Here is a 283,755-nt window from a genome sequence, read left to right as displayed (position 1 = left end):
CATCTTCTTTATCCATTAATCTGTCCATGGACATTTAGGTTGCTTCCAGGTCTTGGCTGTGAAATCTTGATTACTATTAAGAAGGCAGTTCAACGGGCACCATATTTTTGGCAGCTACATCGTACTAGCGACTCATTTAAGCTCCAGTCAACCCAGATCCCCGTTCTCATTTGCACATTCTGCTAGTTTAAACCAGAGCCCCCAGCACAGTTTCTGCTAAAAGACCTCTTGACAGGGGCAGAGCCTCTGCTTACCAGCACCTGGACACTTCTTGTGCCCTTGTTTCTGACTGGGAAAGCAATCAGTTCGTTAGCAGTGGGAGTTTCTGAGAGGTGCCTGGTTGTGTCCTGTCTGAGACCAATGAGGCACCCCCTGGACCTTACCTTCAGGCCGCCTGAGGGTGCTGATGCAGCCCCGCGTCTGTCCTGCCATGCTCCACAGAGGTCTTTCCAAAGCAGGGCTCTTGGCCACATCCCTTCACAAGCCAGGACGGTGGCCACGCTCTTCAGCTGATGGACCTGCTCAAGGTTGCAGGTAGTTGCTGCTCAGAGAACATGCGGCTTCACGAGGCCACTGATCACTTGGCTCCCACAGGGCAGCCAGCCCCCTATGGCCCCTCAGGGGTACTCTGCCCGACAGGACTCCCCATTCTCACCCCAGCTCAGGGCTCTTGATGGCCCCAATATGAAAACAACAGATTTGTTCTGGATTTATCAAACATTTTGTTTTGCTTTTTGGTCTACTTAATTCTAGTCTGTTTTTCTGTTCCTATCCTTACCTCCCTCAGTATTTTACAGATTTGAGATTGTATGGTTTATAGCAGGGGTCCCCAACCCCTGGGCCAGAGATTGGTACTGGTCTGTGGCCTGTTAGGAAGTGGGCCGCACAGCAGGAGGTGAGTGGCGGGCGAGGCAGCAGAGCTTTGTCTGTATTTACAGCCGCTCCCCATCGCTCGCATTACCGCGTGAGCTCTACCTCCTGTCAGCATTATGGTGAGTTGTATAATGAGTTCATTACATATTACAATGTAATAATAGAATTAAAGAGCACAATAAATGAAATGCACCTGAATCATCCCAACCGCCCACCCCCCAGCCCTGCCCCGGTCCATGGGAAAATTGTCTTTCATGAAATCGGCCCCTGGAGCCAAAAAGATTGGGGAATGCTGCTTTATAGTTTTGACCCTGCAATTTTTACTTGATACCTTTTGTCAGCATTTGTTGTAGGCTCTGTCAGAGTGTTTCTGCTTGATCCCCCTCTTTTGGGCATAGTTATTTTTTCACTATCATAAGTAACTCTTCTAAAAACACCTTTGTATATAAATGCTCTAAGTTTCTTAGTCTACTTCACTTTCCTTTTAAAAAAACAACAAAAATAGATCATTTGTAAACTAATTGTGAAGAAAGATTTAAAAAGAAGGAAGTTGAAGCCACCATGACCTTGGGTTTCTGCTCCCCACATTTTCTGTGGGGACCCCCAGCACCTTGGTGGATGTTTTTCAAGACTTTTCTACTTATGTTCACTAATATTTTCTACACTCAGGGAATCACATCACAATGTTGTTTTATTGTGTTTTTTTTAAAAATTATTTTATTTTTGGCTGCATTGGGTTTTTGTTGCTGCACGCGGGCTTTCTCTAGTTGCGGCGAGCGGGGGCTACTCTTCGTTGCGGTGCGCAGGCTTCTCGTTGTGGTGGCTTCTCTTGTTGTGGAGCACGGGCTCTAGGCATGTGGGCTTCAGTAAGTGTGGCACGCAGGCTCAGTAGTTGTGGCTTGTGGACTCTAGAGCACAGGCTCAGTAGTTGTGGCACACGGGCTTAGTTGCTCCGCGGCATGTGGGATCTTCCCGGACCAGGGCTCGAACCCGTGTCCCCTGCATTGGCAGGTGGACTCTTAACCACTGTGCCACCAGGGAAGCCCCACACATGTTGTTGTATAATCTAGTTTTTCACTCACCACCACATTTGTGTGTATGTTTTCCTGAAGATGTAAATCTTTGACTGTATCTGATGGCAGTCTTTGGATAAATTTCTAGAGGTAGAATTCCAGATCAGAGGTGAGGTCATATTTAAACTCTTTTCTCCTGTTTTTAGGTAGGTGGTTAAAAAATGTAACTGCCCAGAGGTGGGTTCTTTTTTTTTTTTCTTTTCTGATACTAATGAAAGTAATATATATATATTTGTTATTCCGATTCAAACCTATACCAGTAAGAAAAATATCAGTTTTTTCTGATACAAACGTAATACAAATAAAAAAGCTTAAACATTCAGAAACGTATAATGTGGAGAGAGGAGGTACCCCCAAATCCTATTCCCTAGAGATAACCACCAATTATGGGTATACGTGAGTGTCCAGTGTTTTTCAACTGACATAGACCAATATTTTATTGTCATTATCATTTATTTTTACACAAGTGGGAACATACTACTAGTAGTGTCCAACCACTTGCTTTCTTTGTACTCACTTAACAATACTCCTTGGTGTTCTTTCTACAGCTGTCCGTGATACAATAACCTTACTCATTTTATTTTTTACTAATCATTATTTACACCTATCCATTCATTGAATAGTCGCGTATTCACATGGTTAATAATCTCAAAAGGCATAAAGGGTTATCTATACACATATATAAAGTCTTTCTAGCTCTGCCGTAGCCCCGCCGCCCACATAGGTTTCCCACGGCCAGTCGGTGATCCTGGGTTTTGTGTGTATCCTTCCAGAAATAAGTTTTCTGCAAGTTGCATGCAAATGACTAGATAATCTTTTTCCCCCTTTTTATACCTAAATGGAAGCATAGGATGTGACCTGTACTGTAACCTGCCTTTTCACTCACCACCCAATGTGAGCACGTAAAGAGCTTCCCATTCCTTAGGTTAAGGAGGTATACCTTTTTTTTTTTTTTTTTTTAAATCTAGTTCCTGTTGATGGACACTTGCCACTGTGAACAGTGTTATTTTAATTTTATTTTTTAAAAATTTTAATTTATTTTTGCGTTGGGTCTTTGTTGCTGCACGTGGGCTTTCTCTAGTTGCAGTGAGCAGGGGCTACTCTTCGTTGAGGCGTGTGGGCTTCTCATTGCGGTGGCTCCTCTTGTTGCGGAGCACGGGCTCTAGGCTCACAGGCTTCAGTAGCTGTGGCACACAGGCTTCAGTAGTTGTGGCACACAGGCTCAGTAGTTGTGGCGCACGGGCTTAGTTGCTCCGCGGCATGTGGGATCTTCCCAGACCAGGGCTTGAACCCGTGTCCCCTGCATTGGCAGGCGGATTCTTAATCACTGCGCCACCAGGGAAGCCCAACAGTGTTATTAATACATTGAATAACCTTATAATAACGTCATTTCACACACATGAGTATGTCTTTGGAGATGACTTCCTAGAAATGAAAGTTCTGGGCATAGAGGTGAGAGTATTTGTAACTCAGGTAGATATTACCAACTCACTTTCCATAGAAGTTTACATTTCCACCAGCAACCAATGAGTGCATATTTCCCCATATCCACCCCAGTAGAATGTTAGAATCAGACGTTTTGATCTTTGCCAATCTGATAGTTGGAAGGAAAGCTACATCTCAGTGGAGTTTTTTTAAAATATAAAATTTGATAAGTTTTGACTTATGTCTGCAAACCACAATCACAATCACAATAGCGGCCATATCCATCATCCCCATAAGTTTCTTCCTGCCCCTTTGTAATCTGTCCCTCCCACCTGCTCTCCTTCCTCGGGCAACCGCTGACCTGTGTTTGGTCACTATAGACCTGTTTGCCTTTTCTAGAGTTAAATGGAACTGTACAGGTTGTGTGCTTTTTTTTTTTTTTTTTTTTTTTTGCTCTGTCTCTTTCACTCAGTGCAGTTGCTTTGGGATTCATCCATGTTGCACAGCGCAATGGTCCATCCTTTTTATTGCTGAGTAGTATTCCATCATATGGATGTACCCTAATTTGTTTATCCAGATGCCTGTTGATGGACATTTGGGTTGTTTCCAGTTTTGGGCTATCACACATAAGGCTGCTACGAACATTTTGCACAAGTCATTGTGTGGCCATGTGCATTCTTTTCTCTTGGGTAAATCCTGAGGGGTGGGACTTCTGGCTCAGAGAGTAGGTGTGTCTAGGTCATGAGGTAGGTATGACTGACTTTTCAAGAAACAGTAAGACTGTTTAACAGAAAGAATCGTACAATTTTATATTCCCACCAGCAGCATATGAGAATCCCAGTTTTACCACATCCTTGCCAACTCTTGGAATGGTCAATCTTTTGAATTTTAGCTATTAAAAAAAAAAACAACCAAATTGTTTATTTTCACTCACATATAGATAGGCCTCTTTTTTTTAACCATACTATTCAACCATTTAAAGTGTACAATTCGATGGTTTTTTGTATGTTACATTATTTTGTAATTGTAGTAAAATATATGTAATATAAAATTTGCTATTTTAACCATTTTAAGGGTACAACCCAGTGGCATTATTACATTCACAATGTTGTGCGATCATCACCACTATCTATTTCCAAAACTCTTTCATCACCCCCAAGCAGAAACTCTGTACCCATCAGGCAGTAACTGTCCATTCTGCACCCCCATCCCTGTCACTTCTACTTTTTTTTTAAAAATTGAAGTATAGTTGATGTACAATATTACCCAAGTTACAGGGGTACAATATGGTGACTCACAATTTTTTAAGGTTATACTCCAGTTATAGTTATTATAAAATATTGGCTATATTCCCCTTGTTGTACAATATATCCTTGAAGCTTATTTTATACCTAAGAATTTGTACCTTTTAATCCCCTACCCCTATTCTACTTTCTATCTCTATGAATTGCCTATTCTAGATATCTTATGTAAGCAGAATCATATAATATTTGTCCTTTTGTGTCTGGCTTCTTACACTTAGCATAATGTTTTTTTTTAAATGTTTTTTTTTTTTTTTAGAAGATGTTGGGATATGAGTTTTATTAATTTATTTATGCTGTGTTGGGTCTTCGTTTCTGTGCGAGGGCTTTCTCTAGCTGTGCCAAGCGGGGGCCACTCTTCATCGCGGTGTGCGGGCCTCTCACTATCGTGGCCTCTCTTGTGGAGCACAGGCTCCAGACGCGCAGAGCATAATGTTTTAAAGGTTCATCCTCATTGTAGCATGTGTCAGAACTTCATTCCTTTTTGAGGCTGAAGAGTATTCTATTGGATTGGATGTATAGACCACATTTCGTTTATCCATTCATCTGTTAATGGACACTTGGGCTGTTTCCGACTTTTGGCTAGTCTGAATACACTGCTGTGAATATTGGGGTACAAGTGAATTTTAGCTATTTTAATGGGTGTGTGGTAGTACCTCATTGTAGTTTTAATTTACATTTTCCTAATGAATAGTGTGCTTTTTAAAAAAAAATTATTTAAAAATAAATTTATTTAAATTTTAAATAAATTTATTTAAAAAAAAATTATTTATTTAAAAAAATTTATATTTTTTTCGTTGCTGCGCGCGGGCTTTCTTTAGTTGCGGCGAGCGGGGGCTACTCTTCGTTGCGGTGCATGGGCTTCTCATTGTGGTGGCTTCTCTTGTTGCAGAGCATGGGCTCTAGGCGTGCGGGCTCCAGTAGTTGTGGCACGAGGGCGCAGTAGCTGTGGCTCACGGGCTTTAGAGTGCAGGCTCAGTAGTTGTGGCACATGGGCTTAGGTGCTCTGCGGCGCCTGGGATCTTCCTGGATCAGGGCTCAGAACCCATGTTCCCTGCATTGGCAAGCGGATTCTTAACCACTGTGCCACCAGGGAAGTCCTGGTGTTGTGCTTTGATGTGCTGTATTGCCATCTGCGTTTCTTCTTGGTATAGTATCTGATTTACCCTGGCAACTCCCTTTTTTTTAAACCTTGGTTTGTTTTTTAATTATTCAGTTTTGAGAGTTCCTTATATATTCTGGCTACCAACTTTCTTATCAGTTTATATGCTTTGCAAATATATTCTCCAAGTCTGTGGCTTATCTTTTCATTCTCTTAACAATATCTTCTGTAGAGTTAAATATTTTAATTTTGATGAACTCCACTTTATATACAGATCATGCTTTTGGTGTCGTATCCAAAGAATCTTTGCCTAGACCGAAGCCACAAAGATTTTCTCCTGTGTTTTCTTTTCAGAAGTATTAAAGTTTTAGGTCTGTGATCCATATTGAGTTCATATGTATACAGTACAAAGTATGGGCCACAGTTACTGGTTTATTTACAGACATATCTCGTTTTACTGTGCTTTGCTTTATTGCACTTCACAAATATTGTGGTTTTTACAAATTGAAGGTTTGTGGTGACCCTGCATCAAGCAAGTCTATTGGTGTCCTTTTTCCGACAGCATTTGCTCACTTTGTGTGTCTGTCACATTTTGGTAATTCTTGCAATATTTCAAACTTTTCCATTATTATTATATTCGTTTGATGATCTACGATCAGTGATCTGTGATGGTACTATTGCAAAAAGAATATGATTTGCTCAAGGTTCAGATGATGGTTACACTTTTTAGCAATAAAGCATTATTATTATTTTTTTTTGCCGTACGCGGGCCTCTCACTGTTGTGGCCTCTCCCGTTGTGGAGCACAGGCTCCGGACGCGCAGGCTCAGCGGCCATGGCTCATGGGCCCAGCCGCTCTGCGGCATGTGGGTTCTTCCCGGACCGGGGCACGAACCCGCGTCCCCTGCATCGGCAGGCGGACTCTCAACCACTGCGCCACCAGGGAAGCCCCAGCAATAAAGTATTTTTTAATTAAGGTATGTATGTTGTTTTTTTAGACAATGCAATTGAACACTTAATAGACTACAGGATAGTGTAGGTATAGCTTTCATATGCACTGGGAAACCGAAAATTTGTGTTGACTTGCTTTATTGCGATATTTGCTTTATTGTGGTGATCTGGAACCAAACCCGCAAGAGCTCCAAGGTCGGCCTATATTTATTTATTTGCAGATGGCTATCTAATTGCTCCAGTACCATTTGTTCAAAAGATTATTCTTTCTGCACGAAGTTGCCTTTGCACCATTATAAAAAAAAAAATGTTTCCCGTATATGTGTGGGCCTATTTCTGGACTTTCTGTTTTGTTACTTTGATCTGTTTGTCTGTATTGGCTCCGACACCATACTTTCTTGGTTACTGAGCTTTATAATAAGTCTTGAAATCAGGCAGTTTAGCCCTGCACATTTGTTCTTCTTTTTTTTAATGTTGTTTTGACTCTTTTAGACCCTTTGCATTTTCATGTGAGTTTCTCCAAAAACCCTGCCTTTCAGATTTTGACTGAGAGTATGATGAATATAGATAAATTTGGAGAAAATAACAATACTGAGTAATCTGATCCATGAACAAGGCGTGTCCCTCCATTTGTTTAGGTCTTTTTTAAATTCAGCAATGTTTTATAACCTTCAGTGTACAGGCATTGTATGTCTTTTTCAGATTTATCCTGAGATATTTTATGCAATTTGAAGCTGTTACAGTGATATTTTAAAATTTCAATTGGCTAGTATTTAGAGATATAAATGACTTGTGTGTATTGTTCTTTTATCCTCTTTTGTAGATGTTATCAGATTTTGTACATAAATGATCACATCATCTGCAAATAACCACGGTTTTATTTCTTTCTTTACGATCTGGATGCCTTTTATTTAGTTATTTTGCCCTCTTTTACTGGCTGTAGACCCTCTAGTACAGTGTTGACTAGTGGTGGTAACAGCAGACATCCTTGTCTTTTTTTTTTTTTTTTTTTGCGGTACGCGGGCCTCTCACTGTCGTGGCCTCTCCCGTTGTGGAGCGCAGGCTCAGCAGCCATGGCTCATGGGCCCAGCCACTCCACGGCATGTGGGATCTTCCCGGACCGGGGCATGAACCCATGTCCCCTGCATCGGCAGGCGGACTCTCAACCACTGCGCCACCAGGGAAGCCCCTTGTCTTGTTTTTGATCTCGGACGGGATAATATGGTGAATCACATTGATTGGCTTTCAAACCGATTCTTTCAGTTTTTACTTCCTGTATTTTGAAGCTCTGTTGTTAGGTGCATACATGTTTAGGATTGTTATTTCCTCTTGATGAGCTCACTCCTTTGTTATTATGAGTGACTTTTTTTTTTTTTTTAATTTTGTTTTTGGCTGCGTTGGGTCTTTGTTGCTGTGTGTGGGCCTTCTCCAGTTGCAGCAAGCAGGAACCACTCTTTGCTGCGATGCACAGCCTTCTCATTGTGGTGGATTTTTTTGTTGTGGAGCACAGGATCTAGGGATGCGGGCTTCAGTTATTGCGGCACGTGGGCTTCAGTAGTTGCGGCGCACAGGCTCTAGAGCGCAGGCTCAGTAGTTGTGGCACACCGGCTTAGTTGCTCTGCAGCATGTGGGATCTTCCTGGACCAGGGACCGAACTCATGTCCCCTGTATGGGCAGGCGGATTCTTAACCCTGTGCCACCAGCAAAGTCCTGAGTGGCTTTCTTGATCTCAGGTAATAATCTTCACTCTGGCTGTTTCTGTTTTTTCTTTTCTTTTTTTTTCAGTTTTTCTTTGCATTTGTAGTTTTCATCAAATTTGGTACATTCTTAGCCATTATTTCTTCAAATATTTCTTCTTTCCACTCTCTCTTCTCCATTTCTTCTTTGGGGACTCAAATTACGCATATATTAGGCAGCTTGAAGTTGTCCCATAGACCACATGCTCTTTTCTTTTCTTTTGTAATTCTCTGCTTTTCATATTGGTTAGTTTCTATTGCTGGTTCTTCAAGTTCATGAACCTTTTTTGTGCAGTGTCTAATCTGCCACTAATTGCTTCCAGTGTATTTTACATCTCTAGAAGTTGGATTGGGTCTTTTTATATCTTTAGTATCTCTGGTTAACTTTTAGAACATTTGAAATCCAGTTATAATAACTCTTTGAAGGCTCTTGTCTGCAAGTTCTAATGTCTGTGTCTGCTCTGGTTCAGTTTTGATTAATTATTTTCCTCATTATGGGTTGTATTTTCCTGGGTTTCTTTTCATGCCGGGTTATTTTTTTTTTAATTTTTATTAATTTTTTTAAAAGCATTAAAAAATTATTTATTTTTGGCTGCTTTGGGTCTTCATTGCTGCGCACAGGCTTCCTCTAGTTGCGGCGAGCTGGGGCTACTCTTCGTTGTGATGCGGGGGCTTCTCATTGCGGTGGCTTCTTGCAGAGCACGGGCTCTAGGCATGAGGGCTTCAGTAGTTGTGGTGCACGGGTTTAGTTGCTCCGCGACCTGTGTTATCTTCCCGGACCAGGGCACAAACCAGTGTCCCCTGCATTGGCAGGCGGGTTCTTAACCACTGCGCAACCAGGGAAGTCCCCATGCCTGGTTATTTTTGATGGATGCTAGATATCGTAAATTTTTTCTTGTTCAGTATTCAATATTTTTGTTGTTCTATAAATATTTTTGAGCTTTCTCTGAGACATGGTTGATTTACTTGGAAGATTTAACCTTGCTTTTAAGATTAGTTAGATGGGACCAGAGCCCAGGGCTAATTATTCCTCGCTCTTGAGGCAAAATCCCTCTGAATTCTCCACCCAATACCCTGTGACTTTTGAGGTTCTCCAGTCTGGCTGGTGGGAACAGGCAGTGGCCCTCTGTGTGCTGGGCACTGTCCCTCTCATCCTTTCCTCTGTGTCCCTGGCCCTGGGACAGAACTGCATGTGCTGGTTGTATTCTGCAGTGATCCCAGGGGGACCCCTGCCGATCTCTGGGGTTGTCTCTCGGCATCCTGTCGTTCAGTCTCTTGCTGCCTTGGTCTCCCTGCACTTCAGCTCTGTCTCCTCAGGTCAGGGGACCCACCAGGTCCGCTTGGGTTCCCTTCCCTGCCCTGCACCCTGGGGCATTCTAGTTAGCGCTCCCCGCCTTGTGTATTTATGGCTCTCAGGACGACTTTCCCTCTGTTGCCTGCTGTTCAGTGTCTTGAAAACCATGATCTCAAATGTTTTGTCTGGCTATTTGGTGGTTTCGGGTAGGACCCTAAATCTAGTTCCTGTTATTCCATCTTGGCTGGAAGCAGAAGGGTTGATTTGTGTTTTTCTCCCTCGGAGGACCTTTCCCATTTTAAATGGCATAGAGAATTCCACGGCACGGATAAACCTTCCCCTGAATATGCTCATGGCCTGACTTGAGAGTCTGGCTTGACCAGAGGGTGGCTGGCGAAGGGCCTGGTGCCGGGAGGGGCAGGGGCACCTCCCTTCTCATCCTGGCCGGTCCCGCCTGGGGGCAGCGAGGCCTCCGAGAACATTTGTGTGGGCCGGAGGCTTGTGTTTCACTGCTAGCACCACACACAATCTCGGCAGCCTGTCCAAGGGCTGTGTGCACAGTTGAGCGTGGGAGCTGCGTTGGGGCAGAAAAACCCCAGAGCGCTCCGGCTAGCCAACAGAGGCTCTCGTTCATGATGTTGTCATGGGGAGAAAGTGGGGAACGGAAGTGGGGAGGGCCTGGTGTGGACCACGCAGGCTGGGAGGCCTGGCCCTCCCCCGCCCGGGCCTCTTGGGCCTGGCCGCGGCACCTGGGCTGGGCTTCCTCCTCTCCTGTGATGGAGTGCTGATTCCTAGGCACAGAGTTTCGGCCTGGGCCCCTGGCCTGACCGCGCACTCAGGAGATGGGACACTGGGGCCAGGCCCAGGGCGCAGGCCCAGGGCGCAGTCCCAGGGCCCCCTTGAACATCGGAACTCGGCCGCGGCGGTGATAGAAAATGTCTGCTGGGCCTCAGCCTCGGGCAGGGCGGCCGGAGGAGGCTGTAAATCAGGCAGCCGGCCGTCAGCTGCCTCCGCCTTCCTTGGCCTGTGGAGAGGGCCGCGGGCAGGCCCTGGGGAGCCCATCGTCTGAAGGCTGGGCTAGGCCGGCTGTGGCCACGCTGCGGGGCCGGAAGCCCAGAGGGAGGGGTAGAGTGAGGCTGCGGGCCCTGGTCCTGCCACTCTGGTCCTCTCATTGTGCAGAAGGGAAAGCCGAGGCCGGCCATTGGCAGTGGCCTGTCCAGAGACAGCCTGACCCAGGGCTGGGTACCGCTGGCCTTCCCCCTCCTGTGGAGCAAAGGGAAAGAAAGGGACACAGTGACTGGGGGCTGGGCTCTTTCAGGGCCTGATCTCGCATGAATCGCCCCATCCCCCACCCCGTGGCAGGTTTCCTTCTTTGCTCATCAACGTGCCATCGCTATGTGCAGCCACGCGGCCAGAGGGTGCGGGCGGAACTGGGCATTCCCGCATCTGCACCTTCGGGTGAGTGGCCCACCGGATGGCACCTTGCGCGAGTGAGGGGCCTCAGTCCTGGGGGCTGCCTCTGGTGATCGCAGAGGCCCTCCGGCGGCCTTCCTTCCTGGGCCCTGTCGGTTCAGCCCCTGAAGGGCAGGGTGATTCATGCTTGCTGTGTGCTTTTGGGCAAGGCCCTTGCCTCTCTGGTCCTCAGTTGTGCATCTGTCAAGCGAAGGGGATATGACCATCTCAGGGCCTACACCAGCTCTCAAACTCTTGGAAGCTCCCTTTGCCCTGGCGTGTGAGCTGTCCTTGGGATGTCCGGCTGGGGAGTAGCCCTGGAGTGGGCTCGGAGGAGGGCCTGAGGCCTCCCAGAGGACATCATTGTGCCTTTGAGGCAGTGCCTGAAAGTCTGGACCTCCAGGGATCAGAAGGGCCGAGGCTTCCCCAGGGTGACCTCTGGAGGCTGTGTTGGGAGATTTGGGGGAATTTTTCCCCTTTGGCACTTGTGTGTGTGTCAGAGGGCTGTCTTCAGGTTATTCTGTGCAGGTGACCGCACTTGAATTGTCACCTGTGGTCCTTGGTGACTTGTCCCCGTGAGCCCCTAACAGCCCCCGCTGCCTCCCCGCTAGCTGGGCCAGCCCCCCACCCCGCAATGCCTCAGTCAGCTCTTAGACCACTGCGGAGTCAATCTTTCCTTCTCGGCGCTTTCTCAGACCTCACCTCCGTCTCTTTCTGCTCTGTTCTCATGCCCTGAAGTTGTGTGTTTGCCTCTTTGCAAAAGCCAACCAAAACAAACTGCCACAATGTTTCCAGGTCCTTCTGGAAACCTGCCAACTCGTTCCTCTTCATTAGACACACTTTCCTCCTCTAAACCCTGTCCTGGGAAGTTCTGACCCCGAATGCCCTGTTGTGCAATCCTGAGGGGCTGGTCCAGCGCAGGGAGAGTGGGGCCGGAGGGGGCGGGGCTGTCTAGACTGGGCCGCACCTTGGCTTTGCTGCAGCCAGTACTGTTGCCAGACATTTCTTCCCATCGATTGCTGGTCTGGATCTTGGTACAGTTTCACAGCTGTTCAAAATAAAGGAGTTGGGTGACAGGAGAAAGGCAGATCCCCAAGGAGGAAGCAGTACTCATGTAGCCATCTTCGGGCTGGAGTCTGCATGAGGTGGGAGAGTCTGGGCACTGATCGGGAGGGAGGATGTCCAGGCTGGGGCTGTAGCGTTGGGCTTGTGGGGCTCTGGAGCCAGGGAGTGGGCATCGGGACCAGCATGTCCTCATCACGAAGCCCTTGTCCCTGGCCACGGTGCCCCATGTGGCCCCAGCTTGGGATGGCTGCCCCCTCCCTACCGGCTCTAGCCAGGGCCAGTCTGAAACCCAACGGTGAGGGCTGCAGCGGGGTAGAGAGGCTGGAGGGTACGGACGCCCCCTCCCCTTCCCCTCAGCCCCCTCCCTTTTTCTTCTCCTTCTCCACCCATCTGTCTGTCCGTCCATCCATCCGGTGAACACTATTGAGCGCCACTGGGAGCCAGCATTGTGCCCAGCTTTGGGGACGTTGACTTAGACCTGGTTCTTTCCCCCCGGTGGTGAGGCTGGGGTTGGGGAGGACCCTCAGGATGTCAGGGGGCAGAGGCTGTGCTGGAGGGGGCTTCCCATGAGATGAGCTGTCAAGGGCCTGTGGCTGGTCCAGACTCAGCACCGAGCCCAGGCCTCCCGGCTCCATCATTGCCCTGTCCCTCCCTCAGGGGAGCAGAGCCCAGACCCTCTTGGGCCGTGGGTTCCCCATCTGGAGAGTGAAGGTGGGGGTCAGAGGCACTGAGGGCCCTGGCTCTGACGTGAGGTCCTAAGCTGATGCCGCGGGGCCGGAGGGATCTGAGGAGGAAAGGCTTCCTGAGCTGGGGGCTGGGAAGGGCTTGGGGGCCACGGTTGGAGTTTGGATGGAGAGAAGGGCAGGGCGTTCCAGATCGCAGAGTGCTGGGACAGAGCCCTGGAAGGTTCTGGAGCTTGGCATGGGAGGTCCGGGGTCTGGCCCTGACGCCTTCTCTGGTCTCATGACTCACTGCACCCAGATGCTAACCTATTGCTCCAACTGGACCGGCCTTGGGATCTGTGGATATACCCGCACCGCTGGCCCAGCTGGCCATGCCCTCCCTGGCGCCTCACCCGCCCGCCCCCGCCAGGACAGACTCCTATCTGACTGTCACACTTTTGGTTGACTAACTGGGTCTCAGATCTCTGTGTCCCCTTCACCTGGCCAGAGCATTGGCTGTCATCAACCTCGGCTGAGGGAAGGAAGGAAGGAGTCGGGGGAGGGGAGAGGAGGTGATCACTTTGTAACATATAGAAACATTGAATCACTGTGTTGTACACCTGAAACTCACATAGTGCTGTAGGTCAATTATACTTAAATAAATTAACTTTTAAGTAATAAATAAATAAAGTAGACATTACATCCTGGGGACTACTGCTTACCATGACAGGCTGTAGTTAACTACAGTGTATTCTACATCTGAAAGATGCTGAGAGAGTATATCTCAAAAAGAAAAAAAATATGTAACTATGTGATGTTTGCTACCTAGACTTCTCGTGGTGATCATTTCACAGTACATACACATATCAAAATCAAATCATTATGTTGTATACCTTAAGCTAACACAGTGTTATATGTCAGTTATAATATGTCTCCATGAAATGAGAGTGGGGAGGGAGGGAGGGAAGGAAGGAGACATTTGTTGGGTTGAGAGGGTTTGAAGGCCTGGGACCCACTGGGCCGGGGCTGCTGTTAGAAAAAGGCTGAGGGGAAGAAAAGGAACCTTCTCGTTGAGGATCCAGGTTACGAAGGTCGAGTATGGCTTGTCCTGAGCCGGAGTGAGGAGGGGTGCTCAGGGGCGCAAGGCTGGGCATCCAGGGGGCACTCGGGGGTCCCGCTGCTGTCTGGCCCCTGGGGGGGGATGGGGGTGGGGGAGAGAGCCCTCCAGGGAAGAGCCAGGAGGGGCCGGCTCAGAGCGAGGGGACCGCCTTCTGATTACAGCCTCTGGACAGAATGACGAGGGGCCACGCTGTGTCACCGGCATGTGCCATCTTGTCCCTGGAGGAGACTCTGCGGACTTTGGGGCCTGCCTTTGCTCAAGGATCGGAGGCTGGATTTGGCGTGTCAGTCACGTGTCTGTGGGGTATGGCTGCGAGTGGCAAGTTGGGGCCAAACCCCAGAATCATTTTAAAAGGTTTGGGGGCAGGTTCTCTTCTCAGAGGGTTTTGTCAGCAAGGGGGCCTTTTATGTTTTCCCCAGCCAGCCAGGGCTTTGCAAAGCCCGTCTCCTCTGTCCGTGGAGATAATCACAGAGACCTGGGAGGGCATCTTATTCTGAAAACTTTCCTGTCAGGTCCCAAGAAAAGCCACACTGGTGATACAGACCCTGAGTGTCCCCCAGACCTTTCCTGCTGGGTGGAAGTCTCCTGGGGCCTCTTGTGTTGTCACCTGATGTGTCCACCATCCTCAGAGCTTCAAGGAGGACAGCCTCTGTGTTCTGATGGCACCTGGCACAGAAAGACGTGCAGATGAGGTGCCAGAGCCGGTGTGTGGCTTGCGGTGCCCGGACTTTGGTGTCAGTCAGGTAGGACAGAGCCTCGGGCCGAGGTATGCGGTGGCCGCCCTCCACCATGGCCACCTTCCACGGAGCCACCTAAGGACATGCTAGGAAGGGCTGTCACAGGCTCGGGAGATGCCTGGAGGAGACCCAGGCTGCTCCTCCCAAGTTGTCAAAAGCAGGTTTCTTACCTCCAGAACCCAAGACTGTTAGGTGTGCCCCAGGAATTGGCTGATAACCCAGACATATTACATGTGTTAATGAGAATGTTTAATTTTTTTTTTTTTTTTTTAAGAACTGACGCTTTTAGGTTAGCTTTTTCATGACGTCACCCTCATTTACTTGTACCTCCACCCAGATTGGGAGTGAGGGGTGGGTCCCAGCCGGGTATCAGGTGGGCACGAAGCTTCAGGCCTTCCTGGGGAGAGCCCGGCCAGTCTGTTGTGCCCTGGGAGGGGGCAGGGAGAGGCCAGGACAGCTCCCTGGAGTTTGCTTTCTGCGGCTCCCCTTGTGCACAGACTCTGCAGACAGAAAGGGCCATGGCCCTTTTGGAGAAAGTCTGGGAGAAGCCACTTAGTCTGGGGCTTTCCGGGATCTTAAAAGCACGAGGTGCTATTTTGAAAGCTCTATGAAGTCCTCCGCTAAAGAAACTTGTTTTATGCTGACCCAGCATTTCGAAAACTCACCGCATGTGGAGCTGTTGTTCCCCTGAAAGTTCTTAGGTGTGTCTCCGATCAGAGGCTTCTGAGTTAGCCCTGGTCTGTCTGCCTTTGTGTCTCTTGAGGCAATGACGCGCTGTCACGTTGATTCATTGCTTCTTGCTGCAGACGCCCAGCGGAAGAGCTGACGGTCCTCCATCTAGTGTGTGGTGAGCGCTGCCTTGCTTCCAGCACTGAGGCCCCTGCCATCCACAAGGCCTGGGCTAGTGTCCACCCTGCCAGGGGTCTTTCCTTGAACCTTCTTCTGCCCTTGGGACAGAGGGTTCATCTCTGCCAGTCCCACCCTTTTCCCAGACATCCCAGCCTGGGACCACCGGGCCTTTCCCAGGTGCCCTTGGGGTCCAAGGCCCCATTCACACCCTGAACCCAGTCCTGGATGCTATGGAGTAGGTGACCTTTTGCCTATACCCCTGGGGACAGAGTCCCCTTCACTGCACGGCCCACTGCTGGCTTTTAGCCTTTGAGTGAGGCCTGTCCCAATGGCCGGGTTGAGGTTTTGGGAGTATTTTTATGGTACTTTAGAAAGCTTCAGAATTTGCAGGTTTCGAATCTTGTGGTAGGGCTTGGGGTCCTCTTGGAGATAAAAGTGGAGTTTCCTTCAGTGTGACAAGAACGCTGTGACTACCCTATGCTTACAACACCCCTGGTTCCTACCTGTCAAGACTCCTTGTGCTTGGAGACCCAGTGTCAATGCTGCCTCTCCCAGGAAGCCTTCCCTGACAGCCCAGGCTGCTGGCTCCTGCAGTGCCCACTCACTTCTGTGTCTTCCTTTTGCAGGGAATCTGTGAGGCCAGAACATTGAGGACCCCGGGGGGTGGGGGGTGGGGAACCGGCCTGAGTAGCCGCCCGCCCATCGGGGCGGGGAGGGGGTGTGCCTGACCCTTCCCCTCACCTGTGCTGTCAGTGAGCACTCGAGCCGTCCTGCCTCTGTCAGGGCCATCAGGGCTTGTCTGGGGGACACACAGGGGGTTCTGCATGATGAGATGGGTCCGGCTGGCCCAGCGAAGCTCCGGCTGCCTGAGGGGCAGCGTGGAGGTGAGTCGGAGTTCACGACGTGTGTCGGATACCACGGTCTCCTTTGTTTTTGAAATTCGCTGCTTGATTTCCTTCTGGCGTGTTCCAGTGCAGGGCATGAGATAGGAGATGTCGGTGCAGAGGGAGAATTGGGAGTTGAAAAAGCAGCAGGAAAAAGCTTCCTGGAATCCAGACAGCATTTCTGTCACAGTGATAACTAACGCCTGTTTTCCAAACAAGAGTCCCTCTGTGGACGAGGCCTCCGGCGTGTCTGGGTCCCCCGCTGAGCGCCTCGCGAGTGGCCGGTGGGGGTTTCCTTACATCCCATGTGGAGGGTTCAGAGGTTCACGCTGGCGAGGCCGGGCTGGGGTGAGTTATTCCTTCTGCTCCTCGGCACGTCTGCAGCCTGCCGACCCTTCCTGACCCCGTAGCCTTCAGTCCCGCTGTGGCGCCTCAGTCTGGACCTATCAGCCTCGCCGGGAAACGCAGCGGGAGGCACGGCCCTTCCCACCCCCTGGCAGTGTGCGGGCGGCCAGCAGGCCCCGCCAAGCACGTGCCCACCTGACGGGGACCCCCGGGACCTCCTCACTTGTGGAGGAATGTCCCCCAGCCCGTCGAGAGAGGATTCAGGGAGAAGCCCTGGGGTAGGTAGGAGGGCACGGAGGCTGCCCTCAGCGGAGAAGACAAGACGGTGGTCAGGAGGGACCCCGTCTCAGAAATGGGAGTGAGGGTCCCTTCCCCTGTAGCACACTGTGCTGTGTTCACTGTAAGTCTGAGAAAGCCAGGGAGGTGGCGAGGGCCGTGGAGGAGCGTCTCTGTGCTCAGGCTGGTCTGGTGGGATCCTGGCTCTGCTCTTCAAGACTTCGTGCCTCAGTTTCTGCATCTGTAAAGTGGGGATGTTATAGTGCTTCCCCCACTATAGCACCCGGGCAGGGTGATTTTCACGAGTCACTTAGCGTGACACGACAGAGTCGGTGTCTGGAAAATAAACAACCAATGGCCATCATCATCGTATTATTATCGGGAAAGATTCCAGCGATATTCCTGGGGCTGATTCTAGGGGCTCCAATGACGGGAACTCGCTGTGGGAGGCCTGTTCCCAGGTCTGCGGTGTCCCTGGGTGGGAGCTGTGACCGAGAGGCAGGTGCACCCTCCCACGAGAAGGTGGTGGGGGCCGGAGGGAGGCCGGGGCCTTCGGAGGCACACCAAGGTCTCACCCACAGGAACTCGGGCACCTGTCTCCTCACCTGTGTGCAGTGGGGGTACTCATGGGCTTCGGCAAGAGTGAGATGCGGAAATGGCCGCAAGGCCTGATGAACATACAGCTGGCTCTAAGTAAGGGCAGCGCATCTTTCCCTCTGTCCGCAGTGGGCCTGGGGCTCTGTGGGAGCTGACTTGCTTGGAGGGGTGCAGACCAGGGCCCCTGAGCACGTGGCTGTGGCCCGGTGGGCTCAGAGCTTTCCCACGTCAGAGCGGAGTCTGAGGCCAGGACCTTGGGTGCACTGAGCAGGGCGCGGGGCACAGAGGGGCGACAGCCTGCACCCCAGCCCCGTCCGGCACCGGGGGCCGGGCACGTTCGGTGGGATGTTCTTATTCCCGATCGGCCTCCGAGGAGACAGCCCCCCTCTCCCTGTCTGCTGCTGCAGAGAGGGTCACACAATTATGGGTCTCCTCATTTCCAAACCAACTGGGAAATTAAGTCACATCTTCGTCAGAGCGCTGTTAGTAATTTCCAAGGAAGGAGTAATTGAAAAGAAACGTTTTAATACCCTCAGCAAACTGGCATGGGGACACGGGAGCCAGGGGGCTTCTCCCCATCTCCCCACGGTCCCCCACCCCCCGCTGGCCTGTTCTCCAGCAGCCCCAACCTCAGCCCTGGCTCCGTCCAGCAACCTGCCCGACCTTCAAGTTCTTGTCTGTTCCCTGCTTCTTGTTCTCCATCTGGAAAAGGAGGTTGTGCGGGACCGCTCCCCGTGGGCGCCGGGAGGTGACGTCGCTGGAAGCCGGGGCTCCGTCAGGCACGTCCAGAGCCTCCGTGCTCGGTGGGGTGGCTGCGATTCTCCTGTCGACCCCGGCACCCTGGCTGCCTCCGCGCCTCCAGGCTCAGCCCGTGCCCATCGCCTCCCGACCCTCTTGGAACCCAGACCCACCCAGGCTGTTCTCCACTAAAGTCTTTTTACTTTGGTCTGCACCGCGTACTGGCGTGTTGTTTTATTAGAAGTGCGGCACCTCTGGTGATAGAGTAGCAGTAGTGTTCCTAACTCACGCCTTTCTTGGGCATCCGCTGGGGACCAGGCTCTGGGCTTGGTGCTCCTGGGCAGTGGGTGCATTTATCCCCATTTTACAGAGGGAGGCACTGAGGTTCAGAGGAGTGAAGTGGCTGGTGGAGCTGGGCTTCCTGGCGAGGCCCACCGAGCTTGGCCTGTGGAGCCTTCTCCCCACGGGAGGGCAGGGAGCTCTCTCTGGTCCTCTTTGCGCGTGAGAAGATGCACACGTTCAGACTGCCAGAGGGCAGAGGCCACGAAACCCGCTTCTCTGCTGCTGCTCTGTGCAGATCGTGACTTGAGCTGACTTTGGTGTCAGGCTGACCTGGTCACTTAGTGTGGCCTGAGCATCCTGTGTCCCTCTGTGCTTTCCTGTCCTTGCCTGTGGGATGGAGGTCCTTGTTCTTGCCTCATAGGCTCGTCATGAAGATGAAACAACAGTCGGCACTTGGATTGAAGGGTTGGGTGGATGGATCTGTTGATGGAGGAATGAAGGGAAGTCAGGAGAAGCTCCTGGGCCTTTAGACTTGCACTCAGCACTGCAGCTTCCTTGGTAAAGTGGGCGAAAGCCACCGCGCCCCCTACTCATCAGCAAGCATGCAGCCAATGCTGGGCAGTCGGCACTGCCCGAGTCCAGGGGGCTCTTTCTTCTGCAGAGTGGAAGTTTCCAGGGCTCCCTGGGACTGTCCCTGGGGACACCCGCAGAACCTCAGGGCCCTGTGCATTTAGGCCCTTGACTGGGAATTCATCTCTGCAGGAAGCCCCCTCCGGGTCCTAGAGAGCCTCTCAGCTAGGCTGGGGGGCCATCTGCACCTGTCCCCCTGCTGCCGAGGCACGTGCACCCGTGGGGCTGGAACTCCAGAGCTTGCCTTCTAGCAGCGATTTCCCCGAGTTACAGAAGGCAAGCTCAGAGGCTTGCCCCTTGGGGTGCTCCCGTGTGTGTGCACCAAGCGTGTGCCCCGTGTGCTTCTGTGTGAGGGCATGTCCGTTTCATCTGCATGTTGTGTGTGGCCGTGGGTATTTATAAATGTGCGAGTGTGTCTGTTATCATGTGTTTTTGTAAGTGCATCCATTGTGGGTGAGTGCGTTTCTGATCGTGCGTGGATTTGGAGTTTGTAGAAGTTTGAGTGCCCACAGCTGTGTGTGTGTGTGCGTGTGTGTGCGTGTGTGCGCGCACGCGCAGACATAAATGCACAGACGTTAGACGTCATCCCACGCAGAGGGAGGGAGTGGCCCGGAGCAGTCTGAATTGAAGCCAGCTTGGCCAGGGTGCTGGGTGGTGGTGGGTCTTGGAGAGCTGGCAGGATGGGGCGCGCAGGACTTGGCCTCTGACATCGGATCCGAGGCCTGAGGTGGGGTGGGGTTGACTGAGCCGAGTACTGTGGGGTCTGTGAGTCGCTGGGGCCGGTAAGCCTTGCCTGCGCAGGAGCCCTCCTACCCTGGGCCGAGAGGCTCTACCGCCCACTCCCAGCCCCGAGTCGTCTGCAGGCCTTTCCAACTCAAGCAGGCTCGGCTCCCAGGCCGAGGCCCCTGGTGGACCCCAGCAGCGCTCGTTCTGTTTCCCAGTCGGGGCCAAGTTCACACGGACTGCGATGGGTGGTGCTCCCAGGAACTGTGCGACTTTGCAGCCCCACGCGAAGCTTGCCGACCCTCAGCTTCCTTCTCCCAGCCCCGCTCCCCTCTGTAGACACTCACACCCTCTGTGCTGCTGGTCACTGGCTTCCCCGGCCTCCTCCCCTCCTGGCCTTGGCCTGGTCAGCTCCTCCTGCTGGCACGCCTCCCCGCCCCGTCGGCTCCCATCCTGGACATCGCTCTGTCGGGTACTGCTGCTGGGCCGCCGGTCCGTCTCCCCAGCTGGATGAGGGGTGTGCTGAGGGTGGGAGCAGCCCTGTCTTGGTCCTGCCTTGGGTGCCTGGTGCAGATGTAAAGGCACTCGGGGGCGTTGGTGAGTGACCAGGCGACCCGGGACAGTGCCCTGCATTTGGGATGTTAGTGCTGGGGGGCGGCTAGGTGCTGCCTGACGGGCAGGTGGTTTGAGGCAGGGACGATGCAGGGCGGGACCTGGGTGCAAAGTCCTGTGGTCTTGGGACCCTCAGTTTCCTCATCTTGCAAGTGGGCCTGGGAGCCCTCCGAGTGTCGTGTGGATCTGGAAAGGTTGCCAGTGGGAAACGCCCAGCCGTGTGCTGGGTGCCTGTGTGTGGCTCTGATTATAGTAGTATAATTGGGGCGCGGCCATCAGCGCTGGCCCCATCTGCCTGACAGATGGAAAGAGACCTCCTCTGTAGGCCCACCACACCCATCCACCTCCCACCTGCTGAGTCTGAGTTAATGTTTGGAGCCCAGGCATTGGTGCTGACATGTATCTCGGCCCTGCTCGCCCAGGCCCAGAGCCTACCAGGAGCCCTCGTCTGGCCCGGCCACCTGGGTTCCCTGGCGGCGAATCAGAGCGTGTCTGTGGAGAGCACAGCCCGAGCGAGCCCAAGGGCAGCCGTGCAATCCCAGCGCGGGTGCTGCTTTTGGGTGCTGCCTGAGGCCCGGCTCCCCCACCGGGACTCAGCCTCTCCACGTGTGCTCTGCACGAAGGGTGGGCTGGTGCACAGGGTGGCAGCCAGCGGCCCCGGGGCCAGTGCTCAGGCAGGGGGACCGATCCTGCACTGCCCTTCCCCCTATCCGTCTGCCGGTCAGGGAATGTTTGGGTGCTTCCTGGGTTCGGCACCCTGCTGGACTCAGGAGAGAGGCCATGCAGCGGGACACACGAGAGTCGGGGCCCTCTCTGGCTTTGCCCCTCGCCTGCTCCGACCTCGGGCAAGTGGCTCCATGTATCTGAGCCTGGCCCTCCACATTTGTAAGATGACCAGGTGAAGCTGGCTGGTTTCCGACTCAGAGTGCTTGGGTAAATCAAGGGCCATGCCCTTTCTTGAAGACATTTGCAGCCTCCTAAGGAGACAGGACATGTGCCACTGGGGGCCGCACGCTCTGAAAGCTGTTTCAGCGAGTGGCTCAGACACTGCGCCGGCTGGGGGGCCGTGAGTCTTTTTTTGGTTTTGTTTTGTTTTTGTTTTTGTTTCTTGCGGTACGCGGGCCTCTCACTGTTGTGGCCTCTCCCGTCGCGGAGCACAGGCTCCGGACGCGCAGGCTCAGCGGCCACGGCTCACGGGCCCAGCCGCTCCGCGGCATGTGGGATCCTCCCGGACCGGGGCACGAACCCGCGTCCCCTGCATCGGCAGGCGGACTCTCAACCACTGCGCCGCCAGGGAAGCCCGGCCGTGAGTCTTTAGGCAGGTGCCCGGGGCTGCCTTGGGGGTCCTTCTGCCCGTCCCAGCGGTGAGCGGCCCGGTGCAGCCTTTCTGTGCTTTCAGCTGCTTGGCCAAGCACGGAGTCTCTTTCGTTCCAGAGGGCTGAGCTTGCCAGGCCTCCCCAAAGTTAGGAGGAGAGAGGAAGCTGGGCTCAGAGCGGGCGGTGTGGCCCCGTCCCCTACCTCCTCGTCCCCTCTGCATCACTCGTGGACTGTACACTCCGGGGCTTGCACTCTTACACAGCTGTCTCTGGCTGGGTCTCTCTGCTGCCGGCCCCCCTTGCTTCCTGAGTGACCCGCGTCACTCCCTTCCTTAGAAGCCGCGTTGCCCACTTGCACAGATGAGGGTTTGTTGCCTGTGCCAGGGCAGTTTGACTGGGGGGCTGTTGGACGCCCTGCAGGAGAAGGACCCCCACCAAGGACTGCTGGGAAAAGTGCTGTGATTGATTAGCAATGTCTGCCTTGGGCCAGGAGCGGGGTTGGCGCTGCCGGTCTCGTTCACACCTTAGTCCGGGATAATGTTCAAACTCTTGGTAACACCCAAGGCTTCCCTCCTCCACTCCTTTCCCAGCTCCCAGAGACTGAGGTTCTTTTCTGCAGTTAATTACTGGTTTCCTTGTTTTTTGCTTCCACTAAGCAAAGCCTTTGGAGGGTACAGACCACATTCATTTGGTATCCACGGGGGCTGGTGTGACACCCAGCAGCCAGGGGGCACTCAGTAAATGGCACGGGCATGTTTTAGTAGAAACGACTCATTCTCAGTCCCCAGGAACACCCGCAGTGGCCAGTTCCAGGCTGAGTGGCTGGAAGGGGCTGCACTGATGCCCCGAGGCCTGGCCGTGGGCTCAGAGGCTCCCAGCTCCGGGGCACCTGTCACCTGGCTCGTGGTGGGGAGAGGAGAGTAATGTCTCTGCTGTGGATAAATGGTCTGGAATATATTTTTAATAATTATAAACGAACAACCCAGGCTCAAAGTGGAAAGTTGTTTAGGAAAGTATACATGAAGAAGAAAAAAAGCCCCAACAGTGCCTTTATTCAGCAGTGACGCGTGGTGACAGATCTGTTTCCTTCCAGAACCTGCCCCCCAACCCCCTGCAGTAGGTGACATCAGTGAAAGCATCCTGCTTCGTGTGCAACTTTGCAGCCCAGGTTTTTTCACTCAGTATTTTAACATAAGCCCTTCTCACGGCATTAGATAAGCCTGTAAATATGATTTTCAGTGACTAATATTCCATAGTTTGGACGTGCTGGGATTACTTAACCAGCCCCTTATTTGGGGCCATTTGGAATTGTCTTCACTGTTTTGGCCTTCTGCATTTTCCTGTGGCAAGCAACTTTGTAGGAATAGCTGTTGAGGTCTCTCTGTGGGGAGATTAACTCGAAGGGGAACAGGTGGGTCAGAGTGCAGATGCTATGAAGGCCTGAGTGAGATTTTTAGGGTACTTTGGAGGAAAGGGCGAGCGAGAGAAGGTCCTAGAGTGTATTCCTATAGAGTTGGTTCCAGGATTAGTGTAGCGGGGTGCCCCAAGGCGGGGCACTGTTCTGAGACTCTGCTTTTCTGGAAAGGGAAGGGAAGGCCTGTAGCTCGAGTGGGGAAGAGTCCCGGTGACCCTGGCGTTGTGTGGCATCCTGTTGCCTGGGATCATGGCTCGGGCAGGGTGCCGCCTGTCGGGTGAGAAAGTAGGTGTGTCTCATCCGGGCTGCTAAGCTCCATGTGCTGCCTGATGCCCCGCTGGCCCCCCTGCTTCTCCACCTCCCTCTGCACTCACCCGGGGGGTGCGCTCCGGGCCAGGCACTGGAGAGAGATGTTGATCACCATTCATCCCTTGTGCATACCCTCTGGGAGCCTCTCCTGTCCAGGGCCTGCTCCCCGTCGGCAGGGGGTGGGATGAGTGGCCGCGTCCGCAGAACTGCAGGTGCCATGAACACTGGGATGCTGGTGGCGCAACCTAGGGGCTCAGAGCTGCGCATCCACCTTTGTGGTGGAGAAGCTGAGTTTGGACTGGCTGTGGGAGGCTGGGCTCCTGACCAGAGGGGCCTCACCCTGCTCCCTGGTCCCCAGCAGCCACCACCCTTCCCTGAGGAGCATCCGGATTCCGAGTTGAGGAGGGAGCTCCCTAACACAAGCTGACGACTTAGCAAAGCGCCCCAGCCTCCACTGAAGCTGGGGGTGGGGCTGAGGGCGCCGCTGCTGTCTGCCCAGCTCCTGGCCCGGAGACGCCCTGTACCAGCAGCCCCTCAAGACATGTCTGAAAGATGAGTGACAGATGCATTGGTGAAAAATCGGGCAGCTGTTGGGTGCATTTGAGGTAAAAACCATACGTCTTTTTTTTGGTAACTGCCTTGTTGAGATATACTTCATCTACCATTCACCCTTTCAAAGCACATAATTCCATAGTTTTTAGCTGTGCACCTGAAACTAACACAACACTGTAAATCAACTATACTTCAATAAAAAAAATTTAAAAGAAAAAATAAAAATGAATAAAAAATTAAAAAAATAGTTCTTAGGTTATTCATAGAGTGGTACAACCATCACCACTATTTATCTTTATGACATTTTCCTCACCCCAAAAAGAAACCCCACACCCAGTGAGTAGTCAGCCCCCCATCCCCTGGCAACCATTAATCTACTTTCGATGATGACACCCTTTGGTGTGTATCTAGGTGCAGGAATTCCTAGATAAGAGGTCAAATACTGATAACCCTTAGGTTAGGCCTTTACTGTGTTTTAAAACTCGGGAAACCTGAACTAAAAATCCTATCCCTCACTCTGTTGAGAGTCTGGTACCCTGGGCCCTCACCCTCCCATGGGAAGAGTCAGCCAGAGGGGAGCAACGGCGGTCTGCCCTCCACAGTGGGCCTCCTTTTAGCCACAAGCCTCACCACTCTCTGTTGCTTCTTATTTGCCTCTCTGCATGACCCGGTAGGCATGGCAAGCGGGGGATCCTTGCTCTAGGCCCAGGTCCTTGCCAGGCTTAAAATCTCTTTTCCCAAGGGTGGGTCTGTGCAGAAGTTGAAGGAACCACCCTCCATTGCCGTCTCTATGCCTGGGCACGCAGCCCCTCGCCGGGACCGGCGGGCACGGGCGCGGGGCTCTGAGGAGGGACCTTGCTGTCCAGCCCACCTCCCCTTCCATGACGGGCATTCCACGCACTGAAGCAAGCCGCATGTAGACAGGCGCCTACTCAGCATCTCAGCTGTTTAACCTGCTGTGATGGAAGCTGCGGCAATTACGTTTTGAGATGCACGCTGCTTCAGCAGACTCGAGACAGCTACAGCTATTGCTAATTAATTTTCTTCCGAAATGACAGCATTTAATAATTTTGCTCCATGACGCTCACGTTATGGGTACAGTTTACCTCTCTGGGTGCCGTCCGGTGGTTTCTACCCAGAGGTGGCTGGGGGCGTTCTCATGTGCCCGCACGGTGGCTCCAGACGTGAGCAGCCGGTCGTGCCCCACAGGTGGGCAGTTCCTGGTCCTCGGGGCATGGGGGCACCTTGCTCCCCTCACCCCTCAGCACAGAGACCAGGGCCTCTGCCGGCCCCTGATCCTCTGAGGCAGGAGGGCAAAGTGACGGAGTGCCTGGGATCTGGAACGTCCCGTACGTAGACTTGGGTTTTAACTGTGGACTTGGGCAAGTGGCCCTCAGCTGCTTCACCTGTAAACGGGAATAATGGTGCTTCTCCTCGAGGTGACCAGGAGGCTGCACAGACCCCGTGTGAGCCACTGGCCCAGAGCGTGGGCCTTGTGGGCATGGGCTCTGGCTCTGGCTGAGACAGGGACACTGCCGACTGTGGAACAGCCGCCTGGAGCTCTTCCCATGGGCGCCTGACACTCCTTTTCCCCTGGGAGGGACCGGCTGAGGTCAGGTGGGACAGGTGTTGAGAAGGTAGGACAGGTGTGTGCATGTGAAGGAGGTAGTCAGTGTTTGTGGAACCCAGGGCTCTGGTCTGGGACCATCTCTGGCAGTGGGTCATGGAGACGCTGGTGAAAGCTGGGGTCCGCCTCCCAGCAAACACTCCGGGGCCATCTGCACACCTTGTATTCTAGTTGTGGGGCTCCCCCATCTGCCTCACCAGGCACCCGCTGTGCTGCTGTGTTGCCTGTGCTCTGTGACTCGTCCTGGAGGGCCTGGGGCTGTGTCCTGGGGGCCCCGCTGACAGAGGCTGGGTGGTGGGAGGGCTGGGGGATGTGGGAATGGACACCCAGGCACCCCCAGGGCAGGTCAGAGTGGGTGTAGGCCTCCTGACTCTTGCATTTCCTTGACCCCCACCCCCATCCCAGTCCTGAGCCCTGGATGTGCTGTGAGGGAGGCGCCCCTGCTGGGAGGGGGAGGGGAGTTCTGGGCCGACCCTGCTGTGCAGCACCAGGGAAGTGTCTTCCCCTCTCTGGGCTTGAGATCCCCACCTGGAAGATGAGGGTTTGGTGAGAGGCTCCCCTTCAGCTGGAAAGTACTAGGTGGAGGGCTGGGAGTGTGGTATCGAAGATAGCGGAGTCATGGCGGGGGGTGGGGGAGAGGGAGGGGGGCAGAGGCAGATGAAGGAGCTGTAAGCGGAAGTACGTTCTAGAATGGAGAGACCCGGGTGTTCCCTCCTTCAGAAAACTCGAAGGAGGCCTCTTCGTGTAATACGTTCTAGAATGGAGAGACCCGGGCATTCCCTCCTTCAGAAAAGGCCTTTTCCGTGAGCCCACCCAGCCGAGGGGTCGTGCAAGGGTTCAGAAAGGACCGAGATGCAGTCCTGGCCCCTGGGGGCTGCTCTGGGAAGGTTGGTCCCAGGTGGGTCCTGGAGGCCTGGCCGCTGCCCGCCGGCTGCCCCCGGGAAGGCTGCTCACTCGCCCCAGCGTGCGGGTGGCTGGAGTGGGTGGGTCTTTTTTTCCCTGTGCTCCCAGCAGACCCCTGGGCCTGCCCCCTGCCCTAGACCTGTGTGCATGGGGTGGGGGTGGGGTCAGATTGGGATGGGGAGCTGCAGCCCAGTGAGTCTTGGGTGGCAGCTGGGTCCTGTGGACGGAGAGTGAGACGCAGGGGGCCTGGCCAAGACCCCAGACTCACCGCTGGGCTCTGATCCCCCGATCCAGCCACCTGCGCGTCAGCAGGAAATGGCCGGCTTGGGGTCGTGGAGGCTGGGGTGGGCGCGTGGTGGGCAGTCATCTTGGTAGCCCTTCTCCCAGAAGGGGCAGAAGGGTTACTGGGGGCGGGAGGTAAGGGTGCTCTGGGGCAGCCCTTGTGCGGCGAGCAGGGGGCCTCGGAGGCCTCACCGGGAGCCCTGAGCAAGGAGCGTCCCTTCTGCCCCAGAACCTGGGGCCTCTCCCACCCGGAAACCCCCTCCTGTCTCAGCTGTGAAGCTTCTTTCTTTAGAGGGACCGCACCCGGCCCCCTCCCCAGCAGTTGCAGAAGCAGTGCTGGCTGGGAGGGCCCGGGCGTCCCACGCTGGGGGCGGCTCTGTTGGGTGTGTCTGTGTGTGAATGTGAATGAGTGTGTGACTGCAGGTCCACGTGCAGGTGTGTATAAGTGTGCCAGCATGAACCAGTGTGTAAGTGTGAAAGTGTGTGACTTTGTGAGTGTGTGCTTAAGGATCGTGTGAGTGTATGTGTGTAAGCGTGTGTGAGAGTTGCTGGGGGAGTTTATGAGTCTGTGTGCATGCGTGTGAGTGTGTGCTGGTGGGGCTGGGGGCAGGGGTCCCGTGCCCCCCGCTCTCTTCCCGGGTCCTGGCCCCATCGCGGCTGTGGGGCTGCTGCATCTCCCGGAGTGTGGGTTGGAGATGGGGGCAGGGCCTGCAGGCACCCTGAGCCCCGTGGATCTGCAGGCCCGTGCCCTGCACGGCCTGGTGAGGGGCAGGGCAGGGGAGCACAGTGGTGGCTGGAGATAAAATGCAGGGTCTCAAGCAGACATTTCCTCCAAGTGGACCCGCTGTTTGGGGGACAGGGGTGAGTGCATCTGGGCTTTAGCTTAGGGCACCTGAGCCCAGGGTGGGCGGGGCATAGAGCACAGAGACTCTCGGAGCGGGCAGGCAGGCCCACCTGGATGACTGATGGGTCCCCTCCTGCAGCCTCGCGGCCTCCTGAGCCAGCTGGTCCCCGTCCTCAGAGACGGGGGCTGGCGTGGGCTGTCCTGGCCTCCTCCCTGTCCTGGCCTCCTCTCCATCCTGGCCTCCCCGTCCTGGCCTCCACCCTGTCCTGGCCTCCTCCCCTCCTGGCCTCCCCTCCTGGCCTCCTCCCTGTCCTGGCCTCCCCTCCGTCCCGGCCTCCCTTCTGGCCTCCTCCCCATCCTGGCCTCCCCTTCTGGCCTCCTCCCCCCTCGTGGGGCACTGGTTTCAGCCTCCCAGCTTCCTGGCTGTCGTCTTCTGGCCACGTCCTACCCCTCCTGTGACTCAAACTGCTCCCCTGTTTGTCCTGACTCAGTCCCAGAAGCTCATGCTGCCGCCCACACAGCCAGAGAAAATAATTAAGGGAGCGAAGTGGGTTATCTGCCAGGTTCCCAGGGCAGGTGACGGAGGTGGGGGCTGCGCGGAGCCCTGGTCTCCGTGGCCTGTTTCAGGAGAGTGGAGGCAGGGCAGCAACAATAATAGTCATGGTTGGCGTCTGGCATCTACTGAGGGCTTTCTCTGAGCCAGGGGTACCATGTTATCTAGCTCACTGTATACAGAGACGTTAGCCAGCTCACCAAGGACACACAGCGAACTAGGGGCAGGGCTGGGGTATGACCCTAACCGCTGGGCTGCATCTCCAGACCTGGAACCACCGCCTCTGTTCTCCTGCCCACACCTGGCGGAGCGCAGGTTGGTGCTGTCTGGGGTCAGCGTGTGTTTGTGTGTGTATGTTGTGTCACGGGTGTGTTTGTGTTTAGGCAAGTGGGGAAAGAAAACAACACCCGCATCCTTTCTCAGACCCGTAGACATCACCACATGGGGAAGGAATGTGGATTCGGCAAAACATTTATTTCTCCGTAGTACGTAAATATCTTGGGGTTTCTCAGTTCTCAGAAAGGCATCTATTACTCAGGTCTTACTTAGCATCATGAAAAGGGAAGCCTGGTGTGGACACACACACACGCACACATGCACACACGCACACACCCTTTAGCAGCTGGAAAGCAGACGCTCCTTGGATTTGGATGAGGCAGGCGTGTTGAGACCAAGGTCTAATTGCTGGGCTCCGGCTGGGAGGTTGGCAGCCACCAGCCTTGTGTCGTCTTCCGTTCCTTCTTTCCGTTAAGCAGACGGCCGTCTCTACGGACACGCAGGGCCTGGTGGGCTCTCCCATTGCTGGATGGGAAAGAAGGAAGGTTGGGAGAAGAAGGGAGAAAACAAAGAGAAAAAAAAGAATGAAAGAGAGTAAGGAAGATAAGGGAGAGGGATAAAGAGAGAGACAGGTTGACTGCTCAAAGCAGACGCTGCAGGTCTTTCCAGCGGCGTGGGGGTGGCTGTCACTCACTCCACCTCTCCAGCAGGAAGATGGATTTCCCCGCAGGCGTGTGTCCCGGGATCCAAGGGGGATGACGAACGCGGAGGCCCTGGTGCCCTAGGAATAGATGGAGTTACTGATGGATACAGATAGGAAACCTCAGCTCGGAGAGTGAAGCCTCCTGCCGGGGTCCCCCAGCTGGTAGGTGGCAATGCTGGGCCTGGGAGCCTCATCTGCCTGGCCCTGGCCAAGCTGTCCCCTCCCACTAGGAGGACACTGTTCCCCTGATTCAGATCCCCGTAACCCTCTCCGATGGTCCCTCTCCGGTGAGCCTTCCCCATGCTCTGGGCGGGATGGCCCTGCCCGTCCTTCACCAGGAGTTACCATGACAGTGACACTCGCTGGTGGACCTGCCCTTCAATCCACCCTCACAACTGGATACCTCCTGAAGGGCTCAGAAACTGCAAGGTCAGGGGCTTGGCCCAGTAGAGGTAAAGTGAAGGGGCTTGTGGGGGACCCAAAGGCCATCTAGAATATGCCATTGGTTGCCAAGTGTCAAGGAGCATTGGTATCAGGATGCAAAGCTTCACCGTATAAACGCATGTTAATCCTGTCTCCCCTTTGCTCAAAGCCTTCAGTGGCTCCCAGTTCCTTCCGTGTCAAATCCAGACTCTGGCCCCTGTTCTCCTTCTGTGCAGCCTGGTCCCTGGCTGTCTCCTGCCACCCGCACTTCTCAGCACCTGTCTTACCTTTCCTACCTGTTGTGGGTGTTGCCTTGCCCTGAGTGCTCCGAGGGTAGGCTTCAGGGCTGGCAGGCTCCAGGGACCCTTTTTCTGTCCCCAGGGCCTGGCCCACAGACCCCAAATATGCCGGGAACAGAGCCAGCAGCCAGACCTTGGCTCTCTCTTAGCTCTTCCCCAGGCCCTGGGAGCTGAGCCCAAGGGGCCGGGGGTTGGGCTCCCCTGCAGGCTTGTCTCTGAGCGCCCCTGATGTCTCCCCATGCCCGCCCTGCTCAGACGCTCCTTCCCTTCCCTCGGTTCCAGCAAGTAAACCCGAGCCCGAGGGGGCTTGGAGGGTGCACGGAAGTACTGGAGATGTGGAAACAGAGGCCCGGAGCGGAATGTGAGTTCTCCAGGCGGTCGTGGCAGAGAGGTTCCCAGGGCCCGGTTCCTCTCTCCCAGTGAAGCACGGTATCAGGCTCTGGAGGCTTTTCTGACGTGTTTCTGAGCAATGTTACGTCTCAGGAAGCTGGCGAGGTGACCCCCGCACCCCGCACCCCCCCCACCCCCACCCCCCCCCCCCCCCCCCCCCCCCCGCCCACAGCTGTCAGGCTGTCTGCTGACCGCAGCGAGGCATCCTTGCTGTCCGGGCCTGGACCTGGCTCTGCGCCCTCCTGATGCACCCGAGTCCTGAGTGGCTGCAACGTGTCCCCCACACGTCTCTTTACTCCCCGTTGGCTCTCGGCAGAAGCCTCTTTCTGCCACGTTTCCTCCTCTGGGAAAGGAGCCACTAGCTGTGCCCACACCTGGGGCTGTTGGGAGGATGGGGTGGGAGATTAAAAGTCGAGCACCCAGCAGGAGCCAGGCCCTCCCGGCTTCCAGGGCCTGTGTGGAGGGGCCAGGCGTGCGGGACACCACCTGTGGGCGGTGGGTGTGATGAGTTCCCAGGGAAACAGGGCTGGGACTTTGGAGCCAAACCTGACCACACTGGCACTGGCTCTGCAGCTCTGGGCAGTTTACTGTTGACCTCTCTGAACCTCAGTTTACTCATCTCTAAAATGGGGATCAGAACAGTACCTCCGTCGTGGGCGTCAAGATGCAAACCAGTGACGTGGAAGGGGCTCTTATACGGGAAGGAGCTCAGTAGCTATGAATCCCCCAACTCAGTTTTCCTCTGGATCTCTTAAAGGTGTGGCCATTTTAGCCAAGCCTCTTGGAACCGAAAAACAGGACCCAGATCGGTAGCCTCTTGGCCGTGGGATTTCAGACCCTGGGCGTGGGGTAGATCCTGGGGAATTCAGGAAAGGCGGTACCTGTCAGAAGCAGCAGTCATGCCTGAACCTGGAGGCCTGGGCCGGAGGCATGATGTCACCCGGGCATGGTGCTGGGTCTTTCTGGCAGGTTCTTACCTGTGAAGGAGGCTGACGGCCTCTGCCTTGCTGGTGCCTGGTCGCTATGGATGGGTGGGCGCTTGGCTGCTGGTGGCAAGAAAACAGTTGCATTGTTGGCGGTTCCTCTTTTACCCTTAATGATTCTCTTGTTCTACGAGGAGTGGGCATGCGGCCCCCAAGTCATTATCCCCCTTGGGGTCCCCTCGTCAGGTTTGGGAGATAAGGCATGTCCGGTCCCCTTTGAGGAAGGAAGCTGGGGGTTTTCTATAATATCAGCTCCCGCCGGCTCTTCCCCAAATCTTCTCCACTTGGCTTTTTCTGGATCTCCTGCTCGGTTTCTGGCCCCTTCCACGCCCAGCACTCTGTGGCCATTGTCTCTCCTGGTGGGAAGGTAGGCAGGGGTCCAGAGGGTCCACCTCCACCTCCGAGGGTCTCAGCAACAGGCTCCCCCGACCTGGCCGCACTCCAGCCCTCGTGGGGCCTTGGTCACGGGCAGGGATGGTTCAGTGGCTCTGGCTTGGGTGCTCTGGGCCACAGGAGAAGCAAAGCAGTTGGCACAATTCTGGGCTTTTAAACATTTCCTTTGGGGATGATTGGAGTGGGTCCTTGGCGGGAGGGGAGATGCAGGGGAAGACTGAGGTTTTGAAGACCGTTTTCACAGTATTTCTGATAAATTCATCTTGGGGTTGCCCAAGATTTGGGGCCCGCCTGGAGGTTTCCAGCCCAGTTTCCTGGCCTCTGAAGGAGAGGGGCCTCATTTAGGATGGGAAGCCAGACACCCTGGTGGATGCTGGACCCCGTGGGGGCTGTGAATGGAAAGTGCCGAGACCCCCAGGCTGCGTCTCCTGCCTGGCTTCTCTCTGTCCTAGTGTCTCCTCTGTAAGAGGAAGGTGGTGATGATTCAGAGTGAAGTTGTGGGAAGGGAAGCTTGCTCTGGTGGCCCTTGAAGGGACCTCCTCTCTGCCGGCAGAGGAGCTGGGTGGGCAGACCGTCCTCCTTTGCCCTGCTGCCGTTGGGGCACTGGGAGCAGTAGCCCCCTTTCTGAGGCCTGGGAGGCCACGCCCCCTCAAAACTGGTCACTTTCCGAGATTACTCCTACACCCCTGTCCTTCGTGTTAGAAGCAAGGCTAGATTTGTAACGTCTCCTGGCATTTCCTCTATTTTCATTACTAAATAGCATTTTAACGGAAAAAGCAGTATGACTTTACATTAAGGAACATTGCCAGAACCCAGCATGACCCCAAGTCCCATCATCCTAACACAAGAGATTTTTTCCTGTATATTGTCTCCAGTTTATTCTCCAGTTGGAGTTATGGGATGCATTCAAGTTTGCTGTATTTTCACCTCCCGCACGATCTCAAACATTTCTGTCTTTGTAACAGTGACCTAAAATAGCTGCAATACTCTTCCACTGTGTTGCTAAAGTATAATGTATTAGAAACGATCTCCCTCCTGTTAACACGGAGGTGGCTGCCAGGGCTTTGCAAGTGTGGATGGGGGGACATGTTGCATGTGGTCTGGTCCACGGCAGGCCAGGGGCTTAGCAGATGCTTTCCTGCAGGTGGTGGGCTTTTAGTAGTCAGGCTGGCTGCAGTTCTGCTCCCTGGTACACCCTAAAGCCACACGCCACCCAGCAGGTCTCCTTTGCTTTAAGTGCCTTCTGCTCGTGAGGCGCTGTCTAGATTTTTCGTGGTCATGAAATCACAATCATTTGTAACAGCCCTGGAACATCAGATCCTTGGCTCCGTTTTCCATCAAGAGATTCTAAAGTAAGGAGGAGCTGGGTCACGTGCCCACAGTTTCCGGCAAGAGGCCGACCCGGGCTTTGGATCCGGTGCTTCACAGCACTGCCTGTCCTTTGGTGAGCTTCCCATCCCCGGGGGGTGATCATGCAGAGGCTGGATCATGAAGTGTCTAGAGTACTTCAGATCAGGGTTTCTCTACCTTGGCTGGGTAATTCTCTGTTGTAGGCGGCTGTCCTGATCATTGCAGGATGTTTAGCAGCACCCCTGGCCTCTACCCACTAGCAGCTAGTCACGGTATTGGAAACGATAAAAAATGTCTCTGGTATTGCCAGACCCTGGGGGTCAGATTCACCCCCAGTTTCTCACCTGCTGGAGAGGATTCCTGAGTCGGATGGGAGGTTGGTGACTGGATCTCTGAGGACCTCTGGGACCTTGTGGGGCTCCCCACATGGTGGGATCCCTTGGTGGACTCTGTCCGCATCTGTAGTGGTTGATTGGAGAGACTGGGTATGGTGACATTGTGGAAGGAGTGGTGGGACCCAGGTTCAGAAGTGCCTCTTCTACGTGTGGACCCAAAGTCCAGACGCAAAGCCTCCCAATCATGGGATGTGCCCTGGGGCGGGTACCCTGCTCCCAGTAACGAAGGTGGGTGACAGTCCTGTGACTGGGGGCCCCTAACCCTTTACCTTCTCTGTGGCTTCTGGCCATTTTGGAGGACTCGCCTCATTTGAGGAAACCTTGCGTGTCACCCTGGTCTCTGACAATGGGCTGGGACGTCCTGGAGCATCTTCCCGGGGGCGGTGCTGTCAGGAGTCCAGAGCCGAGCCTACCCGTGGCACCTCGACTCACACATCAGGCCGGGGTGGGGGGCGGCACTGGCAGAGAGACTGTGATTTGCGGGGCTGCGAGTAGACTTGGGCTTTAAAGAGTCCTCTCATTTCCTCTCCGGAAGCCTTCAAAAGGCCCTGGGAACAAAAGGAGCTTGATTGAGTGTCCCTTGGAGAGCTTCATCGAGAGGGGGGGAAGAACAAGCAGCACACACTACAAAGCCACTTCATTCTGCGTATGGTGTCATGCCAAGAAGCACTGAAGTGCGGGGACAAGCAGAGAGGCGTGCTCTTTTTATCAAGAGAGTGTGGATTGGCGGTTGGAGCCGAGGACAGCCATCAGCAAACTGTGCAGGGATTTTGGCACCCCTCACTCCTCTCCAGCCTCCTCCCTCCAGCCTGCTCCATTCCTGTTCCCTTCTACTTAGAGACATTAACTTTTTATATGACAGCCACTTAAGGCCTGACCTTATCCCAGGGCACTTTGCATTTCAATAGGCTGTTCTTGAAAAATGAAAAAGCTTCAAATAAGTGAGTCTCTAATGGTAGAATTTCAGGTAGTGAGTAGGAGGTGACTTTTTTTTTTAGCCAGAGAAGTGACTCTCTAATGGTAGAATTTCAGGTAGTGAGTAGGAGGTGACTTTTTTTTTTTAGCCAGAGAAGTGACTCTCTAATGGTAGAATTTCAGGTAGTGAGTTCTGTCAGGCACCTTCTAGGCTGCATCTTTCTGTCAGACTCTCAGGGACAGTTAAATAACTTTAACAGCCATCGACTGTGTGGCAGGCAGTAGTAGGGGACGGTTTAGAAGACGGCTGACTTCAGAACGCTGGGTTTATTACTCTGATGGCTCCCACTCATTGCATATTTGTAGGACACTGACCATGTGTTGGGCAGTGTGTCAGGGGCTGGGAGCAAACGTCAAAGAGCCAGACCACCCGGAGAGATGGTTAAGCAGACTGGAAGTGTCTCCCGAGCACTGTGTGATGTGGGAACCCTGGAGGCCCTCCTGGGGGAGGTGGTGCTGGCCTTAGGCTTCAAGGTGTAAATAGGAGTTCATTGGGCAGGGGTGGGGAGAGCATGATCGCAGAGGCTGACAGGCAGTGTCTGGGGGTTGCAGACTTCTGGAAACACCACAGTGTGAAGGACGAGGTCTGAGTTGGTGGGAACAAGGCTGAAGAGGTAGGGAGGGCGTGGGCCTTGGGGGTTCCCTGTGCCCAGATGTGCAGTTTTCCACAGGCTCTGAGGGTCAGTACTCACCCTCTGCTGGACACTGGCCTCAGGCTTCCCTCTCGCTGCCCAGACACTGCCCTCCATCTGCTTTAGCAGACCTTTCTGGACCTCGCCTGTCCTCCCTTTAAAGATGCTTATACACCTGTTCCTCCAGCAAGCCCTCCCTGACCTCCCTCAGGTTAGCCCAGACCCCCTGTGGCCTCCTGAGCTAGTCTATCAGGAAGCGTATTCTCATTGTCACTGTCTGTTTCGTTTCAGGACTGTCCCCCCTTGGCTGGGCGCTCTGGGAGAGCAGTGCTGTGTTTAGTTCACCTTTGCGATCAAGGTCACAGCCCAGGCTTGCCACACAGTGGGCCCTTGGGAAATGGTGATCTCACTCTTGTCCTGAGTCGTGGAGCCCTGGGACTTCCCTGGCCTCCCTGAGTGGGCATGTCCTCAGGCTGCAGCCCACCTACCTAGGGCTGGGTGGGTGTCAGGTTCCAGGCCTGAGGGCCCAGACAACCGGTTAGGGCTGTGATGTGTGACGGCCAGGGGACGGGAAGGGAGTGTGCAGGCATGTGGTCTCCCAGGCGTGCAGGAAGCCCAGGAGAGGTGGGGACTGCCCGGGCAGGGTCCCGGCCCCACCTGGGACAGCTTAGCAGGTGTGCAAAGCTGCCAGCCAAAGGCGGGACACTCCTGTTGGCTTCAGTGGCCAGGGTGGTGCTGGCACAGCCTGGGGAAAACCCGTGGCTTAGTCTGGCAGAGACACCGATGGAAGAGCTGGGTGCGGGCATCGCCTGGGCCATGTGGGGAAGGCCGTGGCCGGGCAAGTCAGAGCAGGGTGCTGCGCAGGCCGAAGCAGGAGATGCCGGCCCACCCACTGGCCTGTTTTCCCCCAGAGCCTTGAGGGCAGAGCAGCGGCCCTAGATCTGCAGCCAGCCCTTCCCAACCTGCTCTGCTCCCTACCCCAGGCCCAGCACCACCTGCGGAGGGGGAGACCTCAGGCCTAGGAGATTGTTGGTGCTCAGTATACAATTGCTGGTCCATGGATGCAGGTGGCTGCGGTCTGTTTACTTGTGTCCTGTCTGTGCTCCCCACGTGCCCCAATTCCTGTTTCTACCCAATTGTGGCATGACGTGACACCCCCCGGGGGGTCCTGCCTGCCCATCTCGCTGGTGGGGCGCTGAGCCCAGAGATGGGGCGCTTACCCAGAGTTGCACAGCGAGCGAGTCACGGTACTCAGGGGAGGGATGTGGCCAGCTGAGGCCAGCCAGCTGAGGCATGAACTGGTAAGGAGCCTCGTGGTAGCTCCTTTGCATCGTTGGCAAGGAAGGGGCTGCTCTGTATATGAGCTGCCTGGGCAGGGGACGTTACCAGGTGACCTCTGGAGGCTTTTCTTGGTGCTGGACTTTGGGATCAGAGGAAGATGTGTTTGGGGCCCTAGAGGGGCTCCTTGCCTGGCAGCCTCGTGATTCCAAGGGTCCTCAGCAGGCCTAAAGCGGGGAAATCAGACCAAGGTCCTCTCCACCTCTGGACAAGTTTAGCCTCTTCCTGCAGCCAGCCCAGAGCTGCCCCTGCCACCCAGCTGGGGGCCAGCGCTGCTCAGGAGAGCCTCTGTGACTTTGGTCGCTTGCGTCGAGATGTTTGGACAGATTTGTCCAGGGTCTGCAACAGCCCCACCCCCACCATCCCAGACCTGGGCCGAGGCCGGGGTCCCCCTGCACCTAGGGGCCGTGGTTTGGGTTATGATTAGAAGGACATGGAAAGCCACCTGTACCGTGCCTCTGACTCCAAAATGCCATTCCCCAGCCTACAGTTCCGCTAGGAGCAAAGAGCTCCTTGGGATGCGTAATGGCTCAGAAAGCAACCTTTAACCAACAAACACTCAATTTTTTATTTGTCTTGAAAATGGTGTGCGCTTACAGCACAGGAGGTAAGTTTCCATACACTTGGGTCCTCAGCACTGTCCGTGGCAAAGCCTTCCCTCCCAAGGGTTGACGCGTTACGGGAAGGGGTGCAGTTCATATGCCAGTAGCGGTTTTGCCCTCGAGCTTTTCCATCACTGAGCTGGCAAACACTGCCTGTGACAGGCATTAGGGGTTGCTGACAGCCCCGCCTCCTGGCCTCACAGCCAGCCTGTGCTGTCGTCCACCTCCCCTGTGCTGCTGGGTCCCAAGAGCCCCCCCAGAGCCTTGTGGGCAACGGGGCTTGAGGTGAGGCTAGAAGAAGAGGAAGGTTCTCTCAGTTTGTGTGTTGAGTCGTCATCAAACGTGGAGTAAGCCTTTGTCCGGGGCCGGCATAACGGGCGTGGGCACGGCAGTGGTACTCAGAGTACAGCCACGTTGGGACTTCCCTGGCCGTCCAGTGGTTTAAACTCCACGCTTCCAATGCAGGGGTGCAGGTTTGATCCCTGGTCGGGGAGCTGAGATCCCACAGGCTGCGTGACCAAAAGAAAAAAAATAAAAGAATACAGTGACGTGGGAGTTTGCCCTCGGGGGGGCACAAGGCAGAACTGGCCTGGTCGGGGGCTGGCAGGGCAGGCTCTGGGGAAGTAGCATTGCAGGCAGAGCTGGAAGTGTGTTAAACTGGGCGATTTCGGGGTGGACCTGGGGGGCGGTGAGCCTGGAGGGGTGGATGGGGGCAGATCCCGGAGTGGGGCCTTGGTGCCATGGAGAGTATTTGGACCTTGTTATGCAGCCACTTCCCCGCCTTTCTGGTCCTTTTCCCGCCTCAGAGCCTCCTTTGGGGGGTTTCTCCACTCACTGGGTCTCTTTCCTTGACTCCCGCCCGTCCCCAGGCTCGGATGAAGGGGCCTTGGTGCCGGTGATGCCCGTACGCCAGGCCTGTTCCTGCCATGCCCTCCACCACCGGGCCCCTGCGGGTGGGTACCTCCCCGGCCTGCAGCCTGCCCAGGGCCGTCTGTTTTTCCTCCTTGGGGCAGAGGCAGAGCTTGTTTCTCCCCCGCGCCGCTCAGGAATCGCGCCTCAGAAGCACACAATGCAGCTGTTAAAATATCTGGGTCTGGCCTGGCGGCTGCACAGCAGACCCCTTGTTCACCTCGCAGACGGCGCGCCCAGGGGCCGAGCTGGGCCTGCCTCTGCTGGCCGCCTGCTGGGGGCGGGGCGGGGAGAGACCCCGGGCCTTGCTCGGGACTTCTGCTGCTTTGGGCCTGTCCATGGAGGAAGGGGACAGACAGCAGCATTTGGAATCGGCAGGACAGCACGTTCCAGAGAGATGCCAGCCTGAGCGTTTGCACGTTAGAGCCCAGAGGCCCAGACACCTGTGGTGGGGCGTCAGAATGGAGAGGAAGGGGGGCCACGGGCTGCCTTGTCCAGTCTCGGACAGGCCTGCTGCCGGTGCCGGGGCTCCTGGGTCAGGTCTTCCTGCCCCAGTTGGCAGACAGGTGGGTGGTCTCGCTGGGGCTGCAGTTAGGATAACGTGTTGGGCATTTGAGTCGGGACCCCTGTATATGCCAGGCCCTGTGTTCTTAATCCTCTCCATGAGGGACACGCCGTTGTCATCCCCATTTTACAGATGAGGAAACTGAGGCTTGGGGGGACTCAGTTCTTATTCATCGCTCTAGGTAGCCCTGGGATGCAAACGTGGACCTCCTTTCTCCAGAGTCTGCCCTTCCCGTGTGCCCTCCCCCCCCCCCCCCCCCCCCCCCGCAAGGTGCCGGCTGCTGCTGACATGTGCAGGGGGTGTTGTCAAAGTCTCAGAAGCAGCACCAGGAGGTGGGTTGGCTCTGACTAGGGTTCAGGTGGGAGGGCGTTAGGGCAGGCTTCCCAAGGTTTAAAGCGTGGCTTCCTTGCATAGAGCAGGGAGGAGAGAATGTTCTGGGCAGGAAAGCAATGGGACAGAGGCAGGGGGATGGAGACGACCTGGTATTTTCAGGGAGTGAAACCACGTGCAAGGGAGTGGAAGCTGCAATGCCATCTGAAGGGGGAGCTCTTACCCACACCCTTCTGGAAAGAAAAAGCCTCTTGCCCAGCTCCGGGCCCCCTGACGCCCATCTCCCCTTATCTGAGCCTGGCTGCTGCATTTCCCATCGTTGGGGCCTCCCTGGCTGCTGTTCTGGCCCAGCAAGTCAGTGCATTGGGGTCATGATCTGTTTTCCGGCGCACCAGCAAGCCCAGGGGCTGGGCACATGAGGGAGCTTTCCTACTTGGAAAAATACATTCAAGGAACGATAAAGAAGCAGGTGCCCCGCTAGGAGAGTGGTTTCTGCATGGTGCCTGCCTCTGGCCACAGCGGGTAGAGGGGAGGCCTTTGACCTGAAGCTCCTGGGAGCAGCTGGGGTTGTGGCAGCCAGGGTGGCTGGCTGGCGCTGCAGAGGTGTGTCCGAGACTCCAGAGGCACAACTCCTCGCTAAACCTCGGTCTCCCCCAATCCTGTCTTCCTTGGAAAAGGGTGCCCGCTTGTAGGGGTTCGCCTGCCTGGCCAGCCTTGGGCCAAGCCCCATTGGGGACCCTATGTTTGCAGAGCCACTGCTGCAGGGTGTTCACGGCCCTGCGGGGAAGCTTGACCGCCTTCTTAACCATGCTGGGAGTAGGGAGGATGCTCTGTGTTACAGGGGAGGGGACGGAGGCTCAGAGAGGGAAAGCCGCGTGGCTGGACACACCACTGATGTGGACCGCGCTACCCCAAGCATCAGCGTCTCTCACTCTGGAGAGGAAAATACACACATTTTAAAAGAAGATTATTTTGTCCCTGGCCGTGAAGGGCAAGCAGAGCGTCCCCAGCTTGGCGCCGTCCTGGGGAACCCTCCACTCACCCCCGTCCCGGTCCCTTCAGGATGGGAAAGCGAGTGTCAGTTTGATCCAGGGGGTCTGAGCCGAAGCCCATGTCTGGCTCCCTCATGCCTTCAGCATGACGGGCTAGGACACCCTTTGCTTTCCCGTGGCTGCCCTGGCACTGTGGTGCTGGACGGCTGTCCCTAGGGTCTGGAGCGCCCTTTAGAATGTCCATTTTCTAGGTGGCAACACTGAGGTGACGGGAGATGGAAAGACTCAGTCATCCACTCAGGGAGGATGTTGACGAGTCCTCGGGACCTTGGGGCCATGAGAGAGAGAGTCTGCTGCCATCTTTTTAGTTACAGTGTCGTTAAAATTATCATTACCAGAACTTCCCTGGTGGTGCAGTGATTAAGAATCCGCCTGCCAATGCAGGGAATACGGGTTCAAGCCCTGGTCCGGGGAGATCCCACATGCCGTGGAGTAACTAAGCCCATGTGCCAAAACTACTGAGCCTGCGCTCTAGAGCCCGCAAGCCACAACTACTGAGCCTGCGTGCCACAACTACTAAAGCCCGTGCACCTAGAGCCTGTGCTCCGCAACAAGAGAAGCCCCCGCTCGCCGCAACTAGAGAAAGCCCGCGTGCAGCAACGAAGACCCAACGCAGCGCCCCCCCCAAAATTAATTAATTAAAAAAACCCCAATTTTTAATTATTATTACCTTTCATCAGTGTTGCATTGGCGACGCATTTTTCACTCCAGGAACTTTCACGTGTTTTATCTCATTTGATCACAAAAATAAGTCTATGATCAAGGCTGGCCGGGTGTTTATTATGTGCATGTGTATCCAGGGTATGTGTGTGTGTGTCTCTGTATCTCTCTACACATACGTGTATGTGTGTGTGCGTGCATGTGGTGTGCATCTGTATGTAACTTTGTGTGCACTTGTGGGTGGCCCTGTATGAACGTGTGACTGTGTATATGTGTGCCCACGCTCACACAGGTGACTGTGTACATGGTCATGGTTGTTGCTGTAGGTTGTGTGTGCTCTCAGTGTGTGCCCACGCGTGTGGGGCCCAGGCAATGTGCCGCACGGGTGAGATCAGACAGGAGGTGAGAACACCAGGGCCCCGAGGTGGCCAGGATCGCTGGGAAGCGAGGTTTCACCTCTCTCCCTGAGGTTGATTTCGCCTGGGGAAGCTGCTCTCATTCCTGTGACTCACTCATCAGGAGAGCTCAAAGCAGCCAGGTGGTGGGATTGCAGGGTTCAGAGCGATTTGGTCATTCTCCTCTGATTATTTTTTTTTAACTAATTAATTAATTAATTTATTTTTGGCTGCTTTGGGTCTTTGTTGCCGCGCGTGGACTTTCTATAGTTGTGGCGAGTGGGGGCTACTCTTTGTTGCGGAGCACGGGCTCTAGGCGCGCAGGCTTCATTAGTTGTGGTGTGTGGGTCAGTAGTTGTGGCTTGCAGGCTCTAGAGCGCAGGCTCAGTAGTTGTGGCGCACAGGCTTAGCTGCTCCGCGGCATATGGGATCTTCCCAGACCAGGGTTCGAACCCGTGTCCCCTGCATTGGCAGGTGGACTCTTAACCACTGAGCCAGCAGGGAAGACCTCTGATTATTAATTTATTCTTCAAGCCCGTCCTTTCACTCCAAGTTCTTCATCTTTGCTGTGCTGTGGCCCCCTCCTCAGAATAATGCTGTAAATGCATAGGATAAAATGCATAGGATTGGGGTGGATAAATTAGGAGTTGGGGATTAACATATACACACTACTATATTTAAAATAACCAACAAGGACCTACTGTATAACACAGGGAACTCTACTCAATATCTTGTAATAACCTATAAGGGAAAAGAATCTCTGTGCTAAAAACCTGAAACCAGCACAACACTGTAAATCAACTATACTTCAGTAAAAAAAAAAAATGCATAGGATTACGAAGGAGGCCAATTGTACTGACTGCAGCGATCATAGGTTAATAGACGTGCTTTGCTGGCACAACTGGCAAGGTCGGGGGTGGTGTCTAATGCCGACCTTGACCTTGAGCGCAGCGCCATGGTGAGCACAGGCGAGGCCCCATGACGGGATGTGAGCACCCCCGTGGCTTGTGCTGGCGGCAGGCTCACAGGCACTATGCCTTTTACCCACCTTCATGTCGGAGGGAAATACCAACTTCCGGTTCCAAGTTAACAGAGATAAAAATACATTTATTTCCATTCATTTGCTTTAATTGGAACTTACCGATTATTGGGAAGCTGGAAGCAATCTTAGAAACACCCCATGTAGTTTCTGCTGAACCTGCCTGTGCATCAGAAACAGCCGTGGAGCTTTTTTTAAATTTAAAGTGTGGATATTTTGCCCCCCGCCCTGTGCCTGAACCTGTGGTGTCAGAATTGGCAGGGGAAGGACCAGGAGTGTCTCCAGAGGCTCGGGGTGCTGCCAGCACCCCCAGGGGTACTGAGACCCTGGGGGGCAGGGGTGCTGTGTGCACCTCCAAATGGAAGGGAGCTTCTCCTGGCTGCAGGTCCGGTGTCTCCCCTTTCCCGGGCAGAAGCCCAGGAGCGTGGCCTCCCAGGTAACGTGGAGGTGTTGACTCTCTCCTTGCCCTGTGGGCGCTGTGCTCTCAGCCCCTCTTGTTCTGGAACCTTTTGTGGAGCCCATGGGCCGTTCCCCAGCATATCCCACAGGCCGCCAGCTGAGGTCTGGGGACCCGAGGCCCCGCTCTGCTGTCCCCAGCTGGGCTTCCTGGGACCCTGGGTGCCTGGTGTTTACCCAGAAATTGTGCTAATTCCGGTAATTCCTGTGACTTACGCAGCCTCTCGGCTCTGTCTGCTGCTTTCCTCTCCTGGAAGGGAGGGGGAGGGGGAGGGCCGTGGCTGATCTGTGGAAAATGAGGCCTGTGACGCAGTGGTCCCTGCAGGGGACACCCCGCACCCCGACTGGGTCAGCTCCCCATGGGCGCTCGTGGAAGCCCAGGCACTCCCGGGCCCACTGCTGTCTGAATACATCCCCTCCCTGCTGCTCTGTCCACCTGGTCCTGGGGTGGCCTCGCTCTGAGGCTTCGGGCAGCATTCCAGCCAGAGGACCTGGCTCTAGACCTGGACCCTCTCCCTCCATGGAGAGTGGCTTTGGGCAGCTCACCTCTTCCTCTGTAAGAATCGGGAGGATGCCGTTCCCTCTGACAACGTGGCCGGGGTGGGGGGGATGCTGGCGTGAGGCAGCTGAACCTCTTTTTGGCCCTGGCATCCCCGATGCTAAAGTTCAAGGATTCTGAGTTGCTGGCCTCAATTTCCCATCTGCCTTCGGGGATGCTTCCCAGCAGCCTGGGTTTGGTCACTTGGGCCGACCCTGTGGGTGCCTTGAGTCCTGTCCTGGTTTCTGGTTCTTCAAGCCTGCTGCCCTCCAGATGCTGGCCTGGTTCCCTGGACCCATCCTGTCCCATCAGCAAGGGGTCTGAGCACGTGCTCAGCTGGACTTGGGGACCCAGGGGCGCGAGGCCTGGCCCTGGCCTGGAGGAGGTCATGGTTGAGCGGGGAGCCAGGTGGGTACATAGCAGGTTTTGGCCAGGCTATGTGAGAGGTGCCAGACCCGGGGGAAGGGCACCCAGTTCGTTTGGGGTGGAAGCCAGCTCCCAGCCTTCTGCAGTGTGAGGCACAAAGCTGATTGTTCGTAAAGAATTCTCCAATGAGGAGTTAGGGGAAGAATGTACAATTGCCAACTCCTCCCCCCGCATCCTGGTCAGCCTCAGTGGACAGTGCCACCCGCAGGGGCATGGTGTTGGCAGGCGGTCCTGGACAGAGCCTCAGCTTTTGCCTATCCATCGGCTGGTGGTCCCCGTCCACAAGTCTTGCTTCCTTGGGTGCAGCACTAGGACAGGGCCTGTGTCGAATCCTCCTGGGCTTCTGGCATAGGGTTCCTCACACTCAACAGGCACCTTAACGATGCCAGGGAATTCTGGGGCAAATCCCTTTGCACTGCAGGGTCCCCACTCGAAGGACAGCTCTCTGTGATGCTCCAGTGTACAGCTTTGGGGCCAGACAGCCAGGGTTCAAGGTCTGGCACCGCCACTTTTAAGCTGTGTGTCTTTGCACGAGTTATCAACCTCTCTGAGCATTGGTTTCTTCCTATGTAAAGTGTCGTGAGGATTAAATGAACTCACTCTTGCGAAGAGCTTGGCCCCTGGTAAATGCTTGTTCAAGGTTTGTCGTTCCAGCTATCATTTTGATTTTTGTCCTTACTTCCAAATTCAAGGTGTGTTTCGAAGTTGAGCCTAAATTCCTTCACCTGAGCTTCTTGGGAAGAAAACCCAGATTGTTCACAAAATCACTCGTAGATTTCCTGCCTCAGAGGTGCACAGTCCTTGCCCCGGCATTCCTGAGCTGTTGCTCCGTGCCAGCCTGAATGGGGAGCAGCTCCGGACCTGGTGGTGATGATGAGTACAGATGGGGGTGATGGGATGCTGTAGGGATCTGGAAGCAGAAGTTACCTTGATTGGGGAGGAGCTGGGGGGCTTCCCAGAGGAGGTGACATCTGAGTGGCATCTTGAAGGAAGAGTAGGAGTCCATCACACAGAAAAGGGTGAAGGGTTTCTGGTGGGTGTTCCAGGGTCAGGGCTGGCTGCTTGTGAAGGGTGCGGGGGGGTGGGGGGAGATGAGGCTGCAGGTAGACCCAGGAAGGCTTTGCCCGAAGGCCCCAGGGGCTCAGCGAGGCCTTGGCCAGATTTGGTTCGGGGAAGGTGCCTGGCTGTAGGGTAGAGGGGGACCTGGAGGGGGACCAGAGGAGGCGTGAAGGTGCCCAGGACCCAGAAGGGAAGGATGCCTGGCAGAGCAGCCAGCTGGGAGAGGCCCCGCAGGCCAGGTGCTTTGCGGGTGAAATGATGGAAATCGCAGCTGATCAGATGGGGGGGTGAGGATGGGGTGGGACGGTGGCCCAAAGTGCCGGCCAGGTGGATGGGAGGGTGGCCCCTGCGGCCAGGCTAAGGGGGCAAAGAAGGTGGAGCAGGCGTGGCCCAGGGGCTGTTGCTGGTGGCTGCTCAGCCAGCCAGCTTCTTACAGCGCAGATTATACAAATAGGCTTAAAGGATCAGCTGGCGATCCCGAAATCTTCAAGCCAGAGGAAACCTTATAACTCACCAGAATCCTCAGGGAGATTTCCCTGTCCCTTATCTATCTTGGGTTTTCTGGACAGGGGTTTTGAAAGACTGGAAACCATACAGTCTGGTGGGTGAGGTAAATCTGGGAGGTCCAGAGCTTGGGCTGTTCGCTTAGCAGGCTGGCCCCGCTGCAGCCACCTCTAGCTTCACACCCATCACTCTTGTATACTCCCGCTTTTTGCTTAGAAAACCATGAGAGTATCGTGCAGACTTTTAAAAGGTGAGGTTCTGGGGCCTGCGGATGTAAGATTTGCAGCCGCCGGGGATGGAGCTGACCATCGCCTTTGGTTTCTGCCACCCGCGATCCACGGGCTCTGCCCAGAACCCTCTCCTCCCACCAGCGTGCAGACCCACCTGCCTTCCTTCTGAAACAGCAGCTGATCTTCTTTTCATGGCAAAGATTCCTGACTAAATGTCTGTGCCTCTGTCTCTCCCTGAGCCCACCTGGGCCCTGGTCACCACCGTGCAGCGCCGGGGCCTCTTAGAGCCTGTGATGGAGATAATCCTTCTTGGCATTTCTTGCTTGGGTTGGACTCCTGGCCCTCACACTCTCCTGGTGATTTTACTTTCTCTTCCTTCCTGCTCCTTCATCCCTGCTCACTTCCTTGGCTGGTTTCTCTTCTCCCTCCTGGAAATGTTGGAACGCCCCGTGTCTCGTTCTGGAACTTTCTCTACTTCTTCCCTCCGCCCTCTCCCTTGGAGATCTTGCCCTGTGGCTGCCATATTCCCATCTCTAGCCTCTGCCTCTCCCCAAGCTCTGCCTTGCATTTCCAACAGTCTTGCTTATCTTAAAAAAAAATTTTTTTTTAACCTTTTTATTTTCTGTTGGAGGAGAGTTGATTAACAATGTTGTGATAGTTTCAGGTGTACACTAAAGTGATTCAGTTATACATAATACATGTATCTATTCTTTTTCAAATTCTTTTCCTATTTGGGTGGTTATATAGTATTGAACAGAGTTCCCTGTGCTACACAGTAGGCCTTTGTTGGTGATCCATTTTAAATATAGCCGTGTGTACATGTCAATCCCAAACTCCCTAAGTACCCCTTCCCCCCACCATTCCTCCCTGGTAACCATAGGTTCGTTCTCTAAGTCTGTGAGTCTGTTTCTGTTTTGTAAATAAGTTCATTTGTATCATTTTATAGATTCCACATATAAGCTATACCTTTCTCTTTACATGATATTTCTCTTTCTCTGTCTGACTTACTTCACTCACTATGACATTCTCCAGGAATATTACTCAGCCATTAAAAAGAACGAAATAATGCCATTTGCAAAAAAGTTTTATTGAAGTATAGTTGATGTACAACATTGTGGTAATTTCTGCTGTACAGCAGAGTTATTCAGTTTTACACATATATTCTTTTTCACATTCTTTTCCATTATGGTTTATCACAGGTTATTGAATAGAGTTCCCTGTGCTCTACAGTAGGTCTTCCTGTTTCAGTCTCTGCATGTCTTAATAGGCGTCTCAGACTTAACACGGCCCAGACCCAGCTCCTGGTTTTTGCCCCCGAACCTGCTTCCCACCCACTGTGCTCCATGCCAGCAGACAGCCCCACCGTGCAGCCGTCCAAGTGCTCAGTCGAAAATCGGAGCCATCTTTGACACTACCCCCATTCTTTTAAGAAAATTGGCTTTCAGATGTCTATTCCGTAATATTTGATACAAATGCTGAATTAGCAGCATCTGTACGTGATGAAGCATCAGTTAGTAAAACGCTTGCTTGTGGCCCACCAGCCAGCTGGAGATGGAGCGTTACCTGGGCCCTGCATCCCCCGGGTTCCTCTCTCGTAACCCACGACGACTCCGCTTTCTAGCACACCCCACATCCAGGCCCGAGCAAGGCCTGTGGGCTCTGCCTTCAGAGCCACTGTCCTTTTAACTCAGACAACCAGTATCTCCCCAGGTCACTGCAGTCGTGCGCCATCCCCCAAATCTGCCCTCCGTACACTGGCAGAGGGACCCCTTTGTACTGTGAGTCCTGTCGCACCCCCCTTCTGCTCAAAACCCCTCAGGGCTGGCACTCACCTTCCTGCTGCTCCTTCAACAAGCCAGCCTCCTCCCTGCCAGGCCCGCGGCTCCCGCCCCTGCCCTCTGGCTGCCGTGGGCTCCCTCAGACCCTCATGTGGCATCCCATCCCTTCCTCAGAGAAGCAGGCCAGCAGCCCCCCTGCCCTTCCCACCCCGTTCTATCCTGCCCCTCTGCTTTCTTTCCTTCTCTCTCACTAATGAGAGACAAAATATACATTTATCTTCCCCCTTTACTTATTATGCCTCCCAAGTAGGATGTAAGCTCTGTGGGTTGTATCTTCGGCACCAGGCACAATGCTTGATGCATAACAGGGGCTTGAAGAGCTATTGACTGAATGTGTGCGAGTGCGTAAATGGTGAAAACTCTGTGGAATGCAGGAATGAACGAATGAATGAAAGAATGAACGAACATACACGTGAGTAAGTGAAAGGTGGAGCCGGTGAGCTGCAAAGAAACGGGAGAATGGGGGCTTTCCTCTGAGGGCCGCCAAGTCGTGGTTTCTGTATTGATTTTTCTCGTCCTGTGAGGCCGAGATGAGGGGCATTACTTTCTGACCTCATTTCTCAAGGTGGTTCTTGCTAGTTGCCACGCACAGTACTAGGAACTTGTTGTTTAGATTTGAAAAATCGGGGGTAACAGGCAGTGAAAAACTCTCGGCTGTGGTCCGTGAGGTCGTTCAGAAGACCAGATGAATCTCAGAACGAAGAATTCTCAAAATTAATGAAACACTCCTTCGCAATGATCAGAGAAGGCGCGCGTGGCGGCGGCGGGTGGGAATCTGCGTCGGCGCGTCCCGGCTGGGTCTGGGGGCCGCGTTGGTGAGTGTCTTTGTCTCCTCCTCCAGGGCTGCCACCCGGGACTATGCGTGGCTAGGATGGAGACGTCCGCCTCAGCCACGGCCACGGACAAGAAAGAAGCCAAAAGTGGGATCCTGGAGGGCGTCGCTTTCCCCGACCCCGGCAGGAAGGCCTCGGCCCTCGCGGTGGCCACTGCGACGGCCGCGGTAGCCACCCAAGGAGGTACTTTCTGTTCTGCATGGTTGGCGGGGGGTGTTTTTCATGAGCCCGTTCGGACTGAATGAGACGGGAGGCTGATGTCATCGGGCAGCCATGCGGGGTTTATGGGGGAGCAAGAGGGCGCCCCAGCTTTGGGGACCCCAGGCACCGGGATGGATGCCTGTGGGTGGATCTCGAAGGTCCAGCCACTCCCAGTCGGGGGGTTTGGGCATCTCAGGCTCCAGCAGGAGAAGGGGAGGGGAGGCAAGGGAGGCTCGGGGCTGTGGGGCAGCCCTGGGGTGCGTTCTGTCGGCACAGATGTGCCAGAGAGGCTGCTGGTTGCCTCCGGCCTGCCAAGGGCTATTTTGGAAAGTAATTGTCTCCTGATCCCTTCTGGCTGTAATTAGAGGGTCAGGTACAGAATTTAGCATCCTTAGGTGAATTTCTGGCCAACTTAATTATAACAGAAGGGGACCCCCCGAGCCACAGCCTCTCATTTTACTGCCCCGAAGAGAAATAGTCTCTGGTTTCCACTGGTCCGTGCCAGCATCCCGTTGGGAAAGCTTGGCGGGAAGACGAGACCTCCCCTTGTGTCTGCGCGGTCCATCTGGAGGCCACAAAACTATTTCTGTCTCCGAGGAATGGAGAGACTTAGATTTCTTTTCTTCCCCTTTTTATTCAAGTGCATTTAGTCATGCCCTGTTGCTCTCGCCGCTGAGGCACAGCTCCCAGAGCAGCGGGGGAAATGCGCCTTCGCCGGGGTGGGGTGTGAGTGCCGGCTGCGCCACTCACATGTTGATGTCTGCAGGTCGCGGGGGGCTTTGTTCAAGTGCAGACCCCCAGTCGGTGAGTCGGGGCGAGGCTGAGTTTCTGAAATTCTAACCAGCGCTCGGATGATGCTGGGACAGCCGGTCCACAGGCCGTGCTGGGTGCAACTTAGGGCCAGAGTGCAGGGATTCGGAAAGACACTCAGAGCGGGAGGAGTCATTGTTTCCAAGAGCGAACTGGAGGCCCTCTAGTTCATTGTTACTACACTGTTTCTATTCCCCCACCACCACCCGTGATTCTCAGTTGGAGGTCATTATCAGGATGTGCGGCCCAAGCCGGGACGGGGCGAGCCCAGGCCAACCTTCGGGTATTAGGACTCCTGCTCTGCGTGACACCCCTTGACCCCTGTCCCTGCTAGGAGCCGGGCTCTCTAGGCCCTCCCTCTGTGAGGGTGGAGGAAGGAGCCAAAGCCCAGGGTGGACCACATGCAGGTGGTGTCGGGAGCCAGGGGATGGAGGGCCCAGGGTGGGGGTCTGGCAGTGGTCCCAGGGCTGGCTTGTCCCGGGCCTGGCTGGGTCTGCACGTGGTCTGTTCCTTCTCCTGGGTCAGGGCCCACCCTGGCCTGTGGCGACACCTCAAGCTGTCCCTCTGCCTGATGCAGAGGCGCCTGGGCCTCTGAGGCCTGAGTGGCCTCGGTGCATCTCTGACCCGCCCCCTGGGCCCTCAGCTGTCCCCGCCTCGGCCTCTCCCTAGCCCGGACCCTAACCCTCTCTGGAGCCATCAGTGCATCGTGAGCTGCCACGCAGCCCAATTCACTGCCACGTCCCGTAGCCGAGAGCAGACTCGTGGTCATTAGAGAGAAATGAGGGCATGATTGGGAAGGAAGTCCTCTAGCATCAGACCTGGCTGTCAGCAATGGGGCAGTAATCTCAGATGCTTGAGGGGGTCTTGGTCTGGGGGGGGCAGGCCACGAGCCTACAGCTTGGGGTGCAGCCGCTCTCTGGAGGTACCCGACCTCGCTCTACTCGCCCCCCAAGGATGCGGTCCTGCCCACCCCGCAGGCCCCGTCCCCTCCTTGCCCGACCCCGGGGGAGCGCTTGACTGGTGAGGTTCCTACACTGGGTGGACGTGGCCCTCAGCCCAGTCGCCCAGGACAGGTGGCACGTTGTCATCAGAGCGAGTTAGGTACGTCCCTTGCTCCCTGTAGCACTCTCTGGACGGCTCATTTGGGAAGGGCCGTCCTGCAGTCAGGGCAGAGCAGGTGGCATCTGGAGCGGGTCCCCTGGGGCTGGGGGACCGTGACGTCTGCGTTCTGCGGGTGGGGCAAGGTAGGCCGGTGGTGCAGCCCCGAGTCACTGGCCTGGGTCCCCGTTCCAGCCCAGGCCCGGTCCCGGTGTGGCAGGCCGTTCCCTCCTCTGGGCCTCGTGTTCCTAATCTGTGTTGTGGGGACGTTTGGCAGATGTGATTCCAAGTCTGTGTGATGTCGTGACGTCGGATCTTACCCCTGGGGGCAGAGGTGCTGTGAGCTAGCCTCCTCTTTTACGCAGCAAACCGGAGTCCCAGACAGCCCCAAGGAGCCTCTGCCGTGGGCCCCTCTGCCCTCAGGGGCGTAGGCTTGTGGACAGGTGCGAGGTGGTGCCCGGCAGCACAAGGGGGTTCGTGCGTGTCCCCCACACGGAGGTCCTCTCAGGGCCAGGATGTTTGCGCTCTGCTCTGGAGCTCAGCACTCGGCACCAGGCCTGGCAGGAGGCAGTGCTGAGGGCCCCCTGTGGCCCTGAGTGATGTCAGGGGAAGGTGGCCTTGGTGAGGCGCTGGCCGGAGGTCGGGGGGAGCTCAGCCCGCCGGCGTGGGGCTGCTGGGAAGGGCAGGGAGGCTGCACAGAGGCCTGGGAGAGGGGCGGTGCTGCCCGGTGCATGCTGGGCTGGGGCAGGGGTGCAGGGAGCTGAGAGCTACCTGTCCAGGGCCCTGTCCCTGAGTTGTTTCTGGAAAAGATGGGGTAACCGTCCTGGTCTGCGAGGCCTGTTTGCTGAGGCAGGGACAGGACTGAGCTCATTCCCTGCGGCTGAGCCGGTGACCGCTCACTCGGACACCTGGCCCTCCTGACACCGTTTATCCCTTCCGAGTCCACAAGATCGTCCCCATGATTCCGCACCGTGGTTTGCAGCTTTCCCGGAAGGAAAGGATGGCTCACGCAAGCTCAGTGTTCCAGGGCCTGTTACACATCTGTCCAGAGTAGGGGGCGTCCTGTCTGAGGATGTCGGGGGCATGTGGTAAGGAATGCAAAAGGGCCAGACCCTGTGAACTGGTGACGCAGTGATCACCCACCTCTGCAAGGTGCCCAGAGGTGGGAGGTACCCTGTCTTGCAGGCCAGCTTCTGACCCCTCATCTGCCCCCTGCCAAGTGCCACTGGTTCCGGGAGCTTCAATCCCATCCCTGGAATTGTAGGACTTTGGTTCTAAGACTGAGCATACCTTTAGGCAGAAAGATTTCATTTCTACATTATTTGTAACTGTGAACATTTGGAAACAACCGAAGTGTTCAGTGATAGGGGATTGATTAATCAAACTGTGGGATGGCTGTTGAATGGAACATTATGTAGACCCTGAAAATGTTCATCAAGACTTTATCATAAGGGGGGGATGTGTCTGTATTCTAATATTAAAGTGTAAAAAAGCAGGATGCAAATTATATCTCACCTCTGTTGTTACCAACCAGGGTTCTTGGCCTTCCCCAATCAACTGAAATTGACTAGAGGCCAGACAGGAAATTCAGGCAAGGCTTTATCGGGGCCCTGCTGTATGTAGCAGGGAGGGGGGAGCGAGAAAATGCAACAGGTTCCCTTGCTTGCTGTGGGGGCGAGCTTGTTCCTTATATGGAGTGAGGGTAGGGGTCTTCCAGGGGTCCGGCTGGAGGGGTGGCTTAGGTGCTCTGCCCACCCCCTTGGTGGTGCTGCGTGCAGGGGGGCATGCGCAGGACCCGCCTGTTGCTCCCGGCTCTTCAGAAGGGGCGGTTGGGTTTCTTTGGTCTTTTTGTATCTTGTTGTCCATAATTTGCCCCAGCTGGGCATGCACGCAGTTATTTTTAGTCCCTTACAGTTTCTTTGTGTTTTGTTGCTCCAGGAGACGTCTGTCCAGGTGCAGGCACCGCAGCAAAGGGTCCCAGGTCCCAGCCTGTCCATCACAACTTTATAGTTCATAGAGGTACCCTTACCAGTGGTTGTCCAGATGCTGGGACTCGGGGTGATGTACATTGCACATAGGAAACTCATCCCTTTGGTTCCTAAGGACCTTCAGCCTTCTAGAACCCACTATTAGAATGTCAGTAAAGGGAACTGCCTGGCGGTCCGGTGATGAGGGCTCAGCGCTTTCACTGCTGGGGCCCCGGCTTCGATCCCTGGCCAGGGAACTAAGATCCCCCAAGCCGCGTGGCGTGGCCAAAAAAAAAAAAAAAAAGTAAGTCTGAGAGGCAGAGGTGCGCCGGACCCAGACTGTGCGGACTTGGGAGAGCCAAGTGTACACTCTCTCCTTCTGTCTCTGCCATCTGTGACCTTAGGTAGGTCACTTGACCTTGCCGTGGTCGGAGTATTTGCACCATGAAAATTGGCAAACCCATGGACATATATACACTACCAAGCATAAAGTGGATAGCTAGTGGGAAGCAGCCGCGTAGCACGGGGAGATCAGCTTGGTGCTTTGTGACCACCTGGAGGGGGGATAGGGAGGGTGGGAGGGAGGGATACGCAGGAGGGAAGAGATATGAGAACATGTGTATATGTATAACTGATTCACTTTGTTATAAAGCAGAAACTAACACACAATTGTAAAGCAATTATACTCCAATAAAGATGTTAAAAAAGAAATTGGCAAACCCTACGCATCAGGGCTGCCTCAGCCCCCTCTCCTCTCCCAGAGCCTGTTGTTAAATTCCCCCCAGCACATGACCGATCATATCTGGAGACTCACTCAGCTTCCTTGACTCTGTTTGGAATGAGAAAGGGAGTAAGGGTCCGGAGCGAGGAGGTGGGCGATGAAGGAGGTGGGCGTCCCTGGTGGCAAAGCTTGGAAAGGACACGCAGGGGGTCCTGGGTGTCGGGCTGGGGTGGGGGGGGTGGCCGGCACGTCTAATTCATGGGCGGTCAGAGCCTCTCCGTGTGTAGGTGGGACCGAGATGAGGTGGGGCAGGGACTTGCCCAAGGCCACCTGCTGCTTCCACGGAGAGCGGGGTCTGGGGCTCAGGGCTCCTGCCTCTCCCACGCTGAGCATCTCCTTCCTGAATCTGCTTTGAGATCGTGATTTTAGATTGTTCGTGGGTGATTTGGGTCTTAAAGCCCAGCCTGCCGGTACTGTGTGTGGGCGTCCAGCCTCTGCACCAGCCCTGGACAGGTCTCATCTGTCACCATCCTTGTCATTCCAACAGGCTAAGAGCGCCTGCTCCCCTCCAGCTCTTAGGAGGTCTGGGGCTGTGACTTCTTTGCAGGAGGACCTTTTTAAAAGTCTCCTGGCTCACCCGGCCTCATGAGGCTAGACGTGGTCGGGGCTGGGTGTTTCCACCGAGAGTCCCTACCTACCTGGCCATGATGTGCGTCAGAAACACCTTTGCATTGCAGGGCTGTACCCAAGGGACAAACGGTCCTGTGGCCAGACCAGATGGCAGAAGCCTTGGCCGGTGGGGGCTTTCCCAGCCTCTTGAGCTGTTGTGCTAACACTTGGGAGGCCATCAAGCAAACTTTAAAAACACATTTTGACCCAGAGCTATTTTTCCCTTTAATTTTTCACATGGCGTTATTTAAAAGGTAATTTGATTCAGATGTTTCTCATTTTTTTTACACTGAAACTTCCCTAATGCTGTTGTATTTCCCTCCTCAACAGTGGATTTTCTTTCCAAAAATATTTCCGAACCTCTCTGTGTGCTTCAACTGAGTACAGAGACCAGCCACCCCATGCGTCCAGGGTGGGACCATCAGAGGGGCTGGAGCCATAAAGCTCAGAGCTGTGTCTCGCCCCAGTGAGCTTTCCTTGTCCCCGAAGTCAAGACAGGCTTTAGCAGTCCTATGACGCGTCTGTGGTGAGTGCCCACCACGTCCTGGCCAGGGTGCTCCCAGGGTGGCCCCTCCATCAGCACCATCAGCATCCTCGGGACTTGGGCCCCACCCCAGACCTCCTGAAGCAGAGCCTGGGAGTGGGGCCTGGTGAGCCTGGGTGATTCTGATCACTCTTAAATGTTGGGCCCTCTGTGCCCTAGCAGTGGGAGGCACGGCAAGTCTTTCTACATGAAAAGTGGGACTTACACGCAGAGCGGCTGTGCAGAAATTACAGGCGATGTACGGCGTGCTCACACCTGCTTGGCATGGGCCTCTGGGGGGTAGAAGCTGCCTCTCTCCTGGTAGACAGTGTGGAGTCGTCGTCAGAAGCAGCCCAGCCTCTGGATCCAGACCACCTGCTTAAGGCCCAGCTCTGCTGACCTCAGGCAGGTCTGTGCCTCAGTTTCCACATCTGTAAAATGGGCACAATAGGGCTACCTGCTTCATAGCATTGTGGGAATTACCTGAGTTATCACATGTAAGGTGCGGGGTACAAAGTGAGCTCCAAGTTAAGTGTTTGCTTTATTAACTATCACCAGTTTTCCTTTCCTAGGTCTGCAGGCTCTGCCTGACTTAGAAAGCCTCTCCTTCTCTGGTAACCCTCAGTAGTGGACCTCCTGAGGCCGGGCGGGTGGCGGGAAGCCTAGATTTCTGGTGTCTTCCTACTCAAGAAGGCGGAGGGAGTGCTGGGCTGGAAATCAGATGTGGGTGGTTCCTGTCCTGCTTGGCTCCCGTGGGGGATCCTGGATCGGTGACCTTAGTGCGTCCCCGGCCTCATTAACTCAGCCTTGTGCACTGGAGGGTAGGGCCAGATCAGAGGATGCTGAAGCTTGGCCTCACCTTAGAATCTTGTGAGGAGACTATAATAAATGCAGACTCCCAGGCTGCCCAGACCTGCTGAAACAGAATCTCCCGTGCCGGGGCCTGGGCATGTGTATGTTTAACAGGCTTCCCAGGTCATTGGCCATGGCATGGACAAGACCCCTGGAGGTGGTGAACTGGTGGGAGTTGCAGCTGGTAGTCCTGGGAGGGTGGAGCCCTGCATGGCTGTCAGCACGGCACTCCCTTGCTACCTAAGGCCTCCGTATCACTAAGCTCCCCCTGGCCACCCCTTCATCTTGTTCCCTGGCTGTTGGCTTCTTGGAAAGTTTCTTCAAAGTACATTTTTGCTCAGAGGGGAGGCATCACCTCTGTCTCAGAATGCTGTGCAAATGCCAGAATATGGAAATAAGGTGGTGGGAGTTCTCGCTTTGATGCTCAGGCCAGGAAATCCCAAGTCACAAAGACCCCACCCTGCCCTGTCCTCCTTAAGTATCTCAGTCCCTGGTGTGTCTGTTTCTGAGCCTCCCCCAGTCCCCCACCCCGCCCTGATGCCACTGTGACAGGGTGCTGTTTGTTCACCACTGCATCCCCAGCAAGGCAGACACACAGTAAGTGATTGCTGAGTGAGGGGAGTGAGGCTGGTGCTGTCACGCCAGCTGTGTGCCCAGTGGGCTGGGGTGGCCGGCTGCCTCTGCTGCCCCTGAGGTCCCTAGGGACGAGGGTCCTTCGGGCCTGGCCTGCTCCTGGGCCCTGGCTCCCATCCCGAGGCTCCCTGGACGGCAGGGAACTTGCTGTGTGGGCCAAGCCTCCTTGGCCACCTGCGCTGCCCAGCTGGGCCACACACTTGCTTTGGACCCGAGGATGCACTCACGTGTGACTAAGTGGACAATTACTCTTATTTAAGTGATTTTCAGGATGGCTGTCGGTGCCGCTTCTGAGCTTGTTTTAAAGGCCCAGCCACACGGAACAGCCGGTTCCCATAAGGCTTTTCCAGAAAGCAGAGCTCAGTTATCTGTGACAGCTCTGCATAGCCAGGAAGCAGGGTACAGCACAGTCGCCTGGGCATTTTCAGGGTGGGTTCTGAATGACTCTTTTTTTTAAATTGAAGTATAGTTGACTTACAATACTGTGTTAGTTTCAGCTGTACAGCAAAGTGATTCAGTTATACACATACATATATATAACTCTTCTCAGATTTTTTTCCACTATAGATTATTACAAGATACTGAATATAGTTCCCTGTGCTACACAGTAGGGCTTTGTTGTTTATCTATTTTGTATACAGTAGTGTGTATCTGTTAATCTCCAATTTCAAATTTATTCCCCCTCCCTCGAAATGACTCTTGATGACGATCTGGACGGTCTCTGGTGCCAGGGGCGTCCTGGAGGGTCAGGGTACCTGGGTAGAGGGTGAGGGCTGGAGCTTCCTTCTGGCCACGATGGGGTGAAATGGGACAGCCTTTGAGAGTGGCTGGCAGAGCGCCCGCGTGGAGACCAAGTAAACGTTGGGGACGTGGATCTGAACCGGCTTTCCTCTTGCGCACGGTGGCCTCATGCTCGGCGCTGAGACCTCGTGCTCTAGAAGCCACTCAGAGCGGCTGCCACCCTGTGTCAGACGGGACGCCCGCTTGCCCCGGTACAGCAGGCTTCTCCACTGCCCCCCCACCCCTGCTTCTTGCCCTCAGCGTTCGAGGCCAGCCCCGGGTCTGCGCTCTGGCCGCTGCTCCTTGGCTTATGTTTGCACTTCGGACCCGCATCGCTGTGCCGTCTGCTGGCATGTGAGCTGCCCTGGCAGCATGAAGTCGTCCCAGGCACTGCTGTGGCTTCTGGTCTTGTTTGTCCCCGGGACAGGGGCCCCGCCTCGAAGACGCAGCTTCATTTCTCCTGGCTCATTTGCATGTTAAACTGTTGCGGGGTTTGGGGAAAGCTTCAGAGTCGTTTCCAGCGATGGAACTGGAAGAAGCTTTAGCGATCATCTGGTTCGAATCCGTTCATTTTACAGATGTGGAGACTGAGGTCCAGACACTTGAAGCACAAAGGGTCACCAAGGGACACCATTGGGACTGGAAACCGATTTCCCAGGTGCTGCCTATGGGTTGCGGGGGGAACCCAGCTGCCCCCCAGCCCTGCCCTCCTTCTGGCCGCAACCCCAGCTTCCCAAAAGGACGGTATTTATGTTAGAAACATTTTTCTGATGTTTGGTTCTGTCAAAACTAATTTTAGCATTTCTAAAGCTTGGGGAAAATACAGCCTCATCACTTTGATGTCAGCGCCTAGTTTACTATTAGTATATTCTGGGGTTTATCATTTTAGGCATGTTTAACATGGCTGCACCAGGCACGCACTATTAAATCTGGCTTATTTTACATTCCTGTCCGGAATTATTTATTTGTAACAATTTCCTCTCTATCAGAAGACACAGCTAATGCTGCGTTTTAATGTGTTATTTACACACAAAATAACCTATTTGCAACTCAGTATGTGCTGGAGGGAGGATGGATGGGTCCCGGTTTCCTGCGTTCTGTTATATCGGAGTTTAACAATCTGGTTTGCTAATAGAACCATTTATCACTGGTGTGGGGAGGATAATTTATTTTATGTTTGTGGCCAGGTCTCACGGCATCTGATCTCGGGAACATTTGGAAGAAATGAGGGCAGGCCTGGTGTTCGGGGTGCCTGTGGGACCCCTGGCCTTCCTGAGGTGGCCTGGGGGCCTCGGGGTTCCCTCAGCTCACGTGTACCTCCCACGGATGGTTCTGGAACTCCGATCAGAAATGTGATGGCGGAGACACTGCCTCTGCCCTCTAGGGGCCCCGGGGTGAATCCTGCCCAGGGAGGCTCCTGGGGATGCGGCGTGAGAGCCGGGCCCATAGGGATGCTCGGGGTTTCTCCAGGTGGTAAGAGGAAAGCGGGGTGGTCGTTGGTGGGGGAGCAGCATCAGAGCGGCTCCTCAGGGGTGCAAGGGCTTGCGAGTCAGTGAGCTGGCCCACTTGCCTCTACTTTGGGGTGGGTGGCCTGAGCGGGGCTGCAGCCTCGGTGGCAGGTGGAGTGCTTAGACCTCCTCTGCTCCCCAGGGCATCAGGGAGCCAGCCACAGACGCTGAAGGCAGGTCCCCGCTGTGTCAGATTGGCAGAGCTGGCTCGGAAGCTCAGCCTGCAGTGGGAAGGAGTCTTAGGCAGAGCGGCTGGTGGCAAGGGGTCCAGCAGCCAGGCGTGGTGGGATGGGCAGTGGCATCTGGGGACCAGGCAAGGAGGAGGCCTTCTGGCTACCCTGGCGTTAGACCCAGGGCTGGCGGGGGCGCCCAGGTAGGTGTGTGGCCACTGGACCATGCGGGCTGAGGTCCTGTGGCTCCATCAGGGGTGCCCCCCTTTCGGCACACTGATGGGTAAGGGTGGGGGGGAAAGCAGTGCATCTGAATGCGGACACCAGAAGGGGCAGGTGGGGATGGGGTGAGAAGAGTCATCAAGAAGCAGGAGCTGTAGCGCTTTTCACTAAGAGCTTGGCCCATGGAGAAGCCAGACGCCTCGACTCTCGACGCTGATGCGGCACTTGCCTGATGCCTGGGTGATCAGGAAAACTGCAGGGAAGGGGAGGCCCTGAAAGGGCCCTGCAGGCTGAGTCGGCCCTGGTAAGGCCACGGCCTGAAGCTGTGTGCCCTGTCTCAGCTGGGGTCCTGCTGGGAGCAGCTGCGCACTCAGATCAGATGGCTGGGGAGAGGTTACCAGAGGGGTGTTTGCAAAGTGTGGCGGGGCTTAGAGCCAGCCACGGGGCTGGTGCACGGAGCACATAGCTCTGGGGCGGCCGGCGTGGTTGGGGGCCGAAGCTCAGGCTCGGACAGATGAGGTCTGAATCTCATCTGCTCTGCTGCTTTCCGGTTGGGTATCCTCTGTTGACCTGAACCCTGGTCTCCTCATCTTAAAAACAGACAAAGTACTTATCTTTTGAGGGCTGCAGTACAGATAACCAGTGTAAAGTGCTTAGATAGTACTTGGCATATGGTAGACATTCTGTAGGTAGTAGTTGCTATTAGTGTTTTTATTGCTATTATTAGGATTATTCTAGAACTATTTCCCAGAGTAGCACGAACGCTTCCAGTAGGTATCTGAGAGTGAAGGGATGAAGGAATGAATGCACAGGTATCTGAGCAGAGTCTTCACAGGAGGGGCAGTTTGCCCGTGATGTGCAAAGGGGGATGGCATTCTAGCTGGAGGAATAGCATGTGCAAAGGTCCTGGGGTCTGAGATGGGCTCGGGGTGGCTGGGCCCGGCAGCCCCTTGGGGGAGGGGCTCCCTTCACTCCCCAGCAAAAGTCTCTGCATTGGGGCAGGGAAGCTCTGTGATGCTGTGGCCAGAGGCCCCGGCTCCATCTGTGTCCTCCAGCTGCTGCATAGCTGTGCGTGGACGCTGGAGATCCAGCCTGGCCTGACCCTGGACCCCCCTCCGGGTTCAGCCAGCCTCTCCTCCAGGGCAGGCAGGGAGGGAGGGGGCCGGAGGGGCTCCATCTTGAGAAACTGCCCTTGGCTCTTTCCCTGTGCCTGTGTGCTGGCTGGCACTGCTCCCAGCAGGCGTGGACCAACGGCTTGCGTTTGTGGGGAATGGGGCGTCTGAAGCCCTGACACCAGACAGAGCAAGGCTCGTTTCCACATCTGACTTTGCATCCCATTTGAGCAGCCACATTTGAGAGGAGGGTTTGGGTCTGGTGTGGTGCTGGTGGTGGACAGCAGGCTTGAGCTTTGCAATCCTGGCTGTCCTGGAAATGAAGTCTCGTGCCTGCAGAGCAGGTGTGATGGCGGGCAGGGCAGGGTAGAGCCCCCTACTCCCCACCCTTAGTGTCACCTTGCCCCTGGGTTCGTGCAGAGGCCCACGTGGTCATTCATCCTTCTTTGTGACCTAGGTTCCCTGGTGCCAGTATCCTCCCCGGGGACAGCCTGTGGGCACCGGAGTACCAGGGCTGGGGCAGCTGAGTAGGGGTAGAAGAGGGTCATAAAGGGAAGCACAAATTAGCAAAGATACACTTTGCTGCCTCTGTGAGTTCTGAGGCTGGGCACAGGTGGGACCTTTGTCCCGTTTCTGGTCCTGAGTCTGCCCATCCGTCACATTTCTCCAGACTGTGTTGGTGCCAAGGAAAACAACAGGTGCCTTCAGTCAGGTATGAGCGTGGGCTACCCTTGCCTGATGTGTGAAGTGGGGGTGACAGGGCTCACCTGGGTCTGCATGTGGGCGACAGGGGGCTGCTGTCATTATTCTCACGGGATGGTGACCTCACCTGCAGAAACTCCTGGCTGTGCCATTAGCGGCCAGAGCGGTGTGGTGCTTTCCAGCTGACCTCTGCCCACAGCGGTGCCCTTATGCCAGGCCCCCAGCTCTGCCAGCTCTGGGCTAACTATGGGATGGAAAACAGGGAGAGAGGCCCTAGCAGTTCTGCTCCTAGGTATCTACCTAAGAGAATTGTTTTTGTTTTTGCTTTTTTGGCGGTACGTGGGCCTCTCACTGTTGTGGCCTCTCCCGTTGCGGAGCACAGGCTCCAGACGCGCAGGCTCAGCGGCCATGGCTCACAGGCCCAGCCGCTCCACGGCATGTGGGATCTTCCCGGACCGGGGCACGAACCCGTGTCCCCTGCATCGGCAGGCGGACTCTCAACCACTGCACCACCAGGGAAGCCCTACCCAAGAGAATTGAAAGCATGTGTTCGTACAAACCCTGAGAAAACCATAATGCAAAAGGACACATGTTCCCCAATGTTCATTGCAGCACTATTTACAGTAGCCAGGACAGGGAAACAACCTAAACGTTCAACGAGAGATGAATGGATAAAAAAGATGTGGTACATACATACAATGGAATGTTACTTGACCATAAAAAGGAACGATATTGTGTCATTTGTAGAGATGTGGATGGACCTAGAGTCTGTCATATAGAGTGAAGTAAGCCAGAAGGAGAAAACCAAACATTGTGTATTAATGAATATATGTGGAATCTAGAAAAATGGTACAGATGAACCTATTTGCAGGGCAGGAATAGAAATGCAGCCATAGAGAACAGACGTGTGGACACTGCGGGAAGGGGAGGGTGGAACGAATTGAGAGATTAAATTTGACATAAATACACTACCACGTGTAAAATAGATAGCTAGTGGGAACCTGCTGTATAGCACAGGGCGCTTAGCTCAGTGCTCTGTGACGACCTAGATGGGCGGGATGGGGGCGGGGGATGGGAGGGAGGCCCAAGACGGAGGGGATATGTGTATACACATAGCGGATTCACCTCACTGTACAGCAGAAACTAACACAACATTGTAAAGCAATTATACTCCAATAAAAAAAAACCTTGCATATAAATGCTTATGGCAACATTATTCGTAACAGCCCAAAATGGAAATAAATGTCCATTAGCTAATGAATGGATAAAATGTTGTCTATCCACACAATGGAATATTATTTGGCCATGAAAAGGAATGAAATACTGATACATGCTTCAACACGGACGAACCTTGCTAATATTATGCTCAGTGAAAGAAGCCAGATGCAGAAGGCTGGGTATCGTAAGGTTTCCTTTGCATTAAGTGTTCCGAATGAGCAAATCCGTAGAGACGGAAGAGAGATGAGTGGTCACCAAGGGCGGAGGGGAGGAGGGAACGGGAGTGGCTGCTGATGGGTGCGGAGCTCCTTCTGGGGCGACGAGATGCTCCGGAATTAGATAGAGGTGAGGGTTGCACAGCACGGTGATTATACTAAAAACCACTGAGCTGTATGCTTTAAAAGGGTGAATTTTATGGTATGTGAATTACATCTCGGTTTTAAAAGAGAAGGAAGGAAGGAAGGGAGGGAGGAGGTGAGGAAGGAGGTAAAAGGGGGCGAGGGGGGCCTGGGGCACCTGGGACCGACCTTGTTGTGGCCCTGAAACCCCGGCGTGAGTCCCTGGGCTGCGTGAGCACCGCTGCCCCTCAGGCAGGACCCCGCTTTCCCTGGCCGATGAGCAGCCTCCCCAGCCAATTCTGTAGGCTCCAGAAGCTCTAAAGTCACTGGAGTGGAAGGACGGTGTTTAATGACAAAGTAAATAATTACATTAAGGGTGTGAGTACGGAAGGGAGCTGAGTAAATCACTTTAGAAGGGGTACCAGCCTCCAGCTCACTTCTGGTCCTTTATCACCGCATGACGGCCTCCCTCGGACTCGGGATAATTGACCGTGGCCAGGCTGCGGGCTCTGCAGCAGTGCGGGCCGGGGGCCTGGCGCGGCTGGGAGAGGTGGCTTACCAGCATGCCAGGGTGACCCGGCAGCCCTCCTCCTGCTTTGGGTGGAGGAGCCCCGGGGTCCGTGTCCTGCTGGAGATAAGACTCTTGGCTGGGAAGAGCCAGCTTCTTCTGAGCTTCCGAGTGGGAGGGGCTCAGGGCCACCTGGTCCACTGAGGCCCAGAGTCGGGGAGCGGTCTGGCTGAGGCCACACAGCGAGCACAGGGTGGACCACGGTAAGGTGCCGACCTGGGACCCCCCAGGCCAGGATGCTGTCCCTGCCCCAGGGTGGGGCTCCCGGGAGGGGTGGGTGCTCAGTGTGTGGGGTCCCACACCCTCTTCAGGGAAGCACCACAGAGGGCAAGTGCCAGATGTATTGCAGTTGCTGGGAAGCGGGAGATGTGGCCGGGGTCGGCATGATGAAGGTTCTGGGGTCCAGCACACCCTGCAGCCTCCCCTGGCCTGGCACCCCAGTTTGACCCCTCCCTTCACTGTTTTCCCTCTACCCCGTGGCCTCAGTCTGTCCTCAGTGAGTCCCTCCTTCCACTCCCCAGCCCCCTGCCCGCCCCTCAGGCCGGCTCTCAGCCTGGGGCCATGGAAGATGGACAGGAGGCCGGCCTTAATGCTGAGCCCCAAGGGGGCCATGTGTGATGTCTGAAGATCCAGGAGATGGATCCTGGCCTGGAAGGATGCCTCTTCTCGGGTGGGGACTGCGTCAGGATGCTTGGTGGCAAGTGACAGAAACCCACTCAGACCCTCCAGAACTAGCTGCGCCTGAGGCCCCAGTGATGTCACTGGGACACTGGCCCTTTCTCCCCCGGCTCTTGGTGGGATGGATGGACTGGTGTGTAATGGGGTCAGAGCTGTGGCTCTTCAGGCAGCAAGTTTCCTGGTCATTCTGTCCGGGACCTCCTCCTGGGGCTGCCCCTGGAGTGACCAGGCCTGTCCCCAGCCCCTCATTGCCCTTTTGAGCCCCCCATGGGGGAATGCAGAGTACCCCTGAGAGTTGCCAGGTGAGAGCCTTAGAGAGGAAAAGCCAGAAGTTTCCGGGGGCGGCATCACTAAGGAGAGGTCCTCCAGGAAGGAGGGGCCTGTGGGGGAGGGCTCCGAGAAGGGGACAAGAGCGGAGGCCTGGGCTGGGGATGAGAGCGCACATGGAGGACGGGGACCAGGGTGCCTGCTTGCCAGGGGCTTTCAGGCGAAGGGGTGGAAGGAGAGATGCAGTTGGCAAGGGAGGTTTGTAAGCTGTGGGGAGCCTTGGAGGTGCCTCAGAGGAATCTGGACTCTGGATAGCAGGGAGCCATTGAAGGCCCTTGAGCAGGGGAGCATGGTTTCGAATAAACTTGCTTTTTTGGCGGGTTAACTTACGTCCTGTGGCTTGAAGCCGGCGCAAGAGAAATGCAGGCGATTGGGCTGGATGTCTCTGCTCTGCAGATCACGCTTCTTCCTTCCTTCTTTCCTCTCTCCCTCCCTGCCTTACTCCTGTCTTCCCGCATGCGTTCAGTGAGGGCCTAGTGTGTCCCAGACGATGTTATGGTCACCATGTCTCAGCAGGGAACACTCAGGCAAGGTCCACTTTTCCTGGGGGGAGACAGTCTAGTTGGGCAAGACAGGCAGGTCCTCCCATGAAAGGCCACGCCGCCGAGAACCGGAAACGGGGACCCTGGCTTTGGGGAGGCGGGGGTGGGGGAGGTGGTGTTTCCCAGGAGGGTTAAGGCCGCCGCCTCTTGCAGGTGCGCTGCTGAGACAGCATGGAGACGGCTTCCTCTGCCGGGGGAGGCCGGGGTGAGAAGAGACTGGGGGGCCGGCTCAGGCTGTCCCCGTGCCGAGGGACAGTGTCTGTCACAGCCGGTCCAGCCATCCCTGCGTTGGGAGCAGGGCTGGAGTGGAGCCCGGGGATCCAGACGCCCTGGGTCCAAGCCGCTGTGGCGTCCCAGTCTTTCACCCGGGAGTGGGCTCGCCCTGCCTGGTGGGGCCGTGGTCAGGACGGGACCCCTCCTCCGGGGGCTCTGGAGAGGCTGGCCGCAGTGCCAGCGCAGGGGACCACAGGCCCATCTCTCTGTTTCTGCGATCACCGTGCCCACAGTGGGTCCTCTGTTCCTTGGCTGTGATGATGCCTCTGGGTGACATCCGTGAGGGGGTTCTGAAGAATTCTTAGGGTGCCAGGAATGGAAGGCGTTAGAACTCTCCCATCAGTGCTTGGAGCAGCCCTGACCAAGTGTCCCGGCAGGGCTGTAGGTGATCAGAGATGGTTTTTGTGCCCGTATCCCCAAGGAAGAGTCAGAAGCTCCTGGGATCTTAAATAATAATAATAATAATAATAAAACAGAAAACAGAGTTGGTGTTTCCCTGTGCTGTGTTCTGGGCGCTCCATTGCTTTGGGGCTGGAGTGGCCTTTGCAAGTTCTTCCCAGAGGAGGTGTGGGCGGGGTGGGCACCACCTGTGGATGTGGCCACATGTCCTTGAGCTCCGCCGTCCGGGAAACATCCCAGCTGCACCACAGGGAACAGCCTGAGCCCCTCAGCTGGCTGTGTCTTGAGAGGAGAGAACCAAGCCCAGGGGCAGACTGAGACTCTGGGCCCTGCTTGTTGCAAGAACTTAATGGCTGGGTGGTTGCCTGGGGCAGATGGACGCCACCTCGCACGTCTGCTGGACCAGCCTCTTGCCAGTGGCCTTACACGTACAGCTGCTTAGGCCCTTTATCCTCAGGTGCCTCGGGCCCTCCATCCTCAGCTGCATCAGGCTCTCCTTCCTCCGATGCCCCCTCCCCACCCCGGCCCCCACTGCCAGTCTCTTGAGTTCAGGCTTATCCCCACCAGATCGCCAGGCTGTGCCAGCCCCGTAGGCTGCCTCACCCTGAGGAGAAGGCCACCCCGGCCTCCCAAGCCCATCCAGGGAACGTCTCGGGTTGTGCCCCAGGTGTGAGGTCACTTGCACGCGTAGCTCTCATCCTCGGAAGCTCTGAGACGGGGTTCCAGTGCACGTGGTTTACTGAGAAGTTAAGGAGGGGCTGGGACGTGAGACAGGACGGGTATGGGGTACCTTAGCCAGCCACTACCACTAGGAACTACTGGGGTTTCATCCCTCAGGGAAACCCCGGGGCCCCTCGTGACCTATCCCACCCAAGGGGAAGGGAGCTGAGGTCTGTTTAAACACCAGCTCCTGTCACTTCCGGCCTCGCGTGCGGTGGAGCAAAACGGGCTTTGGAGGTAGAGAAAACCCTCAGACGGTTAACCCCAGGGGCTAGTGATGGGAAGCTGGGTGTGTGCGTGCATCACAGTGGTAGGAGCGTGGGGACGTGAACGGGCATCACAAAGCATCGGCCACACGGAGACAGAAGTGGTGGGTACTCGCAGGTCGTGACTTTTGTGGGGTCAGGAATCCTCTTCCGTGTCCCTCTCTGTGATTTCACAGAGATGAATTCGGATGGCTTAGGGATGGATAAGTGTGGAGCTACAGACTCCCCAGGGAGAGGCAGCAACTGGGCTGTTATCAGACGTCAGTGCCTCAGTGGGAATGAGTTTATCAGATTCTGTGTTGAGAGAACAGGGTTTGATGGGGATGAGCCCAGGAGGACAGGAAAGAGGCTGCGAGTCGGAGAAGGGGCCGGAAACGGGCCTGAGGGACCTGAAGGTCCCCCTCGGTGCATCTTTGAGACAAGGCCCTGGGGACCGTCAATGCCAGAAGACCAGAGCGCCAGCCTGGCCTGGAATGGAGGGGACCCCAGACCCCAAGCCCCAGGGATGAACCTGATTTATAACCAGTCACTGAAAATATACACAGTGAAATGAAAACTGCCGCCACTGAGCAGGCTCATGCTGGCCGTTGTAAAGATAAGTAACGGCAGTTATAAGGCCACTTAAACCCTTGCCTTTGGGGTGTGAAGGGGTCTCTGCAGACAGTACATCTTTATCAAGAAACGTTTACTCATAAAAAACCACCAGGAAGCGGGAGAGAAGGTGGCTCAGCCACAGGGCTTTTCTGCCTTTATGGAGCCGCAGCCCATCGGGAACCAGAGCCACAAATCACCGTGTCCAGAGGTGGGGGTGGGAGTGAGTTAACCCTGACCTCAGCCTTCCAGACAGTGACCCAGCCCCCACCTGCATCGGTGCAGGGGGACCGCAGTCGTCCGCATTGGCTCCCTGGCACCACGGGCCAAGCGCAAGCTCTGTGGGCACGCATGGCCCCTGCCCGCCTCTCCAGCCTTGTAATGTCCTTCCCACGTGCCGGCCTCTGTACCTTTGCGTGGCTCTCCCTCTTCCCGGATGCCTTCCTCTGCTCATCTACCAGGGCCTCCTGCTGTCCTTTGCACATGCCTCGTGGTCCCCTAGACACCCACTCCTGTACCAGACGCAGGTGGATCGGGGAGCAGAGCCACTGTGAGTGACACAGGACCAGGGCTGTGATGGGACCAGCCCCCACCGAGCTGCAGGAGCCATGGAGTTTCTGGACGGCTGTGGCCTCTGTATCTGGTGCCCGGCCCAAGTTGCCGTAGGTCAGTGGGGTCTGCAGTGCGGAGAACGTGGCTGTGGGGACAGAGCTCATGTCACCTTTTACGAGCTCCCAGACTCGGGCTGGACGGATGCAGGGGAGCTGCAGAGGCAGCCCGCCCCTTGCAGCTGTTTCCACATCGGGCCTGGGAGCTGGACCAGCCGTCTCTGCCCACGTCGCCAGGGCAAGCCAAGGATCAGGGTGCCTGCTGCCCTTTATCATGGGTCCCCAAACTTTTTGATCCCTTAAATATGACTGAGGACCCCAAAGAACTTCTGTGGATGTGGTTTATATCTCTTGATATCTACCTTGCTAGAAATGTCACATGAGAAAAAATGTATATTTTAATTTTTAATTCATTTGAAAATAACAATGGTAAATCCATTATTTTTATGAAAAATAACTATTTTCTAAAATTTAAAAAAATTGGTGAGATGAATGGGATGATTCTTTTGTAAATTTCTTTAATGTCGGGCTTAGTGGAAGACAGCTGGACTCTCACACCTGCTCCTGCGTTTTGTCTGTTGCGACATGTTGTTTTGGTTGAAATGTGGGAGGACATCTGGCCCCACATAAGGCATAGAGTTAGAAAGAGGAGGGATATTTTTAAAGCCTTTTCAGCTAATTGTAGATATTCTTCTCTGATATTACACCAAAACTTGACACGTGGGTGTTTCTGAAGTGTTACTTGCGATGTGGCATCTGAAACCATCTCGAAGCCCTTTCCGTACTCTGTTTGTTAAAATCCACTGGTCTATCTTGCACTTGGAAGGGATATTTTTTACCCAGGCATCATTTTGTATCACCACGCTTTCGTCCTTTGGAAATATTGGCTCACGGAGTCGTGAGGCTATCCAAACGTACAGACAGAGACGAGAGAGAAAGACACATCACTTCTTGGTATTATTATAAAATGCCATGACTTTGCCCCTGCCCTGAAAGAGGACCACTGCTTTACAGCATCCTTCCTACTAATCTCACGCACGTTTTGCTGTGGCCAGCCCTGAGATGGAGTCATGCTGAGAAGGGAATTCTCGGAAATGAAGTGTCAGCTTAGCGATGCTGCCACGGGGGTCTCTCCCTGAAGCTCCCCCATGCCCCTCGGTGCCACCCGCCCTCTGGCTGCACCTTCTCTCTTCCCCTTCATTCCTGACTGTCTGTGCTCCCTGGCTAAGCGCATGTCCATCAGGACCTTGCCCCATCTCTCCACCCAGATGGTGCCCAATCCAGTGGGGGATCTTCATCCCTCCTCTTCTGCTTTCACAGTCTCACCAGCTCCCTCCCCTTGACCCTGGCCCTGGACACCCCTGCCGGTTTTCCTGCCCCCCCCCCCACCTTGACCCAAGGTCCCAGGGGTGTGTCCTCAGCCTCTCCTCTTCTCATGGCAGGGGTGGGGGGTCCCGCCTTCTCAGTCATCTCTGCTCCATGACACCTGCACTCACTCCACTGGCTCCAGACCTGCTTACCAGTGGCCCACCCGACATCTCGCCTGTCCTTAGGCCCTGTGTATCCTGGGCTGAATGCGTAATGCTCCCTCTCCACCCACACCTGGACCCCCGCTCCCCCCACTGGGGGAGGCCCCTGCCTGCCCTCCTCTGAGGGTCCAGCATCATTTACCTCTCACTTGTACATGATGGAAACTTAAGGGACCTGTGCCCCGGATGGCACAAGATGCAGCGTGCCGCGGGCCCTACTGCGGATGGACTTTCCTTAAAGCCTCTGTGTCCACTGGGACACAGGAGGCCCAGAGGGGTCCCCAGACTCGCCCACCAGGTCACCACGAGCAAGGGGAAGACTGGAATTTGATGGGGTCCTGAGCCCAGACCCGTGCTCCTCCCCTGCTTCATGCCCTCCCAGGCTTCATATCCTTGGTTCAAGGGACCGCTTGGCTCCATGCCTGCGCCTGGCAGAGGCCAGAGCTGCCTGAGCCTTAGGGCCCAGCGCCTGGCAGCAAGGAGGCAGCAAGAGCCAGAGAACTCCAGGGAGTGCCAGCATCCCCCCGGGAGCAGCAGTACCTCCTGTGAGGCTGGCAGCGGGTGGTGGAGGTGACAGCACCTGTCCCGAATCTGGTAACATGACTGCCACCTGCAGTCAGGATTGTTTTTCTCCATCCGAGAAGACATCTCTAAGAAGAAAAGAGCCCTGCAGTCCCTGAGCAGCCTCCGGGCAGGCGTGTGTAGGTGCTAGGGGCCCAAAGCAGAGACGAGAGTGTGTGCTGACCTTTTCAGCTGGCCGGGTTCTCAGCTGGCGCTCAATGGGCCCTGACATCAGGTAGGTCCTTACAGGGGCGGGGGTCTCGGCACGTCGGGAGCCAGGGTGTTGCTCTATTGCAAGACCAGCAGGGTCCACTAAGATGCTGTGCCCACCTCTCCCTGCCCCCCTTACTCCCCCCTGCACCCCAGCCCAAACACAAAGGCCTTCTGAGCCTCCTGACTTTGGGCTCCCAGGCAAGTCTCTGCAGGGGACCCCTCCCACCTCCCACCCACCCCCAGTGTCTTCCTCTGGGCCACCTGCCTCTCCAAATCTCAAGGCTCTTTCAAGGCCAAGTTCAGTTAGTCAATTCTGTTTAATTCAAAAAGCATTTGGATGTTTACGGAAGGCCTACTGGTTAGCCTGTTGCCAAGGCCACCCGGCTATTAAGTGGTACAGCCAGGACTTGAACTTGAGTCTGTCTGAGCCCTAAGGGCAGGACTGTCTTCCTTCCCACTGCTGCTTCCCTACTCCTGTCTTCTGCTGATATCCTGCTTATCTGGAGCAGCCACAACCCCCTGCCCTATTTAACTTATACACACTTACGTCTAATGGATATAAACCTGTTAAATTGTTTCAAGACCAAGAGTCCAGGGGCACCGAGGAAGGAAGGGCCTCTTCTGTGGATGAATTATACACTACTTAGCGCAGGGCCTCTGAGGCTTAGGTCTGGGGGCTCAGGGGCTTCTTGTCTCTTTCTGGATTCCTGGCTGCAGTTGATAGACAGTTGCCCTGAGAGGTGAGTGACCTCCTGATGGGTGCAGTTTGTTCCACACTTAAAAAGTACTGACAGATAATTCAGTGTGATAGAACGCTAGTAATTGGGTCTAGCGTTTGTGTCTTCTCTCCACCCCCTCTATTTTTCCCCCTTTGCCAGTCCTCTGCCAGTGGCTGAACCCCGACGGCAGGCACAGAGAATTCTCCGTGAGCCTCGGCCTCAAGAACAGCAAATCTGAGGGGCTCTGTGACAGGCAGTTTCTTCATCTGGTTGCAGTTATTCATCAGTGTGCAAACACCCCACCATCCAAACCTCAGGGAGCTCACCAGCCAGGAGGAGGGTCTCGCAAGCACAGGGCTGGCATCTCAGGATGGTAAGGGATTCAAGAGAGGTCAGCTCTAGATGCTTCTTCCCGCCTCTGGGGGAAGAGAGGCCGGGAAGGCTTCCTGGAGGTAGGCATGCCTGCGCTGGGTGTTGAGGGATGAATAAGAGTTCACTAGGCAGAAAAGCAGGACGTAGAAAAAGAAAAAGAACATGAGCACAGTCAGAGGTTAGGGTGTGAATCCGGGAACCGTTGATGGTTTTGCTGAGGGGACCTTCTTCAGCAGCTTCTCCTGAAGCATCGTACCCTAGAAAGACCAGGGTGACCAAGGCAGGCGAAGGAAAGATTCCAGGAGGTCCCTTTTGCCTTCTGTCTGGTTTTCTCAGCTGTGTCTGTGTTCCCTCTGGCTCCCTGAGAATCAGGGCAATGGAATGAGGGTGGGTTTTTGGACCAGTTTCCCTTCCAGACCCTGCTTTCTCATCTAATGTGAACCCTCAGCTGTTGCCCTCATATTTGCTGAATTCACAGCGCCTGGGCTCTGGGGCCCTGTTAGGGGAACTGTGAGCTTTCATCCTGGTTGGATACCCTGGAAGCCTGAGAGGGTTAAACCGCCGAGCCAGCTGGGGAGCATCAGTCCCCTCTCCTGGCGATAACGTCAGAGGCTGACGCTGGGGACGACAGAGCTGCCTAGAGGCTCTCTCTGGGGTGGACTCCGGCCGGGACCCCGTAGGTAGGCTGGCTGCGGATGTACGGGCCCCTGGACGCCCACGGGGACGGCCAGCATATGGATCCTGGTGGCCTGTGTGTCTGGTTTCTTCTCTGGGAATTCCTTCCGCGGTGGCCAAAACTTCAGTGGGGAAGGAGAGGGTGTGGGTGCTGGAGGAGGGGGCTCCTCCTTCTGGCGGGGAGGGACTGGCTTTTCCTTAAACAGACACTCAGCATCCCCTCGGCGAGGGGCCCATGTCTCTTAAGCAGCAGAGAGAAGCAGGGAGGATGGGCTGCCCTGTGGCTCTGGGGACCTGGAGGAGGCGGTGCTCCGTCCGACCCGGCCTGCAGGGGCAGCAGTCCTTCAGTTGGCTGAAGTGCCTGTTTTCTCAATCTGTCTGTGATCGGGAGGCCTTTCGACGGGGCTGCCGGGTACCGACTCAGGGACTAGTGCGTGGCCTCCCCGTGGTTTCATATGCCTCGCCGAGACCCGGGAGCCCCCCTCTCCCGGGGAAATGGGAAAAGTGTGTGCGGGGCCCAGAGCACCAGGCCCGGCCATGCCGCCACCAGGACGTGACGGGGACAGCGTTTCCTGGGGGCGCTTGTGCCGGGCAGGCTCCCGCGGATGCAAAGGGGTGGACGCGCCCGGTGGTTCAGTGGCTCCTGGGCTTTGTGGATTGAGTTTCTTCCACCTGGTACGTGATGTGTTTTTCTGTGTTGACTGGAGGTTGGGAAGAAATGTCCAAATTAGGGATGGGCCCGTGGCTTAGCCGAGCAGCAAAATGAGTGAACTTCCACCGTGGAAGAGACGTCAGATCCCAAGAAGGAAACCCCAGCTTTGGGAGGGTGTTTGGTCTGGCCTAGGCTGTCAGACCCACAGAGGGGCTGGTAAACTAGTGTCCGGTGGGGCACCCGACCCCAGACCCAGCCTTGCAGGTGTGTGGTGGGGCCCACCTGGACACCTGGCTGAGAGCCGGGCAGGAGGATGAGCGGGGAAGCTTTGGGGGGCCAGGGAGGGCAGGCACACTCTGGAGGGGATGCCTGGCCCCCTCCGCCTTCCTTCATTCTTCCTTCTTCATTAAGTGCATGGTAGGCTGGCTTGCGTCCCTTTTGTCCGCTCTGTCCCAACCAGCCCTGTACGAGGTTGCCCGAGTCCGTGCAGTGACCCCCAGAGGCAGGTGCAATCCCATTTTACAGACGGGGCAGCCGAGATTCTTCAGTGTCAGGTGACCTGCCCCGCCGGACAATGCTGGGACGCGGTCAAGCCGAGCCTCGCCTGCGCTGGGCCACCATCCGCGCGGTACCCAGTGGGGTTTTCGGGCTCTGACTCCACGGTTCAGAGGGGAGAGTTGCCTCAGGGAAGTGGGCTGCTGGTCCATCGGTGTTCGCTGTGTCCCATGCCTCCGACTTGGAGAGAAGGCTGCTGTGGCTCAGACCGGGCCTCGTCCAAGTTCTTTTTTATTTTTTAAAATTCTTTGGCCGTGCCTCGTGGCATGTGGGATCTTAATTGCCTGACCAGGGGTCGAACGTGCGCCCCCTGCAAAGGAAGCGCGGAGTGTTAGCTACCGGACCGCCAGGGAAATCCCTAGTTCAAGTCCTTGCTCTGCTGCTGGCCAGCTGGATGGGACTTGGAGCGCGTAGCTTCGCCTCTCTGGGCCTCAGGGCCCCACCTGCAAAGCCCCCACCTGTTGGGGGCCCGGATTATCGTAGGCTGTTATCAGCGAAGCAGTTGGAACAGTGCCTGGCAGGCGACACGCTCACAGAAGTGTGTGGGTGAGAACAGCCTTCCAGAGGGAGCACCCTGGTCTCTCATAGATCAGGTCGTGGGCGCAGTGCTAACCCTGCACACAGTAGGTGCTCCGGGCAGCGCCGGGAACAGGCGTGGACTGTGGCTCAGGGCACATGGACAGAATGGATTTGGAAGCACGTTAGCAAGCAGCCTGGTGGGCCGAGGGCTCCAGAACCTCTGTGTCCCCGCCAGCTTCGGAGCCTTGCCCCCATCATGGGAACTCTTTGCACCCACTTGCCACAATTAATCTGAGAGACATGGCGACCCCCCCCCCCCCCCCCGCCCCCCGCCGCCTTCCCTTAGTGCATGGCTGAAGGTCATACGGGCAGCACACAGGGCTGCTTCTGCAAATTACATGTTTGCCTTTTTTTTTTTTTTGGCTGTGCCTCGCGTCTTGAGGGATCTCAGTTCCCTGATCAGGGATTGAACCTGGGCCCCGGCAGTGGAAGTGCCGTGTCCTAACCACGGGACCGCCAGGGAATTCCCATACATGTTTACCATTTTTCTGATTATTAAAGCAGTCTGAAAATTTGATTAATGCAGAAAAGCACAATGAACGTGATCACACTCTTCCTTGATTCTCCCTCCCTTCATTCAAGTGTTAGCATATTTTTTTCCCAGTTCTTCTCATTTCTTTTTTCAGTGTTAGGTTCAATGAAGGAAATTTTAAAAACAAGTCCTTGGGCTTTTGGGACTCAAAGCTTCAGAGGAAATGTAGAATGCAACCCAAAGGACAAATTTCCCGTCTGATTTTATTTTCAACAGATGCCAAATCCATCTGCCGCCCCTTCTTTTACCCTGGCTCTTCTGCAGGCCCCCCGACTTACCCCCTTGCCCAGTGGGCCTGTCCGCAGAGTGGTCCCCAAGAGACAGCCCAAAAGGGTGTTGGGGGAGACACCTGGCAGGTGTGCCGAGCGTTTGCCGTGAGCGGCAGGTGAAGGATGGGCAGGCATCCCTCCTGGGACGCCCGCTTCCGCCCCTGCTGGTGGCCCATGTTTCCAGGATGAGGCAGCGTTTGACATGCAGCGGGCCGCACCCGGTCTTTGGTATGCCGTTTTGTCCCTGGACTTAATGAGTTCTGCAGGGACGCGCCACTGTAGCTAAAGATCATTTACCTGAATTGCTTTTTAATTTCTGCCATGCTTTTAACATTCTGCCATGGGGAGCAGCCCCTGGCGCAGTATAATTACACGATAATTTACAGCAATCCCAAATCTATAAATTTGGCCATGCCGGGTTGGGGGAAGGGACCAGAGCTATGTGAGGGCTGGGGGCAGAGGACCGCCCTCCCCCCACCTCCGTTTCTGGGTGCAAGTTCCAGGTGCTGGGTGAGCATGGAAGAAGCAGAGAGGGATGCTTCTTGCCCAGTAGATGCTGAAGTTTCCTTTAACACCAAGGACGAGTTCGTCGTGCGCTGGCCTGTGGGAGAGGACATGTGTGTGATTTCACCTCTCTTCTGATCTGCCCGCGTGGAGCAGTTTTGCTGCGGGGCCTGGGGAGGTGGGTGGCCAGGGGCCGTCTGTGAAACACATGGCATTAGAAGGCAGGGTTCAGAAGGCTCCCCTGATGCTTTTAGCACAAACCCTCCCCCCATCCCACCACCGCAGGCTCAGGAGAGGAGAGATGGTGCTCGGGGCGGGGCGCAGGGGATTCTGGGGGGTCACCCGGACACTCCTCCTGGCTGGGGGCTGATGGAGTTGGTGGCGGCCCTACGAGGGTGGAGGGGACAGTGCCGAGGCCGCAGGAGAAGTGAGGGGCTTTCCTCTCTGCGCCCACCTTGTGAGACCCACCTTCTGTGCCCACGGAAGGATGTACACGTGTGGTGGCCCTTAGTTTTCCGTGTCATCGGGTAATTTGCTCCTTTCCGCTGAAACCACCCACAGCACAAAATATCCATATTTTCTTTGCACAAAGGCAGTTTGTTAATTAACAGAATCCCGTGGTGAATTAACTTTATATAATAAGGAAAAACTAGGCTTTTCTGATTTATTGGTTATAGAAGTCTAAATGTTCGTATCTTGGGTGTTTTATACTGGGATAACGGTTTTTTTTAATAGCAGTGGGAGGCCATAGCCGTAGCCAAAAAGCCGTGGAGCTTAGGTTCAGAGAGGTTAAGTCACCTACCCCACATCACACAGCTGGTGGGAGGAGATAAGGCATCTGAATAACTCACCTACCCCCAGTTCACTGCCGGGCTGTCCAGTTGGAGCGATGGGAGGAGCAAGGAGCAAACAAGAATTCATCTTTTCCTGGAACCGGAGGCAGGCAGTGGGGGCAGCGGGTAAGTGTCTGTCTTGATGGTTCTCAGCAGAGCTGGTTGTATGGTGGTGCCCCCGGGGTGCCCTCCCCGCAAGGATGTGCAGCCCCTGTCTCATACCAGGCGTTGCCTCTCTCCCCCAGGAGGCTGGTGGTCCTCAGGCTTGGCTCTTCTGCCCATGAGTGCTGGGCCTCAGAGGTGGCAGAACCGTGGCTGCGGAGGGACCCTCCAAGTACTCCAGCCTGTGCCCCTCACTCTCTCTGGCTGGAAACCCTTTCCTGCCCCCTCGGTCTACACCATCGCCTCTGCAGCTAGCCCTGAGGGGGTGTTCTAGTTGCTCTTTGAGGGTCTGAGCCCACCTGGGGGGCTTGGCTGTGAGCTAAGACGTCCCCACGGCATGATGTCCAAACCACAGGGAGTCGTCAGGACTCGAATCCCCCTTGTCAGCGACACCACTGAGAGGGACGCCCCCACGGCATTTCTCACGGTGGAGCCCACAGGCCTTTGGCCCCATAGTGTGACGCGAGGGTTGGGGGAGAATTAAAGACCCCGCTTAGAGTCGGAGAGAATTTACTGCTTTTGAAGGAGGCTGCTTATGCCTCAGGTTAGAAGCGTAAGCCCACGGGATAGAGCCCCTGACCTGGCCCTGTCCGCCTCTGCAGCCACTCACCTGCAGTAGCGCCCTAAGGCACCCATCCCATCTTTTGCCTGCCGCCTCCTGGAAGCCCTCCCTCATTACAGCCCTCCCCCACTTGCCCCCTTCCCGGTGCGTCCCTTTGCCCTCAGAGCCCTGTGGTGTCCCCTCCTGCAGGGGTGTGTTCTGGCTGGGAGATGTCTGGATAACTGGGCGGAGGACTACAGGGATGCCCCCTTCCCTTGTCTGCTCTGGTTCACAGCTGTCCCCCGCACGAGCCTGGGCAGCTCAGAGCTTTGCACTCTGGCTGTGGCCCAGCAGTGTCCTGGCGACAGCAGGATGAGGGAGCTGAGAAGCCCACGGGCTCTTGTGGCTGGACACTACAAGAGGTGGCTGCCTTTGTTATGACAGAGCAGGGCCTTGGGCCGCGGCCAGCCTCTGTCCAGAGACGGCTGTGATGCTTATGGCCAGCCCAGCGGGCGGGTTGGGGGGGAGCCCGTGGCCAAGCTGGCTGGGGATGCAGAGACACCGCTGGGGATGCAGGGGGCGTGGTCTCCATCAGGTCACGTCCACTCCCGCCTCCCGATTCAGGAGCTTCTGGGCCACCTCCTACCTCTGTTGTCTGCACGTGGAGTTTTCTTGCGCGGGGGCCTCTGAACTCTGTCAGCTCCCTTGGGGGCTGCTTGCCTGGGGGCAGCGTGTCTCCATACCGAGGAGCCCCCCGAACTGGACTGGTGAGGGGACAGGTCCACCCGCGTGGGGTCATCTTGAGGGTGATTTGGGCTGGTGGAGATTTTTGTCCTGTGTCCAGTCTCTAGCCTCGAGTCCCTGCAAAAGATGGGAATCCCCTGTATTCCTGTTTATACATTACACACCCGAGACCCAGAGAGGGCAGGTGCTCCGGGTCACGCGGGTGGGAGAGGCGGATTTGGACCCAAGCCTGTAGGATTTCAGAGCCCATGGCCCCTCCAGGTCACCCCAGGGAACGATTTGAGAATCGGGCAGTTAATTCTCTCTGTGGTTATGTAATGCCCCAGTGATAACCTTTTGAGCCCATTTCAGATCAGCACCACGCCCCCTCCCCATTCCCCTCCCTCCCTCAGACACTGGCACGTCCTTCCCCGTGACCTCCTTGGAGCTGTGTCTGCCCACACCTCAGCTTCCAGGACCAGTGGGGTCTCACCATCTCGCTTTCTCATCCTGAGTCCGTGAGGGACCACTGTGTCCCCGGTCTCCAGAACAGTGCCTAGCACTGTGCATGTCCATAAATGTTTGTCAGGTTAATCAGTGATCAGATGAGTGCTTCAGGGACTCGTCCAGAGCCAGCCCAGAAATGCGAACCTCTGGCCCTGTTGTCCTGCCCCATCGCCACCCTCTTTCAGGCTGGTGGGATGGCCCACATGCAAGTTTCTGCTGATCCTTCTTCCTCAGTGGTGAACCCGGCCTGCCTGAGCCAAGGCTTCTGCTTGGAGAGGGTGATGGAATCGGGGGGGTCACACTCTCTGGGATGGCCACTCTCAAAACCCAGAAAATATTACAAGTGTTGGCAAGGACATGGAGAAAGAAATTGGAACCTTAGTGCATTGCTGGTGGGAATGTAAAACGGTGCAGACACTGTGGAAAACAGTCTGACAGTTCCTCAAAAGATTAAACCTAGGGCTTCCCTGGTGGCACAGTGGTTGAGAGTCTGCCTGCCGATGCAGGGGACACAGGTTCGTGCCCCGGTCCGGGAAGATCCCACGTGCCGCAGAGCGGCTGGGCCCGTGAGCCATGGCCGCTGAGCCTGCACGTCCGGAGCCTGTGCTCCGCAACGGGAGAGGCCACAACAGTGAGAGGCCCACGTACCACAAAAAAAAAAAAAAAAAAAAGATTAAACCTAGAATTATATGATCTGGCACTGCCACTCCTGGGTATATACCCAAAAGAAATGTAAGCTCTGTATACCCATGTCCATAGCGACATTAACCACAGTAGCCAAAAGGTGGAAGCAATCCAGGTGTCCGTAGACAGATGAATAGATCACAGAGTGTGGTCTGTAACATACAATAGAGTATTACTCAGTCTCGAAAAGGGAGGAAATCCTGACACAGTCTACTCTCTGGATGAGCCTTGAGGACATGATGGTGAATGAAATCACGCAGTCACAAGAGGACAAATACTTCATGATTCCACTTATACGAGGTCCCCAGAGGAGTCACATTCACAGAGGCAGAAAGTAAAAGGGTGGGTGCCAGGGGCTGGGGGAGGGGGCACCGATGAGTTATTGTTTCATGGGGATAGAGTTGCAGCTTGGGGCTCTGAAAAGAGTTCTAGAGATGGATGGTGGTGATGGTGGCACAAAGTCAAGGTACTTAACGCCACTGAACTGTATACCCTTAAAAACAGTTAAAAGGAGACATTTTGTGCTATGTGTATTTTAGCACAATTTTCAAAATTAAATAATAATCAAGAGAAACAATGAGTGGGGAGCCAGGTCCAAAGACCCATGGACTTAAAAAGAATTTATTTTACTGAAGTCTAGTTAATTTACAATGTTGTGTTAATTTCTGCTATACAGAAAAGTGACTCGTTTATACCTATATGTACATTCTTTTTCATGTTCTTTTCCATTATGGTTTATCATAGGATGTTGAATATAGTTCCCTGTGCTCTAGAGTAGGACCTTGTTGTGTATCTATTCTCTATACAATAGTTTGCATCTGCTCATCCTAAACTCCCACTCCATCCCTCCCTCCCCCACACCCCCCCTTGGCAACCACAAGTCTATTCCCTACGCAATTCTCAGGGACTTTTAAAGCTGGGGCAAACATGGGGCCCCGATCCACCTACCAATCTTGTTTTACAGACAAGGACAGCCGGCTGGGACCCTGCCCCGGCTTTCCCGAGGAAGTGTTCTTTGGGACTCGAGGCCACTGTTCCAGGAGAGCAGCCCCTGTCTGACACCCCTTGCCTTGAGACTTCCATGACATTGGAGCTCTCAACCCCAGACAGACGACGCTAAGGGCGGGGCCGGTGGAAAATATGTTGGTTTGAGAAATTTAAATCTGATTTTTCTTTTTTTCTTCTCTGTGAAAAGAATTAAAATCCAGAAGAAGCTTATTACAGGCGGGCTGAGGTTATTTTGGGAAGCAGCAATTAACGGTTTTATACTTTTCCTCTCCTTTTTGCCCTTGCTGCCCGCACAGGTCTGGGAAGCTATTAAACCTTCACCCAGCCTGCAGCCCAGAGGAGTCTGTCCTGCCCTGTTTCTCCTCCACTTGCACGCCTTGGGAAAGAAAAGAAAGTTCCATTCCTATTAATTACAGCCTAATCCTCTCAGTAAGCACTTGGTGAATATGTTCGGAGCTGAGGTTTAAAGGCCTCTTCTGAACAGAAGAGTAAAATGAAAGGAAGCATGTATTTGGTCAGACGCTGTAATTTGCCACGTCATCCGCTTCTCTTGTTGCTAAAATGGATGCTCTGCTGAGGCCGCGACTTCCAGCTGCCCCAGGTCACTGTCCACGGTCACACCCTCTCCGGGAGGTCACCTCACCCCTCCAGGCTGAGGCTGGCTGGGCTTGGGAGAGGCAGGCAGCATACACACACACACACACACGCACTCACACGGTGTCACATGCGTGTGGATGAGGACAGCAGGGTGGTAGTTCAGTAAACTAGCTCTTTCTATGTGGGCACGTTGTGGGAGTCTCTGAGTGTATTTCTGACCGCGGTTTGTGTCTCTTTTTTTTTGGCCGCGAGGCATGTGGGATCTTAGTTCCCTGACCAGGGGTCGAACTTGCGCCCCCTGTTTTGGAAGCGCGGAGTCGTAACCACTGGACCACCAGGGAAGTCCCGTGGTCTGTGTTTTTATGAGGCCAATTGACTCAATGATGCTTCAGTGATTAAGCCCTCAGGCCCGGGAGTTGGACAGACTTGGGTTGAGCCTCAGCCCATTCGTTTCCTGGCTTTGTTCCGCAAGCAGAACGAGCCCCCAGCCTCAGCTTCCCTTCTGTAAACGGGGATCACAAAGTGTTGACCTCATAGGATGCTTGGTAACTGTCTTCCACGAGGTCTGATCTGTGTCGGTCAATATCATCCTCATTCTCTACACTTGCGTGATGCCCGGGGTCCCATCGCTTCCCTGGGTGCCTCGTGGCTGGGGACGGGGACGAGGGCCTGGGGTGGAGGACGGCGGCCTCCACCAGGCTGGCTTCAGGAGGGGGGGGCCGTGTGGGCTGGAGAGCCTGCATTCTGGCCAGGACCCTTTCCTGGGGGGCCTCCTTCCCGGGGGCTTTTGGGTGCCCAGAGGCAAGCGCGGGGCCCTTTGAGCCAGCCCTGTGCTGGGCACTTGGAAGGAAGGGCTGTGGCGGGCGGTAGGCACGTGTGTCGGGGAAGGGCGAGGCGTGCCTGTGTGTGTGCCCTTGTGCGCACTTGCTTACAAGAGGTAGCTTTCGAGCGGAAGTGCTTTGGGTGAAAATTGTGGCAGGTTTGGAGGTCAGCGTTTGCTGTCGCCTGGGGGGAGTCCGGTTGTGGCGGTGGCCTTTCCGATCAGCCACCGGACCCTGGGCAGGTCACAAGCCATCTCCATTCTCAGTCTGAGTACCTACCTGCCATCCAGGAGGACAAGTGTCGGGCTGGCTTCTAGGTGCAGCCACGTGGGCCGTGCAGTGCCACCCTCAGGGACCTGGTGTCCCTCCTGTGTCGCCTGTCTGACTTAATGGCTTAGCTCCCTCTGCCCTTGGAGGGTCCCACCCTGGCCTCTGCCCCGCGCCATGCCCGAGGCCCTGGAAGGTCCCCAGCCCTGGGGTGTTGGATGCGCAGAGCGGTGGCTGGGCTCCCCCAGGTGGCAGGCCGCTCAGCCTGTGTGTGTGTGTGTGTGTGTGTGTACGCGCTCATGCGAGTTTGGACTGCAAAGACATATGCAGACTACAGGCACCTGCCAGGCTGCACCCCACCCATGGGGGAGGGCCGCATGGTGCTGGCGACACGTGTACAGTCCAGCGTGGACCTGGGGGCCCATTTCAACCCAGCAAGGCTGGCCATGCTCAGGGCAGCCGGGGTACAGAGGGCTTGTCTCCTGGGGCTCTTGTGGGCCAGGCCAGGGCCGTGTACTGCAGAGGGAACACGAAGGTTGGGGGCGAGTTCTCTCTCCAGGACCCTCCTGGCCAGGCCAGCCTGTGGGGCTGTGTCCTCCTGCCTGTGGGTCCCCATCACACTCTCTGCGTCTCAGGTAGCTGTCCCCACTGTCCTTCTCTGCATGCGTTGCAGTGCCTGCCGCTAGGTGTGCTTGTTTATCTGTGCCTGTCCTGCTGTCATTCTGTTTCTCTCATTCACTTCCTGTCCCTGTATCCCTCTCCATCCCCCAGTTTCACTGCCTCGCTCTCTGCCTGTCTTTTCTCCTAGGCAGTCTCTTTGTTTCTCTGTTATTCCTTTTCTTTCTACCAGTCTCACTTCCTCTCTCACTCTGTTTGTCTCTGGCCCATTAAAAAAAAATTATTTATTTACTTATTTATTTGGCTGTTCTGGATCTTAGCTGCCGCACGCATATGGGATCTAGTTCCCTGACCAGGGATGGAACCCGGGCTCCACTCGACTGCCAGGGAAGTCCCTGTCTGTGACCCTTCTCTCCCCACATCTGCCTCTCTCTGCGCGCGGAGGTCCGTCCTGAGTGGCGGTGGGCCCCATCGCGATGCCTGGCCTTCCCTCTGCTGGGCCTCTCGAGCACACTTGAAGTTCCTTGAGGGCATTCAGTCCAGGCCCCTGGTAACTGTCCTGCTTGGGCAGTCGGCTGGCGCTCCTCCAAGGAAGACCACGGTGCAGTGACCTCACTGTGTTGGGGACGGGTGCCTGCCAGGATGCCAGCCTCGGCCAGGGCAGCCCCTGGATTTTCCTGAGACACAGGCTGCATGCATCACCGCCCGGCAGGCTCACACTCAGGATGGAAAGGCTTGGCTCAGAGTATTTTTAGTCTGTGCTTTTATTTTGGTCGGGGGTGGTATTGAGCAAAACAATAGTTTCCATTCGGAGAGCGTCTTCAGTGTTCCTGAACCCATGGAAAGAGCTTTGTGTATATTGTCTCTGATTGTCACAGTCCCTGAGGATCCGTGTCACTGTCCCATGTCATGGTGGCAGAGAGAGGGATGGAAAGGGAGGTGGTACACGCGCTGGTGGCTGGGAGCTCAGATTTGAATCCCACTTGGACACTTACGAAGTCCTGAGTCTCCCCAGGCCTCAGTGTCTTCATCTGTAAATGGGGTGAGTTGTGATTCTTGCCTCCCAGGGCTGATGTTGGAGGTCCCTGAGGCCATGCTTATAAAGTGCCAGCCTGTAGTAAGGATCCTCTAAATGCTGCCAGCGTCGGGGAGATCAGAACGTTGTTGCCCGAAGTGTAAGCCAGTGAAGGGACTGGTGGGATGGGCCCCTGCTGGGCCGAGTCCACCGCGGTACCTGGGGTTGGATCACAGCCCGTATAGGCACCGCAGTGACTTCTTGTTGACTGGTTCTCCCAACCGACAGTGAAAAACCAGGCCATCCTGTGGCGTTTGCCTGGTGATGAGGGAATCACCGTGGATGGGGCCCCCGTTCGTGTCTGCCCCGTCCAGGGGCTCCGGGCCTCTCCTCCTCCACGGGGCTGATCCAGCCTGCGTGCTAAGGGAGCCAGCTCCAGGTAGCTGGGAGCGCAGACCTCCCTCGCCTTCTCCTCCAGGGCACTCGAGGTTGGACAGCGGCCGTCCCCCGGAATCGTGGCTGTTTGGGGATGGCCTTTGTGTCTGCACCGTGCGTCCACCTCTCAGGCCCCTCGGGCACCGCCCCTGCCTCCGGGGTGCGCCTGGCTGTGACTCTGTGCGGTGTGTTTGGGCAGCTGGAAAGTAAACGACTTGCCACTCTGAAGGGCAGCTCTGCCCCCACCCGCCCCCAGCTGTGTGACCTGGACAGGTCACTTCACCGTCTAAGCCCTTGGGAGGGGGGACACCTGGGCTGAGTCAGGTGGCGGCTGGCCTGGGGAGAGGGGCCCTCCCTGGGACAGCAGCCGGTTAGAGACTCCTGAAGCTCTGTGTCCTAACGTCTGGAAAGACGGGGACAGCTGGAAGAGATACCCTCTCCCTGAAGGCATGGTGACAGGACACTGTGTTCAGGTGGCAGGTCACAGAGAGGCTTGGGACCGGGAACCTGGGTTTGCAGCCCTGTCTGCTGTTCCATGTTTCTCACTCTGCAGGACCCAGAAGGTCAGGGCTGTCATGAGATTGGCTGGATGTGCAGGTCCCCTCCTGTGTGCTGCTCCCCTCGGAGCCCTTTGCTCCCTGTGGACAGGGGTGTGCAGGCATCTGGCAGCCACTTTGTGCCGTGGAGGTCACCTCCCTCCAGGCTGCTGGTTGCCAGTGGGGAGCTGAGGACTGCCAAGGCCCCTGGGCTAGCAGAATCTTTTGGCTCTCGCTTCCTTCTCACTGGCGGGTAGGGAATATGCAGGCCATTTAGGGACACTCAGCATTTGAATTTCAGATGCTCTTTCAATAGAATCCACAAACCAAGATTTAGAATTCAGTTGGAAACCAATTCTCAGGCCTTCCAAAGCCGCCTTAGTCCTTAAAACTAGCAAGTAGCACGTGAGGGGTCTGTCTCTGGCCTGGCTGAGGTCAGCAGTGTGTTGGCCTCCTTCTCGGTCGGATTCAACGTGACTGAATGCCAGTGCACGGCTCTGGGGGTGCGCCCCCCCTCAGACCATCACACTCCGGGGTCCCCTGCAGAATGTACAATCATGTTCTAAAATGTAGATTTTAGTAAATATTATTCAGGTATGGTGAGGCCACCAGATAGGTAACAATTGTCACTAAAAGACAGTGTTATTCACAAACCAGAAGAGGAGGGGGCCCACCACACCCCACAGGGCCGTGTGGGGGAGCACCGAGGCCCAGGGTCAGTCAGGAGGCAGAGGGGGTGGGGAGCTTGGGCAGGAGCCTCTATGGTGGTGTTCGCGGGAAGGAGTTGGGTGAGGCAGGGTCAGTGGGCTTAGGATGGGCTAGTTTGAATCTTTCCAGTGGGTTCTGGTGTGTAGGGCTATCTCAGCCGTCCGGTACTTGGCTCTGGGGTGATTAGGGCAGAGAATTATTGCCTCCTGGGATATAAGAGCCAGATCCAAGAGGTGGTCTGGAGTATGGCCTCTGGACTGGCTGGCTTGCATATGAAAGGCACACTCCCCTGCCACATTTGCAGTCTTTAGGAATTGACCAGCCCTGGAAGGGGCAATCAGTGAGGCCCCAGATGGCAGAGCATCCGGAACACAGAAAATAAGAAAATATAGTTAACAGAAATAATCAGGAGCCATGAGATGGGATCCGGGTCACTACAGACCCCTCTGCTCACAGACCATTTTCTGGCCTCCGTGGCATGTGGTTTCTGGCGGCTCTGTCCCTTGCCATGTGGTCATTGCTACAGGTATACGAGTCACCAGTTTCCTGTGGGGGATCTTTTGCATTGTCCTGGTTTCCTGGACTGGCAGATCGCGTGTAAGGAAGGACCTTGCCTTGCAGCCCTCACGTGGGCATTTCAGTGACCCTGTGTGACAGGTTTTCAATTTAATACGTGTGACTGATCTCATTTTAATTTGCACCCCCTCATTCACATACTGGACATTGTGTTTTCTTCTCCCCAGGTTGGCCCATTCATCCGTCTCCTTTGCTTAGCTTTCTATTGGATGTCTGCTTTCTTCTTCTTTTTTTTTAAGAGATACTAATCTTAATCTTGTTGTTTAGATGTGTTATAAATAAGTTCTTCCAGTCTTTGATTGGCCATTATGTTTGTTTATGGTATGGTTTATCGGGACAAAGTTGTACGTTTTAGCATAGTTGACTGTATCATTCTTTTCCTGTGGCATGCGTTCCTATCTTAAGAGGTCTTTCCCTACCTTGAGGTCATAAAGATGTTCTCTATTATTTTTTCTAAAAATTATGAAATTGTACATTTACATGTAGTTCTAAAAAACTAGCTGGAATAGTTTTGTCTTTGACGTGACATGAAGTATCAAATTTTGTTTTCTTTGTCTATGTGGATGGATAAGCAACGGTTGCAGTAGCAGTTACTGCATTTCCTAATTTGTAAATGCAAAAGCTATACTGTGTGTTGCCCTTGTATACACGTGTGTCTGTTTCTGGCCTATCCTGTTGCGTTGGCCCGTTCACTTCTCCATTTGCCATCCTCTACTGTCTTAGTTACTGTAGCTTTATGTTAAGTGTAACATCTCATGGGATGAATCCCCTCATTTGTTCCTCTTTCAAATTGCCTTGGCTCTTCCTTGGCCTTTGTTCTACCATGAGAATTTTAGGATAAACATTTTTTTAGATTTCCTGAAAAATCCCCATTGGGATTTTGATTGGGGTTGAAATGTTTTGATTGGTATTGAATTGAACTGATTTGATTAATTTGGGGAAGACGGCCATCTTTGGCATATTGAATTTTCCCCACCTAGGATCATAATCTTTACTGTTTCTTATATAAGAAGGTCTTTTAATTGAGTTTTAGTTGTGTCATAAAGCTCTTACATATTTTTTTGTTAAGTTTTTTTTCCCGAGTACCCTACAGTATCGTTGCTTTTGTAAGTGGTAAACGTATACTTGAAAATGACAGTTTCTAATTGTTTATTGCTGGCGTCTAGGAATGTAGTTGCACTTTGTATATTAATCCTGTTTCCAGCAGTCCTGCTGACATCTTATTAAAGGCGTCCGTATAGATTTTATAGGTATTTTATAGGTATTTTATTCACAAATTATGGAAGTCTTTTCCTTCCTTTCCAAGTTTTACATCTTTTATTTCTTTTTTACACCTCACTGTGCTGTCTAGAATATCACTGTCCAATAGAAATACGATGTGAGCCATTTGTTTGATATAAAAGTTTCTGGTGTCCACATTTTAAAAAGTAAAAAGAAATAGGTGGAATTAATTTTGATAATATATTTTATTTAACCCAATATACCTAAATATTAGCATGTTGACATGCAATCAATATAAAAAATGATTGAGATAGTTTATATTCTTTTTTATCCAAGTCTTCAAAATCCAGTGTGTGCTTTATACTCAGAGGACATCTTAGCTTGGACGAACCGCATTTCAAGTGGTCAGTGGTTATTGTCTTGGACCCCAAGGTCTAGAATCTTCACTGTTGAACAGAAATTTGGTGAGTGGGCATTTTTATCTTTTTTCCGACTTGAAAGAGAATGATTCTGAAGTAGTACCATAAGAATAATATTTAATGGTTTTTGGTAGATTTCCTATATTAGGTTTAAAATTTCCTATTTTGTTAAGGCTCCATAATTGTGAAGGGAGGTTGAATTTTATCAATGCTTTTCTACAAATAATGAGACAGTGATAAAATGTCTTCTTTATTCTCTTATTGGATTGACCTTTATATTGACACATTTCTATGATTGTAATAGCATTAATTCTAGGGATGAACCCCCACTTGAGTTTACTTTGTTGGATTTAACTGGTAATATTTTCATTAAGATGTTTGAATCCATGTTCATCAGTGAGATCAGCCTATGAATTTACTTTTTTTCTGTTCTTATTTAGTTGAAGTATTCACCAGATTAGCCTTATAACATGCTAAGGACTATTATTCTCTCAAATATTTGTATATGTTAAGGATTTTCTGAATTATTTGTATATGTTAAAGTATTTGTATATATTTGCATATATTCACATTTGTGTATGTCAAATATCGGCTAAGGATTGTCCTCAAATATTTGCATTATGTTAAGGATTGTTCATTCCTGTGAGGTTTGGAAAAAGCCAAACTGCAAAACTGCCTGGTTTTGTTGGTCTGTTAAGAGTTGTTTTTTTTTTTAAACTGCTGATTCAGTTTGTTTAATGGTTAGAGGTAATTCCCATTTTTAATTTCTTTTTGTTTGTTTTCCGTAAAATCAATCAATCCCTCTCTCTTTAGGAATGTGTCAGTTTCTCCTGTTACCAAATTCATTGACAGTGTCTCTAGTTATGTCCCTCCTTTTATTCCTAACGATGTTGATTGCTGCTTCTCTGTGTTTCGATGAACAGAGGTGTGTTGGCTTTATTAATCTTTTCCAGTTGCTCGATTCCCTCTTGTTTGTTTTCTGTTTCATTGATTTCTTCTCCTGTCCTGTATCCTGTTCCTTCTTTAGCTTTGCATCAGTGTTATTTTCCTAATTCCTGGAGTTGGGCCCCTAGATGACTGACTTTCATTCTTCCTATTTTTCTGCTCTCCCTGACATCAGCATGTATCTAAGTGCTGCTTCAACTCCATCGCAAGAGTTCTGATATGTTGCAATTTTGTTCTTTTCAAATACTTAATTTTTCTTCAGTTTTGGAAACTGTTTCATCCATCATCTCTTCACATTATGCCTTTCCCACTGTTCTCTCTATTCTTTCCTTCTTGGTATGTTCCATGTGGTATCTGTTGACTCCTGCTTGTGGGTGTGTAGATGTGGTTTGTAATTTTGCATTGTACTCCAAGCCAAAGGAATGAATCTCTAATGGTGGGATTCCAGGCTTGGTAGATTGTGAATAGAGATTTATCTGTCGGAAACCTCTGTGGCCTGAGTGAGGCGTTCTCCCTCCAGAGTGGTTTTCTGTCTAACTCTTCCACGTTCCTTAGGGGTGACACAGGAGTGGGATCAACTTTGTATTCTTTTCAGGGCTTGGGGGTTCCTGGAGCATGGGGACTTCAGTTGGAGCTATCGCTCAGTAAGAAGGGAGGCAGGTTGTTACTGACACTCAGAGGAGACTTTTAAAATCTGCTGCCCATTTCCCAGGCAGAAGTGCAGGCACCCAGGCAGTCTTGAGGTGTCCCTGTGCTGGTGGGCGTTGAAGGGTGTCCATCCCCCCCAAAGCTGTAGCCCTGCCAGTGACTTGACTGCACAGGGGTCTCCCATCCTCTCCCTGTGAGGGTTGCTAAAACAGGACCAGTGGGTTGCAGAGATGCCCTGGGAACCCCCAGCACCAGCTCACCTGTTCCCGCTTCGGTCTCCAGATTCCCTCTTGGTTTTCTGCCCACCCCGTCCTTGTCCTCCAGCTCAGATGTGCATCTAAATAGATATTCATTATATTTGTTGAGTCGGAGAGCTTACCTTGTCAAGTCTCTATGCTGTTTTTTTTTTCATATGCAAAATGAAATGTAGGGAATGAAGTTGATGGGTAAAGAAACCCATGTTTGGGGAAAGAGCTGTAAATATTCTCCACTCCAGGCAAAAGACCACTGGAAGTGGTCGGTTTTCAGGAGAGGAAATCCTTGGCGTCCGCCTTATTCCCAAATCCACTGGCTAAGTCCAGGACTGACTAAGCCTTCTTGGACAGGGACCAAGGCTCCGACATGCCACACCAGGGCCCAGTGTTCGGGGTTTGGACGGCGGGGGTGGGGAACCCATTTCGCCTCCTTGCAACCTCGGGCTGGGTCCTCCTTGCCGCTGCCCTGCTGAGTCATCTTTGCAGGTCACCTGACCGTTCTGTGAGCTTGTCCTTATCTAGAAAAAAATATTTTGGTGACCGTGATTCCCCTGACACTGAATTCACGGGCTTAAGGTGACCTTCAGTGGGATTCGGGGGGATTATTACTGATTATGACTTCCTGAATTTCTTCCTTGTCTTTATTCATTCATAGAATATTTACTGAGCCCCCGTGTGTTAGGTGCCGTTCTCGGCATGGCACTCTTGAAAACTGCATTACTTTCGGCATGCCAGTGTCTGGAAAGTCAGAGGAGAGCTGGACTTGCCTTCCAAGCTAACCAGAATGTGGTGGGGACAGGGCTGTCCCCAGAGTCCCCGTGCAGAATAGCAAGAGTGCAGACACAGGCCAGCTGGCGTCTCCAGGTACTCAGCGGGGATGGCGTCCGTGATGAAGCCAGTTGGGAGGGAGTGTGAGTGTGTGTGTGTTGGAGTGTGAATGCGTGTGTGTTTGTGTTATTGCTGGGGTCTGGGAAAGGTGAATGCAGCCCCTTCCCCTCGCTCCAGTTCACCTTTTATTGGGGACAGATGGAGGTCTTTGGCTTTTTGTTAAGTTTTTAATTATCTCATTATCAGAAGTAGTGTATCTTTCACGATTCCAAATTCACTTGTTAAAGAAGGGTTTATGGTTAAAAAAAAAAATGTTCCTCTCCACCCTGTCTCCCCACCAGCCAACTGCTTCTGCTCCCTGGAGGCCACCGATGCCACCAGTTTCCCACGTGTCCTTTGCGAGATATTCTCGATGTACACATGTACATAATACATATATTTGGGGATATTTATATACATGTGCCGATCTATAAATTTACACACAGACATACATACATGTTTTTTAATGCACTTGTTGGCATCTAGCTATTTTGGCTTGACAATGTATCTTGGAAATTGGTCCATATCAGGCCTGAAGTGCTTCTTCATTTGTTTTTATGGCTGCTTGGTATTCCATTATATGGACAGACTATAATTTACTTAACAGGTCCCACTCTGATGGATATTTAGATTTCCAATCTTCTGCTCTTTTCGAACAATACTGCGAGAAATGGTCTTGTGCTTCACACATTTGAGAGTATGTGTAGGGTAGAATGCAGCATCACTGACTTGCTGTAATAACCAGAGCTCCAAGTCAAGGCCCCCGGCATGGGGGTGGACTGGCCTTGGCCTCCTGAGCTTCCTATGGGCCGAGCCTGCAGTTACAGGACTTTTCCTAAGACCTTCATTCACAGACGTGCCAGGTATAGTTTTTGAAGGCGTGAATGACAATACTTACGCCTCAAAGAAATTACAGCTAGTAGCAGTCACAGGAAATAGTTTTGTCACTTTTACAGATTATCCGCGAATGAATTCCAAGAAGGCTATTCTAATTGTATTTCAAAGGAAAGCATCGCAGGAGAGCTGCCTAATTAGACATTCCGTGGTCTGGGTAGAAATCTGGCCGAGGAGTCGTTCACTGTTGTAAAAGTCGGCTCGCTAAATTAAAGATGATATAGCCGATGGCATGAGAATAATGCGAGCATCAGATTTGGTGGAAACTTCATTTTTGACCTAACGTAAGACGTTTTTCAATAAGCGACTGTGTGCACCGGGGCAGACCTATAAATAAAGGCCTGGCTTCTGTTCTTCTGGCCCAGGATGTGGTGACCGTGAGTGATACCACTTCAGAAGCTTGTGTTAGGGACCGGCCTCTTTGCCGGGATGCTCTCGTCCCATCCTTCCGACAACCCTGTCGTCGTCCCCACTTTACAGACAGACGGCTGTGGCTCAGGGGGTGTTATGACTTTCCTGAGGTCCCACGGCCGGGATTCATGGCCAGGACCCTGGCGGGGCTGTTGAGAGCTGAACCGTTCCCCTTGACTCCCCGGGACCCACCTGAGCTGCGAGGTGGCAGGTTTTGACCAGGATCTGTCTATACTTAGAACTGTGCTGTCAATCAAAATAATTAAACAGGGCATCGGAGGTGCTGTCGAAGGCCATTAAGTCCCCTGTGTCGTCCAGAGAAACATTTCAAGAAGGAAAACAAGCACCCTCCCTGCATTTGGGGTCCCCGCAGTGAAGTCGCAGGAGAGCTGTGATGCTGCGGGTGCCTTGTCGCCGGCCGAGGGCGTCAGAGGGGCTTCGGTGGCGGGGAGGCCGGGCAGCCTGGCCCTGCCGCAGCCTGCAGCGTGGTCCCGGGCTGGGCCTGTGTCGCTGTCTGTTACCGGGGGGCTGGGGTCCACTCTGATGTCACAGCAGAGCCCCAAGTAACTCCTGGCAGGCTGTGCTTGCGATTCCCCCAGCTCTAGATCCGCAGTCAGTACACTTGGACTGTCGAGGGCCAGAGAGTAAATACCTCAGTGTTTGCAGGCCATACCCACGGTCTCTCTCACAACTCCTCACCCCTGCTGTTGATGGAAGAGCGGCCTGGACAGTCTGTAGCTGATGGAGCAGGACTGGGGTCCAGTCAGACAAGGGCGGGGGTTGATTTGTCCCTCAGGCTGGACTTTGCTAACCCCGCTCCAGTTGACGCATGACATTAGGCTGAATCTGCGTCAAACGAGAGAATCCAGCCCCACTTGGGTACAAACCCCACTTTCTATGTCTTTGAGGGTGCAGAACAATTTGGAGGGCCTCCACCCTCTGTCCAGACACCTCACGACCAAGTGCAGCGGGAGAGCACTCGCTGGGGAGCCAGAAGACCCATCTCGAATCGGTCGTGCAGCCTGGAGCAGCCTCTGCTACTCTGAGCCTCACTTTCCCCACCTGCCAAGTGGGGAGGTTGTCTGTGATTTCTCAAAGATGCCTGCCAGCTCCAAAATTAATATTCTCTTCCCTGGAAGTTGTAGTTTTAGTTCGTGTCTTTGGTCACCATGAGAAATAGGATAAGGTAATTTTGTGTTGTAACCTGTCCCCTGAAAGGCCCTTAACCTCTGGGGTACCCCATCTTTGCAGACCCTAAACCTCTAGTTGCCAATTGGGAGGGGCCATCCTTGGTGCTTCCTTGGCCCACGTCGTGTCGTGAAAGGAGGCACCTGTAACTTTCTGGTGAGGCATGTGTTAACCCCTCCTCTTCTGTCTACCTGGAATTGCCCCCTGTATAGCCAGGAGGGATGAGCGAGTGAGACAAACAGGGGAAAAAGATACTTTGGAAGAGCAAACAGTGCCAAACTTTATCCTCGCTACTGCTTGTATTTTGGTTGTTCCGAGGGAAGATGTGCTGTACTAGGAGGGAACCTGCTCGCTTTCGCCCAAGGAGCTGCATCGGTCAGGCCCCATCCTGCGGCCACCGCTCAGCCAGGCCCGGGGACACCCAAGCTGGCCCCGACCTCAGCTGACGCCCACGCACGAGCACACGGCAGTTGCCAGCTCGGCTGGGTTGGTGCCTCCGGTCTTGTCCTCGGACACCTCCCCCAGCCTTGGTGGCCTGGGGGCTGGAGGAGCGCTCCCTGGGAGAGCTGGAAAGGGAGCCCACAGGCGTTGGGAGCTGCATTCACTTCTGGGGCTGACATCTCTCGTTACACCGCTAACGAACTCGGGCCTTCACTGGGAGCTTCAGTTTCCTGATTCAAATCATGGGATGGGGGGCACCTGCCTGGAGACCTGTTTCCTTGGTAAATATTCATTATTTACTAGGCTCCACGCACTGTGCCTGAATGTATGTGTAATACGATAGATATTATTAGGAGGTTTTCCTAATTGCCGGGCACCAGGCTGAGTGTTACCCAGATCAGCTCGTTTGGTCCTTACAACCACCTTCTCCATTTCATAGACTGGAAAACTGAGGCTTAGTGGTCTCTAAGGACACAGCCGGATCTGGGCCGGGCTGATTCCACAGTGAGTGTCATTGGGTGACTCTGCCTTTCCCCGCTGGTCAGCAGCCGGCATCACAGGGCCCCAAGCATAGACTAGACCTGGCCGTGTGCTGTCATTCGAGGGGCGTGTACTGCTTAGGTTCTCCCCAGTCAGCGGGTCATTTCTAGCTATGAGCTGTCTGCCTTCCACCTTCCTGAAAGCCCCTCGCCTGGGGGTCATTCTCTGGAGCTCTGGAAGAGCCACACTGTGGCCCTGGGCTCTGGACCCTCCATGCTGTGGCCACTGGAGGAGAAAGATTGGGTTCTGGTGCACAAAGGCTCTCAGAAGGGGTTTCATAAAACCCTCCACAGGCTTCAGCCCTGCCTGGCTGGGTCTGGAGGAGCCCTGGCATCTGCACTGTTAGGGAGGCTGCTCTCCATTGGCTCCTGCCCTTCTGGGCCCCTGGCCTCTGGGTGGCTTGGTGAGGCCAAGTACATTCTGGGTGGTGGCACCACCCTTGTTCTGCGGGGGCCCTGAGGGGCCAGCACCTCTACCAGGCCTTTCCAGCCCCTGTCACCCCAAGGCACCTGTGCTGCCCACTCGTCCCAGGCCCCTTGACCGTGCAAGGTCAGGAGGTGGGAACGGCAGCACCGTCGGACCCCCCCAAAGGGTCTGGCCCTAGCAGAGCCGAGGCCCAGGCTTGGATCCAGGCAGACGCCAGCTTGGACCTCAGCACCCCTTTCAAAATAACTCCCTTGGGTGAGTTACCGCCTCTCTCTGAGACACGCTTTCCTCACCTAGAAATCAGTGTTGGTAACTCCTTCCCAGAGTTGCTGTGAAGATGGAGGGGTCTGTGTCCTCAGAGGGTGACAGTGGACCACGTGTCCAGCCCAGGCCTTGCATGGAGCCCAGCCTCCGGAAGAAGTGTTTGTTCCCAGCTCTGATGCATGGGCCTTGTTCCTTGGAACAGACCCAGGTTTCAGCTGTGTCTATCCAGCTCCCAGTAGGGTCCTGACCCATGACAGAGCCCAGCCTGGTTTGGTTTAGTCTCCAGGTTTGGGGTGTGTGATGGTTAGACTGCCTTGTCTTTCTGTGTTTCTGGGGGACTCTGGGCCTGAAACAGAAGGGGCAAGTGGGCCACCCTAGGGCAGGCTGGCCCTGGAGTCAGGCAGGGTCAAGGTTAGCTCCTCTTAGGCCCTGTGGATATGATGCTGAGGGCCCACGATGCTGTTAGGGGCCCTTAAAAAATGTTTCAATTGTTTTTTAAATGAGAAGAGAGTAAATGACTAGAAACGAGTACGGAAGCCTGTGTTATATTCATCTTTAAACTGTACATGTGTAAAATAGAATTTTACAAATGAAGGGGCCCCCAAAGGCAATAGTGCTCAGGGCCACGAGGGTAACCCCCTTCCCCGGATCCCTGCACGGGGCTCTGAGGGTCAGGAGGAAGGGGAGCTGGTCAGAGGGAGGAGGGGGCGCACAGCCACGGGGTCCCGGCCGCGCAGAGGCAGCAACGGCTGCGAGTCTGGGCCTGCCGAGCCCCGGAACTCTGACTGGGAGGCAGCACGTGAGCGGTGAAATCGCACCCACCCTCCCGCAGCGAGCGGGAGATTCTGGTCCTTGGACGCGCCTGCTGCCTGGGAGGCCGGGGCGAGGGTTCCTGTTTGGAGCCAGGGAGTTGATTTAATCCAGCCGAGGCCGGGGCCCAGTGCGGAGGCTCAGAATGCGGCTGGGTCCCTGCCAGCGCCCCTCCCCTCAGCGCATGTGGTTCCAAAGCCCAGAAAGGGGGAAGACCCACAGGGGCCGCAGCAGATGTCACAGTCCCCCGCAACGCGCTTCTCGTTTATCTTTTATTAATGGCAGGCGCTTAGGCAGGGGAAGAGGGAGAAGGCATGAACCATACAGGCTGCGTCTCGATGGAGCTTGTCGGCCGGTGCTGCAGCCGGCCCCGTGCACACCTGAGCCCGTCTTTGACGCTCCTGGCCTCTGAACTTGTGAGGAAAGCTTTTCTCCGCCCTGGATGGCACTTATGGAGCTGCCCCTGGGACAGTCCTGGGAAGGGGAGGCCCTGGCCCTGGCCTGTGGTTTGCACCAGCGAGGCCTGGGCCTCCTCCGTGAACAATCCTGTGATGTCTGGGGCTATGCCACCCTACCCCTCATCTCGTCACCCGGGAAACTGGCGTCCGGAGCAGTGATGCTCACATAGTGTGTTCACAGCGGTGTGGTACCCGACCCCCTGACACTGGTCTGGGCTTGTCTCCAGCCTTTCATTTTATTTTTGGGTTGAGACAGGGTATTTGGGACAGAGACGAGAACTTAGGTCTGTTTTTCATTGTTCACTCTATTCTTGGCAACTTTTGCCGAGGGACCTGGCAGAAAAGGGACGTTGGGGAGGGAAGAGTTGAAAGAAAAAGAAGTCTCCTTGGCTCCTTTGCCTTTTCTGCTAAAAATGGTGGCAGTTCTGTGTTTCCACTAAAAATAGCTAGTCCTCTGTCCAGGCCACCCACGCAGAGGATCTGGGGACTAGGGGAAATGAGACACAGGTCCTGGACATCGCCTACCTGTGTGGCGAGGTCTGGAAGCTCACAGATAGACACGTTCGTGGGAGACAGGGCAGGATCTGGGAGTGGGCCAGGGTGCTGGCTCTGAAGACCTGAGCTGCATACCTGCCTGTGTGTGACAAGGACAGTACTGTACTGTCGCCAGCTATTCCTCGAAGTTCCTTTAAGAGTAAATGGGTGGCAGATGAACAGATAAACAAACTAGGTACAGACCTACAGCAGAATATTATTCAGCCTTAAAAAGGAAGGAAATTCTGACACATGCTACCTCATGGACGAGCCTTGAAGACATTATACTAAGCAAAAGAAGCCAGTCATAAAAAGACAGATGTTGTATGAGTCCACTTATATGAGTTACCCTAAATAGTCATTCACAGAGACAGAGAGCAGAGTGATGGTTGCCAAGGACCGGGAGGATGGGGGATGGGCAGTTAGTGTGTGATGGGGATGGAGTTTCAGTTCAGGAAGATGGTGGTGATGGTTGCACAAGAATGTGAATGTACTTAACCTCACCAATTGTGCACTTAAAAGTTCCTGAAGTGGCAAATTCTATATTATGATGATTTTACAAGATTTTTAAAGAAGATTCAATGGGAGGTGACACCTCTCTTCCTCGTGACCGCCCGCCCCCCCCCCCCCCCCGATGGAGAATGACTGAGATCGGGTTTTTATCTTTTATGCCAATTATGACTTGATAATTGGCTTCTTCTGCAGAGAAACTAAACTGACTCTCTTGGGTCACCAGGGCAGACGATGTGGGTGGCGAGCCCCAGAGCCAAGCCTCATGCACCCTGGCATTTAGGGATCCCCCAGTGGAATAGTGAAAGCTTCCACTGGTCAAGCCCCACTCAGCATTGTGGAAGTCTCTCATCTTTAAGAATGAATAGACGTCCAAGGTTTAACCAATATCTGGAGAAAGCCTGCTCCATGAAAGAGCAAAGTCAACATAAACCATGGGCAGAGTGTTGTTCCAGGAGAAACAGAATCAAGAAGAAATGAAAATGTAAGTGACAAATAGAGCCTTCTCATTGGTGTTCTCAGAAAAACTGAGAAAGCATTGCATCCATAAAACAAGAACAGGATGCTATGAAATAAGAATTTTTAGAGAGCAGGAAAACAGCTTATTAAAAATTGAAGTATAGTTGATTTCCAATGTTGTGATAGTTTCTGTCGTACAGCACAGTGATTTCAGTTATACATATACATATATATACATATTTTATATTCTCTTCCATTATGGTCTATCACAGGATATTGAATATAGTTCCCTGTGCTATACAGTAGGACTTTGTTGTTTATCCAGTCTATATATACTAGTTTGCATCTACTAACCGCAAACTCCCACTCCATCCCTCCCCCAGAAAAAACAGCTTTAGATGAACAATATGATGGTGGAAATAAAAAGTTCATTAAAGGAATGGACAGTGACTCATGGAAATATCATGGAAAGGAGAATAAACAGGCAAAGGCAAAGAGAAATAAGAGGGGAGTTGGGAAAGCTAGACTATTAAGGCAGGTGATGGAGCATATAACAAATGGAAGTTCCAGAAAGTGGAACAGAAAATGGATGAGAGAAAATTATAAAACAATTAATAGAAGAAAATTCCCCATATCAGAAGGGCAGAAATCCTTACATTAAAATATTCTTCTGTGTGCCTAGCACTTAAAAGAAAAAAAAATCCCATTTCGACATGTCTTTGTGAAATTTCAGATAAGCAAGAATAAAGAGACTTTCTAAAAATTTCTAGAGAATGGGAAAACAAAAGAACAGAAAGCCCAGGTGATCTACTCAGTTAGGAGGATGGTACCACCCTCTGGACCAGCAGCCTGTGTGGAAAGACCGTGCCTTTGTCCTGGCAGATAGGAGGAACGTTATCAATCAGACTCTCAGCCTAACGGTCACTCGGGGATGAGGGATGTTTTCAGTCATGCAGGAAGGACTCAGAGCTTTTCCCTTCCACACCTCTTTCTTAGACCGTTCCTTAAAGATCCTCTGATAAGGGAGTAGGTGAAGGACGGGAAGGGCTAGGACGCCAGCAGGGAGCCCCCCAGAGGGAGTGATGCAAGGTCCACGCTGTGGCCACCTCCTGCATCATTGCAGAAGGGACCGGGGATGGAGGGTCCTGGGGAGCTGGGGAAAGGCATCGGTGGAGTCTACACACTGGAGGGACTGCAGGTCGAGTCATCACTCCACCGGGAGGAAAGGGTGGCCTCATCCAGAACTCTGTGCCTGGTGGGGGTCGGGTTTCCCACGACTCAAGTTGTCCTCCATAGAGATAACTGATCGGTCAGAAACACTGAGCTCGTGGGATAAAGAATCAAGACATGGTGTTTTAATATATTCCTTATAAGGGTCAGGTAACTGTCAGAAGAGGTAAAAGTAGAAAACATTTTAAAAGTTCAAAGTATAATAAATAGACGCCTCCAGACCACGGCGGGTGGAAGGGGGGGGGAATGTCGCTGTTCATTATAAACCTTTCTGTGCTATTTGATTTGTTTTTTCATTGTATGCAGAATTGCTTAGATTTTTTTTAAGTTTAAAAAAGAATCGTGAAAATTAAAATGAAGCAATGTCAATGAGCCATGGTTTGCAGCAGGAACTTTCTGGGGTCAACTCGGGGAAGTCCGGACTGGGCTGTGGACCCACCGGCTTGAGCCCGTTGATGAAAGCCCGGCTGCGCTTGGATTGAAGTGATCTCTCAAGCGGGGACTTTTCATTTCTGGTATTTTGCCCTGTTTGGGTTACTCTTTGAGGAAACAAATATGCAGACATACAGCCAGTAGGCCTGGGCAAGTTCAGAGGCGGTGGAATGGTAGTGGCCTTGCACTTGGGGAGGCCTAGCAGACACTGTCAGCTGTGGCTTGGGCACCCAGCTCCTCTGGAATGCAGGCCTGCCCAGGAAGCCTTTGTCGGGGGCTCTTTAGGTCCTGAGAGGACCCACAGGTGAGGCAGGCCCAGTCCCCACCCTTGGGTGTGAGTCAAGGTGGAGTGGGAGGCCCCACCATGGAGGGCTTCCTGGAGGAGGGTGGCAAGTGCCCACCAGGCAGTGGGCAGTGGGCAAAACCATTGTGGTCCCTGCTTCCACAGAGTTCCTGTGCCCTTGGAGGGTGGGGAGGGTAGACAATACACAGGTAAAACACACATGAGACCATTTCAGCGAGAGCTGCTGGGAAGGAGATACAGAGAGCAGGGCAGGAGAGAGTAATCAGGGAAGGCCTCTCAGAGGAAGTGACATTTGAGAGCAGAGAGCCGTGGTGGAGCCTTAGGAAGACGGTTCGCAGAGAATCCAACTGCGGATGGGCCAGGAGGAACAGAGGCCCATGGGGAGGGAAGTGGGGGTGTCCAGTTGGGGGGAGGGAAGTGGGGGTATCCGGTTCGGGGGAGGCTGGTCAGGTGGGAGAATATCATCACATCGTGCAGAAATACACGTTCCCGCAGGGAATCCCGACGGAGAAGGACAGATGGAGTCTGCTGTCCGTATTCTACCCAGGCTGATGTCAGGCAGGGACAGACATGTGAGAGCCATTTCCTGTGCAGGGAGCATCCTCCTGGGCCCATTCGTGGGGCCAGCTCCGCACTGGGCCTGGCTGGGGCCACTTCAGGCCAGAGGAGGTGCTGAAATCCTACCCTGCCCCCTCCAGGCTGGGGTGCGCTGCCCTACTCCAGCCTTGGATGGCATGCCGTGTGGGCACCAATAAAGTCAACACAGGACGGAGGAATGCCACTGGGAGCCAGGGCCGGCGTTCCAGAGGCAGGGCCGCCCGTAAACAGACGAGGCAGCTTTTCCGTGGTTGGCTTGAGGAAGGCCTCTCTGCCCACAGACATCTTTCCTGCCCGCCCCTCCCCAGCCCACTTGGGACTGAAGCCTGGAATTCCGCCATTAGAGGTTCATTCCTTTGGCTTGGATACAAACATCCCAGTGAGGAGGTGATCCTTGAGCCATCACTGGTACTGAGCACCTTGTATGCCTCAGCGGGGCATCAGGGTCTTTGCCATTCCACGGAACAGCTAGCCTGCACCCCCTGTGCCCCGGGGAGCTGTGCACTGTGCTTGTTCTGGGTGTGCAGAAATGCGTCAGTGTCTTGTGAGGGTATCATGGGTGCTGAGAGAGAGGAGCAGCCAGGAGCAGGGGCAGCAGCCCTCCACCCGTCATGGCGTGTGTGTGCGCCGTTCAGCTCTTTAGGGAAAGTCAGTTACGTCGCTGTGCTTGTCTGCATTTTACAAAAGGGGGAAATGAGGCTCGGGGAGGTTGTTACTTAAGCACGGCTGCACAACTTGAGCTCAGCCTGGGCTGCTGACTCCAGTGCTGAGCTCTCCCTACCATCCATCCTCACTTCTTTTCTGCCACTTCAGGCCAAGAAGCTTGATGAACGTCCTCCTCCCCCTTTCTGCTCCCTTTGCTTCCTTGGAGCTCCCTTTGTGACACAGCCCATGAGCGTTTGAGGGTGCAGGGATGCCTGCCTCAAGCATCTCAAGTAGATGCCGATGTGGGCTCTGGCGGCTGTGCCTGGAGTCTGAGCCGTGGTTGTTGCCCAGCTCATCACCCACGGCCGTGCTTTTCCAGCTCCTTCATGCTGGGCCCCAGGTCAGGATTTGGGACACCCATATATGGCGGGTTTGGGGAGGCTGTTCCTGAGCCATGAGGCAGGACGGTCCACAGAAAGTAAGCTGGGCTGGGGAGAGATTTGAACAGTTGGGGCTTTGCTCTAAAATGGACCTGCACCCTCCCTTGGGTCTCTACTGCCTGTAGGCTGTGCAGCGCCTGGCTGTCTTTGGCCTGGGACCAGCTACCGTGAGGGAACTGGCCTGATGGCCCACCAGCCAACCCCCACTGCGCCAAGAATCCCCAGGCCTTCTGAGCTCCGGGGTACCGAGTCCCAAGCTCCGCCTGCCCCCCACTCTCCCAGTATTCTGCGGACCAGTGTTTCCTGGCTGCTTCTGTTGGCTTTCTAGTGTATTCCTCATTCTCGGGGGCATCGCAAGAAGCCTTGTGTGGCTAGAATGGGTTACAAATCCAGATAGGTAGGCCCCTGATGGGTGACTGGGACCTTGCAGACCTGGCTTCTTCTCAGGCCCAGAGGGAATGGCTCTCTTTGGGTTGAAATGGACGCAGGGGCCCTTTGATTTATGTCAAGGGGGGAGCTGCCTGGGCAGGCAGAGGTGTGGGCTGGGAGCTTGCGGGAGATGGGGTGGGTGGGGATGCTGAGAGGAAGAGCTTATTCCTCCATGCTTTTTGGCAGTGCTAGTCTGAAGACCAGGGGAATGTCTCATGATGTGTGTGCTCCAATCTGGGTGGGGCTGTGAATCTTGGTCTTTGAAGCCACTGTCCTTCCTCTGTGGGCACCTGCAAAAGATCAGGATCTAAGCTGAGTGGCTATGGAGGAGAGAAAAAAGGAGAGGTGAGGTGGGGTTAAGAGTCAAAGACAGAAAGGAGGAAATGCTCTGATTAGAGAGCTTCCATCCATCCACGTCCCTGTCTGCCCACCCACCCATCCATCCATCCACTCATCCACTCATCCATTCCTCCATCCATCCACTCATCCCTCCATCCATCCATCCATCTATCCATTCATCCAGCCAGCCAGCCAGCCATCTACCTACCCCCATCCACCCACCCATCCATCCATCCATCTGCCCATCCCTCCATCCATCCACCCATCCCTCCATCCCTCCATCCATCCACCCATCCATCCATCCACTCATCCATCCCTCCATCCACCCATCCCTCCATCCATCTACTCATCCATCCGTCCATCCATCCATCCATCCATCCACCCATCCATCCACCCATCTTCCCATCCATCCATCCCTCCATCCACCCACCCATCCATCCATCCCTCCATCCATCCACCCATCCACTCATCCATCCATCCACCCATCCATCCATCCATCCACCCATCCATCCATCCATCCATCCACCCACCCATCCATCCGTCCACCCATCCACTCATCCATCCGTCCACCCATCCCTCCATCCATCCACCCATCCATCCATCCATCTATCCACCCATCCATCCATCCATCCACTCATCCTCTCATCCATCCATCCACCCATCCATCCATCCATCCATCCACCCATCCACTCATCCATCCATCCACCCATCCCTCCATCCATCCATCCATCCATCCACCCATCCCTCCATCCATCCACCCATCCCTCCATCTATCCACCCATCCATCCATCCATCCACCCACCCATCCACACATCCCTCCCTCCATCCATCCATCCATCCCTCCATCCCTCCATCCATCCACCCACCCACCCACCCACCTATCCAGCTCATTTTTATTGATCACCTGGTCTGTTCTGCTCATTTCCATCCAGGTCCCACCTCTCAGTGTAGCCTCCAGTGGACAGCCACCACCTCCGTGGCTTTTTTCAATCTCTTTTTGCACTTACAACCTGACCATGACCCTTGGCCCTTGCAAGCCCTCCTTACTATTTTCTTATGATTCTCCTTGTTTCTCTGTGTGACCCCCTCAGAGACTGTAAGCCCCTTCACTCAGAGGCACGGTTGCTTCTAATTCTCTTGGCGCTCTCCCTGGAGCAGTCACTCAAAGCATCTTTCGTGGGTTGATGGAAGGATTACTGCAGACACTTAAATTCCTTGAGATTGGGGTTGCCTGGCATTGGTGTAGAGTGGTTAAGGTGGGAAAGGAGTTCACACTTGCTGGTGCTCAGGGCAGGGGGTGGTACATACGGAGCACAGCATACTTTGGAGCCAGGGGAGAGTGGGATTGATTCCTGGGGCTGATGACCTCAGGTAAGTCACTTAACGTCCCTGAGGTTCATTGTCTTTATGGTCGAGAAACAAGATGTAAACAATCTGTGCAATGAAATGGATGTACTCCACGTGGTACCTGCACGTGGCTGGTGGGTGATGCCTCCCCTTCCCCATGTCCATAGAGCCGAAGACTGATCAAGGCCTCCTTTGACAGCCCCACTCCACCTCGTCGAGTCGGGATGGGCAGAGCCAGACGAAGCTTTCTGAGGGCGCAGGACTCCTGGGCCGGGGCCAAGCTCCGGAGCGGAGGTGGGCGGCTTCCCTCTCCCGGCTCCGCCCTCAACTCCTCCCCGGAGTCCCCCAGGCGGGATGGTGAAAGGGACACGCTGTTGAGTGACAGGACGGCTTGGGTTCCGCCTGGCGCCTTGTGTGGGCCCTCCAGCTGGGGCCTCCTGTGCAGCCCGGTGGCCAGCAGGCTGGCTCTCGGTACCTGGGAAGCGGTGGAGGTGAGCTCCGGCTCAGAAGACGTCAAGAAGGGGGGAGGGGGCCTCAGCCTTGGGGAAGGCACGCATTGCTGGGGCCCACAGGTGTTTTACAAACCGAATTCCCTCCGCCTCCTCCCGATTCCACTTATTACCCATTAAATAAGTATCTCATTTAGAAAGCATTTCTTAATGTAGGGCAGACTCCACCCCAAGGTACGGGTTTTGCAGTGGATTGTCGCCAGTGTGTTCCAGGCCCCGGCAGTGCCTCTGCACCAGGCGCAGTCCCGGCTGGGCTTTGCCAAGGCACAGCAGGGTGGGGCGTCGCCTGCCCGCGCCCCAAGATGACCTGGCTAATAGCCTCGTCACAAACCTGCTCTTCATCCAACTCATAAACGAGGTCGCCTGGCGCTGGGCAGCCTCCAGTTACTTGCTGTTTTCTGGGACCCTGCCCCTGGGTCCCTCAAACATCTGGCAACATCAGAGATGGGAGGGACCTTTTTCCTTTTTTACAAGTGAGGCCATTCAGGTCCTGGGGGTGCTACCCTGAGGTCATAATTGAGTTGGTTGCAAAAGCAGAAGCCAGGGCCTCCTGCCTGAGAGTCCAGAGTTTTCCCCACTTCATCCTTCCTTGGTCTTGGAATGTCACGGGCACCTAAATGTGGCCCCTTCCCCCTCCTGCAGGAAGAAACTGTTTCCTGAAACATGAGCTGGGCGGCTGCGTGGGATGAGTGAGTGAGTGACGAGTGAAGACAGCTAAGCCTCAGAGCAAACAACCCTATGGATGAGCCTCCCTTTTTGTTATTAAAAAGTTATGCCTACTTTCTAGAACATGTGTAAACACTACCGAAGCCCATACAGAAATGCATGCCTCGCCGGCTCCCAGAAGTCACTGCAGTGGCCGGCAGGCACGCGCCCTCCCCTGGCTGCAGGGTGGAGAATGGACGGGCTTGGCGGTGGGGACCCAAGAGGTCTGGGGAGTTTATTGAGGTCCCCCAGGTGGATTGGTGGTAATGGACCAGGGCGGCGTCCACTCTCCTTTCCTGACCTACAGTCCACACACGGCCAGGGATTTCTGGCTCCTTCATACCACAAAATGCCTCAAGGCACAGCTTGGGTCCCAGTGTTGCCGAGGAGCCGTGTGGCTCTCCTCGTCCCACCTTGCCTCACCTGGGCCCCTTCATCTGCACGGTGGGGTCCCTCACCCTTTCCCTGCTTTCATCCTGGCCCTCAGATTCACTCAAGCCTCTGGCCCAGGCCCCGGAGCTCCCTGTGCTGGGCCAGCTGTCAGTGTCACTTATAAAAGCTCTAAAGGTTCCCCTCGGACTTGGCCCAAAGTCAGGATTCTGGGAGTGGGACTCGGCAGTGGTCCCCATGACCTGGAGTGGTGAGGGGCCCTTTGGAGGGGTGGCCGATTTGAAGGATGAAGGGTGGAGCTTGCAGAGGGACCTGGGGCAGGCATTTCCGACAGCCGTCCTGGTGGGTCACAGATGCCGTGGCGGGAGGCCTGGAGGTAACCCGCTGGCCTTGGGAGAAGGTCCTGTGGAAGAGTCCCTTGTGTGCAGGCCGGGGCTCATCGCAGAGCCTGGGCCCAGCCGCACTGTTGACAGGGAGTCGTGGAGGGTCTAGAGCAGTGGAGATGCCAGGCACCTGAGGAGAAGGAGTCGGGCTCCATAACTCGGTTTCCTGAGAGCTCGGATGAATTACCCCACCTCTAATACTGTGGGGGCTGATATCCCTACCTCACAGGATTGTTGTCAGAATTGGAGCTGATTTAATTTCGGCCCCCGATGCGGTGCCCAGAGGCGGGAAGTGTGTAGTGCTGGTGGTGGTGATGTAATCCATGTGAGTGATTATCAAGGCTGGGGGCTGGACCACCAGGCCCTTAAAATCTTGGAGCCCCAAGACCCATGCCCCCAGGAGTAAAACTGTCATTTATTGTTCGGTGGCGGGTGATGGATGCTGGATTAAGGCTCTAAATCCCTCTGCTCTGCGTGCCATCCCAGGGTTGTCCGTGTTCAAGGCGCCGCTATCCTCAGGCTCCAAGGCTGCCTGTAAAACACTGCAGTGGGCATAGGCTGCCGTATGTAGTGGGTGCTAAAGTGAGTATAAAACACAAAAAGTACTGGCAGGCCGGCGGGAGAAGCTGGGGGTGCCCTCTGCCGTGTTTCCTTTGCCCGGGGCCTGGCTTCTCTGGGATTCAGCTCAAGGTGAAAAGAGCTGGGAGGTGGTCCTGGTGCCAGGCCGACGGCTGAGGCCAGCCACCCTGTTGCCATCTGGGCTCCTGTCAAGTCCTTTTGTTCACTTCCTTGCTTTTTAAGACCAAAAGGCAGTCTCATGTTTTCGTCTCTAAGCCCGTCCGGGTCTTGGGCCCCTTGGGGGACGTGGATGCAGTGGACTGCTGATGCCACGGCGGGACTGACTGACTCTCCACGGCCCCTGTGCTACTCTCCTGCCTGCCTGACCTTGGGGCACGGGGGCCTGCTAAGCTGAGCCCCTTTGTTAATACAGATTAAAAAAGGCCTTAACCTGCGGGTCCCGCACAGCCCACCCTGGAAAGGTCCTTGGTTGCCCGCACGGTAAGCGCTAAGAGCCTCCCGAGCCGGCCTGTCCACCCTACAGACTCATTAGGGCTGGACCACAGAGGAATCGCAGAGCTAGGCAGGGATTGTGTCTGCAGGCTCCACAGCTCGGCAGATGTCAGTGAGCTGATCGTTTGTCATTTTTTATTAATGAGTGAATGCCTGATTCATTATACATCTGAGGGGTGAGCCAACCCAGATGGGGGGAGGAACGTGGAGACGCACAGCCACCACGGAAGGGGTGACGTGGCCCCGTGTGTGAGTCTCTTCTTCCTCTTTCTCCCCAAAGGAAACAAGTAAGAAAAGGCGCCTGTCTTGGGCAGGCCAGGTGCGTGATGGCAAAGGGGAGGTGGCCAGATGGGATGGTCCCTTAGCCCAGGGGCTGCGGCTCTTGGGGAGCTCTCTGTGGCCACTTTCCCCTTCTCTCCCATTCAAAGTCCCCCGCTTTCCTGTGCCTTGGGTGTCAAGCAGGGGGAAGCCAGGCCCCCCAGGCCCGGGGCTCTAGATGGAGGAAAGGCTTAGGGAGCCCAGATGTCTGTGCGGGAGCCCTGCGAGGAGACCTGGAATGCACTTCGGGTGAGCTCTGGCCCCAAAGGCATTTACTAAATGTTTGTGGGGTGAACACATGCCTGCGTGGAGATGCCTCCTAACAGAAGGCTGCAGCTCTCCCGACGCCCTGCCAGCCCTCACTCTGCGCCAGGTTTCCTGCTGGGTGCTGGGGACACAGCAGTCCTCGCTCTCCGGGAGCTCCTGGGAGTCTTGGGTTCTGTCTGTCCTGCCACCATGCCGGCTGTGGGATCTCAGGCACTCTGGTCTCCTTATCTGTAAGATACGCTGAGCAGTGTCTGCCCGGCTGCCTCTCCCGTGGGGTGGATCGGCCAGAGCTGCGAGAGCTAGAAGCCCTGGGCAGTGGCCCTGGGTCCGCCAGGAGCACCTGGCGTCCAGGTGAGCTAGCCAAGCGCGCCTGGCCCGGCAGGCGCGGACTGAGCTTTTGCGTTCTCGGATCTGTGAGGAGATGCGTAGCATCTTACTCATCGCTGCTTCACTGGTGCGCGTGCTGAGCGGGCACTCCGTGATTCTGGGCGAACGAGGAGGTCTCCAACAACCCCGGGGAAGTGGGAGGTGGGCCCTGCCCCCATCGGTTGCCCGTGGGTCTGAAGCGTGAGTGCTTCACAGGAGTGGCCACTTTCTAGCTGTTTTCACTGGTGTTTACAGTAGCTGATTCCTCGGTTGCAAGATGATCAGAGCCCTGGAAACAGCCCTTGCTGTGGCTGGACCACCAGAGGACCTGGCATAGACTACTCACAACTTGACCTCGTTAAATTTGAGGAAGACGTCTTGCCCCAGGTCGGCAGGACAGTGAGAAGATGATGTGCCCATCGTGGGATTGGGAGGGGCCTTGGGAGCCCCCGGGAGCACGAGGGCTGCTTTGAGGTCCCCCGAGAAGGGCTGTCACAAACACTTCTGCTGCCCGCTCCACCCCCAGCCCCCAGCTGAGGACTGCCCGCCCCTGCTGCAGCACCCCGAGAGGACAAGCCCCGGCTGTGGAATCTCCCCCCGACCATTTCTTCTTTGATGATGTGCCGTCTGCTTTGCTTCAAGCCCTAGGACGCAATAGACATAACAGACAGATCTTTATTCTGTTGTAATCAAATGCTTAATGGCTTTCAGTCGGCTTCATTATGGGGATTGTACTTTCTATTTTTAATTTTTTTAAATTAATTTTTATTGGAGTATAGTTGATTTACAACGTTGTGTTAGTTTCAGGTGTACAGCAAAGTGAGTCAGTTATACATATACATACATCCACTCTTTATTTAGATTCTTTTCCCATATAGGTCATTACAGAGTATTGAGTAGAGCTCCCTGTGCTATACAGTAGGTCCTTCTTAGTTATCTATTTTATATATAGTAGCGTGTGTATGTCAATCCCAGTCTCCCAATTTATCCCTCCCCTCTCTTTGCCCTTCGGTAACCGTAAGTCTTTTCTACATCTGTGACTCTATTTCTGTTTTGTAAATAGGTCCATTTGTACCGTTTCTTTAGATTCCACATGTAGGTGATATCATGTGACATTTGTCTTGCTCTGGGGATTGTACTTTTTATTTAATTAATTAATTAATTAATTTTTTGCGGTACGCGGACCTCTCACTGTTGTGGCCTCTCCCGCTGCGGAGCGCAGGCTCAGCGGCCACGGCTCACGGGCCCAGCCGATCCATGGCATGTGGGACCTTCCCGGACCGGGGCACGAACCCACGTCCCCTGCATCTGCAGGCGGACTCCCAACCACTGCGCCACCAGAGAAGCCCTGTACTTTTAAAATAGAGGTTTCAGCTGCAGATATGCAGTATCCCAGCGCATTGTGGGTTACCTGGAAAACTACTCACATGACATTATTCAGCATGGGAAAAATGCATCTGGGGTCCAAATCATTGATTTGCAAAATGCTGAACTTCAGGAACACAGCTCATTTGTAAGTGGGAACAGCCTGGATTCAGAATAAAAGCAAGGGTCTGAGGTATCCTGTCCCACGCAGGCACAGACAAGCCACGAGAGGGCGAGGCCGGGGGAGCCCTGCCAGGAAGGCTCGTGCTCTGAGGAGGTGGGGTTGCGAGGGCCGAGGGCAGGAGGGAGGGTGTTGTGCTGGGACTGCAGGCACATTAGGTCAGCGGAAAGGCCCATTCAGCAGCCAAATGGCCGGTTTGTGGGGAGAGCAGAGAAGTAGGCGCTTTCCCAGTGTGGTGACTAGATTTGGCCGTCATCTACTGGGCTTTAGTGGAGCCAGGGTCCAGGGTGAGGGGAACCCATTTCTGAGGCAGAGGCTCCGTGAGGGTGGAGTGGGGACAGGAGGCCAGCTGGGGGCCTGGGGGCTGCAGCAGTCCTCCCGCGGGGCCTGTACAGGCCACACGCCTGGGCAGGGCAGCTGCTTCCAGGGAATGTGGCCCCTGTAGGCGAGGGAGCACAGTGGCCACGGCTGTGGCTTTGTAGCCAGGCTGTTTTCCTCTTGCACTCTCTGGTATGGCTTCCTCGGGGCCAAGACAGCTCAAAATGATCCTCCGGGTCTGTGAGTCCTGTTCTGTGCTGACCTGGCTGTGTCTGTTTGTCTGGGAAAGAGAGGGAGGGGAGTGGTGGGCTTCCTGGAGGAGGGTCCCCTCTCTTACCCCTGAGCCGGGCATTAGACACAGCATGGCGTTCGGCCTCTCTGGGGCTCTTTTCAGTCACAGAAGGACATTTCTTTAAAGCCCTGTTAAGCTTGGTGGGAGAGGACCAGCTCAGAGTCATTGCTGCGTGTGGAAGGTCTGAATAAAGGGTAAGCAAACACCTCGGGAAGGGGTATCTGGGGATGGTTGGGGGCGCGGAGAGCCAGCCCCCTTTGTGGGGTGTTATTCATGGTTGGGGCAGGAGCCGTCTCATTCTGGCCCCAGGGGGAAGAGAGGACAGTGACGTCCTGTGGTCCTGCCCGCTCAGGCCACCTTGTGTCCGTCTGTGAGTAGCCTTTGAGGTGGGGGTGGGGAGGTGGGGCAGGCTGGGTAAATCCAGCTTGAGCTTCTAGAATGTTCAGAGGCGGGACTGTAGGGCTTTGGGAGGCTCCAGAATGGCCACGTGCCCTAAGTCAGGAAGCATCTCGCTGGATGAGCTCAGAGCACATAGCTTCTAGGCCAGTTCTCAGCTGTCTGGGGAGGACTGCCTGCCGACCCTCACCACTGCTGCCGGATGCCGCGTGGTGTTCTCACCACCGGCAGGGAAGTGGCCGCTCTGGGCGAGGGCTCCGTCAGGACAAGGTCCGAGGCTCTGTTCCTTCAGCCTCCCTCCCGCCCCCCACTCCCGGACCTTGTGCTCCCTCGAGGCTGAGGCAACGTTTGGGTCGCTTCCCTTGTTTTCTTTTTGTGGGGTTTGTGGTGCCATCTGAGTCCGTACCACCCAAGAAGGGGTCTGCTTTTTCGTTTTGCTGACCCAGGAGGTTTGGGGATGAGCTTTCTGTGTAATCGACCGAGACAAACCTCTGACCCTTTGCATCTCCACCAGTCTCATCTGGTTTGGCCGTCTCCCGCACACCCTCCTGTCCCAGGAAGCAGCCTTGACTCAGCACAAGCCCTGCTCCTCAGAGGGTGGAAGAAGCGTGCAGGCCTGGGATCCGGAGGCCCTGGTGATGCCCAGCCTGCGAGGGGAGACCCGTCTGGGTGTGGGGCCTCGCTGGGGCCTCTGTTCCTGGGGCCAGTGGATGGTCGGAAGCGGGGCGGGGGTTATGGGCACGTGCGCCGCCTCCAGCCTGATGCCGTCTTCCCACGGGCAGCGCTGTCTGGACCTTGCGTGAGGGGTGCACTGGGTGTTTATGGTACGGGACTGACCTCTTCCTCCTTCGACTGAGGGCGATGCACACAGTTCCTTCCTGATACCAGGGAGGACCGTACAGGCCTGGGCTGTCTTCCTACCTTAGGCGTGGGTCCCACAGCCTCCGCCTTCTGTGTAGGAATGTGTCTTGCTTTCAGGGCTCACGTATGCTCCTGAAGGCATATGGGGGAGGGCCCGGAGGGCTGGGGCAGGGCTGTAATTTGGTTACACTCAGCGGGGGTCTCGCGTGGCGGCGTGGAGTTGGGGACCTTCTAAAGAGGAGCGGGACCCAAGAGGTTAGGGCGTGGGGAGGGGGTGGTTGGTTCCGGAGCCTCCCTCCTCCAGGTCAGTTCCTTCCCCCACTCCTTTCCAGTCCTGGGGTAAATCTCTAGCCTCTTGTACTTCTGTTAATCCCTTTACTTAAGGCAGGATCTCCCTTTGGGGGACAGAATGGCCGCTTTTCATGATGCCTTGAGATCAAATGGGGGAAAGGGTACAGCATGGCATTGGGGGTGGAAAGAGCTGAAAAGGACAATGATATTGACACCTCCCCCCCAGGCGGCCCCCCCCCCCCCCACCACCGCGTTAACAGAAAATACAGAATCCTTCCACCGGCTCAGCACCTGGCAAGAGTGGGCAGGGTAGAGGCTTAGCAGGATCAGTGATGCTGGCAGACCTCCCCTGGCAGGTCCACAAGCTGTGTGTGATGGGCACTGCTTGTCCCAAGGTAACTGCCACGTCCCCCCTCCCTGTGGAAGGGAAACGAGGTGGGAGGAGTGAATTTCTGCAGCCTGGAAAGGACTCCACACTCAAAAGACAAACTCCCTTAGTGACATTTTAGCTGGTTGGGGTTGGTGTCATCCTCCCGTGACCTCTGTGTATGAAGGGCCACCCTGCCTGGGGTGGGGTCTCTGTTCCCTGGCTCTGTGGCTCCCAGTGCCCACAGGAAGCCAGGGAACCTTCCAGAGATGGAAGGGGGACAGTGGCCTGCGGTCCAGTCTTTCACCACCTCGCTGGGCACCTTGGGCAAGTCACCTTCTCTTCCCAGGCCTCCATTTCCCTTCTTACCATCATGCCCTCTGGTCCACATGGACCCCTTAGGTCCCAGCCAGCTCCCTCTCCCTCTCTGGGGGTGGCAGAGTAGGAAGCCTGAGGCATCACAGCCCCCCAGCTCCGGACCCTTGCCCCGGGACAGCCCAGCCCTTGGAGGACCAGCAGGCAGGCAGCTTCTCCCAGCAGGAAGGTGCCTGCAGCTCCCAGGCTGGGAAGGGTCCCTGCTGGGAGGAGTACACGCTGCCCACAGCGGCAGCTGGATCCCCGCGGGCCAGGCAGCCTTTACATTAGCTGCTTTCCTGAACGCTCCCGAGCGCGCCAGCCGCTCGGGTAATCAATGATTCACGCGCCCCGCCTCACTCCCAGCGGCCGCCTGATGTCCCCTCCCGCGGCTCCGTCCCGGGGCTCCGTCCCCCCTCCCTCCCGGCCGCGTAAGTTGAAGGAGAAAGGCAGCTCTCCGGCGTCGCTTCAAGTGGAAATGAGGAGACGGCCGCTCTTGTTTGCACAGGCTTGGCCTGCAGCTTTCCCCGGCCCCGCCCTCCCTGGGTCGCCGCCCTCCAAGTTTGAAGCTAGGATATTGAGCTGAGACAAGGCCAGGCGAGCTGGCTGGGGGCGGGGAGGGGGGGAGGGGGAGGGAATGAAAAGAGCTGGGAGGAGTGGGGGGACGGCCCCCCCGCCCCGAGAAAGCAACACGAAAGTGAAGTGACTCCTGCTTGGGGATGGGGAAGGGCTAGGTTGTCAGGGAGCCGGTGGAAGGGAAATTGACACCGTCAGTTGCCGGATTTCTTCCAGCCGCCCCACCCCCCCCACCCCCTGACAGCCAGCCGCTCAGACTCTCCCGGTGCCGGCGACAACACTGAACCCGGAGTTTCTTCTGAGACCTGGCAAAGCTGAGCGTCTGGGAGCTCAGACTCCGCCCCTGCAGTTCCCCGGTGGTCTTAGCAGCAAGGAGGACTCGCAGAGAAGCATCTTTATTGTCTGCGGAGCAGCTCCGAGTTACTTGGAAAAACATGTGGGTGTTAAAGCTGAGCTTTCCTGGGAAGATGCTGTGTTCGCATGAGGAATGAATTTGGGAAAAGTTGAGCTGAGGAGAGGAGGAAACAAAATTGCATTCAAAGAGAATGTTCTCGAGGCTTGGCAAAATCTGCAAGAGACTTTCTTTCATGGTCCTTTTTTAGCATCCTTTTGATTCTTCCTTCTTTTGGCTTCCTAAGAGTCCATACTTGGCGTGGCCTTCAGGGCCCCAGGAAAGAGGCCCTAAGGCGTCCTGAAACTGGGGAACTTGTTCCAGTCGGGGTGACGGTGCCCCTGAGGCCTTGTGAACTGCTCCCTGGTGTAGAGGAACTCAGGGGAGGGACAAGCAGGGACAGAGGCCCCCTCAGCCCCTGTTGTTGTGTGGGCTGGTCCCTGGGACATTTGTGTTTTCCCCTTTGCCAGGTGGAAACAAAGTTAGGTAGGGAGGTGAAGCCTTCCTGGTGGCTGCCTTTGGGGGAAATGGTGATGCGACCCCATATCAAATCAGAGTGTGATTGTGCTAAAGGAGAAGTGTCTGGAAACCCACAGGTAGTGGATAGTAGGGAAACAACCGCTGTCAGCTCGAAAGGTGCTTCTCAGTAGGGGTCCCCAACCCCTGGGCCATGGACCAGTACCGGTCTGTGGCCTGTTAGGAAGCAGGCCGCACAGCAGGAGGTGAGCGGCGGGCAAGCCAGCAAAGCTTCGTCTGTATTTACAGCCGCTCCCCATTACGGCCAGAGCTCCACCTCCTGTCAGCATTGTGGTGAGTTGTATAATGATTTCATTATATGTTAAAATGTAATAATAATAGAAATAAGGTTCAGGGTAACTGTAATGAGTTTGAATCATCTTGACACCATCCCCCTCCACCCTGGTCCGGAAAAATTGTCTCCCACGAAACCCGTCCCTGGTGCCTGAAAGATTGGGGACCGTTGTTGCAGAGGGAGACCCTTCCCGGCAGAGGGAGACCCTTCCCGGCAGAGGGAGCAGCATATGGTCACCCTACGAGGGGGCAGGAGGAGAGAGGAAAAGTCATCGTCCCTGGAAGGTGGTTGAGGGGCCAGGGGAGGATGGAGATGAGGTGGGAGAGGAGATGGGCCCCCTGATGTCACAGCCCATGAGGGTTGGGACCCCGATCCTCAGGGCAGCGGAAGGACGTGCCCGGGTGTAGTGTGGGAACATCCCCCAGACTGCCACGGTGAGGCAGGGCTGGAGGGCCAGCAGCAGAAGGCCTCGGAGGGGACCGAGACAGGGCCTGGGAGAGATGAGGGTGGCCTGGCCTGGAGTCGGGTGGGGAGGGGTGCTTCTTCCTGCCTGCTGTTGGTGAGTTGGGGCAGCCTGCAGTCAGGGGGCCGGGCCCTGTGCATTTGAGTACAAAGTGCCATTCGGTAAAATGGACACAGCTCAGTCTTGCCCGTTTGTGGTTTTTAAACAAATTGTGATCCCTACTTTCCAAACAATTTAGGGTTTTTTTCCTAACCAGCCCCATCGCAAACTTTTGAAGCATGAAATGAATTTTGCTGGACCCCGCCAATAGGGCCTTTCCCTAGATAATGGGTTTTATGAAATGGCTGTAATCCTCCCAGGTAATGAGCAAAAGCTACACTCTCCAGTTGGAGCCAGCATTCCTCTTCCTGATTTATGATATATTGGTAAAAATAGTAAACTGATGGCAGTCGCAAAATAGTCATCCATCACCAAGCAGTGTTGCTTCAAGTATAGGAAGGTTCCAGAAGGGGGATGCCAGTGAAGGAACAGTTTGGCAATCCCAAAGGCATAAAGCACCGGTGAAATCAAATCTAGGCATTTGTACTTTGAAGTCGGAGGAATGGAGTGAAGAAGGAAGGGAATGCAAGCAAGGCTGTTCTCAAAGATCAAGGGGCGTCCCCTCCTGGGCTCCAGACTGCAGGGCGTAAACGGCTCTCTCTGCTTGGTTTCCCAATTTCTAGTATGTTTAAGTATGTTGGGCTAATGTGTAGTGTTGTGTTTTAAAGCCAAGTCTATCAAAGGTCTAAGTGGCATCTGTGTATTTTAACTAGGGTTGGGGTACAGAGCCTCCAAGTGTTGGTTGGTGAGAGACTAATGTTCTTAGGGGAAAAGCTAGGTTTGGTTTGCAACATTGTTTTCATGAAATTGCCTCTGTCTCAGTGAGTTATTTCATAGCTGTGGATTACTTGTGTCAGTGCAAGAGGAAAACGTGTCCTTCATTGGCTGAGTGAATGAATGGGGGAAATTGTGGGGATCCGTCTAGTGTCTAGGCAACACCCATCCCCCACCCCGCCGCCCCGCCATTTTATAGCTGAGGAAACTGAGCCCTGGGAGAAGGGAGCAGCTTGGTTTGGGTCTTTTGCTTGAACTGGCGAAAGCGATTGGAGTGGGATGGACCCCGGCCAGGGTGCGATTCTCAGTGACATTGACCTGAACTGGAACTTCATGGGTGACACTGACCCACAGCTGTGTCAGCCTAGTCCCAGCCCCTCACTGGGACTACAGTGTGTACAGTTGGCAGACTGTACAGGGTGTACAGTACAGACTGTACAGGGTGTACAGTCGGCAGTACGGGCCCCTGTGCTGAGGCTGCGTGGGTGTCTCTGCCCCTCCCAGCCCCACGTGCCGGCTCCAGACCCTGCATCTGCCGGAGGGCCACCAGCTCCCAGTCGGAGCCCAGTGCCTGATTTCCCAGAGCCTCGCTCCAGAGGGCTATCGTCCTCTCACCTTGAGCCTCCCCTTCCTACCGAGCTGGCAGCCAGCAGGCATGCAGTAAATGCCACCCGTGGGCACCTTTCAGTTCAGTGAGCAGCTGTCGGGCGCCAACACTGAAACGCAAGGTTCAGTAAGAGATGGTTGGAAAGGCAGAGGCCACTCGGGTTTTGGGACAAGGCTGTCAACCCCTGTCCTTGAGGCCAGGACTCCGGAACTGAAGAAGGCAAATCCCAGGACCGGGGGAACTAGGAGAACGAGGCAGACCTACCCTCGGGCCTGTCCTCCAGGCCACGGCCCCTGGGCTGCCGCAGGGGCCCTGACACTGACACCCCTGGGAGCCTTCCTTATCCCAAGGTTATGGCTCTCTCCTCAAAGAGAGAACTGCGCCCCCTGCATCCCCGGTGCCTGCGCTGAGCTGGGCTGAGCTGGGCGTGCCCCGTGAGCATTTGCATTGCGGGTGCACGGGAGGGGCTGGTTCCTTGAAGACGGAGGTGAGACCTTCTCTCCGGGGGTCCTTGCAGGGCTGGAGACCCTGGCCCAGGCCTCCCCCGCGCCCCCTCCTGCCATCGCCGCTGTGTCCTGACAGCCGGCCAGCCACACCTGCCCGGGACAGAAACTTTTCTCTCCCTCTGTGCACCTGGGCTGTCCAAAGGTGAGGACTAATCACGGCCGATCTGTGCTCTTACAGGTGTGGGTTTGTGAAGGACGGCTTTTGTTCTACTAACCTTTAAATCTATTTAATACCTCTTCCTTGGTTGTCCATCATTATGACACATGATTTTCCAAAGGATTTACTATTAGTTAGCAGCACAGGGCTTTCTCCCTGGGGTCGCAGCTACTTGCAGTGAGAAAATGCGTGTTCAACGTAGCAATTTGTCTTTATATATATATATATATATATATATATATATATATATTTATTTATTATAAGAGTAAATGAGTTATTGTTGGAGACTTCAATATTATTGCAAATTAGGTGCTTCACATGGTGCCGGGCCCATTTATTATGTTTTTCAACGAATCCCACGGCAAGCACACCCGTTCAGAAATGAGTGGAGAGTTCGGGCCCTTTCGGGGGGGAGCCCAGGGGGACCAGCAGGGTCTGGGCATGACATGGCACTGTGCCAGGGGTGAAAGAGATGGGGAGCCGCCTGCGGGGGCAGGGAGGGAGCATGGAGGTCATCCTCATGCCAGGCGGTCAGCAGTGGGTAGCTGATGACCCGGGTCAGCAGACTGGAGCTTCCATGTTGGCGGCAACGTGACCCCAGGCTTGGCGACAACATGACCCCAGGCTGTGACATCTGCCCTGTGACCTGCTCCAGGTCCACGTGGGGCGGTGGTCAAGGAGCTGAGGTGGAAGGTCTGGGCCCAGGGGGGACCCCTCAGCCGTGACCTCACTTCCGGGCTGGTGGTCCCCGCCGCGGAGGCTGCATGTGGGTTCTGACTTGGGATGAGCTTCTCACGGATGGGGTGGTGGCTTGACCCCTGCTGAGGTGCTGCTGGTGACCCTGTCCAATAGCTACCTGCCCGGTCTAGGGGTGGACACGGGGCCTTCAGGATGCTTAGAAGAGAGCTGGGCCCTTGTCCACCAGAGTTAAGTCCACAGGGCAGCGTGAGAGGGCCACGTGCCGTCACAGCCAAGAAGGGGTGGGCAGAGGCCCTGGTACGCAGCCGCTCCTCGAGGCTGGAGGCCCGGGGGAAGGCCGCCAAGCCAGTGGTCAGGGACACAGCCTTCTGGAGACTGACCAGCCCAGATCGGAGTCCTGGCTGTGCGTCACCTCGTGTTTGCGTGACCACGGATGAGATGCTCAATTTTGCTCCAACCTGCAGTTTCTCTGCTGGAAAACGAGGCTGATGACCCATAGGTATCATTGGGATTCGCGTCCCTGGACCCTTCAGCGTGGTACCAGCCCAGAGGAAGGCTCAAGATGTACTTGTTCAATTTACTCTTCCCTGGGCTTTTTTGTAAACGGGACGCTAAACCTTAAACATTAATTATTCACCTGATCTGGTTACAGTAGTAACATGTGAACGGCAGACCAGAGGGATCTATCCACACTGCCACCCAGACAGAGCCCGTGGTGAAATCTCGGACCACGCGCTTGCCATCTACTTCTGCGTCCACGTATTATACACACACATCTGTCTTCTTTTTTACAAAATGGGATCATGTCGTATTGGCTGCTTTGGAACCTGGAACCTTTTCATGGGCCAGGGCATCCTGCACACTTCATGACCCCTTGTCATTAAAATTCTGCAGCTGCTGTCCTCAAACTTTTTGGTCTCCGGACTCCTTTACACTCTTAAAAATTGTTGAGAATTCCAAAGAGGTTTTTTGGAGGGGGTTGTATCTATTGATATTTACCATTTTCGAAATTCCAACTGAGAAATTTGAAAGATATTTTCAACTCATCTTAAAATAATAGTCACGGGCTTCCCTGGTGGCGCAGTGGTTGAGAGTCCACCTGCCGATGCAGGGGACACGGGATCGTGCCCCGGTCCGGGAAGATCCCACATGCCGCGGAGCGGCTGGGCCCGTGGGCCATGGCCGCTGAGCCTGCGCGTCTGGAGCCTGTGCTCCGCAACGGGAGAGGCCACAACAGTGAGAGGCCCACGTACCGCAAAAAAAAAAAAAAAAAAAAAAAAAAAAAAAAAAAATAATAGTCACAAAGCCATTCCATGTTAATGAAAACAAGCCATTTTCGTGAAAATATTTTCCAAAGCAACAAAAAAATTAGAAGAATGGCATTCTTTCTAATTTATCATACCTCTTAACTGTCTGGCTTAATAGAAGGTAGCTTTCTCTTAGGTTTTCTGCTTTTGATCTGTTCCATGATAGCCTCTGGAAGCCGCCACTGTCCACTTGTGAGAGAGCAAAAGAGTGAAAAAGATAACATCTTAGTCAAATATAAAAATAGTTTGACTTTGTGGAACCACTGAGAGAGCCTTGGGGTCCTCAGGGATCTTTAGACTGTGCTTTTTAATGCTTACAGAGTGTTTCGACCTTCACGCTTGCGGCTGGGCCGTGAGCATCCCGAGAGCGGTCAAAGGCTCCCTGGACCCCTCCTCTGAGTATTTGGCTGCATCCTTCTCCCCATTGCCTTAAAATGGGACTGACGTAAAACCTTTCTTGTTTGCAGAGTGTGTAACCGCTGAGAGCATTTCACGCCTCCTCGGTCACCTTTGGTATAGTTGCCCGGGGTTCTCAGCCGGCCCAGAACCTCGCCCGGGTCGACTGCTATGTCCAGAGGCTGATCCAGGAAGGAGCTGCTGTCCCCAACATCTGGCCACAGGGGAAGGCCCTCAGCTCCTGCCCGTCCTCACCCCAGAGGGCTCCCAGCCTCAGGCTGCCGTCCCAGCTGGCACCCTGAGGGCCAGAGTGACGGCATTGAACCGCACAGGGCCTCTTTTCCAGAACCGCCCCTCAGGCCAACAGAGCCTAGTCTGTGAGGGCTCAGTGGGTCTGTGCGAGGGCCCCTGTTTGCCTTGGCATTTGTCTGATTTCTCGACCGGCTGGCCAGCCCTTTTCAGAAATTGGCTGGCGTGTTCTGAAACTTAATTTTTCGAAGAGAAAAATTCCTGGACCTGGAGCAGGGGGAAAAGAAAAAAAAAAGTTAGGATAATAATCAAAATAACCAGTAGCCAAAGTAGAATAGTGAGGGTTTGGAAATACTGAAAGTCATCAGAGAACAGTGTAGCTCACCCATCAGGAGAGAGGCTCGTGGTGGGTGGGTGGGAGACGTGGCCCTCCACTTATGTGGAGCAAGGCTATGCTGACATCTCCCTGCGTCAGCGTTTGGGAAAAGACGGATGTGCCTGGAGGTGGCCGCACTCCTGTCTGTAAGCAGGGTCCACGTCGAACATCTGCAGGTGGCATCCATCATCCGTGACCTGTAGCGTTTGTACTGGTTGTTTATGGTCTCTTGGCATGCGTTGTTTTCTCGGGGCTGAAATGTAGCACGCTAATGAGGTATCTCTCTGCTCAGGAGGACGCGGGTGGCTCGAAAGACGCCTAGGCAGCCTGCCGCCGAGTTTGTCAACAGCTGCACACCATGGCAGCTGCTGTACCCACAAAGAAGAAAAGGGAGGGGCGGGGGCAGGGGAAACTGGGAGGAGCTGCAGCGGGGCACAGTGGGGGCTGGATGCCCGGGAACCTCAGCTCAGCCAAGGGTCTGCCTGGAGGTGACTTTCATTTGGGATGTTTGGGTCTGGGACTGTCGGCCCTGGGACCAGCGATCACTCGGAGGAATGTGGCTCGGGGGTGCCAGGACAACCTGGGTTTGGGTCCCAGCTTTCTGCCCTTTCAGCCTGAAACAGGCCCATTTCTTCATCCGTCAGGTGGGGAGAGGACACTCCCGTTTCGGGAGTTGGGAGACTTAGCCGTGGCCTGGGGCTGTGCTGGGCCCGTGGAGGCGGGGCCGCTGACTTTGTACTCGCAGGGCCTCCTGATCAGGGACCTGGGCGTGGGCAAGTGCCACCACCGTCAGCACCCAGTGTCTGAGCAGAGTGGAGGCTGCGGTGTCTCCAGCTGGCTACAGGCCCAACGGGCACAGGGTGGGCTCAGGGGCCCGGAGAGGTGGACCAAACCTGGGGGAAGCCCGAGGAAGGACCTCAGGCTGGGTGTCTTAGCCAGGGGACTGGTGCCCTGGGTGCCAGAGTGGCCGAGATGCTTCTCACTTGGAGGGAGGGCACACAGAAGGAAAGTGGCCCAGGCGGGGAAGGGGAGGGGCTTGGGAAGAATTCGAAAACAATTTGCAAGCCAGACAGAGAAAGACAAATATCATATGATATCGCTTTTATGTGAAATCTAAAAGAAAAAAAGAAAAGAAAAAGACCCACAAGTGAACTATTTCCAAAACAGAAACAGACTCACAGACACAGAAAACAAACTCATGGTTACCAAAGGGGAAGGGGGTGGGGGGATAAATTAGGAGGCTGGGATTGACATATGCACACCACTGTGCATACTGTAGAGAGCCAACAAGGACCTACTGTATGGCACAGGGAACTGTACTCAATGTTATGTAAAAACCTGTAAGAGAAGAGAATCTGAAAAAGAATATATATATTATATATAAGATATATATAAACTGAATCGCTGTGCTGTGTACCTGAAACTTACACAGTGTTGTAAATCAACTATACTTCAATAAAAAGATTATTTTAAAAGAGAGACACTGTATCCTTGGACTAGAAGAGCCTTGATAGACGCACCATGTCCTGGGTGAACCCCTCCCTGCTTGTAGCAACAACAGCAATAATAATAATAGCCGCTCCTGTTTATGCACGCCTAGCCATGGCCCGAGCCCTCTGCAGACACCGTCGTTTTTCTTGTCCTCACACCCAACCTGTGTTATTACCTATAAATTCTGTGCAGTCACAGTCCACATCCCATGAGGATTCTAATGGACTTCTGCAAGCTGATTGTAAAATTCACATGGCAGAGGAAATCACCCCAGAGAACCAGGACTGTTCTGTCCAGAAAGACAAAAAAGTAGAATTGGGAGTTTAGGCTGTTTTTAACAAGGATGGCTGTTCAAATCAGCAGAGAAGAATGGATTGTTCTGTTGGTAGAATTAAGACAATGGGTTAGAGAGAGAAAAGAATTAAATCCGTACCCCCTACTCTTTACAAAAATACATTAAAATGGATTCAAGATACGAATTTGTTTTTAAAAATCCAACTTACGTAAGTGAACGTCTCCATTCACCCCAGCACTTTGGCTGCCATGGGAAGCCTTACACAAGACACAGATGTGAAAGCCGTAAAGGAAAAGATGGATACATCTGACTATATCAAAAATGCATACCTTTTCCCTGACCTTTTTATTATGAGAATTTTCAAACATTCAACAGTGCTGAAAGAACTTTACATGAAAATCCCAGCCCCAGTTCTGCTGTGAACGTGTTCCTCTCCTGGACCATGTATCTGTCTGTCCATCTGTGCCCCTTTCCTACCTCTGTTCCATCTGATGTTTGAGGCATCTCAAAGTAGATTTCCGCCATCAGTGAAATTGTAAACTTTTGTATGAAAAAGATGCCATAAACGAAGTTAAGAGACGTGGCAGCCTGGGAGAAAACATGCCACACACAATTGAAGGGCAGGAACGTTCCCTTCATGAAACAGAGAAAAAGATGGTCCCACTTTTCTAAAACTTGGATAAAACATAGGAATAGTTAATTACTAGAAGAGGAAATGTCAATGTAATTCGAATAAGAGGAAAACCCCTGAACCTTCTTAGCATTTAGGGAATAGATCTCAAATTGGCAAAGACTTAGAAGTCGGCCAATTTTGAAGGAAGGGCAGGATGCGTGGAAACAGCACTTTCTCCGTTGCTGGTACAGTGTCAGCTGGATGTGGGGCTGGCGGTGTGTGGCAGTGGCTAATGACAGTTTCCCTTCTCAGGGTCTACCCTGGAGGAACAGCTGCCCATGGACCCCATGAGTCCTGCACAGAAAGGTCCCTTGTAGCATTGTTTATAGTAACCAAAGATTGCAAACCACCTAAGCAATACCGAAATGGTTAAACAAACGACGGCGTTTCCATTTTGAGGACTCATACACAGCAGTTAAAAGTGAATGGGACCTCTTCCTTCCGACATGGGCTGATCTCTAAGAAGCATTGCTAATTGAACCATAAACAGAATACATCTCTTGTTCAGTGAAAAGGAGAGAAACTTGGAAAGATAACAGCCAACCTTTACTGGGTCCTTGCGGTTTCAGGCTTTCTGTCATCTCTGTTCCTCAATATGTCTATGTAGTACTATTCTTCCCATTTTACAGATGAAGACAGTGAGGTGAGGCTTGCCAGGATCACATCTGAACTTGCCTGCCTTCAAAGCTGTTGCTCTTTCTACAGCGCCTTTGCTTTGTCCAGACCTGAAAATACGGTACCTGCACAGAGCAATGGCTCAGGAAATTGAATTCCCTCCCCACCCCCAGTTTTCAGACCTTGCTATTCATTCAAATACTGCAATATCTAAAAACATATACAGCTGCAGATCAGACACAGCATTTAGGTGCCAGCTGGAAAAGGCAGGGGGCACGTCATGGGCAGTACACTTTGCAGAGGGACTAGTGTCTGGGGGCAGTTCCTCCTCCTTCAGGGCTGGCCGGAACTTACCTAGGATGCCTTACCGGCTGAGCAAGCATCTCTGCTGGAGAAAACAAACTCCTCAGGGTGGTGTCATGGAAGGCCACTCCCCCTAGTGTCCCGCAGGGCATGCCCTGACCCGAGGGGCTCACAGAACACCAAGCTGGGTTCAAAGCCTTGATCCAACAGCCAGCCTCTCCCTAAAGCTCATCAGAACACTCTCGCTGCAAAGATGCATGAGATCGAATGTCGTCAGAGGAACATGTTAAAGTCCCTTCACTGGGTTTCAAACATTCACCAGAGAAAGAAGTGAGGGATGACAGATGGGAGGGGGCTTGTCTCCCGAGGGTTTGTAGCAGAGGGATGGCGTGATGGAGGGATGCAGGGGCAGCCCAGCTGGCAGAGGTGGTGCCTTCTCAGGAGTGGCCTTGCCCCGCTCTGTAGGATGGGTCTGGCCAGCTCTGCTGGCCCCAGCTGAGGCAGGCTCTGGACGGTACCCGGGGGCAGTCGGGGGCAGGCCAGCGTCAGGGCAAGCAGCCAGGTTCCAGCAGAGCGGTGACTCGCTCAGCAGAGGCTGATGCTTCAGGGCCCCGTTCGCACGGCCCCCTCCATGGCCTTATGATGAAGCATAGACTCATTATTTGGTCTCTTTCTTAAAGAGCCCCCTCCACCTCAGCTATATAAGCTTCAGACCCCCTGGAGCCTGGACCTGTCACTCACACAGCAGGCAGCAGTGGGTTGAAGGGCAGGAGGTCTGAGAAGCCTCGCAGGAGTGGGCCTGGGGCCTGGGAGGGGCTTGGCCTTGGCCCTGGGTCCGCAGGTGATGCATCTGCCCCAGGCTTGATCCAAGCCCCCCCCCGGGGTGACCATGGGGGCCGCTTCCCCCGCAGACCCAGAATGGGAGGCCCTTGCTGCCCACTTGTCCATCATACCGTGTTAGTCTGAGCTTCCTGAGACTGGCCTCCAGACCTGGGGGATGTCCGTGTCCTTTATTGGTTTCTCCGGGGCTTGAACGTAGACACCTGAGAAAGCCTTTGAGTAAAACTCCTTTGATGAAGTTTAAAAATGGCCACACATCCTTCAAAAGAGTTATGAGGATATAACATACATACAGCAAACAGCACACATCTCTTATTTTCTTTTTTTTAAATTGAAGTATAGTTGATTTACAATATCATGTTAGCTTCAGATGTACAGCGGAGTGATTTCGTTATACATACATATATATCTATTTTTTTCAGATTCTTTTCCCTTATAGGTTATTATAAAATATCGAGTGTTGTTTCCTGTGCTATACAGTAGGTCCTTGTTGTTTATCTATTTTATATAGTGTGTAGATGTTAATCCCAACCTCCTAATTTATCCCTCCCCCTGCCCCCCTTTCCCCTCAGGTAACCATAAGTTTGTTTTCTGTGTCTGTGAGTCTGTTTCTGTGCTGTAAATAAATTCATTTGCATCATTTTTTTTTTTTTTAGATTCCACATATAAGCGATATCATATGATATTTATCTTTCTCTGTTGGGCTTACTTCACTTCATATGATCCCTTCTATGTCCATTCATGTTGCTGCAAGTGACATTATTTCATTCTTTTTTTAGGGCAAAGAGCACACATTTTAAGTGTGCAGTGTGGTGAAATTTTGTCATTTGAACACATCTGTGTAACCAGCATCCAGGAGCCCCTGCACCACTCCTAGTCTCTACCCACCGGGGCGACCCTGCTCTTCTCTGCTAGCATCTCTTGGCTCTGCTGGCTTTCGTTCTTTATGTAAATGGAATTATGCACTGTGTGCACTTTTGTGTCTGGCGTCTTCTTTACGTTTGGGGGATTTGTTCACGTTGTTACCTGTCGTCGTGGTTTGTTCATTCTCATTGGCGAATAGTATTGGTTCCTTTTTGGTGAATACGGTTGACATACAGTGATCTGTTCCAGTCTTGATGGACATTGGGGTTGTTTCCAATTGGGGGCTGTTCTGTGCTGTGTGTGAACACCCTTGTATGGTCTCGGTGGGCATACGTGTGCATTTCTGCTGGGAACCTACCTAGGAGTAAAACTGGGATCTTAGGTATGTGTGTGGTCAGCTTTAATAATTACTGCTGATCTTCCGAAATCGTTGTACCAGCTGCCTCCGTTTTGATACTGGGATTTGCTATGAAAAGGTTGTTTTTTTTTTTTAAATTATCTGAATTAACATCTAGGAAAAACCATTCGGATAGAGATGGATCCATTACAGTGTTGGCTGTGCCTGTGAGTCCCTGATGGGAAATTAAAGAATTGTGAACTTCAGAAAATAGACCTGGATGAATATTCACTTACACACTGACCCAACCACTCACATATTTGTTCTTCCCCCAGCCACAAATATTCACTGTGGCCTCCTCCCTCCTAAGAAAGAAAAAAGGAAAGACAGAATCCTTTGTACAGTCAAATGTGTTCATTATTTCTTGTGGCCAATAAAGGCTCTGACCAAGTAAGCCCATCTCTTTATACAGAGGTCCATGCCGAGCTGCCTAAGTAGAATCATGGTTGCAGTAAAGTCACTTGTAAAGTGTTGAAAGACTTGGCTGAATAAAGGGGAAGGTTTGAATAAATTGATGCCCGTCTATGGAACGAGATGGCATGAATCCGCTAAAATGATATTTATGCAGAATCTTAATGATAATATAAAAAGCCAGAAGTAGAATATAGCATTATGTACACTGTATGAAACATATTTTTAAAACTCATATTCTGTAGCAGAAAGAAAAAAAGCAAACTTGGTTTAATTTTTTTTAGTTTAAAAAAAAACTTTCTTCCACTTGACACCCTCTGAGCTCCCGGATTCTGTATCCTTTCTGCCCTGTCGGCACTGCCGCCGTGTCCGGGTGCGTCCACGGAGGGGCTGTGTGCGTGTGTGTGCGTGCGTGCGTGCGTGCACAGCGGGCACTGCACCGGGTCGCCTCCCGGATCTCAGTGGTGCATGTGGTTCGTCACCCAACCAGGGCAGGAGCTTCACTTTCTGTGGCTTCTGTGTGCACCCCGTGCCCGGACCTGTGCCTTTCCACGGCCAGCTTTGGCTTAGGCGAGGGGCCTTTGGCCAGGCATTGCAGAACAATGGGGGTTTGCAGAACAATGGGGGAAACGGATATGGTATTAGGGAATCTCTTAGTGGAAAAGACCAGGTGTCAGGAAGGCCTGGAGGGTCAGTGCAGCCGTGTCTGGAGCGGGGGTGTGCCTGACTCTGGCCGGTGAATGGCAGGAGGTGGTCAGGTGTGCCAGGTGGAGGTGGAGAGAGAGGCCTGTCCGGAGGCTGCCACAGGGTCTCTCCAGGTGGGGTCGATCCAGGGTGAGCCTGGATCCCAGTGTTGTGTGGGGAGAGCTGGCCTAGGAAGGCTGTGTAGACGATGGACAGCACCCCACGTTCACCAGTCTGCCCCAGCTGCAGCCCTGCCACAATCTGGGCTCCTGGGCAGTTCTCAGGCTGGACTCACTTAATGGCCAGGCTGTAACCCTGCAGTAACTGTTACTACTTAGCAACCGCTTAGGAATTACTTGGTTACTCATAATTACTACTTTGGAGTTTGTGGACCAAAACCCGTCTGTCGATTGCAATGCAGTGTGTTAAACCCTGTTTGCAGGTTCCCGCTCTAATGAGGAGCTTTGAACCCACCAGAGCCACCCTGCCACGTGACGGGAACCCTTCAGCCAGCAGAGCAAACCAGTAATTTTCTTCAGCATTTAGCTGAACTTCCACAGTTGGCTGTATTTCAGCAGTGAGGATTTTAAATGCCGGTTAAAATGCCCATATGGAGAAATGTGTGTGCATTTCAAATGTGTCAATTTCGTATGCGGATTGTGCAGGAGTCCAAGGCTGGGAGTAAATTGGAGTGTGCAGGGGTGCCGTCCAGCACCCCGTGACCTGCCTGCACGCACAGTCTTCATCAGGCAGGATGTGCCTGACTTTCTAACCTTCATCCCATTGGGGGCTCTTACGGGGAAGGAAAGGGTTTCTTTAAGGACCCTGAGCATGAGGGATGGGAAAGCAGAGGGTGTTTTTCTCTGCAGACAGGCAGCACCGAGGGGCTGCCAGCTTAGGTAGGGTCCACTGTCCACACGCTTGGTTTCCTCCCAGTGTTTTACATGAATGTCTAGCACCTGGCCATGGCGGTTCTACTTGTTGGGAATTTTAATTAGAGAATTGGACAGACTTTAATTACCTTCCATTCAGATTTAAAGCAAGGGGACGGATTCATTTTTCCTCATCTTTCCCAGCCTGGGCAGGGCCACCTTATCCAGGACCGGTCTCTGCGGTTTTACCCTGTCGTCGTCTCAAATCTCCCCTTCCTGCCCTGGGCCCCCAGCTCCGCCCTCAGGAGGGGAAACCAGGTCACTCTGTGGTTATTAACAAACAAACACAAGCCTTGTTTGGCCCCACTAAAAGGCAGAGCTTGTGGGTTTGTGTCCATGCCCTGGGATACCCCAGACAGCAGGGATCCTCCAGAAAAAGCAGGCGGGCATTGCGTTAGGACAATTGAGGCGTCTGCATACGAGAGAGATTATCAATGGCTTGATTATGTCTTTCTCGCGCGGAATTTGATTTGTACAGGTTTTGAAAAAAAAAAATTGTTTTTTATTTTTTTAAAATCTAGGGTGCTGAATCATTGTTTTTCGACATCATTGTTGTATGCAAGACCCAGCTCGGCTACCACCTAGGTAGAAATATAGATGTTTCTACCCCAAGGAGAAAATTTTGAAATGAGTCATTCTGTTTAGCCATCCTTAAAGGGCAGCATCTCTTGGTGGAAAAAGCTACTCGTGTTAACATAGTAACACGGCCTCTCAGAGCCTCAGTTTCTGCATCTGTAAAATGGGGGGTGAGGCACTAACGATATAGGATGTTTAATCCAGTTATCTGCGCGAGTCTCTCTGTGCACAGAGGTCCCATTAATGTTGTTACTTTTTCACTGGAGACCTTGCATGTGATGCTTTCAGGAAAAACAGCTCAATTCGGAGCTTCTGGGCCCTACTTCCCAATGCCCGGTCATTTACCCATGCCACACCCAGAAGTGCCGAGGCTGGTACAGTGTCCAGCAAGAGGAAGGCTCATCCCTCCTCCCACCCCCAGGGCACCCCTAGACATGGGAGGGCAGGTAGGAGGAGAAAGGGAGGACGGAAGGAACTGGCCGCACAACCGTGCTGAGTGCTGAGGGAGAGCAGGGCCCCTGACGACCCAGCATCTAAAGAGAGCTCGCAACGGGCCAGGTCCGTGGAGATGGGTGGTAACGATGGACTGGTAAGTCCCGACATTGTTGGTCGATTCCAGAAGACACTGCTGTTCAAGTACAGGGTGCGGGAGATACTTCCCTGTTGCTTGGAAATCAAACAGCTCAACTGACTTCAGGGGTCTTACTTGACTGTGAGTCTACGGCGGTCTCTGGATGGACAGTTTGGCCTGGGGCGGGGGGGGGGGGGTCACTCACTTCTGGAGGAAGGGGTGTGTGATGGCCCCGGAGCCCGTTGCAGGAGTTTCACCTTCAGAAGAAGCCCAGGGCACGGCGAAGGGTGGGTGAGATCAGGCGTCACAGGGCAGGAGCTCTCCGTGGGTCACCAGGATGCCTCACCCACCAGGAAGGGGCAAGGGTGGCAAAAGCGGAAGCAGGAGAGTGGTGTTCAGGGCGGGGCCACCCAGCTAGCAGGCAAGGTGGGGCCTAGGCTCTGCTCTGGTCTCCTGGTGAAATGCAGGCGGTCCCTGAAGTTCCCTTGAAGCTCCGCGAACATGTTAAACACAGTTGGAGGGCTGGAGACAGAGCTGGGCAGAGGGCAGGGGCTGCAGTCCTAGGGCAGAGCTGTCAGGCCCCTGAGGCAAGGCCCGGCCCAGCCGTCCTTGTGGGTGAAGGGTCCGCATACCCCCCGCCTTGTCTGTCATCTCCCTTGGCTGTCTGTCCCTAGTCAGACGGTGGGACATCACCGCCTTCCGAGATGTTCCCTCGTGGGTCCCACAGACGTTCTGGGCGTTACTCTCCACCCTCCAGGACTGACACATCTGGTCTGGCCTCACGCCTGGGCTCACATTTGCTCTTATCTGGGTGTTTATTTTTTCTTTTTCTAAGTCAGGTTTATTAAGGTATGATTTACATACAGTAGCATTCACCCTTGAGGTGTACGGTTCCATAAATCTTAACAAAGGCATATAGTCGTGTAATCCCCAGCACAATCAAGATATACAACAGTTCTCTCCCCCCAAAATGTTTCATCCTGTCCCTTTGCAGTCTCTCCCCTGCCTCACCCACAGCCCCTGGCAACCTCTGTTATGTTTTCTGTCCCAGTAATTTTGCTTTTCCCAGAACATCATGTAAATGGCATCATGTAAAGTATGTTTAGCTGGGATTTTGGAGAGAGAATGAACAGGGTCCCTTCAGTCCCTGGAAGGGGGTCAGCCTTCTATCTGCACCTGCTCTAACGAGAACGTGCAGACTCTAGTCAGGGCTACGAGGAGATCACCTGGAAGACCGGCCTCGCTGCAGAGGGAGTTGTGACGTTGGCAGAGATTTGTTGAGCATTGGCTACGTTCCCTCCTTAAATCCCCGCAAGAGTCATAGGAGGATCGATATCGTTATGATTTGGTATCTAGGAGACAGAGGCTCAGAGAGGTTCAGTAATTCACTAAAGTTGCACAGCTGAGATGTGAGCCCAATTCTGTCATCTTCACTATTTTGTGTGGTCCTTGAGCCAAGCCTTGGACAGATGTTACTTACTAGTGACAGGTAAGGCTCTGACACCTGATGGGTGGTGGTGGGTAGCGAGGCGCCTGGACCCACGTCTCTAGTCCCTGTCTAGGGCCGGGGGGCTTCCTTCCAGGTGAAATAATTTGTACCTCGGACCCTCCCTAGGAGACGCGTGTGTTGAGGCATGACTTGGGCAGGGGAATTTGCACCCTGCTGCAAGCCCCTCTGTGTTCTGTGTTGTACATTTGCAAGGCTGTCACCTGAGGTTCTGCAGGGGGGAGGGGGTGCCCCAGGGACCATGGGCAGCTCCAAGCAGGCAGCCCCTCGCCGGGCTCGTAGCCACACAACGCAGGTGGGGTCACATTCACCCCCCTGCCCGGGCCCGGCCAGGCCAGGCCGCACCAGACAGGGGAGAGGGTGCCCACCTTGGAGAAGGCAGGGGCCAGGGCTGTGGGAGAGCGAGGTCTCCCGCGCAGATGGCAGCGTGGACGCATACGGTACCAGAGGCTGCCCCGCTGCACATGCTGGCCAAGGGGAGGGCTCAGGGAAAGGACGATATCGCCGTCCGGGGACCAAGTGCCACTAAACCTTATGGGTAATGGGCTTTCCATCCCCTGGGTAATAGGAGATACCCATTACTTAGTGAGTCCCTCACCTCCGTGGCCCCATTCAGCAGACTCGGAGGAAGGACATTGCCCAGCATTGAGCCGTGTGTGGATTTAATGGGGTTTCCAGCTAAACCTTTCATCAAATTTACGGCTGTGCCTGTCTCCTGACCTTCCCGCTCTCCCACATTCTTTTCGGAAATGAAGCTGTGTGCAGGCTGGGTGGTGTCACTTCCCCGGCGTCGGAGATATACAGCTGTGGACCTGGGTTGAGATGGTGGATTTAATCAGGTTGGGTCCCACAGTGCACCTGCCCCTAAGCCAGGTGACATTAGAAGAGCCGCCGGGGTCCAGCGGACCTGCACAGAGCCAGCGAGTTCTTATCCTGCCAGCCACACACCCAGGCCCAAACCTGGCCCACCTCCTTGCTGGAGCGAGGCCTGACATCTGCTCACCCCGCTGGCCTGGAGGAGGGGTCACTGCACCGGATTCTCCCAAGAACCCCCAGCCTCCAAGTTGCTGCCATTGGCATGGGGCTCCCGGACTCACTTCTCCTTCTTCAGCGCCCCCCCGTGCTGCTCCTCAGCGCCCTCTCTGCCCATTTCTTCCCCTAAATGCTCCTCCTACATTTCTGCCCATCCAAATCCGACTGCCCTTCAACTGCCTGCTCAAACATCACCACCTCCAGGAAGCCTTCCCTGATTGCCCTTTCCCCAGCAGGAAAGTTCTCCTTTCTGGGAACTGCGGGGGCACCATAGGCACTGGCTCTGTGGGGCACGCTGCCTGTCAGAATCTGCAGCCCCGAGTGGACTCTGGGCCTTGAGGGCAGGCCTGTCTCTCTCTATCCACTTGCCGCTGTGCCTGGTCCACAGAAGACACCCATTATTGTGGACACCGTCCCTGTCATTGCCATAAGGCCTTATGATCAGACCCCTGCCCCAGAGAGTGGGGATGAGGATGTGGTCGGGCTTTGTGAATGCCCCACCGCGAACGGGGCAGGCGTCAGGCCCGCAGACGGCCCCTCCTCACTGCCAGGGCACCAGCCTCTGTGTGTCTAGACTCTGAAATAACTGACCCCGCGGGAGGTACCCCTGCACCTGTCTGCTCCAGCCTGGAAACAGCAACCAGGCCTCTGACTGGCCTGGCCACCCTCCCTCCCGTCCCTGGACGGGGCAGGCAGCTTTTCCTGCTCCTCTCTGCTCTCTTCGGGGGCAGCGTGTGTTTTCCCGGCTGACCCCATGTGTTTCCCTTTCTGACCCCATGTTTGTCTGACTGGCTGCCTAAGAGGCCTGTGGCGGAGGCCATAGCAACAGGCAGCGTCCAGCGCCCACTTGGACAAACACAGCACGCGAGGCGGCTGCTGGCACAGGGTGGTGTCTAGCAGGTGGGCAGAGTGACTCAGGCTTGAGGCCTCGGCGGGGGATTCAAAATCAGATTGTCTCCACTCCCTGGAAGCCGAGGGAGCTTTGAGTTGGAAGCACCAAACTCTCCTTGGACATGTGAGGGACGTGCATGCAGACGTGGGCCGTGGTCGTTACAGTCAAGTAACCTCTGTTAGTACAAAGGACCACGGGTTAAAACTGGACTTTTCTCCCTCCGTAGCTCTAAGAGAAGGGAAAAGGGAAAGCACACCTGTTTACTGAGCACCTATTATATGCCAGATCTTTCTGCGCCCATCAGCCTGTGCTCCTCAGGCCAACCTCACGGAGGGGGAATTCCTGGTCCCATTTTACCGAAGAGTTTAGGAAGGGGAGGGCCACGGTCTGACCTGTACCGGGGAAAGGTCACACTGGCCTTCCTAATGGGCACAAAACGGCAGGGGCAGAGTGCTGAGGCCAGGAGACTGCTTAGGGGAGCTACGACTTAGACAAGCAATAACGAGGACTGGGGCAGGGCTGGGGTAGGTGACAGATGTGCTGGCCCCGAGCCACGTCCAGTGTGTGGACTCGGGCAGGGAGGAATCCAGGACACCAGCTGAACGGATGGCGGTGCCTTCACCAAGATGGGGGGCCCTGTGAGAGAGGGTGCATGGGGAGGAGTTGCCGAGCTCTTTCTTTGTTGGACGTGTCACCTCCACGATGCCCAGGGCTCGTGCGAGGGATGGACAGAGTGATCCCATACTCAGAAGAGAGGTGTGGGCCCAAGATGCAGCTCCAGAAACACATGGTGAGAGACAGGCACCCAGCACACCAATGTGTTTTCTCTATAGGTGCCAGGGACCCTCCAGGACAAGGTCCGGCTTCTCAAACGAACCTTGAAGCTGGTCCCAAAGGATCCCTGTGGTCATTGAAATCAGGTGCCTAGAAGCCCTGTGAGAACACTCCTCCATCGCAAGTGGTGGGCAGTGCCGGCCACAGGGACCCCAGTGCGAGGGAGCATCTGTGAATGCAGCCCATGGGCAACCTGGGAATATCCCCGCATAGTGAATCCGGATTGATGCTCGGCAAGTTAGATCAGTTCCAGCCAGAACACCAAGCCTGTGGTTGTAACCCTCTTCACAGCATCCTTTTCCTTGCTGCACTGGGTGTTGGCATTCCCAGCGGCTCGTGTGATCAACGGTGGGGAGAGCTGTGCGTGGCCGCTCGCTGGTGCTGGCAAAGCCCGGGTCGGCCCCGTTTGAGGTTAGCCTTGAGTCAACTTGAGCCATGTACTTGGGAGCCTCTCAAAGGACACGGGTACACACAGATCATTATGAGGCTAATCAGAAGTTTGGGTCTTTAGTGGGCTGTGTACACAGCAAACATTGTTGGCAAGGGCCCTTCTCCCACGGAGGCCATTATTCCGGAGCGGGGTGCTGTTTGCCTGGTTTTGTCTGGACCACGATTTGCATCCACTTGATGGATTGTCAGGGTCGGGGGGTCTCTTCCTGGGGAAACAGTGGAGTGGCTGCTGAGTAAACCCTTGAGCGGAAGGGGAGCGTTAATACCAGCGTTTGCCCAGGTCCTCCAGAGGGCTGGGCTCCTGGCGCGGTGCTCCATCAATATGACAGGCGGCTCCAAAGCTTTGGACGTGCGTTCACAAGCCCCTTTTATTGCTCGCTCAGACAGGGACCCGGGAAGTCCACTCCCGGGCAGGGAGAGGCCGGACAGCAGCGGCTCAGACGCAGCGAACAGGACCTGGCCTGCGGGCTCTTGGTGTGTGGACAGCTCTGGGGGCTGCAGCTCAGTTCAAGTTTGCAGAGTGGTCTGGAGTGGCCTTCCTCCAGTCCAGCCCTGTAGGCCCCCCTAAGCCCCTGCCCTGTCACCTGCCTTCGTCCTTCTGGCGGGCTGCTGTCAAGAGCCTCCGGGGGAGGGGCAGGGGTGGGAGCTGGGGGCTTTGCTCACTGTGGGGAAGCCCCCCCCCGACCCCCCTCTGCCGGGATAAACACTTTCAGTTCCAAAATGCCCTGCCATCCAGCGCTGTGCTGTCTTTTTTGGCGAGGCAAGAGGTGTTAGGGGTTTCATTTTGGGTGTTTTTCTGGGACATCTGTGACGCCCGGTGGTGATCTGTTTTCCTCTTAATGGGACATCGTGGCCGAGCATTAGGAGTGAGACCCAAAGTTTTATCACTTATTTTTCATTGCCTTTTCTCCTCTTCAGACACGAAAGACTTCGACCCTAAGGTTCAGGGCAGGGCGGGCAGCAGACACAGACCACGAGGCCACGCTCCCCTAGGCAGCCTGCTGTTCAATATAGATGCGCCTGCATTTGGGTTTGGTTTGGGTATGGAGGGTGGTAAGATTTTTTAAATGACAATTTACATTCAGAACCATCAGGGATTTTCTTTCATCACAGTCAGAACTGTGTGATACAAGTTGTTTATCATCAGTGATGCCCGTTTTCCTGGAACGGGCTTCTATTCAGAGTTGCCACTTGTTAGGGGTCCAGCTCAGGGCTACAAGTCACCGCTGGAATCTGGGCTCCACTGCGGGGCTCAAGGTGACCCAGACGAGCCAGTAGTAGAGAGCGACCTCAGTAGTGGATCCTTCTTTCCAGAGACCCCAACCGTTCCTGGGCCTGTCAGTTAGCAGACTTCATGGTCCTCGTTCTCTCCATTTACTGGTAAATGGACGCAGTTGAGCTGCCAGCCCAGCACCAGGTGGGGACCAAGTCTCCTTGTCGCTGTGGTGGGGAGGGTCCAGTGAAGAGGGGCCAGGCTAGGTGGCTGTGAGGTCATTAGGTCGGGTTCCCCAGGGGAACAGAAGAGCGCATCTTATACCTGTCCTCAGGGGGCCACAGAGAAAATGTCTCTTCTCATTCAGCCCTTTTCTGGTCCTGCCTATCACAAAAGGCTGCTGAGTAAAGATCAAGGTATGTGGGGGCTAGTTTAGCCTGTTACGATGTCCCAAGGGAGTTTAAATGGCTTTTTCTTTGCATCTCATCTGTCCTACCACCTTGTCGGCCACCTGAACCAGTCCTTAGAAGGTGGTCGGCAGGTAAAGGTGGAGAAAGAATACTGCCCACCTCACAGGGTGCAGGTTTCCTCACCCGAGGAGGGAATGAGAAATCAAAACACCACGTGAATGTAAAATCTAAAACGACAAGACTTTTTGAGAAAAACGGTCTTCAGGATCCAGGGCCAGGCACAAGATTTGGACACCAAAGGCATGACTTGCAAAAGGACAAAAAACAAACAATAAATTGGACCTCACCAAAAATTTTGAAGTTTGCTCTTCAAAAGACCCCATGAAGAGGATGAAAGCTATGGACGGGGAGAAAATATTTGCAAACCACGTCTCTGACAAAGGACTATTACCTAGAACATATAAAGTACTCTCAAAACTCGACAGTAACAAAAGAAACAATCCAATTAGAAACTGGGCAAAAGGCATTTCACCAAAGTGAATGTATATAGATGGCAAATAAGTACGAGGTACGCTAGCTAAGAGCGCAGTGAGATTTCACTGCCCATCTATCAGAACAGTTAAGATAAAAAGTTAGTGACAACCCCAAATGCTGGTGAGGTTTTAGAGCAACTGGATCCATTGCTTGTTGAAGGGAAGGTAAAGTGGTGCAGCCACTCGAGAGGAGGGTCTGGCCGTTTCCTACCAGATTAACCATGTGCATACCATATGATCCAGCCATTGCACGCTTGGGCATTTATCCCAGAGAAGTGAAATTTTAGGTTCATGCAAACACCTGTGTCAGAATGTTTTTAGCAGCTTTATTTGTAATAACGCCAACAAACCAGGTGCCCTTCAGTGGGTGAACCAAGCGTGGTCCATCGTACCATGGAATACTACTCAGCAATCCAAAGGACCACTCTCTTGATATTCACACTAACTTTGATGAATCTCTGGGAAAGGATGCTGAGTGAAAGAGCCCATCCTCAAAGGTTACAAACTGTACCATCCCATTTAGGCAACATTTTTGAAATGACAAACTGTTAGTGATGGAGAACAGCTGAGTGGTTGTCAGGGTGAAGGACAGATGTGAGGGTGGGAGGGAGGTGGGCGTGGTTGTAAAAGGGCACGTGAAGGATCCTTGTGGTATTGGGGCCGTTCACCGAGGTGGTGGATACACACACGCAGGAGTACCAGTAAAACTGGGAGAATCAGAAGATGGAGGGATGGTATCATTTTCAACATCAGACTCCTGGAATGGGGCCCCCTCTTTCCCCCGCACCCCCATGGATGACCAGCACCAGACCCCACTGAGGCCCCGTCCCCTCCCGACCCTGCAGGACTGTCTTCCTCCTGGCCTCTTGCTTGACTCTGCAAATTGTAGTTACCTCCTTGGACTACTTAACCCAACACTCCACGTGGGCGTTTATTAAAGTGTTGTCCTGTTGTGTGTGTCTTCCCCAGCCCACCCCACTGAGGGTTGAGGGGAGGGAAGGGAAGATTTGACCTCTTGACTCTAGTCCCAGTGACCTCAACTTGGCTTTGACCTCTTGAACGTTCTCCTGGCTCACAAGGGGGAAGTTTGTTTCAGGAGAGGTTTCAGCAGGTGGAGGGTGGGCTGGAGCCCCGCCCCCCACCCAGGTCTGGGAGGGCTGAGGTCTGGGTCGTGGACCCACGTGGTCCATTCAGTGTTGGTTTTGTGACACAGGGAGCCAGGAAGGCCTTGTGGGGTGTTGGGCAGTGCACGGGCCTCTATTTGCACGTTGGGGAAGTGGGTGCGTGAAGCCAGCAAGGGGGTGGCAGGGGGAGGGTTCTAGTGCTGATCTAGAACTAGACCACTAGTGCTAGCGGCAGCTTCCTGCCGCCTCCTGACCCGGGTCCTGGCACCTGCGAGCTTTCTCTTGCCGCTTGCCCGGTGGCAGGCCAGGGCTCCAGGAAGTAGCCCCTGAAACCCACAGCTGTGCCTCACGAGTGGCTGTGGCAGAACGGGTGTATCAGTGCCCAGCTCCCTCACCCTCGGTACCGTCTACACTGCTCCCGGAGCGTCCCTGCCGTGTTAAGCCTGGCTTCCTGGGGGGTAGGGAGTGTGCTGATGCCCTGGTTAACCTCCTTCCCTTGCTTGTCCCTGGCGTCGTACAGGTGGCCTGTCACCTCCAAAATAAACCCCGTGGACTCACGTCCTTGTCTCTGGGTCGACTTCTGGGGTACCCAGACCAGATGGGGTTGGTGCTGCTTCTCCAGCAGGCACTGTGGACTTGAAGCCAGGTGGGGTAGCCCACCACTAACAGTGGGACGGGCCTATCCGCCATGCCTCGGTCTCTCCTCCTCGTGTGCAGAATGGGGACCGTGACCCCTGCCTAGCCCAGCTCCTGCCACCCGCTCACACAGTTGATTTTATTATTATTATTATTATTCTTTTGGCTGCGTAGCATGTGGGATCTTAGTTCCTGACCAGGGATTGAACCTGCGCCCCTGAAGTGGCAGCGTGGAGTCTTAACCACTGGACCACCAGGGAAGTCCAGTGACTAGTTTTTTAACTAAGGTGTCTTAGAGGGACCGGCTCAGATATCTCAGTAGCCCAGCCTGTCCCCAAGTAGTTTGGGAGGAAGGCTGAGTTGCCACAGCTTCTAGAAGCTTCTTTTTCATGTTTCTATTTTAATTTTTGCTGGTGGACGGAAGTAGGGGGAAAGGCGGGCTCAAGGCAAATTCAGCCCCCCAAGAAAGGGAGAGTAGTTTTCAAAACGAGGTGGGCCTGCCCCTCGGCTTCCTTGGCCCGCCCGGGGTATGTGTGTGGCTCGGGACAATTAGGGTTCTTGCTGGGTGCCCATAGCCCCCCGCCGCCGCTGCAGCCGCCGGCCGCCGAGCCTGTCTTGAAGGATATTCTGAGAACCGGCTCCTTTCTGGGAGCGTTTATAAGAGATTTCTCATGGCTCAGTTCCCCTATAGAAAAGTGGGGATTGTAAGTCTTGCATAGCTCAAGAAAGAAAGTGAACGGAGTGAGTCAGGGCCAGGCAAGAATAAGTTAACAGTATTCATGGCAGCGTCTTGGGAGGAATTACCCAAAAAAGAAAGAAGAAAAGCTGAACACAAAACCAACCGAAAAGCAAAAAAAAGAAAACTTGCAGCAGACTAAGAAAAGATGGACAGGACACATCCAAACCCCCGGACCCAAGCCGTGGAACAAGGGGGCAGACATTTTTGTGGGTCTCTGGATGCCTTCGGCCTCCTTAGCCCAGGCCTTTGTGGGCCCCGTCTGGGGGAATATTCAGCAAAGCTGTTTCTTTTGCATAAACCCAAGTAATGACTGAGCCTAAGGGGAGAGGAATTGTGTGGGGCTGACAGCAGAGTGATTTAACGAGGGGCCACCTGACCCCCTGCACCTCCCGGCGTCCCCTGCAGAATAAATTCCCGTCCTTGCTCCGCCGCTGCACTGCATGTTAATCACCGCAGAAGGCTGAGGCCCAAGGGAGGCCCATTGTGGGGACAGAAGTCTTGAAAGGGGTGGCCTGGGTCCTCCTGGGGCTATGCAACAGCTCGAGCTGAGTTGGGGGCATCACTCAAGTTTCCTTTCTCTTGACCGCTGGAAACCCGACTTGCCGGCAAGGGTGTGGGTCTTACTTTTGAGCTTCATTTGCCCTCTTGGTTCTTCCCAAGCATTTGCTTGCTTCCCACATCTGTGTGCTTTCTTTTTTTATTTATTAAAAAAAATTTTTTTTAATTGAAGTATAGCTGATTTACAATGTGTTAATTTCTGTTGTACAGCAAAGTGACTCAGTTATACACATTCTGTGTATACACAGTTATATACATTCTTTTTTTATATTATTTGCCATGATGGTTTATCCCAGGAGATTGGATATAGTTCCCTGTGGTCTACAGTAGGACCTTTTTGTTTATCCGTTCTAAATGCTTTCTTTTCTTTTCTTTTAATTTATTTTTTAAATATATTGATTTTTGGCTGTGTTGGGTCTATGATGCTGCGTGCAGGCTTTCTCTAGTTGCAGACAGCGGGGGCTACTCTTTGTTGTGGAGCACGGGCTCTATGAGCGCAGGCTTCAGTAGTTGTGGCACGCTGGCTCAGCAGTTGTGGCTCGGGGGCTCTAGAGCGCAGGCTCAGTAGTTGTGGTGCATGGGCTTAGTTGCTCCGTGGCATGTGGGATCTTCCCAGACCAGGGCTCGAACCTGTGTCCCCTGCATTAGCAGGCAGATTCTTAACCACTGCCCACCAGGGGAGTCCCTCTAAACGCTTTCTGATTGCAACTCATTTTCCTTATTTTTTAAATGCAATCTTGGTGGCAGATATCCAGCCTTTTAGGAAGGAAAGCTTCTTGGTGTCCACATGATGGCTGGGTTGGCCAGGGCTAGGTTTTAACTGTGCCCTGGAGGCCTTTACTAGCTCTTAGAAGTGCCTGCTCTGTTCCCTCTCCTGCATTCTGTTCCCTTCCCTCTCTTTCTAGAGCACCAGTGCTGCTGGGTCAACCGTTACTGCTAGGGGGTAGGGGCTAGGAGCCTATCTCCATGGTGCTAACCTATGGATCGGGTAGGGATTGGCGGGGGAGGAATTTCAGCATCATCAAGAGACCGAAAATGAGAGAAGATGGCTAGGGGGCATCAGCTGGTTTCAAGCCCACACAGAGAAATCCACACTCCCTCATTTTGCCTCTTTCCTCCAGAATAAGCCCAGTCCTGCTTTCTCAGCCTCGGTGGGCCCCTCCCTAAGGGTGCGGCTGACAGTGAGGGAGGGACTTCCCGGCAGGGGCTCCGGCCCCCGAGTCTGTGGACCTCTCACAACCCCCACCCCAGGCTGCCCTGGGTCTCTGTCTGCTGCAATGCCCACGGTTCTCTCCTCTTGGGAAACTGGGAGGAAAAGGACAACAGTAACGGTGAAAAAAACCCTGAAAACGCAAACTTGGCTATAAATATGGAGCAGAAAAGTTTTGCTTGGACTCGGCACTGAATGGTCCAGTGTTGGGAGGGGGAGAGGTGAAGTTAAGCATTTTCTTTTCAGACCCGGGATGAAAATCTAATCAGGAAGAAATATGCGTTTCTGACTAAGTGTCCACGAGACAGGATGGGCCTCAAGGAAGTGGAGGTCTGGGAGGCCAGACACACACCCCTTGCTTTCGTCTTTGTAAAATAAAGGATTGGATCCCTCTGTGACTGCTGAGGTTTTCCAACAGTGACTTGTCGATATATGCAAAAGGCTCTGAGGTCAGTACTCCTTGTCTCTCTCCTGGTGGGACAGGTGGGGCTCTGCCCTCCCGTGATCCGGATGAGGAAACCGAGGCCAGGAGAGAGCACACGAGCGATGGCAGGAGGCTGAACCGTGGGCAGGTTCTAGGGATGTGGTTCAACCTAAGAACCTAGCTAAGAGTTACAATGTCTGCTTTTTCCCCCCGTCTCCACCTCTCCCTCCCTGTGAGAGTCTGGACAGGTGGGTTCCCAGATATACCTGGTCCTGTACCTCTCAGCATCAGCTGTGGCTCAGATTTCTCCCTCCCTTCCTCCCATACCCCTCCCAGCCCTCCCTCTCTGTCCCCCACTGAGGACCCCCCGAAGGCAACCGCCACTCCACCACAGACCTAGTCCCAGACCTCATGGAGCTGAGGCTCAGTGGGAGAGTCTCTGGGGAGTCACGGGGCTGTTTGGGGTCCAGAGGGGCCCTGTCTTCCCCACCCGAGCTGGTGTGGGGCGGGCAGGGGAGTCCTGAGAGCGGAGTGTCAGCCAGGCTGACCAAGTTGGGGCAGGGCGCGTATTTACAGAGGCAAGGGAGGTGGCCTTCCTTTTTGAAGGATGAGACTTTCAAGGCGGGCTTTAAGGTGCCGTGGTTACAGCGTCAGTTTCCAGGGCAAAATTGCACTCCAAACCGATGGCATTTTGTCCCCTTCCATCCTCGGTGGCCTGTGATCAGGAGGGAGGCAGCCTGCACCTGGGGGCTGTCCTGTGAGCAGAGGCCCCAGAAACAGGAGACCAGGACTCTCCTCTGTTACGATACCCCAAACACCGCAAACAAGGGTGCTTCCCCCACAAGCACGTCTCCCACTGGTGCATCCAGAGTTGCTGATCTCGTCAGCCTCAGCCTCAGGGGAGGAAGCTCCCTGAGTTTATTTCCTGGGAGCGGAAATAGGGCTCCATCCTTTCGCTCCTCAACCTTTCTCCCCGCCCGGAATATTTTGGAAAAAACAAACAAACAACAACAACAAAGGAAATGGGCTGTCAGGCTTTGCCATTAACATCTGTGATCTCTGGAAGGCAGGTGACGGCTGGAAACTTTAGTTTCCCTGTCAATACAGTGAGTGGGTTTGACTGATAATCTCTTAGGTTGAACTGATATCTTTGATCCTATACATGTATACTTTGATTTTGTCTTTAGGGTCCTCAAATTTTACGAGGCTTTTCTCACTCAGTTTCATGAAGTCGTCTGGTAATTCCACCCAGTGGAGTGGCATTTGCCTTCAACGGCAACGTCATATCCAATTAGACTGGTCCTTGTGCTGAGCCTTGGGATTTCTACCTTTCCAGCCTCCGCTGTTCAGAAAAGTAAATGCAGTATTATTTTCCCAATGAGGATCCCTTTACCTGTCGCGTTTTCTTACTGTTAACGCACGATGCACTTCCCGTACACACCCCCTGCTTCCAAATTAGAGTAAAATGGAACGGCATGACGCACTGCTAGAGTAGATTTAAAAAAAAAAAAAAAAAAAAGATTATGATAAAGAAAATCATTCCATTCCTGTGAGTTTGGGATTATATTTTCCCTAGACATTTGCCGTGTTTACAGAGGAAAAGAAATGTCTCTGTAAACATAGACTGTATTTACAGTGAAAAATAAATATCGAAATAAATGTCAAGCTTTTAAAACTGGAGCACTGGCGGAAGTCCATGCAAGTGGATGGGCCCAAGGGCGTCCCTGACTCGGGCTATGCGTTCTCAGATTTGCTCTTAACTCTGGGGGGTTTGTCTTTCTCTCCCCAGCGCCAAGCCTGGCTTTAGGGAGGGGAAAATGAACAGTGATGGAGCTTGATAATTTACACAGAGAGCCTCATTTCCTCACCACCCTGGTACTACTACTAGTCTTTAGATGAGGCAGCTGAGGCTCAGAGAGGGAAAGCAACTTGCCCCGAATCACACAGCCAGCAGTCGGTGTAGCCGGCTGTCTCCCCAGCCCAGACGGAAGGGCGAGCGGCCGGACCAGGGCGTGCTCATGTCCTTCTCACCCAGATCCAGGGCAACAGCCAGCTTGGGGCACCTCCAGAGGTGGGGCCGAATGCAAGGGTGTGTCTGGCGAGCAGGGCCTCTCTCCGCTCCCTCGGCCTGGGATACCCAGCTGTGTACACGTTTGTATCTTTTCACTGAACTCCGGGGCCTTAACTGGAACCTCTTCCAGCCGGCAGGCCACCTACACACCCCCTGCGACAGCTCTTGCCTGTGGCTCACTGTGAGTGAAACTGCAGCTGGGCCTCATTTGTGCCTTTGAGTTTTACAAGCGGGCATCTTGGTGGGAGATGGGTTTTGCAGATCCCTGCAATACAGAAGCAAACACCCTGGAACAGGAGGGAAAACACATTTCTCACTTCAGGGGTTTGCTTCTGAGGGCTTCTGTTTTTGGAAATGTGTCCTCTCTCTTTCTGACAGACAGACAGACACACACACACGCACATGCACACGCGCACATACGCACACGCACACACACTATTCCTCAGGCTGCAGCTGTGGAAGGCAGGCACCGGAGGATGGATTGGTTCCGCCCCCCCCCCCCCCCCCCCGCCTTCCCCACCCTGAGCATGTTCCTGGCTGGACCAGCGTGGGACCATCACCCCTCCTGGGTCCTGGAAGGCCTCTTTGGCTGTGTGACTGCAGCTGGCAGTAAACTGAGAGCGATTGTGTGGCCATAGCAGACACAGGGGAGGCTGGGCACTTGCAGCCTGGGGACCCGCTTTCCGCCCAGGCCCGGCTTGGACCTGGACATAACGGGGCCTCGGTTTCCCATGTGCTCGACAGGAATGCCAGGGCCCACGTTGCCTCTCTCTTGTGGCGGCTGTGAGGGTTAAGTGAGGTCCTGGATGAAAATATGCCTTAGAAATGAGTCTGCCCGGGGAGCATAAACGCAGGCTGTTTTCCTTACTGGTGTCCAGCCCAGGTGTGGGCCCGCAGTGAAAAGTCAGCGCTTCTGGGAGGGCCAGGGACCCTTTGTGGGGTTGGTGCCCCGACTCTGTGTCTGCCTTGTTGAACGCCAGCTGCTGAGCTGCAGCTCCTGATTTCCTGCATCTGGGCTGATGCCCGAGCGTGTGGGGCCACCCTGAGAACTGTGGGCCGAGCTTCGCTTTGGGTTCCAAGTAGGGCCGGGCAGAAGCTTCTGGGGAGCTGGATGAAGGCGGCCTCTTTGCTGCCTCTGCTGCCACTCGAATCCCTTCCCCGTGTCCTGCTGCTGCTGCTGCTGCTTTTTCCTTTCCTGTCTTTTCTCGTTCCTTCTTTAACTGACTATAACCCTTCACCGGTGCTCTCAGACTTCAGTGTGCAGACAGATCACCCCCAGGATCTTGCTGAATTTAGCTTCTGAATCCGTAGGTCAGCATGGAGCCCAGGAGGCTTCATTGTCCACACACACCAGCTGACACCAAGGCTGCCAGTGCAGTGCGTTGGACCACACCTTGAGTGGCAGGGCCCAAGACAGGCGATTTCCAAGTATTAACGTCACTTCTAATTGGGAAACCCAATTGTCATGGTCTCCGTGAACTCAAAGCAACTCACGCACTAGCTTGGTGACCCTGCGCACGGGATCTGAGCGAGCGCAGCCTTGGTCTCCTCTCTGTGCAGTCGGGAGGATAAACCCAGTCCCAGGAGGGCTGTGCGGATGAAACAAGATGAGGAGACATTGCCTACGGCCTTGGAGGCTTTGGATGAAAATTAGTTGCTCTCCGTCTTTTGACTCAGCCCCAGGTAGAATAGCCAAGAGATATGGGTGGCTATAGTTGCATCAAAAAAGTGGAAGGTGTGTTGGCTGGTTTGCCCAGGATGGTGGAGGAGGCCCCGGGGGAGGTCCCCGCACCTGCTGACCCCCAAGTTCAAGTTCAGCATTGTGCCTTGAGAGTGATGAGTAAAGACCCCTCGTAGCATCTGTCTGATCACTCAAATCCCTTTGGACTTTTCTAGAATTTGAAATCACTTTTACTTTTCTTTTTTAGGTCAAAAAAACCCCAGAGGCTTTTTGCCTGACAAATATCCATCTTAGCTTTGGGGGTTTGCACCAATGAGTTCCTCTTCACACATCCACACACTTACCCTCACCCTCACTCAAATCTGTAAACAGTTTTTAAATGTGTATTTTCTTTCAAAATAAAGCCACTAAAGCTTTACCAAGATGAGCCGCTGACATGAAGTCCACATTTGGCAAACCTCTGTCATCTCTGTTTTACTGAGTGTAGACTATTATAAATTAAGTGAAGTCACTATGGGTTCCCCCCCCCCCCAAAATGGTTATGGAAGTTGAGCTGCTCCCAAGTAAAAGATGAATTATGGCTGGATGTAAAGAGGCATCATTTAAAAGTGTCAGGATACAATTGGGTTCTTAAAAACCACGCAGAGCTGCTAAATTCACATGAAAATTGAGTGGTGAGGGATTGCCCGGGGTGACAGCATCCTTGGCATTGATTTATCCCATCTGTTTGACCAGCCCATTACTTCAGGGCTTGGGTGGAGACGCAGCATCCTCCAGGAGGGTCTTCACGGCCCCAGCCCCCAGCTAGGGCGTCTGCTAAGCACCGGAGAGCAAGGGTCTTCCCAGACCCCCGGGAGGAGGGTAATGTGTGCGGAACCTTACTTCACCGATATTTTGTATCGGAGTCTAGTTGACTGACAAGGTTGTGTTAGTTTCTGCTGTACAACAGAGTGACTCAGTTACACATATATGTACATTCTTTTTCATATCCTTTTCCATTATAGCTTATCACAGGATATTGACTATAGTTCCTTGCGCTCTATAGTAGGACCTTTTCGTTTAGCCATCCTATATATAATAGTTTGCCTCTGCTCATCCCAAACCCCCAATCCTTCCCTCCCCCACCCCCTCCCCCTTGGCAACCAAGTCTGTTCTCTGTGTCTGTGAATCTGTTTCTGTTTTATAGATTCATTTGTGTCATATTGTAGATTCCACATATAAGTGATACCATGTGGTATTCATCTTTCTTTTTCTGACTTACTTCACTCTGCAGAATGATCTCTAGGGCCATTAATGTTGCTGCAAATGGCGTTATTTCATTCTTTTTTATGGCTGAGTAATATTCCATTGTATATATGCACCACATCTTCTTTAGCCGTTCATCTGTTGGTGGACATTTAGGTTGTGTCCATGTCTTGGCTACTGTGAATAGTGCTGCTATGAACATGGGGGTGGTGTGTGCACTTATCTTTCTGAATTATACTTTTGTCTGGGTTTATGCCTAGGAGTGGGATTGCTGGATCATGTGGTAACTCTATTTTTAGTTTTTTGAGGAACCTCCATACTGTTCTCCACAGTTGGCTGCACCAGTTTACATTCCCACCAACAGCGAAGGAGGGGAACCCCACTTCAGAAAGGGGGCGTCAACCACGAGCATGCCGCTTATTATTTATGATCGAATCCTTGTGGTATCATCTTCAAGGTTGATTTGAGGCTGAACTGAACCACTTCTGCCTCAGTAAACTTTTAGGCTGCCCACAATCATTTGGTATTGTAAGTTCTACCGTGATCAAAATCTCTGTGCCCACACTTTTCACCACTTAGGTTTTTACCCTGGAGTAGAGGAAAGAGGTGGGGTTGCCTAGTCGAAGGGTATGATTCTTGAGATGTATTTCCAAATTATTTCCAGCAGTCATTTCCAACGTAGTGCCTCGAAATGCCCTCTCTAGCATTGTGTATTCTCATTAAGAAAAAAATCTTGCTAATTATTTTAGGTCGGAAATAGTATTATTTAATTTTCAGGACACCAAGACGTTTTCGTCTTTATTTTTCAAAAACAAAAGAAGAAAGTCCTTGCTTAAGAAAGCTTTGAAGGTTTTAGAGACCCAGCTTGGTGGAGTCTTGCTGGAGCCCGCTCACGCCAGCTCGAGGGAGCCAGTTCTGTACGTTTCTCAACTCCCGGTTCTGTGATCACTCCTTGGTAGCTTGAATTCAGCCACGGTGAGAGCCTTTACACTGCAGAAATTGGCAAATGTTGCAAACCAGGCCTCCCCTCACTCCAAGAACTGGTTGCTAACATTCTCAGCACTGCAGCCATTTAACATGTGGTTAGAGAGGGCTTGCTGAGAAAACACACAATAGCAAGAAAAGCCTGCTGTCTAGTTAGAGAAGGAGGAGTCTGGTTAATAGCAGTGGACACTCTGCAATCAAGGCTGGATCTTTGCAGCCCACCTAGTCCCCACGTGGGAGAGAACGCGTCTCCTTCAGGCTTGAGTATTCAAGGAAGGAAGATTTAGAGCTTAAGCCAGATCTCCGAGAGCCCGCAAAACACGGACGAAGGAGGAGTGACGAGTGAGCGGTGCGGCCTGTTTGAGGGGCTGTCAGGAGGCCCTCATTTCTTGTCACGGGTGAAGGCTCACGTTAAAATCCTAGCTGGTGCCGTGAACCTGGGCTATGACATCAGCCAGGGCCCCTCGAGGGTCCGTGCTGCCCACCGCCCGACGTCCCTCTCGGGGCTGGACCTTGGTGACGGGATGCTGTGTGTTTCTCGGTCGTGGCATCTGGTTCCTATTGCGTCAGAGGTTGGGGTTCACCGTCTGTAGTCTGCAGCCCTCATGATTTCAAAGGCAAGGCTTAATTGGTCCCCAGTGCTGGGCTTTTTTCTGTCTCCCAAGGAGAAATGAGTTCTGTTGTCATGATGGATGGAAGAGGACAGGTGCAGCTTGCGAGTATATTTGGAAGTTGCAGAAGGGGTTCATTTTGAGACTCTGTGTGTAAGACACGGTTCAAGCTGGGGCCCGGGGAAGGAAGTGAGACCCAAGAAATGGACGGCAAAGGAGGGATTTCTTGAGGCCAGCTGTCTGTGGCAGAACTGGGGCCAGACAGCCAGGGGGAAGTATTCAGGTTTGGGCTTGGTTTGGTTTAAACAGGCAATTCGGGGTCACTTTAAGATGGCCCCTGGCCTCTTGGTGCTGGGTGCTGTGTGCTGGCAGCTCTCCCCGTCAGAGGCCTCAGTGATGGAGCTGGGATCCAGCTCTTGGGTCTGGCCATTCCCAGAATCCTCTGCCCTCGAACTGTTGACTTTGGCCCGGGAAGACAGGTTGGCTGAGGATGAGTCCCCCAGCCCCGGCTGGTCTTTAGGTTCCTTTCCTTTCTTCCTGTCTGCACGTTGTCTTCACGGGCAGGGGACGCAGAGTCTGTCCACCCATGAGAAACCCAGAAGCCTGCTCCGTAGGGGCCCCAGAGCTGGCAGTAATGCAGGGGGAGGGGAGACATCCACAGCCCCGTGATGCTCCTGCTTTCTGCCCCAAATTTGCTCTTCCCAAAGGGTCCAGAGGGGTTATGACAGAAGAACCCACGGGAGAGGGCAGGAAGGAGACGGGTGTGACCGAGAGGGTGTTGGTGGGCCAGGGAAGCGGGGGCTCGCTGAGCGGGGGCGTCTGTAGGGGTGGTGGGAAGGGAGGGTGGGGAGCATTGGAGGGCAAGGGGCACGGCAGCCTTGGCTGTGACACAGGGGCGGGAGGGGGCCGTCCTCCGCCCACCTCAGTGTCGGGGGTGCGTTCACCCGTGAGGAGAGCCGTGGGCAACGGGCACAGCTCTGTGAGTGGTGCCAGGAGTGACCATGAGGATGGATGGCGGCCCTGCCTGCCTTGAGATTCAATGCTTCTGGAAAGTGAGCCTTTCAGGAACACCAAGCTCCGTCCCTACCCGGAGGACATCAAGACGGTTGAACGCGCTTCCTGTAGGTGGAAGCCATTCGTCCGTTCGTTCCTCCTCACCCCCTGAACACTGACCTTGCCTTCCACCCAGATGCTTATTTCAAACGCGACCCCTTCAGACGGGAAGGGCAAGGGGCCTGGGCTCTGAGGGCAGGTCCCTTCCTGGCTCTGCTTGTGACCTCATGACCTCTGGGTTTTGGTTCTCGAACCATCCAGTGCAGAATCACACGCCCTCCCAGCACCTCCTGGGTGCAGGACGGGGTGTCATGTGAAGGTGCACAGCTGTTCTCAAGGCCCACGGCCCCTTGGAATCCCCCGGGAAGCTTTCAAAAATGCCGATGTCTGGGAGCCCACCCCAGAGGCTCTGTTGGCCAGAGCTGGGCTGGGTATTGGCATTTATAATTCCCTGGTGTTTCGAATATGCTTGTAGACCCTGCGATCCCCTGAGGCTGAGGAACAGGGGGCAGAGGGGTGATGGCCTCCCTGCTGTCTGCCCCTGTGTCTGGGCCCTGGCCCCGCGGGGAGGGTGGGGTCTGCGGCCGGCCAGGAGGGGGCCCGGGAAGGATGGAAAGTGCCCTCACTGCAGGCTCTCCCTCAGCCATTAAAGTTTATTGTCGTCGCAGACAGTGATTGAAAAAGGCTTTTTGCAGGACTGCAATGTGAACAATGAAACTTGCCAGCTGATACAGACACAGGGCACTTATCTCATAAAAATATCCTCCGTGTCAAAAGGTTTCAGTAAATGTGGCTGGAAGTATTAGCTGTTGTTTCTGCCAGCCTCAGGCTCCCCCAGGGCCCCCACGAGGGGCTATAAAAGGGGGCTCAGTTCCTGCAAAGGAGGAGGGAGGGAAAGAAGGAGAAGTGGAGGGGAAGCTCAGCCCTGCCTGCTGCTGGCAGGGAAAGCGCCGGCTCCTCGGTAGCCCTGCGGTTTAATCGGGTAGGTGCTCTCTGCTCTCCCTTGTGTATCCTCCAGTTGCCAACTTCGAGGGTGACAGGGCCGCTCCCCCAGGGGCAAGTGTGCCGACAGCCAGCTAGGCCGTGAAGTTCCATTTGTGTGAGCTCACTGACCTCCCCCAGTGACCCTACAACAGAAGGAAGTTACATAGGCTGAGCCTCCGAGAGGTTAAGCCCAAAGTCACACAGCTAGAAAGTGGCAGAGCTGGGATTAGGAAACAAAAACCCTCCTCTTTTCTGGACACCTAGAGCCAAGGATGAGTTCTCACTCTGTTTGGAAGCTGGGTCACTGCCAGAGGCCCAGGCTGATCTGGCCAGGCCTCTGCCCACCGCCCCGGAGCTGCTCCAGGGCCTGGGCTTGTGGTGCAAATCAGGCTGAGGAAAGATTGCCTGTCTGCCTCTGGGGGGCTCTTCGGTGGGAGCACAGGTTTTCAGGGTGGGCTCAGGAGAGACCCATCATGATGCAGAACACACTCTGTGGTGTAGGGGCTTGACTCAGGTGTGGCTGTCTCCTGGGGTCTCCAGGGACTGCTGAGGAGTGGGCTGCATCCACCCCCATCCCAATCCGAGTTTCTATCCAGGTGTCAGTGCACCAGCACATTCTGCCCCCCGTCCGCCCCTCGCTGGGCTCCAGTTACCTCCTGAGCCCACTGCTGGCTTGGACGGAGGTGTGCGGTCCAGAGAAGGGCCGGGACTTCTCTCGGAGAAGGCAGCTGCGCTAACCGTGGGCAGGGCCCCTCACCGCCCAGCCTCCCAAATCGGCATCCACTGGGAGCCAGGTCAGGCCCTGGGCTCGGGCAGCACAGAGGCAGCGGGAGAGCCTGGGCGCATGGGTCCAGTAGGAGGTCAGGGGCTTGGGCATGACGGGGGCTCCTGAGCCCTGACCCAGGGGAGGCGAGGGTCCTGTCTGCATATGGGTTTCCCTTCTCCTGGCCCGCACCCACGCATGGGTGATGAGGCCCGCTGGACCCTGGGGTCAGCCCTGCTCCCGGACGGGATGCCACGCAGGCTGGGTCCAGAGCAGAGCACCCAGGACCCAGGCCAGCAGCTCACAGGCTCGGCTTCAGCGTCAGAAAGCCCGAGGGGCCAGGTGAGCAAGAGACAGCTCAGACAGCCTAGCTTCCTGGCTCCGGCTCTGTGCCCCCCGACCCCCCCACCCCCGCCGCCTGTCTTTACACACTTGCCTTGTACGGCTTTCTCACTGAGGATTCCAGCCACCACCCAGATCACAGCCTCTTCCAAGAGCTGTCCCCCAGCTCAGGCCTCATTTCTACAACTAGTCCCTGGTTGTGCTGTCCCCATGGTCCATGGGCATCTCAAACTCAGCTGGTCGGAAACCACCCATTTTCTGGCTCTCAAAGCAGCCTTTCTCTCCCGTCTCCTCGCATAGCTGGGGACACCACCACCCACCTCAGCCCCAGGATGCTCGACTGGACCTGTCTCACTCTTCACTCACCCCCGCACCCTGCAGCCTGCACTGGCCGTGACCTGCCCCCTCTCTGCCCCCCGCTGCCATCCCTCCAAGGTTAGGTCTGCTGCTCAGTCCGTCTCCTGGCCTCCGGCATCATCCTGTACACAGCCCACCCTCCGCACCCTTGGATGTCAGATGCAGATCTGACCCCGTGGCTCCCATGCAGAAAACCTCCTGCTGTCTCGCCATCACCAGCAGGCTAATGTCAGTGTCCTTTTTAAAAAAATTTATTTTATTGGAGTATAGTTGATTTACAATGTTGTCTTCGTTTCAAGCGTACAGCACAGTGAATCACATATATATATATATATATATATATATTCTTTATTAAAAATTCTTTTCCATTATGGTTTATCACAGGATATTGAATATAGTTCCCTGTGCTCTACAGTAGGACCTTGTTGTTTATCCATCCTCTGTATAAGAGTTTGCATCTGCTCACCCCAAACTCTCAGTCCATTCTCCCCACCCCCTCTCCCCCTTGGCAACCACAAGTCTGTTCTTCTATGTCTGTGAGTCAGTTTCCGTTTTGTAGGTAAGTGTCAGAGTTTAGATTCCACATATGTGATATCATATGGCATTTCTCTCTCTCTTTCTGACTTACTTCACTTGCTGTGATAATTTCTAGGTCCATCCATGTTGCTACAAATGGCCAAATTTCTTTTTTTTATGGCTGAGTAGTATTGCATTGTATATATGTGCCACATCTTCTTTATCCATTCATCTGTCGATGGACATTCAGGTTGTTTCCATGTCTTGGCTGTTGTGAATAGTGCTGCTGTGAACATAGGGGTGCATGTATCTTTTTGAATTACAGTTTTCTCCGGATATATCCCAGGAGTGGGATTGCAGGATCATACGGCAGCTCTATTTTGAGTTTTTTGAGGAGCCTCCATACTGTTCTCCATAGTGACCGCACCAATTTATCATGCCCAGTGTCCTTAACGTCCTATAAGGCATGCCATGCCCAGCCCCCCCACCACTACCACCACTCCCCTGCTGTTGATGCTGTGACAACACCAAGCACTCCTGCTGTTTCTCATCTCTGTGTCTTCCTGGTCCCCTCCTCGCTCACCTGTCACCTGTTGCCTTGAATGTCTCCCACTGGCTGGCAGATCCTTGAGATCAGGGCTGCTGCGTTTTCCTTCCCGCATCTCCAGGACAGAGCCTGGGCCCAGGAGCTGAAGACGTGTCATATGGTGGAGAAGACAGAACGGGGGAGCTGGACTCCCTCAAGGACTCTGAGTGGATGTGGCCTCCCTTGGGAAGACCACGGGGAGTGCCTCTTCTGCGGCCAGGGACTTGAGCTTCTCCATTTGTCCAGCCACACTGTCGTAAGGAAGCAGTCACGACAGACGGGCAGAGTGCAAGGGTGGCTAAGCCTTAGGCTCTAGAATCGCAGACAGGGGGTGAAATTCTTTCCTGTCTGTGACTCGCTGTGTGATCTTAGACAAGTTATGTACTCTTCAAGCCTCAGTTTTCTCATCTGTAGAATGGGGGCAGTCATAGTGCCCCCTCCCCCACATAAGGTTGATGTAAGGGAAAATAAACATGAATGTCAAGTGCACAGAATTATGCCTGGAGTGGCACTCAAAACTGTTTTTGTAATTGTACGTCATTCAACTGATACTCTTTGGAGTTTTTACCACTGGACTTCTGGGCGTGGAAAAACAATATTACTACTACAGTGAACAGTACAGACATGGGATGCGCGGCGGCCAGAAGGCTGGTGTAGATGCCACGTCGTGGCCTCGTTTCCATGTGGGACCCCACATGGTCACCTGCCCCCCGGCACTGTGGGGTGAGCAGGGACCATCCAGAGTGGGCTGTCGCCCCGTGTTGATAAGGGAGGCCCTCAAGTCTTGGTCTGGTGGTCTGTCCGCTCAGCTTCGGCCTGAGTGGTTGGCCAAGGGAGCAAGGGTGCCCAGCTCCGTGGCATCTGCTCTGGAGCTGTGGTTTGGGGCAAACCAACGTTATCCCTTCTTATCCCGAGCTCCTGGCTCGGGCTGCTGTTGGTCTGGCCTGGAGGTAGATTTGGGGTGGGGAGGTTTGGTCTGAGAATCTTATTTTGCCCGGAAAGGAAGGGGAGTCAGCCGCCGGGAAGCTCACTGCAGTGCTCAGCTTATGGCTGGTGGCGCAGACTGTCTGCAGGGGGGCGGGGGTCCAGCTTAGTGCCAGAGTGCCCTCCTCCTCTGACCTGAAAGGACATCTCCTACAGGTGGGGGACAATCGGCTTGTGCTAACAATCTGACCCCCGGCAGAGTGGCTGCAAGGGTCCCCCGGCCCGAGTCCCCTGTGTCTCCACGAACCCCAGGATGTCATTCCTTATTGGAAATAAACGCATCCTCCGCCTTTTGGCCAACTAGGTGATGAGGGTCCCACAGGTAGATCACCTGGAGGTGACTCCCAGACTCAGGAAGCCCCCCTGGTGCTCCCAACCCAGCTGGGCCCCCTGGCCTCTGCCCGAACGTGGCCCTGTTGTCCCCCCACCCCACTTTAAGCTCCGCTTGCCCTCCTAGCTGCCCGGCCGGCCCCGCCCTGTCAGTTGTATCCCTACTGCATGTGGCTCTTCCAGAGCGCCCTCTGGAGAGAGTGTGAAATACTCAAGGGCCCTGGAGAAGGGCTGTGGATTTCACGGCTCCAGGCCTGTGAAGCTGATGCTCAGGAGAGTGAAAACACACACATCCATTCACAGCAGGAGGACGGCTGCTGGGTTGTGCACCTCATTTACACCCACTTTGCACACAGGGATCCTGGCTCCTCCCAGGCCACCTGCTGGTCCTCATGCTGGTGGGCAGCAGCAGTCAGTGGAAGAGCTCCCGGCTGTAGCCATAGCAACAGCTTCTCCACAGCGCACAAGTACCGGCCTGGCCTTGGGGGGGGGGGGGGGAGCGTCCACCTATTTACCTCTGGGTGCCTCCAGGGCCACTGATGACACCTGCAGTCTCCCCGGGCTGTGGATTCTGCTTTCCAGCCGTCCTGTCCCATCCTCGATCCTGCAGGGCACCTGGTCCACCCCTGCCATGGGACCTTTGCCTATCCGAGCCATTTGTAATGCTAACAGGCAGTTGGGGTCTCCCAGCGGCCCCCCAGGCCTGCGGCAGGGTTGATGGCAGGGCCCTCAGCCACCCTGTCCCTTGGCAGGTGTGCAGGGGTGCCCCTCCTAATCACAGGCTGCGTTTTAATTTATTTTAATTTATGCAGACGGGGGAGGGATGCTGGCAGGAGTCACAGACATCCATCACCCCATCTCCCAGCACAGTCAGTTGTCAGCGGGGCCTTAAAGATAATACACTTTCTGTTTAGGGCAGTTACTTCATCTTGACGAACTCCTGTGTTAAGCAGGGCTCTTAGGGGGGGCCATGATTAATCACAAAACCAGGTGGGTGCCTTTTCTGAACGCTAGTCGCCCCTGGGGACCCGGGCTGGGCCCTTTGCCACCCTCGCCGCCCTGTTTACACTCGCAGCATGCTGAGAGCGCGCAGCCTGCGAAGGCTGTGAGGCACCGAGCCGCGGCGGGGGAGGGGCCCATTTGTAACCGGTCAGCACACTTCCAAGCCCGGCAGAATGATCCATGGGGGTGATTAGCAGGCCCCAGGAACACAGCTGGGGAAAGCAGATAACCTCCTTTCGTGGGTCCCTCCCGGACTCGCCCCCAAGACTTTGCTGGATCCTTGGGTAGCACTAAGAAGCAGCTGCGGGAAATACTTCCATTTTGGGTCGGCGGGGGGGGGGTTCGGTCCACTTTTGGAAAGGCCACCGACAAAGTGCAAAGACCATGTTCAGCCCTGTGTCTCCTGGAGTTTGTCAGCCCCGCGACTCTGCCCTCCCGGGTCACCTGTGCCCCGCTCCTCCATCACACACCGTGGCAGTGATCACACTGAAGCCCCGCCCAGGCCGCCTGGGCCTCCTCCTTGGCTCACGTCGTATCTTCATGGTCCCAGAAGAGCTCTCACTGCCCTGTCGCGGCCGTAAGGACGTGGCTGGAGCTTCCCTGGGTGGCTGTGACACTGATTAGCTGTGTGACTGACCCCGGCCAGGCTCCTGAACCTCTCTGTGCCTCAGTTCCCTCACCTGTAAAATGGAGATGATGATGATGCAATCCTTATCAAACGCTGTGCAGATTAAATCACACTCAGGAAGCCTCGAGCATGTAGGAAGCCTGGCGCATTTGCTGTTAGAACAACTTTCGATTTCAGTCTCTGAGGAGGGCCCCAGCTGATGAGCTGACCCTTTGTCCGTCTTTTCCTATGACTACGGTTCTAATACTACCACGTCCGCTACGATGGCTCTGTCTAATGCTGCCCTGCCTGGTGCTGCCGTCCTGTCCTCCTGTGTCTAACACTGCTTCGTCCGCTACCCATCTGTGCCGCAGGACTTTCTCTCCTGTTAATTTATGCAGAACATGGGCAGCTATGGGCCCCCTTCTTATCCTCAAGTCTCTTTTCCAGGAGTGAGAAGATTCCCTCATTCGTTCCCCCCTCATTTATTCACGCCCTCCCGCCGTGCCAGGCACCCGACTCTGGCTTGGGGGAAATGGTCCAGAGAGCATATCTTCTGCCTGATTTGGGGAGCGGGCAGGAGAACAGGAAACATCACAGGCACATGTGATCTTGATCTGACCAGGGTTCTTAGACTCAGTAATCAATAGAAATTGACTAGAGGCCAGACAGGAGATCCAGGCAAGGCTTTACTGGGGGAGCCAGAACAAGTAGCAAGCTCCCTTTGCTCTTCCCCAAGGTGGGGCGGGCTGGTTCCTTATATGGGGTGAGGGTAGGGGTGTGTCCAGGGGTCCGGCTGGAGGGGTGGCTTAGGTGGTCTGCCCACCCCCTTGGGGGGGTTGGGAGCAGGGGGCATGCGCGCAGCACCCCGTTTTTGCCCCGGACACCTTGTTTTTGGTCTTTTTGTATCTTGTTGTTCCTAATTTGCCCTGACTACACAAGTGCACAGTTACTTTTAGTCCCTTATAGTTTCTTTGTATCTGTTGCTCCAGGAGACGTTTGTCCAGGTGCAGGCACTGCAGCAAAGGGTCCCAGGTCCCAGGTCCCAGCCTGTCTCAGACTGGATTTGTTTGGGGAAGCAGGAGATGGGCTTGGTGGGAGGAGAAGAGTGAGCGTGGGTGGTGGGCTGGGAGCTCTCTGGGGTCTGCAGGGGTCCGGCTGATCCTGGGGGTGGGGTCAGAGGAGTGCCAGGCCGGGCCCTAGATTCCATTCTGCCTGTGACAGCAGGAGCTGGGGGCCACCTCCCAAGCAATGGGATCCCTCCTCTGGGTCCCCTTGGCTGGGTGAAGCTGGACCCACAGAGCAGGGCCGTTGCCCACATCACCTTGAATGGGACGAAGAGGCCAGACTGCTCTGGGATTTGTAGCAAGGGCAGCTCTGGCTTCTCTATCCGCCAAACACGTTGTGTGCGGGAGTTTGCCCCTAGATGTTAAACCCTGTTTGTTTTAAAGGAAGTACACTCCGTCTGCTTTTAATTCGCACACTTAGTTCATCAAAATATTGTTTTGCAAGAGGTTTTTTTGGTGTCCGGGAAGCCTTTGGAGTTTTTCCCTGCCTGTCCTCTAGGAAGAGTTTCCTTCTAGGAAACAAGATTCTGGGCCCTGCTCAGGGCCAGTGGGTCGGGTCATGAGGCCGTGTTTTCTGTGTTTGTTTCTCCACCAGCAAAATCAGAGGAATGGGCTTTTCCTGGGGGTTCCACGGATGGGGTACAGTCCTGCAGGGTGGACGTCCAGTGTCCCCTGGACGCAGCGGTGGAAGGTCGTGGGACGGCGGGAATGGCATATGCTGGGACCATCATTCAGACATTTGGGTCCAGAATCACGCAGAGCCGGTGCTCCCCAGGGAGCCAGGCTTCTGGAGGTGTCACAGGGCTCAGCCAGTGTTTGTTCACAGCCCTGCCTGCACCGCTGCCTGCGTGCGCTTTGCTTTCTGGGGACCCTCTTAATTGTCATAGGCTCTCAGGAGTCCAGCTGCCCACTGCCTTGTTTGAGAATGCCTCCCCAAGCCAGTGGGAAAGGCGTTGTGCAGCAATCCAGGGCAGAATTCAGGGAGGCGCTGCAGACTTGCTGTGCTCGGCCCTGACGGGTCAAGTGTGGAAGGAGTTTGGGATGAACACAGACACACGACTGTATATAAAACAGATAACCAACAAGGACCTACTGTATAGCACAGTAGGACTCTACTCAATATCCTGTAATAACCTATAGTGGAAGAAAATGTAAAAAAAGAATGTGTGTGTGTGTGATTGAATCACTTTGCTGTACACCTGAAACTAATGCAACATTGTAACTCAACTATATTTCAATAAAAAATTTAAAAAGTAGATAATGTGGATATATTGTATACCGCAGGGAAATTATAGCCATTATCTTGTAATAACATTTAAAGGAGTATCATCTGGAAAAACACTGAATCCCTATGCTATACATCTGAAGCGAATAAAATATTGTAAATCTTCTATACTTCCATAAAAAATTTAATAAATAAAGTCAATAGATTTAAAAAAACGATAAACAAGCAAGAAAGGGTGTGGAAGGAATGAGCCTGGGAGCACTTGTGACTTAAACAGATGCAAGCAAAGGAGAAACGAAGGGAAGATTAACTGCTTGTCAGGCGGCTAATTTAAGGACCAAATAGAAGTCTGCAGGGAGCTCAGATTCGGAAGCAAGGAAGGACTGAGGTTTGGGAGCGCGCTCATCACCATAATGTATCGATGGGACTTTGCTTCACCCAGACTGGAATTCAAAAGCAAAGTCCAGTAATGATACCTGGTTAGGCCTGGGTCATTCAGTAAGGTGACCACGAGCTGTGCTGGCTGTCCTGCACTTCATATGGAGCCGATTCGAACTGAGATGCGCTGTCAATGAAATACATAACTGACTTGGAAGACTTAGTACAAATAAAATGAAATAAAATATCAGGTTAACGATTTGCATGTTGAAAGGATAATATTTCTGATATACTGGGTCAAGGATATTGTATTATGAAAATTATTACCTGTTTCTTTCTAGTCTGTTTTTAATGAGGCTACTAGAACATTTAAAGTAACATAGGTGGCCTGCGTCACACATCTGTGAGGCCAGGGCTGTCCTTGACAGGAGGACAGCAGAGGAGACTCGTTTTAGGTAGAGGAGGTTTGAAGGGAATTGAGTCATGTATAATCAACGGGACCGTTCTGACAACAGTCTCCGAGGAGTGACCCTTAGGGGTCTGCTTCAGTGAGGGAATGAAAAGCATTTGGGTTTTTTGTTATTGTCGTTTTTTGTTTTTATTTATTTTATTTTTGGCTGCCTGGGGTCTCGGTTGCGTCACATGGGATCTTTCATTGCGGCACGTGGGCGTTTCCCTAGTTGTGGCTCGCGGGCTCCAGGGCGCGTGGGCTCTGTAGTTGTGGCGCACGGGCTTAGTTGCCCCACAGCATGTGGGATCTTAGTTCCCTGATCAGGGATCGAACCCGCGTCTCCTGCATTGGAAGGCGGATTCTTAACCACGGGACTGCCAGGGAAATCCGAAAAGCATTTGTAACGAGCCGTCCTCGGCAGGAAAGTGAGTGCCGCCCACAGAGCTTGGAGGTGCTTGGAGGCTGTTCTCACAGCAGATTCCACTGCCTGGTTTGGAATCTCGCTGGTTGGCTTTGTCAGGCTCTGCCTCAGAACACGCCCTGGAGTCAGGGGGTCTTGGCCAGCCTGGGGAAGCATCACCAGTGCCTGGTGGGGACGAGATGCTGTGGCCTGCTTGAGATCCACAGCAGAGTGACCCCAGGCTCTCTTGGTGCTCTCGGGAGGGTGGGAGTCAAGGCCAAAGCACAGACTGGGCGGATCTTTTGCTGGAGCTCTGTAGGAAAGGGCAGATGCTGGGAGGGAAGCAGAGTAGCAGGTGACATCCTGGGGACCCATGGGGAACAGGCAGAGGAGTGGCATAGGCGTCCTCCTGAAAGGGCTCAGTGCCCCCGTGACAAGTGGGCTTTTCAGACAATGACAGGACAGCATCGAAGCTGCCAGCTGACGGGGCTGCTGGTGCAAGCTGGCAGGTAAGTCAAGGGCATGTCCCAGCAGGTGAGCCCGTGCAGCATGGGGTCCACACTGGGAAGCTTGGATCTGTCCTGGGCCACCTGGCCCGCCCCAGCCTCTGGAACAGGTGGAAGGAGCACGGGGACAGGTCACTCCTCTCCAGACCCCGGGCTGGATTCGTGCTTTCTGCAAGGTTCCTTAGAGGGCTGCAGGGGACACCTTTGGAGCCACAGGCCCCTGGGTCTCAAATCTGTTGTAGATTTGGGGGTTCTGCATATATTGTCTTCTTTGGGACAGATTCTGTGGCCAAGACAATTTACAAATTTAATCGGGCTTGACCTTCTCCAAAGTTTCTTTTGGTCTTAAGAGTCTGTAATGTGGGACCCCACTGGTCTACCCCGACAAGCAGGCCACTCTTCCCTTCTCTACGACAGCAGAGATCTCCCCAGGGTCCCCCTGGAGATCCCCCCAATCTCCCAGCCCGCACTGAAGGGGCGGGAGGTCTGTGGAGATGGCCAGGTTGGCACTGCTGGGGACCCACTCTGCGCCTGGCCTGCACAGGCTCTGACATGTTAGCTGGTCTCTGCTTTTGTGCCTGCCTCTGACCTCCGTCCTGTCACCACCACCATTTTACAGATGAGGAGACCAAGGCACCGGAAGGTTAAGTGCATCAGCGGTGGGGCCGCCGGGCCAGGGCGTCAGCTGCAGCCTCACTGCTGTTCACCACAACCCCGAGGCCTCTGGCGCAGGTCCTGTTGGCCTCCTGTGGCCTGTTTCCCTCAGCTTACCACCGCCCTCTGCAGGTGTCTCGGTCAGCGCAGGCTGTGTAACAAGAACACCAGAGATTGGTGGGGGGCTTAAACAACTGACATTTATTGCTCACAGTTCTGGAGGCTGGGAAATCAGAGATCAAGGCGCCAGCAGATTCAGTGTCTGGTGACATCCCACTGCCCGACTTATAAACTGCCCACGTCCCACTGTGTCCTCACACAGTGGAAGGGGCACGGTGTCCCTTTTATAAGAGCACTAATCTGGTCGTGAGGGCTCCACCCCCATGACCTCATCACCTCCCAAAGGCCCCACCTCCAAATACCATCATATCAGGCATTAGGATTTCAACATAAGGATTTAGAGTTGACGAAAACATTCAGTCTATAGCGGAGAGAGACAGGTCTCAAGACTGCCCAGGCTTCCTTGCGGTGCGGGCCACGTGGCATTTGCATCTGGCCTCTCCCTGGGGAGTCTGGTCCAGCCGTGGACTGTGCACGCCTCTCTGCCTGCCCACCCCACCCTCCAGACCAGCCTCAGGGCCCTCCCCACCATGGAGTGGCTCGTGCTGGCCCAGCCCAGCTATTTTGTCCTATTTTGTCAAGCAGCACCTTGGAAAGGCCAGCCCGTGGCTGCGGTGTGGGCCCAGCCACCGCCCTGGTCCTGCCAAGCCCTGTGTGGGCCTGGGCCTCTGCCCGCCGGACACCCGCCAGCTTGTAGTGTTGGAATTTCCTGTCTGACGTTAATTTCCCCCCACTATTTTTTCCCCCCAAAGTGAGACAAAAACTCTTTTTAATTGCATGCTCTGGAGTGCCAGTCAGGATATTATTATTCTTATTAAGTGCTTCCTGTGGGGCAGTGACCAGGCATGGGGAAGGCTCTGGATGCAGCCTGTCCCGGGGCTTATTATTGGGGATAATAGTGCCATTTGCATAAGGCCTGGCCACTGGGAAGGAAGCTGTCCCTGGACTTGTCTGCACTGTCCTGCCTCCCAGCTCTGATGCTTCGGCCATTACTTGGTTCCCACTGGGAGAAGCCGTGGCCATGTAAGTCCACACGTCTGAAGGGCTGGCCTTTGAAACTGCCCAGGTTTGAAAGTGGACTGAGAACCCACAGTGAAGGGAGGTGTGCACGGGGGCCTCCACGTGGTTTCTTCAGCCCTGCGTGCACCTTTGTGCTTGTACTTGGAAAAGCACAGTCGCTGGGTTGCATTCCTCTTGAGCCTCCGGCCATATTTAGAAGCCCTGGTAAATGGGGCAGCGTGGTGGTCCCCGGGGTTCAGATGTCACACCCAGGGCTATCTCTCTTATCAACCATGTCGAGTTTCTACAGCTGCAAATGTTCTCCAGCCAGGTCAATGCATAGTAGGCAGAAACGTGAGAAGTAATCTCTTACTTAACTGGTGCCAGTGGGAATTCTGAGGCTACGGCGGTAAAACGGATAATCTAGGCCCGTCGTTTTCCAAGGGTGGTCCCTGGCAAGCTTGGTCAGCATCGCCTGGGCATGTTTTATAAATGAAGGTTCTCAGGCCTGTCCCAGGCCCACGGAGGCTGAAACTCTGGGGGTGGGGCCCAGCCATGGGGTTTTAATTAACAAAGCCTGCAGGTGATTCTCAGGTCTGAAAAGCACTGATGTTAGCGCCTAAGTAGGTGCATCACAGGTGTGTCTCTTGTTATGTGTATCGCATCCTTGAATCCCTGAGAGGGTCCCAGAGAGAGGCATCCCTCATCCTGAATATACGGCAGAGGCCACGTGGTTTGGGCCAGCATCCACACTGCACACAGCTCCATGCCAGGGCACTGTGAGTCCTCTGGACTCTGTCCACACTGCCTCCCAGCCTGAAGGACCCAGCATCCTCTCCAGCTCTCCCAGTCCTGGCCCCTTGAGGGTCCAGCTGCAAAACCACCTCCTGCAGGAAGCCTTCCCGGCCGCTCTGGGTCCCACGGAAATGACCCTTCCCTGACTCTGAGGCTGTTCTGACAGCTGTGCCCGTGGACCCCGCTGAATCCCACGGGGCCAGCCTCTCCAGCTTTGCAGGCGGCCTCCACCGAGGTGCCCGGTGCACTACCTGTGGGCAGGAACGCTGTTTCTTGCTCTCTGGAGCTTCCAGGGCCCTCGAGCAGGGTCCCCCTATTTGGACAGAGTAGGGGAAGCCGTTGCGCCGTGGGTGTGACTTTTGCCTTCCGGGCTGTGATGGGCCAGAGCTGAGAGCTCCATGCAGAGTGGTGTGTATCTCCAGTCTGGATACCTGAGAAAGCTGAGGAGCTGGACCCGTGGGGCCTGCAGCCGGTGCAAGTCAAGGCCGTACTAGAGGGGTCACATGCTGACCTTCATCGTGTCCCTGGATCGGACCTGCGTGCTGAGGGAGGGAGCATCTGGGTCCCGCCATCTCTGGAATCTTCCGGGAAGGCGTGAGCGCCACCTCCCCCAAGGGCGAGGTCCTGGGATCTCCACAGGGATGGGAGCGGGTGTGGGATTCCAGAGGAGCCCCGCGTCAATGGCTGAAATGTCGACCTTAGCTGTGCACAGGCCACGAGCTAGTGTCCAGTAACTGGTCGAGGGCTGGTGGACCTTCCGGGTTCACTGGGGCACAAAGTAAAGGTGCGGATCACCATCCCTTCGCTACACCATCAGTGCTTTTTCTCTTGCCAAGCATCTTCACCTTCTCATTCCCTGAAGAGTTAAACAGTTTAACTGACCAAGCTGGGCATTCAGGGTGGAATGGAGACTAGCGACCTTCTCTCTGTTGGGAGAGTCCTCCCCAGAGGTGCACTTGTCCAGACCGTCGATTCCCCCCTCGCTTCCGGGAGGGGAGAGTGGGGTTTGATGCCAGGAAACTGGATCATCTGAACCGCCGCCCTCCAGCACAGGGGAGCCATCCCCTGCCTGGGACCGCTCGGCCTAGGGCTTCTTTGGCCACTGCCTTTCCCAGGAGCGGAGTGGCTGGCTGAAGGCACATGAGGAAAGGATGGATACGATTCTCCAAAGCTGCCTTTTAAACAAAATTCACAACGCTGTTCATTGGAGCCATCTGGCCACCTGCGAATTCCCTCCGGTGTTTGTTTCACCTAGGGCAGCACGGCACAGGTTCTAGGGAATGAACGGCAGGGAGCCCTGGAGTTTGCAGCAGCCGGCCTGAGCCTCCTGCCAGTGAGCGTGTGGCAATGGGGTGGCTTCAGCAGGGATAAAATCGTAGAAGAATGTTCCCTCAGTGCCCCGAAGCCCATGGCCCGTCATTTCTGCCTGTCCCCACTCTGTAACGCCACGGTTCCCATCGCGGGCACGTTCAGCAATGGGCAGCGCATCTGAGATCCAGCTGGATGCATCTCGGGGTCTCTTAACCCAAGACTTACAGAAAAGGTCCCGCCATGATGCTTGTTCACCTCTCCTGAGATTCACAGTGATGGGGAAGGGGGCTCCTACTTGCCGAGCTCCTGCTCTGTGCAGACACTGTCATAGGCTGCCCAAGAGTTGGGTGTGTGTCATCCCATTCTACAGATTTAGACTGAGGCTCGGAGCCCTTGTCCCTTGTTAGCAAATGACAAAACTGGGGTTCACACCCAGATCTGTCTGGATTTATGGCCCACGTGCTTTCTGCTCCTATCCCAAGCTCCTTAGGCCGTGGGGACAGGTCATCCCTTTAGGACTGTCCTCTGACTGATGGGCAACTCAGGGGTAAGGCGGATTTCAGTCAGCTGTCAAGTTCACTATGCTTGACTTCAAGCCTTCTCGTCTGCCGTTTTTTTCTCCTTCTCCTCCACACTAGCCCCTTCTCCAAAGATACAGATTTTTTGCTGCCTGGGTCCTTCAGTTAGGGGGAAGTGACCTGGTAAGTCATCCGTGAATTTTTCACATTAGTGTGAGTTTGTGACTTCCCCAAGGTCCATTTGTTTTTAAGAAAAAGAGTGAAACAATTGCACTGGATATTTCTTAAGATGCAAAGAATTATAGAGGACAAGAATGTGATCAATTAGTCATGAAAGGGGCGTCCCAAGCAGAAATGGGGGGACAAGAAGCCCTTTCCTGGTCCCCAGAGCCATGCCTCCATCTCAGCTTCTGAGAGGCCACCGGCACCCAGCAGATTGTCCCTGACGCAGCCCCAGCCGCAGCCTCCTGCATAGCCACCCCGGGACATGGTCAGCTGCCCGAGAAGGACAGGGATTGGTGCCCTGCCCTGGCCCCTGGCCTCCTGCCCAGGGCCGCACGGGCTGCGCTCAGATGTGTTTGTGCCTCATTGTAACTCAGCCCTGTATCGGGGCTAGGACCAGGCCTCCTTCTAGAGACTCCCGCCTGCACCTCCCTCGGTCAGTGCCAGGGCTGGACAAGTCTTCTCGCAGACACCCATCTCTTCCCTGGTCCCAGGCCTGGAGCCCGTGTGCTCTGAGCTCATTCCCTGCTATGGTCTGTTTTTTTTTTTTTTGGCTGCGTTGGGTCTTAGTTGTGGCACGCGGGATCTTTGCTGTGGCATGAGGGCTCCTCATTGCGGCATGCGGACTTCTTTCTAGTTGTGGCGTGCAGGCTCAGTAGTTGTGGCTCGTGGGCTCTGTAGTTGCAGCACGAGGGCTCCAGAGCACATGGGCCCTGTAGTTGTGCTGCATGGACTTTCTAGTTGTGGCCCGTGTGCTCAGTAGTTGCAGCATTTGGGTTTAGTTGCCCTGTGGCATGTGGGATCTTAGTTCCCTGACTAGGAATCGAACCCCCGTCCCCTGCATTGGAAGGCGGATTCTTAACCGCTGGACCGCCAGGGAAGTCCCCTTGCTGTAGTCTTGATGGGAATGGCCACATAACTGGAACCCATTCTGATCTCTAGGGACTGGACAGCCCGGAGGGCTGGGGCGCCCCCAACACGTCCCAGGAAATGGTTGCTTCCCCCGGGCCGACCCCTCTGTGTATGTCTCTGAGCCCAGTCCTCAGGGCAGCATCTCCACGTGGTAGCGGCACATGACTTCGTCCAAGGAGAATTCCTCCAGCTGCTGCCCTGGCTGCCTGGTCGTGTTTTGATGACCCGGTTTTCCTGATTCTTCGTCGGAACCCTCTGCTGCCACTCCCACCGCCACCCCATCCCGTCAGTGTGTAAGTCGCCAGAGTTGTCATTAACGGGGCATCCGCTAGAGCCAGGCTTCCAGGGGAAGGTCCCCCTCGTCCCCTTTCAGTGTCCTGCTTACTCACACAGTGAGATCCTTATGCCAAGGACACTCCCACGTGCCCTCACCCCTGGGACCACCAGCCAAGGAGCATTTAGCATGTAAACCTTAGTGCAGAAAAATCCTAGGGTTTAAAAAAAAAAAGCCATCACGGCACCATCGTCAGCTTCTTAAACTTTTGGTCTTTCTGTGTAGGATCAAAACCAAATGTGCATTTTTTTCAGAGGGGGCAGGGAGATCCATAGAAAATTCCCATCTTAGAGTTTCCTCCTCAGAAACTTAAAAAGAGAGCCAATTCTTTGAAATGGCATATGGAGTGTGTGTGTGTGTGTGTGTGTGTGTGTGTGTGTGTGTGTGTGTGTTCCCCCCCCCATCATGCTGAAAGGACATGATTTACTTTGGATTTTTTTTTTACTTAAAAAAAGAGGCCACAATGAAAACAGCGTGTGCACGGGTCCCATTCAGTACGTTTCTGGAAGGCCGGCCGCCTTGTTCTTTACGTTCATCTTCGTTATGTTCCTTGGGTGCTGCTGCTGGCCTCTGGGTGGCGTGCTGTCTCGCAGAAGGTCCAGAGTGGGACCTCTGCCTCCTTGGCCTGCCCGATCGGCTCTGGGCAGAGCATTCCCTGCTGAATGTTTCCATCAGGGCCGTGGGGGCCGGCAGGGGTCCATGCTGGTCTGAGAGGGTCCTGAGTCTTCAGATTAGCCAGCGTCACCCTTCATCCCTCAGTTTACCTGTGGTGCAAAGCTGGTCCCAGAGACGGTTGGCTTAGGTGATGGGGCCAGGGGCTGAGCGGATTCAGCAGGGCCGCTAGGTCAGTGAGTTGTGCAGACAGGACCATAAAGAGGAAGCAGTGCCCAGCACGTGCCCCCTGCCTCCCCCCACCCCCCGTGACCTGCTCAGGACCCCTCCTAAAGCCTCACTGAGTCACCAGCTGGGACAAGCATGGCTCTTCCCCGGGGAGCGGGTGACCTTTCACAAACAGCGGGATCTGGGAGGAAGGCGCTTGGAGCTCATCTAATCCCCGTTGTACGAAAGGATAATGTGAGACCCAGACAGGGGACAGAATGTCCCCGAAGTCCCAGGGCCGCTGGGTGGCAGGGCTCTCCTGGGATTCCTGGCTAACGCATGCCCGGCCTCCCTCAGCCTGACTCTATTCATGCGGCCTTTTGAAAAGTTTCATCAGAGCACGTGACTCCCTACCCAGAACCCCCCGGGGGCCTCCCAAATCTCCCAGAAAATAACCCTGAAGTCTTTCCCAGAGCCTGCCTGCCCGGGCTTATAGGACCTCCTAGCCCCACCCCTCTGTTCCAGCCCAGGTGGCCTTGTGCTGAAATCACCAAGCTCTTCCCCCGACCAGGCTCTGGGCCTTCGCGTGGCCTCGCCCCACCAGGCTCTGGGCCTTTGGGCTGGCCTCCCCCTACCAGGCTCTGGGCCTTTGCGCTGGCCTCCCCCGACCAGGCTCTGGGCTTTTGCGCTGGCCTCGCCCCACCAGGCGCACCCTCTCTCGGAGAGCCCTGACTTCTCCAGCGTCGCCCAAGCCCCCTCGGTTTCCTTCCTACTCTCAGCGCCCTGATGTGAGGGTATTAACGTATTTCTGGTTTGCTCCTGTGCCCTCTTCCAGCAATGTCTACAGCTCTGTGGCGGCAGCTTTGTGACCGCCCTGCCAGGAGCTGGAGCAGTGCTGCTACACAGCAAGCACTTGATACAGGCGGATGAGTGAACGAATGAATGAATGGCTGTTCCTACAGTGACTGTGCCCAGAGGTAGCCCCCGCTGACGTGAATGGTCCGGTGGTTCTCTGAGGTGGGCAGAGGGGTCCAGACAGCAGGTCCCCGGGTTGGACTCTGGCTGATGGGAGGCATGGCGCTCCACCCTGGACCGACACTGGGAGCTGCTGGGTAGGAAGTGAGCACGCACTCAGGCTCTGTTTGCTGAGGGCCAGCTTTGTGCCGGCGCTGTGCTCCAGGAAAGCACACAGGGATGAGGGCAGAGAGACGGTGAAACCAGCGGCCACCAGCGGCCTGATCGTGGCTCACCTAGAGGTACAGACATGCCACTCTGAGCCTTGATGTTCTTTCCTGAAAAATGGGGATAAGGACAGGGTTAGTGGCCAAACTAAACGAGACGCTATAAGCAAAGCCCCACGAGGCAGCTGACGTCACTAAGGATGAGCACCCGAGGCACGTCCCCTCCTGACCCAGCTGGGGGCTGCCACACTCCAGCTGCCGGCCGACCGACACATCCCTGCCCGGATGGGAGGAACCACTGACACGAGTTCCCAGGCTGGTCCTGAGGATCCCAAGCGGGTGAGGGTGGGGTGCGGGTGTGTGGCCAGAGCCCTTGCTGCCTGCTCGTTCCATGGGCGTCAGCCATCCTGGGAGCAGCAGGGCGGAGGGAAGTCCTGCCCTGCGGCCCTGACTTGAGAAAGAGGAAGCCGTTGCCCCCGTAAGCTCACAGGCTGCACCCCAGGACCTGGCGGAAGGGAGGGGGCAGCCCCAGCAGCAGGACCCTGCAGGCGGCTGTCCCTTATGCCTCTGCTGGGAAGCCCCAGGGTCCTCCTCCCCAACCTCTCGTGCACGCACACACACACGCACACACACGCACACATGCACACACACGCACACACACGCACAGCCTGGTCTTGTGCAGCAGCCTGGTGACCTCGGTGCCATGTCCGCTTCATGTTTGCCAGGTCAGCTACCATGAGCGCTTCATTCCTAGGGGTTTTATTGCTCTTTAAACCTGGATGAAGTTGCATTACTTCTGAGAAGAGCACTGCTATAGCTGGTGGGGCAGAGGGGAAGGTCTGGGCTCTTGTGGCCTCAGGGGACCCCCTTCAACCTCTGCAGGTTCGAGATCAGGGGAAGGAGCATCCCAGGGCACTGGAGAATGGTCGGTGGAAAGACTGGGAATTCTGGGGTGAGTGCAGCCTGAGCTTGCAGTGAAGACCCAGGAGTTGCTGTTTGCAAGCCCTGAGAGCAGGGCCCAGTGCCGTGTGAGCGCTTGTTAAATGTGACACGTAAGCAAGGTCGGGACAGAAAGACCCCGGGATCACCCTTGCACTCAGGGAGCCTCGGAGCGTTTGTTGGGGTGGTATAGAGGGAAAAGCCCGTGCCCAGCCGTCCAGGGCCTTGGATTCCCCTCCTGGCTCTGTTGTCTTTCAGCTTATGACTTTGGGCTGAAATCACCCTTGGCCTCCATTTCCTCATCTGTGAAATGGGCACAGTAACACCTACCCTGGCTGCCTCAGGTGGCTTTTGGATATGCAGGGAAACAGAAATAGACAAAAGCAAACCATGTTTATTTTGTTAACAATACTGTAATCTGGTCTGCCTGGCTGCATTAAAAAAAAAAAAAAAAGAAACAAAAAAAACCATAAAGGCTCTTTCCTGCAGGTCTGGGGAGGTGAGTACTGCTTCCCTGCTGACTCCCCTGGGGATTTGGGGAAGTCCAGTTTGTCTCCCAGGCTGTAAGCAGGCGAGCAGGCCCTCCGCCCTCCCCAGGGTCTGCAGGGAGCAGAGAGTGACTTGTCCCCTGCCCCACAGCCAGTAAATGGATTATGGACTGCGGGGCTCCAAACATTAGTAATAATTGTCATCAGCAGCAGTAACACGTACGGAGTGCTTCTTATGTGCACAGCACCTCTCGGCAGGAACGTTTTATCTTCAGGGCAACCCTAAGAGTAGTTGGTGTTACTTGTTTCTGGATGGACACAGGGAGATGCAGAGGTAACGGAGTTTGCCTGAAGCCAGGCAGCTGGCGCGCAGCAGCTTTGACTCCCAGAGGGTGGCCAGTCCTCCTGTCATCGTTTTCAGAGTCACAGCTGCACGCCCAGCCTCACCTCCTCAGAGCACACGGGCCTAAGGGGAGAAGAGGTGGTCATTCCCACAATCACCAGCCCCGGAAGGGAGCGCCCGACTGCACGGATGGGGCAACGCGCCAGTGTCAGGTCTCCTCGGAGCCCAAGATTTGTGGAGTCTGGGTTTGGCAAATTGATTTAATCAGAGTGAGAGGATTTGCTTTCTTTATTCCCAGTCGCTGTGGAGGGTGTCAGGATTGTGGAATTAGGAAGATAAAATTGAATATGTAAAAATTAAGGTTAAACATCAGGAGGAAGTTTTCCTCTTGTTAAAAATTCATAAGTGATGAACCCAAGTGTCCATTGGCAGGTGAATGGATAACCCAAATGTGGTATATCTATACAATGAATATTATTCAGCCTTAAAAAAGGAAATTCTACTACTCAGCCATAAAACAGAATGAAATAATGCCCTTTGCAGCGTTATGGATGGACCTAGAGATTATCATACAAAGTGAAGTAAGTCAGACAGAGAAAGACAAATACCACATGGTATCCACATATGTGGAATCTAAAATACGATATAAATGAACTTATCTGTGAAACAGACTCACAGACATAGAGAACAGACTGGTGGTTGCCAAGGGGGTGGGGTGTGGGGCAGGGATGTATTGGGGGTTTGGGGTTAGTAGATAAAAATTGTTACCTATAGGTGGATAACCAACAAGGTCCTACTGTAGAGCACAGGGAACTATATTCAATATCCTGTGATAAACTGTAATGGAAAAGAATAGAAAAAAGAATATATATATATATGTATAACTGAATCACTTTGCCGTACAGCAGAAACTAACACAATTGTAAATCAACTGTAGTTCAATAAAAATATATTAAAGGAAAAAAGGAAATTCAACACATGCCACAGTGGATGAACCCTGGGGACGTTAAGTGAAATCAGCCAGCCACAAGACAACAGATACTGTGTGATTCCACTCATACTAGGTCCCCAGAGGAGTCAGATCCATAGAGACAGAAAGGAGAGTGGTGGTCGCCAGGGGCCAGGGGAGGGGGAGAGGGAGTTGGTGTTTAATGGGGACAGTTTCAGTTGGGGACGATGGAAAGAGTTCTGGGGATGCATGGTGGTAGCACACTCAATTGTACACTTAACCATGGTTTAAAATGGTAAATTTTATGTTATATGTATTTTACCACAATCAAAAAGGAATTTGTAGCGCTTACAATACCAGGATCTGCTTGCACAGACACAGTCGGCAACGTCATCTGTGTGCGTTTACCACCATAGGCCTGGCAGTCAGCTGACCTGTACGTGTGGAAAACGAACCCACCGGATTTCTTTAACCTCTTGAGTAATTCAGACTCAACAGCCAGCCTCACTGGCCTGTGGTCCTCAGCCTGAGCAAGAGCTGACTGAGAAATCTTAGCCCTTTTCCCCGTGTAACTACTTTTTAAAGAGCCTTGTTTTCCTAAGGCCTATAATTTTGCTTGCCTCCAGGGTACCCAGGAATTTTTTTTTTTTTTTTTAATTAGCAAAGAGCTAATTACAAGTATCATGATCTGCACAGGCCAAGTGCAGACAGGAGGCTGACGCACTCTGGCAACCAGGTCTCACGTGTCGGCATTGGCATCCCGGGGGCCAGCGCACTTGGGGTCCGTAATGCATATTGAGAGCTGGAGCATTCACAGACCCACAGAAGTGTCCACTGTGGGCTGCCCACAGGACGGGGCTCTGTGGCACTTGGCCTGACTGAGGCTGGCCGCAGCCGGGAGCTGGCCCTGCCTCCACAGACAGTTCTAGGTCAGTGTCTCCAGCGTGGGGGGCCGCAGCGTCCGGAGGCCGTGCCCCGGGGCTGCGGGCGCCACACCCGGCCAAGGCCAGGACGGGCAGAAGCCTGTCGGCTCTGTCAGCCCTGATTTGTGGCCAAGTCTGTCATCTCCCCGAGTTCAAAGAGCGCTTAGCTGCTTGTCTTTGTCAAGAGCGCAGTTGGGGGTCTTTTATGTGAAGGATGTAGGGTTCCCGGGCTGACTTTGATTATTTATTCATCCCCCTTTGTGGGTGTGTGATAGCCAGGCACCCCGGAGCCCCCCTGTCCTGAGCGCTGTTGCTCTGAAATTCATTGAGCTTTAAAGCCCTTTGAAAAGTGCTTTTCGAGGGAGGGGAAAAGTTTTTGAAGTCCTGTTTCTCTCTCCCCTCCGCAGTGCCGACTCATCTCCTGCCACCGTTCCACGCCCCCTTCCCGATTGACATGCGACACCAGGAGGGAAGGTACCATTACGAGCCTCACTCTGTGCACGGTGTGCACGGGTAAGTTCCGCCCGCCGCCCCAGGCTCCGTCCCTCTGGTCCGAGCTCCTGATCAGCGTCGTCCACCTCTGTCACCCTGGCATGCGCTGACCCGGTGTGAAGGGGGACTGTGGGGTGTGAACCCCAGCTCCCCTCTGGTTACCTGAGAAGGAAGCACACCCATCTGCCACATCACGGCTTCCAAGGATGCAGGGGGTCCTGGTGTGTCCACAAGCGCCCTGAGGCTCTTCCCCCATCCGGGCAGTGAGGACGCCCTGCAGACCAAAGTCCCCATATAAGTACCGTGACTTTGGATCGACGTTGTCCCAACATAATCATTCATAGTGCCCCGCCCCCCTTTCATGCTCTCAAGTATCCCAGTTTGGACAGTGAATTACAGGATAACCCTACTGATAAGGACAAGCTCAAGGTTATTCTTTGGGGCCTTTCCTACTCCCTGCTCTAAGACCCCCCCCAGTGAAGGCATGTGTCCCCTGTGTGTCTCTCTCTAGACCTGCTCCTGCCCCTCTCCACTCCCACCCAGGGTCTCGGAGCCCGTAGCTGACGTCACTTTTCTTGGTCTTTATGACTCCAAGACTTGACCCCTTGCTGCCTCATCCATTTTGCTTCCAGGAGAGAGGCTGAATCCTTCACCCCACCCCCTGTATCTCCACTGCGCCCCACACCCGCCTCTTGACCCAGACACCCGACCTGTCCATACCAAGCTGCTGTTATGGTTCTAGCCCACCTGTACCTGGGTCTCAGCCCCTACTGCCCCACCTGCCTGGAACGGCCCCTCCTCCTGACCACCTCCTCCAGAGTCCCGAAGCCTCAGCTCAGGGGCCACCTCCTCTTGGGAGCCCACCCTGAGTGGGGGTCCTTCCCTGGATTCCTACCACACTGTAGCATTGGAATGAGGTGTCTTCACACTCTGTCCAGCGGGCTCTGAGCTTTGCTCTGAGAGCCGTCGACACCCTCCATGCATTCCACCCATTGAAGACAGACCCCCACTCCCTCTCCCAGCTCCCGCTGGAGTAAAGTCAGTCAAAACTCACTGAGACCCCACTATACTCAAAGCCCTGTGCCTGAGAGGGGGGCAGGTGACTCCTATTTGGGGGCACCCGCTGCTCATCCCAGACAAGGCAAATCTGGGACTTCTGTGTGCTTTTTCAAGAGGTCTTGTATGTTGCAATAATCTCAGACATGAAAAATTTGCAAAAATAGTGCAAAGACTTCCCGTATACCCTCACCCAGTTCCTCAAACGTTGAGACTTGAAGAGGAAAGGCCAGTTACTGTATAAGATGTCCTCGGTTTGGGTTTGCCTGGTGTTGCCTCCTGATAAATTCAGATGATGCCCTGGGGGGATACTCCCATAGAAGTGGTGCTGTGCCCTCCTAGTGCATCCTGTCGGGGCCTATGACGACCATACTTCTCATCCCTGGAGATGGCTAACTTTGATCGTTTGCTTACGGTGACGTCCGCTGGGTTTCTCCACTTTAAAGTTCATCCCTTTGTAATTACAAGTCCCTTGTGGGACAATACTTGGGTAATATGTAAATTCCTATTTCTCATCATATTTTCACCTACTCACTTGAACATCTGTTGTTGATTCTTGCCAAAAACGGTAACGTCTAGTATTTGCCAAATGATGATTTTCTATTTCCGTGATTCCTTCCACATTTATTAATTGGAATTCTACTGTAAGGAGGAGCTGTCCCTTCTCCCCCATTTCTCTATTTATTTGATCATTTATCTGTGTCCATTCAATGGGTGGATATTTGTCTTCTTCTGTGAGTTACACTCTATTGCTGTCACTATTTATTGTGTTGTTCAAACTGTCCCAGATTTGTGCATTGGGAGTCCCCTCAAGTTGTCCCCTGTGGCATGTTGGGATCTTTGCGTTTTATTTTGGTGCATGTAGCTGGTTCTCACTTGACTAGGACCTGCGGCTGATAGGCCTGTGTCCCCCTGGTGGGTGGTAGGGCCGTTTCCGCCCTCTGCCCACCTCCCACACTTCTCCAGCTGCAGGTGGCTGAGACCACAGCTCAGGCAGCTTCTGGAAGGTGCATACTCTTAAGAGCTGGTAGATCACCCCAAAATTGCTCAGTTGGTAGCATCTGAGAATCCTATGAGTATCAAGGGAGCTGAGTTCCTTTCCAGGAAGGGGTTGGAGTGGCTGATTTTCTGCTTGAGAACTGTTTGGCTGGTTCCATGGCACAGATCCTGAGCACGGCAGGCCTGCAGCGAAGTGCTCCTCACAAGGGGCCCTGTGCTGGTCAGAGACATGCACACTGCTGAGAGCTCCCTGGAGGAGCGTGCAGGCAGGTGTGCATCACTGCAGGGGAGCATCCTGGCTCCCACGTCCCCACATACCTAGGGGCAACGACAGAGATGTAAGAAGACGTCACCATTGACGACTGCCGTTTCTCGACATAACTCTGACCTTGTGGACAGGCTCTGCTGTAAACACTTCCTGTGTTCATCTTGCTTAATCCTCTCAACCCTAAAAGATATGCATGTCATGTCAGCCCCATGTTACAGATGAAGGAACTGAGGCAACACAGAGAGGTTAAATAATTCATCCTTAGGGCCCCCACTGAGGGAGTGAGAGAGTTTGGAATCTAATTACTGCCTCCTGAGCCCGGGCCCTCGGCCACATGCTGGCCTCGCTCTTGGGAGCACATGTATGACCACAGGTCCCCTGCATGGGTCCAGACGATTCCTTCACGAAAGCTCATCTAGCCCTTTGTTAGGGCACTGCCCCCAAACCTCTGGACCAGCCGCCTCCCCTGGGAGCCTGCTAGCAATGCAGAGTCTCAGGCTGCAGCCCAGACTTGCTGAGTCAGAGACTCTAGGATAGGCCCACCGTTTGTTTGGGGGTTTTTTTGTTTTGTTTTGTTTTTAATATATTTATTTATTTATTTTTGGCTGCATTGGGTCTTCGTTGTTGCACGCGGGCTTTCTCTAGTTGTGGCGAGCAGGGGCTACTCTTCGTTGCGGTGCAGGGGCTACTCTTCGATGCGGTGCACGGGCTGCTCATTGTGGTGGCTTCTCTCGTTGCAGAGCACGGGCTCTAGGCGTGCAGGCTTCAGTAGTTGTGGCCCGTGGGCTCTAGAGCCCAGGCTCAGTAGTTGTGGCGCACGGGCTTAGTTGCTCCACGGCATGTGGGATCTTCCGGACCAGGGATTGAACCCGTGTACCCTGCATCGGCAGGCGGATTCTCAACCACTGCGCCACCAGGGAAGTCCTCACACATTACACACATTACACACATCACACACACATTACAGGCTCGAGATGCTCCGGCTGCAAGCAGGACCTTGGCACTGAATCAGGGGCCCTCAGTACTGTCACTCCCTGAGCTAGTAGACAGCTGTGGCTGGGAGGTGGCCCCCCCCCCGAAGTTTTCTCCAGGCTTTGCCATTCCCCAGGTCAGGACTGGACACAGGCCATGTCCCATCCCAGGGCCTGCTTCCCTCCTGGCCAGTGAAGGACAGAGAATGGGTGGGGCACCCAGAGAAGCAGGAAGTGGAGGTGGCAGGCAGCAGGGGTGGGCTGGCTCAGCCAGCAGGCCTGTGGAAATGGTCTTGTCACTCACTGGCCTGGATGGCTCTTTACTTGTAGGGCTGTCTCCTGCTGCTGTAACTGCCTGTCTCCAACTTGGTGGCTTAAAACGATGCAGATGTACCCTCAGAGAGCTGTGGGGGACAGAAGTCAGAAGTCAGTCTTCTGGACCTAAAATCAAGGTGTTGGTAGGGCTGGTTTCCTCCTGGAAGCTTCTGGCTCCTGGAGAGAATCCATTTCCTTGCCTTTTGCAGCTTCTGGAGGCTGCCTGTGATCCCTGCCCCTCACCACACCGCCTTTTTGCCTCCTGCTTCTTTCTCACATCTACTTCTTCCTCATCTGCAGGAGTTTCCTCCCTCTGGCTCTCTTATAAGGATGGCAGTGATTGCTTCTAGGGCCCTGAAATCCAGGACCACCTTCTTGTCTCACAATCATTAACTCAATTCCATCTACAAAGTCCGTTTTCCCATAGAAGGTGGCATTCAGAGGTTCCCGGATTAGAACACTGACATCTCTGCATGTCATTATTCGGCTCATTTGTGATCACCAAGCCCCAGTGCCAAGTCTGGCATCACCCAGCAGAAGACAATAAAAGGTGTCAATCATTTGTGCAGGGCCTGCAGGGGCCAGGCTCTGCACTGCAACCTGGTTGTGTGCTATTAGGTGCCCCTCCTGACGGCCCCGTGAAATGGGGCTGTAGTATGCATCTTACCGATGCAGAGGCTGAGGCCCAGAGGGGTGCACTGACCCTCCCAGGTCACCCTTGCACGGTAGGCCTGCCTGCTTCCGCTCCAGTGTTGAGGGGCCCAGCACCCCAGCCCCCCAGCCCCCAAAGCCCGCCTCTGGCTGGGATGCGCTCCCAGCAACTCTACGTTGGCTCCTGCCCAGGCCACAGGAGGGACACAGCACGTGTTCAGGGCTAACCTCGGGCCCTGGAAAGCCCACCCCTTCATCCCCCCAGGTGGGTGCCCCAGGTGGGAAACAGGATAAAGCCTGGGAGGAAAACGGGCCCCCTGGCTGTGGCTTCGGTGGTCAGTGTGGTCGGAGCCTGGCGCAGCGCCCGAGTCCTCAAGCCCCTGCTGTAGCCACTCCTCCTCGCTGGCGCCAAACGCGTCTAATCACGCAGACGTTGCGCAGCAAATGACGTGCGGTGTCGTCTCCCGTCCTGTCGCCAGAGCCTCTGCGGCTGCTTGGCGCCCGGGACCACTGCCCATTGGCTCGCCTGGCCGCGGTGGGCGTGGCTCCGGGCGGAGCGCTCCGCCCCCGGCCCTGCCCGGGCACCTGGGCTTGAACCCCAGCGCTGGACGCAGCAGCCTTGGGATGTGACTACCTGACCAGCCTGAATGGATGAACCTCTTTTCTCATCTGTAAAAGCTTATGATAATAGTACCTACCCCATCTACTGAGTTATTTGGAAAATTAAATGGGGTAATAGGAAGAGCACATTTAGAGCAGTTTGGAAACATGCAGTAGATGTTAAGGAAGATTGTGATTACTGTCGTTATTAGAGAAAGAGGTTCGTTGTGGCAGAAGCAGGCCGTGGCGTGACCTTGGAAGAGGATGCTGTCTGGGGGCCGTGCTGCGGGAAGGTGGAGAATGGGGATGGCGGGAGGAGGGGTCTCTTTCCCCCCCAGTTGAGGAATTTGGACTTTACCCTTTTGGCAACCAGGAGCAGAGGGGCAGTGGACCGGTTCATTTTCAGAGTAACCATAGGAGCTGTTGAAGGAGGGGCGTGGGAAGGACACCGGCTGCAGCTGTCGCTGTGGTTGGGACAGAGGAGGAGCCGGGCCAGGGCTGCCCGCACACCGGCTGACAGGCAGCTACACGGGGGCGGAGCAGGCGGTGGGTCCAGGGTGTGGAAACCCACCCCGTACCTCCCATCTGGACGGCTCCCTATTAGACACCCACCCCCCAGCCCTCTCCAGAGCTACCTTCCTGGAGGTGCAAACCCACCACCGGCCTTGCATGGCTTATTAATGCTCAGATGGTTCCAGAAGGGTAAATGACACTGGACTCGTGGAGCGGCACCTGTCACCTGCATAAATCACAGGTGATGGGGAGACAGATGGTTGGGGGATGTTCTTGCTGGTCAGGTGTGGTTTTCCTGTGACCCTGACCCCCCCGTGGGGACGTGCTCCTGAGTCTCCGAGAGTCCGTTCTCAAGGGCAGGGGAGAATGTCCTGCAGTCTCTCCATCACCTGGTAACCGCTAGCAGGGAACAGCTCTTTGGATCCCCTCCTACCCCTGCCCCTTGGAAACAGGCTCAGCGGGTAACGTGGGGACCGAGGCTGAGGCGGGGCACGGTACGGCCCTCAGCTGGAGCCCCCCCTACCTCCTCGGTGTGTGCGGGAGTCAGGGCTGCCTTGGGCCAGGACCAACTCACGTGTTTGCAGGGAGGGTAGAAGCTTGTGTTCCTGGTGCAGGAGACTGGGTAGATCTCAACCCCTCACCCTGCTTGTGAGGTCCTTCCCATCCGAGCCCTGCCCTGGGGCTTCAGAGAGGACCAGTTCCAACTGCTCGCAGCCCAGAAGGGTTAGAGACACCAGCTCGTGGAGCAGTTCTCAAACCTGGCTGAAAATCTGAACTAGGGTTTGTCTGAAAGATGCACATTCCCAGGCCCCGACCCCAGAAGTTCTGGCTCTTTCAGACTAAGGCGAGGCCTGGGAATATGCCTGTTTATAGACACCCACAGGCCAGAGTTAGGGGCCACCCTGCTTATTTTATACCCAAGAAAGCGGGCCCAGAGCTGTGTTTTGGTTGTCCAGGGTCAGAGCTCGCAGGCTTTTAGGCCCATTCTCTCCATGATAACAACTCTGCAGTATGGGTGTTAAACATCCCCTGGCTCCGCCTCATCACCCACTCACAGATGCCCACGAGTTGACCTAAATCTCTTCATACTCTCAGTCTGCGGAAGGAGGTGTGCACGCTGGAGGGGGGTGGTGGGGGGGGGAAGGGGATGGCCACAGCATCTGAACCGTAGGGAGGACAGTCCCCCGCCGCTCTCCACTTGCCGGTCTCCATACCTGACCTCTGACATACATGACCCCCAGCACCTGCCTGGATTCTAGACCTGAACATCACCCGATCCTGAGCTGTAATTGGCGAGCAGTGCTCCAGCCGTCACAGCCAAGGCCACCCTGCATGGAGAAGGAAGGGGGCAGGGCTCTTGCTAGGGACAGATGGCTCCGGGACTTAGCCATCAGTTCTTGAAAAGTCCACACGTACTTTAAAGTCCCAGGTAAAAAACTAAAAATAATAAAGTCCCAGGTACTTTAAGGAGTGCCAGCTGGTGGGTGTGAAGGCCTCCGCTTCCCACCATCTTCTGGCCACTCCGTCACGCGTGTACATTGTCCCCCACCCCACCCCCATCAGAGCTGTTCAGGATGGCCGGACCCTACCTCGTCCTGGCGACTGCATATCAGTGGGGATGGTCCTCCCCACTTCCCTCAAGAAGGTAGTTTCTTGGCTATTGCTGGCTGAGCTCATGAACGGTCAGGTCTGAGGGGATTTGAAGATGGCTTTTGCCAAGGTCAGTGTTCCATCAGAACGGCACAGGCTCGTCGTGAGAGTAATAAACACGCAGTCGGCTCGGCTTGTGACTCACCTGCATTGTCCTGGGCCCCTGACAACTCTGTCCTCAGCCAGCCACCGAGGGGAGCAGAAAGATACATGAAGATTTTCTTCTTGATTCTTGGCCCAACACGCCAGGTTCACGGTTCAGAGAGGACTGGCTTTGTTTGTGTTTCCAGAAGACCGTTCTCTGCCCTCTGCAAATGTGCGTGCTTTTGTCAAGCGACAGATGTAAGAAAGGAGGAAACTTCCAAAGGGCATGTTTGTCCGCCTGGATCCCGGGCCAAGATGCTGGGGGGGCTCCCGGTCGCCCACCAGGGGCCTTGTCCTCCCCTGCCTCGGCCCACACTGCCTCTCCGTCTCCAGGGAGCGCTCCTTAAAAGCCACGTGGCTGACCGCATCTTCAGAGGAACTGCTCGGCAGGTGGATACGGAGCCCAGAAAAGCCCAGGACTATGCAGTTTGTAGGGCAGCTCGCCCTCCTCGCTCGGCTGTCTGAGGGCCGAGTGACAGATAGATGTGGAGCCTTGGCTCCCGGTGATGGGCGTGGCCCTCAGAGAGACCTCCAGGCACGTCCCTTCCTGTCTCTGGGCGGCAGGATGCTGGGCTCAGACTAACTGAGATGCAGCCACAGCAGCCTGTGTCCAGCCCTCTGGATTATGTCACCTGACCCTCATCAACACCACATAGAAAGGCAGCGTGTCACTCCCGCTGGATATGTGGGGAAACTGAGGCACGGTGAGGGTGACCGCTGTCTCCAGGGACATTCTGCTAGTAAGTAGCACAGCGGGGACTTGAACCCGGGTAGCTTGACCCTAGAGGGCTCTTCTCCGCCCCGACTCCTCTGCAGAAGCCTCTCTCCTCTGAGAGCTTCAGATCCCCAGCTCCAGGATCGTGCTCAGCGGCGTGGGTCGGACAGCTCATTTATAATGGAATCCACCCGTAAAAGTTTAATGAGGAGCGTGTCTGATAAGGCGGCCCACTCTTTGATCTTTGCTGAACGGCGGCCCTCGCAGAAGGGTTGCTGCCTGACTCTGGACTTTGCAGAGCGCCTGTGTGGTCAGCCGAGGGCAGGAGGGGCCCGGGAGTGAAGCAAATCTTGATGTGCAGAAATGAGGTGGGCCTACAGCAGGGGAGGGTGCACAGAGCAGGCGTGGGGAGGCACTGCCCGGTGGAAAGGTCCTGCAGGGTTGAGAGGTGATCTTTCTGGTTCCCCTCCGGACCCGCTGGGCCCCGGTCATCTTGGACAGTTCCCATCCCACACCCCCAGTATGTAGGAGAACAGGGTGGGGCCAAGGTTCAAGTCCTATGCCATCTATATACCCTTGACATCCTTGGGCTAGCTGTTAACCTCCAGAGCCTCAGTTTCCCCATCTCTAAAATGGAGACAAAACAGTAGCCCACATGGGGTGCTTGTGAGAATTAGGTGAGTGAGTGAGTATAAAGCACAGAAGACAGGTCCTGGTGCCCAGTGATTGCTGGACAATGGCTTGTTCTTTCCACTCTCCTTTTGACACCAGAAAGAAAACCACATTTCATTCCAGGTACTCTGCTGGGTGCTGGGCAGATATTAGATCCAGTCCTCTCAATGCCCTGTAAGGTGGGTGATATTCTTCCCCATTCATAGAGCAGAAAATTGGAGCTTTCCAGAATTTAAGGGCTTGCCAAGATCACTCAGCCAGAAAGTGAGATCTGACCCTCAAGCCTGAGCTCTTCTCTATGCTGTGATTATCCTTGGAGAGGAAGAGGCATCTCATTGTAGGTCTTAGGGCTACACTGTGTTATCTTTGCTGTAATCAATCCAAAGGAATTAATCACTAACAGTAAAATTTCAGGTGTTGGTGGACAGACTGGCCGTTGGGTGGGGGGGGGGTCTTTTCCCACTCTCCGAGTCCATGTCATTCACTCTGGGTGCAAGCTGCTGCCGGTGCCCAGAATGCATCCGTTTATTGAGCCTAATTCATTCTTGCTGGATTTATCTGTGTCCCAAGTGCTGTCACTTGGGGTCACTCCTGCCAGCCTTGGTCCGCACTGGTTGAGAGAATTCGTGAGCAGTGCCCTGCCCCTGAGTCCTGTTGCAGCCATTCTCCAAGCCTCCATCAATGCAGCCAGCATTGCTACACCAATTATGTGCCCTAGGGCCCACGGGGAAGAAATATGTCTGGCACCATGTGATCTCCTTCCTTCATTTTCCCCTTCCAGGAGATGTATTTCTGAAATGTGAACTTGACCTGTCCCACACAAGCAAAGTAGTGTTTACTTGTTGCTTCACTCAGTGGGGAAGTTCTTAGCACTTGTTCATTTCACGACACTCACCCAGTGCCTGTGATGTGCCAGCCTTGCACCGGGGATATGGTCCAAGGAGGTGTAGTCTGGGTCCTCACAGACAGCTCGTGGCCTGGGAGGGGGAGTGGGGGAAATCGAGCGGTTACAGAGTGGTGTGCAGGTGGGAGAGGAGGGGTCGGAGGAACCCAGAGCACCAGGAAACCAGGAGCGGAAAGCATGTGTCAGCAGGAAGGCACAGAGGCCTGCCTCTGCCCATCCCACTGTTAGCCCCAGAGTTGCCCTTGTTCCAGTGAGGGGCCTCGACTCCCGGACACTTTTCAAAGTACACACTAATGGACACCAAAGCTGGGTAGAAATTGATAGCCCACCCCCCTCTAAGAAGACGAGATGTCTTATCTAAACTCTTTGGGATTATCCATCTCATTTTGACAGGCATCCGGGAAAGGAAATTCCTCACACCACGTTGGCTGGCCAGGCCAGAGTGGAAGAATTCTCACCGTGGAGGAGTTTCCCTGCGTGTAGCCCACCCTCCGGCCAGGCCTGTTCTCCTTGCTTAAGCTCAGACCCCTAGGGAAGCCTAACAAAGCCCCTCCCCCAACCTCAAGACCAAGTGTCTCACTCCCATCCGTGGTTCCCCCTCCAGCGCCCTGCATTTTGCCCTGTGATGGGACCGTCCCCATAAAGCCGTGACTTTCTGGAAGATTCTTCTCAGCTGTGCTCAGCCAAGGGTGGCTCCTCTTACAGATGCAGGACCCACATACCCGGAGGCTAGCTCGCACCTCAGGTACCTGGACGGGGGATGGCTAATCGGCACGGCTCCCCAGACAGGTGGTTGGAGCCCACCACCTCCCCTCCACCCCCCAGCTCTGCACAAGTCATCCCTTTGCTAGGAGAAAAGGCTCCTTGATAACTTACTCTTGTTTTTTCTCCTTTTTTGGGTTTGTATGTTTGAAAACACTGACCACATTCCCATCCTTGTGCTCCGAGAAGAAAGTGTGATAAAGGGTGGGTGACTGAATTAACCCCCATTGCCTGTGTGGCTAGAGCTTAACCAAGTCCATCTGTATGGCCTCCTTTGTAGGTGCAATTTTATAACCTAATTTCCCTACCAAAACATCAGTGTTTACTTAGTAAGAAATCTGCTCTTCATCAGCTGGACACAGTGATTTCTTTATTATGGGTCTGCCCTGCTCGGGGAGTGACAACTGAGAGCTGGTGCTCAGCTAGGTCTGGCGGAACGTGCATGTCTGGGATGGGAACGGGGTGAGTGGAGGGTCGGAAGGATTGCATGTGTATACAGATGTGTGTCGGTCGCAAAGCAGGGTTGGGTTAGGGTTAGGGTTAGGGTTAGGGGTTGGGGTTAGGGTTAGGGGCTGGGGCTGGGGCTGGCTGGGAGGGAACCTGGCAGCAGAGAGTTGGAGCAGCCAAGATGAGCCCACTGGGTGACCCTGGAGACAACCACTGGACCCTCAAACCCTTCTAGCAGCCCACACAGGTTCTCTACAACAGCCCTGCGGTCTCTCCACTCCCCACCCCAGAACCCCCGTCCGCTCGGCCAGCTTCTAACCAGAGGCCAGCTTCTACCCAGCCATCCTTTTTAAAAATCTGATCTTATTACACCGAAGACGTACAAAAGGATAGTAAATGCATGGTTACGATGTAAAGAGTATTAATGACCATTGTCCCCTGCTCTGCCTGGGAACGGGGGATGTGCCAGCACCTTTGAGGCCCCATGTGGCCCTCCAGGGTCCTGCCCCGGGGCTCCCCCTCCACCACCTTCTGGGACTTGGAGTTATCACCTCCTGCGTCTGTAACAGTTGTACCTGATGTCTAGCTCTTGTAATAATACATTGTTTGGGTTTGCTCTGTGTGCTTTATATAAATAGAGCAATTCTATATAAATAGAATCATTGCAGATGGATTCTTGGGGAACCTGGTTTTCACAGGTCATGGAATGTTCCAGGGAATCATCCCATTGGTGCGTGGGGCTCTTAATTCATTAATCCTCACTGCTCTGAAGCAGTCTGGACTGACAGGCACCTGGGATGCGTCTGTGCTTTTGCTATTTTGAACATCATTGCGGTGAAAGCTCTAGCACCATCCTCCGGGACTCACGTACCACCCATTCCTTAGATTAAATGTGTGTTTGAGAATGAAATTGCTGAGTCATGGGGGAGTCACGTTTTAACCCTCCTCGATGTTGCCAGATTTTTTGCCGAGCCACTCCCACCAGCAGTGTTTGAGGGCTCAGCCTGCTCGGCACCCTTGTTATCAGGGTGATGTCATCCACATTTTAATTTTTGCTTAAATGGCATCTCCTGTGATTCGATTTTTTTATTTCCCATATCACTAATGATGCTGACTACATCCTTTCATATGTTTCTTGGCCAATAATGTTTCCTGCTTGTGAAATGCCTGTTCAGCTATTTTGCCCATTTTTCTATGGAGTTGTCTTTTTCCTATTGATTTGACTAAGCTTTTTATATATTAAGGCTACTCATTTTGTGGTTGGTTATCTCTGGTGCAAATATCCTCTCCCAGTCTGTGCACAGTCTCTTTGCTCCCATGATGAAGTGTCTGGGTGACGGGAAGTTCCTTTTAAAACCCGGCTCAGGTTACCAACATTTGCTTCATGGTTTTCCCCACGTGCTCTCGCCCCACCCAGCTGTCTGGTCTGACCTTCAGCCCTAGGACTCTGCTACCTATTCCCCGATTTGACCCACCCTTTTTTCAGCTATTCTCCTGTCTCAAAACACCAAGCCTGCACCACTCACTGCCTCCTTTCCATTCCTCTGTAAGAGTCGAGGCCCAGCTCAGATGCCACCTCCTGCAGGAAGCCTTCTCAGATTGCCCCAGCAGAGTGAATGAATCCTTTCCTTCCCACCCCTCTCTCTGCTCCAGCACCTTGTATACTGTTTGTAGGCTGCAGTCAGTGTCCATGCTCCCTCCCTGATCCCAGAGGTCCCAGCATGGTGATTTTGTTTTATTGAAGTATAGTTGATTTACAGTATTGTGTTAGTTTCATGTGTACAGCAAAGTGATTCGGTTACATATATGTCTTTTTCAGATTATTTTCCATTATAGGTTATTACAAGATGTTGAATATAGTTCCCTGTGTATGCAGTAGGACCTTGTTGTTCATCTATTTTATGTATATCAGTGTGTATCTGTTAATCCCGAATTCCTAATTTATCCCTCCCCCACCTTTCCTCTTTGCTAACCATAAGTTTGTTTTCTGTGTCTATGAGTCTGTTTCTGTTTTGTAGGTAAGTTCATTTGTATCATTTTTTTAGATTACACATATAAGCATATCATATGGTATTTGTCTTTCCCTGTCTGACTTACTTCACTTAGCATGATCATTTCTAGGTCCATCATGTTCCTGCAAATGGCCTTATTTCGTTCTTTTTTATGACTGAGTAGTATTCTGTTGTATATATGTGACACATCTTCTTTATCCATTCATCCGTCGATAGACATTTAGGTTGCTTCCATGTCTTGGGTCTTATACATAGTCCAGCGTTTGTGATTTTGTGGGGGTGTCTTTTTCCGAACATCTTGTCATCACCACGGCCTCATGGACACTCATGCCCTTCGCTGAGATCTGTGCGTGGGAGGGGGGCTTCAAAGGCAGGGGAATGTCAGGGTTGACCAGACACCCCTGGTTCAGCACATGTCAGTCAGGTTGGCAGCCACCTGCCCCACTTCCTGGGAGCGGGGTCCTGGCCGAGTCTTCCTCCGACCTCCAGCTCCCCACCCAGCATCATCAGAGGCCCATACTCTGAGGCTGGCAGAGGGAATGATGCGTGACCACAGGAACAAAATCAGTGAATGGCTGGCTGCTTTGGTCCAGCTCCTGTTGACAGGTGTCCTTTTTGCTGGTTTTCAGAGCCTCACCACGTGGACAGGATGCAGCCCAGATGCACCAGAATGTGCAGGTTGGTCTCTGATTTGGGGAGAGGCAATTCTCCAGTGATTACCAAGAGAATTCACTGCACCTCTCTTTACAGTTGCAAACCCCCTTAGTATATTTTGAAAAGGACTTGATTTCTGGAACTTTTAAAATTAATGTGTGAAAAAGGTGGTAAGCAACCTTGCCAAGGTACAGTTTCATACACACACAAAAAAAAAGGAGACAAGCAAGAAACAACAAAACCAACAAACAAAAGCCTTGAAGAGGGGATTCCCTGGTAGCGCAGTGGTTAGGAATCCGCCTGCCAATGCAGGGCACACGGGTTCGAGCCCTGGTTCAGGAAGATTCCACATGCTGCAGAGCAACTAAGCTCGTGTGCCACAGCTATTGAGCCTGTGGTCTAGAGCCCGCGAGCCACAACTACTGAGCCAGCGTGCCACAACTACTGAATCCCACGCACTTAGAGCCCGTGCTCCACAACAAGAGAAGCCACTGCAACGAGAAGCCCGCACACCGCAATGAAGAGTAGCCCCTCCTTGCCACAACTAGAGAAAGCCTGCGCGCAGCAACAAAGACCCAACGCAGCTAGAAATAAATAAATAAGTTTATTTTTTAAAAAAGCCTTGGAGAGGAGATTGAACTCCACCCAGCGGGGCGCGATGGAGCTCTGTTCCTATCTGCTCGTAGGCCAAGGGCAGCAGCCTTGCTATGCAAGGGTGCCTGTGAAAGCAGACACATGCCCGCCCTGCCTCCCAGGTGCTGAGGAGCCCCAGTTTGGGGAAGAGCAGCAAGGCCAGCTTCGGGGAATTCATTTGCTTTCTGGCACATCAGTGGGCCCAAGGCCACCTGCCTGGTGTGTCTGTGAAAGTGCATGCTTGGCCCTGAGCGGCTTGGCAACAGCAGAGGGTCCTGGCCTCCCCACACTGAGCCCGCCGACCCCACCCATGGCCCTGGGATCCTGGTGGGTGGTACATCTCAGCCCAAAGGCAGGACCGGTGCATGGTGCGAGCACACGCGGTCCCCAGGGTGGGCAGGGTGGGTGTGTTGGGGTGTGTGCAGGGCGTGCTATGCTAAGCTAAGGGAGGCTGGTGACCGTGTAATCTGGGCGGCTGTCGGGAAGGCACGCTCCAGTGCCCTGTGACGGTGCCCTGTGACGTGGGGGATGGGACCTAGTGCTCCGGTGCCCTCCCAGCCTGGAGGGGAGCTCCTCCCTCTTCCTTGCCCACTGGCCACTGATGTAGCACCCATTGAGGGGTGCAGGGCTCCTCCAGGAAGTAACACGCCGGCCCTGCTCCCTGTAGACCTGACCTTCTCGGAAGAAATGGGACAGTAATGACAGCAGTTCCTGCTGCGTCCCAAAGACCTCCTCCACCCCAGCACGATAGGCACGACACACCTTCCTGGCTCCTAACGAGTTACCGCAAACTCCGTGGCTTAAAACAACAGAAATTTATCCTCTCACTGTTCTGGAGATCAGAGTCCAAACAGCATCACTGGATCGAAATCAAGATGTCAGCAGGGCTGTGCTCCCAAAGCAGGCTCTGGGGGAGAGTCGCTTCCTGGCCTCTTCCACCCTCTGGGGGCGGCTGGCGCTCCTTGGCTTATGGCCGCATCCCTCCGGCCTCTGCCCCACAGTTACAGCCTGCTCCTGGGGCTGCCTCTCCAGAGGGGAGACAGACCCCATGTGAGCTCATCGCCACATGACCAGCCAAGATGGACGTGCCCAGGGTCCAGGGAAGGAGCCATCCTCTGTGTCCGGGGCAGGGTGGGGATGAAGAGGAGAAGTAGAGGAGTGGAGAAACAGGCAGGCGTCCAGGGCCAGCGCTGTGAGAAGTGAGTGAGGCAGGGCGCAGGACCAGAGAGGGGGCCGCCAGGGGCACGCGGAATGCAGCGGGGCACGGGTGCTGGACCTCACAGGTGTGTGGTCTCCTGCTGCCACGAGGGCCGTGGGTCACCTCTAGGCCAAGCGAGGAGAGGGTGATGCCCAGGGCCCTGGACCAGGCGAGGAGAGGGTGATGCCCAGCACCCGGGTCTCAGTGTTCTGGTCCTGCTGTTCCCACCGACCTCGCTGTGGCTGTCCCAACTGTCGCTTTGGGTGTCAGTCATGCTGTCTGTGAAATGGGATGTGAAGGGCTTATTCCTGCCTGTCTGGCCCTACTGCCCCGCACAAGAAAAGGTCTTTGAACAAAGCCTCCAGAAGGAGTGCCTCTGGGTGGCCAAGGGTGCTTCCTCCCAGCCTCTGACCCGGCGCGGGAGATGCTGCCCTGACAGCTCGTGCTGAGTCTGGGTGAGTCAGCACGGCATTGTTCTCCCTCCTCTCCAAACAGGCGCAGTGGGTGGGGGCCAGGGGCACGAATCCCTGCACATCTGTCCCCTCCTCTCCCCGAATTAAGGAGCACGTTGGTTCCTGCCCCCGCGCCTTGGCTCAGGCTGTGCTGGGGGTCAGACGCCCCCCCACTCCTCCCACCAGTGAAGGCTCACTCTGCCCCCCCAGCCCACTCCCAAGCCTGGCGGAAGCCAACACCCTCTAGGAACGCACCCCATCGGGCCAGCGCCCAGGGATGGTGCCCGTCCTCAAGGGTCTAGGCGTGCGCGCTCACGCCCAGCCAGCTCAGGCTGAGATACACACGGACGTGCAGGGTTCCCAGCGCCCTGGCCTGTCCCTTTCATCTGCCTGCAAAACTTTTGTGCCAGCACATGGGAAGGGGCCTGGGGCTGAATGCTGGGGGACGCAGACTGGGGCCACTCCGCCACCCTCTGACTTCCCTCCATTTGCTCATCTGTTAAATCTAAGAAAAGAGACGGTGGGCACAGCCCGAGCACCTACTAGGCGCCCAGGAACGCAGCATGCACTTTCCACACTGAGCTCTTTCCCTCTCCCATCCGCCCCATCCTGCCAGCCAGGGGGCGGATAGCACGACTGAGGCCCACAAGCAGGGACAGAGCCGTAATTGACGCCCAGAGTCCAGGCTCTGCCCGCCTGTGTGAGCAGCTCCCCTCCACCTGCGCCCCTGCCCCCAGGGTCCAGCTGAGGCCGTGTCTGCAGAGGGACACCAGGCAGGGCTTGTCAGGGGCAGAAACAGCTGTGGCGGGAGCTTGCCTGTCCGTGCGTACGCTCTTGGGGACGTCAGAGGGCTGAGTCTGCCTTCCCAGAGTCAGAAAGGCGCTCGGCCCCTTACAGCTCTGCAACCTCGGGCGAGGCTCCTAACTGGCCCGAGCCTCGGGTTTCCTCCTCTTTGCAATGGGGGCAATACGACCTGCCTTGCGGAGTTGCTGGACATGCCGCACGCCATTGGCGTCCAGCGAATGTTGACCACGTGTTCAGGAATAGCGTCCCCAGCAGCGCCCACTTAGGCTGGAACGGCAACCGGCCAGCTAGCTCTGCACTTGCTTGGTCCCTTTTCCTCCTTTCTTCGCCCGGCTGGTGGCCTAGCCCTGAAATCTTGTCCAGGGGTCGGCAGGGCCCTCCCAAGAGGGAGGGAGGGAGGGAAACAGGAAAGAACCTGCTAAGGAGAGGCCCTTTGCTGGGCTTGCCTCCAGGGAGGAGGACACACACACACACACACACGTGCACGCATACACACACACACACACACAAACGGAAGGGCCAGCACAGCTGCCCGTGCCGCCCAGCAGCTATGGACAGGATGCCTGCAGGCCAGAGGGTGCACAGGCCCAAGGAGCTACGGATCTGGTCTGCCTTGCGGGAAGCCGGGCCCCTGGATCACTCCGGGCAGGGGAAGGCTGATTAGTCAAGGCTCGCCTTGACAGGCCCTGGCAGTTGCCTAAGACAGAAAAAGTCAGCTGAAACTGGTTGAAACAAACAAACAAATGCATTGGCTCAGAGAACTGAAAAGGCCGAGGGTACCAGCTTCTGGCAAAGCCAGATCCCTCTCCAGGGGCTCAATTCAAAAAACTGGTTCCACGGCGTTCAGCTCTGATGTTTGTGTATCATCTCTGTTCCTGACCTCTCCCTTCAGGGCCCCCAGTGGCTCCACCCACACAGCAACCTCTGTGGACAGAGCATACTTCTTTCCCAAAGATTTCAGCCAAAGGGGCTGTCTGGGGCACATGCCCATCTCTGATGGTGCCTGGGGATATGGAACGTCTGATCGTCAGGGCACAGGCTACATGTCGCCCACCCACAGCAGAAGAAGGGAAGTGGGTCCAACACAGATCGCCCACCCAGCAGCAGATTGGGCTCTGCTGCTCCCCCCAAGATATAACCTTCAAACACACGTTCTTATGCTCTAGCCTTTCCCTGCACTTGCTGCTTCCTTTATTTGCAATGTGCTCATGAGCTCCTATTCATCTTTCAGAGCCCAGCTCAAGGTCACCTCTGAGGCAGAGTTAGGGAATTTGTTCCTCTGCTGGAATCTTTAAACTGATTTGTGTTTGTGCCTCTTCCACTTGGGCTCTGAGCTCCCTACAGGTCGCTGGGAACAGAGCAAGGGCTTGGGGCAATTTTCTTGGGAAGATTAACAAATATGGGAAGAAACAGTTGATAGAGCCAGGCTCCGATGAGCTCAGAGCTGGACCGAAGGGTAGAAGGCCATGCATAAAGGTCCAAACCGAGCCGCCTGCAGAAAGGCTGACTTCACCGGTCCGGTTGACTGAGGCCTGCAGGCGTGTGAGTGGGCACACGTGTGTGCCTGCAGCCCTGGAGAACGTGACCATCTTTTAAAATGAGCTCACACATCTGGTCCCTCCTCCCATCCTCAAGGTCCCTTCCTTGAGTCTCTGCCCAGTTGCCAGAATTCAAGGCCTGGATGGGCCACGGCTAAGACTAGGGTTGGAAAAAAAAAAAAAAAAAGACTAGGGTTGGGATCCCGCAGCCCACAGCGTGGAAATGGAAGAAGAAAGGGAGGCTGTGGCTGAGGGGTGGCCTGAAGCAGCAGCTCCGATTTCACGGCATCTGCCTTGCCTGGTAGGTCCGATGGCACTGTTCTTGGTTCCCCAGCACTGATAGCACCGCCTGTGTGGGGACTGTCTGTCAGGCGGGATGGGGCAAGTGTCCAAGAAAGAGCAGCTCTGGTCCCTGAAGGACCAGCCTTGAAGGGTGGCTGTGTTGCTGTGATTTCAGGGCTGCTGGGAAGGCCCCTGGTCCCTCGGATGCATTCCTAATGCTTCAAATTCTGCCATTTGAGATTCATTCCTTCGGCTTTGTTTGGTCTGTTAAAATGACAGTCCCCTGGAACATTTGTGACCCTGGAGCCTATCAGTCCTTCACAACACAGTGTGAGGGAGAGGCTCCCTCTCCCTCCTGAAAGCTGACTTGATTGTGCGTGGTGATGGGATGGGAGTGGGGGTGAGGATAGAGGGAGCTGGAGCGGGGCGGGGGATGGGGGGGTAAGTTCTTTTCTTCCCCGGTGCCGCCGCCACCTCCCTGATCCTGCACCCGCCAGAGCACCCGCTTCTCTGCCAGGGGACGGGCCCAGGTACAGGCTCGGGTCCAGACCCGCCTGGATTTGTTGTAGTTCCGATACTTGCTCTCTGAGTGACCTTCGGCAAGGGACCTAGCCTTTCTGAGAGTGTTCTCATCTGTAAAATGGGCATAAGGTGCCTACTTTGTGGATTTTTAAATTTAGATTAGTAAACGAAATACATGCATGTGACCCCGTGGCAGCTGGCACCCAGTCTTACGGAAATGCCAGGTCAGGGCACAGCCGAGCGGTGCCATGCAGAGGGGACATCTAAGGAGGCTTCCCAGAGGAGGTGTCTCAACAGTCGTCTGTAGCTGTGTTAATGGGCCTGTTGTCTTGGGTCCCGCAGGCCCAGGTCAGCAGACACTGCGCGCCCCGAGCTGGCTTGTTGCTGAAAAGGGAAGGAAGGGGCTTAGTGCTGTGAACCCCCTACCATGTGCCCAGCGCTGGTCTTTGTCTACCACCTGGAGAGGCACCAGAGAGGAACAGCATCCTGGCTGCGGCCACCCAGCTAAGTGGGAAGGATCGGGGTTGGCCCTGTCCCACTGCTTCCGGACGCTGACCTGGGTCCCCCTGGACAGGCTCCAGAACCCAGCTGTGCTCTGCGTTGCCAGGACTCACCTTTGCTTCTGTCCCCCCGGGAGGCTCTGCTGGCCCAGACCCCACTCCCAGGCCTGGCACCGGAAGGGCAGGGGCTGTTCTGTGCACCCTTTCATCAGCTCTGTTGTTACCTAACCCACCTCACGGCCATCCCCTGTCAAATCTGCTTAGGGGCAGGCAGTGGCCTCTCCGAGCTTCCTGCTGTGTCACACCAAGGGGACAAGGAGTCCTCGACTGTTCCCTGTTGGGGCAGGGAGAGCCTGGGCTGAGGGCGGCACCGTCCCGGCAGTGAGGCAGCTTGGGTTGAGTCCCGGCCTGCGTCTCTGGCCACACGGCTTGTGGGGTGACCTCCATCTCTGGACTCAGAGCCCTCGTGGGTGAGGTGCATTGTTGGTGCCAGAGTTTTCACGTCTCCTCCCGGCGGCCATTAGGCTGGCCATCATCACGGGCTGCTGTTCTGAAGTCAGCATCCCTGTGGGGAGGGGCGTGGCCTGGAAGAACCTCGAGCTCCTCTCCGTTTCCTTGGAGAATAATGTGATGGGAAGGGGATAACAGAGGTCACTCTCCTCCAAAGGGTGGTAGCAGAGGTGTAGAGATAAAAGTCCCAGCTTCTCAGCATGGGGACTCGGCCCCCACCTGCCACCTCCGGGCCCAGCTGCTGAGGCTGCACTGATTCCGGCCCCGCCAGGCAGCCCCACAGCGGGGTGCACGTTGCCACGACAAGACCCCCTCCAGCCTCCTGTTTGGCCGGTGGGATGGGAGTCACCTTGGACAGACCAGGGCCACCGTGTACCCTCCATGTGTTCCTTTAAATCCCCACATAATCACTGGCTTGTCTTGTGGGGCCTTAGCTGTGGTCCTTGCACCCCACAGGGTGACGTGTTGCTAGGGAGGCCTGGCCAGGCCACTTAGGGCCACCAGCTTCAGTAACGCCAGGCTGCCCTGCCCTCGAACCTGGCCAGCATCTTGTGGGCCCTGAAACCTACCCTGCCTTGAGTGCCCAGTGGTGGACCAAGGCTCTCGGGACAGGAGACGCATCGCTTACTCACTCTTCTCCCCTGTGGCCTCTGTGGCCCAAAGCGGAGCCACTGCTTTCGTCCCTGGCACTCAGTGCAGTTTCCTCACAGGTGGCCTGGCCTCTAATGGCGGCCTGTGAGTGAGGATAGGATAGCTGGAGGCTGTGACTGATGGCAGAGGCTCCCTTCTGCCAGGCTCAGTGCCTGGTTCACAGATGTGTCACCATCACTGGCTCTGAAGATACCTCTGAACACCTGCGAGGTAACAGTTGCCTGCCAGATGCTTGATGCAGCAGTGCCTGGGACACGCCCTGCTCCCTGGTTGCCTGGGAAACACACCTGCCCACCTAAGATGGGAACCATACCCCCCAGGGGGAGCAGAGACCTCATGTCAGGGGAAGGGGTTTCAGGGAGAGCACCACTGACCACCGGGGTCCCTTGACCGAGGCTTGCAGGGAAGAGAAGGAATTGCCCTGACGCGGTATAGGGTACAGGTAGGCCAAGAATTGGCATGGCTGAAAACACCACAGCGTGGAAGTGCCCCGGCGGGTTCATTGGATCAGCACATCCGTTGCAATTACATCTGCAAAAGCTCGAAAATAAAGTAGCAGAATGCATACACCCAGGCCTGTAGAGCGGCCTCTGAGCACGGAGCTTGTGTAACCCAGATGTTAAGACATCTGGATGTCACCTGTTTGGGTCCTGGTTCGCACTGTGTCATAAGCACAGTTTTCATGCCCTGTTGCACATAATCAGTAATTAGCTCTGGCGTGCTCCAGCCCGTGGACAAGTCATGCCCTCTCTGAAGTAACCGGTTCTCACAGCACTTTTTCACACATCCAACGTCAAGGTTTTGAGGGCTTCCCAGGCACATCTGGATTTTGCCCTCAAAGAGTGGTACTAATGCAGTAATAACAACTCTCACTTATTGACTGGCGGCTGTGTCTCAGGCGCCATTTGGGGGGATTTCATCCTCATGGCAACCCTAGGAAATGGGCACTGTTGTTATCCCCATTTTACAGATGAGGAAACTGAGGCTTGGTGAGGTTAAGTTACTTGCTCAGAGTAACTGAGCTGATGAAGGCTAAGGTTCTTTTTTAAAATTTTTATTGAAATATAGTTCATTTACAATGTTCTGTCAGTTTCAGGTATACAGCAAAGGGACTCAGTTATATATATACATATATATTCTTTTTTTTTAGATTCTTTTTCATTATAGGTTATTACAAGATATTGAGTATAGTTCCCTGTGCTATACACTGGGTCCTTGTTGTTTATTTATTTTATGTATAGTAGAGTGTATCTGTTAATCCCAAACTCCTAATTTATCCCTCCCCTTACTTTTCCGCTTTGGTAACCCTAACTTCGTTTTCTATGTCTGTGAGTCTATTTCTATTTTGTAAATAAGTTTATTTGTATCACTTTTTTAGATTTCAATTTTAAGTGACATCATATGGTATTTGTCTGATTTACTTCACTTAGTGTGATCATCTCTAGGTCCATTCATGTTGCTGCAAATGGAATTATTTCATTATTTTTTATGACTGAGTAATATTCCGTTTTATATATGTACCACATCTGCTTTATCCATTCATCTGTCAATGGACATTTAGGTGGCTTCCATGTCCTGGCTGTTGTAAATAGTGCTGCTATGAATATTGGGGTGCATGTACCTTTTCAAATTAGTGTTTTCTCTGGATATATGCCCAGGAGTGGGATCGCTGGGTCCTATGGTAGCTCTGTTTTTAGTTTTTTAAGGAACCTCCATACTGTTCTCCATAGTGACTGAGATTAATGCAGGTTGGTCTGATTTGAACACATATTCTTTGCACTGTGTCAAGTCACAGAGAGGCCCCTATTTTCTGAAAAATCGAAAATGAAATCTTTAGATTTGGTTCCAGTGACTTAGTTGTGCTTTCACAGCAGCTTGCCCCAGTCTGATTTTTACTTTAATATGGGCAAGTTTTGGAGTAGATGACCTCAAAATACCCCTGTAACTAACATGCTAACAGCTGCTTGGAGGCCCCCGGGGAGCAGGCCTGTCCTTTTGTTGAGCTAAGCAGGGCTGACCATAGAAATGGGCCGCGGCCACACCAGCCCTAGCCCAGGGGACCACGCCAGCTGCGTGCCCGATGGTCAGTGGGCGTCAGAGAAGCGATACTCTGGGAACATGAGAAGGAGTTCCATGTAAGGAAAGCTGGAATGATATTCCAAAATTTTCATGACTGCTCAGCGTTTCCAAACGCTCCTTGAATCCTGATCTTCTCTTTTACAGCCGATCCCATGGCTGAGTGCTTCACTGCAGGGATTGTCCCACGGAAGCCCCAAATTCTCCATCTTTCAGGGCATCTCCTGATTTCTCTTTTCCTCAGTTCTGTTAGGAAGATGAGCTCTTTGTATCTTCCCCCTGGTGTTAGTATTCTCATGGCCTGTTTTTCATACCAGTTGGTAGGATGCGGGCATTCGTCCATTTCGGAGACTTACTTGTTAATGCATCTGGTCCTGAGCAGGCACTGGGGAAGCAGTGGTGACAACTCGCAGAGGTGTGTGGACTGCCGAGCTTGTGGTCCAGCAAATCCAGCTCTGTGTGTGCAGAATTCCATCACCAACATGAGACGGGTGGGTGGGCTGCTGCACCAGCCCCGGGAGCTTTCCACCTGCATTTCCTGGCTAGTGTATGAGATTTGAGACTCTGTATGAGGGTGACCGGGGGATGTTGCCGAATAAATAAAGGTGCAACCGCCCGTTTGGTTCTGCTCCTTAACGGGGTTCCCTGGGCATCCTCCTGGGTGGGCCACACCTTCTTAAAACGTTCCCCTTTGTCTCTGCAGGCCTCCCGCCCTGAGTGGCAGCCCGGTCATCTCGGATATCTCATTGATCCGACTTTCCCCACACCCTGCCGGCCCTGGGGAGTCCCCCTTCAACGCCCCACACCCGTACGTGAGCTCCCACATGGAGCAGTACCTCTGCGCTGTGCACGGCAGCCCCACGCACCCCGCCATCTCTGCGGCCAGGGGCCTCAGCCCTGCGGACGGTGAGTAGGGAGGGCCTGGGGCAGCGGGGTCGGGGGAGGGATGCTAACTCTAATGCTGGTCATTCCTCAGCTGCTGTCCGTGGGATGGTCAGTGGCTGGCCTTCCTCCCTGCCCCCCATCAACAGTAGGTCTTTCGATAAATGAGTGGTCCAAGACAAGGGAACCAGGGGTGCATTGGTTTTTGCGCTCATTAAAGAACTATTCGTAGGACTTCCCAGGTGGCACAGTGGTTAAGAATCCGCCTGCTGGTGCAGGGGACACGGGTTCAAGCCCTGGTCCGGGAAGATACCACATGCCACAGAGTACCTAAGCCCGTGCGCCATAACCACTGAGCCTGCGCTCTAGAGCCCGTGAGCCACAACTACTGAGCCCACGTGCCACAACTACTGAGCCTGTGCTCTAGAGCCCACGAGCGACAACTACTGAGCCCATGTGCCACAACTACTGAGGCTGCGCTCTAGAGCCCACGAGCCACAGCCACTGAGCCTGTGCTCTAGAGCCCATGAGTGACAACTACTGAGCCCACGTGCCACAACTACTGAAGCCCACGTGCCTAGAGCCCATGCTCCACAGCAAGAGAAGCCACCACAATGAGAAGCCCGTGCACCACAACCAAGAGTAGCCCCCACTCACTGCAACTAGAGAAAGCCTGCCCGCAGCAGCGAAGACCCAACGCAGCCAAAAATGAATAATAAATAAATAAATTTATGAAAAAAAGAACTATTCGTAAACAGCCTTGGCATGCAAATTACATAATAAGAATGGTGACATCTGTTTATTCATGGAGGTCCTATCTTAGGTGAGAATTACTTGGTTGCAAGATGCCAAAGTCTGCAGAAGCTGGTGTTAGGCAGAGCAGGTGTTGTATCGGGGTGTCTCGGGCCCCCCAGAGCAGAAAGAAGGCAGAGCTGGGCAGGTGTCTGTCTACATCTCTGGCAGATCAACGCATGGCCTCTAAATGGGACCCCAGCCCCAAGGCTCCAGGGTGACCACCAGTGACTTTGTGTCCCTCCTGAGAGGATCCTGAGTGGCCCAGCTCAGTCAGATGGCAACCCTGTTCAATTCATTTGAGACAGAAAAGGGCAGAGTCACAAAGAAAAACCAGACAAGGTGAATGGCTGCAGCCGTGAGACATGAAGATGGCCAGCCAGGGTGGGGCCATTCAGAAATGGCCCTTCACCCTGCTCCTGGCCCTGAACTCTGCGTGGGCCCCCGAGTGACCGCGACCAATCCGGGATGCACCAAAGGGTGTGACACATCTACACAGAGCCCGTGTCTCCCGGGAAGTGGACCGGAGCTCCCCAGCCTCTCCCGGCAGTGCAGGCCAGGGTCCAAGACACTGCTCCTGCCTTGAAGTTCACATGTGGTGCAGCGGGCGGCATGGTGCCCTCAGGAAGATACATGCACGTCCTAAGCCCTGAACCCGAGAGCATGGCCTCATGTGGAAAAGGGCTCTCTGCCGATGTGATTAAGTTGGCGATTCTGAGTTGAAGAGATCATCCTGGATTATCCATGTGGGCCTTAAATCCAATGACAAGTGTCCTTATAAGGGACACATAGATAAGAAGACAACGCAAAGATGGGAGTGATGTGGCCACAAGCCAAGGAAGCTGGTAACTCCCAGAAGCTGGAATAGGCAAGCAACAGGTTTTCCCCTAAAGCCTTCAGAGTGGATGGCCCTGCTGACACCTTGATTTTGGACTTCTGGCCTCAAGACCTGAGGGAGAATAAAAATCCATTTTCACAGCAGTTAGCAGCAAGCCTGTACTAACTTGTTACAGCAGCCCGAGGAAACTAATACACACGGAGACGGGGCGGTCCCCTCGAGGCCTGGGTCAGGGAGGGCCCTGAGAGACATCTGTAGGAGGGTCGAGGAGCAGAGGCAGGGTCCGCCAGACCAGACTGTGTGTGTGTGTGTGAGAACAATGGGCCCTCAAGGAAGGCTTCAGCGAAGAGGCACAAGCAAGAAGGGGGAGGGGAGGGCATTTCAGGCACAGGCAAGCCAGGCAGAGGCCGCGGGGCTGCAGGCTAGGGCTGTCCCTAGAGGATAGAGCGGGAGAGGGAGAGGAGGAAGGGGAGGGTGATGGCTTCCACGGACCAGCTGCTTCCTTCTGCCCGGACTGTGTGCATCTCCTTTGACACCTGCCAAGACTAATAGCAGGGAGGCCAATTCCCGGGCTCTGGATTCAAACTCCCTGCTGTGTGGCCTTGGGCAGCATCTTTATCTCTTTAAGTGCCAGAGTCCTCATCTGCTGAGGGGATCCGCTCATGGTGTGATGCTAGTGAAACCAGAGAGTGGATGCTATCCCCTCAGCCCTGTGACTGCACCGACCCAGCGGGACGCCCAGCACAGCGTTGGCTGATGATACCTTTTATTTTTTTTGTGGTACGCGGGCCTCTCACTGCTGTGGCCTCTCCCGTTGCGGAGCACAGGCTCCGGACGCGCAGGCTCAGCGGCCATGGCTCACGGGCCCAGCCGCTCCGCGGCATGTGGGATCTTCCCGGACCGGGGCACGAACCCGTGTCCCCTGCATCGTCAGGCGGACTCTCAACCACTGCGCCACCAGGGAAGCCCTGTCATTTTTAATAGTAATTTGACTGGTGGGTATTATTACCCCCATTTTACAGATGGAAAACTGAGCTAGCTCAGAGAGGTGGCACTTTCTTAATTTTGCACACCTGGTAAAAGCCAGGACCCCTGAGGGGTATGTTTGGTTTCCAAGCCCCCCTTTAACTAACACCACACCCCTGAGTGCCAGGCCCCCTCAAGATACTCTGAAGTTCATCCTCCCGGCCTCTTTGCTAAGCCCCGGCAGGGCTGAGTGCGGGACTGGAGGTGGACTGCCCGCCCAGGTTCTGATAGGCGAGGAGCTTTATCTGGCCAGGGCGGGCGAGTACTCGCCTGCCATCCCACTTCGAGTGCTGGATGAGTCTGACCTGGCGCCCAGCTGTCTGGCCACCCTGGCACCTCCGACTTCATCTTCTTTTTCCTTTGGAGACTGTGCCAGACCACGGACCCTGGAGCTCTGGGCATCTGTGGGGCTGGGAGAAGGAAGCAGTTGTTTACGGCTTTGAGCAAGTGGAGGAATGTGCAGGCTGGGATCTGGCTGCCCCCTCAGCAGAAACAGCCCCGCCCCAGCCTGACCAGGGACGGCAAGGGAGGGGGACCCAGGGACCCAAGGGGGCAGGGGAGGGCTGCAGGGCCCGGAGGGGCCTCCTCGGGCCAGGTGCATGTTTCTCTTCTTTCTGGCCGGGTTCTGACAGTTTCTTCCTCTCCCTCCCTCCTGCCCGCAGTTGCCCACGAACACCTGAAGGAGAGGGGGCTGCTTGGCCTCCCCCCTTCAGGCACCAACCCCTCAGACTATTACCACCAGATGCCCCTCATGGCAGGCCACCCCACGCCATATGGGGACCTGCTGATGCAGAGCGGGGGTGCGGCCAGTGCACCCCATCTCCATGACTACCTCAATCCAGTGGATGGTGAGTGCTGGGCCAGGGTGGGTGTGGCGAGCAGGACAGGGGATGACGGCTCCCTGGAGGCCGAGGAGGGTGCTTGTTGCTCCTTTGGTGGGTGGGGGGGAGCCCAGTGGAGAAATCTGGGGTTTACCCCAATCCCTGCCATGACTGCTGTCCTTGGGGGACTGCGTCTGAACAACATGCACAAAAACCTAGTGAGTCATCACAGGCCAGGAAGTGTTGTAGGAACTGCAGTCACTCCAGGGAACAAAAGGGACTCATCTCTGCCTTCATGGAACTTACTTACAGCTTAGTGAGGAGAGACGAACAATTCAGGAATGGGGTTAGGAGCACTGGGTGGATGAGGGTGCCATCTTGAAAGAGGAAATCAAGAAATCCTCACTGAGAAGATGATATTCAAGCAAAGAATTGAGAGGGATGAGCCATGCAGAAATAAGCCAAAGAGTGATACAGGCAGGAGAGACAGCAAGTGCAAAGGGCCTGAGGCCGCAGTGGGCCTGCTGGGATCAAGAAAAGCCCGGGAGGCCAGTGTACCTGGTACCCAGTGAGTGAAGGGGCAGTAGGGTAGGGCCAGAGTTCAGGGGCTGGCTGTGCTGGTCGGTCAAGGCTTGGTGAAACTTTGGCTTTCACGCAGAGTGAGGTGGGGCCCGTGGAGGGGGTCAGACAGAGGAGGAATGAGACCTGACTTATTCTTTTTTTTTTTTTTTAACATCTTTATTAGGGTATAATTGCTTTACAATGGTGTGTTGTTTTCTGCTTTATAACAAAGTGAATCAGTTATACATATACATATGTTCCCATATCTCTTCCCTCTTGCGTCTCCCTCCCACCCTCCCTATCCCATCCCTCCAGGCGGTCACAAAGCACCGAGCCGATATCCATTGTCCAAACGTCAGATTCCCCAAGCGATGTCTGCCTTCCAAGGCCTTGGGCTGGGTGGCACCAGGCCAGCTGGGCAGACACAGAGAAGCCACGGCCGAGGGGTCTGGTCAGGCAGGTGTCCCCAGAGGGCGGGAGAGGCCGAGTCAGCACATGTGAGCGCCCGCTGTGTGCACATGTGAGAGCATCCAAGTGAGGTCTGCCTGTGTGCCATGCCTTTATGCACACTCCCCGGGTGACTCCCCTCAGCCCCCTTCCGAGGCCAGAATTACCGTCCCTGCCGAAAGATGGGCTCCCTGGGGTTCCCAGCATCCAGGGAGTTGCCCAGGCCGCAAGTCAGGGTTCCAGGCCCCGCTCCGCCTGTCACCAGCATCACGGGCTCTCCCTCATGCACACCGCCCCAGGCAGCACAGCACATCCAAGGGGCCCCGTGAGCCATGGCCTTGGGGAGAGCCCAGTGGGCAGAGCAGCTGGGCTGGATCCAGCATGCTGCAGGGATGGTGGTGCTGTGGGCAGGTCTAGGCCACGCCAGCTTGAGCTGCGTCCTCTCTGGGACAGCTGGTGCTGCTGGGACCCGCTGGGGCCTGGACGGTGATGCCCTGCATGCTGTGTGAGCGTGGCTCAGCGCCAGGTTTACAGTCAGTGCTGCATGCGTGCTGGTTTCCATCTCTTTCCACCGGTATCCTTGCCCTCTTTCAAATCTACCACCTTCTGCAGGGTTTTGTCTGCCGATTGTCGACACCACCGTCCACCCCATGTTTGGGCCCCATGCCACACCTCCTCCTGGACACCTTTTCCTCACCACCAGCCCACCCCCCCAGGCCAGCCCACCCGAGACCTGCCAAGTCTGCCTTCGCAGCACCCCCGCCAGCCGTCCAGTCCTGTGCCAGCCAGCTCCCAGCTCAGCCTCCCTCCGCCCCTCCCATCACCCTCGGGGTGAAACCCAGACTCTACCACATGGCCAGCGGCCTTCCCTCCAGCCTGTCTCTCCCCATCTGCGCCCCTGCACCTGTCCACCATCCCCGCAGGCTGGCCTCGTTCCGTCCTGCACCGGGTCCCAGGACTCAGGTCAGCCAGCACTTCTCCCGGGCCACCGCCCACATCAGCTCCCCTTGGGCTCTGCATCTCCCTCCGCCCACCTGCAGGACCCGAGGGGCTCCAGCTGTAACTGGCTGGCCCTCTGTCTTCACAAACCCAGAGCCCCACAGGTCCAGGAGCACCTGCCAAGGAGCAGGGCTCTGTGTTTGTGGGGGGAGGGAGGGAGGTAGCGGCAGTCACAAAAGAACCTGGGGTAGAAACATGCAAACGAATCCGAAGAAACTGTGCGAGGCCAGCAGCTGTCGGCCTGCAGGGAGCCTGGACAGGGACAGGCAGCTTTGCTCTGGGGCGCTCGGCGTTTGGCAGCATCTGGGCTGAGCATCTGAGACACGGGGGTCGGGCGGTCGTGAGGAGGTGGGCTCACCAATGGGCATGGGAGCCGCCCTGATGAATTCAGCACAGCCCCCGACATCCTGTCTCCGCCTTGGTCTTGAGGGTGTGATGGGCTTCAGGCGCAGAGCGGAGCTTCACCACCTCCAGCCTTGGTTTGGACGGACACATGGGTTTCTCGGGCTGAGGTGGGGGTTGGTGGTGACCCGGGGATTTTCACAAACCCCTGTGAACATCAGAACGGGTGGTTTCTTTTCCTTTGTTCCCCATCACTTACCTCCAAGGAAATCAGAGTGAAGTCCAGCATGAATTCCTGTATTTGCCGTTACTTAGTTTTTTTCCAAACCAGTTTCAGCCAGAACTTTTGCGTCCGCTATTTAAAGTTTTAGGCATTTCTGTGCAGCTCCGATGCCTACGTGGCCCCGAGAGACTCGGGCCCAGGCCTGCGCCCGGCTGAGCCCAGACCTACCTCTGGGTGTGTGTAGGGGGGGGGGGGTCCCTGGCCCCTCCCCTCCTGTGAACCGTGGGAACTGGGAAGCCCACCAGCTCTGGTGTTTTCGGCTGGTCCCAGCTGCACGGGTCTGGGGAGAGATGCTCCCGGGAAGCCTCTGCCCACCCCATGGAGGTGTGAGTGGGTCTTCCAGTCGAGTTTCTTTGTGCTCAGACTCTCACAGGGAAAGGTGTGCAGGCCTGGGGCCCGGGCAGCGGGGCTCACGGGACCGCCTGGGAAAGGGCCCTGAGGCTCTGAGGACGTGTGTGTTCACGTGAGGAAGCTGCCCATAAACATGATGGGGACGCGTAAGCTCTCTGCCCGTGCAGGGGCCCTGAGAGTTTGTGCGGAGTTGGGGAGCCTCCGTGTGTGTGTCTCTTCGCTCCCTCTTTTTCGTGCACACACACACACACCCTACCTACATACCACATACACACCCACACCGTAAACACGCACACTCACTCTCCTCATTCATTCATGAGTGAGGGTATTTACTGAGCACCTACTACGTGCCAGGCATGGTGCCAGGTGCTAGCAACACAGCATTCCAAGCCCCGCTCTCGCGGTGCTCCGGGGGGCTGCTCTGTGGAAGCTCCCTGTCGCGGCAAAGGACACCTGTCCCGAGGCCGCCCCGCCTACTCAGCCTGTTTCCTCAGCACCTGCACTTCACATTCCAAGAGGAGGCAGAGCCATGGGGGAGAGAACATCCCAGGAGCATGAGTGTCAAGCTGGGGTGTGGAGACCAGGGGCACCCGGCTGTGAGGAGGCCTGGGGAGAGGGTGTCAGGAAGGCCACCCAGCTCCACATCCGGCAGAGCAGTGTCCCCAGCCCACCCACTGGCAAACCACCAGCAGTTTTACCTTAGCCAAGTGCCACCTACAAGATAACTTATTTAGTCTTATATTTTTAACAGACTCGCCTTAAAATAGAACTTTATTTTTTTTTCTGAAGTGGGAAACCCCATAATATCTGGGGAAGATGTCCCCGTCTGTGTCTCTGTGATGCCTAAACAATCTCCTTTGGGTCGTGTGTGTGTCCTACACTGGGGAAGATGCCACAGCCTTAGCGGCAGGGCTGGAGTTGGAGGGGTTCTTGCTGAATGGAAAAGCCAAGCCCTCCGTCCCCCGCAGAGCACAGGGCCGGGCTGTGGGTGGGACAAGGGGCATCTCCAGCAGAAGCCGCCCTCCCTCTCCCGGGAGCCTCCTGGCCTCCAGGTGGTCAGTGAAGGCCCATTGCCCCTGTTCTTTAAGGAGGCTGATTTATAGCCAGAAGAGTGAGGAGTGATGTGGCTTTGAAAGGTGATAGATAACCAGTCCGGGAGTCCGAGGTTATTCTGCCTAGTGGTCCTCTAGACAGCAGGGAGGTCACTGCTTGTCACTGGGGCCCTAAAATGGAATTTTCTCGCGTGATGCCGTTGAGTATTGGTGATTTAACGGCGGAGCCGCAGCCGCCACCCCACGCCCCACCACGCTGAGGAGCTTGAAATGTTTCCGAGTGAAATGTTGCGTGCTTACAGCCCGTATTTCCTACGAGCTGTATATTTTAGTGTCGTATTGACACTCATTTCACCCGGATGTCGTCTCCGTTCTGACGCCCGATCCTTATGCTGCCTGCGGGTCCGGGGAGGTCTCAGGAACCAGTTACACTGAGAGGCAGGGGAGCTGACGGAGGGGCTGCCAGAGGCCCCGTTCTGGGAGGGCGTCCGCACCCAGCCTGCCGACAGGAGGGACACGGGGGGCAGGGTGCTGAGGGCAGGCTCAGGCCAAATGGTGTGTCCGGCTCATCTGGCAAGCCAGCCCAGAGTCTCGTGAGACAAGCGTCATGAAGTCACTTTCCAGGTGAGGAGCCTCGAGCCCAGAGCCCTAAGTTTCTTTGTCTCCATCATAGACCTGGGAAATGCGCTCATAGGCCTCAGCCCCACGCCTCTGGGCTCCAAAGCCTTGGTGCTTTCTACTCCCGCGCAAGAGGGGGTGTGAACAGCCAAGTGTGGGCCAGGTCCAGGTCCTCAGGCTGGATTTCCTTAGAGCATCTCCTTAGTGAGTCCAGAAAGTCCGGGCGAGGGGCTGGGCCATGCGGGAATGCTCCCTAAGCAGTGGGGGTCAGGGCTCACAAGCCCTGCCACGAGGCTGCGCCCTGCCGGCCCCGGGGAAGGCGCGTCCCGGCCCCGGGCCCACAGGAGGCCCATCCGGAATGGTGGGCGCTACGCTGCTCGGTAGTCCGTAGTGACCCTGAGGTGAGCGCTCTGGGCCCATCTTCTGGGTGCAGAAACAGCCCAGAGAGGTCCAGCAACTCGCCCAAAGACACCCAGCTAGAGCTGGCAGGCAGGGTCAGAACCTGCGTCTGCCCGGGTCCCGCGCCTGTTTCTGTATCTCCTGCCCTTTCTGACTATCCCAGGGCAAGAGATTCCCCCGCCCCCACGAGCAGTCTGGGGTAACCTGGGGTAACCCTGCTTTGGTGGTGTCTAGTAATCCTGCCCAGAGCCACAGGTACCACTGTCACCTCCCACCAAGATGCTGAGCTCCAGGAGACGGGGCTGAGCATCCTTGCTTGCAGCTTCCCCAGCATCAAGGCCTGTGCCTGGCAAACAGGCTGCTGCAGGGGGGCCTGATGGGTGTGTGAACTAACGCACGAAGGAGCAAAAGAAAGAACTAGCGGACAAAACAGCATCCAGGTCAGGTGGCGTCTGGCGTTTGCCCAGGTGAGGGCAGGCAGGTGGCTGGTCACCCAGCGGCTGTCGGCTCTCAGAAAGGGGGCATCCACAGATGAATGGACGTGACGAGTCTGCCAATCCTGCTCATAAATCACAGGAGAAGCCACGGGAAATGAGTGCCAGGCTTTTCTTTCTGTTTAGTAATTTATCAAGGGAAGAGGCGCATTAATAAACATATTTCCCTTGAGGGGAGGGAATAACAGAGATGAATATCACTGTCAGATCTGGCCTGTTTCATCTTGTTAGGGGCGCACGAGAGGGTGGGAATCCAAATATTAGTAGCAAAATCTCTTTTTGAGTGCATTGCAAAGATGTGTGTGTATTTCTTACTTTGTATATTAGATCTACCCCCCATCTTGTATTTTCCCATTTACCACACAGTTCATAAGTAACAAGAGTCTTTTGGAAGATTCACTTTTATATCTCAGAGTTGCCTTTAAAGTGAGGACGAACAAGGAGTGAACCCAGTAAATAAGAATTAAGAAGCTTGGAGGACACCTGGACAGGCAGATGAGTGTTTAGGGACAGATGTCCTCCACTGTGGCTCAGTCGTCTTCTCTAGATTTGCTGTCCTTTTCTCCATTATTAGCTCTCAGCTCACCCTGCTCACCAAAGAGTCCTCCTGGCCCCTAAGGAAGCCGTGTTCATTCACATTTTCATTCTGGAAGATCTGCTGGGTTCAAGGCACTGTCCATGGTGCTGCCCCTGTGTACTCAGGACACACCTACCACGCTGCCCCCATTTGCAGATGGGCAAAGAGAGGCTCAGCAGGCTGAGTAATGCACCCCAGGGCAGCCAGTAAGTGTCAGGCTGTCTGTGTGCCCCCACTGGGGTGTGTGTGTGTGTGTGTGTGTGTTCCCTCCCTGGGCCCCTACACCCAGGAGAGCCCTCCCCTGATACCTACCCTCCCCATCTGAGCAGAGGCAGTGCGGCGGCGGTTCTGGTGTCCACCTGCCTGCTTTCCAATCATTCTCTACGTCCCCCGGCCGCGTGGCCTTGGCCAAGCTACTTGTCTTCTCCTTTGTAAGATGAGGCTCATAGTAGTTCCTTCTTTATAGGACAGTTGTGAAGATTAAATGGCTTTATACTTGAAAATGCTTAGAACAGTCCCGAGCATCTGCGGGGCCCTCAGTAAATACTGACTTTGGATGGCTGAGCGTCCACTGTCCCTTGACACACCACACCTCTGCCCCATGCCCGGCTTTTGGCGTCTCCTATTGGACTCACCACCGAGCCAGCCAGATCCCAGTGCTGGGATATAACGGTGAGCAGGGTGACCGAGTCCCTAGTCCACAGAGGCGGAAGAAACAGAAGCAACCAGACATACACAAGCATGTATGAACTCCCCTGAGCTGTACCTATCCACAGAGAGGGGACCGTGGTGCCCTGAGAGTGTCCCAGGGGGACCTGCCCAACTCCAGGATGTCAGCAATGGTTTCCTGGGGAAAGTGATGACCCTGCTGAGGGCAGAGCACTGCAGACAGCAGAAGCAGTATGTGCAAAGGCCCTGTGCAGGAGGCTGGAGAGGGAATCAGGGGCACCCACGGAGCCACCGGGTAAGCCACACTGAGGACTTGTGCCTTTTTCCTAACAGCAGTGGGAGCTCTGGAAAGGTTTGGGGTGGGCAAATGCAAAGACATGATCTGATTTGGCCGCAGTGAGGAACGTGTATCAGACAGCAGTTAACTAAGGGCCCCGGGATGCCCCAAGCAAGTGGGGGGCTGGGCTGGTGGAAGTGGGAGATGCAACTGTGAAGGAGGTGGGGGGGGGTGTCAGGCCAACTCCTGGGTCCCCCGCTCTGCTGCTCTATGGGTGGCGGGCGCCTGCTGAGCCCAGCCCTACAGGAGGTCGGGCTGGGCTGAACTGTGGTTGCCCTTCAGACGCAGGAGGCCAGGTAGGCAGCTGGCTGTCAGGAAGTTCACTATCAGAGCCGCTAAAGTGAGGATTTAAAAGCTGTTTGTGGTGAGAGCGTCTTCCTGGCCCTGCCTCTCCCCACCTCTCTGAAGGTACACTCAGGACAGAGAAAAGCCACACAGCAGGGCTTCTTTGGACCTTGGTTCAAATCCTGCCCTTGAGCAAGTCGCTAACGTCCCCAAGCCTCGTTTTCTTATCTGCGCAGCTGGGTTTGCATTTCGGGGGGCAGTGATGGCCGTTCATTGCAACAGTGGGTCTGAATGTCACTAAGGGGTGGCTGTCGCTGGGTTATTCTGTGCACCAGAATCCAGAAGCAGGGACTTATCCAAACACCACACCAAAGGGACACACGCTGTCTCTAGTTGCTCGTGGGCCAGGACACATCTCTGTGGTCCGGGATGCTTGTTCAGAAGGGTGGTCGTGTCTGCAGCACAGACCAAGCGCCGGCTGGGGAGGGGCTGCTCCGTCGGACCCTGTGAGGCAGAATGAGGTGCGACATTGTGTCCCTAGGCGTGTGGGCTGGGGTCCTTCCCACCACAAGACACGGCCTGAGTGTGTCACCTGCTGGCCTGGGTGCCAGCCATGCTCCCAGGCCCCTCTGCGGGGCAGAAGGAGCTGGTGTTCACCAAATGGGAGCACCTTCCCTGAACCCACCATAGCTCTGCTTGCTAAAAGATCTGTAAGCCCCAGGCCTCAGAACCCAACAGAACCAAAGGCCGGCCAAAAACAAAGATGTTCAAGGAAAAGAATACCCTGAGTAACTCAACGTTTTCTCGCAGCTGGGAGCTTTCCTACAAGTGCTCCATCCTTTCCGGTTGAAAACAAAGTCTGTGATTACACACGTGCACTTGTACAGACATACGTACAGGGTACACACCCGGGGCAGCTGGTCTTGGACCCAGCATCCTTCATCCACACAGGAGATGGTTAGGAAAGAAGATCCCAGAATCCCCTTCCAGCTGGAGGATTCTGGTGGCCCATCCTTAAAGGGGCTTCCCAGATTTTCCAGCCAAGGATGGGGTCGGGGGAGGGCTGGGCGTGGTTGACCCCCAGGGCAGGGGGCAGTGGGCAGGGGCTCGGCGGAGGCTGCTTCTGGTGGTGGTGGTGGGTCGGTGGGTCCTGGGAATGCAGGCCCAGAGAGTCACAGGGTATCACTCCTGCCCTCAGTTCTCCTGCGGTGGTGGAGACAGCACACTGACTCACAACCCCGCAGCCAGGACATCCTGCGTCTCCCTGGAGGAGGGGACCTATGGGGTCTGGGCAGGGCTGAGCAGGCAGGAGGGAGAAAGGCGGGCATCGCAAGCCCGGGAACTGCCGAGTGCGGGTGTGGGTGCTGAGGCACTCTTCAGCACAGCCCTGGAGGTCGGCACTTGGGGACCCTTTACAAAGAGGAAACGGGCCCAAGGAGGGTCTGGACAGGGTGGGAACCTTGGCATGTGGATTCTCGTCCAGCGATGTGGTCACACCATTTCTCGGCTGCTGTGTGCCCAGAGGGGAGACCAGAACCCTGGTTGGGAGAGGAGGGGCTGTCTAGAGGAGCGGTCTGGGGCCCCTGGTCCTGAGGAGCAGGGAGCCCGGTCTGGGGGCAGGCCCTCCTCCCTCCCTGCAGCTCCGTGTGTACGTATGGGGAGGAGGAGAGCGCACCCACAGGCAGTTGGATAGGGCACCAGGCGTGTGCGTGCGTGCATGCATGTTTAAGGCAACAGGTCCCCGAGGCCCAGGCGACTCCAGAAGGGAAGGACCTCGGTGTTGGAGAGCCGTCTGCGTGCTGCCAGGCTGCCTTTTGCCATGGCATCCTGCATCCTCCCCACCCCAGACCGGCCAGGAGTCTAGGGCCTCTGCTTGGCGAACGTCCATTCAGGGCATTTTGGGGCGATCCTGGTCGCAACGTGATCCGCGACCCTGGAGCACGTGACTCCTTTCCCTCTCCTTCCTGTGGAAAAGTCACCCGCTGGGATGCTCTACAGCAATAAAAAAGGTGCCGGTTCCTGCCACGCACAGCTGCGTGGAGAAACCTCATCGATAATGTCAGACAAAAGAAGCTGTTTGAGAAAAAGCATTGATAATTCCGTTTATGTAATAGGCAAATACGCAAAACAGGCAACGCTAAGCTGAGGATGAGAGGCCAGTCTGGTGGCTGCCCCAGGGAGGGTCCGGAAGGGGCAGAGGGGCTGCTGGGCTCTGGCCGGGCCGTGCTTCTTGGCCCGCTGCTGGCTTCACTGGTGGGTTCCCTATGTGAGAGGCCACCAAGCAGGTCACCTACGGCTTGTGACTTGGCTGTTGTGCCTCAGGCGTTGCTGGACCCGGTCTCGGCCGCTGCATGCCTAACAGGACAGGCACTAACGCAGATCCTCAGCACACCGGGTGTGGACCAGGCCCATCATACAGATGAGCAAACTGAGGTCGAGAGAGGCCTGTGCCCCAGAGCCGCCAGCTGGACAGGGGCAGATCCGCAGTGCCCATCAGACTGTCCCCACCCCCGGTCCCCTTCCCCCGTCACATCACCCCCACAAGTGCGGTCATGCTGACGTGCCTTGGCTTGGCTGTCCCGCAGTGTCGCGCTTCTCCAGCCCCCGGGTGACGCCCCGCCTGAGCCGCAAGCGGGCGCTGTCCATCTCCCCGCTCTCGGACGCCAGCCTTGACCTGCAGCGCATGATCCGGACCTCGCCCAACTCGCTGGTGGCCTACATCAACAACTCGAGAAGCAGCTCGGCTGCCAGCGGCTCCTACGGGCACCTGTCGGCCGGCGCTCTCAGGTGAGCCTAGCCCGCGAGCCGGGACCAGGAATGGGAGCTGGGCTGGGGCCCAGTGGAGAGGGTCCACACTGGCCTCCCGGGAGAAACACAGGACTTGTTTTTGGGTTTTTTTTTAATTGAAATATAGTTGATTTACAGTGTCATGTTAGTTTCTGCTGTACAGCAAAGTGACTCAGTTATACACGTATATACATTCTTTTTCATATTCTTTTCCACATGGTTTATCACAGGATATGGAATAGAGCTCCCTGTGCTCTACAGTAGGACCTTGTTGTTTATACGATTTGTAAGTCAGTCTACTTGCGAATATTCTAGGAATTCAAAACCAGTAGTGATGACATTGAAACATGCCAACATTTGGGTACATCTTCATGGGCCTCTTTTTCACCCACCAAATGATTTTTTAGTAACCCTTATCGGGCCTGTCGTGAAGAATTCCATCATGAAGTCAAAGGGGACTTTCCTAGTGTTTCAGCAGTGTCACTGACCAGCACTGGACCGCTGGAGCTCTGACACTGGCTTGGCCTGCACGTCTCTGGGCTGGCAGACGTCTCGCTCTGTGGTCACAGCACACGCAGACCTCACCATCACCTCCCGCCCCGTCCCCTCTGTGCAGCCCTTGACTGTTCAGAGGACTCAGACCCCAGCCAGCTTGGCTGAAACCCATGTCCTTACACTGGCCCTCCTGAAAGAGGCCAGGGTTAGAGGAGCTTAGGAATGCCAAGAGAGCTCAGCCCAAGGACCTGGAGATAAGGGATGATAACAATTATATCAGTTATCTTTTGCTGTGTGACAAAAAAACAAAAACAAAAAAAACCCCGCAGTATCAAACAGTAAGCAGTTAGCCTCTCGCAGCATTTCCAAGGGTCAGGAGCGTGAGACTGGCGTAGCTTCAGGTCTCTCACGAGGCTGCAGTCCAGATGTCGGCCAGGGCCATGGTCACCTGGAGACCTGACTGGGCCTGGATGTCTGTTTCCAGGACGGCTGGCCCTTGGGCCTGTTGGCACAAGCTCTAGTTGCTCTTCACGGGAGCCCCTCCACATGCTGCTTGAGCGTCCTCACAACATGGTGGCTGGCTCCCCCTCCCCCCACCCCCAGAGGGAGTGACCCCAGAGAGCAAGGAGGAAGCCCCGGCATCTTCTGTGACTTAGCCTCGGAGGGCACCATTTCTCCCTCAGTGTCCTGTTCTGGAAAGAGTAGCCCGTATGCAGGTGGCGTGGTAGAGCTCAGAAGACAGAGGACAGTGGGAACCGGAGGGCTCGGGACACACTTCCTGGACGAGGGGGCATTAGAACGGGGTTCAAATAGTCAGGGAGCATCAGTGATGCAGGGGCGCATCTCAGGCGACAGAGCAGTGAAGGGCCAGGGACAAAGGCTGCGTCCTGGGGCAGGGCCTGGGGGCTACGCACAGAAGTGGAGGCCTGAGACGGCCGGCATTGGGGAGCCACGGGTGCTTGAGTGGGTAAAGCCATGGTGACGGGGCAGTCAGCAGCGTGCCCATCCAGGTCCCCGGGCAGCGTCCTGTCTGTCCAGGAAGCGTGAGCCTCACAGAGTCCTGCCCCCACCTCACCCCACCCCTCTCCATCACCTTGTCTGCCCTTCTCTGCAGCCCGGCCTTCACCTTTCCCCACCCCATCAACCCCGTGGCCTACCAGCAGATCCTGAGCCAGCAGCGGGGCCTGGGCTCGGCCTTCGGACACACGCCACCCCTGATCCAGCCCTCGCCCACCTTCCTGGCCCAGCAGCCCATGGCCTTCACCTCCATCAATGCCACGTCCACGCAGCTCAGTAGCAGCAGCAACTGTCTGAGTGATGCCAACCAGGTAGGTGGGGGTGGGGGGCGGGGGGCCACCAGGCACTCATCTGTACCGAGCGAAGGCCAGTCACGGCCATCTCATGCCAGGAACATGTGGAAGGACTCTGGGCACGGGTCTGGCTGGCACCGTACCTCTGGGCAGAGGCCACGTGATCAAACGGGCCTCAGGCTGGATCCCCGGTCAGGAGGCCAGGGCTGGGTCCTCACACTGCCCTCGCTCACCATGGGCCAGCACCCAGCCTCAGTTCTTTGGCTGCCTGTCCAATAAGCATAACGACTCAATGGAGAAGCCCTAGTGTTCAGAGTCAGGCATCATACAGGGACCTCATACACAGCATGTAACATGGGTGGCTGAAGCAGGTAATTAATATTGTACGGCTTAGTTTGAGAGCATGAGTTTACCCAAGGCCATCTTAATCGACCTTCCCAACGGGCTTCTGACATGCCCGGGCCGGCTCACAAGCGCTTGGCGTGCTCGGTGCCGTGAGCATTTGATGAATGAACAAGGTCCTGTTTTGCAGATGAGAAAGTGCAGTTGGAGTCCTAGAGACAGTATCAGGTAGTAGGAAGAGCGCAGGCCTCAGAATCAGATCGTGTTTTGAACCCTGGCTTACCTGAAAGCTCTTTCAGCCTGAGCTCACACCCCTGCAGAGTGGGGCTGCCACCGGTATGGGGTCACTGAGCCTGGGTCCACCTGGATCCTGGTTGGCGCTCACGATGGCCGTCCTTGAGGTGAAGCAGCTGCCCGGGCCACCCAGCTGGCAGGGCAGAGGTGACCACGTGCTGGGGAGGAAAGACCAGAGGCCGTGCGGTCTAGGAGCGGCCCTCTTCTAGAAAGTTCTCCCCAGGGCTCCAGGCGGCCACCTAGCACCTCCCCCAGATGGTGGCTGTCGGCTTTTGTCACATCCCCTGACACCGCAACTCTAACCCGCTTGTCCTGAGGAACCAAGCTCTTCTGTCCCGCTCCCTGGACTGGCCGGCCCTGTTGTCCTCAGACCCAGAGCCTCCCCTGCCTGGGAGGGCTGAGAAGTTGAGGCCACTGAGTCGGGCGCAGGGTCCCCAGCATTTCTCAAAGAGAGGGTCTCTGCTCCATCTCCATTGGGGGGGGCTGCGTGGTAGGGAGGAGGGTGCTGGCGGGCCTGGCCCTGGGCTCCCCGGGCTGTGCCCCAGGCCTGAGGACCAAGCTGTGCGGTGACTCAGTTTCTGAAACTGCAAACACAAGTGTTGGCCTGGACGGCCTAGTGCGGAGGGTCCAGGATAAAGCCCAAGCAGAACTTTGGGGTGCCCCCCTGTGTTCCCCTCTCCCAGAGCAAGCAGAGCAGCGAGTCGGCCGTCAGCAGCAGCGTCAACCCCCTCGTCATTCACAAGCGCAGCAAGGTCAAGACCGAGGCCGAGGGCCTGCGACCGGCCTCCCCTCTGACCCTGACGCAGGTAACCTGCTGGCCGTCCTGGCCGGGCTCGAACTGGGGCCGGGCCTCGTCTCCTGGGGCAGCTGCCTTGGGGCCGTGACCCTGTTGAGAGTGGGTAATGGACGGCAGCCTGCATGAATGAATGAATGAGTGAGTGAGTGAGTGAGTGGACCAGAGAGGGCAGGGCAGGCACGCCAGGAAGCTCAGGGAGGACCGGAACTGTGTCCCCAGCTCCCCGCACACACCTCACATGTGCTCATCATATGCCTACCTGAGGGGGAGGGAGGAGGGAGGGAGGGCTGCAGCTGTCTGTCCCTGCAGCACAAGCCCCAGGCCAACTGAGTTGCTCACGGCCCCTGAATGGCTCAGGCCCCCTGCGTCTGCGCCCTCTCCCTGGAAATCTGAACCCCACCCTATTCCCTGAATAGTAGGACTCACATCGGCCCAGACACCACCACCACCCAGCTTCTAGGCCACTTTGTCCCCTGCACTGCGCAGTTAGCTTTGGAGAGGTGGCACTTGGGCACAGTGCCTGTTTTGGCTCTGCGTCACCAGGTTTGCCTAGGGCCTGGTGCGCAGTGGCTGAGAGATAATATCTTCTAAGGACTCAACGCACGTTTGAGGGGGTGAGTGTTACAGTGCCTGGGAGGGGAGGGGGGAAGGCTGCTGGCGGGAAGGCCAGGAACAGCATCCCGCAGCCCAGAATGAGCCTGTTGTGGGGCTGAGACCCTAGTGCATGTGTCTCTTTGGAGATCCTGCCACTTATTCCAACACCAAGCCGACAGGCACACAGCCCCAGCTCCAGGGGAGGGGACGGCACGCATGCTGACCTCTGGGGCAGGCCTCTCGTGGCAGTCTGGTCTCCACCCATTACTACGGAATCCACAGCTATGACACCATGGGTCCTCGGGGCCTCTGGTCCCCGTCTCCCCTACATCTGCCGGACCATCCTTTATCAAACCTGTAAACCATAGGGCGTGCTCCAGGCACTTAAGTTTTATGAAATATTGGGTTCTGTTATTGTCAGGCAAACAGAGAGGTTGGTGACAAATTCTTCTCCCCTCACTGACACCAGAGCATCTCTGCGTGATGCGTGGTTTCCGCGCGGCTGGCCACCATCAGGGGCTGTTGAAATTGATGAGGACGGTGAGTGTCCACGGGAGATAAACTCACTGGAGCCGTGGGGCCAGGGCTGCGGGGAGGCGCCCAGTGCCGGGGAGTCCCCCGCCCCGCCCCCTCAACCCGGGGGGCTGCACAGAGCCCACCCTCCTGCCCAGCTCCGCTCCTACCTCGTGTCATGGAAGGACAGACGTTTATCATGCGTAGGTTGTCACCGTGTCACTTAGTGTCCTGACTCTGACCTGACTCCTTTGCTCCCTGACTCATTTGCAAGGTGGACGGGCTTGCTTTCTCTTGGCAGCAAATGCAACAGAACGGATCCCTTCTCAGCTTCCGCCCTCAGGTTCCTGGGCTGGGGTGCTGCTTGGCTGGAGGCCCAGGCCCACCCCCTGCCCCTGCACTCTCCTCGGATCACGTGCATGTGGCAGCTTCTTCCTGTCCTCTCTGAAATAAGCAGGGCAGGCAGCTTGAGGAGTAATACGTCTATTTCCAGTTTTTCTGCAAGTGCAGAGGCATTAGGAGGCCCCAGCCCTCCGAGGGCTAGACGGCTAGAGATTCGGGAAGGAGGCATTCCTGCCCCTCCTTTTAATGTGGACCCAGCACTGCCCGGGGACTTACTGGACAACACGTCATTTTCCTTTTCCAGAACACGTGCATTAATTGTAAGGTGCTCTGGGAGACGACACTCAGTACCCACCGCCTGGAGAGCCCTCTGCAGCCCCAGTGGAAAGCCAGTCTGGGGTGCAAGTCCGCACCGGCCACGGGGGGTGGGTCATGAGGCCAGTTTCTGCTCCGAGAAATGGACTCAACTTCAGGAGGGAGGCTGAGATGGAGGCTGCAGCCTCCGCTTCATTGAGTCCCTGTAGCCTTTGGGAACTGGGGTGCCTGTCTCTGGGGAGAGGGTGTCTGTCTCCCCTTAGCCTGAGCTATAAATGCTTTCCCCAGAGGCTCTTCTGAAAGACAGACATTCCTGCCATTTTACAAATAGTTTAGAAGTAAAGCAGGTCCCCCTAACGTCTGCCCCTTTGCCTGGCTTTGCTCTGAGCCCGACCCACAGGCCAGGGGATACCGGGGAGGCCTCAGCCTGCTCTGGAGGGCCTCGCCGGGCCTTCTTCCCAGCCTGGCCATCTATGCCTCTCCCCGTGTCCCTGCTCCTGGTACCACTCAGCCTGTCCTGTGTGCCCGGCTTGGAAGCTGCCCCCGGCCAGCTCTGTTGGCATCAGCTGGGATGGGGGGCCTTGTGGGGTTGACCCTCAGTCTGTTGCTGGTTTGGGAAGAAAAGCCTTTGTCCTCTTTGAAAGGAATTTCGGGTGCCTGTGATCAATGGAAGGCCCATCTCAGGGGCCTTTCCTTTACCTTGAAACGGGCATACGTGGGCCCCATCGTGGCCGGGAGACATGAGCCCAGATGTGGGCGGCCACAAACTCACTGTGTCCTGGAGGGAGCCGGTCAGCCTCTGCTGGAACGTCAGGGTGCCCGGCTGTCATACCAGAATACAAACACCCACATTTTAGGGCTGTCACAGGGAAGCCCGATGCTGGGAGAGAATGTAAGTGCCATGTGTGCCCTTGGGAGGAGGAGACAGTATGAGGGTGAGGCCAGGCCAATGCGTGTGGAGTTTCCTCTTGCCTCCAAACAGGAGCTGACCCCGCACACACTTTAAATACAAATGCCCGCCGCCCCCGTGAGCCTGTGGGGCCTGCCCCAGCTCTCCCCAGGGAAACCCCACCAGATAAGCAAAAGTCACTGCCCTCCTGTCTCCTGTTCTCCTTGCCATGGCCGTTGACCCAGGACTGATAGGACTCCGTGTTGAGGGCCAGCCAGCATGTGTGCATGCTTGTGTGTTCATGCGTGTGATGTGCGTGTGAGCACGGGCGTGGCCCCGCCTAGACCAGCCCACGGGTCCTCAGCACAGCCTTCACGGGCTGATAGTGACCTTTCCTCGGGGCCAGGTGGCTGGATATGGCTCATGTGTGTGTGCTCCGCACCCCCCCCCCGCCCCCCCGCCCCAGGAGCAGCTGGCTGACCTCAAGGAGGACCTGGACCGGGATGACTGTAAACAAGAGGCTGAGGTGGTCATCTACGAGACCAGCTGCCGCTGGGAGGGCTGCACCAAGGAGTACGACACCCAGGAGCAGCTGGTGCATGTAAGCCCCCGAGCGCCGTGGCCGGCCTGCCGGGCCCAGCCCAGGCCCCGGCTAGAGAGAAGCGGCCCCGGAGATGCCTGGGCCACCTCCTGCGTGGGTGGAAGGCGTGATTACTTACGGAGGCCGTGCTTGTTTTCTAAAAGGGGACTTATAAATACATATGTAGTACAAGAGATTAACAAAAATAATGGAAAATTAGAAGGAAAGAAACAATAAAATGAAGCCCAAAGTAAAGGTGTATTAAAAACCAAGTGCTCAGGGCTTCCCTGGTGGCGCAGTGGTTGAGAGTCCACCTGCCGATGCAGGGGACGCAGGTTCGTGCCCCGGTCTGGGAGGATCCCACATGCCGCGGAGCGGCTGGGCCCGTGAGCCATGGCCGCTGAGCCTGCGCGTCTGGAGCCTATGCTCCTCAATGGGAGAGGCCACAGCAGTGAGAGGCCCGCATACTGCAAAAAAAAAAAACCAAGTGCTCTGAGCTTGGTCTTCTTTTATTTTTATTTTTTTCTGGAGCTTCCTGGCAGCCAATGCAAAGAGGGAAATAAGATTAGGTAAGCCAGCCAGCATCCACAAGATAACAACAAACCTGACCCTGAAACCTGAAAGAAGTTTCTCCCATGGAGGGAGGAGTTGGTCATTTCCTCTTGGAGACCATGCACAGATACGCAGTGTACATGGGTGCAGCTGGGTGTTTATACCCATACAGGGAGGGGGCTGCTGTATGATGCCTGGGTACTGACGGATCAGGAGATCAGAGAAGGCCATAGGAGCCGGGTGTGCCCTTCAGGGTCTGCCTGTAAACTTTTCACAACAGCAGCCACTGTGGGCTCACTCATGCAATGCAAACAGCAGGAACAGGAGCTCAAGGTAGGAGGTGCCTGGCTTCCAACCTGGCTCCACCACAGCTAGCCAAGTGGTTCTGAACAAGTGACTGAACCTCTGTGAGCCTCGGGCTTTTTCTCCTGTAAATAGAGGTGAAGCCCACTCTACAGAGGGGTGAAGGTTGACCATGATACCAGCATAAGCACTTAGCAGAGAGCAACCCTCCATACACAGGCATTCCCTCCTGGCTTCTCCTCCCTGTTCCCCAGGCTGGCCCCGAGTGGTTCCCTCTTCTCCGTACAGAAAAGAACTTAAAGTCAAGAATAAACCTCCCCCAACCCCAACACACACTCCTTGGTGAGTAAGCGTCTGTAAAGATGAATCTACACCAAGGTGGAAGCTCAAATGCTGGGTAGATCCCCACTCGGCAACTCTCTTACATTTTAACCAATTTAATTGTAAAATTGAGTTAGCTACCTGACATTTTTTAAATATTTTAAAAATTATGTAAGTATTATATAAACATGTTCTCTTTATAATCAAATTGAGCACTATGGAAGTATATAAAATGTAGAGTAAAAATCCCTCTACCCTCTCCTTTCTCACCACCAAAGACAAGCATTGTCCAGAGTTGAGCGTGAATCCTCCAGATGGCTTCTGTTCACACACGCACGTGCACACACACACACGCTGGTCACACCCAGGAGCCATCCCACAGGAGCCACCTCCTCCCTAGCTCTGTGAAATCAACATTTAAGACACCACCCACTCCCCCTGCTTCCTTTTCTCATGGGCTTGCTCTCAAAGACTGTAGGTTTCTTTGGTGTTGAGGTTTTTCTCCCCAAATTTTCACCAGGGGACTGGAATTTCTCAGCAAACCCATTGCTGCTGACGTCAAACCTGTAAAGCACGGTCTTATCTAATCCTCCTGGGACTCAAACATAATTTTTCAAACAAGTGCCCTGAGCTAGAGTTCACATACATATCTTTTTTTTTTTTTTTTTTTGGAGCTTCCTGACTGCCAATGCAAAGAGGGAAATAAGATTAGTTCAGCCAGCCAGCGCCTGCAAGGTATTAGCACCTCTTTGGGTTAAACAAGTCTTGAGGTGGAGTAGGGGCCACTGGAGCTGTGAGCTTTGGGACAAATCAGATAGATGAAAGGGGGAAAAGAGAAGATCTGGAGCCAGAGGGGTTGCAGGCAGAGAGGTGGAGGGGAGGATGTAAAAGATGCCCAGCAAGGAGTGGGTCAGCCCTAAAGAGTGGCGAGGGGATTCCTCAAGTAAAGGCAGGGGCTCCAGACCTGGGAAGAAGGGCTCCAGCTGCAGGCTCCTGCCTGGGTCCTGGGGCTGTGGGTGACTGTCTGCACCTGGCCCTGAAAGGAGCAAGTTCCTGTGTTGGGATGTGGGGAGCAGGCTGGTCTGCTCGGCTCCGTCTCTCTCTCTGCTCCCTGGGAAGATGGATGGCCTGGGCACGCATGCAAACTGGAGCCCCTAGTCAATTATTAACAATCTGTTGCTAAGGAAACCAAGAAAAAAATGAAAGGCGTTGTCAGGAAGCATTTTTATCATTTGAAAGGCTTTCAAAATGGAAAGTGAGGCTAATATAGGAAGATTTCCCTGGAAGTTCAGAGCGCCGTAGATTTTGCTTGCTCTGATGTCGGCATCTGGATGCATGATGGTCCAGCCTGTCACCCAGGGCGCGAGGGCCCAGCGGTTTTCTGTCTTGCGGGGAGAAGGTGCTGCTGGACCCCAGACGCTCAGCTCCGGCACAGCCTTGTAGGTTGCAAAGGTCTACAGAAGCGCCGTCCAATAGAAAGACACCACCAGCCCCAGTGCCAGCCCCACATGTAGTCTTACATTAGCTAGGGGCACCTTTAAGCAGAGTGAAAGGAAACAGGTAAAATTAATTGGATTCATGTATCAATATTTTGTTTAACCCAAAATATCTAATATTATCCTTTCTGCATGCAGTCAGTATATCACAAAATTATTGAGATATTTTACATCCTTTTTTCATTCTCAGTCTTTGAAACAGGTGTGTGGTTTACACTTACAGCCCATCCTGGTCGGGAGCAACCACCTTTCAGGGGTGCAACAGCCACAAGCGGAGATGGCCAACCAAATGGGACAGTGTGGGTCCAGATGTGGTGGCAAAGATGCCACCATTCCCACTCCCCAGTTAAACAGACAACCTGAAAGATTAAGGACATAAAGGTCCTGAGGCCCCACCCATGTATCAACACATCCCAAAGCTCAGAAGTAGTAAGAGCCCTGCTCCAGTGAGGACTGCAGCCTTCAGTTAAATCATGAAAGCAAGTAACAAAACCAAATGTCCTACTCAGGGCGGCTTGCTCTGCTGCCTGTGACAGAAAACCTCCGTGGCCTGTTGCTGCCCATCACAGGGAGAAACTGCCCCCGGGGGGCGCACAGGTGATGGGCCCAGGGCAGAGACCAGAAGGTATGGGTGCAGGGGCTGAGAAAAAGAGAAAAATTCTCCCCATGCTCCTGACCCAGGGCAGTGCTGGCTGGGGTGTGTCTGAGGCCCACTCGTCCAGGGAAGGCTTTCTGGCCATGCACTTCCCAGCTGCGCCTGGGATGCCCGCCCCCCTGCTCCGAGCACCGAGGGCCCCCCCCACCACTGCAGGATCAGCTGGATGTCTTGGGCTGTCCCGCCTTGCCTTCCTGGGCCGTTTTGTCCCCCGGGCAGCATCACACACTGCCCAGGGCACACCGTCAGGGTCAGACTCTAGCTCCCTCCTGGGCAGGCTACTTTAACAACCTGGGCTTTCGTGAAAAGGGGACAAAGCTGTCATCTCATGTGTCACTGTCAAAAAGAGAGACGAGGATGCATTTATGTTTCTGTTATGATAAGAATGTTAGGGACCTCCCTGGCGGTCTGGTGCGGTTAGGGCTCGGTGCTCTCACTGCCGGGGCCTGGCTTCAACCCCTGGTCAGGGAGCTAAGATCCCACAAGCCTCGTGGCCTAAAAGAGAAACAAAAATGTTATTTAAAAATTTCTGGAGCCATAGGGACAAGCTTGGGAGAGGCAGCTCGTGCCCCCACTGTGTGCGTGTCTGCCCCACCGCAGCTAATGAGCGCCTACTGTTTGCAGCCTGGAAGCACCATCATAACCATCCGTTCTCCATAGACCAGAGCCTAGAGCCCAGACTGGAGTGAGCGGGCTGTCTCTGACCATCATGGAGGGTCACTTTGATGACTAATTGGAAGATGCAGCCCAGATAACTCGCGAGGAGGCGTGGCCGGCACCTGGATGCTGGCCCGTGCGGCGGCTGGTCTGCATAGACCAGGTGGGGTCTGGAGGGGTGGGTGGACGGGCTCACCCTTCCCCGTGGGCTTCTTCCCGGCAGCACATCAACAACGAGCACATCCACGGGGAGAAGAAGGAGTTCGTGTGTCGCTGGCAGGCCTGCACGCGGGAGCAGAAGCCCTTCAAGGCCCAGTACATGCTGGTGGTGCACATGCGCAGACACACGGGCGAGAAGCCCCACAAGTGCACGGTGAGTGGCCGCGGGCCGGCCCGTCGGCCAGCTGATGGGGCTGGTGTGGGCAAACCTGGTGGGACAGCGTTGGGACAGGCCTTGCCGACAGGGTGTCCTGTCTGAGCCCGCCCGGTCTTGGGTCCTGGGGGCCCTTCTTCTGTCTGTCTGCTGCCCCAGATCTTTGCCTACTCTCCCTGTGGGGCAGTGTGTGCATCTCGGTACCTGTGGGGGGTGGGGGGCATGCTGGTGTCTCTGTGGTCGTGTCTGTGTTACCAGGAGCCCCACGGCACAGCTGTGCCCTCACCCAACTGGGTGACCCTGGGCAGGGGGCCAGCTTGGTGGCTCCCTGCAGCCTGTCTTCTGCACAGAAAAGAGTTTCACTGGAGAGTCACAGATTGGGCGATGACGGGTTAAAAGTCACTTTGGTTGAGTTTTTTTTATAAGTGAGAACGCAGTGATAAGACCTTTTAGACAGTCTCCCTTATGGAGTCAACAGGATTTGTGACGCTCTTGGGTTGGCCAAAAAGTTCAGGGAAACCCGAACGAACTTTTTGGCCAGCCCAATATTTGGTGAGACCTTTTTTTAATTTAATTTAATTTATTTTTGTATACAGCAGGTTCCTATTAGTTATCCATTTTATACATATTAGTGTATACATGTCAATCCCAATCTCCCAGTTCATCACAGCACCACCCCTCCCCTGCCACTTTCCCCCCTTGGTATCCATACGTTTGTTGTCTACATCTGTGTCTCTGTCTCTGCGCTGCAAACCGGTTCATCTGTGCCATTTCTCTAGGTTCCACATATATGCGTTAATATAGGTGAGACCCTTTTTTAACACACAGGAATTGCTCCCTCTTTCAAAGAGCGGTGGCCCTGTGATGCACTCCTGTGGCTGTGACAGAGGCCTCTGGGAACTGCTCTTTGTGAATTACCGTATTTCATAGATTCTGAGACATACACTTCATTCTCATTTTAATGACTCTGAAATCAGTCTGTCTTAAAATCGGTGGTGTCCAGGATTCAATGAAGTACACTACCTTTGTTGGCAAGGTTTTGGTTTTTTTTAATTGAGATAGAATTCACATACCATAAAGTTCACCCTTTTTTAAAAATGTACAATTCAGTGATTTTGAGCGAATTCACAAACTTGTGCAGCCTTCACCACTAGCTAATTTCAGGACATTTTCAACACCTCCGCAAAAGAAACCCCATACCCACCAGCAATCACCCCCATGCCCCCCTCCCCTGCATCCCCTGACCACCACTAATTTGCTTTCTGTCTCTATCAACATGCTTATTCTGGGCAGTTCATAAAAATGGAATCATACAATGTGTAGCCTCTGTGTCTTTTCCTTCACTTAGCATGTTTTCAGGGTTCATCCATGTAGTATCATGTATGAGTATTTCATTTCTTTTTGTGGCTAAATGATACTCCACTGTGGACAGATCACAGTTTTTTGTCCGTTAATCAGTTGGTGGCTATTTGCATTGTTTTCACTTTTTGGCTAGTAACACTGCTATGAACATTCACGTTCAAGTTTTTGTGTGGTTATGTTTTCAGTTTCTTACGTATATACCTAAGAGTGGGTCATAGAGTCATAGAGTGGGTCATTGCTGGGCCATAGAGTAACTCTATGTTTAACTTTTTGAGGACCTGCCAGACTTTTCCAGACAGGTGACAGTATTTTACATTCCCACCAGCCATGGGTGAGGGTTCTGATTTCTCCACATCCACACCAAAACTTGTAGTTACCTGCCTTTCAGTTACCTAGTCATCCTGGTGTGTGTGAAGTTGCATCTCATTGTGGTTTTGATTCGCATTTCCCTAATGACAGATGATTTTGAGCATCTTTTCTTGTGCTTATTGGCCATTTGTATATCTTTGGAGAAATGTCTACTCCAATATTTTGCCCACTTTTAAATTGAGTTATTTGTCTTTCTGTTGTTGAATTGTAGTAATTTTACTAGAGCCTGATTGGATATATGACTTGCAAATAGTTTCTCACGTTCTGTAGGTTTTCTTTTGATTTTCTTCATGGTTTCCTTTGAAGCATAAAAGTTTTAAATTTTCTCAAAGTCCAATGTTTTCTTTGCTTGTGCTTTTGGTGACGTGTCTAAGAAACCATTGCCTAATCCAAGGTCACAAAGATTTACCCCTATATTTTCTTCTGTGAGTTTTATAGTTAATAAATATAGTTTTATTTATATAAACATATAAATATGTACGTGTATACATTTAGTAAGGTAGTTCTTCCGTTTAGGTCCTTAATCCATTTTGAGTTAATTTTTGTAGAGGGTGTGAGATAAGGGTCCAAATTCGTTCTTCCGCATGTTGTTACACAGTTGTCCCAACCCCATTTGTTGAAGAGACTATATTTTCCCCATTGAACGGTCTCGACACCCTTGTTGAAACCCAGTTGACCCTAAATGTGTGAGTTTATTGCTTAAGTCTCAGTTCTCTTCTGTTGATCGATGCATCTGTCCTTATGCCAGTACCACACAATGTCTTTTTCTTAAATTGATGTACAGGTGATTTACAATGTGTTAATTTCTGCTGTACAGCAAAGTGACTCAGTTATACACATATATACATTTTTTTTTTTTTTTTGCGGTACGCGGGCCTCTCACTGTTGTGGTCTCTCCCGTTGCGGAGCACAGGCTCCGGACGCGCAGGCTCAGCGGCCACGGCTCACGGGCCTAGCCGCTCTGCGGCATGTGGGATCTTCCCGGACCGGGGCACGAACCCGCGTCCCCTGCATCGGCAGGCGGACTCTCAACCGCTGCGCCACCAGGGAAGCCCCACATATATACATTCTTTTTTATGTTCTTTTCTACGATGGTTTATCCCAGGAGATTGGATATAGTTCCCTGTGCTATACAGTAGCTTGATTACCGTAATTTTGTTGTAAGTTTTGAATTGGCAAGTGTCAGTCTTCCAAATTTGTCCCTTTTGCAAGATTGTTCTGGCTCTTCTGGATCTTTTGCAGCAAGTTATTTTCTTAACACCCCGAGTGGTAGCAAACCATAGCCCTCTGATATGAGCTGTGAACTGCAGAAACAAATAAAAGGCATTGGAGTCAAGTGTGCCCAGTCAAACTGGTCAGGAATAAAGGGGAGGATGTGAAGAATGAGACAGTTCCTGTTGGGGTTTACGTGTTATTCTGGGGGCAATTTTCACAGCTACACTGGATGCAATTGCGGTGTGTTTGGAATAGGTGCCCCCTGCAGTGATCCTTCCTCCCTCCCTCCCTCCCTCCCTCCCTTCCTGCCCCTGTCTCTGGCTCCCTCTTTTCTTCCTTTCCTAAAATGTTTACTGAGCGCTGCACATGTTTCTCTTCGTCAGGCGCTAAGTCCTAGGAACACAGAAATGAACAAGACCCAGAAAGTACCTGCTCTCCGGGAGCTTATATCCTAGTGGGAAGGCCAGATAACAAAATGATTAAGATAATTATAAACTGTGTTAGGAAGTATAAAGGGAAAAGGGTGGTATTATAATTAAAAAAATCAGAGAACTGCTCTCGGAGGAGATGACCTCAAAGACTGAGAGGGAGTGGGCCAAGCCAATGCCGGGGTGGGTGGGGGTGGGAAGGAGGTTCCAGCCAGAGGGGACAGTGTGCGCAAAGACCACTCGCCAGGAAGAGCTCAGTGGGGTTGGGGAGCAGAAGGGACCGAGGGCGAGGATGGCCAGCTCCCTCAGGGACGCAGAGGACCCTGGATTTTATTCTCAGCACATTCAATGCACAGAACAGTTCTAATCAGGGAGTGGCGTTGGGAAACAGTTGACGAGAACATTTACAGAGTTTGTAATCATATGGGAAGAGTCTTTACAATGTGCTGTTGATTTTAACGAGCAGAATAAGTAACTGAACGCTTGAGATGTTCCCGATTTGGGTTTGAAAAACGTGCGGGGATGAACTGCAGAGTCCCCAGAATGAGATTTGCCTGGGTGTCGGCTGTCCCTGGGCCGTGGACGGTGTCATTTTCCTGTCCCTTCCATGTTTTTGCGACGTGTCATTTATATAATCAGGAAGGAAGGTAGATGCTGTCGCTGAGATCCGTGCGCCTGGCTGCACGTGCGGGGCAGAGCGGGCCCCCAGGTCAGGCTCCCTGCGGTGGATATGGGGCGCCCTCACTGACTGAACCCTCCTCTTCCCAGTTTGAGGGCTGCTCGAAGGCCTACTCCCGCCTGGAGAACCTGAAGACTCACCTGCGCTCCCACACAGGGGAGAAGCCGTACGTGTGTGAGCATGAGGGCTGCAACAAAGCCTTCTCGAATGCCTCGGACCGCGCCAAGCACCAGAACCGCACCCATTCCAACGAGGTACCCGGCCCCAGGGAGGCGGGCAGCGGGCACGTGCGTGAACGCATCACCCTCATCCCACGGCTTCTAGACACCCAGAGGCCATTCGGTGGCCAGGTGCCACTTCCCTCTGCCCCCTGGTGTGGGGACTCAGCATGCAGCGGCAGCCCTGTCGCCCCCACCACAGGCTGGCAGCGCGGATGACACGCTCCAGCTGCTCGTGCCGCCGGGGCCTGCGGAGCTGTCGGTCCCTCCCCGCGTGGAGCACAGAGCAGCCTCTGTCTCTCCAGGTAGCCAGAACCCCAGGCAGGGCTGAGGGAGCCCAGGGAGGAATGTCGGGTGGAAGCTCATGGTGGCTCTGTACCCGCCTTCCGGTCCCCGCCCAGCCATTCAACTGCTGTCACTCAGGTAGACTCAGGAAAGGATGTTTCTAAACGTTTTGATACATTTTGGACCCCAAAGGGACTTGCTCCAGTGCTGGTAGGAAGTTCAAGGACTTCCCAAAGGTATCTGAACCCCTCAGAGTGTCTAAAGACAAGAGCTAGCCTTGGATAAGGGTGTGTGTGGGTATGTGTGTTTGCAAGTATGTATGTGCATGTGTGTGGATGTGGTTGTATGTATTATGTGTGTGGGTGTGTGGCTATGTATTTGTAAGTATATGTACACGTGTGGGTGTTTACATACGTGTGTGTGAGTTTACGTGGATGTGTGTGCTTGTATGTGCATACGTGTGTGTACCTGTGTGCATGTAGACAGAGTATGTCTATATGTGGATGTCACTTGTGTGTGTGTGTATGAGCTCAGGACCGAGGTTCAGAAACCCTGGGTTTTCATCCCACTCCTGGGTGACTTGGGGGCAGTGTCTTTGCCTCTCTGAACCTGTCTTTCCTCGTGAGACAGAGCAGGTGTTCGTGCTGTGTCACAGACGTATAACGAGGTAATACGCTCGCTACTGATACCAAAATGCCCAGCGCCCCAATCGCTATGCGGATCACACCAGGCACTGTGTGTCCCCTCCCTCTACAGGCTCTGATCCATGTCCCCGGTCCGTGGTGGGGCCCCCTTAACCACAGGCTTACCTGCAGGAAAAGGTGGCAGGCGAAGCCGGCGGGGCGGGGCTCCTGCGGGGCGGGACTCCTGTGGGCGGGACTCCTGCGGGGCGGGGCTGACGTGGCTCCATCCATGGACCCAGCGCCTTCCGACAGTGCCGCCAGCTCTGCTCTGCCGAAGGACGCGGCTTCGGGAAGACGGACGGTGCTCCCATGCGGAGTCTGCCTTCCTGTCCCATCCGTAAGGCCTCTTCTCTTCCAGAAACCCTACATCTGCAAGATCCCAGGCTGCACCAAGAGGTACACAGACCCCAGCTCCCTCCGGAAGCACGTGAAAACGGTCCACGGCCCAGATGCTCACGTCACCAAGAAGCAGCGCAACGACGTGCACCTCCGCACCCCCCTGCTCAGGGAGAACGGGGACAGCGAGGCCGGCGCCGAGCCTGGCCGGGGCTCCGAGGAGAGTGCCGAGGCCAGCAGCACCAGCCAGGCCGTGGAGGACTGCCTGCACGTCAAAGCCATCAAGACCGAGCGCTCCGGGGTAAGCAGGGCTGCGCAGCAGAGGCCCGGTCCATACCCCGCCCCCAGGAGGCCGTGCCCAGCGGCACCAGGGGCGCAAGGATGTCCCTCCTCTCTCCAGCTCAGCTGGCCCCCATCACCACCTTGGGCCCCCATGGAACCTGTTTCGTGCCAGGTCCCATCCTGCTGGGCAGGCCGTGGGTGACGGGGATGCCTCCCCCGACGAGGTCAGTTTGCAGGGGGTGGGGCGGTACCCGGTGTCTGCCTTTCCAACCAGTACCCCCCGCCGCCGCAGCTGCCCCCGCCCCTCTGTCCTGTCTCTGCGTCCTTGCCCCTCTGGCCTGCACCCCTTTTGTTCTAACCACCTGTTCTTTGTCTCCACCTCTTTCTCCTGACTGTACCTCCCTTAAGGATAGACGGTACTGAGGTGAGCGAAGCAGCGGGGTGGGCTCTGGGCGCGCTGGCGTGAGTGAGGGGGGCTGGGGCGCTTGTCCAGGCTCCTTACGGCCGGGAAGGCAGGTTCGGGTACGTAGACCGCAGGCACCGCAGGTGGGGCCGTCGGAACAGCTCGAGGCTGGCAGCAGGGGTCAAGCTTGCAGGCACAGGGGGAAGCGGTGGGGTCCAAGCCCACGTGAGGGTCAGGGCAGGGTGGAGGTGTGAATCTGGACTGCGGAGCAGGGCGGGCCTGACCTACAGAAGGCCTTGAGTGCCGAGGTGAGGGGTGTGGGCCGTGCTGTGTGCAGCTCCCCTGGAAAGGTCTGGAATTTGGGAGCCTTTAGGTTAGAAATGAACCAGGGATGCTGCATCCCAGGTGAGCCTCATTTGGGCTCAGATCCCAAGTCACGGTGGAGGGAGCCCAGTTTCTGTGGGGTTCCACCCCGTACACGTGTGCCACCAGCTCTCGCCTCAATTCACCCTGTTGCAGAGGGAGGGCTGGTTTGGGGTGGCCACTCAGGTCAAGGGCGAGGGCTGTGTCCAGCAGCTGCACCCTCCGCAGTCAACCCTTCCCTTTCTAGCAACCCACCTCCGGCCTGCTGGGCAGACGGCAGGTAGCAGGCCTTCACTGTTTCTTACTTCATCGAGTGGCCCACCCCCATCGCTGTTGTTGGGGTACTTGAGTCTCCTCCTTCCTGTCCATTTCACGCGGCTGCGGCAGCCTCTGTGGGGCTCAGCTTCATAGGGTCCACATACTGACAGCTCTGCAGGCAGAGAGCTCTGGCCCAGACGCTGGCTGGGAAAGCTCAGGAGCATAGCAGGGGGCTAGGGCAGGTGGGTGGTGGGTACCTGGCGATTACCCGCTGCCTTCTACTCGCCGGGTGGTCTCCATCCATCCACTGACTCTCTCCAGGAGTCAGGTTGGGTCCCGCTTACAGTTGGGGAAGTCGAGGTTCAGAGCAGTGATGCTTTGAAAGCTCCTCCATACGGCAGCTTCCTGCCCCCGGGTGTGCAAGGGTGCAGCATGGGTGGCGGGGCCGGTGGGTGCTCACACCCTCTGAGTCCGTGCCTTCTCACCATGCTCCCCACAGCTGTGTCAGTCCAGCCCCGGGGCCCAGTCTTCCTGCAGCAGCGAGCCCTCTCCTCTGGGCAGTGCCCCCAACAATGACAGCGGTGTGGAGATGCCGGGGACAGGGCCCGGGAGCCTGGCAGACCTGACGGCTCTGGAGGACCCACCGCCAGGGGCCGACGCCTCCGCCCTGGCCACCCCCTCTGCCGGTGGCCTGCAGCTGCGCAAACACATGACCACCGTGCACCGGTTCGAGCAGCTCAAGAGGGAGAAGCTCAAGTCGCTCAAGGATTCCTGCTCATGGGCCGGGCCGGCTCCACACACCCAGAACTCCAAGCTGCCCCCGCTGCCGGCAAGTGGTGAGTGGAGGCCCTGGGCGTGCAGGTGGGGTGGGAGGGAGCCCAGGGCAGCACGATGAGGTTCATACCCACCAGGCACCATGTGCCCTAGAGAAGATGGATCTTACAAGCCCATTGCACAGGTCAGGGAATTGAGGCTCAGAGAGGTGAAAGTGCTTTGCTCAGATCGGTGGCAGAGCTGAGGCTCAGCCCAGGCCTGAGTGGCTCCGAAGCCCATGCTCCTCCGGCTACACCATACTGCATCCCCATAAGCCCCCAGGCAGGCAGACCCAGCTCAGCCTTTGCTCTCCTCGTGAGCCATGCACTTGCCTACCAGGCACCTGCCGCGCACACCACGGCAAAGGGCTCGGCAGGACAGGGACACGTTCCAGGTCCCTGTGGTTAGAAGGCCAAGTTACGAGATGCCGAATGAGCGAGTAGCGCTGAGGACAGAGCTCAGTGTAGCTCGAGAGAAAGCAGGGCAGCTGGGGAGGCGCAGGGAGGGCGTCAACGGAGGGGGCAGCCCTGTGCTCAGCCTCAGGAAGCATTGGCCAGACTTTGAGGTGGAAGACGTCTTCACCAGGCATTTCTTGAGTGCCACTGTGCCAGGCCGCGTGCCGGGCGCCAGACACCTTGAGGCACTGAGCCTCCACACTGCCTTCCAGGGCCCAGTGTGCACCGTGGCACTGAGTTATTAAGAGGAGACCCTGAGAGGCACCACCTTGCTCCTCCTTGAAGGGGGGATTCGTTGCCCCAGCTGTCGAGGGAACTGCCGGCAGATGGCCTTCAACTCCCCACCTCCTCCAGAGATTGCCTGGGGTGCTGACAGCTGCCTCACCCAAGGTCACCCCTCCCGGCATGGCCCACGTCCAGGGATAGATCTCTGCAGGGCTATAGAGGCTGCTCAAGGCCCAGAGCTGCCTGTGAGATGAGTCGCGGCTGGCGGTGGGCCTGCGTTGCAGCTGTCTTCTCCCTAACCACTCTGCTGCCTCTCCACACCACCCCACCGTGGCTGTGGGTCTCAGGACAGTCCCCCTAAACAGCCTGCTGGGTAAACTCAGTCCCAGGGGAGCCCACATGGCAACGCCCATCCGTAGATGGTGGGGATGCAGGGAGGCTGTGGCCAGGGCCCTCCTGGGCTCTTGGGGGTAACCCAGTGCTACGGAGAGGCACATCCCATCCACAGCTGGAGAAACTGAGGATGGGGCCGAATGAGAACGCAGGGCCAGCCGGGCAGTGCTAGATTGGGATCGGGCCTCCTAACTTCCACTAGCCGCCCTGGCAATGAGTGCCACCGTTTGCTAACTGTCCCTTCCTTTCTTCCTCTTGTTGAGAAATCATTAGCTGGGTTCCTGCTGGGTGCCAGGTCCCGTTCCAGGACTCTGGGCCCAGCAGCCTCAGTGTGGCCCAAGCAGGCAGTGTACCGCCCCTTGTCCCCAGTCCCCGGCGCTGACCCCTCTCCTCTCCCGCAGGCTCCGCGCTGGAAAACTTCAGAGGCGGCGGCGGGCCAGCGGGGCTGCTGCCCAACCCGCGGCTATCCGATCTGTCCGCCGGCGAGGTGACCGTGCTGAGCCACCTGCAGGAGCGCCGCGACAGCTCCACCAGCACGGTCAGCTCGGCCTACACCGTGAGCCGCCGCTCCTCGGGCATCTCCCCCTACTTCTCCAGCCGCCGCTCCAGCGAGGCCTCGCCCCTGGGCGCCGGCCGCGCACACCCCGCCAGCTCCGCCGACTCCTATGACCCCATCTCCACCGACGCGTCGCGGCGCTCCAGCGAGGCCAGCCAGTATGGCGGCAGCGGTGGTGGCGGCCCGGGGCTGCTCCAGCTCACGCCCGCCCAGCAGTACAGCCTGCGGGCCAAGTACGCGGCGGCCACGGGCGGGCCGCCCCCCACCCCGTTGCCCAGCCTGGAGCGCACTAGCCTGCGGACCCGGCTGGCGCTCCTGGATGCGCCCGAGCGCGTGCTGCCCGCTGCCTGCCCGCACCCGATCGGGCCTCGGCGGGGCAGCGATGGGCCGCACTACGGGCCAGTGGGGCCGGCGCCCTCCTTCCCCCATGAGGTGCCGGGCGGTGGGGCGCGGAGGGCCAGCGATCCCGGGAGGCGACCCGATGCCCTGGCGCCCCCGCGGGTGCAGCGCTTCCACAGCGCCCACGACGTGACCCCGGCAGCTCTGCCGCTGCCCCGCGCCCAGGGCCGAGGCCTCCGTCTGCAGAGCCACGCGAGCGCCGACGGCGGCCTGGCCCGAGGCGCCTACTCGCCCCGGCCGCCCAGTATTAGCGAGAACGCAGTGATGGAGGCCTTGGCGGTGGGGGCGGACGGCGTGGGCCCCGAGGTCAGCCTCGGGCTGCCGGACGACGACCTTGTACTGCCTGACGACGTGGTGCAGTACATCAAGGCGCATGCCGGTGGCGCCCTGGAGGAGAGCGCCCCAAAGGTGTACCCCCCGGAGAGCACCTGCTTCTCCGAGAACCCCAAACTGCCCAGCCCCGGGCTGCACGGCCGGCACACGATAGCGGCCGCAGACTCCAACGTGGGCCCCTCTGCCCCTGTGCTGGGAGGCTGCCCAATGGGTTACGTGGCCCCCTCCAGCCTGAACAAAAACAGCATGCCTGTGCAGTGGAACGAGGTGAGCTCCGGCACCGTGGACGCCCTGGCCAGCCAGGGGAAGCCTCCGCCCTTCCCACAGGGCCACTTGGCGGTGGTGCCACAGAAGCCAGCCTTCGGCCAGTATCCAGGCTACAGTCAGCAGGGCCTGCAGCTGAGCCCCGGGGTCCTGGACAGCTCGCAGCCACACCTGCAGCCCTGCAGTGGAGCGCCCTCTGCGCCCAGGGTAAACTACATGCAGCAGCTGCGGCAGCCAGGGGCAGGTGGCCAGTGTTCCAGCATGGCGGCTGCTGTGAGCGCCCACCCTGGCTACGGCCAAGCCCATCCCCAGCTGAGCCCCCTGGGTGGGGCCCCGCACCAGTTCCCCCGGTCCTGCAGCAACATGGCGGCCAAGCCGGGCCACCTGGGGCTCCCCCAGCAGATGGAAGTTGTCCCTGACCCCGCCATGATGGGCAGCAGCCACAGGGAACTTGACATCCCCAGTTCCAGCCTGGCTAGGATGCCACCACCTCACCTAGCCCAGAGCTACCCACAGCAGAGCCATCACCTGGCCACAGCCATGAGCCAGGAGGGCTACTGCCAAGGCCCCAGCCTTGTGCCTTCCCACCAGCCTGGCTTCGTGGGGCCTCAGCAGGGCCCGACGGGGGCGGCCGGATCGAGCTTTGGCCTAGTGCAACCCCGGCCACCCGCAGAGCCCGGCCCTGCTGGCCGCCGCCGTGGGGTGCGTGCGGGGCAGCAGCTGGCCTATGCCAGGGCCTCTGGCCACGCCATGGCTGCCCTGTCAATCGACCAGGAGATGGCAGAGTCTGTGCCCAAGGGGACGATGGGCGGCGTGTTGGCCCTGACTCCCCAGGCACCCGCCCAGGATGCGGGCGGGACCCAGGACCGCAGCACGCTTTACTATTACGGCCAGATCCACATGTACGAGCAGAACGGAGGCCTGGAGAACCAGGCCGGCTGCCAGGCCATGCGGCCCCAGCCTCTGCAGCCCCAGGCCTTGCCCTCGCCAGGGCTCAACCAGGTGTCCAGCACTGTGGACTCCCAGCTACTCGAGGCCCCCCAGATTGATTTTGATGCCATCATGGATGACGGCGATCACTCCAGCTTGCTCTCGGGAGCCCTGAGCCCCAGTCTCCTCCACGGCTTCTCCCAGAGCTCCTCCCGCCTCACCACCCCGCGCAACTCCCTGACTCTGCCCTCCATCCCCGCGGGCATCAGCAACATGGCGGTCGGGGACATGAGCTCCATGCTCACCAGCCTGGCCGAGGAGAGCAAGTTCCTGAACATGATGACCTAAGGCCCCGGCGCCTGGCGCTGTGCGGACCCCGAGGGACCAGCGCTTCCCAGAGCATGGGCCTTTCGTCCGTTTCATCTTTTCCCCCCAAAAGTATTAAATAGGTCTGAGGGAGTTTGGCCAGTGTCTGGTTCAGACCACAGAGGCTTTAAGGGCAGGTTTATGTGCGTCCTGTCTGGTCTTCTTTTAGATTATCTGTAGGAACTCTGAAGAAAGCCTCAACAGAAAAGGCAAGGCAGGAATGCAAAACTCGTTTACACAGCGCTTCGCAGCCTTTGGTGTTTATAGGACCACTCTGTTCTGGCTTTGTCACCTCTGTCATCTGGCTAATGAGGGATTACGTTGGCCCAGGGCTTTCTAAGCACACGTGGAAAGAGGCGAGAGGAACCACATTTGGATTTGAATCTGAAAGCCATACTAGGTATTCTAATCCAGGAAGATAAGTTTCTTGTTCCAGTACCTGCAAAGTAAAGGAATTCATGGCCCACCGGAATTCTTCTATGAAGCTTAATTCTTGAGGCCTCTAACATCCCTTGCCATGGAGTGGAAAAAAATTTTTACCTGGATGATTTGGAAGCACATCCTGATTCCGGGTTTGGTAGAGCAGGCATCTCTACCCCGCAAAGCTAAGTTTACAGCTGGCCGACTGTCCAAGTGTGTGTGGATGAATGAAGTATGGAAGTATCACCCGAAAAAAGGAAAGAAAACAGTGTAATACTCAGGACAAGCCCAGAAGTTACCCTGGCCTCTCCAGACCATGTTTACAGTGTTCGTGCGTGTAGAATGTAGCCCTTCCTGAAAAGAACACATTTCTAAATACCTCGGGGCTGCCGGAGCTGCTGTGGGTTAAGGATGGCCAAGGTGAGCTGAAGCGTGGCCTGGGACCTGGGTAAAGTGAGCGCACCGGGGGCCCAGCTTCAGGCTGCCCTGGAGGTCTCCCAGTAGGACGAGGAAGTCGCGTGTTTACCCAAGCCTGTTTCTCCAATGCACTATGCACCCACTTGACCATGGATAAACCCCAGGGCTTGACAGCAACCTCCGCCCAAGTTCCTCCAGGCCATGCAGTCTGCTCACCAGCAGCCCAGTGACCAACCCCCTAGCTACAACATGCAGTCGCGGTGTCTTCTGGATTCCCTTCCCGCCGCCCTCCTGTTCATTTCACAGAGAACGATGATATGCATGGTGTTCTCAGTGGGGGTGGGAGGGTGAAGGGGTTGATTCTTGGGACTCTGAGGGACCATCACTGAATTCTCCTATTCAGTGTTGGCCAAGCCCCACCTGGAAATGGAATTTGCAACTGGCGTCAGAAGACATTGTTCCCGAACATACAGTAAGGTAAATAGGTGCATCCTCCCTGCCACACACATGTACAAACACTGCACACCTTTCCCATGTTGAATTCGTGGCAACCTTGCCAAATCCACCTGCACCACTATGAACGTGGAACCGACTATGACCCTGACTTCAGCCAGGACAGGGCCGAAACCTCACCTGGGACTCTACATCCCAGAACAGCAAATGCTTCGTCAGCGTCCAAAGACAAGGCCAACTTCAAACGACAGCCCTGGGACACCTCCAAGGCTCTGGGCTCTGTGTGGTGCACGGTCTTTCCCCGCGCTAGGATTTCACTAGCTGTTCCCAGCCTGTATATTGTCTGTACAGAAGACAGCATCCCTGAAAATACTGTAGGTGAGTCATCCGGTCAGATTTATATGTCCAAAACATTTTTAGCTTTTTCTACATGCGATGAATTGAGATGACATACTCAACTTGTAAATAAGTCTTTTTGTACATTAAAAAAGTAATTTTTTCATAATTTATTTGGTCTATCTGCTTCTTCCTTGACAGTAGTTAATGAAAACCTGGGCCATAAATTCGGTGCATTTGAACGGAAACGAGGCTGTATTTTTTTCTCAGCAGCGTCAAAATTGACTATTCCGCCTTGGCCAGGAAATGTTTAAAGCTGGGACTTTCACTGCCTGTTTGTTTGTTGTCTGGGGCGGGGGGGCCGGGGTTTGACGCGGTACAGGGGTTGTCTGGCTGCTCTTTCAGCCCGCTGGACGGAATGTCTGTGTTGGTTTGCTGACTGGTTGTTGACACGAGGTGCAGCTGTGGTCCCAAGCCCCCCCTGGACGAGCAGTCGGATGAGCACGGTTGAGTCTTGGGGAGTGGGGAGAGGAAAACAGGCGGCCGCCTGTGCTCTGGTGCAAAAGCAGAGTTAGAGGGAGCAGGTGTAACACCCAGATACCCAGCAACCGGTCTGGGGCGAAGGGGCCAGTGGGGAGCAGCCAGGTGCAGGACTCTGAGCCCTGGGGGGGGCGGCCCTGGCAGGTGCACAGGGGACCCGGGTCTGGAGAGCCAGCAGGCTGCCATCAACAGCGTTTGGGCTACAGCTCTGAGCCTCAGGGGGACTGGGGAGGGGGGCCGTAAGGCCTGGGATGAATTCTGGAGCTGGGAGGGGAGGGCGCAGGACCGGGTTGCCAGGGCTAGAAGGCACCTTCTGTAGGGCCAGGGATGCTGTGCCTCTGCACTCCCGGCCCGGGCCCCCTAGCGCACGCTTCGCTCCAGGAGGGAAACTTGGCACCCAGCTCGGAGAGTCAGGAAGCCAAAACCGCATGCGGCGCATTCAGCTCAGAGCTATCTTTGTGGATGTCGTGGATGCACGGAAGAAGCCTTCTCTGATAGTGAGTGTAGGACACACACACACACCCCCCACCGAGGGAAACAGAATTCAAAGGTTTCCTTTCTGGGAGCGTCCCAGAGTCTTCACCGTGCATTAGGGGAAGCTTCACGTCTGCGGCCACATCTTCCTGGTGGAAAGACTACAGCCGACTCCCAGCCCCGGGGAGCCCCTCTCTTTGACGGGGGGACTTACTTAGCTGATTGCACCCTCCAGAGGAGGAACTGAGCGTACCTGGCTGGGCCCTTTCCTCTGCTTCTCTCAAAGCCCATCCTCAGGCTTCGCATCTCCCCTGCTTCTTAACGTGCTAAAAGTCCCCGGAAGCAGCTCTGCCCTGCTTTGGGGACGGGGGAGGCCAGGATGTTCAATGCTGCCCGAGACCGGATGGGCCACAGTATTAAGAAGCCCATAGAAGCCACTCAACGCAGCCACGCGCTCTGCGTCACTTAACCACAGCCACGGTCGTGCTGCTTGAGAATACTCACGCAGCCTCAGCACCAGGTCACAGCATCTGTTTGGCTGATGAATCTGGGTCCGCTGGGATTTGACGGATCCCGGTTGGGCCGGGCTGGGCAGCTCAGCTGGGAGCAGCTCATCCAGCCGGCTTGGTGGGGGCAGCTTGGCCGTGCTCTACATGACCCTCATCGGCCTCCCTGGTCAGGAGGCCAGCCTGGGCATTGCCTTCTCAGGGAACGGCAGGGGCATGAGAAAGCAGGCAGAGAAGGTTCTGCCTCTGCTCAGAATCAGGGCACCGTCCGTTTCCCCGCATTCCTCTGGCAAAAGCAAGCCACGTGGCCAAACCCATCGTCAGCGACGGGACGTGTCCTCCTTCCACGGGCGTGAGGGGGACAGAGTGCCTATTTCTCAGCAATAATACGGTCTCCCATGGTCCGCCCTCACAGCCTCATGTCCCTCCCACAAGCAGCATACACTCACACAAGACCCCAAAATCTATCCAATCGGTCATTGGGCTCGAAGTTTAAGATCGTGTGGTCTATACCTGTTCTGGATGCGTCTCTTCTTGACCCAGAGCCTCAAGAACTAAACAGAGTTCATACACACACCCAGCGCACAGAGTGGACCAGAGCTAGAATCGCGGCAGTTGCCACTCCTGTCTCAGCCGCTGGTCCACAGCATCTGAAGTCCTGCCGGGGAAACGTCGCCAGTGGCCCTACCCTGGGTCACCCTATTCCTGGGTGGAATGTTCCCAAGTCTGTTGTGCTCTGGCGTCCACATCGGGGCGTTCTTTGTTTTCCATCTGCCTTCCCACTTGTACAGAGGGCATTGGAAAGTATACCTCGTTGGGTAGCAAAGTACTGTCCAACCCCTTTCTGCCTGAAGAAGGTTGGGAGCCTGAGGTCCTTTAGGTGTCAGACACCCTCACTGTACTCCACTTACGATACATGTGCCCACGCAACTCCCTCAAACATGGCGGGTTTTGGTATTTCATTCTAGTCCACCCTGTGCGTCAAAGCCACACCTGTAATTCCTTTGGCGACATGCCCCCTCTCTACATTGATTACCGACACCCCACATCAGGCTGTGTCTAGGCACTGCATTGTCACTGAAGGGATACTCAATAGTCACCTTATTCCTTTCAAGGACCACAAGACCAAGGGATTACAATCAAGAGCATACCCTAGGGCTTCCCTGGTGGCGCAGTGGTTGAGAGTCCGCCTTCCGATGCAGGGGACGTGGGTTCGTGCCCCGGTCCGGGAGGATCCCACATGCTGCAGAGCGGCTGGGCCGGTGAGCCATGGCCGCTGAGCCTGCGCGTCCGGAGCCTGTGCTCCGCAACGGGAGAGGCCACAGCAGTGAGAAGCCCGCGTACCGCAAAAAAAAAAAAAAAAAAAAAAAAGAGCATACCCTAGACTTCGTCTTTACTCTGAGGCCGTGTCTCACCGGCACTGCCCTGGACTAGGTCTCTGTGCCCCGGGCCAGAGCTTCATCTGAAGATCTTGGAGCAGCAGGAGAAACAGGAAATAAGGAATCATTTCATTTTCTAAATTCTGCTTTACACTGGCTGGTTCCTTTCTGAACTCATCTCTTACTTTGGGTACCTTATCATTTACAGCTCAAAGAAGCTGCTGTTTATAATATTCTGCCTGGAAACCAGCCTGCCGAATTCCACGAATTCATAGAAACGTTTTATCCCTCCCCAAAGAACATAGGCAGTCATTTTACCAACTATTTCTTCACCACATCACCCAGGTCACCATTTTTCTTGCCATGTTTCCAACCTCCTCTAAATGTTCTCACTGCCCAGTTCCAAAGCTGTGCTCCATATTTTAGGACTTCGTGACAGCAGCCTCCCATTCTGGGTACCAATTTCTGAATAAGCACCAGTAATGCTATCTAATAAAAACCACAAAAGTCCTGAAACATAAAACACCCAGCGTTTATTGAGTTCAGGAGTCTGTGAGTCAGTGGAGGGTGTTGCCCTGGGTGGACAGCTGAGGCAGCTCAGCGCTGCTCCTGGGCCTTCTCCCCTGGACCCAGAGCATTGTTTGGACATCATGTTGATGGCATAGGTTCAAAAGTGCAAGTAAAAATACAGGAGGCCACTTAAGGCCTGGGCTTGGAACAGGAGGCAGGTCACATAACTGAGCCCCGAATCAATGGAAGAGGGAAATGCACACCTCCTATAAAATTATCGCAGGTCGGTATCTGAACAATAATCCAACCTCCCGCATCAGACCAGCTTTGATCCTAATAAGACTGAATTGTAGCCTCCGTCTCTCTCCTCACTCTCTTAGTTAGCTCTAAATCCAAAAGGGAGGAGAGTGAGGTCATTCATTGTGGCCCAGCAACCAATGACGTGCCAAAGTCAGCTTCTGAGCCGATGATGTGCATGTCTTCCCGACTCTATTCAGAGAGTTCATAGCGATCACTGACATTGGCCGTGTAGGGAGGATTCATACTATGGAAATCAGCAAACACGACCAACCAGGGCTTCCTGCCTTCAACCGCAGAGAGCTGGTCGTTAAACATTTGCCAGTGTACCTAAGAGCGTGCTAAAGTCCTGTGAGGTGCCAACAGCCTGATATGTCCAGAGGTCTCTTCTAAGTTTCTAAGTCCCCAAACCCATTTTGTGGGAGAACTTTTGAGTCCAGAGTGCCATGGCCTTTCAGATGTTAAAAGTCATGCAGTCTATCTTATAATATTGCTTATATGTAGAATCTAGAAAAATGGCACAGATGAGCTTATTTGCAAGGCAGAAGTAGAGCCACAGATGTAGAGAACAAACTTATGGATACCAAAGGGGGAAGGGGGTGGGATGAATTGGGAGATTGGGATTGACATATATTCACTACTATATATAAAATAGATAACTAAGGAGAACCTGCTGTACAGCACAGGGAGCTCTAGTCAGTGCTCTGTGGTGACCTACACGGGACGGAGATCTAAAAAAGAGTGGATATACGTGTACCTATAGCTGATTCACTTTGCTGTACAGCAGAAACTAACACACAGTTGTAAAGCAACTCTACCGCAATTTGAAAAAAGAAAAAGTCACGCAATCTGTTATTCAGAGGAAATTGACTAGCTGAGGTAAAGGACAGCGATGAAAGTGGAGCTGATCCGCTGGTGGTGACAGCAGGAGACCAGAGCCCACACTCCGCCCCCACCCCCACCCCCACCCCCAGGTCGCCCCGCCAACCAGAGCAACACACACATGGGCCCACAGGGTGGAGTTTGAAAACCAAACCTCTAGTTCGGCCCCAAATGAATTGAGGCCCAGAAAAATGAGCACATTCTAAACTTAGGATTAGGACTCCTGCTTCTAGAATCCCGGGAGGAGGCTGGCTACCCCAGCACCGATAGCACAGGCATGGCCCATATGTACTATTCAGTCCTTTCCTTCTTTCTGGCTCTGATGGTCTGAGTTAGTCCTTTGAAGGAAAGAGCGGTGTCTGATCCAGCCCATGAGAGCCCATCAGTGGTTTTGATTAATTCTGCCGAGTTTAGTTCCAAATCTGGTGGTTCTGGAAAACTTCACAGAGGTGGAGTGAACCAAACCTTAAGAGATGAGTAGAAATTGGATCTTGTGAGCGGCCCTTGCAGAATGTATTTGAACGTGAGACTATGTCTGCAGTCTACAAAGAATTCTGAAGAGAGACCTGGAGCTGTAGAAACCTTGAGGTGTCCTTAAGAGGTATTGGGGTTTGTTTTTTAAGTGGATTGGGGGTTAGGGGAAGGGAGGAAGAAGCCTGTGACCTGGCAGGTGGGGACCCGAGGTTTTTGGGCCAGAGTCTCACCGTAGAACTAGTAGCTGTGTTGTGACTGTGAGCTGAGGGTCTCTGATGGGCCCTTCCAGCTCCAAAATGCACTCCACTGGACTGCCTCGGTTCCAGAAAATCTATTACTGAAGCATGTTTCCTCTGGGTGCAAGCACTGAAGTCCACTGAAAAAGACACCATGGTTACCCAGTTCATTCAAACGATGAAGGAATGCGTGGAGGAGCCCATGGCAACATTCTAAGCCCCCATCAACTGCTTCCTGAGCCACCTGGGGATTTCTTGCAGCTGGGTAGGTGTGGAAGACCTGCTACATGGTGGCAAACTGGTCTTCCTCCGTGCAGGGGACCCGCGTTCGCTCATTAGTTCAAGTTCAGAAACACATTCTCTGAACTCAGAGGTCATCTGAGGTTACTGAAAGGTGATCCGTCTTCAGCTGCTTCTTAATCTCCTCCGTCTTCTCCTCATTTCCTCCTTCTCCTCCTATTTCTTCTTCCCCTTCTTCCCCTTTCCCGTCTCTTCCTTCCTTCCTCCTTCCTTCCCTCCCCTCCCCCCTCCCGCTCCCTCCCCCACCTACTATTCCTCTTCCCTCCTTCCTGATGGTCCATTTTCTTCCTTTCTGCTTTTAGAGCAGAGCTGCTGACAATGGATTCTCTTCGTTTTCCACCACCTGAGAGCATCTATTTTACCCCTCCCCCTCCCCTCCCCCATCTTCTTCTTCTTCTTTTTCCTCTTCCCCTTTCCCTTCTCTTCCTCCCTTTCTCCTTCCTTCCTCCCTTCCCCACCCCTCAGCTGGTGAACACGAGCAAGAACAAGTGGATGAGACCAATGTGTGATTGGGTCACTACAGGTGGGGTGATGTGTGTGATGATGTCACACATAGGAAAGGCGTGATGGGCTTGAATCATGGAGCAGGGAGGGGACCCATAAAATCAGCAGAGTTTGAATGAGAAATAAGACCTGATCCAGGTTTTGAAGATGAATCGGAAGTCGCCTGAGGGGGTTGGAGACTCCTCATCAGAAACCATGGACGCCAGAGGTAACTGGGATATTTTTTAAATGCTGAAAGAAAAGAACTGTCAGCACAGAACTCTGTATCCATGAAAATATCCTTCGGGGACGAAGGGAAAATAGACACTCTCAGATGAAGGAAAATGAAGAGAATTCACTGTTCATAGATGTGTTCTAAACCAGAAAGGAAATGATACCAGAAGAAAACAGAACATCAGGGAGGAGGGAAGATGAATAGAAATGGTATCTGGGTAAACAGTAGAGCATCCTTCCCTCCTGAGTCCTTTAAAATGTATTTAACGGTTGAAGCAGAAAGTATATAACATTTTGTGATGGGGCTTTCAATGTATGTCAGTGTCATAAGACAAATGTGTCATAAAGGAGGAGGTGGTTAAGGGACTTAAGGGGCTAGATAACAACATTCCACTTGAAGTGGTAAAGTATCAATTGTCAGGACACAGAAGAGTTCAGCATGTATATTGTATTTCCTGATATAATCAATAAACAAACAAACTGCAAGGTGATGTATGCAGGAACATAATAAAGAAATTGAAATGGAATCGTTCTGATAGCCCAAAAGAAGGCAGGAACAGCAAAACAAAGACATCAAAGCATAAAATGGGGGAACTAAGGCCAAACATATCAACAATTACATAAAATAAAAGTGGTTTAAAAGCATCAATTAAAAGACAAAAAATCAAGGCTTCCCTGGTGGCAGAGTGGTTGAGGGTCCGCCTGCCAATGCGGGGGACACGGCTTCGTACCCCAGTCCCGGAAGATCCCACGTGCCGCAGAGCGGCTGGGCCCATGAGCCATGGCCGCTGAGACTGCACGTCCGGAGCCTGTGCTCCGCAATGGGAGAGGCCACAGTGGTGAGAGGCCCGCGTACCGCAAAAAAAAGAAAAAGAAAAAAAAGACAAAGAATCAAGTTGGAACGCTCACCCTACTGGATTTTAAGACTAACTCTAAAACTGCCACAATCAAGACAGTGTGGTATTGGTGACAAGGAAGACACAGATCAATGGAATGGAGCAGAGCAGGGGTCTGCAAAATACAACCCAAAGACCAAAGCTGCCCTGAGGCCTGTTTTTGTATGACCTGTAAGCTCAGAATAGTTTTTACATTTTTAAAGGGTTGTTTTTTTCAAAAAAGCAGATGGCCATCAGATCTTAAAATATTTACTATGTGGCCCTTCTCAGAAAATGTTTAACTAATCCCTAGAATAGAGAATCCAGAAATAGGCCCACACAAATATGACCAATTAATTTTTGACAAAGATGAAAAGACAATTCCATGGAGAAAGGGTAATCTTTTCAACCAATGGTATTGGAACAGCTGGATATCCATAGCCAAGAAAACCCCAGAGACTTCATCTAAACCTCATACAAAAATTACCTCAAAATAAATATACAATATAAAACCATAACACTTCTGGGAAAAAGATCTTTGGGACTTGAGTTTAGGCAGAGTCCTTATGCACAACATGAAAAACATGACCCCATAAAAGAAAAAACTCAGAAACTGGACTTCATCAAAATGAAAAAGGTGTTCTCGGCAAGAGACACCGTTAAGAGAATGAAAGACAAGCCACAGACTGGGGGAAAATGGTTTTTTCATCGCATACCCTAAGAGCATCAGAAGCGTTAGAGAGGTTTTTGCAAGGGCACCGCACGTGCTAAGACTTGCATGTTAGGGGAATTCCCTGGTGATCCGGTGGTTAGGACTTGGCGCTCCCACCGCCGGGAGCCTGGGTTCAATCCCCGGTCCGGGAACTAAGATCGCGCAAGCAGTGCGGCCAAAAAAAAAGGACTTGAAGACTTGCATGTTGGAAACCTCGTCCAGCTTCAGGATGGGGAAGGGCTTGGCAGGATGTACAAGGCAACACCAGGAACCCAGGCACCGGACAGTTAGAGGCGACCAGGGAGGGGTAGATGAAGGTTGCAGGGGGACCCAAGGACTACTTAGGAGGCGAAATCCAGAGGACGTTGTGGAGGGTTCCATGTGAGGAGTGAGAGACGGGGACGTTAGGAAACAGTCCCGGGTGTCTGACTCACCTGCCCCTGAGAGATGAGAATTGGGTGAGGGCCAGCATGACGGGTGAGGACGGGGTGGGTCAGGGCGGGGAGGGGGGCTCTGGGAGTTCAGATTTGCACATGTTGAGTTGGTGTGTTTTTGAGACATCCCAGAGAGAGCCCTGAGAGGTGTTAGGATTGATGGGTCTGGAGCTCACAGGAGGGGCAGTAGGCCATGATGCCAGCTTGTGAGCCAACCACGTGAAGGAGGTTGAGATTACCTGGGACACCGTGGAGCCTCAGAGGGGAAGGGGCCCAAAGGGAGTCTTAAGAAACCCCAGCAATCAAGGGTCCAAACCAGGAGGCCGCGGCTGCCAGGGAGTCTAGAAGAAACGGCAAGAGATGGAGCAGAAGAACCAGAGCTGGGGGCGGGGGAGGTACCCCAGAAGGCATGGAAGGAGCATTCCCAAGGAGGGAGGGGCGACAACAGCGGCAAGCACCCCTGATCATCGCTAGGCTGGGCAGCCTTGCAGTCACCCTTGGCCTTTGCCTTTCTCTCACATCTCAGACTCCTTTTGGCTCTAACTTCAGAGAATATCCACAGTCTGTTCACTTTTCACCACAGCCCCCTGGGGCCCCGTGGTGTGCTGGACTCCCCTAGTTCCAGCTCAGGAGAAATTCACCAGCCAGTTGCAAGACCCTATGACTCTGCCATGGAGGGAGCGTTTCACTGTGAAATGACTGGATCAGGGCTTTCTCTGCTCCCTCCGGAAGAGCCAGTCGGCCAGCACTCCGTTCCACTGCTGTATCCCCATCCTATGCCAAGCCTCCCTGCTGCTCTACCTGCTTCCTCCACTGTCTGCTACGGCCTATCCTCACCCTCCAGTTGGAGCATCCTTCCAGATCATGTCAATTCTCTGCTTAGCATGGACCCTGAGCCCCTCTCCCACCCAGCCTGAGCACTACAGCCTGCAAGTCTCTCTACGACCTCATTGTCTCACACACACCCCCATCACTCTCCTTCACCCTCCTTGCTGTCCCACAGACACTGCTGGCACACACTGCCTCACGGCCTTTGCACTGGCTGTTCCCACTGCTGGGAATGTCCTTCCCCAGATAGACACACTGTTCACACTTTCAGGTCTTTGCTGTCCTGACCACCCTATGTAAAATCCTACACCCGCTCCATCCCTGTCTCCTTACCTGCTGTATTCTTCCCCTGAGGCACAAATGAGGTCAAGCTCACAGTGTAATTTACACTTGCTGAGTGAACTCATTGGCTCTGGGAGCAGGAGCTTGTGGTGATGTGTGAGCTGGGCAAGGAGACGGGGAGGTGGGGGAAGCAATGGGAGACAACTCTTTCAAGAAGGGTGCCAGCTGGACTTCCCTGGTAGCACAGAGGTTAAGAATCTGCCTGCCAATGCAGGGGACACGGGTTCGAGCCCTGGCCCGGGAAGATCCCACATGCAGCGGAGCCACTAAGCCCGCGAGCCAAAACTACTGAGCCCGCGTGCCACAATTACTGAAGCCCATGCACCTAGAGCCCGTGCTCCGCAACAAGAGAAGCCACCACAATGAGAAGCCCGCGCACTGCAACAAAGAGTGGCCCCTGCTCACCGCAACTAGAGAAAGCCCGCGCGCAGCAACAGACCCACTGCAGCCAAAAATAAATAAATAAAGTAAAATTATTTTTATAAAAAGAAGAAGGGGCTTCCCTGGTGGCGCAGTGGTTGAGAGTCCGCCTGCCAATGCAGGGGACACGGGTTCGTGCCCCGGTCCTGGAAGATCCCACATGCCACGGAGCGGCTGGGCCCGTGAGCCATGGCCGCTGAGCCTGCGCGTCCGGAGCCTGTGCTCTGCAACGGGAGCGGCCACAGCAGTGAGAGGCCCGCGTACCGCATCTATGTGATTTTTTTATGGGAGACTTAAGTGTGTTGGAGGCACACACTGAGAGGCACCCAGCTGAAGGGAGAGGCCACTAGACAAGGAGGAGTGGGCCAACTGGAGTGCATGGTGGGGATCCATCTGGATGGCCACAGGGCGGGAGGATTGGCCTCAGATGGCAGGAAGGTGATGTCTCTGTTGGAACAAGAGGGAAGGAAACAGGAGGGTAGCGGATGGAGGTGGGCTTGTAGGTTCGGCCCCGGGAAGAAGAAAGAGCTTCTATTCTTCCCTGGGATGTAGCAGTTGAAGTGGTCCACTGGGAGACCAGTGATCACAGGCTCAAGAAAAGAGGAAAATGGAACTTCCCTGGTGGTCCAGTGGTTAAGACTCTGTGCTCCCAATGCAGGGGGCATGGGTTTGATCCCTGGACAGACTACTAAGATCCCACATGCAGCGTGGCCAAAAAGAAAAAGAAAAGAGGAGACTGTTTGGGATTGTTAGTCACTGGAGAGTGAGCTGTCCCTGGGGACACTTTGAGGGTGATCACCAATTGATGGGCGGATCGCCTGCCCCGGGGTGGGGGTGGGTCTTGTTCCAGCGGAGCGGAGTCGCTCAGGGGTCTGGAGAGAGCAAGCTGGGATCACCAACACTGACTCTGGCTGGGAAGACCTGACAATGGGGCGGTGGGCAGGGGGTTGGCAGCAGCGAGCCCTATGGAAATGAGACCCCAGACACACATCGTGGGCCATTGTGACCAAAGAGCCAAAGATGTCACTTCCCTCCTACTTGGGCATTTGGATTCCAAGTGCCAGGTTGGGATTTGGGGACAGAGCCTCTTTCAGGGAACTGTCTCTCTCCTTGAAAGAAACTGCCCTGCGGCCAGGGAGGCAGGACGGCTAACTGTGAGCTTTACACCGTGGTGGGGAAGGCCAGGAGGACACATTAGGCCTGCTGCCATTGTCCCTGCAGCTCAGCCGGCTGCTGGAGTGTGAGGCAACCCCCGGCCCGTGCCCTTTATTGCCTCGGCTCTCTGGGAGTGCCACCAGGCCCTGCTTTACGAGCTGCCAGCACGGCTTCTATGAGCAGACCTGCTGTCAATGAGGGCTGTGTTCTATATTATGGGCAGGATGATTTATGGGCCAACCAGCCCTCAGCAGACAACCATTTGGCCAGGGAGGAAAATGACCTAACACTTCAGAAAATTGGAAGCAGAAAACAGGGTGTGTGTGTGTGTGTGTGTGTGTGTGTTGCACGTGGAGCTACGTCTGTCTCCTCCACATGATCTGCCTGACTTACCAGGTACTGGCAAATAGGAACAGCTCCATTAAAGATGTTGGTTATAAAAATGAAATGAAATGACTCGTTTCCTTCTGGCCTTTGCATCACACACTAACTATGAGGTTTCGGGGGAGAGAGGCAGGTAACCAGAAGGTGGTCAGATCCTGCCAAATCAACCTAGATTCCTTTCTCTCTAGGTAGGTCTGTCTTTCAACAGAGCGTATCAGAAAATCTCCCATGGGAGCATCTGCCCTATTTTATTGAAATATCTGTTCAGGTCTGTCTTCCCGCCAGACCGTAAGCTCCTAGAAAGCCGGGCTGTGTCTCACTGGACTTTGCATTCTTGGTTCTTTTGGTTGAATCTGGCACAGAGCAGGCACTGAAGTGGTCTACCAAGAGCCAACCATCCCCATTAGACAGTGAGCCTCTTGCCGGCAGGTGCCCTGTCTGGGTCAGCTCAGGCCCTGACTCATAGGAAGCACCCAGGAATGTAATTGCACTGGGATGCATTGAACAAGCCAGAGAATTATGGGTCAAATGATTATCCATCCACTTAAGTGGATTTCCACTGGTAGACTGCCATCTCAGATGATGCTGAGAATAAGAGTGGGGGGATGGCTTCAGGGCTCTTCCTTCTTGGTCTTTTTTCTGCCCCTTCCTCCTTCCCCTGATCTCTGAGTGGCAGAGTGTCTCAGGCACAGTCCCCATCCCTTTCCTATATTTTCTCTCCTCAGGTATGCTCACAAAATTTCAAGACTTTAAATACCGTAGATGTGCTAATGACTCTTAAATACATACCTCACCCACTAGGCTCTAATATTTAGCTGCCTGTTTGACATTCCCTTGGAAGCCTCATAGGCATCATCAATTGAATATTGCCCATCAGTCAGTTTGGGAAGTATTCATACCCAAACTTTCTTCTCCTCCAGGATTCCTCATCTCAGTAAACGACACCACCATTCATCAGTTGACTAAGGTGAAACCCAAGAGCCATCTGAGATGGTGAACTTTGTGTGTCAACTTGACTGGGCCATAGGGCACTCAGTTATTTGATTAAATATTATTCTGCTTTATGTCTATGAGGTGTCTACAAGGGTGTTTCTGGATGAGAATAACATTTGAATTGGGAGTCTGAGTTAAGCATATTGCCCTTCCCAATGGGATGGGCCTTATCTCATCAACTGAGGGTTTGAATAGAAAAAAAGGCACAGGAAGAGAGAAACAGCTCCCTGTGACTCTTATCAAGGTTGGGCAATGGTCATCTCCTGACTCTGGATTTGGACTTGGACTATACCTACACCATCAACTGCACTGTGTCTTCACCTTGCCCACCACAGACCTTGGGACTTCTTAGATGGATATAGATACAGAGATGGAGATAGAGATGGAGATGAAGCTGGAGGTGGAGATGGAGATGGAGGTGGAGATGGAGAAGGAGGTTGAGCTGGAGATGGAGGTGGAGGTGGAGAAGGAGATGGGGGTGGAGATGCACGTGAAGATGGAGATGGAGATGGACGTGGAGTTGGAGATGGAGATGGACGTGTAGTTGGAAATGGAGGTGGAGGTGGAGGTTGAGGTGGAGATAGAGTTGGAGATGGAGGTGGAGATGGTGATGAGATGGAGGTGGAGATGGTGATGAGGTGGAGATGGAGATGGTGATGGACAGGGAGATGATGGTGGAGATGGAGAAGGAGGTGGAGATGGTGATGGAAGTGGAGATGGAGATGAAGGCCGAGGTGGGCATGGAGGTGCAGGTGGAGGAGATGGAGATGGAGAAGGAGGTGGAGGTGGAGATGGAGACGGAGGTGGAGATGGAGGTGGAGATGCATGTGGAGATGGAGATGTAGATGGAGATGGAGGTGGAGAAGGAGGTGGAGATGGAGATGGAGATAGAGATGGAGAAGGAGGTGGAGGTGGAGATGGAGATGGAGGTGGCAGAGGTGATGAGGTGGAGATGGAGATGAAGGTCGAGGTGGACATGCTGGTGCAGGTGGAGGAGGAGAGATGGAGGTGGAGATGGATATAGAGGTGGAGATGGAGAAGGAGATGGAGAAGGAGGTGGAGGTGGAGATGGAGATGGAGGTGGAGGTGAAGATGGAGGTGGAAGTGGAGATGGAGATGGAGGTGGAGATGGAGATGGCAATGGAGGTGGAGATGACAGTGGAGATGGAGAAGGAGGTGGAGATTGTGATGGAAGTGGAGATAGAGATGAAGGTTGAGGTGCACATGGAGGTGCAGGTGGAGGAGGAGATGGAGGTGGAGGTGGAGGTGCAGATGGAGATGGAGGTGGAGGTGGAGGTGCAGCTGGAGATGGAGGTGGAGGTGTAGATGGAGATGGAGGTGGGGATGGTGATGGAGAAGGAGGTTGAGGTGGAGGTGGAGATGGAGAAGGAGGTGGAGATCGAGAAGGAGGTGGAGGTGGAGAAAGAGGTGGAGGTGGAGCTGGAGAAGGAGGTGGAGGTGGAGAAGGAGTTGGAAGTGGAGGTGGTGATTGAGGTGGAGATGGAGAAGTAGGTGGAGGTGGTGATGGACATGGAGGTGGAGAAAGTGTTGGAGGTGGTGATGGATTTGGAGTTTGAGAAGGGGGTGGAGGTGGAGATGGAGAAGGAGGTGGAGGTGGAGATGGAGATGGAGATGGAGGTGGAGGTGGAGATGGAGATGGATGTGGAGATGGAGATGGATGTGGAGATGGAGAAGGAGGTGGAGGTGGTGATGGACATGGAGGTGGAGAAAGTGTTGGAGGTGGTGATGGATTTGGAGTTTGAGAAGGGGGTGGAGGTGGAGATGGAGAAGGAGGTGGAGGTGGAGATGGAGATGGAGATGGAGGTGGAGGTGGAGATGGAGATGGATGTGGAGATGGAGAAGGAGGTGGAGGTGGAGGTTGTGATGGAGATGAAGATGGAGATGGTGATGGAGGAGAATGAGATGGAGTTGGAAGTGGGGATGGAATTGGACATGGAGATATATAATTTATGTTTTTTTCTCCTACATTTACTAATGGAATTCTACTGTAAGAAAGAGCTGCCTCTTCCCATCCATTTATGTATTTTTTTCTCTTTTATTTATATCTGTATAGACAGGTGAATAGTTATGTTATTCTCTTTTGTTAAAATCTAATACCATCATTTACTTTTTTGCTCAAAATATTCTAGTTAAGACCATTGGGATGTGCCATGTGTCTGTGGCTGCGTCGGACTCTTGTGTGTGTCGTTTCCTTGAACTCTCGCCACAGAAGAGAGAGCTACTGTGCTCTTCTCCGACAGCTTAGAAATGGAGGCTTGGTTAGGACAACCCTTCACCCAAGATCACCTGAACAGATTGTGAAGAAGCCCAAGGCCTCTCATCACGTGTCCCATTGGGGCTTGAGCTCCTGTTTCTCCCAAAGCTCAGCCAGCTCAGGCTTGGAGATGGGTCACCTGGAGTCCCTAGTCACCTTGAGAGGGTGGTCTCCTCCATTCTCAGGCAGAGAAACTGAGGCACGAAAATTTCTTCTGGCTGTCCAAGGTCACATGGTGCCAGCATGACTGGTAAGGCGGGGTGCCGAGGGTGTGGGTTTCTATGGACCTCCATGTGGCCTGGCGGGTCATCCACACCATCCCCTCCTCCACACGACAAAACTATTTTCAGTAATAATCTTGTAAGAGAAAAATATTAATGACCATAAAAGAACACTGACAGCAAAATTTCTCTCTTGCTAATGTTACACACACAATTAAGAAAAACTTTAAAGGAAAGGAAAATGAAAGAAATCAAATATTATAGTACTTCAAAGGAAAATTTCAACAGTTTATTCAATACCTCTCCTATCTACCTAGCAATTTGAAATTCGATACCTAGTTACAGGCTGAGGTAATAAAGTTTTACATAAATAATTATCTTGTAACTGACAAGTGACTTTTAATAAAATAAAAACTATTCAAATTCTGCCAAATAGTTCATGTGTGAACTGAAATCTGCACTTACCAAACAAAAACTTTATGCTGTTTAAGTGCTCTTGGTTTCTAATACTAATTAGCACAAGTTCCGGAATTTTCTCTTTCATCATTGGACTTGAGCAGTTTATTCCAATGGGCGTTGGAAACATTTACTGTGCCTGAAAGAGGCTTGGCTAATTCTGAATCATGATCTTACCCTTGCAACATGTGTAGCTGAGTCCGTATGTGTCAGGGGTTGACTCTATATAGGGGAGTTCTCAAATTATATTCCATGTACAAAACTAAAAACAGAGTTACCACATGATCCTGCAAACCCACTCCTGAGCATATATCCAGAGAAAAGTATAATTCAAAAAGATACATGCACCCCAGTGTTCATAGCAGCACTGTTTACAATAGCCAAGACATGGAAGCAACCTAAGTGTCCACTGACAGCTGAACGGATAAAGACGTGGCACAATGGAACACTACTCAGCCATAAAAACAAATGAAGTCGTGCCATTTGCAGCCATTTGCAGCAACGTGGATGGACCTAGAGATTATCACACTAAGTGAAGTAAGCCAGACAAAGAAGGACAAATATCATGTGACATCTCTTATATGTGGAATCTAAAAAAAAAAATACAAATGAACTTATTTGCAAAATAGAAATAGACTCACAGACATAGAGAACAAACTTATGGTTACCAAAGGGGGAAAGGAGGGTGGAGAGGGATAAATTAGGAAGTTGGGATTAACATATACACACCACTATATATAAAATAGATAAACAACAAGGACCTACTGTAGAGCACAAGGTACTATACTCAATATTTTGTAATAACCTGTAAGGGAAAAGAATCTGAAAAGGAATATATATTATACATCATATATAACTGAATCACTGTGTTGTACACCTGAAACTAACACAGCATTGTAAATCAACTATACTTCAATAAAAATATATATATCTTCCATGTAGAAGCCAATGTTTTTAAGGGATAACGAATAAAAGAGTGCTCATTAAGCTTACAAGAATACTATGAAAACCAGAGAAATTACTCAGAACTTAAACCCACGAAAGCTTCTTTTTCAGAGGAAAATCTTATCACTGACATTGTTTAGATTGCTGGTGCAGGTTAACAGTGAGAAGCAGAGCAATTCAATCTGTTTTATTATTGCTTTCATACTTTTCATCAACCACACACCCTCATGCTGCCTGCACCCAGAGTGGACCCCGCCCATCACCCACCCTCAATCCTAAGGAAGCCTCACTTAACCTCTAAGCATCTTCTGCTAAGGGGATAAGATAAAGGGAGGCCCCCTTTCTGGCCTTCTAGAAGCACCAACGAGCCATTCTCTGGACCCCAGAGCCCTCAGCTGCATCACATGCCTTCCCCAGCTCTCTTCCTCCTTCTTCCAGACACTTGCCTGACTCATCCCTCTGTACAATGTGGGCACGTAAGACCCCAGCCAACCTGCACCTGCAGGTCACACTGCTCTCCACTGGGGTCCTTGCTCATCCAGCACTGAGTCACCCTAGGTGCATTTCGGTTGGTGCCTGGTGTCCGGCTCTGTCCCTGCTGTGCCCAGTACCCATCATGCAGTCTGGCAGGGCTGCTGAATGAGAGGGGAAGGCAGGGCATGGGCGCTCGGCCCTTTGCTGGGGAGATCCACAAAATAGATACACATCTGGAAGACCTGGAGGTTGCCCTGCAATACCCCCAGGCGTGTAAACCTTGTTGACCCCCTCCTCCCGCATGTCCAGGCAGGCCATGCTGGTAGGAGGTGGGGAGGGCACTCTCTGCCCCTATGCCATGCCAAGCCCCATGCCGGGCACTGTGTACGTATCTCCTCATTTGAAACTCACAACAACCTTCCCGGCCTCACACCTGCCTGCCCACCAGCCTGCTGCCTCCCTTCCAAGGGCCCAGTCCATCTCGAGGCCCCCTGCTGACTAGCAACTTCTCCTGCTTCGAAATCCCAGAGAGAATCCGCCTGACAGCAGCCCTTCCCCTCGCCCCAGTGGTCTCTCCTTGGTCCACCCCACAGTGGCCAGGCCGCCCTCCTGATCGGGGGCTAGAGTCCTGTCTAACACAGGGAGGCCCTATTACTATTATGCCCCTCATTCTACAAATGAGGACACTGTAGAGAGGTTCCAAACTTGCACGGGAGCCCCCTGAAGGTGGGCCTGTGCTCCCCCTCCTGTGGTCCCCACCCAGGGAAGCCCCTGGAAGGCAGCAGTGTGCCGCTGGCTGGTCTCCGATGTCAGCCAACCCCAGGTGATGGACTGACTTCTGCTGAGACTTAAAAGCTATTTGAAGCCATCAAGGGAAACCAGCTTTGCGTACATATCAACTCTGTTTGGCAAAATAGCTGGAGTTGGATTTTATTTCTGCTGGGCATTGATTATGGGTATTAATTTGAGAATCTGAAAATTCAATAAAACAGATTAAACCTCCCAAAGAATGAGCGGAGACCATCAACCCGTGCTGCCAAGGGGCGTGAGAGCGAGGTGGGTGGGAAGGAGAACCCAGGGCTGGGTCAGGTCGTGCAGCCATCCGGCCCCATGGGGCCCCCAGCCTGCTTCTGCCCTGGCACTGAGGGCACAGTGACAGCACAGCCCTCCTCTGCAGGACACCTAGCCTGGCTCTGCAGGAAACCAACACCATGGCGGAAAGGGGAGATTTGGAGATTCTTGTTTTTTTAAGTTTGATTTTTCTTTTGAGGTGTAATTGACATATAACATATTAGTTTCAGGGGTACAACATAATGATCCAATATTTGTCAACATTGCAAAATGTTCACCATAATAAGTCTAGTTGACCTCTGTCACCTTAACATAGCTACAAAAATTGTTTTTCTTGTGATGAGAACTTTTAAGATCCATTCTCTTAACTTTCAAATATACAATACAATATTAGTAACTATAGTCACCAAGCTATACATTACATCCGTAGGACATATTTATTTTATTAACTGGAATTTTTCATCTTTACTCATTTCTCTGTCCCCCGGACCATTGCCACTGGCAACCACCAATCTGTTCTCTGTATCTACGTAAGCTAGGTTTTTTATTTAGATTCCACGCATACATGATGTTGTACGATATTTGTCTTTCTCTCTCTGACTTATTTCACGTAGCATCTTACCCTCTAGGTCCATCCATGTTGTTGCAAATGGCATTATTTTATTTTTTATGGCTGAGTAATATTCCATTGTATATATGTACCACATCTTCTTTATCCATTCATCCATCAACGGACACAGGTAGTTTCCATATCTTGGCTATTGTGAATAATGCCGCAATGAATATGGAAGTGCAGATATCTTTTTGAGTTAGTGTTTTTGTTTTCTTCAGATGAAAACCCAGAAGTGGAATTGCTGGATCATGTGGTAGTTCTGTTTTTAATTTTTTGAGGAACCTCCATACTGTTTTCCATCAACTTACATCCCACCAACAGTGCACAATGTTCCCTTTTCTCCATATCATCTCTAACACTTATTTCTTATCTGTTTGATGACAGCCATTCTGACGGGTGTGTGGTTTTGATTTGCACTTCCCTGATGATTAGTAATGTTCAACATCTTTTTATTTACCTGTTGACCATCTGTATGTCTTCTTTGGAAAAATGCCTATTCAGAACTTCTGCCCATCTTAAAATCAAATTGTTTGGGGTTTTTGTTTGTTTTTGGTTTTGCTATTGAGTTGTATGAGTTCTATATATATTTTGGATATTAACCTTTATCAGATATATGATTTGCAAATATTTTCTCCCATTCTGTAGGTTACCTTTTCATTTCATTGATGGTTTTCTTCACTGTGCAGAAGCTTTTTGGTTTGATATAGTCCCATGTGTTTATTTTTACTTTTGTTTCTTTTGTTTTTGGAGTCAGATTCAAAACATCATCACCAAGACCTATGTAAAGGAGCTTACTGCCTGTGTCTTCTTCTAGGAATTTTATGGTTTCAGGTCTTTTGTTCAAGTCTTTAATCCGTGGGACTGTTGATTAGAAGAGTCCAAAGAGATTCAGCAAACTAGAGTCAACCTTGAGTGAATCCTGGTACAGAACTGAAAAAAAGAAAAAAAAGCAACTCTAAAGAACAGTCCTGGGATAATAGGTGAAATCTGAATGTGGACTGGGTATTAGAAGATATTACAGAACTGTTAAATTTGGGGTGTGATAATGCTTTTGTAGAAGAATGTCTTGATTCTTAAGAGACACATGCTTAAGTATTTAATTAAGAAATGTCATGATGTCTTACTTTGAACTTACTTTGTATTTCCTTTTCCTTATATGCATTTGTCAGGTCTTATAACAGGGTTATTCTGGTCTCCTAAAACAAGTTAGAAAGTATTTCCTGTTCCTCGATTTTCTGAGAGAGTTTTGTAACATTAATATTATTTATTTTTAACTGTTTGATAAGAATCCACCAGTGAATCCATCTAGTCGGGGTTTTTTTGTGGGAAGATTTTTAAAATTATGAATGTAATTTCTTGAATAGATATAAGGCTATTCTGATTCTCTATTTCTTACTGAGTCAGTTTTAGTAAGGCATGTTTTTCAAGGAAATTTTCTTTCAGTTGTCAAATGCATTGGCATAAATGCAAATATTCATAATATTTTCCTTTTTATTCTTTAATGTCTGTAGAATATGCAGTATTATTTCCTTTTTCATTTATCTTAGTGATAATTTCTATTTGCTCTTTTTTTTTCTCAATTATTCTTGCTAGTGGCTTATCAATTTTATTTATCTGGTCAAAGAATCAACTTTTTCCCCCTAGCTTCTTTAGGTGAAAACTTAGATCTTTGGTTTTAAATCTTTCTTCTTTTCAAATATATGTTTCTAAAAGAAATTTACCTTTAGGTACCAGTTTAGCAGCATGCCACAAATTTTGATGTGTTCATTATCACTCATTAAAAATTTTTTAGATTCCCCTCATGATTTTTTTTGACCTGTAAGATATTTGTTATTTATAAATGTGTTAGTATCCAATACTTGGGATTGTCTAGGGTTTTTTTGGTTTGTTTGTTTGTTCCTTTTTGCTTCCTGATTAAATTCTAATGTTGTTGAGAAACATTCTATAAGATTGCAATCTTCTGAAATTAACTGAGAATTGTGTTCTGGTCTAGCAAATTGGTCTATCCCTGTGAACATTTCACATGCACTCAGGAGAAACGTGTATTTTGCAGACGACCCAGGCTTGAATCCAGGTCTGCCATTTACTAGCCATGTGAGTTAAGCAATAAATACAGCTTCTCTGAGTCTCAGTTTCTCCAAATATAAAACGGGAATAAATGATGGTATAACTGACCCAACAATGTTGTGGTGGAGTGAAATAAAAGGCTCTTAGCACCCTGAAGTCTCCTTCTGTGTTAGCTGTCCTCTGTCTCCTCCGCCTGCTTCTTCTCGTTGTTATTACTACTGTATGGCCATAATCATTATTGTTGCTACTGTTGCTGTCACATAGTTGCAATCATTTTTCTTTTAACATCTCTTTTGGAGTATAATCGCTTTACAATGGTGCGTTAGTTGCTGCTGTATAACAAAGTGAATCAGCTATAGGTACATACATACATCCCTATATCCCCTCCCTCTTGAGTGTCCCTCCCACCCTCCCTATCCCACCCCAATTCATCTTTAATTGAACTTCTGAGACTGCTATTGAGCCGTGCCCCCAGGGGAGTTTCCAGTGGCTTCTTTTTTGTTGTTGTTGCGGTACGCGGGCCTCTCCCGTTGCGGAGCACAGGCTCCGGACGCGCAGGCTCAGCGGCCGTGGCTCACGGGCCCAGCCGATCCGCGGCACGTGGGATCTTCCCGGACCGGGGCACGAACCCGTGTCCCCTGCATCGGCAGGCGGACTCTCACCCACTGCGCCACCAGGGAAGCCCTCCAGTGGCTTATTTTACAGTCCGTTACAAAGCTATTCTCACCATCATGATGATTGTCACCCTCCTAACGAAACTGCATGCTTTACGTTCTACCCGGAGGTGACTGTGGAGGGAGGCCAGCCCTGCCATATTCTTAAAGCCACAGGGGTCTCCCTGGCACAGACGAGTGAGGTCTTCGGAGCTGACCAGCCTTCTGGGGACACCTGGTATTTGATAACACAACTTTCTCACTCTTGACTTCTTTGATGTGCTACTTTTGTGGGGCCCTAGATGATGTGTCTTTGGATGATTATCTTCTGTAGGGCACATGGATTGGAGGTCCTGATGAGACAGGCTGGGACCTGGGACCTGGGACCCTTTGCTACAGTGCCTGCACCTGGACAAACGTCTCCTAGAGCAATAAAATAAATAAATACATAAACTATAAGGGACTAAAAATAACTGTGTGCATGTGCAGTCAGGGCAAATTATGGACAACAAGACACAAAAAGACCAGAAAAACCCAACTGCCACTTCTGAGGAGCTGGGAGCAAAAACAGGGTGTTGGGGGCAAAAGCATGTACTGCGCATGCCCCCTGCACTCAGCACCACAAAGGGATGGGCAGACCACCTAAGCCACGCCTCCAGCCCGACCCCTGGACACACCCCCACGCTCACCCCATATAAGGAACCAGCTCATCCCCACCTCGAGGAGCGAACAAGGGAATCTGTTATTTGTTCTTGCTGTCCCCTGCTGTAGCAGGAGCCCCAGTAAAGACTTGCTTGAATTTCTTGTCTGGCCTCTTATCAATTTCTATTGATTGCGGAAGGCCAGGAACCCTGGTCGGTATCACTGATCTCTTGCATATTAGAATGCATTTTTCAGTTGTCTTCACTGGTGCCAGGGGATCCGGTTGGGTGTAGTATCTCAGGCTGTGAACTTTCTCCTACAAAATTGCCTCTCCACGGCTCTATTGCCTTCTGACATTGGAAACAGCAGAACAGAACTCTGAGGTTAGCCTGATTCTTGTTCCTTGAGATAGAACTCTTATTTTTCTGCCTAGTAGCTTAAGATTTTTTTCCTTCATAACACAATCCCCAGAGTTTTGCGTGGTGTAGGTGTAAACATCTTTCTCGATCCTTTTTGATCCACACACAGCTCTCTAGCTGGGAAATCTCTTCTTGATAATACATTGCTCACTCTTTCCACATGTTCATTCATTCAAAAACTATTTATTGAGTACCTAGGTTCCAGGCACTGAGAATACAGCAGTGAAGAAGATAAAACTCCTGCCCTCGGGGAGCTTCCAGATGATAAGGGAAACAGTCAATAAACAATCAATGAAAATGATAAACAAGAGCTCCTGGCAGCAGCAAGCAGGTCTTTGGAGGATAATAAAACAGCCTGAGGGATGGAGAATGCAGGGGCAGGGAGTTCTGCCTGGAGGGGGTGGGGGATGGCTGGAATTTCAGCCTCTTCCTTCCTTAGGAATGTCTATTCTAGTTTACCATGGAATTGGATCTCTTTTCTGCCCTTGATGCCAAAAGCTCAGCCTCTGTGCACCTGTGCTGAATTGAATCTCAGAGACAGAGTTTTGGGTGAAGTAGAAAATAATAGCTTTATTGCTTTGCGAGGCAAAGGAGGACACAGAGGGCTTGTACCCTGAAAAACTGTGTGTCCCAAACCGGGGCGGGGTGGGGGGCGGATTTGGTGAGGAGTTTTACAGCAGTGGTTCAAGGGGGGGGGTTGCTGATGAGGACCAGGGTGTGTGCAGGGCCTTCGCTCCTTTAATCTGGCCTCAGGGTGTTTCCTGGTGAGCCTTTGTTGGGGGTTTTACTTCTGCAGAAGAGCTCAGAGATGCTGTTCTGTGTATCCCTTGAGGCGGGGCCAGGACCTGCCCCAAGGCTGCACTGTTCTTTCTCCTCCCTTGTCTCAGCATCCCCTCTCTTCCCTGATTAGCAGCTGTTTGAACCTGCCCTTTGGAACGCAGGGAAGGTCATGGAGGCTGAATGAAGCCTATTCCCTACAAACAAGAAACGGGGACACAGAAAGGCTTCGAGCCCAGGACCCCCACAGGGTCCTGCTTGGTTTCACCTTCAATGTGTAGTTTTTAAATTTTTATCATTTGCTTCTATTTTTTCCCCCAGCAATCTGGGAGAACTTGCCAAGGTGTCCTCCATGCATCAACTGTGCCATCAATTCAATTTTCCCCAGTCCCTTGTGCTCTTTTTTGCCTCTGGTGAGGACCCTGAGTCATCAGAATGACTTCAACTTTCTCTTGCTGTGTGGTCCTTTTCCATGGGTCTCATATAAAGTCTGCTTTTCTAGGCTCAGTCTTGTGTGTGGCTTATGAAATCCCTCTGTGCCCCCTTCAGTGAAGGTCAGTGGGCAGGATGGAAGGGTATTCCTCCCTGCACTGTGTCCCATGGGGTGCGGGGCTGGGACACAGCCCGCCTGGATGAAAGGTGGGTGCAGGTCGATGGACACTGCACCCAGTCCCACCCCTGAGAGCACAGGATGAGGGCAGCCCTGTCTGGAAACGCCCCCACTGCCTCGGGCAGTCACGCCAAACAGACGGATCCCATGGACACTCCCGGTGGCTAGAAAACGCTGCCACTGTGGCACCCACCTCTGCCTTGACTTGTGGGAGGGAATTTGGAGGGGCAGGTAATTGCACAAAACCACATACTGTTCTGCCTTGAAGTTTCTTTTCTGAGCCCCCAGAAGCCCCAGGGCTGGAGAGGTTATTTATGTTAACCTCCTGTTTAGAAATTAAGTTCCGATTTAGAAATTAAGGATTGTAATTTAGCATTAACCCAGATGTCAAGACATAATGAGACACACTGGGGGAAATTGGATTCCACTTTGCCAAAGACCCATTTTATTTATAATAACCAGCCACTCACATTCTGCCAATATTGATGGATCATAGGTTTAAAATTTTGATAGCTCATTCATTTCTATAATTACATTTATTTCAAATTAAATAAGTCTCGTACACCCTTGATATACAAAGAGACAAAATTAATTTGTGGATCAGAATTAACCTGCCATTCAACCCCTGGAACTGTCCTTCCTAGAAGCCCTTGGAGAGCGACATTCTGCCATTTCACAGATGATGATTTGCATATGAACCATTTTTAACCTGGAAGGGGCTTGTCCCTGGGCTTGAAGGGAAGTGTCATTGCAAAGGGGACGGGGTTCCTCGCTCATCAATAGGCCCAGATACGGAGACGGGGCCATTTGCCAGTAGAGCCGATCTGCCTGGAAAACAGCAAAAGCAACGAAGGGGCAGCTGCCAGGTGTTACAGGTAAGGTGTGAGCATTGGCACTTGTCCCCAATCCTCTAGTTGCTGGTGAGCGACCTTGAGCAGGATTCTCGCAACTGCCCTTTCCTGAGCAGGGTGGTAAGGATGCCCACCACTTCCTGCTTGCCCACACCCCTTGCGGGAGGCCCGTCTCCTGGCCACAACTGGCTTGACCGAGAGTGGAGTCAAGGGCAGTGTGGCCGATCCGCTGGGCATGGAGACCCTGAACAGCTGGGCTGCGTGAATGACATTGAGGGGCACTTCCTGTGTGGTCAGCCTGAGTTCACACCATGTACACTATGGGGAAGCTGGTCCAGAGAAAGGATGGAGTTGCCTTGCAGAGCTGGGCAGAAGTGGTACTGGGCAGATCGGGGGGTGGGAGGGGGAAAGAGAGAGATGGAAAAAGAGCGAAGAAATGGAGAGAGAGCAGGATAGAGAGAGAGAGGGATGGAAAGGGGGAAGGAGAGGCATTTGCCCTTTGACTCTGGCCCCAGCTGCCCTGCACCTCAGCTGCCCTGGGTTCCCTGTTCTCGGCCGTCTGAGCTTGCTCTACATTTGCTCAGGACACCCTCCTTCGAGCCTGCAGACTGTGACAGGCTTTGGCTCTGAGCTAAGCCCCGGATTCAGGACGAGGCCTCTGCCTCAGTGAATGCACCCTCTAGGGCAAGAGTCATCCCAAGTAGCACACAGTGTTCCCCAGCCACGGCTCAGGGTGCCCACTGAGCTTCAGTGCTGTCGCCTGTGACGTGGACCTAACACTTTCCTGGCAGGAGCCGTGCAAAGATGAGGGTAATGTGTACGGGACATCAGCCCAGCCCTGGTGCATCTTAGGTGCTCCACAAGCGGCAAAAGAAAACAAGCCAAGGCTGGCAACACGGAGACATTGGGGGAGGGAGATGGTGATGGAGGCCCCTGAATTTGGGAGGAGAAAGGAGCAGAAGAGGGCAGCCATTCCTGGATTAGCTGGGGCTGAGAGATGTGGAGCCCCGCATGTCCCAGCGTGACGGTAAAATGTGGGAAAGACTGCAGGGTGGCATCCTGGTCTCAGATGTGGCCCCGGAGAATGACCTGTCCGTGGAGTGGCCTGGGAGGTCCCACGTATTTTCACAGGCCTGGAGTGGGGGGCTGAGGTTATTGAGGGGTAAGTCCATGAGACCTGCCGGGGTCCTGGGTCCAGAAACAGCAGAGAGGGTTGCCTGGGGGATGGGAGGAGGGCTTGGTTCTAACCCAGGACTATCATGGGGGGTCAAGGTGGAGCCCACGGACTGTGGCGAGAGAGCACTGGCCGTGGCCTGAGCCAAGGCTGGACAGGACATGACACACCTTGGTCCTTTACAGGGGCCAGCCAGACGGCCACTGAGACCTGGAAACACCCTCAGGACACCTGCCTAATCTCCTCTCCCTCCCCCCAATTCACCCTGGTCCCAGGGGTTAGGGGTTGGGGGGAATTCTGAATTGATAGAGTTTTAAACCCACAATGGCTAAAAGAATTGATTTTGACTCTGTTTACTTGTAAGTAACTAGAAGCCATCCAACAGAACGGGGCTCAGCATCAGAAATTAAGTGACGCACAGACATAGAGAACAGACTTGTGGTTGCCAAGGTGGCGGGGGGGCGGTTGGGAGTTTGGGATTCACAGATGCAAACCATTCTATAGAGAACGGATAAATAACAAGGTCCTACTGCATAGCACAGGGAACTATATTCAACATCCTGTGATAAACCATCATGGAAAAGGATATGAAAAAGAAGATATATATGTATATAACTGAATCGCTTTGCTGTACAGCAGAAATTAACACAACATTGTAATTCAACTATACTACAATAAAATTTAAAAAATAAAAAAGGAAAACAATGAACTTTAAAAAAATTTAAAAATGAAATCAAAATGTCAAAAAAAAAAAGAAATTAAGTGACGTAAAAAATGGAGGTTTGCTCTGGTATACTTGACTCTTCTGAACATGAAACTTATCCCCTGGAACCGGCATCTCACAGCCTCCCACCCCCTCCCCAGGAGGATAGGAGACTCTCCAGCGCTTGGGAATCATATTTAGCCAGAAAATCTCCACAGAGGCCCGTGACTGTCTTCAAAGGTTTGAAGAGTTGGCACGTGGCAGAAGGAATTCGTGCCTCCTTTTCAGAGGATCAAGGTGTTAGTAGTTATAGGAGGGGAGCCGTTTGCAACTCAGGCTGAGAGATGAAGGTTTCCTGCCCACCCCCCCCACCCCCCTGCCCCCGCGCCCCCGTGCTCTCCGCCTCAGGTGGGTGGTCGGCCCAGGGATGGAGGACCATGTGTTAGGGGCTGCAAAGAAGAAAGCGTTTCCAGGTCCTCTCTAACTTAGAGGTGGACAACTGCCTACCCAGAGCTGCTGTCCTTTGCGCAGCTCTAGAATGAAAGAGTGAAGAGAATCCAAGGCCAGACCCTGGGGACTCACAGGGGGGTCAGCACTGCAGGGAAAGTGACATTCCTTAATTCCTTAATTCACTCCTGCAGTCCCCACAACAATCCAGTGATATTTGGAGTTATCATCCTGATTTTACAGTCGAAACCGATTCAACGGGAGTAATGAACCTGCCCAAGGCTACCCACTTACTAAGCAACAGAATCAAAGAGGAATTGCACCCTAGGGCCCTTCCCAAACTTTCCACGCCTCTTTAATGACCTATATTCTAAGAGGGAAAATTTCAGAAGACCAAATTTTTAAAGCCTCTTTATTACATTCTGTGGGCTTCAGAGAGAATTCTGAAGTGTAAATCAGCTCAGATAAAGCCTCAAGTGGAGCCAGGCAAACGCGCGATTGTTTTGGTATCTTTCTGCACCGCCCGGAATCCAGCGTTCTTTGCCTTCCTTTCCCAGAAGTCTCGAGCTCTTGGTACTGTATAAATATTTCACAACATTTGGGCCTGCAGAAAGAAGAGGGAAGGAGCCCCCCACTTTGGGTGGGGTGCTAGGGACTGCAGGCGGGAGAACAGACCAGGCAATCGACCTGGGCCTCCTGCCCTGTCTCCCAGCAAAGCTCATCCACAGTCGTCGAGTGGTCCATCAGGGCTGAACCGCTCTGGCTGACTTACCTGCTAAGGTGCTTTGTGGCTGCTACTTAGAGAGGCCATTTAAAATTCAGTACTCACCGAGGGTTCCATGCACTGTAGGCTCTGGATAAATGTTGCTTATGCATTGGGGAGGGAAAGAAGCCATAGAATCCAGAGTGTGTTGCCCACAGGAATCTGACACAGAGAGCCCTGGGTAGGTCACAGGGTCCCCGGGGGCCAAGGGTTCGGACCCTACCTTGCCCCCTGGCCACCCCTCTGTCAAATGGGGCCCTCACTGGTCAAACTGCAGACCCACCAGGGGCCGTGAGCACTGCGGGGGATGGGGAAGGAGGCACCAGGCTGGGAGGACTCTGTAGACCCAGTGTCCATCAGGGTCACCCAGACCTGGCGCTTTGGCCAGTTGTATAGGGAAACAGCTGTAGTTTCAAACAATGAACAACAACACCACCCCTCAGCTTCTCATAGTGTTTCCTAATTAATTTGACAACAACTAGGCCTCTGATGCCATGTGTCAACTTGGCTGGGGCTCAGTGCCCAGGGATTTGGCCAAACACTGTTCTTGATGCTTCTGTGAGGGCATTTTTAGATGAGATATGCATTTAAATTGGTGGACTTTGAGTAAAGCAGGTTGCCCTCCATAATGTGGGTGGGCCTCATGCAATCAGTTGAAGGCTGACAAATTCCCGGAGCAGGAGGGAATTCCACCAGCAGGCTGCCTTTGGATTCCAACTGCAACTCTTTCCTGAGTCCTCACTTAACTGGCTTCCCCTATCAGATTTTGGACTCACCAAGCCTCTGCAATTGTCTGAGTCAATTCCTTAAGATAAATCTTCTTCTCTATATAGTCACCTCTTATTGGTTCTGTTTCTCTGGAGAACGCTGACTAACACAGCATCTAACGCTGCACCCCTTTGTCTTCTCCTGATTCTTATTTATTTAATAAATATAAATAAGGTTTAAGTAATAAACCAATATTTATAAATTGAAAAAACAAACAAAAAAAACTAGGCCTCAAAGATGTCCCTCCCCGGATGGAAGAACCAGAACAGTTTTGTGAGTTAGATTTTCCCTGCGGATAGGAGGAGAGTTTTACCCCCCGTGACTGGGGCGAGCCCCAGCGAGTGGCCCCTGCTGTGTCCAGGGAGCTGATTCAGTGCCAAGTGGAAGGGGTCAGAAGCACTTCGTCACAGGCCTCGTTTGCTGGCTTCTAGCACCTTCCCCAAGACAGTACTTTGGAGAGTAATTGTCAGGGCGTTTTCAGCTATGAGTAAGAGAAACTCCTCTGACTCCACCTGGCTGAAGCAACCACGTGAAACTCGTCAGCTCCTCTAACTGAAAAGGCCCACGGGGCCATCTTCAGACAGATGAGGGTTGGTCCAGGCATGGGGAGCCGGCTATTCCCATGACAATGCTTTTCATGTCACGGTGGCAACTTCATCCTCTGTTTGCTAAGGCTCCTGTAACAGATGACCACCAACTGAGTGGCTTAAAATAACAGAGGTTTATTCTCTCAGAGATTGGAGGCTTCAAGTCTGAAATCCTGGTGTTCAGGGCCGGGCTCCCTCTGCAACTCTGGGCAAAATCCTTCCTTGCCTCTTCCAGCTTCTGCTGGCTCCCAGCAAGCCCTGCCATTCCTTGGCTTGTAGCTGCATCTCCCCGATCTCTGCCTCTATCTTCCCTCTGTGTTTTCTTATCAAGACACCAGTGACATGGGATTTAGGGCCTACCTAATCCAGGATGACCTCAACTTATTACATCTCCGGAGACCCTCATTCCCAGTATTTCCCAATCACATTCTGAGGTTCCAGGATTGCAGGGGGTACGCTTTCACCCCACCCTGGTTGCCTGCCTTTGCAGAAACAGGAGAGCTGGAATAACAAATGAGGAGACAGGGCCTGGTGGACACACAGGTGTCTTCCCAATTATGGAATGAAAGCTTGAGGGTGGGTATTGTTGGGGACCCTACCCAGACTTCCTGGATCCGTTTCACCGATTCTGTGTGCCTCTGACTTTAAGTGCCTACACTTGACACTCTGTAGAGGCTGCCCTTGGGTCACTGGTGAGGCTCATACAAAGAACTGGGGGTACTTGAGAGTTTGCATTCCCAGGGGCCAGTCCTTTGCAAGCTCAGCTCCCTCGCTTCAGGGGAGGGTAACTCACACCTGAGTTCCCCTGTAGAACCAGCCACCTTCTGCAGCTACCTTCCCAAGACCTTACCTGAAGCCACACCCTGGCTTGGCTTCTCCCATCCCCCCACTGATCCCCCCAGGAACATTTCCATCACAAGGCACTTAACCAGGAATCCTCGTTTCAGGGTCTGCATCTGGGTAGGGTTGCCAGATTCAGCAAATAAAGATATAATAATAATAATAAAATAAAGATTAGTAATACTTAATAACAATAAGTAAAATTAAAATAGTTCATTTTATTTTTTTATTTATTTATTTTTTTTTTTGCGGTACGCGGGCCTCTCACCGTTGTGGCCTCTCCCGCTGCGGAGCACAGGCTCCGGACGCGCAGGCTCAGCGGCCATGGCTCACGGGCCCAGCCGCTCCGCGGCATGTGGAATCCTCCCGGACCAGGGCACGAACCCGTGTCCCCTGCATCGGCGGGCGGACTCTCAACCACTGCACCACCAGGGAAGCCCTAAAATTTTTTTTAATTTTAAATTTTTAACCATTTTTAAAATTGAAGTATAGTTAATTTACAATGTTGTGTTAGCTTCAGGTGTACAGCAAAGTGATTCAGTTATTCACGTATGTCTATTCTTTTTCAGATTTTTTTCCATTATAGGTTATTACAAGACCATGAATACACAGTAAATCAGTAAAAGCCCAGTGAAATTTGAATTTCACATCAACAACAAATTAATTTTTAGTATAAATATGTCCCATGAAATATTTAAGACATACTTATATGAAAATATAATTTGTTGTTTGCCTGAAATTCAAATGTTAGTGGGTGCCCAGTATGTGATTCCCAACTTCTGAGGAGCCGAATTTCAGACAAACTGTGCTCTGGGTGAACAAACTTAGGACACCATCTTGTTCCTGAACCAAATCACTGTAACAGGAGACAGAGGATCCTGTCAGGATCCAGCCTGGGTCTGTGGGTGACGCTAAGTCCACCTCAACTGTAGGGTTGTGTGCTCCGTGTCGGGGGGGCAGGGGACCACAAGCGCTGTTATCACATGTAAGTGATCTTGTCGTCTCATTGTTGACGGTGGTTGTAGTCTAGAGTGCCACAGTGAATGCTGAGTTATAGCACTGAAGCATCGCTCCCAGGGAAAATACAGGATCAGGGTCCTGAGTCTGCAGTCCCCACATTTTTGTCAACCAATCAATACAGAGCCTTGAGTGTTTCCGTGTAAAGACATCTAATCTACACTGTGGATTCATTCACACTCAACTCACGGCCAACAGCGCTGTAACTCACGACTAAAAGAAACTCATCTAACGCACATATTTTCTCCAAAAGGCACAAACAGCCTTCTCGGGCTCAGGACACTAGACAGCATTTCAGCACATGCTGGAGGGCTGTTTCAAACAGTGAAATCACCCACAACAAACACAAAAATGTGACATTAAATAGACCATGAAAAGGACACTAGTTTACAGTCTGTGCTGAAACGAGAAGGCAGACCCTCATGTTGTCCAACTCCAGCTGGGAACGGGCACATTGAGTGACTCAGATTTTTGCCCCTGTGCTCGTGCCCACAAATGACCCCAAAAGCAAGCACTGCAAGTATTGATTTAGGGGTTACAAGTACATTTTAGCAAGTAGTCAAATTCACAAATACAGAATCTGCGAACACTACCATATATAAAATAGACGACCAATAAGGACCTACTGTACAGCACATGGAACTATATTCAATATCTTGCAATAATATATAAGGGAAAAGAATCTGAAAAAGAATAGACATATATGTATATGTGTATAACTGAATCACTTGGCTGTACTCCTGAAACTAACACAACACTGTAAATCAACTCTACTCCAATAAAAATAAAATAAAAAGAATAAGGATGGACCGTACCTGTAAAACTTCGTTAGTGGTTGTTTGCAGAGTTACCTGTGCTGGTTTCAAGCGTACTCATATTACGTTTACTCTTCGGAGAATCTTCTGCTATGAAAATAGAGGGTCCAGCTAGGTAAACACAGAATGCGGACAAACAGCCTATCACAAGGCACTCTGTTTGCACAGCTATCAACGTGCAGCCTTAGTCACTCTGTAAAGGTGGCACCTAGCCACGCACTCGGTGTACACAGTAACTGAGTGCCAGGCACCACATTTGCCTGTCTCTTTAGTACCTGTAAGATACGAAATTCCTGAACTCAGCCCATAGCTGCGTTCATCTGTAAACAGAGCTGCTTGCTTTTTTTAAAAGCAGGGGAAAAGCCGTGCCCTGAGCCACTTTACAAGTTGCTGCTACTATGTACACAGCCATCTGCTAGCAGCTCGTCTCACATATCCGAGGTCCTAGCGGGACTGTTTAAGCAAGAGTCATGATTTTCAGGTTTGGAAGGGATCATCCCCCCAAGCCTTTATTTATCTCTTGAAAAGTTTTTTTCTTTCAAATTGACTGTTTGCCCAAAACAATCAAAACATCAAAAAGTTTTCCTTGGCTAGAGGGATGAATTGGGAGTTTGGGGTTAGCAGATGCAAACTATTATATAGAGAACGGATAAACAAAGTCCTACTGTAGAGCACAGGGAACAATATTCAGTACCCTGTGATAAACCATAAAGGAAAAGAATATAAAAAAGAATGTATGTATATGTATAACAGAGTCACTCTGCTGTATACCAGAAACTAGCACAACATTATAAATTAATTATACCTCACTAAAATGAATCGAAAAAAAAAAGTTTTTTTCCTTAGCTAGAGCTGGCAGGCTTCTCCCACAGAGCTCTGCTCAAATGTCAGTCTGTTTTCCCAGACACTAGAAGCGTATCCTGGCAGAACTGTATTGGAGTGGGGAGGTGGGGTTTGGCATGGTCAGATGTTGTCATGGCAGGCCTCCCACAAAAAGGGTTCCTAACTTTTTATTTTCCCCAGTTTTTGAATTTCAATGAATTTCACCGTTTTAAAATTCCTTTTATCTTTCCCCCAGATTGTATATACAAGACAGTTTTGGAATCAGCTGTTACTAAAAGGCTTGCCCAGCTGCCCCCTAACACCCAGCCCAACTGCTTTGAACTCTCTGAGCTTTTTATTCAGGCACTGATCACCTTCTTGTTAATAAGATGCTTCTGTCTTATTGATTGATCCATCCTGGTGTTACGTGTTCATTTCCTGTTGGGTAGCTGAGTCTGTAGCTCTCCCGACCCTCGTGCATGTGCCTTCCCCACCCCGTGAATATAATTATATCATGACTCCAAGTTAAGTCAACAGTATTTATTTCCATCGTTGTAACCATATAAATAGTGTTTGCGGCAGAGTATGTTTTTTGTTTCTTTTCCCTGAACATCTTTTCTTCTTCTTTAATAACCAACAAATTTTTTCACCAGCTTAATTTTCTAGGGGCTTCTTGCTGGTTTCTCTTTTCAAATGCTCCACAGGCCTGCCGCATGTCAGTAATAGTTTGTTTGTTTTTTTAATATTTGTTTGTTTATTTGGTTGCACTGGGTCTTAGTTGTGGCAGGCGGGCTCCTTACTTGTGGCACATGGGCTCCTTAGTTGTGGCACACATGTGGGATCTAGTTCCCTGACCAGGGATCGAACCCAGGTCCCCTGCATTGGGAGCGCAGAGTCTTCACCACTGCGCCACCAGGGACATCCCCAGTAATAGGTTTTTTTCAAACCCCAAGCCCAGTTCTAACAGTGCCTTTCTACCTGGACCGGGCATCCCCCTGGCGTCCTCCCACCCGGGGCTCCCATGCCCCTCCCCCTGCCTTGAGACCCCACAGCCTCCTCATTCTCAGTCTAGACCCTAAAGCACATCCTCGGGTAGTTTCCTCGGGAAGGGTGGCTGGGAAGTGGATTTTCTGAGGTTTTGGGGGCTGAAGATAATTCTATTCTACTGTCACATTTAAATCATCGTTTGGCTGGGTAGCCCATTCTAGGTTGGAAATAAATGTCCACTGTGTTGGAACCAGGGGTCCATTTTCTTTAGCGCCAGGTGCTGCATGGAGCAGACCAGCGCCACTGTGATTCCCGTTCCTGGGGATCCAACCAGGTGTTTTTAATTTGGAGGCTCCAAGCATCCTCTCTCCTGTCCATAAGGATCATGCATTCCCACACTTCATCGTCCAGGCAGGAAACCTCGCGACGCCGTGCCCCGGCTTGGACAGGTGCAGACTTTCTCCCTTCCACGTGCTCTGGGCATCTCCCTGCCTCAGTCTCACTTGCTAGCGTTTTGCAGCCTGGGCTCCACCCTTGGGAACAAAGACGTGCCACCTTGGAAGCTGTTTTATAACACATGAGGCCAGGGCGGTACGCGCATCCCAAAGAATGGGGGACCGAACAAGAGATGGTGCAGGTATCAGAATGTGTGCATCAGACAGGGTCTGATCTGAGCCTCCGAGGGCGGGGACACCCGGCCCGCACTGTGCAGTCTCTGTGCCAGGTCAGCACGGCCAGGCTGGACCACAGTCCCCAGAACGCCACTTCCAGTTTGCTTTCCATCACACTGGGCCACAAGAGCTGTCCTCTCGGGATATGGAAGGGGTCGTGGCCACTTTGTAGCATATACACACCTTCCCCCAATTGTTCGGCACACCCTGTCTAGCTGCTGGGGGAAGGAATCCTGCAGATGGGGTTAAAGGCCATCATCAGCTGGCCTCAAATAATCAAAAGGGGAAATTCCTGGGTGGGCCTGACTTAACCAGTTGGAAGCCCTTTGGGAGGACCTAGGTGGCACCCAGCAGAGACTCCAAACCACAGTGGGGGCTCCACTTGCTCTCCTTTGCCCTGGGTCCTCCCTCCTGACTGCTGCCTGGGACCACAAGCCTCTGCTGGTGGCCGTGGGGTCCAGCCTGCTCCTCATTGGCCCTTCCTGACCTCCGGCCTCTGGACTTTGACCTGCTTAGTCAGTCCCCATGATGGAGTAAGCTGACTCCCTGTAATAAATCCTGTAATTTACATACATATCTCCCATGGTTCTGCTTCTGGGTTGAGCCCTGACTGATACTGATTCCAGCAAAGAATCTGCCTTCCCCCGGGGGCGCTGCTGTGCTCAGGACTCCACTGTTCCGCTGGGTCCCCCCGGGCAAGCTCAGGGGTGGCCCAGGACAGTGTGCTCCCAGACCATCCTCTGGGACTTAGCCAAATTCTCCACCCATTCCCAGAGACTCAAGTTTGAAAACTACTGCTCTTGGGGAATTGAGGTGTCCCACCCTCTGCTGATTTTTGTGCCCACGTGGAGTGAGCCGGCTGTGCTGACCAGGCCCGGGACACCCTCAGGCTCTCTTTCCTGTCTTCAAACCAGCCCAGGATCTGCCCCCAGAGCCTTGTCCTTAGAGCCACAAAATACTAAATGGAGCCCAGGCTCTGAAAGTCAAGCCTGCCCCTGCCCCTTACAGTGTGAGGACTCCCATCCGAAGGCTGCCCAGGGTTCTCAGCATGAGGCCAAGCTCACGGTGTCATGAGGAGGCCCCGCGTGATCAGGCCCCTCCCGGTCCCTCCAGCTCCTGACCCCCCACCCTCTCCAGTCACCTGCTCCCAGGGCCTTTGCACCTGCTGCCCCCCTGCCGAGGGCTCCCTTTCTTCACTGGGGACGCCTGCCCATCTTCACTCTCAGCCCTGGTGTCACCTCCCCAGGCCTTTCCCCACCAGGGATTTTCCTAGCATCCTATGTGTTTCCACTCATCACAGCTTGGGATGATATATTTGTTCTATTTTTCCATATTTATCATCTATATTAACAGCTATCTTCCCATCGGCTCACCCAGGACAGACCCCCACGCCCTAGGAGGTTCTTCTGGATAAAAGTTTGTTAAATGGATAAACAGCCCTCCGTGCATCACTCCACATCTCCGAGGTTCAGTGTTTTTAGGGGGGAAACAGGGCTGATGACATCCACCTTGCAGGGCTACTCTGAGGATGAAATGAGATGACAGTCCCTGGCCCCGTGTGGGGCTGGCAGGAGGCGCTCAAAAGTCCCAGCAGGTGTGGCTGGTGGTTAACGCCCTCCCCACAACTTGGCTAATCGCCTCCCCAGGCTAGAAGTGCCCTTCCCTCTGTGCCTGCCACTCAGCCCCAGGAATCTGCTCCCCATCTGTCTCCACCACTCCCTAAAGCTCCTCATGCACGGGATCTGTCCCTTCATCATTTTCATCCCATTGCTGGGTATGGTGCCGGCACAGAAGGGACCCCAGGGGTCTTACGTGGGGCTCCCCAGAAGCAGGTCCTGGGACAAGGGCCCCTGAGCGGGAGATTTATTGAGGACCTGCTCCCATTAGAAGCCAGTGGGAAAACCGAACAAGGAAGAAAGAAAGGGGAGGGGGCCGAGACAGGGTGGAGCTTCAGCTTGACCTCAAGAGGGGCCCCCACCTGAGGCCAAAGAGCTGAGCTTTCACTCCAGGCACCGGCTAAGGGTGGAAGGGCAGGGGAGGGCGGCAGCTCCCAGGCGCTTCGATTCTCTGGGCTGGGGCCGAGGACTCCAGGGGGGCGAGGTCAGGCACTCCTCCCAGGAAGAGCTGCGGGAGCTGTGTGTAAATGCAAAAGTATGAGGGGGGGCAGAGGAGGGCACGCAGATGGTGGAAGGACTCAGAGGGGGTTGGGAGAGCCCCAGCTACGCATCACGCTCCACACAGCTTCCTCCCGCTTCCCCGAAGGATCGCCCTGACGTGAGGAGTCTTGAAGACTGCAGAGGGACAGCTCTCTGTCTGGCGTTTCAGTCAGGATGGCCAGCCTGGAGAAAAGCAAGCTATGATGGCTTGGACAGTGGGTCAGCCTCCAGCCTTGCAAACTCCACTTTCCTCTGTGGTCCAACCTGGCCCCTAGTGGCTCTGGGGCCCCGGGCTGGTGGGTAGGAGAAGGACCAGGAAGCCTGGCATCCCGCTGCAGCCTGAGAAGTGACCACTGCTGCTCAGGTGAGAGCTGGCTTGGTAGACCTTTTTCCAAGGAGAGGATGGGAAAAGCCAGATGGAAAATCCTGACTTGGCCAATTAATACGAGCAGCAGGAAAATCCCTCAGTTGATTCCCTAACAACCAATCTCTGTTCCCAGGTCCATGGGAAGGCAGAAGAAAATGGATCCCACGTGAAGGAAAATTGAAGTGTGCCCAAAAGTTCATCAGGACTTTCCTGTCTTCCCTCTCTGGGTTCCCGGCGGCAAAAGTTGCAAGAACATGTCTCCTTGTTTAAGCAAGGTAATTTGATCCGGGCAATAATCATCATAAATATTCATGGTTTTGCCTTAACATTAGGATAACATCTGTTTCCAAACATCTGCAATCTGTTTTCAATGCTTCAGTAAAATGTAAATTAGCTCTAACTAATACAATAAAGCACTAATGGGGATAATGGTAATGAAAGCTGCCCATTAGGGCAGGAGTCCAGCCCCGTCTCCAGTGGCCAGTTTTCTGGAATTCTCCAGAACTTCCCTCAAATGGAAGGGGCTTAGAAAGCCTCTCCTGGCCTCCTGGCTTGCTGCCTAAACCAGCTAACTCTGCACTGGCCAGGACCCCCTCTGGGCCTCACCCTTCTCCAGAGGATGCTCACAGATCTTTCTAGAAGTCGCGTCCACCTAGGCAGGTCCCAAGCACAGAGCCCTCTCATGCTGCAGAACAAGGTCCAATCTCTTGGCCTGCAAACCAGACCTGTCACCTGTCCCAGCCCCAGCTCTTGCTAGCATCCCTAACCCCAGCCCCAGAATGCCCAGCACTCTCCGTTCCTCAAAGGTCCCAAACACCCCTTCTCTTTTGTGTGTCCTTTACCACTAGGTCATTGGCCCCATGCCGGGAGCACCCAAACACAGTGAGGAGAAGACCAGCTGACAGTTGTGAAACAGACTGGGCCCTCCCAGGAGAAACGTTGATGGTTTAGAATTTCACTCTCACTAGTCATAATTATTTTATTTTATTGAAGTTTAGTTGATTTACAATGTTGTGTTAATTTCTGCTGTACATCACAGTGATTCAGTTATACACATATATACATTCTTTTTCACATTCTTTTCCATTATGGTTTATCACAGGATATTGAGTATAGTTCCCTGTGCTCTACAGTCAGATTTTGTTGTTTATCCATTCTGTATATAATAGTTTGCATCCGCTAATCCCAAACTCCCAGTCCAAGCTTCCCCCACCCCTTCCCCCTTGGCAACCACAAGTCTGTTCTCTATGTCTGTATGTCTGTTTCTGTTTTGTAGATAAGTTCATTTGCGCTATATTTTAGGTTCCACATATAAGTGATATCATATAGTATTTGTGGTTCTCTGTCTGGCTTACTTCACTTAGTATGATCATCTCTAGGTCCATCCATGTTGCTGCAAATGGCGTTATTTCATTCTTATGGCTGGGTTATATTCCGTTGTATATATGTACCACATCTTCTTTATCCATTTCTCTGTCCATGGACATTTAAGTTGTTCCTATGTCTTGGTTATTGTAAATTCACTAATCATAATTTTAAACAAATTAAAACAATGATGAACAATAAATAATAGTATGGGTTTATGTTGTTAGGTGAAATAGCTAAGTTGCAAAAACAATTTGTGTCAGATGATTCTACTCTCTTTTATTTAAAAATAGGTATACATATTGGGGAAAACTCTGGGGAAAATATGGATGCAAATGCATCTCTTAAGAGATGCAACTCTTAGCCAAATTGGTAAAAGTTACCTTTGAGACACAGAATTGGGGTAGGTGACTTTGTTTTCTTATTTGAATTTGTTACAGAAATATGTCCTGTATTTTTTAAAGAAAGCTGCTTATTAATTTCAAAGGGGAAAATAGAAACTTTATTATGAACCAATCTGGAGGCTACCCTCTGAACCAAGTTATCAAAATGAGCGTCACCATCAATGGGACCAGCTGACATCATGTACCTCCTGACGTGATGTGCCAAGGAGGACATAGCGTCCCTTCTGCGGTCTCCCTGACAAAATGCACAGCCTGGTCTCCCCGCCATGGTCCTCTCCCCGACAGCTCTGTGAGGGCCTTCTGCTCTGACCCCTGACACTGGGGAACCTGGGGGCTGAGGGCCCTTAGCCAGTCAAGTTCATCCACGTGGCAGCTGGAGTGGGGGCAGAGCCAACGGGGGGTAGAGGCTGAGGAGGAGCCAGCCCAACACGGTGGAGTCTTGGCTTTAGCCCAGCAGCTGAGCGGCTTGGGGCAAGTTCCTGAATCTCTTAAGCCTCACGTGGGTCAAGGTCTCAAGGTAACCAGTACAGTCTCTGGCACATTCTGGAAGTTCAACGACTCATCAACTTCCCCTTCTTTCACTTCCTTCTCTGGTGAAGACTGCCCAAAGCATTCAAAGTGAGGCTGAGAGATAGCTCTTTCCCTCAATTTCAGTAGTTAGTTAGTCAATGAAAATACGTTTGCATGTCGACAAGCATGTGTATTTGAATTTTAGATGAGTTAAATCATTGCTAAAAGTTTTAGTCACTAAGGGTAGTTTTTTTAAATGGCAAAAAGAAGTGATTAAGTGAAGATTCGCTGTAAGAGTTACTGGCGTGTCTTGTGGTATGTGGACCTGAGTCAGTCACGTTACCTGCATGTCCCATACTTCAGCCTTTGGTTTCTGTTCATGGACGGTGTGAATGTTGCCTTCCTATATCTAAATTTAATCTCTGTTTGGAGCCCCTACTGCACTGCTGGTGTAAACTTAGGTTCAGTCCATTCAGAATACCCTATTTCTTTCCTGAGGGCTTGAAGTCGCAAGCATCCCACTCTGGAATCACAGGGACATCTTAATTCTGGCTGCTGTTGGGTTGCCAGGCTGGCCCATGTCTTCAAATCCCCGCTCCAACACCAGGAAGCACCACTGCTCCCTTGAGCCTGGGCTCAGGGAACCTCTGCAGACTCAGGCCCATCTGCCCATGCAGACCTCTTAAGTAGCCACTTCCCTGGGGTCTGGCCACCTCCCAGGAATTCTGCCTGGGAAGGGGAACCCTGTGGTCATTAGCTCTGATCACCAAGCATCCCCAGGTCTCCTTCCAGGCACTCCTCTGCCCCCTTGAATTAGATGTGGACTCTGACATGCTTTAACCAATGAAAATTGAGAAGTGACAAGTGGTACCACCTGGCAGAAGCTTTGAGAGCCAGACTGCAATTGGCTGTACTTCTCTTTTCCTCTGTCGTGGACATTAGTGTGATGGTGACTGCTCCATCAGCCTGAGTCTTGGAGCGAGAAGCTGTGGGCAGGATCCCCAGCCTGGGTCCTGGGTCCTGAGAAGAGAGCTCCCAGTCTACCCATGATGGATGTGGAGTGACCGTGAGACATTAACCTTATTTTGTTAAGCCAAGGAGATTTGGCCTTGTTTGTTACTGCAGCAACAAGGCCTACCTATGCTGACTGCTACAGACACAAGTTTCCTCTGTTCTTGACCTTCAAAAACAACCTAGTGTCTAACATGCATCCTTGCTCAGCCAAGTAGAGCAGGGCAGGAAGCCCTCTCCTCAGGGACTCCTGGCTTCTCAACCAGGGGAATTTTTCTTTGATGCCACCCTGTTTCTTGTTGGTTTTTCGCTCCCTGGCCTGGCGTCCATCCCCTCAAGGCTGGACTTTTGAAACTTAAAAAGCAAGAAATGACTCTATTTTCTCTACTGTCCTGCTGTCCTTCTCTGAGGCAACAAATGCAAACTGACTAGGGGAAGACCAGGGGTGTCAGTGGGATGGAGAATGAGAAATGGGATGGATTGGGAATAGAGAACGTGAGAGGCTGAATAATAACCCCCCAAAGATGTTCCTGTCCCAACCCCCAGAACCTGTGAATAGGTTGCCTTAGGCAAAGGGGCCTTTGCCGTGTGATTAGGTTAAGTGTTTTGAGAGACAGGGGAATTATCCTGGGTCATCTGGGTTGTCCCAGTGCAATCATTAGGGTTCTTGTAAGATGGAGGTAGGAGGATCAGAGTCAGAAGGAGACATGAGGAGAGGAGCAGAGGTTTTAGTGGTGGACTTGGAAGAAGGAGGAAGGGCCCATGAACCAAAGAGTGTAGGCAACCAGTGGAAGAAAGGCAAGAAAACAGATTCTCTTCTGGAGCCCCCAGAAGGAATACAGCCCTGCCAACACCCCGATTTTAGCCCCGTGAGATCCAAGTTGACTTCTAACCTACAGAACTGTAAAATAATAAATAAATCTGTGTTGTTTAAGCCACCAGGTAGGTAGTGATTTGTTACAGCAGCCATAGGAAACTAATACTCTTGGTTACTAGTTAAAATATTATCCGGCCACATATGCAGTCCAGGTGGGGTCACCAGGGTCCGTCTGCTCTTGTTATCGGTTTCACACAAGCCCAGCTTGTGTTTTGCCCCCACACTGCTCTCACTAGCCCACTCCACTGCCTCTTCCCTGATTTCTTTCCCCAGTATTCCAGCCTTCTGGACCCCTGTATCTTCTTCAGACTGAGGATCTACCTACTTGTTTTGAAAACCCGAAAGACCTACTTCTTTGCCTTCTGCTTCCTCTGCTGGGGTGAACCCTGGTCTCCGCTGCTCATTTGAGTTCCAACACAGCAGCCACTCCAGAAGGAGAGGCCCTTTCTGCCACCGCTTCTTCAGCCCCCAACCCCAGCTGTTTCCTCTCTAAGGGTGTATCCAATCCCCACCACCTCCAGCCTTGACAGAGCAGGGATGCCCGGGTCGCAGGCTTGATCTTTCTGGGCTCCTCTAAGGCTGCTGTGCCCAGAATGGTAGCCACTACTCCATGTGGTTATGCATATTTAAATTAAATTAATGAAAAGTCTCCGTGACCCAGTCAGGTTAGTCACACTTCAAGTGCTTGATAACAACATAGGGCAATGGCTACTGTATTGGATGGCAAAGATATGGAAATTTTCATCATTGCAAAAAGTTCCATTGGACAGCCCTGCTCTGAGGCATTCTTCTTTCCCTTTAATGCCTTTAAAGCCCTGGTCAGCTTAGAGAAAGGAACACCTGTTTACATTTACACCTATATTCTCTCCCCTCAGAGCATTTGTATTTTCTGCCTCTTCTCTGCCTAGGGAGTGGCTATTTCCAGCCCATAATAAAGGATTTCCAATATGTAGGATAAGGCCATGGGCCTTCCCTTACTGTAGAGATTTGAAAGCTTAAACTGCATTTCTCAGACACCCTTGCAGTTAGAAGCTTTTACATGAGGTTAGAAAACAGAAAGGAGATGGAGGTCATTTCTTAAGGCTTTGGGCTGTTCTCTTCTGACAAAAAAGAAAGAGCAGGGTCCAGCCCCTACTGCATGGTGCCGAGAGGTGGCTGCAGCAGTGGCTGGAATCAGCCACCAGCCACCGGCTTCATGAATCACGAGACAGATTCTCCATGACCAGTGTGTAGGCAGTAGGCACAGCTTCCTCTGCCCAGCACCCTGGTCCCTGGGTCACAGCTATGGCAGTGTGTTCCTGGGATCAATTTCCTGTTCTGTGGTGTCCTGGCACTCATTCCTGGAGACCAAGGCTGGAACTTACCCCTCTACCCCTTCAAATGACTTTGTAAATATTTAATTCTCTGTATTAAACCCCTTTCTGCTGAAAATACCTAGTGTGGTTTCCGTTCCCTGCACTGAACCCTGAGTATTCAGCAAGAAGCCAGGGAACAGCTGGGTCAGGTAGATTCTAGATCAAGGTGACCATCTGGGCATCTCGAAAGTATAAGGTGTCCGTGGTCCAAATGATTTGTCCTGGGAGCAATGGTTCCCGACCTCCACTGCTCAGCAGAGCTGGAGCAGTTGACACCTGACTTCATTTTATGAAATGTTTTTTATAGCCCAGCTCTTCTGGAACCCCAGAATAAAGGGGTCAAGGAGTCAAGACAGCTTCAAACACCATAGCTAGTGAAAAAACAGGCTTTTACTTAAAGCTAGATTTCAAAGAAGTAGAGCTATAGGTCCAGCACTACAGTCAAAACGTGGTTAAACTGTCAAAAGTACATGAAATCAGCCACAGAACATTGTGAAGCACAAGTCACAGTTATATTTGTTCCGTGGGTGTGGAAAAACAATTTTTTTCCATCATGATGGAAAAACAACCAAACGACTGAGTGCCTGGTCTGATGTGTCTCCCTGCCACTCTGACCTCTGCTGTCCTACTCACCTGTCCACACCATCTAGTTCACTCCTGTGGCTACTTGCATGGCTTTGCGTCCCTAATCCACACGTGCTTTACTCTGCATCCATGATTCAATAATTCCAGCGCAGTTAAGTGTGATTTCTTCCCCAGGAGCAGCAATTCTTTGGAAATCATGTCTCAATAAGCTCACCGTTATCTCCTTGGCAATCTCCTCACAGCAAAGACAGCTGAGAGCCTCTACCCACGTGATCACCAAATATTTACTGGACACCGCTGTAGGTGAATAGTGACCCCCCCCCCAAATCGGTTGAAGTCTTAACCCCCAGTACCTCACAATGTGACCTGATTTGGAAATAAGGTCACTCCCGATGTCATTAGTTAAGATGAGGTCATACTGGAGCAGGATGGGCCCCAAAGCCGAATGACCAGTGCCCTTTTAAGATGACCTCTTGCCTTCTGAGATGGCCCACACTCTGTCCGTGGAGCTTTTCTCCCAGGGACACTCTCACCTTCTGAGACGGACCTCATTCTGTCTATGAAGTGTGTATCTCTCTAAGTAAATCCAATTCTTACCTAAAAAAAAGGAAGAAAGATAAAGGCCATGTGAAGACAAAGGCAGAGACTGGAGTGATGCAGTGCAAACCAAGGAACATCAAAGATGGCCAGCAACCCACAGAAGCTAGAAAGAGGCAAAAAATAAAAAAGGCTTTGTAGCTTTTATAGCCTTCAGGGGAGCATGGCCCTGCTGATACCTTGATTTTGGACTTCCAGCTTCCAGAACTGTGAGACCATAAATTTCTGTTGTTTTTAACAACCAGTTTATAGTACGTGGTTATGGCAGCCCTAGAAAAGCAATACCAGGCAACAGTCTGGGAGCCGGGGTCCAGGGGGAAGGACGTGGTGTGATCTCCATCCTCTGGGAGCTCTGAGCCTCTCCTTCCGCATCTCTCTCAGGGCCTCTCCCTCCCATCTCACCACGGCCTCCTCCTTCAGCACCTCTGGGGGAAGGATGGGCAGCAGGTCTCAGCGCCGGTGTTGAGAAACCAAGTAATAAGTCCACCTGGCCAGCCGTCACTGTGATTTCAACCCAGAGGCCATAGTCCCCGGCACTTTGGCTTCGAGTGCACTACTTTAGTCCTGCTCTGATTCTAAACAGGGGTCCTAATTTTATAGATGGGGAAACTCAGGCCAGGGGCTGAAGTGACTTGCCCAAGATCAGGTTGGTTAGCGCTGGAACCAGAGTTGGTGCCAAGGCCCCAGACCCCAGTCTGGGTGTCCCGACCCCTCTGAGGCCCAGTGAGAGCTGGAAACAAAGCCTCCCTCTTCCCAGAGACCATGTGTCCTCAGCCAGCGCTCCATCTGCGGGGAGCCCTGGGACTCACCCATAGCAAGACTTGCCTCTTCTTCCCATTCCCACCTCCAGACCCTGCTGGCGCCAACTCCCAGCCCCCAGTCCGCTGGGGCTCCCTGACCGCTTGCACTGAGACTTCTTCCAGGCTGGATGGACATCCACCCCCTGAACCAGATGTGTTGTACCTGGAACTCCCGGAGCAGAACCTCAGTGAGGACCTGGGGGCTAAAGGCTGGACTGGAGGCCTGGGTCGGCCACAGAGCACAGCTGTGGACGCTGGTGATGTAGAAGCGAGTTTGCTTACGCAGCAGACAAGCTGGCATGGACGCGGGCATTCGACACATCAGTGTCTCCCGGCCTGTGTGGGGCCCCAGGCCCTTTAAGAATCTCCGAAACCTATAAATCCTCCCTTATAAAATGAGACATTCAGACATACACAGAAAGCTCTGCACACAACTTTTTCAGAGGATTGCTAGCCACCAGAGTCCATCTGCATCCTCCTTAGAGCTCCACAGAATCCAGGTGAAGACTCCAGGCTAACGGCACGCAGGTGTGTGAATACAGATGTACGCACCACATGTTGACAGATACATTCACATTTAAAGGTGGTATTCATTCTAGGGCTCACCTTCCTTAAGAGTACTTAGAGCCAGAAATCTGTAAAGTTACGTGTGTTGAATGAAGAGGAAAGAACTCAGGCTTTGGGTACCACAGAACTGTGTTAAAATTCCACTCTACTAGCCATGTGATGCTGGACATGTGAATTCACGTGTCTGAGCCTCAGTTTCCAAATGTGGATACGTGTGAGGTTGAAAAGTAGATTTAAAATGCTCAGTAGAAGAACAAGCAGCAATTTAAAAATTAACCAGGGACTTACCTGGTGGCACAGCGGTTGAGAATCCGCCTACCAATGCAGGGGACACGGGTTCAAGATCCCACATGCCGCGGAGCAACTAAGCACGTGTGCCACAACTACTGAGCCTGCGCACTCTAGAGCCCACGAGCCACAACTACTGAAGCCCACGTGCCTAGAGCCTGTGCTCCACAACAAGAGAAGCCACCGCAATGAGAAACCTGTGCACCGCAACGAAGAGTAGCCCCCGCTCGCCGCAACTAGAGAAAGCCTGCGCGCAGCAACGGAGACCCAACACAGCCAAAAAATAAATGAACTAATTAAAAAAAAAAAAACTCATTAAAAAAAATTAACCAAAAAAGTCCATTATATAGTGATCCTTTTTCTCTCTTTCTCTCCCTCCCTCTTCGTCTGTATATAATATGCCATATATATCTGAAAAGATATTCACCCAAGTGTTACCAGTGCAGAGACTTAGATAGAACTAGAGATGATTGAATGTACTTTCCTGTATTCAACAAAGAACATTTATGCTTTGGGTATAGACAAGAAGAAATAAACATTATTATTGTTTCAAACGAAGTGCCTAATACAGTGTTTGTCAGAGAGTAGCTGGCCAATAAATAACGCTTATTGTTACATTTATGTGTTGCAGGAAATATGTTTCCATATCATGTGAAGTATATTGTTAAAGAATCACGGTGTTCATCCATTCACAAGACACCTGTGGAGTACCGACGACATGCATATAAGGTGTTGTCTTGGACCTAGGGGATGGGGTGTGTGCAGAAAAGAAAGAATCTTACAGGATGGGAAAGGGATGAGACCAGACAGATAACACCAAGTGCCATGTGCCAGGGCAAGTCTCCCAGATTGCCTGGGGAGGGTGCGGGCACGGGAGTGTGTATCGGAGTTGGGAGGCAAGCCCTGCATGCACAAGGAACATCTCAGCAGCCCCTGAGGGCAGGGAGGGGGGGTGGATTTCCAAGGAGGAGATGCAAGGGTAGAGGAGCCTCCAGAGGGGAGAAGGAGCCACGTATACTTGGGAATGAGAAGGGTGGCAGCAAGCAAAACCCTCTGACCTGGGGGCACAGAGGGCAGTGGGCGCAGACCACAGAATTCTGGCCTTGAGTTCCTGGCTGATGCATTTTGACATCATTCAACGGAAGATGGGCATCGGTGTGCTGCCTCTTGAGCAGGGAGTGATCTAATCAAAGCTTTATGTTTTCAGTTAGGACAGCTGTCATTGCAAGTAGCAGAAACTGGACCACAGTAGCTCAACCAAATAGGGTTTTTCTTTCTTTTTTTACAAAATATTTATTTATTTATTTTTGGCTGCGCTGGGTTTCCATTGCTGTGCGCGAGCTTTCTCTAGTTGCGGTGAGTGGGGGCTACACTTCGTTGCGGTGCGCAGGCTTCTCATCGCAGTGGCTTCTCTTGCTGCGGAGCATGGGCTCTAGGTGAGAGACTTCAGTAGTTGCAGCACTTGGGCTCAATAGTTGTGGCTTGCAGGCTCTAGAGCGCAGGCTTAGTAGTTGTGGTGCAAGGGCTTAGTGGCTCCGCGGCATGTGGGATCTTCCTGGACCAGGGCTCGAACCTATGTCCCCTGCATTGGCTGGCGGATTCTTAACCACTGCGCCACCAGGGAAGCCCCCAAGTATGGTTTTTCTTATTTGCTTTGTTTTGGGTTTTTTTTCACAGAACATGGAATCTGGAGGTATAAGGTCCAAAATCTGGCTGTAGGCTCTACTATGCTATGAATGAGGTAGGTGCCTTTTTTGTTTCTGCTTTACCATCCCTGGAGTGTGGCGTTCATCCTGAGGTTGCCTCATGGTTACAAAATGGCTGCTGCCCCTCCAGCCTATGTCCGTAGTCTATGCAGGCAGACAGGAGGAGGAGGGGCAGGGAAAGGAAGAAAGAAGAATGGGGAAGAGGATGTGGCAGAGGGGAAAGAATCCACAGGAGGCCCCGTGGGAGGGAGGGCAGGATGGAGAGGACCAGATGGGTCTGGGGACTCCTTGGCAGCCGCAGACCCTAGAGGGAGTTCAGGTCCAGGCCCAAGTTGCATCCTCGTGTTTCAGGGCAGATCTAGATGCAGACGGGAACCTGGTGGAGCCCTGGCCCGCTGCCCCATCTGAATCATGCTCCCAGTGGGTTGCCCTGAGCAGTCCTCATTCATTCATATTCATCTATTTGCTCATTCACTCAATGAGCCTTTTACTTAGCAAACATCCCCCATCCCCACAGATGCCCCCTTTCTCATGACTTTGTTCACTCATCTTGCAGCTATTAGTGAGCACCTACTACATGCCAAGCAGTATGATAGGTGCTAGGCTCCAGGTGGACAAGACAGACAAAATCCCTGCCCTCTCAGCAATGAACAGACTCACTGAAAGAAAAGAAAAAATTCTGCTATCTTATACTATACAGATAAACTCCTTATGCTTCTAGTTCTTATGCAACAATATAACTCGAATGAATTTTCAAATGTAATAGAAATCAAATGCTACAACTAATAACAACATAAATGTTTTTCCTGCATCCAGATTCTGACTTGCGGTGAGGATGGGCCCTGTAAAACCAGCCTTTCCTCCACAATTTCTATCCCAATTCCTGCTCCATGATGTCACGGGGGCAGAAGGGCAGGGGTCAGACGGCTCACAGGGATGACCTCTCCTGGCCGGGGCGGGGCAGGTGCGGGGGTCCTGAGGGGGCTCATGAGCAGAAGTATGTGAGCTGCCTGGGTGGGCCAGAGTCTCTAGCAGTGGGAGGGGAAGGATGGAGCGGGTGGCCCCTGGAGAGCCTGAAACCCTGACTGCCAGGACCTTGGGCATTGTCCTTGGCAATTGGCAGTGCAGAGTCTCCAAGGGCTGTGACCTCGTTTCTGTTTAGCAGGACCATGCTGGCCACGACGCAGGGTTGGAAGGGAGGACGGACAAGGTAGGAGGTTAGTGCCACGGTGGGACGTCCAGGTGGGAGGTCTTGGACGCCAGGCTGAGCCCGGGAAAGAAGCCTGGGCTGGACACCTACCTGGGCATCAGCAGTGGTGGCCAGGGGCAGCCAGGCCCCCGGCCTGGGCACAGGGACAAAGGGGGAAGGCCTCCGGGAATCAGCCTTGTGGTGGAGGACAGGAGAGAGAACTTGGTGGGTCTCAGAGGAGGGCACTCGGCGCTGTGCTGGGTCCAGCCGTGGCCAGCGGGCTCCAAGCTCCCAGGTCCTGACACCCCCATGGGCAGCCTTTGCTTCCTGGGCAGGGCCTTGTTCCCCAGCATCAGGGATGGACTCGGGCCCAGAGGAAACAGATGCCCACCTTCCCAGGCCTGTTTTCCATTCCGGTGCCCCCATAAATTGCCTGGAGCCGCCCCCACTATCCCCGGCTGCTGCTTTGCAGTCGGGGTGTATCAGTCATGATAAGACATCACTTAAAGCACCGGTGACAGGGCCTAATCAGTCTTTTGAAATATAGGCTTCTCCCCACACTGCGGGCAGGGCCGACATTAATACACATTTATGCAAAGCAAGAGCTGTAGCTGTCGGGGGCTAATCTTTACAAGTATGATAAATGATGTTTATTTTCCATGATGGAACGAAACACCCCAGCCGACAGTAATTGTAATAAAAAGGACAGATCAACTTCTATAAAGTGATTGAATCACCCTTCGATTGCATTAGTGTCCACACTCCATTGTGTCACTGGCATCCTCGAGGTTCCTAGGACAGTGATCCAGATGGTCACTCCTCAGTTCGATGCCTGCCCTTCACCTGGGCTGCCGGGGCCAAGGCGACCGCCTGCTGGCAGCGATGGGTCCAGCTCCTCCAGCCCAGACTTTCGTCTCGCCGCGTGTGAGGCATGTGGGCTGGGATGTGCACAGCGCCCAGCGTCAGCCTGGAAGGGCCTGGAATTGGGGTGGCAGGGGAGCGGCAAAGGGCGACCCTGCGTGGCCAACCTTTGGGAGCAGAAAGCAGGGCGCTTTGTCTAATCCTCCCCATGGCCCCGAGGGGGTGCTGTTATTATTCTGCCTTTGCAGGCGAGGAAGGGGGAGGTCGGAAAGGTTAAGAGGCTTGGCCAAGGTCACACAGCTAGTATGTATCAAGAATGGGGTTCAGGAGGGCTTCCCTGGTGGCACAGTGGTTGAGAGTCTGCCTGCCAATGCAGGGGACACGGGTTCGTGCCCCAGTCGGGGAGGATCCCACATGCCGCGGAGCAGCTGGGCCCGTGGGCCACGGCCGCTGGGCCTGCGCGTCCGGAGCCTGTGCTCCGCAACGGGAGAGGCCACAACAGTAGGAGGCCCGCGTACCACAAAAAATAAATAAATAAATAAATAAATGGGGTTCAGGGACCTCCCTGGTGGTCCAGTGGTTAAGACTCTGCACTTCCAGTGCAGGGGGCGCAGCTTCGATCCCTGGTTAGGGAGCTAAGACCCCACAAGTTGCGTGGCGCGGCCAAAAATAAATTAAAAAATAAAATAAAAAATTTAAAAATGGGGTTCACATCCAGGAGTGTTTAACAGATTGCTCTTGAGGTGCCTGAGGGGACCCCTGGCTCACCAGGTCTTCCTCTGATGTGGGACCAGGTACCCGCCCAGCTCCACAGAGGACGGAGGGCTAGGCTGGTCCATGTTCAAGGCAGAGTTGTGGACACCAGGAGGCCCAGACCAGAGATGCTGGGTGCCATCTTCTAGAACCACAGCCCGGGGTGGTGTGCCAGCGGGGAAGCTCCTGGGGTTAGCAGGTTGATGAGTTTCACACTCTTTTGAGACCTCAGTCTTTCTACCTGTAAAATGGAACTAAGAGCAGCATCCTCTCACAGAGTTGGTCACCAGTTCAGTGAGAACAGGGTTTCACGAGATTCTCTACTGGGTTGTCCCCTGGAGTTGGACATCTCGGGAGATCCAGTGACCCTGTGGGGGTGAAGGCTGCCGGGGTCCCCAAGGAAAAGGGAAAGGCCTCCCTGACCTATTATCCCCAGAGACGCCAAAGGCTTCTAGATAAAGTGCATCTTGTAATAAAGGGCATGGCTCTTGTTACTCGCTTGGCTAAAGCCATCCAGTGGCCTCCATTGAATTCAAAATAAAATGCCAGCTCCTTCATCCACGATTTGTCCCTGTGTACATGGCACTTTGTTCAAGCCACCAAAAGGGCAATTTCATAGTGGTCCAGCAAAGAACAGTTTCTGAGACTTGTGGGTGCTAAGGCGGAGGGTATATGGAGGAGGGATGGATTGGGAGTTTGGGATTAGCAAATGCAAGCTATTATATATAGGATGGATAAACAGCAAGGTCCTATTGTAGAGCACAGGGAACTCCATTCCATATCCCATGATAAACCATAATGGAAAAGAATATGAAAAAGAATATATATATATATATATAACCCTAACCCTAACCAAATCACTTTGCTGTACGGCAGAAATTAACGCAACATTGTAAATCAACTAGACTTCAATAAATTTTTATAAAAGAGCAGCTTCTCTTTCTGGAGCCTGGTTCCGGTGCTGTTTATTTACCCTCACCACGGCCCTTCACAGGCGAGGACCTGAGGCTTAGGGAGGGGAGAGCACTTGCTGGTTAGTGACAGAGGCCAGCTTCACACCCAAAGCAGCAGCACTAAAGCCTGCTGGACCCCTGCCCCTGCGGCCTTGCCCGGGGCCCTCCCCTGCCTAATTGCCTTTGGGGGCATCCACTCTGAAGCAACAGGTGGTCTGACCAAAGAGAATATTTTCAAAATGGTGCACTGTTATTACATTTAAGCCGAAATCTAACCGACTGGAAATGTTTCTGAGCACAGCCCTGCAGGGTTGCCGTAGGGCATGCAGATGGGGATCTTGCGTGGTTAGCAGCGCCCCGGTGTGGGCTCCGCAGCCGTCTGCAGTGGGTGGCCAGAGGTGGGGTGGGGCAGCATGCTGGGGGAGGTGATGGGCAGCCCCCAGGGGTCTCAGTCCCCAGCACCGCTGGGTGGTGGTTCTCCAACTTGGGAGTGCACGGGAGTCCCCTGGAGGGCTTGTTGAAACACAGGTCAACACGAATCTCGTTCGACCCTACAAAGGAATCTAGTACTGATGCAAGGAGGATGAATCCCAAAAAGGTGATGATAAGTGAACGAAGCTGAACACAAAAGGCCACACATCATGTGATTCCATTTATATGAGATATCCAGAACAGGCAAATCCATAGAGACAGAAAGTAGGTTGATAGGGTTGCCAGGGGCTGAATGAGGAATAATTGCTTCATACGGGGGGATGAAAGTGTTTTGGAACTAGAGAGGGGTGCTGGTTGCAGAAACATCGGGAGTTCACTGAATGTCACTGAACTGTGCGCTTTAAAACTTCATTTGATGATGTGTGAATTTCACGTCAGTACACACACAGGCACACAGCTTGCTGGACACCTAACCTGCACAGTTTCTGATTCCGGGGGTCTGGGTAGGACCCAGAATGACCATTTCTAACCAGTTCCCAGGTGCCGCTGATTCCCAGACCATACTTTGAGACTCCATACAAGGTGACTCAGGACCTCCGGGAGGCCCCAGCTTAGATCAGACCCCGCTGGGGCCGACGGCTAGCAGGAGACCACGGGAGAGCCCGTCTGACACCAGATTCGTGAGGGTTAGCAACCGCCTCCCATTAAGAATTTGGGGCCAGTGGTTATTCCCCTGTTGAGTTCTCATTTCATGTTTATGTTCATAGTTTGTTCTTCATTTTGAATATCCCTCATGTTTTAGCTAAAACAGGACTGTCTTTCACATAAGGGTTTTAAAAACAGGACTGCTTGTTTTTAGAACTAGTTTGGAATACACCGCTCTCCCTCCAGGAATGAGTGGGGGACCGAGGAAGGTTGTGGAGTCCAGCCGGGCGGCAGAGTATCCCCGCCACACCCGCCTCCGGCTTCCCCCGGTTCCCAGCTTCAACCCCGGCGACACTCTGGGCAGCACCACAGTCCCTGTCGCTCTTCCCGGAGGACACTGGGTCAGCCTCTTCCTCAAGCTGGGCCTGTCCAGGCTTTCCCATCGGTCCCTCTGTGGAAGCTGGGCAGGCAGGGGCATCCCTGACCCTGCCTGTTCTTGACCCTCCCTGGCCCACTCCCCCCCCACTGCTGCACATTGCTTTACTCACCGCCCCCAGCTCTCCCCAGGACAGAGGTAGAGGGAGTCCTCACTTGTCCTCTGCATCTGCCCTTGGTCCTGCCTGAGGTTCTCTGCCCCACAGCCTCGTATCCATGGTAGCCACCAGCACTCCGAGGTCACCCGCAGCCCCACCATGTTTCCCATCACTCTGAGCTGCTCCAGCCGCCCCTGGCCCTCAGCACAGACAGCTCCTTCTTCCTGCAGCCTCACCCCTACTCTCACTGCCCGCCGCCACCTCCACCCCATGCAGGTAACACCGCGCAGCCTCAGCCCATCCTCCTTCAAAAGCCACTTTTTCAGGGACGCCTTCCCTGGCCCAGACAAGGCTAGGCCCCTGCCAAACTTTCCTCTACCACCCGCTCCTTTCCTTCATCGTGCCTCTATTTTTTCTTTATTGTTTGTGTTTATACTTTGATTTCTGTGTGTGTGTGTGTGCGTGTGCGTGTGCGTGTATGTGTGTGTGTTGTGTGTGTGTGTGTGTGTTTAAGGCCTACCTCTCTCCACTGTGGAGGATTCACCAAGGCCCAGGCAGTGAGCAGTTTGCTTGGGGCGGCATCAGCCCCGGGCCTGGGCCTGGCCCCAGAGAGACGGAGAGACGCTCCAAAAATGCCTGCTGAACCAGCGAACGAAGGAACTGCTTTTGTCTTCTGGCTTGGTTGTGGGGGGTGGGTGCAGGGGGGTTGTTTTGCCGTGGAATAGTACTGAGTGCTTAAAAATACTGTTAACTGCCAAGTTCTTGCTGCACCTGTGTGTGTGCACGTGGGTGTGCCCACACACGTGTGCCTCTCTGGACCCTGGACAGAGATGAGACAGAAAGGGCAAACATTCTTGGCATCGGCTCCCAGATGCATGACCTGTGGAGGAGAGACACAGGGTGGGTTCCTGTCGTTCCTGGCATTCCACGGAGTGTGGAGGGTGCTCTGTTTACCTGGGACTAGCCTGGCCCCTGGCCCCTGGGACACACCTCCCTGCTGGAATTTGGCAGACACCATCATCTTTTCTGGCTTCTTTTCCTCGTCTTCTCAGAGAGCGAATCCTCACCGGACTCTTCCCCACCGTCCTTCCCTTGGGCCGGGAAAGGGACGATCAAATCCTTCCCCTTTTCAACTGAGGCGTTCCAAGGGAAGGGGAGCCCTCATCTATGTCCCCCTGACCTCCTGCTGTCAGACAAGCCTGCAGATCACTGTCGAACACCTTGCAGACACAGAAATTTTATAGAAAGCCCAGCTACTCTGATCCCATCCAGGCCTGGAAGGTTGGACCATCATCAACCTTCTGCTGCCCCAGTGACTCCTGGGCTGTGGCCATTGTCTTCGTGGTGCTAAGCCCTTGGCCGTGTCTCTGTTGCAGGTAAAGGCAAGTGTGGCCGATGTCTTCAAGAAGGGGGGCACCACTGACCACCCTTGAGCCAATTCTAGGAGCTGAGCTTGGATCCTGTGAACTTTTAGCCAAAGGGAAGACATTAAGATGTTAACATTCTATTATTTCTGAAATTCCTCATCCAAGCATCCTCTACCTCACATAGATTCATTCAACAAACTGAATAAGGCCGACCTGATGCCCAGCACTGAGCCCTTGACCTCGGAGAGAGAAACATGAAGCAGACGTGAGAACTCCATCTGAGAGGCTGTGACAGGGAGCCCAAGGGAGCGGCCTGCCTGGTGGGGGGCAGGGGCGGCGGTGTCAATTAGGAAAGGGGCCCAGATGAGGGTGCGAGAGCTGAGTGACAGCTGAGGGTGCTTGGGGTGGGGGTGGGGTGAATGGTGGGTGGCAAGGAAGGACTCCCCTAAAGGAAGAACACAGACCAAAGGCACAGAGTGGGGCTGGCTCGTGCTTTCCAAAGCAGAGGTGATAGCCGTGTTTAGTTTCTCATTACTCCACCTCCAAGCTATCTCTGCCAGCCCTTGAACTCCCAGCACCCACCAGCAGGTGCTGGTTAGCGGGGGTCGGAGCCGTTTGCCAGGGCGGCGGCGTTGCAGGGCCGGCACTCCTGGTCCCAAGCCAGGTTGAATGGGCTGCAGCGAAGGGGGAGGCAGGGGAAAGGTGCCTAATAGGTGGTTCTTAATTATTATTATTACTTTTTATTAGGAGCCCCGGCTGTCCAGCCCATAAGGACGTGTGCCCCCCACCTCTGCTGGAGCATCATTAGGGGACGCATTTGGGTGAGATAATGAGATCGGCTCAGGGAAGGACCAGAAGCAGACCAGGGCGCCGCTGGCTGGTGTAGCAGAGCTTCAGCCGCACTTGTATTCCTGTCACTAGACTGCTGCTCGCGGAGCCGCTTGTGCATGTGCCCCTGTCGCCTCTGGGCTCAGGCTCTGTTACAATTTGTTATGATTGTCAGGGCCGTGAGCCGGGGAGCCTGGGTGGAATTTCCACCCTCATAATGAGGAAGGCGGCCCCGGCCTCTGGGACTCTCCTCGGATATCCCAGGGGGCTGCAGGTGGGAACCACGGTGCGGCCCAGCCCCATCTTTGAACCTTGCAGTACTTTCTCTCTCCTCTATGCAGAGGGCATCACCTAGCCCAGTCCAGTCCGTCCGGAGAAAAGAAACTATTATCCCGAACGTAACATAAGCAGCTATAGCACAAGACCACCACCTTCACTTGAAAACCTGCTCTACCCCCACCTCCTACAGGAAGACCTCCCTGATAATACACAGACATTAATTTCCATCCCCTCTGTCTGTCTGGGTACCTACTTGTAGGGCGGCTCTTGGCATACTCTTGTGTCATTTACTTGTCACATGACAGTGTCTCTAGCTGGTTGTGAGGACCCAGAGAGCAGGGACTGTCTTTTGATCACCTTCGTACCTCCAAGGCCCTGACACTCAGTGCACATACAAAATTTTCAAGATGTTTGTGAGGTAGAGTTGATCTGAACTGGAAGCACTTATGTTCCGGCATAGCCACTGTCCAAGGGCAGGACATCAGAGACAAAGGCAGAAAGACAGAGCAAAAGAGACTGAAGGTCAGGCAGACTTTCAGAGGCCCAAGTGAGCACCCTGGAGAAAGGTCCAGAGACAGGCCAAGTGGTGTCAGAGTCTGCGTCACCAGGGACCAGCCACTTATACCCTCCAGATGTGACCTCCCTCAGGAGTTTCTGTGGTTTGTCGCTGACCAGATAGGGTGATGTCCTGAAAAGGCAATAGAAGACAGAGTGATTCTCAGGGCAAGTAGCCCTGCCCTAGCCAGGCAAGGGGTACTTCTCAAACCTGTTCTGCTGAACTGGGTTGGGGTGGGGGTGGGGCATGGGGTGGGGCTGAGCAGAGGTGTGCCCACAGCCAGGTACACAAAGATGCCACAGAAACACAGGCCACAGTTCCCTGACCACCTGTTCTAGACAGCATGGGGGCATGAAACAATCCTTTTGATACCAAAACAAAGACAGACATGTTGTAAAGTAAGGTGCCAATTTTGGCTATTTTTTAGACGAAGTGTGAAACATCTAAGCAATGTCACAC

The 283,755-nt window shown here is 53.8% G+C and overlaps 1 protein-coding gene across 3 annotated transcripts; it reads left to right on the top strand.

Annotated features, from left to right (window-relative positions):
* Positions 1-48,157: 48,157 nt before the first annotated feature.
* GLI2 (GLI family zinc finger 2) lies at positions 48,158-226,627 on the top strand. 3 transcript variants are annotated; one of them, XM_065880225.1, is made up of 13 exons: positions 48,158-48,302; positions 166,975-167,080; positions 190,262-190,464; positions 193,759-193,944; positions 203,917-204,118; positions 205,728-205,941; positions 207,243-207,425; positions 210,415-210,609; positions 214,796-214,945; positions 219,088-219,252; positions 220,543-220,821; positions 222,326-222,662; positions 224,114-226,627. In XM_065880225.1, the coding sequence occupies exons 1-13, from the start codon at positions 48,158-48,160 to the stop codon at positions 226,540-226,542; spliced, it is 4,794 nt and encodes a 1,597-aa protein (XP_065736297.1). In that variant the 3' UTR covers positions 226,543-226,627. The 3 variants fall into 3 exon arrangements, with proteins under 3 accessions (XP_065736297.1, XP_065736298.1, XP_065736299.1); XM_065880226.1 differs by having other exon boundaries at positions 207,243-207,364; positions 210,408-210,609; positions 224,114-226,542; XM_065880227.1 differs by having other exon boundaries at positions 207,243-207,365; positions 210,475-210,609; positions 224,114-226,542.
* Positions 226,628-283,755: the final 57,128 nt, after the last annotated feature.

Source organism: Phocoena phocoena, chromosome 7 (assembly GCF_963924675.1).
Source record: "Phocoena phocoena chromosome 7, mPhoPho1.1, whole genome shotgun sequence".
In the NCBI taxonomy this organism is placed as follows: Eukaryota; Metazoa; Chordata; class Mammalia; order Artiodactyla; family Phocoenidae; genus Phocoena; species Phocoena phocoena.
Note: the sequence above shows the minus strand (reverse complement) of the source record. Positions and strands in the feature narration are given on the sequence as shown.

Excerpts from the sequence above, each read along its gene's own strand:
- GLI2 (XM_065880225.1), top strand. The coding sequence starts at position 48,158 with ATGGAGACGTCCGCCTCAGCCACGGCCACGGACAAGAAAGAAGCCAAA. Across the intron at positions 190,465-193,758 it reads GGGCCTCAGCCCTGCGGACG|TTGCCCACGAACACCTGAAG; the intron begins GTGAGTAGGGAG and ends TCCTGCCCGCAG. Across the intron at positions 219,253-220,542 it reads ACCGCACCCATTCCAACGAG|AAACCCTACATCTGCAAGAT; the intron begins GTACCCGGCCCC and ends CTTCTCTTCCAG.